Consider the following 288,358-nt stretch of genomic DNA (forward strand, 5'->3'; position numbering starts at 1 on the left):
GGCCATTAAGAACTCTGTCAATGCTAGTTCCTTAATTCTAATACTATATGGAGACTTTCAGTATCGTTTATAGTGTCTCATGACCTTACTTTCCCTGCACAGTACTGGGATGAGCTTTGTGCAGTGGCATTCCATCTCATATGATCATGACTTTACTTTTTATTTATTAATTCTGACTTCCATAGATCCATATGTGAACAGATAACTGGATACAGATCGAGTCATTCTTTCTGAGGATTATTGTTTAGTACCATACATTGAACTTATGATAGGAATGATGGGAATAATATGATAGGAATAACATACTCTTAAAAATAATTCAACATACAAGCTACAATACATAACTTCAACAGAAATGTACTCATATACATTTGTATCTGTATTTTATTCATCTGATAAGATATGTTTTATAGAACATTTGATCTTATTCCATAAGAGACATATCAATTTTGACCTTATGATATACATAGTTACATAATTCTATAACACTACTTTTACCAGCATAGGTTTATGTTGAGCATAATAATATTAATAAATTGTTGCTCCCGTGATGTACCAGCACGTAGAGACTAAATTTTCTGGGCATTAGTTTATATGTTTAATAGTATACACAACACTATGGTATTACATATTGACACTGTTAAAATGATCATATCATCATTCATAAATTCCTCACCTGAGTAGCAGCCTTTTTCCACCAGGAGATCATGCAGTTTCCCATGTGCTGGGGTACCCATTGGTAGAATTTTAAGTGATGCATTGGAAGCATGAAATTTTCTTTCTCTTGCGTTGTACATATGTTTGAAATGGTCTTATCCAGTTAGCTCAGGATTACTGTGTAAAAAGATGCTCCCAAAAATGTACAACACAGAGATAGGTGATATTTTTAGGTATTTGAATTACAGGCGACAGGATGTTCTTGGAGTGGTAGTACACATTTTTCTGACAATTATTTTTGAAGCAGCAGGATTCGTGACATGTGACTTGAATTTGCAGCAAAAATTCAACTATATCTAATTACAGATTCAAAGAAACTACAGTACACTACTTTCCTGCTCTTTATGTACGTTAGACCACGTAGTATGTCCATGGCAAAAGAAGATATCTTTAATTTAGTAGCTAAATAATCTGTGTGTGCTTGACAGGTAACCTTTCTGTCCACATTTAGTCCCAAGTATATGATGGACTGAGCTACTTCCATAACTTGATTTCTGTGTACAGTAATGTTGTCACTGATTTTTGATTATTTGGTTTGAAATTGAGTAAACAGGGTGTTGGAAATATTAAGTTTAAGACCAAATCGTTGAAGCCGCGCAGAATTAGCCTAGCGGTCTAGGACACTGTAGTCATGGACTGTGCGGCTGGTCCTGGCGGAGGTTCGAGTCCTTCAGGCATGGATGTGGGTGTATGTGTGTGTGTGTGTGTGTGTGTGTGTGTGTGTGTGTGTGTGTGTGTGTGTGTGTGTGTGTGTGTGTGTGTGTGTGTGTGTCTCCTTAGGATAATCTAGGTTAAGAAGTGTGTAAAATTAGGGACTGATGACCTTAGCAGTTACGTCCCACAAGATTTCACACACATTTGAACATTTGAACCAAATAGTTGAAACCATGTATCTAGGTTGTTGAGTGTGTTTATTACGCCATCTGGAGTTTTCCTCACATTTTTCTTTTCCAGTAAGAACTGATATATCATCTGCAAATGTGTCTGGCAGGGCATCGATATTGAGAGATAAATCATTTGTATAAAAGACAAACAAGATTGGTCTTAAGATTGAGCCTTGAGGGACTCCTTGTGAAATTGTATCCCAATGAGATGCATAATTTGTGGTATTAGATGTTATGATTAACCTTTTCTTACTGTTTGTCAGATAAGACCTGAGCCACTGCAGAGCGTTTTGTCTGATGTTGTACCTATCTAGTATATGAAGCAGCATGGAGTGATTCGCCGAATCGAATGCCTTTGTAAGGGCAAAGAAGATACCTGCCACTTTATTCCTTTTATCCAGTGATGAAATGATTATTTCAATGAATTCTTTAATTGCATTCATGGTGCTTTTCCCAATTTGGAGCTGGTATTGGTCTTTGAGAATACCATTATGTTTCATGATAAAATTTGTTATCTTGACTGCAGCTATTGTTTCAAATGCTTTGGATAACACTGGGAGAACAGAGATATGATGGTAATTTCCTTCCCTTGATCCTTTCTTGTGTAGTGAGTTTACGTATGCGTACTTAAGAAGATCAGAGAAGTTGGCTAGCTCAAATGACTGAAGGGTGTACTATTTTATCACCCACAAATTTAATTACTTTGGTTGATGTTTGATCCCCCCTAAAGCACTTTTGTTTTTTATATCTTCAGTTGAGACTTTTCTAATGCCACAAGGGGTTATTGTTCTGGTTTAGGACAAAGAAATGTTCACTGTTTTCATAAGTAATCACGTCTACATTAGATTTTGCTACATTGATGATAAATTTATTAAACCACTGAGATATTTGAACATGGTTCAAAGTAGATTTAATCTTGTGTTTAATTGTTGAAATTTCCTGGTAGTCAACTGTTGTACCTAACTTGGATTTAATGACAGACCAAACTGTCTTAAACGTATTCTTATGGCCTCAATTGAACTTATCATTTTAAATTATTTTGGCAGTTTTAACAACACTTTTATACACAACTTTGTAACGTCTTGCGTTGATAAGAAACTCAGGGTTTTTATTGTGTTTCGACTCTTTATGTAGCTCTCATTTTCTCGCAATAGATATTTTTAAACCTTGAGTAATCCAGTTTAATTTATTTTTAGATTCTTGGTGCCAGATCCTAGGTGAAATTTACTCACTGAATACCTCTAGAAACCTTCTTAGAAATTTATCAAAGTTCTCAGTACTTAACACACTATTATTTATAGGCCATCTGTCATGTCACAGAACAGGTTCAAGTAATTTTTACAAAAGTTTCTTTCCATAAAACCTTTCTTACTTTATTTGTTCTTGCCAGCTGAATAAACAAAGGAGAATGGTCAGAAATTCCTTAGTCTACACAGAAGTTGTTTTGACTGTCGAAAATGTAATTTGTTAAGATATTGTCTATGCAAGTAGCAGAATAAGCATTTTCTCAAGTGAAGTCTCAAAAATGTAGTTTGAAACCCTAGTTCTGAATTAAATCAATAAACATGTTTCAGCTTTTGTCATGACTTATCACATTTATATTAAAATCAGCTGCTATGGTGATATTTTTCTTCCTTTCCTTCTTAAGTTTATTGAGAAGAGACTGGAGTTTTAGCTATTGTACTTCCTACAATTCTGTAAATTCATATGACTATTGTGTTGGTCTCTCTCCTTTCAACACAACAGCTTTCAAAAGAGCACTCCTCATTTAATTAATTAAAATCTCTCTTTATTTCATATCTTAAGCAGGTATCGAGAAGTATGCACAAGCCTCCATGGGATCGTTCATTTCTGCAAAAGCTGCTTGCTAAATTTAAATGTTCCAGTTGATTTAAAATTTTTATAGAGTCACTAGTTAACCACTGTTCATTTAAGCAGGTAACTTTAATATTTTTGCTCTTCTTGAGCATAATTTGCAGTTCTTCGATTTTGTTGATATATGTTATCAAACCATTTATATTCCAAAGCATTAAAAACATCGGCCACTTTTTATTTGTGTAGGCACAATTTCTTGTAGATTAATTATATCAGTGTTTTTTTCTTACCAGTTTCTACTACAAAATCCTTCAGATGGCATGGTGGTGAAATTCTTCTCTTGACAAGGGATGAGTGTTTCCTATGGCTTCTGCTGTTGTTGATGTTGGATTTTCGCACTGTTGACGTTGTTTCTTCTGATGTTGCTTTGGACTTTTCCTTTGTTGATTGTGTTTCTGATAATAATGATTCTGATTCTGTGGATGATAATACTGCTATCACTGGTGACAGTGGCTCTGCTGCTGTCACATATTGTAGTTGCATTTCTGTTGTTGCTTGAGTATATCATGTTTCTTCTTTTGTTGTTGCTGCTCCTTTTGATGCCAATGGTTTTACTTCAGTTGATGCTGGTTTCGCTGCCACTAGTGATGGTTCAGCTAAAGTAGGTGGTAGTGACTCTGCTGCTGGTGTGGTTTGTGATGGCTGTTGTGCTATTGTTTTTGGTTGGCGTCGTACGGTTGATTCTGCTATTTTAGACACAATAGTTCATCCTCTGCTAGATACAATCAACATTTCCAGAGTTTTGCACCTGAGAAATCTCTTGCTCTTTCCATTTAGGTGTAATCCATGCCTTATGAAACTGACTATCTGAAGATGGTCAACAAGTAAAAACTGAGTGTTTTGATACATATTGCAGATCTCCTCAAACTGTTTGTTGGTCTTAATAATTTGTTAAATTACACACAAGTCAATTGTAAGGTCGTATCTATGTAGTATTGCAATGATGACGATTGTTTTGTTCTACTGCATCCTACACTGTTATATATCTGCTTACTGTATTCATCTCTTGGTCTTCCTCTACGATTTTTACCCCCACACTTCCCTCCAGTACTACACTGGTGAGCTGTTGATGTATCAAACCATGATCTATCAACTGATCTCTTCTTTTAGTCAAGTTGTGCCACAAATTTTTTGTGTCCCTAATTCTATTCAACAACTGTTCATTAGTTACATCATCTACCCATCTAATCTTCAACATTCTTCTGTAACACCATATTTTGAAAGCTTCTATTCTCTTCTTGTCTAAACTGTTTATCGTCCATTTTTCACTTTCATATACATCTACACTCCATACAAATACTTTGAGAAAGGACTTCCTGACACATCAGACTGTACTCAATGTTAACAAATTCCTTTTCTTCATAAACCCTTTTCTTGCCATTGCCTGTCTACATTATATATCCTCTCTGCTTTGGCCATCATTAGTTATTTAATTGCCCAAATAATGAAGCTCGTCTACTGCTTTAACTCTCTTGTTCCCTAGTCTCATTACCTCAGCATTACCTGATTTAATATGGCTACATTCCATTAGCCTTTTTTTGCTTTTGTCGATGTTCATCTCATATCGTCCTTTCAAGACTCTGTCCACTCCGTTAAATTGCTCTTACAAGTTCTTTGCTGTCTCTGACAGAATTAAAATGTCATTCACAAACCTCAAAGTTTTTATTTCTTTTCCCTGCACTTTAATTCCTACTACAAATTTTTCTTGGGCTTCCTTTACTGCTTGCTCAGCATACAAATTGAATAACATTGGTGATAGGCTGCAATCGTGTTTCACTCCCTTCTCAACCACAGCTTCCCTTTCATGCACCTCGGCTCTTATAACAACTGTCTGGTTTCTGTACAAGTTGTAAACAGCCTTTTGCTCCCTGTATTTTATCCCTGCTACCTTCAGAATTTCAAAGAGGACATTCCTTACAAAATTATCAAAAGTTTTCTCTAAGTCAAAAAATGTTATACACATAGATTTTCCTTTTCTTAAGATATCTTCTAGGACAAGTCATAGGGTCAATATTGTCTCGCATGTTCCAACATTTCTCTGGAGTCCAAATTGATCTACCCTGAGGTCAGCTTCTATGAGCTTTTTCATTCTTTCAGCTTTTCCTTCTTTGTTTAGGACTGATTTTCCCGGCGGGGTCAGGGATTTTCTCTGCCTCGTGATGGCTGGGTGTTGTGTGCTGTCCTTAGGTTAGTTAGGTTTAAGTAGTTCTAAGTTCTAGGGGACTTATGACCACAGCAGTTGAGTCCCATAGTGCTCAGAGCCATTCTTTTAGGACTGATTTTTTGTCTGTACTCTTGATATTTGTACAGGTGGTTCAGTTTTCTCCAAAGACGTCTTTAATTTTTCTGCAGGCAGCATCTATCTCTCTTTGGTGAAATATGGTTCTAAATCCTTATATTTGTCCTCTATCTATTTCTTGCCAAGACATTTTGGACTTTTTGTCAGTCTGATTTTTTAAAAGTTTGTATTCCCTTTCGCCTGCTTCATTTGCTGCATTTTTGTTTTCTCCTTTCATCAATGAAATTCAGTATCTCTTGCGTTATCCAAGAATTTCTACTAGGCCTTTTTTTTTACTTATTTGATCCTCTGATGCCTTCACTATTTCTTCTCTTAAAGGTACCCATTAATCTTCTACTGTATTCCTTTCACTTACTCTAGTCAACTGTTGCCTAACGCTTCCTCTGGATCTTTCAACTTATCTAGGTCCCATCTTCATAATTTCCTACCTTTTTCCAATTTCTTCAATTTTAATGTACAGTTCATAACCAATAAATTGTGATCAGAGACCACATCTGCCGATAGAAATGTCTTACAATTTAAAATCTGGTTCTCAAATCTCTGACTTGCCATTATATAATCAATCTGAAACCTTCCAGTGTCTGCAGGTCTCTTTCATGTATACAACCTTCTTTTCTGAGTCCACATTCACCTAGTATTTTTCCTTCTCTTCCTTTTCCTACTATCGAATTCCAGTCACCCATTACAATTAAATTTTAGCCTCCTTTAACTTTCTAAGTAATTTCTTTTATCTCATCACGTGTTTCTTCAATTGTTTCTTTGTCTGTGGAGCTAGTTGGCATGTAAACTGTACCACTATTGTAGGCGTGCACTTTGTGTCTATCATGGCTAAAATAATGTGTTCACTATGCTGGCTATAGTAGCTTACCAGCAATCTTTTTTTCTTACTTATTATTAAACGCACTTCTCCTGCATTACCACTTCTTGTTTCTGTATTTACAACCCTTTGTTCACATGACCGTAAGTCCTGTTCCCCCTGCCACTGAACTTCACTAATTCCCAATATATCTAACTTCAATGTATCCATTTCCCCTCTTAAATTTTCTAACTTATCTATCCCCACCCAGAGATCCAGATGGGGGACTATTTCACCTGCGGAATAGCTTGCCCAAGAGGACGCCATCATAACTTAAGCATGCAATAGAGCTAGCTGCGTGCCCTCAGGAAAAATTAAGGCTGTAGTTTCACCTTGCTTTCAGCCACTCGTAGTACCAGAACAGAAAGCCGTTCTGGTTGATTTTACAAGGTCATCCAGACTGTTGCCCCTGTAACTACTGAGAAGGCTTCCGCCTCTCTTCAGGAACCACGTGTTTGTCTGGCCTCTCAGTAGATACCCCTCTATTGTGGTTGCACCTACGGTACAGCTATTTGTATCGCTGTGGCACGCACGCCACCCTACCGATGGCAAGGTCCATGGTTCAAGGGAGGCGAGCTGGAGGTGATGTTGGTTGCTCTTATTAGAGTCCAATACCACCTTCAAGTTTTGGACAGCAGTAGATGAATCATTCCGGTGAATATCGTTGGCGCCGCCTCGTTTGCATTTGATGAAGTCCCAGCTTTTATGTTTCCTGTGATTTCGAACGTAGGTGGTCCTGGTGTCACATAACTACAAGCATTTACACCATGATCTTCACGTAAAATTTTCGCTAGTCCATGTGCACGACTATCAGGACGTTTGTGTACATGGAACGATTTCTTTCATATCCTTCTCGCCATTTTGTAGATGCACTTTCGTTTGCAAAAATTTCTTCAGCGCTTGTTTCTATCTCAAGGCCATTAAAACGGTTTTTAACGGCACTTGGAACACATTTACGCTGCGTTTTCCGTGAGTGAACTTTGTAGTAGTAGTATATTCGTCATAACTTTTGTTTGACGTTATTTGCAATATACAGGGTGTTTCAAAAATGAGCGGTATATTTGAAACGGCAATAAAAACTAAACGAGCAGCGATAGAAATACACCGTTTGTTGAAATATGCTTGGGACAACAGTACATTTTCAGGCGGACAAACTTTCGAAATTACAGTAGTTACAATTTTCAACAACAGATGGCGCTGCAAGTGATGTGAAAGATATAGAAGACAACGCAGTCTGTGGGTGCGCCATTCTGTACGTCGTCTTTCTGCTGTAAGCGTGTGCTGTTCACAACGTGCAAGTGTGCTGTAGACAACATGGTTTATTCCTTAGAACAGAGGATTTTTCTGGTGTTGGAATTCCACCGCCCAGAACACAGTGTTGTTGCAACAAGACGAAGTTTTCAACGGAGGTTTAATGTAACCAAAGGACCGAAAAGCGATACAATAAAGGGTCTGTCTGAAAAATTTCAACGGACTGGGAACGTGACAGATGAACGTGCTGGAAAGGTAGGACGACCGCGTACAGCAACCACAGAGGGCAATGCGCAGCTAGTGCAGCAGGTGATCCAACAGCGGCCTCGGGTTTCCGTGTTGCAGCTGCGGTCCAAATGACGCCAACGTCCACGTATCGTCTCATGCGCCAGAGTTTACACCTCTATCCATACAAAATTCAAACGCGGCAACCCCTCAGCGCCGCTACCATTGCTGCACGAGAGACATTCGCTAACGATATAGTGCACAGGATTGATGACGGCGATATGCATGTGGGCAGCATTTGGTTTACTGACGAAACTTATTTTACCTGGATGGCTTCGTCAATAAATAGAACTGGCGCATATGGGGAACCGAAAAGCCCCATGTTGCAGTCCCCTCGTCCCTGCATCCTCAAAAAGTACTGGTCTGGGACGCCATTTCTTCCAAAGGAATCATTGGCCCATTTTTCAGATCCGAAACGATTACTGCATCACGCTATCTGGACATTCTTCGTGAATTTGTGGCGGTACAAACTGCCTTAGACGACACTGCGAACACCTCGTGGTTTATGCAAGATGGTGCCCGGCCACGTCGCACGGCCGACGTTTTTAATTTCCTGAATGAATATTTCGATGATCGTGTGATTGCTTTGGGCTATCCGAAACATACAGGAGGCGGCGTGGATTGGCCTCCCTATTCGCCAGACATGAACCCCTGTGACTTCTTTCTGTGGGGACACTTGAAAGACCAGGTGTACCGCCAGAATCCAGAAACAATTGAACAGCTGAAGCAGTACATCTCATCTGCATGTGAAGCCATTCCGCCAGACACGTTGTCAAAGGTTTCGGATAATTTCATTCAGAGACTACGCCATATTATTGCTACGCATGGTGGATATGTGGAAAATATCGTACTATAGAGTTTCCCAGACCGCAGCGCCATCTGTTGTTGAAAATTGTAACTACTGTAATTTCGAAAGTTTGTCTGCCTGAAAATGTACTGTTGCCCCAAGCATATTGCAACAAACAGTGTATTTCTATCGCTACTCGTTTAGTTTTTATTGCTGTTTCAAATATACCGGTCATTTTTGAAACACCCTGTATTTACACCGTTATATGGCTGGAGATGTTTAAAATCCTTTGTAGCTTGATTATATCGTCACATGGGATGTTAATAATTTGGATTTAAGTTACGCGGTAAATAAACACAGAATGATATTCTGCCATGTAGGTTACAAAAATAGATTTAAACACTCTAAGGAGACATTATGCATTTTGGCTAAGAAATTCATCTGTACCACAATAATATCCATTTCAAACTAACTGCCTGAGTTTTTCTTCAAACGTGAGCATGTTCCCAACTAGATCTTTACCTTGTGTTCCATTCGGGTCCGCTGACGGATTAGTCCATATGATCATCATCATCTATCCTAAAGGCCCGTCCACACGCAACGATCTGTCTGCGCAAATGTCTGCGCACATCACATCTGCGCAGACAGATCGTTGCGTGTGAACAGAACATTTGCACCAACCTGAGGTGTGTGCAAACCTGGAAGTTGGAGTTGGAGGTTTGAGCAAAACCTCTCAAACCTGTGGGTTCAAACCACATCTGTGCAGACAAGTTGGAGCGTGTGGACAGGAGTTCGCCGCAAATCTGGCGCGAAACAGCTGTTTGCTCAGTCTAGTGTTTGTATTTGTGCGCACAGGGCTTTAAAATAGCTGATACTCGTCAGTTTGTAAGTGAATTCATTGAAATATATAGAAACGACCCATGTTTGTGGAAGATTCACAGTAAAGAATATAGTGACCGAGACAAAAAGACAGCAGCATACAATGCTCTAATTGAAAAATTGCGGACAGTTGACGCCTCGGAAAACAGAGTAACAGTAATAAAAACAAATAAATTCGTTGCCAACTGTTTACCGAAAAGAGTTATCCAAAGTTCAGAAATCTAGAAAATCTAGTGTAGGAGTTTTGTATCCTGTAACAAAAGTTTGTAACAGGTTGCTTCTACACAGTAGCGAACTGAAAATGCCTACTCGGAAACAAAGTAAACCATAGCTCATTGGCCATGTAGGTATATAATCTCTAATAATATGGGCCTACTGTGTTTTAAACATGCCTACAACACCAAAAATATTATCTGTAACTTGACAGACTTAATTTATTTGACTTGCTTTCATGAACTCATCCTTCAGGACAGCGTAAATAGCTTCACATGTGTTGGGTATTATTTCATTCAACGCTTGTTTCGATATTGCAGTTGAAAATTCCAAATCCTTGTAGCCCCTTCCTGTTGCTAGGAATCTTAATGTTACCCCCAGCCGTTCATGAGGAGAAATTGCCCTTCTCATACAAGTATTTTTTCTCATAATATGAGGGGTTAAAAGCTTTAAGAGATAATTATGTTTCGACATCCATCAGCAAATAATTTCGCCAGGCGTTAGGTTCGCCCTGCAACTCTCGCAGTAAATTTACGTGAGAAAAATGCTTTCGCTTTAGCAGCCACTGTCTACACCATTTTGACCGCTTTCTGTTTCCTGCGGTTGGTCTGAATGTTTTTTTGCATCACAAGCTGCGAACACAGACCACAACAGAACTTCCTCCATTTCTATATTTCAAAATAACTGAATTAAATTTGTGACGTTTACGGGGAGCGTAGTCGCTTGCCACTGCTATTCCTTTTCTACACCGACAGATGGCAGGCGAGTAGTAGATTGGGGTTTGTGTGGTGTGAACACATCACAATTGCAGCGATCTTTTGCATGTACAGACATCTGCGCCGATGTCTGCGCAGACAGATCGTTGCGTGTGGACCGGGCTTAAGTTGTACGTTGATCAGGTTGATGTGCAGCGTGAATCGATCTATACTAGATGCGAGAACAACAGTAGACCTGTAGATAGTCGACTCCAGTGCGTCATATAGTTTGAACATCGACTGGATCAAACATCGATAGTTAAAATTTTGAAAACCACGCAGCGATATGTACCATCGATATATTCGATTATGATCGATATCTTTACTGTGACTGCTGACAGCTGTTGTGGTTGGAGAAGCAAGTGTCTGGTCTCGGTATTGATTGTTGTGTGCAGATTTATTGACGAACGTTGACCGTTTTGTGTACATGTAAACAGATTCACCAGAATGTGGGCGTGTATGCAGATTACAAGGAAAGTAGAATGCTTGAGCGTTACCCAGGAAATATGAAGAGGTTGTGAATCTGCAACCAAATATATAATTGAGATATAATTTTGCCTTTCGGCAACCTAGTAACTCTTATGCGAAAGTCTGTCCCAAAACATGTCGGCAGCGCCAGCAGAACGATGGCAGATCAGTTGGGTGTGGGCTCTGGGGTGATGGAGCTAAAACTGGGTCAGAGTTTTACAAGTAAAAATTCGGCATCATTTCATACATTACGATGTGAGTATAACATCTTTCTCATTATTTTATACATGGTTACTTTATTCTCGAAGAATGAAGTCGATTTTGCCCTTGTTTACATTAAGCGATCATTTGTAAACATGAAGCTGAAGCTATTGGTTTGATTTTTGTTTCGTCAACTTTCTGCTTAAACACTAGCTCCAAAAGAATCATTTGTTGTCAGATGTACTGTGCTGTACTCTACTGGCCCTGTCTCTAGCCATGTATGATTTCCGAACACCACATTGAAATACAAAAGGATTTACATTACGGTGCACTGAAAAATATTAATTGTTGTTGGATGTGACCCACTAACATCCAATACGTATAACATGGAAGTGATATCATTTTAATGCCCTAGTGTTAATAGATTAAATACTTAAAAGTACTGGATTTGCTTTGCACAATAGTGAAGTGCAGCAGTTTTTAGCATCAGGATGTGCTCAATTTATCAAACTTTGACCGTCTTTTCAATTTCTTTTTTTAACCATTTGTTTCCTTCAGCGTCTTCACATTTGTGTGTTTTCGGTAATTCTTTTAGTAATTTTATTTCATATGTTACTGTATGATCTCATTGCCTCTATGATCAGCATTTGTGCAGCAAAATTTATAAAATACATTCAAAATTTTGTGTTTGGAGAGTCAGCAGCCTGTATTGCTACCATATAGACCTGTGTCGCATACGTTTTTCAATATTTGCATTTTTGTTTATCTCCATAGTACAGTAATGAAACTGTGATACAACAGTTTGGCTGTAGAGGACCATATGTTCTGTTCTGCACCAGGAAAAGATCAGTGTCATTTTATTGCAAAATAATGTGTTTAACTGATACGACAGCTTACTACCTAGTTTTCCAGATACAGCTATATTGTAATTTTAGTTAAAATAAAACTTTATTAACTTGTTATGTTGAATCTATGCTGCTACAGTGACAGCAACAACAGTTACTACTAATACTACTGCTGCTACCACCACCACAACAGACACCAGCATCAATGTTGGTTTTGTTTATTGTGAACATAGTAGTAGTCTTAGTTTATGCTGACGGAGGTCATATTGGTCATCGTAGTGTTACACTTGCTTTTATTAGCTTCAGGTCTGTGACTAGTTGTTGCAAAGACCATTAGTTGGGCATATACTTTCCTTCAGTCCTTTTAATTTCATCTACATCTATACTCTGCAAACCACTGTGAAGTGCATGGCAAAGGGCATGTCCCATTATTCCAGTTACTAGATCTTTTCCCATTCCATTCACATATAGAGTGCCGGAAGAATGACTGCTCAAAGATCTCTGTGTGCACTGGGACTATTGCAGCCTTTCTTCGAAATCCCAATGGAAGAGACCCATAGGGGTTTCTAGTATTTTCCTAGATTCTTTACTTAAAGTTGGTTCTAGAAAGTTTCTAAGTATGTTTTCATGTGGTTGTTTCCATCTATATTCGAGCATCTGCCAACCCAGTTCTTTCAGCATATTTGTAACATTCTCCCATGGATCAGCTGAACCCGTGACCACACATACTAGTATTCTATGTATACCATTAATGTCCTCTGTGGTATGGGCCCCACACACTTGAGCAATATTCTAGACTGGGTTGGATGAGTGTTTTGTGTGCAATCTCCTGTGTAGAAAGATTGCATTTATCTAGTATTCTACCAACTAACCACAGTCTACCACCTGTTGTACCAAATGCAGAGAGTATGTGATTTCTCCATTTCATATCTCTACAAATACCCAAGTATTGTTGATATTCCAACCTGGAGTTTCCAGTGTTCAGGTATTTGTATAAGTTGACAGATTCCAACTGTGACTCAAGATACTGTGGTCACAGTATACTGGTACCATTTTTTGTTTTTGTTTTGTGAAGTACACAATTTTACATTTCTGAACATTTAAAGTGTGTTGCCAATATTCGTACCACTTTGACATCTAACTGATATTTGTGCAGCTTCATTACAGATAGTTGCATCATCTACAACAAGTCTGAGGTTACTACTAACATTGTCTGCAACGTCATTAATGTGCAACATGAATAGTGAGGATCTCAATACACTTTCCTGTTTCACACCTGAAGTTACTTGTACATCTGTTGATGACTTTCCATCGAAGGTAACATGCTGAGTCCTTACCACCAAGAAATCCTCAACCCAGTTGCAAATCTCTCTTGATTCCTCATATCAATGTACTTCAAATAGTAAGTGTTTGTGTGGTACTGAGTCAAATGCCTTTTGGAACTCGAGAAACACTTTATCTATCTGACTGCCTCAATCCACGACTTTAATGACATCATGTGAGAAAAGTTCAAGTTCGGTTTCACATGATCAATGTTTTTTTGCCAGCCAACAGGCTTAGAATAATGTCTGAGGAAAGCTGCAGAAATATTCAGTAAGATCTTGATAAGATTTCAAAGTGGTGTAAAGAATGACAATGCACTTTAAATGTTCAGAAATTCAAAATTGGAGGAGGTCCTTCTGACTGATATACCTCATTGCATTTGAGCTCAGAACATCATCCAGGATCCTACTACAAGTAGGTACAAAAGTACCAGACAGTAGTTTTGTGGATCACTTCTGCTGCCCTTCGTGCAGATTAGTGTGACTTGTGCTTTCTTCCAACCACTGGGTACAGTTTTTTGTTCCTGGGATCATCAGTTTATTATGGTTAAAAGAGATGCAATATACCGGGTGATCAAAAAGTCAGTATAAATTTGAAAACTGAATAAATCATGAAATAATGTAGATAGAGAGGTACAAATTGACACACATGCTTGGAATGACAGGGGGTTTTATTAGAACCAAAAAAATACAAAGGTTCAAAAAATGTCCAACAGATGGAGCTTCATCTGATCAGAATAGCAATAATTAGCATAACAAAGTAAGACAAAGCAAAGATGATGTTCTTTACAGGAAATGCTCAATATGTCCACCGTCATTCCTCAACAATAGCTGTAGTCGAGGAATAATGTTGTGAACAGCACTGTAAAGCATGTCCGGAGTTGTGGTGAGGCTTTGGCATCAGATGTCATTCAGCATCCCTAGCGATGTTGGTCGATCACAATACACTTGCGACTTCAGGTAACCCCAAAGTCAATAATCGCACAGACTGAGGTCTGGGGACCCGGGAGGCCAAGCATGACGAAAGTGGCGGCTGAGCACACGATCATCACCAAACGATGTGCGCAAGAGATCTTTCATGCGTCTAGCAATATGGGGTGGTTCTAATAAAACCCCATGTCATTCCAAGCATTTGTGTCAATTTTTACCTTTCTATCTACATTATTCCGTGGTTTATTAAGTTTTCAAATTTATACTGACTTTTTGATCACCCGGTATTTTCATCATGAGTGGGGTTCTGATCTTTCTGTTTGAGGTAATTTTCAGAGAAGGCATCTAGTAATGTTTTGCAGGATGTCATGTCATGTTCACCACTAAAAAAACTGTAATTATCCCAGTTGAGTATTGGATCATTAAAGTCTACTGTGATGATTACAGTATGATTGGAGAGCTTACATACTAGCAATCTGATGTTTTCTCTAAAGTTTTCAGTTACATTCGGAAGTGAGTCTGATGGTCAATATGAGGACCCAGTTATAATTTTTTTCCCACCCCTGACACTGTGTCTTGCCTCAACAGTTTCACATCCAACTTCAGTTTTTGTCTCGGTGGATCAGAGTTTCTTGTCTACTGCTACAAATACACCACCTCCATTTCCCACTAGCTGAGAAACCCAGTATTGCCTGGGTATTTATTTATAGCTCTACCTGAGACTTCGTACATGTGAAACTTCTTTTCACTTATAAAGCTCCTTTGTGTGCAACATTTGCAGTAGTGTGATTAGGGACATGAACAAAGTACTTGTTTGCTTCGTTAACATGGGAGAGGGCCATATTGAGTTGGCTGTGTGAAAAGCAATCAACACTGAGGTCCATGCCTGCAAAGCACAGCATCTGGCCTTGTGTTTTGCCTATGGTCATGGCATAACATAAGGTCGCAAGGAATTCTACAAGTTTAAAGTGAAATATCCCATGAAAGTTTCCACTTCCAATGATGTTAAGTTGGAGAGAAGCAGCTTTAAGCCTCCGTAAGTGAAATGTTGTGAGTTGCTAGATAATGCATGACACTCTCAACCAAAGTTAAATTTTGCTTCACTTTTGGAAGGAGATTCCAAAGATTAAGGTAAAAGCTGATGGTCTTGAGCCAAAGCAAGTCTTGCTTCACTATCATCAGTGGATTCTCAAGACTGCAAAGTCCTCAAGTCTTTCAGCCATTTTGTAGGTGTTTTTATTCTTAAACAAAAATAAATAAAAATATAATGAGCAGGCACCCAAATCCCAAAGAAAACTTAATAAACTAGTTTTTTCTATCACAGAATATAAATAAAACCTATCAAAAGAAGCAAAGCAATATCATTAGGTCTTTAATACACCAAATGAGATCAGTAAATCTTAGCCAATTAAATGCATTGTCAGTTTGTATTCATAAAGATAAGATTGCAACCTTTAATTATGCCACTGACATAAACTTCTAAAAAAAAAAAAAAAAATACATCTGCCACTGGAAAAAAGCACTAACGGTGCCAGCTACTGGTTCTTTGGTGTACTGTGAACCTAATAGTGTCATCTATTGGCTTTTTGGTGTAATACACTGTGATGATTAAATATCTGAACTAATGAAGTGAGCAGAAGATTGTAGATAAAACATTGAATTATGATATCTTTTTGTTTTGTGATCTTGATGAAATAAAACCTATATATTGCTCCAAGCTGCTCTCAATTTGCTTGTGGAAACCCCATGCAAATTCGTCTAGTAGTTCTGGAGACTGGTGTGTTCAGACAGACACAGTAGTTATACAATTTTAGATTCAGATATCCTTTCGATAGGTGCTTAAATTTTTCCCAAAATCTCACTGCTGTAGATTTCAGGTTTTAACTAGCTTTCTGTCCCAAGTATCATGTGAGCTTCACTGCTTTTAGGGGTATTCTACAGTTCTGAACCATATAATGCAAGTCTAGGAATTCACACTGTAGCTTGTCACAGAAAATTTGCAGTCTCTGGTTGAGGACTTCCATTTGAATCAAAATCAGGGGTCACAATCGGTTCTGGAGACAATACTGCAGATTTTAAACTTCATTGAAACTCAGTGAGCAAGGCTGGTAGGCTCCCCTGTTCTGAACCTTCTCCGTCACTCACTGGAATGATCCAAGTACGACCTCAGAGCCCAGTTGACAGGCATCTTTTGTTCTAATGTCAGTCACAATGGCTGACAGAAAGGCCTCTTCAACATTTAGGATGAGGCTCCCAGGCATACACACACAGTGCACATAGCATTCCTTCCCATCCCTTGCTGCCATTTCACTAAGGGCTACCATCATTCACCGTGCTTTTGAACTGCTGACAATTAATGACCCTACACTTGTGTGCCTGCCTCCCTGTGGCATGGGGCACAATACATTTACCAATAGGTGAAATGAGTCTCGCTGGCTTTAGTTTAGTTTAGTTGCATCATGTTCCATAGATAATTTTTATGATTATTTTATCAATATGATGTGGAACAAATCAGATTACAAGATATATATACACACATTAATAGTGCTAATATTACTGAAATTTTTAGTTCTACACATGCAACTACATTTAGAGGTTCATTTTACCAGTTCTGAAACAGAAACTTGTCCATGGAAAGAAGGAGTTGTCCAAAAGGAATGATTTTAAGCTAGATTTAAAACTTGATCTGCTACCTGCCAGACACTTTATGTTGTTGGCCAAATGATCAAAGATTTTTGTTGCTGAATAATGTACTCCTTTTTGAGCAACTGACAGATTCAATAACGGATAGGAAAGGTCATTTTTCCCCCTAGTGTTGTACATATGAACATCACTGTTCTTCGCAAAGTGAGATGGATTATTTGTAATGAATTTCATTAGCAAATATATGTACTCTGATGGTGCAGTTAAAATACCTAACTCCTTGAATAGGTGCCTACATGACGTCCTTGGGTGGGACACCACTAATTATTCTCACTGCTCTCTTTTGTGCAATCAGTACTTTATCTCTAAGTGGTGAGTTACCCCAGAAAACTAGTGCATAAGACTCTATTGAGTCGACACCCAAAAATTTGGAGTAATCTGCCCTGTTGACTGAGCCCTGTTCATATGCTTCGTCAATTGTCGGCATGACTCTGTTCGGTGTACAGAACTGGATATAGTGAGTTTTTTCAAAATTAAAGGAGAGTCCATTTTCTGAGAACCACTTAATAATTCTTTGAAAGACATTTTTAACAATATCTTCACCTGCTTTTTCTGTAATGGGATTTATTATAACACTTATGTCATCTGCAAAAAGTACTAGTTCTGCTTGGTGAATGTTAAGTGAGAGGTCATTCACATGGATAAGGAACAGCAGAGGACCCAAAATTGAACCCTGTGGGACTCCCTTTGTGATAACTCTCCATTCACTAGAATTTACCACCTTCCAAACACTATTTGTGTTAGTCGGCACAACCTTTTGCTTTCTGTTCGTTAAGTATTATTCAAACCAGCTGTGTGTATAGCCTTCAGTTCCATAAAACCTGAGTTTTTCTAAGAGTGTGACATGATCTACACAGTCAAATGCCTGTGACATGATCCACACAGTCAAATGCCTTGGAAAGATCACAAAAAATACCAACTGGCAGTAATTTGTTATTTAGGGTTGTACTATTTGATGGGTAAATGTGTAGATAGCATTCTCAGTCGAGTAACCCTTTCGGAGTCCTAACAGTGACATGCTGAGTAAATTATTTTCACTTAAATTTGAGACTACTCTTGAATACATAACTTTTTCGAATATTTTAGAAAATGAAGTCAGCAATGAGATTGGTCTATGATTATTCAAGTCACTCTTGTCCCCTTTCTTATGAAGAGGTTTGACAATTGCGTATTCCAATCTGTCTGGAAAAAGTCCCTGTACCAGCGAAGTATTACATATATCACTAAGGACTCCACTTATTAAATTAGAACAACGCTTCAAAATTATATCACTAAGGATTCCACTTATTAAATTAGAACAACACTTCAAGATTCTATTAGAAACTCCATCAACACCAAATGGGGTCTTGTTTTTCAGTATATTTATAATTCCCTTAATTTCCGTGGGGGATTTTGGTGCTATTTCTAAAGGCCTAAAGTCCTGGAGAATGAAATTTTTAACATTTTTTATTTTATTTTATTTTTATTTTTGCTACTTCAACTGAACCCTTTAACCGTATTTTTGCTGCTGCATTCAGAAAGTGATTGTTAAAAATACTTACAACTTGTGAATTATCACTCACAACCTCATCATTTAGCTTTATTGCTATGGTATGCTGTGCACATCAGTTAGAGTAATTAATGGATCCAGGACATATATTTTTACTTTACAAAACATTACCTGAGTTGAAATTCACAATGAACCAAATGCTAACATAAAATTTAATCTATTCCATGATAAATTCATACCATTATTTGAAAACAGCTTTTCATATAAGCTAATCGGATATGACATTAAACAGCCATGTAAAAAAACCCTGGATCACTAGAGGGATTAAAGCATCTTGTGAAAGGAAGAGGGAAATCTTATCTATTGGCAAGAACAAGTAGAGATCCTGCAGTAGTTACACATGACAAAAACTGCTTCTCAAAATTATTAAGAAAAGTTATAAAAAATCAAGGAACATGTACATAATGTCAGAAATTAGTAATTCCGACAAAAGACTTAAGGGTTGTATGGAGTGTAGTGAAACAAAAGACAGGACAACCAGGCCACAGAACACGATATTATCGTTATTGAGCTGAATGAAAGGGCTATAAATGATGAGGTGTAGGGAGCAATATATTTAATAATCATTTCCTAAATATAGTAGAAAGTATAGGGGCAAAGAGTTCAACAGAAAAATAATAGCAGTATGTTGAAAAAGTAACTCTCATAAAATTAAATCATATGAATGTATCACCAACTTCTCATTCTGAAATTAAGAGTAGTATATATTCCCTCAAAAATAAAAGATCATCTGGATTTGATGATGTTTCAAATAGAGTACTAAAGATTTATTTCCATGTAATAAGCTCAGTTTTATCTAAAATATGTAATGCATCACTAACTCAAGACATTTTTTCCAGAGAGATTGAGATATGCTGTTGTTGACCCCCCCCCCCCCCCTCTCCTTTAAGAAAGGTGATAGGATAGATGTCAGCCTGTGGTACTGCTGACATTGTCCAAAATTTTTGAGAAGGTGGTTTATTCTAGAGTAGTATCTCACCTAAATTACAATGATATCCTCAGCAAAACACAGAATGGATTTCAATAGAGTTGCTGTACTGAGAAAGCTGTTTACTGCATTTGACTGTGTGAATACAATATTCTCCTACATAATCTGAAGTTTTGTGGGACTGATGGTGCAGCCAACCAGTGGATAATGTTATATCTAACCAAAAGAATACAGAAGTTATACTTAGTAATTCAACCAATATAGTCCGGAGACATTATTCTGACTGGGGAGAAATCTTGTATTGGGTTCCCCAAGGTTCAAGTGTAGGTCCACTGTTGTTCCCTATATATGTAAATGATCCATCTAATATACAAGCCCAGTTTACATTCAAATTGCAGATTAATTTGTAAATATGGCTACATGCCGAACATTTATAAGTTTTTATTTTATTTTATTTATTTATTTATTTTGAAATCCTTTACACATTACAATAATAGAAATTCTTCTATGAAATAGAAGGAGTTATCAAGAAGAAACTTTTCAGATTGTTTCCAAATTTTATTGTGCTGTCTGTCAGACATTTTATATCACTGAATAAGTTATAAATAATTTTCGTTGGAGCATTGTGCACCCCTTTTTGTGCTAAAGACAATCTTAACGTAGAGTAAAGAATATGATTTTTTCCTTCAGGTGTTGTAATTATGTAAATCATAGTTCTTTTTTAAGTAAATGGATTATTGACAACAAATTTCATGAGGGAATAAATATACTGTGATGCAGTAGTTATAATTCTGAAATCATTAAACACTTGTCTACAAGATGATCATGGGTGAGCACCACATATTATTCTTACAGCATGTTTTAGAGCAAAGAAGACTATCTTTCTTAAGGATGTATTATCCCAGAACATTATTCCATATGACATTATTGACTGAAAATGTGCAGAGTCTGTTATCTTAATGATTTGCCTTGCCCCAAGATTAGCAATGATTTTAAGTGCAAACTTGGCTGAACTAAGTTGTTTTGGAGTTCCAGAAGGTGGTTTTTCTGGTTTAAGTTCTTATCAATAAGGACACCAAAGAATTTTGAAGTTTCCATCCTATTATTTATTTTCTCAACATGTGCTGCTCTTATCACTGGTGCAATTCCCTAGATGTGCAGAACTGAATATGTTGTGTCTTTTTAAAATTGAGGATGGGAGCATTTGCAAAAAAACCTATCAATGATACTTGTAAGTACATTGTTTACTGTTTCTTCCATTGTACATATGAATGGATTTATTATAATGCTAGTGTCATCTACAAAAAGAATTAATTCTGCTAGTTGTATATTAGGTGATTTACAAATAAGAGGAAGAACAGTGGACCTAAGATCAAGCCTTGGGGAACCCCATACATGATTTCTCCCCGGCCAGAATTACATCCCCAGACCATTTTGGTTGAATTGCTGAGTATAACTTGGTGCATTCATTTTAATGAAAACAATCAATTATTGAAACCAATCACTTACTGACAAAATTATTTTTGCATTCATTTTGTTAGATATGACATCCTCCATTGGCTGGCTGTACCACCAATCCCGTAAAACTTCAATTTATCTAGGAGAATACTGTGGTTCACACAGTGAAACACCTTACATAGATTGCAGAAAATACCAACCAACACTGTTTTATTATTTAATGCTTGTAAAATTTTGTGTGAGGGAACATGTAAATGTCATTCTAGAGCAACTCGTCTGAAACCCATACTGTGATTTGCTAAATATATTGTTGCTGAGGTGAGACACTATTCTGGAATATATCATCTTCTCAAAGGTTTTGGAAAATGATGTCAGCAGTGAAACAGATTGGCAGTTATTGACATCTCTCCTATCACCTTTCTTAACGAGGGGATTGACAACAGCATATTTCAGTCTCCCTGGAAAAATGCCTTGAGAAGTGATGCAGTAAATGTTTCAGATAAGACCGAGCTTGTTAAAATCCAGTTAAGTTTTCATTTGTGAGATAATACATAATTTTCTTAATTTTAAAAGGAGAAGTTGGTGATAAACCTGCAGAAGTTCATAGCAAAATTTGGAGTAATATTATATCACCTGTCTAACAAAAGGAAGTAAACAATAATTTATGGTGATTTGAATATTAATTTTCTGATTGAGGGAGAGAAAAATATGAAGTAGAAATTTTACTTAACACTTACGGTCTAACCTCAGTTGTAAACTTTCCCACCAGAATTGTGCTAGAAAGAAGTACTTAAATAGATAAATATATTTGTATGTGAAGGCATGGTCAGCAAAGTTAGTGTTCATCCAATGTTAAATGGGTTATTGGAGCATGATTGTCAATCAGCCATAGTAAACAGCATGATAACGGATCATTCCATGTAAAATCACAGATTTTTGGTGGAGCCTAAGGTGACCATTTAAGAATTTATTCTTTTTTGGTACATGGATACCTGCATTTCTTAATAGTAAAACTTTCCAATAGCACTGTCCTAAACCTAACCATTTTTGAAAAATTCGGGTTTGAAGACTCGGGTGTGTACCTAGTCATTAGTCAGACACCAACTTCCGTACTTTCAGAGACCTACTACTCAATAATGAGTTGACGTACAGACCTCAGTTTTTTTGTGGAATTAGTATGTAGGCCACTAAGCTGAAATATGTATGAAGAGTAGAATACATCATTCAGATTTTTTGTGAAAAATGTTGAAAAACATACTTTTTCAGTGCTGTGCTTTAAATTTGTGATTTTTTAAAAATAAAATCATAACTTTGCACAGGGAAATTGTAGAGACCACATCTTGTGTGCTGTAACTCTGTAGTCCTAATATTAAGTATAAATAATAATGAAAAGCATTAGGCATTGCAATTAGTAGTCCATACTTTCTCTTAAAGACGACTCCATCACAAAAAAAGTCAGTCAAATTTGGCAACAAGTCCTTGGAGGTGGGGGGGGGGGGGGGGCTATGTAGACTCTATGTAGAATCTCAGCTTGATTTTTTGCTGGAATTTTTATATGGCTAATAGCAATCCCAAATGCAAAGAAGTATATCATAACAGACTTTATTCATTGACACAATAAAATGAAAATGCTGCTTACACATGCAATCCACGTTCAACACTGCAGGGAATTGGTAAATAAAAACCATGTGTATCCCTTGAAAAAGGGTTCCTGAAATTGTGTGTGTGTGTGTGTGTGTGTGTGTGTGTGTGTGTGTGTGTGTTTGTGTGTGTAAAAATTCTACAAATAACAGTTTCATAATAAAGTTCAAATATAAAGAAGGAGATTGTACTTTTAACACTCTTTTACTTTTCGTATAACTTTGTTTTCCTTGACGTCTTCATCCAAAAACAAAATAAGTTTACTGAAAGGTGAGAGATACAATTTTTTCACAGTACTTATTGTCAAGTTTATACAACTACGCACTGTGACTTTGTAATGATGGGCAATCCACCTTAACATGTAACTTTGGAGAAGGGCAACCAAACAGCATCATTCATACTGAACCGTGAAAGAAATCGTGATTCAGCAGGAGGCATGCAATTAATCTCAACATCTTTAAATTCATGTGATGCATGGGAAATGTGTCCTATGTACCAGTTTTCATTGTATTTGAAAACCACATATTGTCTGACTTGCAGCTGTTCCCACAGAGCATTTTCATGAGCTTCAATAGCAACAATGCTTCCATTTACATATGTTGGAAGTGTCTTCTTCATTAGAAAGGTATACATAGCAGTAACTAGGTATACATGGTGCAGTCATGTTCCTGGAACTGTCCTCATTGTACAGTACCTGTGTTCCAAGAAACCTTCATATGGTTTGATCTCTTGTGAAGAAACAATGGACATGTGAACATCCTGTATTTTGTGGAGTATTTTGTGCACATCATTTTATTTTGTGTCAATCATTTTATTTACCATGACAGAAATGTAATCTATCCTTCCTTGTAAAAAATCTTGAGAAATTATAATTTTTGTAAAATATCGGTACATCTTGTTCCACAATTTCAGGCAACATCTTTTAACCTTTTCTGCTTTCTGAAGCAGCAGTTACACCTCTGCACTCTTTAACTTTTCTTGCTACACGAGCCATGTACTCTGTGACACCAACAGTAAATGCCATGAAGATGGAGAAAGTGGTAAAACTTGAATGTGTTCACTGCGAGTTGAATTTTGATTTCTTAGAGCACAGGTACTGTACAGCGAAAGACAGTTGCAGGAATACGATTGCACCATGCATTCTAGTCACTGCTACTAACACCTTTCTAATGAAGAGACTTCCAACAGATGCAAATGGGAACACTTTTGCAATGGAAGTTCATGAAAATGCTTTGTGGGAACAGCTGCAAGTTGGACGATATGTGGCTTTCAAATACAGTAAAAACTGGTACATAGGATACATTTCCCAGGCATAACATGAATTTAAAGATCTTGAAATTAACTGCATGCCTCCTGCTGATTTACAGTTCCTTTTGTGGGTGCACAGGGTGCACGCCTGCATTCAGAAATGCAGACATTGTAGCTGGGTGAACATTAGGTGTATCTTCTTGGGTGGCGTGATGACCATATGGGGATGTCACATACATGGAAATACAGAAGCGTCCGATCTTACCCGTCGGCTTTGACCCATGACGTCACAAATACCGCGGAAACGACTATAAACAATTCCAATATGGCGGATATAAAAACATCGCATACGTATTGTAAACACTGAAATACACAAGTTTCACAAAAAGCCTAATGACTGTAACGGGACAAGCGTGGGAAATTAGGGGTTTTTGGGTGCGGAGAAACTAAATATACAGAAATGTAGCCACCGACCGCCATTCAAAACCACGCAAAACAACGAAATAAATCAACATCACAAAACTGACCAAATACCAAAAAACACATTCATATCCATAATCGGACACTTCCCTTAACCTATATAGCTCAACAGAACCTACCGATCACATCCCCCAATAGAAAACTAAGAAACGAAAGCTTCCCTTACACCTACATACATCGGCACTTATGCAGTTTAGCAGGTACGGAAAAAATTTTTCATTTTTTTTCAAAATTTGATCATCATGTGTCGTTATGCGGTGGGGGGAGTCTGCAGTGCCCCCCCCATCCCCCCACAGGCTTCATTAGTGTCAAATCAATATTTTCGAATCATAGGCGGCCGCTGCCGCGGCCGCATTCCAAAAAAAAACTCCCAACCTAACCTCAAGTGGGCTACGCTACAGATCAATATGTTCATCAAATTGCTTCATATTACGTATACATGTTCATTAGTGTCAAATCAATATTTTCGAATCATAGGCGGCCGCTGCCGCGGCCGCATTCCAAAAAAAAACTCCCAACCTAACCTCGTATTCAGGGCTACGCTACAGATCAATGTGTAGGTCCCTTACGTCACGGGTCAAAGCCGACGCGTGAGATCGGATGTTTCCAACCTATACCCAATACACAAAACATACATAAATAACCAAAAAAAAAAAACGGAACTTACCTCAAAAAAGTTCCAGCTCCACAAACTAGATTGGCCACCACAATCACACACAAATGCACACACGCACACACACACACACACACACACACACACACACACACACACACACACACACACACACACACACACACACACACACACACACACACACACACACCAACGAAAAAATACTGAACTAAAATAAAAACCCAACCCACCCAAACGTCAACCCCCTCCCCCACAACTCCAAAATACAACACACAAACACTATACAACAAAATAAACCACCCACCCACCTACCCAGCCCACCCTAACTAACCACTTTCGGTCTATACATTTTACCCACAGCCCTTAAAAAAACCCAAAGAATGCAATAGCCCTCTGGGACACTCTTCCGCCAACAGTACTCATCTAAATGAGACTGAAGGTTGGAAGAGCGCCTCTTCCCCCTCCCAAGAACTGACTTAACCGCTCCCCACATCCCCTCAATTGTGTTAGTGCAAGCCCCAGTATCATAATTCTTAAACTCTAGACTGTGGTTCACTACTAAATGATTAAATCCCCTCTCACCCAACCCCCTATATGAAGAAAACGCATCTGAAACTACTGTGGACCCCGGCTCTACATACTCCTCAATTAACCCCACTAATTCAGGCTTCGACCTCCCCTCCACAACCCTAAAAACACATTCAGTACCCCCACCCCCCTGAACAACAGCCCCCCACACCCAAAGACCAGCCACAGACTTCCCCCTCCCATACTTCCTTTTACCAAACTGCGACTCATCCACCTCCACAACCACCCCATGCCCACCCAACTTACCCCTGTACTTAATAAATTCGGAACACACCTCACGACAAAAGGAATACCAGTCTAAAACAGTCCTCTCACTCACACCAGTCTCAAACGCGCAAAAACTCTGCCCGCAACTATAACAAAAATAATACGTAATAAGCACAATCTCACGCATGGCCAATCTAGACTTCTCGAACCAGGTACCATGCCTTACAGAACGCCATACGCCATCTTTCCGGCAACACCACATGTATCCGTCCCTGGTCCGAGAGTCCGGAACTTTAACCAATTTCATAGGTTCATGGCACACACCGCACTTCACGACCTCGGCAATTAAGCCAAATAGCTGAAGAAATTTAATCAGCTCTAAAGCTGTCTCCCCCATCATCGCCCTCAACCGAACACTGTTAAGGCGGTCTTTCATATCCATTCCTGAACAAAAAACCACAACCAAATACACTCAATAACAAACTCACCCGACGTACAGCAATGAGCATTAAATTAACCATTAACTCACTAATAGAAATTCCGCTTCAAATCCAACACCTGAGCAACAGAAAACTGACCCCACCACACGAAACAAACGAAACAAACGAAAACCATGAACACACCACCAGAGAGCACGACAAACAAAAACAAGACATCTACAAACACGCCACAATCGCAAATCAAACTCCGCGCCGTAATGACGTCACACACCACAACACGCTTACGTCACGGGTCAAAGCCGACGGGTAAGATCGGACGCTTCTGTTGACCCCACATACATAAGACATCTGTTCAGGTAGCTGAATGGGTGGCAATGTCAGTGGCAGCAGGGCATCAACCTCCGTGGGTGGCACAGTGGATTGTGCCGGCCGTGACTGTCGAAGAGACCGAAGCGACAGCTGGTGTGGACCCCAGTGACATGCTGGGCCTGTGGACAAACATTCTGGAGTAGCCTCACTGGCATAGAAGGACACCACAGCTGATTTTGTTGGTACAGCTGAAGCCGTGTAGAACCTTGGACAACATGAGAAGACCATCCAATGGCTTTCTTAATGACTCTGTGCTGGGAGGAATGGAATTTCGTCATGTGACTTTTGAGTGAACCATTCAGCTTCACTGTTACACTGAGGAAGCTGAAAAGGTGCAACAGTCACATGGTGTATGCCACTGGCAGCACAAAACTGTTGGAAATTGGCTGTGGTCCATTGTTCGAGATAGTAACATCTGGAAGCCCTTCAAGACAAAAAAATAGAAGATAAAGCCGATACTATACTTGCAGTGGTGGAGAATTTAATGGGAACAACAAAAGGAAACTTGCTGTACGTGTCTACCACTAAACCTGCATTTGTTCCAGTACGGATCTGGAAAATCAGTGTTAATGTATTGCCACGAGCCAGATGAGTGTGGCCATTCAAAAAAGCATTGCAGTGGAGCTGACTGATATTCTACAGAAACTTTCCAGTGAGATGTCATTTGCTCAATCTGAGCATCTATTCCGTCCTAAGTACAATGATGCCCGATGAGTTCCTTAATGCAAACTATGCCCCAATGACCTTGGTGCAATAAAGACAAAACTTCCTGCCGTAGGGAGTGAGAAATCATGAGACACATATTGGCATTCTCTGTATGTAACAACAGGACACCTGATCATGCAGATAGCACATAATAATGCAAAAAATTGTGAAGGTGGCACTGGATGAGGAATTTATTTCAAACTGCATGGCTACCCATAGTGCATGTATTGCAACACAACCTGAAGAGCTGTGTCAGAATCAGTTGGGGCAGCATGCTGAAAATCGAGGAAAATTTTGAAGACATTAAAAATTCTGAGAATCAATTTGAAAACATGATTCCCCACATGAATCAAACACTGTATCAGTACCAACTGCTAACCGAGACAACAAGTCAGTGTTCAAATGTTGGTCAGTGAGCCTGTACAACAACTCGTGCTAATAATTTGACAATATCAGAGGACAGCATTGCAGTTTTTGCACTGTCCGAGGTGGGTCAAACTTGGCAGGATTGAACAAGGCCATCAAAGGGCAATGATCTGGCAGCAAATAGAACTTCCGTCCATACAAATATTGGTGGAATTTTGTAACACCAAAGATAATGGCAAGTGCCTCTTTTTCATGCTTGACTGTAGTTTCACTATGTTTTGTTAAGAATTTTCAAGGCAAAAGCAACAGGTCTTTCAGGTGAACCAATTTTATGGGAAAGCATAGCTCCAATTTCTCAAGGAGTTGCATCCACAGCTAACATGACAGGCTTAGCTGGAGCGAAGTGAATCAAAAATTGCTGTAATGCATTCTGGTTCCTCACAAAAGGAACATTTTTCTAGTGCAGCCAGTTGAGCAATGCAGCAATTTGCACATTGTTAACAACAAATGAGATATAATATGTGAGCTTTCCCATGACTGATTGGAACTCTTTAATGTTTCTGAGCACCGGCAGTTCTATAATTGCAGCCAAATGCAATGCAGCAGGATAAGCACCCTGTGCATGAATTATGTAACCTAAGTAGTTCAGTTCTTCCTGGAAGAAGGAACACTTTTCTTTGATGCACTTTAAGCCAGCCACAGAAATAACTTGAATCAAACACTCTAAATTTGCTAAATGTTCAACAGTTATAGAACCCGTGACTATAGTATTGTCCAAATAGCTTTTACAAGCAGGAAGTTTTGCTGTTAACTGTTCCAAGAACTGTTGAAAATTGCAGAAGTTGAAGCAGTTCCAAGGTGAGTGTTCATAACAAATTATTGCATGGTAACTGCAAATGTGCCTCACGCAAATCAATCTTTGGAAAGTATCTGCCCTGTCCCAGTCTGTCCATCAATTCCTCTGGAGGTGAAAGAGGAAAAGAATCCATGACAGTTTATGGGTTTAATGTTGCTTTAAAATCAGCAAGCAGATGTATGGTATACCACAAGAAGGCTTCTTTTGAATAACTGTGGGTGATGCCCATTGGCTTGCAGATACATGTTGGATAACCCGATTGTCTTTCCATCTGTGCAGTTCCTGAGCAGTTTGCTAATGTATTGCATGGGGGATAGGCTGTGAATGAAAAAATTGCAGCTGTGCATTGTCTTTCATTGTAATGTGTGTTTCAAACAGTTCCTTGTACTGTACAAGTTTGCCTTTTGTTCAGTTATGAGTGGAACAAAAGGCAGTTCACTTACAGTTGGACACTGGTGCTTCTATTTCCTTAATTAATAAAGACACATATGACAGAATCAGTAGCCTACATTACATCAGGCTACTTTTATTTCGTCTGCCTACAGTGGACATGAAACTTCATTCCTTGGCACGTGTAATTTTCCTGCCAACTTTTTGTGGAGTGACGAACTGTATTTTGTTTATGCCTGCCTGTGTGTTGCAACGGAAGATTTCCATGATGCAGAAGTGCAAGATTCGATTTGTGCCATTGTCAGTGGCTTACCTAACCTTAACCCTATGCACTTGTTCACAGCTTTGCTGCAACTGTGCATTTGCGCAGTGGTGGCCATTGCCTGAGCCTAGGTTGTCACATAAACTTACAGTTTGAATGTGACTGTGCCATCCACACTGTCAGCAAATTGCATGAGAAGGACAAGCTTTCTGGTCATGATTCAAAAAGCACTGAGGACAAGACTGCCTCACAGAATGTTGTAACACATGGCATGTTCCAAAAGATTGAAAGATTTTACTTCCAAAGAGATAGAGGGGCTGGCCAGTACTTACCTCAGCTCAGTACAGCTGATAGATACACAAAAAACAGAACCGAAAATTTACGTTCCTAGCTTTTGGAACTTTGTTCCTTCATCAGGGTGGAGAGAAGGGAAATAAAGGGAAGAAGGGAAAGTGGATTCAGTTACTCACAACCCAGGTTATGAAGCAACAGGGAAAGGAAAACAGGGAGGGTAGCAGGGATGGAGGCATGGTTGTCAGAGGGAAGCCAAAGATATTCTACTGTAAGTACTGTGCCAGCTTCAAACCAAAGAGGATGCATACAGAAGTAAAGAGGTATATAGTATAAAGATAAACACAACTATGTAGGATGAAAAGATGCGTGAATGGCTAAAGAGGAAAGGGAAAGAGGAGAAGACTGAAGAGTAAATGGGAGTGAGGTTGTTTAACGTAGGTTCAGTCCAGGGGGATGGCGGGATGAAATGATGTGTTGGAGTGCAAGTTCCCATCTCCACAGTTCAGAGGGACTAGTGTTGGGTGGGAGAAGCCAAATGGCACATACGGTGTAGCAGGTTTCTAGGTCCCTAGAATTATGCTGGAGGGCATGCTCTGCTACTGGATATTGTACATCTCCTAGGCGGACAGTTCGTCTGTGTCCGTTCATGCACTCAGCCAGTTTAGCTGTTGTCATACCGATGTAAAAGGCTGTGCACTTACTGTTTGTCTAAGCCCTTCGTTTAATCACTTTAGCACCATGATGTACGTGAGTGACTTGTGCACTATGAACAAAAGAAATACATAGAGCCTCAAAATCAACCTCTGTTGAGTCAACAATAGTTTGAGATTCCACGATAGACAAAAGTGTTTTTAGATCAGGATCTGTCAGTTTTAGAATTACAGCGTGAATACACATATGTGATACATTCTCTGTGATTGAATCACATAAGATGACATTACTGTAATTGATACCACAAGGACACTTAAACTTACAATGCCTTGTTAGCCCTTTGAGTTGGCAGTCCACTGTTTTAGAGTTTGATTGGGCTTCTACTTGAAACAAAGTAATTTAAACTTTGCAGCTGCAACACGGATCTGACTATCAAAATGTTCATCCAGCAGTTTAACAATGTCATCATACTTGATTGATTTGGTACTAGTATCTGGACACAGTTTAACACATTGACAGTATACATTGGCATTGAAAAAAAAAAAAAAAAAAAAAAAGCATTACGCTCCGTACCATTGGGTAAGGGGAGGTGTGATGACGTGAAATGTTTCTATCATCCACTCTTAAGAAAATGTGCCAATGTGACATCATGAACCTACTTCACATGAACTTCTGAGCTTTGGCCTTTCTTTTGGATGTGTCGACACTTTGCTGTTTGAAGCGTCACTGTGCTCGAGGGTGGTGCCACAGGATGCCACACTTCTGCACCATTACAAAGGAAGGAATTTGAGCCAAATTTCATGCTTCTGTGTCATGATGGGGGGAGGGGGGGAATGCCTGGGTTTAAAAGAAAATGGTCATTTAATTGTTTTGTGCAGTGTATATAAACCTTCTGAAGTACATGAGTTCAGCATGCTCTATGTGTAATTGCTGATGTTCGTGATAAATGCATTAAAAAATTGCCTTACTTCATTGGTTGGTGACTTATGGAATAATTTTATGGAGCAGTGCCACATGTAGACAAAGTATTCATTGCACAAGTACATTATGTAAGGATAGTATCTGGTGTTTGTTGTCAATGTAAGCAACTGTTTAGGTGTACTAACAACAGCTTCACAGTACATTTTCTTGCTAATGACATTTATTGTGAAGAATTGGACACAATTTGAAAATAATAGTAGCATTAATAAATACTGTGGTGAATGAAATATAACACTAAGAACAAAAATAGCTTCCACTATCCACAATTAAACCCTTTCTCACACAGAAAGGAGCACAGTATGCAGTCATAAAAATATCTGACCACTTCTGATGTGAAATAGTGATAATGGCAGTTTTAAAAAACAAATTGAAATTATTTCTGCTTGATAATTCCTCCTACCCGATAAATGAATTTCTGAGTAAATAACTTGTATGTGGTTGAGTTACGTTTATAAGACTTTATGGTAGCTTAAGATTGAAAAACATCCAGTTATGTTACTGTACAGCATGTAGCCATTTTTTCACTGAGTATCTTGTTTGTAAAATTACTGACTTATTTCACATCGTAGCAAATTGTCATACATTTGATCCATGGAACATGGAAAAAAATTAAACCAAACTTCTGCTTGGTACTGGGCACATAGAAGTTTGGGGACATGATGAAGGAGGTGGAACAACCTTGACGGTTTGCGGGGAATACAATGTTTAATTCGTCGTGTTGAATAATAGGTGTGCAACTGTGGGATAATGAATGGTTGGTGGTGAAGGACAATAAGATATGATCCATGAAACCAATGCTCTGACCACAGCACATCTCATGTCAGTCACTCTGATGTGTTTCCTAGTAGGGCATTATCATTTATTGCATATCTTTACTAATGGTGAACAAATAGTTGTACTATGTATTTCAACAGCGTGCACTTTATATTTTAATGAGAAGACAGAAGCAGACTTAGGTGGGGACCTACCCTCTATTTTAATTGGTGGCAAGACAAATGGGACAAAAAATAAAATAAAATAAAATGTTGTGTGTTGCCTGGACTCCAACCTAAGCTTATAGTCAAGAAGCTTTAGTCTGTTGCAGAGTGACTGGCTCATACTTTTCACTCTAGTAATCAACCAACTTCATCTTTTTTTGTTTCATAATGTGAGATTTTTCTTATTTTTATCTTTAAATTTAGAAATAACAACTCTCTCTCTCTCTCTCTCTCTCTCTCTCTCTCTCTGTGTGTGTGTGTGTGTGTGTGTGTGTGTGTGTGTGTGTAATCACCTCTATTACATGAGATTTTAGAATAGGCATAGACATTATGCACCAAAAGAAATCTTCTCCTCCTCACACCAGTTGAACCAGGCAATTTTGCCGGTTTACAATCTTACATCCACATACGTATTCCGCAAGCCACCATACGGTGCGTAGTGGAGGGTACGTTTTACCACTAGTCATTTCCCTTCCTTTCCCACCCAGAAATAGAGCAAGGGAAAAACAACTGTCTGTATGCCTCCTTACAAATCCTAACTTATTTTATTTTATGTTAATGGCCCTTACGTGAAATGTGCATTGGCAGCAGTAGGATTGTTTCTAGTCAGCTTCAAATGTCAGTTCTCTAAATTTTCTTAATAGTGTTCCTTGAACAGAACGTCTCCTTCACTCCAGGGGTTCCCATTTGAGTTCCCAAAGCATCACTGTGATGCTTGGTGTTGACTGAACATGCTGGTAACAAATCTAGCAGCCTGCCTCTGAATTGCTTCAATGTCTTTCTTTAATATGATCTGGTGGAAATCTCAAACACTTGAGTAGTACTCAAGAATGGGTCACACTAGTCTTCTATATGCAGTCTCCTTCACAAAAGACCCACACTTTCCTAAAACTCGACCATTCACCTTCCCCACTACAGTCCTTACATGATCATTCCATTTCATATTGCTTTGCAGCATTATGTCTAGACATTCAATCAACCTGACTCTGTTCAGTAGCACACCATTAATGCTGTATTTGAACATTATGGGATTGTTTTTCTTACTCATCTGCATTAATTTGCATTTTTCTATATTTAGAGCTAGTTGCCACTTATCACCAACTAGAAATTTTGTCTAAGTTGTCTTGTATCCTCCTACATCAGTCCACAAAGTCACCTTCCCATACACCACAGCAAACAGCTGCAGATCGCTGCTCAGTCTGTCTGCCAGATCATTTACGTATAAATAGTGGTCCTATCACACTTCCCTGGGGCACTCCTGATTCCTTTGTCTTTTATCGACTCTTGCTGTCGAGAACAGTGTACTGGATCCTATTACTTTAAAGAAGTCTTCGAGTCACTCACATGTCTGGGAAACTACTCCATATGCTTGTGTCTTTGTTAATGGTCTTCAGTAGGGCACCATTGAAGATGCTTTTTGGAAATCTAGGAATATGGTATCTCAGGAGAAGATGCAAGCTGAGTTTTGAACACACAATGCTTCCTAAACAATGCTAATTTGTGGATCTGTGGACAGAAGTGTTTTCTTCTTAAGGAAATTTACTATGTTGAAACTCGGGATATGTTTAGGGCTACTGGAGCAAACTGATGTGTAGGACAATGGTCTCTAATTTTATAGGTCAGTTCTTTTACCCTCTTTGTATCTATGAGTCACCTGCACTTTTTTCCAGTCATTTGGGACTTCGTGCAGGATGAGAGATTTGTGATAAATGCAAGCTAAGTAGGTGCTGTAGAGTACGCTTTGTAAAACCAAATTGGGATTCCATTCAGACCAGATGACTTATTTGTTTTCAAATTTTTAAATTGCTTTTTGTGCCATTGACACCTACTGCTGTGTCCTGCATACGGGAGACTCTTGTGATACTCAAACAGTGGTATATTTGTATTATATTCCTGGGTGAACTATTTCTTAATTGTGAAATTTAAAACTTAAGCTTCCCTGTGGCTATCTTCTATTGCCACACCAAATTGGTCAACAAGTGGATGCATAGAAGTTTTCGACCTGCTTATCAGTTTTACATAGAACCAGAATTTTCTTAGGTTTTCAGTTAGATCCTTTGCTAAAATATGATGATGATGATGATAGTTGTATGCTTCACGCACAGATCTTTTTGTGGACACATGAACCTATGTTAACTTTCTCCTGTTGTCATGTGCACCTTCTCATTTGAACCGACAGTGCAACAGTCTCTGCTTCCCCAGCGTCTTCCGAATTTTGTTAGTAATCCACTGTGTGTCATTTCTGTCCTTAATCCACTTACTCTGCAAATACTTTTCCAGAGTGTGATTTACAATGCTTTTAAACTTTGCCCATAATTCCTCTGCTTCTATCATACTGGGACTAAATGGTGTCTAATTATTGTCTAAGTGGGATGCTAGCAACTGCTTATCTGCTCTTTGTAGCTAAAGTACTCTTCTAGCCTTCTTGATAGGTTTGTTAACTTTAGTAACCATCATCACTGTGATGACATCATGATCAGTAATCCCTGTCTCTATACTGACACCATCAATAAAGTCAGGCCTGTTTGTTGCTACAAAACCTAAAATATTTTTATTGCACATGGGCTGCCAAACTAGCTGCTCAAGACAGGTTTTGGAAAACATCTTCAAAAGTACTTTGCAAGACTGTCTTTCCATACCCCCTGCAGTGAATCCATAGATGACCAGTGTTAAATTTGCCTCCAACTAAGATTGCATAATCTGGGTTTTTCTACACTACTGACTGTAGACTTTCTTCGAATGACTCTAAAACTGTCAAGGCAGAATAAGGTGGCCAGTAAAAACATCCAACAATTAACTTAATTTCACCTAGACATGTTATAAGCATCCAGATAACTTCACTGTCTCACTCAAAGTTGGTCTTATTAGAGACAATATTTTCATCAACTCCAATGAACACTCCCCTTTCCATGGTGCCTAATCTGTTTTTTTTTTTATATACACTCCTGGAAATTGAAATAAGAACACCGTGAATTCATTGTCCCAGGAAGGGGAAACTTTATTGACACATTCCTGGGGTCAGATACATCACATGATCACACTGACAGAACCACAGGCACATAGACACAGGCAACAGAGCATGCACAATGTCGGCACTAGTACAGTGTATATCCACCTTTCGCAGCAATGCAGGCTGCTATTCTCCCATGGAGACGATCGTAGAGATGCTGGATGTAGTCCTGTGGAACGGCTTGCCATGCCATTTCCACCTGGCGCCTCAGTTGGACCAGCGTTCGTGCTGGATGTGCAGACCACGTGAGACGACGCTTCATCCAGTCCCAAACATGCTCAATGGGGGACAGATCCGGAGATCTTGCTGGCCAGGGTAGTTGACTTACACCTTCTAGAGCACGTTGGGTGGCACGGGATACATGTGGACGTGCATTGTCCTGTTGGAACAGCAATTTCCCTTGCCGGTCTAGGAAGGGTGAACGATGGGTTCGATGACGGTTTGGATGTACCGTGCACTATTCAGTGCCCGCTCGACGATCACCAGTGGTGTACGGCCAGTGTAGGAGATCGCTCCCCACACCATGATGCCGGGTGTTGGCCCTGTGTGCCTCGGTCGTATGCAGTCCTGATTGTGGCGCTCACCTGCACGGCGCCAAACACGCATACGACCATCATTGGCACCAAGGCAGAAGCGACTCTCATCGCTGAAGACGACACGTCTCCATTCGTCCCTCCATTCACGCCTGTCGCGGCACCACTGGAGGCGGGCTACACGATGTTGGGGCGTGAGCGGAAGACGGCCTAACGGTGTGCTGGACCGTAGCCCAGCTTCATGGAGACGGTTGCAAATGGTCCTCGCCGATACCCCAGGAGCAACAGTGTCCCTAATTTGCTGGGAAGTGGCGGTGTGGTCCCCTACGGCACTGTGTAGGATCCTGCGGTCTTGGCGTGCATCCGTGCGTCGCTGCGGTCCGGTCCCAGGTCGACGGGCACGTGCACCTTCCGCCGACCACTGGCGACAACATCGATGTACTGTGGAGACCTCACGCCCCACGTGTTGAGCAATTCGGCGGTACGTCCACCCGGCCTCCCGCATGCCCACTATACGCCCTCGCTCAAAGTCCGTCAACTGCACATACGGTTCACGTCCACGCTGTCGCGGCGTGCTACCAGTGTTAAAGACTGCGATGGAGCTCCGTATGCCACGGCAAACTGGCTGACACTGACGGTGGCGGTGCACAAATGCTGCGCAGCTAGCGCCATTCGACGGCCAACACCGCGGTTCCTGGTGTGTCCGCTGTGCCGTGCGTGTGATCATTGCTTGTACAGCCCTCTCGCAGTGTCCGGAGCAAGTATGGTGGGTCTGACACACCGGTGTCAATGTGTTCTTTTTTCTATTTCCAGGAGTGTATTTCAGAGCTACCTACTTGCAGGTTTCAGCCAGCTCTTGGTCCCGAGAATAATTTGAACACAACGAATTTCCAGCAGGGCATAAATTTGGGTACCTTGTTACAAATACTTTGACAATTAACTGATAAAATTTTGACGTTCAAAGTGTCACCCTCCGTTGAGAGTGGATCCCCCTGTGGCAGATGCACACGGAAGGTGCCTCAACAGCAGAGTCTGTGAACGAAATGAGTGGTACCTGAGGCATCTCTGCCACTGCTAAACCCCAAAGTAGCAGCCTGAAGACAACTGACTGTAACCAAAAGCACCTTGAGCTGTTCATGATCTGTGGCCAGCTCCTCCAGTGTCCGCACACAGTGCATACACATCCTGTTCATACTGGCACTACTAAGAAAACCCAGAAAAAGCTAAGTACAGGGTGATCAAAAAGTCAGTATAAATTTGAAAACTTAATAAACCACGGAATAATGTAGATAGAGAGGTAAAAATTGACACACATGCTTGGTATGACATGGGGTTTTATTAGAACAAAAAAAAAAAAAGAAAAAAATAGAAAAGTTCACAAAATGTCCGACAGATGGCGCGCGAAAGGTCTCTTACGCGTGTTGTTTGGTGTGATCGTGGACTCAGCCGCCACTTTCGTCATGCTTGGCCTCCCAGGTCCCCAGACCTCAGTCCGTGGGGTTATTGGCTTTGGGGTTACCTGAAGTCGCAAGTGTATCGTGATCGACCGACATCTCTAGTGATGCTGAAAGACAACATCCGATGCCAATGCCTCACCGTAACTCCGGACATACTTTACAGTGCTGTTCACAACATTATTCCTCGACTACAGCTATTGTAGAGGAATGACGATGGGCATATTGAGCATTTTCTGTAAAGAACATCATCTTTGCTTTGTCTTACTTTGTTATGCTAATTATTGCTATTCTGATCAAATGAAGTGCCATCTGTCGGACATTTTTTCAACTTTTGTATTGTTTTGGTTCTAATAAAACCCCATGTCATTCCAAGCATGTGTTTCAATTTGTACTGTGATTTATTCAGTTTTCATTTTTATACTGACTTTTTGATCACTCAGCACATAACTGTATGTGCAATATAACTGAGGCAACAATAGCTGTGCATCTCCATATTAGATTCATTTGCACACTTCCCATGAACATATAGTAATGAATTTGCTTTGTGTTATAATAGTCTTACAACTTGTTTGCCACATAACTTACTGTTGCGTAAAATAAACATACCACGCAGAAGAAAAGTCCAAACAACAAAAATGAATCATAACTGTTCTGTTGCCAGCTGGAAGCATTGTCTGTAGCTGACTGTGATGACATGGCTTGCTGTAGCAGAACAGTATGACAGTAGTGAAAAGAAATACAATATCGTCAAACTCATTCTCTGATTTTTGATGTAGTTGGTGTTCTGTAAACAACTGGCAGTGACTCACTTTATTATTCTGTTCCATGTATAGGACTGTGTTATCAGTCTTCATTGATGTCAAACAGGTTGATAAATTTGGTCATAAATTTTCAATCCATTTTTGTGAAATAATTGCATTTATATAACTTGTACATATATTTATTGTCAGTCTATGTATACATTTTCATCATACTTCAGTGTGTGCTCCTTTCATTTTGAATCCTTGCTTCCACCATACAAGAGCAGACCTGAATACATTCTGAAGCATATCTAATGAAATAGCCATTGCTGCATTCAGGGTTTGAGCTCTTAGATCCTGGACATCCCTTATCTTTGTTTTGTACACAATTGGTTTCATGTACCCCTAAGTGAAGAAATCTATGGATGTCAAATCAGTTGAACATGATGGTTGCACTTTTGCTGAACCTCTGCCTGTCCATCTGTTGGTGAATCTTCAATTTTGGTACTCCCTTACTATGAGAGCAAAATGAGGAGATATGCCATTCATTTGCAACACAACAATGTCAGCAGTGGCTTCTTGTTGAAGATGTGACTCCAGGAATTACTCCAGCATATCAAGGTAAATGTTTCCAGCAACTGTTTCTTCTTCAAAACTGAATGGTCCGTAAACTGTAGTCTCTGTGAATTCGAGCCACACATTCACTTTTGATATCTTTGCCATTCAGTGGTAGTGTGAGGTAGCGCATTACCCCAAATATGGCAGTTATGTTTGTTAAATTCTATGCAGATGGGGAATTTGGTCTCATAAGTAAACAACATATAATCCACGAGGTGTTCGTTGTATACAGAGTGTATCAAATTGTAACACACAGCTTGGCGAGCTGTATAATCTTCATGGTCTAATTTGTAAAGCATCTGAATGTGGTATGCTTTTTTTCTTTAGCATAAGGTTTAAACCCCTCAAAATTGTTGATTTTGGCTTGTCTTTAACTCGTTGCTTAAATGATGAGTTGATGCATTCAGACTTCTTTTGATTGCTTCTCGGATTCTTTGAACAGTCTCTCATGGTACAGGACTCCCAAAATGTGATTCATTGGCAATGTATCCAGTTCTTTGGGACTTATTGACATGTAACCAGATGTTTCTCTTGCTGGTGCTGGCGTATGAAATTTCCCAGTAAATTCCTTTTGCCCCTCCAGGTAAGATATGATACCTGATCTCAAGACTTGCAATAGTTGATGCCTCTGGTGTAAACCATGGTGACATTTACAGCTTCATCTACATAAATACTCCACAAACCACTTTATAGTGTGTCGTGGAGAGTACCCTGTACCACTATTGATCATTTCTTTTCCTGTTCGACTCACAAATAGAGTGAGGGGAAAAGTGACTATCTATATGCGTTCATACAAGCCGTAATTTCTCATATTTTATGCTCATGGTACTTACACGAAATATATGTTGGTGCCAGTAGGATCGTTCAAAGTCAGCTTCAGATGCCAGTTCTCTAAATTTTCCCAGAAGCATTCCTCAAAAAGAACATCATCTTCCAACTAGGGACTCCCATTTGAGTTCCCAAAGCATATCCATAATATGTGTGTGTTTACTGAACCTAGCAGTAACAAATCTAACAGCCCGCCTCTGAATTGCTTCAGTGTCTCTCTTTAACCTGACATGATGGGGGGATCCCAAACACTCAAGCAGTACTCAATAATGGGTTGTGCTAGTGTTTTACATGTGGTCACCTTTAAACACGAACCATGTTGTCCTAAAACTCTCCCAATAAACCAAAGTCGACCATTCACCTTCCTCACTTCAATCCTTACATGCTTACTCCATTTCATGTTGTTTCACAACATTAATCCTAGATATTTAATTGACACAACTGTGTCAAGCAACACACTACTAATTTTGTATTTGAACATTACAGGTTTGTTTTTCCTACTCATCCGCATTTACTTACATTCTTTTACATTTCGAGCTAGCTGGCATTCATCACATCAATTAGAAATTTTCTCCAAGTCATCTTGTACCCTCCTACAGTCACTCAACAATGACACCTTCTCCTGTACACCACAGCATCATCAACAAACAGTCGCAGATTGTTGCTCAACCAGTCCGTTAGATCATTTGTTTGTATAGAAAATAATAGTGCTACTATCCATATCTCTGGGGCACTCCTGACAATGCCCTTTTCACTGAAGAGCACTCACTGTTGAGAACAGTGCTACTGTTACTTAAGAAGTCATCGAGCAACTCACAGATCTGGGAACCTCTTCCATATGCTCATATTTTCGTTAATGATCTGTACTTGAAGTTACTGATTTTTAGATTCGTAGGGGAGATTGATTTCAATCCTAAGTGTGCTCAATGGAGCCTTGTAGGCTTTAGGAGTGGCACAAATCAGCTAGTGTGTAACAAGGAGTTTCCTGTCAAGGTTTCATACTTCGGTAAACTTATTTTATAATAAATGAATGAAGAAGTAAATGAATGAAACTGTGGTTTTCTGAGTATATAATTGTTGTGCAGATCAGATACTACTATAGAATACACCACCTTCTCAAAAATGTTGGAAAATGATGTCAGTTGTGGAATAAGTTGACATCTCTCCTATCACCTTTCTTAAAGAGGGGTTTGACAATGGCTTATTTTAGTGACTCCAGAAAAATGCCTTGAGTTAGTGATTACATTTTTCAGATAAGGCTGCGCATATTATATAGAAATAAATCTTTAGTACTCTGTTGGCAACACCATCAAATCCAAATGATCTTTTATTTTTGATCAAATATATAATATTCTTAATTTTAGAAGGAGATGTTGGTGATGTATTAATTTGATCAAATTTTATGAGAGTTGTTTTTTCAACATACTGCTGTGATTTTTCTGTTGATCTCTTTTCCCTATATTTTCTACTATATTTAAGAAATTATTACTAAATATATTTGTTACCTGTGACTCATCATTTATAGCCCTTCCAGTTAGCTCAATAGTGATGATATCCTGTTCTGGGGCTCATTGTCTTGTCTCTTGTGTTACTACATTCCCTATAGCCTTAAGTCCATTGTTAGAATTATTGCTTTCTGACATTATGTGCATGTTCCTTGATATGTTTAATAATTTTTCTTAGTAATTTAGAGAAATAGTTTTTGTAGTATGTGACTGCTGCAGTATGTGTACTTGTTATTGCCCACAGGTTTTTTGTTCACAAAATACTTTAATCTCTCTTGTGATCCACGGTTTTTTACATGTCTGTTTGATGCCCTTTCTGATTAGTTTATGTGGAAAGATATTTTCAAGTAATGATATGAATTTAACATGGAATAGATTAAATTTTATGTTAGTGTTTGGGTCATTATAAATTTCTATTTGAATGAAAAGTGTGTTAAATCATATCTAATCTGTAGCTTGACTCCAGTTAACTTACAGCTTTATCAAATACACTTGACATTTTTCATTAAATTTTGTCATTGTTTGCATAAATTTTCTTCCATGCTGTTGTTAACTTGAAAATTCTTTGAGTGCAGGAGATAAAAAAATACATATATATTGTTGTTTTAATGTAATGACACTGTGACTGTATTTCAAGTTATTTTATTTATTTGTGTCAGATGACTTCAAACCAGCAAGTGTCGATATGACAAAGAAGGCAACAGTAGCTGTAGGTGAAAACCACCAAGTTACTGTAACTGTACCTCATATGGATGGAGCAGGAACTCCACAAACAATATTTAAAGGCTCTCATCGACCATATAAGAAAGAGTGTGTTCTCATATTTGATAGAAAAACTGGGGAGGTGACATTAGAGAAGCTTACACACAACGTGCAAGTGAAGAAAACACGGTTGGTGACTTCTTTTCTTCTTTTTATCTTGTTAGAAGCTTATGTGTTGATTTAAATTTAAAATTTATCAAAAGAAATCAGACTGAATAATAAAGCAAAACATGTGAAAATTAATTACCAGAATGAAACGTTACTGAAAATAGTAATAGTAACATATATAGAAATAAATATAGCCTATAATAAAAGAATTCACTTCATTTTTCAGTATTCAAAATATCAGTGCAATTCTTTCATCTTCTACTGCTAAAATGATATGTTTTTAAAACTCATTTTTCAAGTTTTGGCTTGTTGCCATTGTTAAATGAAACAATGCGTAACTGCAAAAATTGGAGCTACATACAGAAATATATCAGTTCGCTTACATCATGACATGCAGATTGCATTTATCTTGAAATGACACATTACTCACATTTTCATGCTTTAGTAAATGTCAAAATTTGAAAAATGGAGATGAGCCACACGTGATGACACACATTCATGTCTGATATTTTTAAATTTTGGCATGTGCTAAAGCACAAAAATTGAAGTAATTGTTTTATAACATAACTGTCAACTATGGTACTATGTAAGTGAAATGATATAATTCTGAAGATACATGTTGGTTCCTCACACCCACCCACCCACCAACCCACCCACCCACCCACCTACACACACACACACACACACACACACACACACACACACACACACACACCTCTTCCTTACCCAGTGTTTTTGTGTTCCACTTGAAAAGTTGGAGATGAAAGACTGATTTTGATTTTAAAAATAAATAATTGTAGGAGTCGAAGGTGACCATAATGTCTTTTAAAAAGTTTTAGTTGACTGTGAAAACCACCTAAGAAAAATTCATCTATTCAGTGTTGTAAAATAGTTATTTTATCCCAGGTAACAGAGTAGTGTTTACAACTGACTGTAATACATGTCCATTGGACTCATAAGTACTGGGACTCAGTTTTTCTCACACATAAGCACTAGAAGTCTCTAAAGAGTAGCTCTTGGCGCACCTTGGTCTGTAGGGAATGTCATTGCCAATGCTGTATTCTTGAAAGGGGTTATTATGAAGTAAGTTTTCTTTAGATAGCATTATTTGTTTTGAAGGATGCTCAGAACTTTACATGTCCACCTGCAACATCATGGCTGCTGTTAGAAACTTTCAATGGGCTCGTAAGGAGGTACACTTTAGTAGATTGACAAAGAAACATAGTAATGTTTTTTGGTGGAAAAAAGGGGGTAAAAACCACTTGGAGAATTCATTTAGGTCTATTTCTTCCATATAAGGTTTAGACTGCTCAGATGAATAAGGATCATATTAGATGATTTACGTGAGTATGCTGAGGTCGGAATCATAATCCAAGATGACACTGCATATTCACAGAGGACATTTTTGCCACTATTTGGATAATGATGATGATTGTGGATTTCTTCCAATACTTGGATGAACACATCATATGAAGAATGGATTGCTCTGCAAGGTTCGTAGTCATCATTCTTTTGATCTCATATAGGTGTTTTGTTGAAATGGATCAACTGATATAACATGTCGTCAAACAATCAATGGTTTTGGACAGTTTGTCACCAATGGAAATCCATCTGAAGTTGATAACTGTTTGTAAGGAGACCATGTGAAGAACATACTAAAACTGCCATCACATATAAAAACATCAAGAATGTACAGAATATGGTATTGGACCAAAGTAGTATGAAAAATGTGATGCCATAGGAATATCAGAACAAAGACTACATACATTTTATATGAAAGTACTTAGAGGTTCAATAAAAAACTAAAATATGCACAGTTTATGGAGTTTTACAAATAAGATATTATCTTCCACTATCTGTTTGCTAAATGGTGGCAAACTGTATTTTTTAGGAAAATAAATTACATTTATGGAAGGATAATCGGCAGTCTAACAGTATATTTGAAAAATAACAGCAAATGGAAGATGGCAAAAACAACACCTTGATGCCTATGTTATATTGGTTTTAAGGCCACAGTTATTCGGCCAGACCCTAATACTCTCTAACTTCTGGCTGAGGCTTAAGGATCTCTCTCTCTCCGTCTGAACAGGGATCGGAAGGCCTAATGGTACTGACTGACAGCTGTGTCATCCTCAGCTGATAGGCATCACTCAGTGCAGATATAGACGGGCTCAGCACATTGCTTTCCCAGGTGTTGTCAGTTTTCATGATCAGAGCCTCTACTTCTCACTCAAGTAGCTCCTCACTTGGCCTCACAAGGGCTGAGTGCACCCCACTTGCCAACAGCATTCTGCAGACCAGGATGGTCACCCATCCAAGTGCTAGCTCAGCCCGACATCACTTAACTTTAGTGATCTGATGGGAACTGGTGTTACCACAGTGACTATACTGTTGGCTAGGCATAAGGATGAACATTTATTATTGGAAGTGATTTGAGAAAATCATCCCACGAAAAATAAGTGCAATGTATATTTATATAAGAGGTGTAAAATTAACACCAAGGGGATAAGAGAGTTCACTGACTTATGTTTAGTGCTGAAATTGTATAATTATGTGGTAGTGTCTGTATCAAGGAGCCACAATCTGCTAGTGGGTATCTATTGATTACACTTTGCAGACAATTGGCTACAATAGAGGCGAACCTGTAAGCAATTTTAAAAGTTTCATTGACACGGCTTTCAATACTGACATTCTAGTGTGTGCATTTATGACATGGGACCATCTTGCTTTGCATAATTGTGCATTTTGTAATTGTGCTTACTACTTTGATTATTTTCTTGGCAGACCTCATATGCATTTGTAAAAGCCAAATGTAATATTGGGGCAGCAGTACTCTTGTGCATAAATTTACATAACTTTACAGAACAATGATTCTTAGGTGTTCTTTGAGAGTTAAGCCACAGGCTATGGCTCAGACCCAAATGCTTTCCTTTTCATATTTCTTTGCACTAATTAATAGCCTGTACTAACTTCTTATGGCAACTTGAGCTACACAGTGGATACATTTGTTAATATCATGTTTCCAGGCTTAAAAGCATTCCTGATTCTACTTCTGCATCTGCATACATACTCTGCAAGCCAGTGTATGGTGCATGGCGGAGGGTACCCTGTTCAACTACTAGTCGTTTTCTTTCCTGTTCCACTTGCAAATAGAGCGAGAAAAAAACAACTGTCTGTATGTCTCCATAAGAACCCTAATATTTCTAATATTATCTTGACGGTCCTTACATGAACTATACATAGGCGGCAGTAGAATCGCTCTGCAGTCAGCCTGAAATGCCAGTTCTCTAAATTTTCTCAATAGTGCTCCTTGAAAAGAACGTTGCCTTCCCCCCAGTGATTCCCATTTGAGTTCCCAAAGCATCTCCATAGTATCTGTGTGTTGTTTGAACCTGCCAGGAGCATATCTAGCAGCCCACCTCTGAACTGCTTCTGTTTTCCTTTAATCTGACCTGGTGCAGATCCCAAATACTCGAACAGTACTCGGCAATTGGTCTCCTTTACAGATGAACCACACTTTCCTAAAATTCTTCCAATACACCGAAGTCGACGATTTGCCATCCCTACTACTGTCCTTACGTGCTCATTCCATTTCATATTGCTTTGGAGTGTTACGCCTGTATATTTAATAGACATGACTGTGACAAGCAGGACACTACAAATGCTGCATTTGAACATTATGGATTTGTTTTTCCCACTCATCTGCATTAACTTCCATTTTTCTGTATTTAGAGCTAGCTGCCATTCATAACACCAACTAGAAAATTTGCGTACGTCATCTTGTATCATCCTACAATCACTCGATGACAACACCTTCCCATACACCACAGCAGTCTGCTGCTTACGCTGTCCGCCAGATCATTTATGTATATGGAAAATAACAGTGGTCTTACCACACTTCCCTGGGCACTCCTGATGATATCCTTGTGTTTGATGAACACTCATTGTCAAGTACAGCATACCGGATTCTGTTACATAAGAAGTCTTCAAGCCACTCACGCACCAAGGAACCTATTCCGTATGCTTGTACCTTCATTAGCAATTGGCACTGTGGCATCTTGCCAAGTGCTTTACTGACCTCTAGGAATATGGAATCCATTTGTTGCTCTTGATCCATGGTTCATAGGATAGGGCAGGCTGAGTTTTGCATGAGAAATGCTTTCTAAAACTATGTTGATTTATGGACAGAAGCGTTTCCCTCTCAAGGAAATTTATTATATTTGAACTGAGAATATGTTCAAAGATTTTGCAGCAAACCAATGCTAAGGATATTGGCCTATAGTTTTGAGGGTCCAGTTTTTGCCCTTTTTATATGCAGGAGTCACATGCTCTTTCTTCCATTCACTTGGCGCTTTGTGCTGGATGAGAGATTGGCGATAAATGCAAGCTAAGTAAGGGACCAATGCTATCGAGTACTCTTTGTTAAACCAAAATGGAATCCCATTAGAACCTGGCTACTTATTTGATTTCAACTCTTTCAGTTGTTTCTCTACACCAGTGTTACTTCTCACTATGTCCTCCATAAGGAGTCTGTGTGATTGTCAAATGATGATATGTTTGTATAGGTCTCCTGTGTGAACAATTTCTTAAACGCTAAATTTAAAACTTCAGTTTTACCTTTGCTATCTTCTACTGCGTCACCAGACTGTTCTCGGCAAGATCTGTTGCTAAGGTATGACAGTGGTAGTTGCTGTAAGCTTTGCACATTGATCTTTTTAAGATGCATGAATTTCTGTTAACTTTTATCTTCGTTATTTATGTATAATATTTCAGTTGAATTCTCGCTATTTAAGGATACAAATTTCAAAATACGTAGTCTGCTCTGTGGGCCTTAAACACTATTTCAGCTCTTACAGAATTTATGATATTGTAAGAGAACACGAGACATTTCATGATGTATTTTAGTAGAACTTGCACAATAGAAGTAGCTCTGGTATTAAAGGAAGCTTGCTAAAAGCAGTAGGCAGTTCATGACATGCATAAAGATGTATTCCCAGTATGAATTAGATCAGTAGTGGCCAAGTATGTATGTTCACATTGTGTGTGACTACAGACATTATTTCACTGTTGTACAGCAGCTAGTGCAGCAGTAAGATAAATGTAATAATTATATGTTCCCAAGTTAAACATTTGATTAACAGAATATTTTAACTTTTGTTGCCTTTGCTAGCTAGTATTGCAAGGTATTGAGGCCTTCACCATTGCACGTCAATGGAGCAGCATTAGCAACTGGGTCAATGCATATGAAATCACCAGATGCACTAAAAGAAAAAGCCAAACAAACACTAAACAGTGTACGTGAGTGGGCATCCAATAATAAACTAACACTAAATCTTAAAAAAACAAATGCTGTTAACTTCTATGTCTGCAAAAAACCACACTATAACAACTTTAAGTTAAACAATGAAACTATAGAATGTGTAGACTACACAAAATTTCTTGGTATGCATGTTGACAGTCAGTTAAAGTGGGAAGAACATATTAAAATACTTAGTAACAGAATCGCTACAGCATGCTATGCTCTGAGAATTCTGACTGCAGTTTGTGATACTACATGTGTCAGATCTGTATATTTTTCTTATATCCACTCTGTTATTACCTATGGAATAATATTTTGGGGAGTCAACAGTAAAAATATTCAAATAGTTTTCAAATTACAGAAAAGAGCAATTCGTATAATAACCAAAAGTGGCAGTAGGGCTCACTGCCTTGAACATTTCCAAAAGCTGGAAATCCTTACTGTCCCCTGTGAATACATTTTTCAAAGTGTTATGTATGTAAAAAAAAATATTGACTGCTATATGAAAAATTCTTTAGTACACAGCTATGAAACTAGAAACCAATACAATCTGCATCTAGAGAGGAAAAATAAAGTTAAAACTCAGCAGAGCTTGTTGTACAATGCTGTTAAATTATATAATAAATTAACCCAAAAAATAAAAGATATTGACACAATCGGACAGTTCAAAACAAAACTAATTTTTTTTTATTAAATAAAAGTTATTACGCAGTAATGGACTATCTGAATTAAAACATGTAGCGTAATTAAAGTAGCCTGCATTGTAATACATGAGGAAATAATTATAATATGAAATCAAAATTGTACAGTACTATAAGAAAATTACAAATTACACAAGGATATAAAACTAATTTAAGGTACCTCAAAAATGTGTAAATACAAATTTTATGTGTATAATTGTAGGTATATTGTATTGTATATGATTTTGCTGACGAAATCCACACAATGTAAATTGTTACATGGATTAATAAAGAAATCAATCAATCAGTCAATCAAAATGGTTCAGTGATGGTTGCTTGACCATTTTTAAATATTTTATTTTTTTATAAGTGATTGCCATATATTTGACAAGTTCAAAATAGTTTTTTAAAAAAATTTATCTTGCACCTTTACTGGATGGCAACCATTTTTATTTGTAGGTGCGCAATGATTTTTCAGTCTGGAGACATTAGCGAAAATTTGAATATCTCTGCACTGGGTTAAGTTACAACATTGCAATTGACATGATTGTTTTTAGAAAAGTGTCCTCTACAACATTGTCTATTACACAAAATACCCTAAATTCAAAAATAACCAGTCAAAATGACCTCCAAAGTTTGGTATCCAAATTTTCAAAAATCCACTTTTTAGTCCCAAAAATAACAAACAAGGAGTGATTTATGAGAGTATATTTTTTTCCCATAGTTAGATATCATACACTACTAGCCTCATATAGAGCAAGAACACTTACAAATCTTTCCTTGATTTTTTTTATGAATTTTTGGAATTTGAAAATGTTCGTTTTTGTAAAGTTTGGGGTTAGTTATCTCAGGTGGGACTGAATATAAAAATACGATTTTTGCACAGTTTGTACACCTATATAATAGCAACATACTGTAAAAATTTCAACATTGATATCTGATTGTGAACAAAGATATGAATTTTTGAAAATGAGTAAATAATTCACATAACTCTACAACTGATCTTATGGCCGTTGCGTATTTAAGTGGTTTATTGTTTCATTGCAATAAAATTTAATTGTGACATATATTTAGTTAACACTATCACCCAATATTCATTTAGTTTATTTATTTTTAATAATGCAATATTAAACAATAGGAGCTTTCCCTTTTGTTCTGTGGTAATAAAAATGCCCATTTACGTTTAGGTGTATTGTCAATAAAGAAGTGCGTTATTGCTGGGTGTTGCATTGTTGTAGTCAGTCTGTTCCGAAATCTCTGTTAGAGTGGATGTACATACTTCATCAAGAGTGTAGAATGTGTTATGTGCTTTGTTCTGTGTGTAATTTGTAATTAATTTTGAGAGATTAACTGGAATGCAATAACAGGGATGAACAGTGCTCTGTTGGACAGATAGCAAGTGAAGTGTGTCACAAAACAGTTTATGGTTCAGTTTCAAAAAACTTGAAAAATGTCAATGACTTTGATGAAGTTAGACAAACTTATGTTTAAATTTTGAGTAAGTTCTTCTGTAACGTCAGAGTGTATCATGAGAAAAAATATATTCTGAAGTACAACCAAATTTGTGGAAGAGAGTGCTGTGATCCACTGAAAGTTCATAAAAAGCTTATTACTAAAAGTTTGAGGGAAATAAAACTTGAACATTTGTTCTTGTTATGTGAGAGTGAAACAGCTTCCCAAGTGAAACATAATATGATTCCTGGAAATTTCCTGTGCCCAAATTGTTACTCAAAAATATTTGTTATGTATCCAGAACCAGAATCATGTAACCTTGTTAATGACATTTATATTCTTAATGAGAAAGCTGTTAGCATATTGGATTTTGTTTGTTCTAAGTTAGACGTACCTCCTGCTTCAAAAATAATAAAATTAAGTAGCAGAAAAAGAAAAGCAGCTATTGAAAATAAGGCACAACAAATTTCAGACAAAATTAGAAAAGACTTGGAATCATGCTTTAATAATACAGATACCAACATTATTTCTAAAGAAGAAGGAAACCTACCACCAGCATCATCTGACACTGAATTTTTGAACTTAATAGAGAAATTAAAAATTAAATGTTCAGTGACATCTAAAGAGCAAAAAGTTAAAATTTTAAGTTTGCTCCCTGACTCATGGTCAAGAGAAAAAAAATAGTTCATGGATTCAACATTTCTCATCATTTGGTTAAACTAACCCGAAAATTGGTGAAAGAGCAAGGCATTCTTCCAGTTTTAGGAAAGAAGAAAGGAGTAGGTATAAGTAAAGAAACAATTAAAAGATCGAGCAGTTTTTTCAAGATGATGAAAACAGTAGACTGTGTCCAGGTTGCAAAGATAGCAAAAGAGTTGTTATAAATGGAGTAAAAGTAACAAAGCAGAAACAACTAGTGCTGTCAAATTTAAATGAACTTTATGTAGCTTTCAAATAGTCTCATTCTGAATGCAAAATTGGAAGGTCAACATTTTTTTGACCTCCACCCTAAGTGGTGTATTTTGGCTGGATCCTCAGGGACGCACTCCGTATGTGTTTGCTTATATCATCAGAACGTCAAACTGTTGATTGCTGGTGCAAAACTCAGTAATCATAACTACAAAGGGTCACTAGATTTAATGGTCTGACACTAACAGTTATGACTGCATGATGAGTTTGTGTAATAAATGCCCTGGTAAGGAAACCGTTATTGAATTGTTTCACAAATATGATGAGGAAATGCCAGACAGTATTATCTTCAAGCAGTGGGTCACAACTGACAGGACAGAAATGATAACAGTGGTTAAATCTCAGGAAGAGTACTTGGAATCTTTAATTGATAACTTACAAAAACTCAAAAGTCACCACTATGTTTCTAAAATCCAAAGTAAGTTTTTGAAGGACAAAAAAGCACAACTTCATGAAACTGAATGCATATTGCTAGCTGATTTTGCAGAAAATTTTACATTTGTGATTCAGGCTGCAATACAAAGGTACCACTGGGTCAATGACCAGGCAACAGTGCATCCATTTATTCTCTACTTTAAAAATGAGAAAGATGAAGTTTGCAGTTCTTCAATTTGCATTCTAAGCAACTACTTGGAGCACAACACTTTGGTTGTACATGTGTTTCAAAAGTATGTAATAAATTACATAAAAGAAAATTTTCCCAAGGTTGAGAAGCTGATGTACTTTTCAGATGGAAGTGGTAGTCAGTATAAGAACAAAAAGAATTTTTCAAATATGTGCAACCACAAAGTAGACTTTGGGTTGGAAGCTGAATGGCACTTTTTTGCATCTTGCCATAGTAAAAATGCATGTGAGGTACAACAAAATGTGAAGTAAGTAAAGCCAGCCTACAAAGACCAGCCACCGACCAAATTCTCACAGAACAGGACATGTATGTCTTTTGCAAGGATAATATTAAAGGCATTACCTATTTCCTGATCAAGAAAGAAGTGGTTCTACATATGAAAACAACACTTCAAACCAGGTTTGAAAACTGTATAGCAATAAAAGGAACAAGGCATTTCCACAAATTCCTTGGCATTGCAGGAAAGTTAGTTCGATGCTACGTAAAACCAGAAACCGAAATTTATGAGGATCATTGTGTCAGTAAAATTACATCTCTGTCTTTAACGTTGAATGACATAGTGGCATGTGTGTATGATGGACAGTGGTGGCTTGCAGAGGTTTAAAGAATAAGTTTGGAAAACAGTGATGTTTTTGTGCATTTTTATCACCCTACTGGCCCAAGAACATCATTCAAGAAATCTACTAGTGACAAAGTTTGAATACCAATGAAAAATGTCTTAAGGAAACTTTCAGTGCTTGAACTTACCACAGCAACTGGGAGGTCTTATTATATATCACAGAAGCTGTCTGAAGAAATAAGTGTTATTAACATTCACCACCAGATTTAGGAACAGTCACATCTCGAAGGATGTTAATTGAAAATATTTATTTTAAGAATGTCAAATAATATAAATGTTATTAAATTCAGTGATGTTTCCACTTTTAGCATATAATTCAATACCTTACTTCAATAATAATTGATTATATCCCGCCACTATCGCACATGAATAGGCAACAGCCATAAGATCAGCTGTAGAGTAATGTGAATTATATCCACATTTCCAAAAATTCATACCTTTGTTCACAGTCAGATATCAATGTTGAAATTTTTACAGTACATTGCTATCATATAGGTATACAAACTGTGCAAAAATCGTATTTTTATATCCAGTGCCACCTGAGATAACTAACCCCAAACTTTACAAAAAATGAAAATTTTCAAATTTAAAAAATTCATAAAAAAATAAGGAAACATTTTTAAATGTTCTTGCTCTATATGAGGCTAGTAGTGTATGATATCAAACTATAGGAAAAAAATAGACTCTCATAAATCACTCCTTGTTTGTTATTTTTGGGACTAAAAAGTGGATTTTTGAAAATTTGGACACCAAACTTTGGAGGTCATTTTGACTGGTTATTTTTGAATTTAGGGTATTTTGTGTAATAGACAATGTTGTAGAGGACACTTTTCTAAAAACAATCGTGTCAATTGCAATGTTGTAACTTAACCCAGTGCAGAGATATTCATATTTTTGCTAACGTCTCTAAACTGAAACATCATCACACGCTTACAAACAAAAATGGCCACCATTCGGTAAAGGTGAAAGGTAAAATTACAAAAAACTGTTTTGAACTTTTCAATTATAGGGTAATCACATATAAAATATTAAAATATTTAAAAATGGTCAAACAACCAACTTAATTTTTATTGGACCACTTCATTTTGATTGACCAAACTTTGCTTTTCCAATTGAAAATGTAGTGTAAGTTCTGACATAGTTGTTTTTGCATATTTCAGCTCTGAACCAAAACATAACAAACAAGTTCCATTTCCTCAGCATCAAGAAGATATTAAGCCACCAGCTTCTAAACAGCCAACTAGAAGTGGCAGTGGTAATCAAAAGAAAACATCAGCGTCATCACGTCCAAAAAATCATAGAGAGGCACAAGCACAGCAGATGGCATCATCTCTGTCAACAGTTGTACCTCGACATTCGCCTCTGCATGCCTCTCCATCATATCCCCAGAAAAAGTCACCACACATGCCTGTTGCTGCCAGTTTGCCAGTTATCGGAGAACTGACTGCTATCAAAACAGCGGCTTCTCCGACTTCAGATACTGAGCGACCACTGAGTTATGGGGTAAGTTAGTATATCTCTCAAGGCAACAGTGGCAGTTTGTAAATTATTTCCTAGGGAAATAATATTTATGTGGGGATAGAAGAGGCACTGAGCAATGGACACGTGCACAGAAAGACTGGCTCTCTTCATGTCCTTGTTCCAAGCTAACACACATCATTTTCTCTCTCTCTCTCTCTCTCTCTCTCTCTCTCTCTCTCTCTCTCTCTCTCTCTCTCTCTCACACACACACACACACACACACACACACACACACACACACACAGACAGCAATAGAGACAGGAACTGTTCTAGGTTTTCCAGTAATGCATATTACTTACAGAAAAAATACTTTTCTGTACCTTTATATCACACTGTACTGGCGGATGAAATACATTAAAAATAATGAATGAAGTAGAGAAAACTAGACAACATAAACGAACTTTTAGCACTCCATAGTATATTCAGAGCCCTCACCTAAGAACAGTAATGCAGTAATTTCACAGGCTGTACTACAAAGCTGCAGCAAACATTATCAGTAGATCTCGCGGAAGTGTCCATACTAGAGTTCAGTAAGCAAGAACTCACTCCCAGGTAGACAAAGAACAAGAAAATATTTATTTTAAATGGCATAAAATAACACTTCACAATGATCCACGAGTTGCAAATGACTCAGCCACCAAGAAAAATCCTGTTGGCACAATAAATGGTCTATTGTCTACTTGTAAGTAGTCTGTGAAAAGTTTATATTTGCTGTTCCTATCTAGATATGTTGCCTGAATGTCACACAGGAATAAATCTTATGTCTGGAAAAGGACAACTGCTTTTGGATGCCTGTCTAGTAGCACTAACATGCTGCCAAGGTGGTGAATATGAAAGTCCTGGTGCCAGAGCTCCATGAGGCCAAAGGCGGCATGTGGTAGCTTCACGTTGGAAGGCCGGCAGCTTGAGCTTGGCTCTGTAAGGCAGTGGCCTCCGGGTTAGTGGGCCTCCAGATTGGTGTGTTGGCTTTGATTGTTGGGCCCTGGTCATACAGTGTCTTAAATACAGTGCTGGCAGAAAAATACATATTGGTCAATTTGCAAAAACGTGGTAGGACAGAAGCAAATACACCTATACTGGCTCTGCCTCATAGGGGCAATATGGCTGCCAACATGTCAGCAAGGTGAATGTCTGTGGTCACAACAGTGGTGTCCAGAGTTGCCCTTGATAGCAAACAATTGTTGTTGTCATCATCTAGAACTTGCTGCTGTGGCCTCTACAACCTCGTGTTTCAGCTACCCATGGCACTGTCATCTCCTGCTGGTGGGCTGTGTGCCTCCCTCCTCCTCCCCCCTCCTGCCCCTCCAGAGGACAGATTGTTGATCATCTAAACATTGTGGAGGCTGGAGTTGCTGTCATCTTTGTCCAGAGGAAACAGTGACCCGGAGCCTTTGCTGTGGATGGCCATGGGAATGAGAGCATCAGTGGCAAACAATGTTCCATTGTGGAAACTGGTGTCGGGTGTCTGTTCTGAGAGTGGTTGCCGTGACAACTGGAGGAGCTTGTGCTTGGACCCCAGTTGTAGAGGATCTGGAATAGAGATAGTGGAGAAGTCACCAGTCAAGGCACCTGGACCCTTGCACGGGCACAGTTGATGTAGGTGTTTGCAGTATTGCAACTAGTTCGGAAGCTGGACCCTGACCATAGTTCTGATGAGGAGGCAGGTCATGTGCACTGGAACCCATCAATTATGTTACTCTGGAGAATGTCATTGTCTGCACATCATCCTATAGTGTTACCAGTGAGGCCTCTGAGGAAAGGGATCTCTGAAGTAATTGTCTCTGGGGCCACTGTAGTCAGTCATGCTGGGCTCACCCCATTCAGTGGCGTAGAATGATGTGAGACCAGGAACAGTGTAAGTGCATCATCAATCCTGTAGTCCAATTGCAATTTTGCACTTTGCATTTATTCTTGTTGCATATCAAGTTAGCTGTTTCTGAAGGATGAATGAGAGCTTCCAGATTTGCAGTGAGGTCCTTGGCTTTTCTGCCCATTACGAGAATCTTACCAAGGTAGTTAGCTGTACCTGAGACTCCCTGAGCTTGCTGCTCCAAGTACCATTGAAAAATGGCCAGCACACAGTCTTGGAAAAAGGTAGGCAGCTGTATTGGAACAAGCTAAAAGGGGTGTTAATCATCACGATGCACTGGGATTCCTCATCCAACGGTAGCTGAAAGCAAGCCTCCCAGAGGTCAATCTTTGCAAACAGTGTGGTGCTTGGATGTTTTGCCATGACATCCCCCTCCCTGGGAATGGAGGAAGTGTAGTATCTGCAGTTTTTTATTTACAACAACAACATGCAAAAAAGTATTTGCAGTGAGCAAAGCCTCGGAATTACACAGGCATGTGAAAACAGCTGCATGTTCATGATGTTTACTTCCATCAGTTCATTGGCATCATCCCTGGAGTGGAGTGTCAGCTGTCTTTGGTCTGGTGGGGCATACGGGCGATGATGAGCCGGGTGTTGGAATGACCTCGAACATGGCTGTGATGTGGGAACAGCACCATTGTGGTGGTGGTGGTGGTGGTGGTGGTGGTGGTGGTGACGACTGGAGAGGGTCCACCTTGTGCTCCAGCAGACAAGTGGCATCCAGGCAGTCAGTGTTAGACATTGTTGGGGGCCCGGCACGGTTGGCAGCTGCATCTCGATGTCGCTGGTGCCAACCCTCTCATCCAGTGGAGGCGTCCCCACAGTGTTCAGACCCTGGAATGGGACAGCACTCACAGGAGGGCTCCCTGCCGCCATCTGCTGTGGCTGAAGCTGAGGTGAGTCTGTACCCCACCAAGGACACAGCTGCTTCTGATGGTGTGAGAGTGACATCCTGCCAGTGTCCACGGTGAACATTCGCCGACCACGCCTGTACCATCACTGGTGCCCATCCAGGCTGCTGACTGAAAGTACACACACATACTGGGTCACCCGGGGTGTACCACCCAGAGTGCAAAGCCACGTCAGGCTGTGGTGCATGGCAGAGCAGGTGCAGTAGCATCCGGGCCTGTAGGCCACGAAGGATCTCCGCTGGGCTTCTGCCATTCAGTAGGGTGGTCCTGTAGGTGCTAGGTGTTCAGTGGATGAGTCCATCATTCACCTTTTCAACTGCGTCTTAAAGGTGCGCACCGTGCACTTTGCCTCACCATTTGACTGCAGGTGAAATGAAATGGACATTAGGTAGGTAACAATACTGTAGGTGCAGACATTGTGAAACAATGTCAAAGTGACCTGTAGACATTATCAAAGATGATCATCTGGGGCAACCCTTTGATCGCAAAAACCTTGATGAGAGGACTTACAGTATCTTCCACCACGGTGGAGTGCATGTGCGTGACAAGTGGATAGTTGGGCAGCAGTTCAACCACCAACAACCATATGAAATTATAGAAGGGGCCCGCAAATTCAATGTGTATGCAGTCCCACAGCTGATGCACCATGGGCCTTGGAGTGGATGTTTGTAGTGGTGCCACCTGCTGCTCGGGACACTGTTTTCACTCACGATCGACCTTCTGAATTGCCGAGTCAGTGCCAGGTCAGCAGACAAAATTCCGAACAGGGATCTTCATGTGGGACATGCCACAGTAACCATGTTGTAGGAGACCAAGGACGCAAGCCCCTCAGAACTGGAGAGTTAACAACATGGGGATCGTCCAAGTTGGTGCTAAGGAGGAGTGTGTTGTCAGCTACTGCCAGCCAATAACAGATGAAGAAATAGCTGTGGAACTGATCAGATGCCTTTGTGGCCATCGCTCGGGTCAACCACTGTACACAAAATGAATCACTTGATGGAGCACTGGGTCTTGATGGGTGGCTTGCACTATGCAATGGGCCATTACTCGGGAGTCTCTCCACCATGTGTTGGAAGGTGATCATCAATCTGGAAACAGCTTTGGCTTTGTTGAAGGCAGGGTCAGGTCCTATGAAATGCGTCAGCATTAGCATGCTTTGTGGTTGATCTACATTAGCGTGCTTTGTGGTTGATCTGTAATGAATCTCCTAGTGGTACACATACAAAAATAAAATCCGACATTGGTGTTGCTGTGTGGTTCCATCAGGAAACTGTGAATGTGGCCCAAAGAGTGCCACATGCAGCTTATGGATGGTGATAAGGTGGAACATGTTGCCTTAGAGGAAAACATGAAACACCTGGACTGCATACACAATGACCAGAGCTTCCTTTTATATCTGAGAATAACTGTGTTGAATGGCTGTTGTTTCAGAGATGTATGCAGTAAGCTGTTCAAAGTAGCATTTCTATGAGACAAAACTGCTCCAATCCCACATTGGGAGGCATCTGTGACAAGGGCAAGTTGTTTGCGTGGCATAAAAGTACTGGGGCATGCTAATAACTTGAGCAGTAAGTTTATGCGGGTGGACACTCTTTTGCAGTTCAGTGACCAAATCAAAGCAACAGCTTTTTTATGTAAGTTGTTTAATGAATGAATGATATCTGCCACATTGGAAAAAAAAGAATAATAATTGACTTTACCCAGAAATGATTGGAGTTCCTTCAGATTTTGTGGTTTAAGTGGGTTGACAATAACGTTTAAAGGAAGGTGTCCCAGATATTCTATTTCCATCTCCAAAACATCAGCCTCAGCAAATTGCATTTAAGGCCTGCTTCTTGCAGTTTAGTGAGCATGATATGAACGTTAGCGAGTTGTTCCTACCATGATGAGCCCTTGATGATAATGTTATCAAGATAGTTTGCACAGCACAGAACATCCTGCGTAAACCGTTATAAGTTATGTACAACCCAAAGGGAGAGTTAATGACCACGATATGTTGAGAGGCGAAATCGAGATGAAGCTGCAGGTACACATCTGCCAACCCAAATTGTGAAAAACCCTCAGCACCTGCCAATTATGTGAGTATTTCTTATCGACGGGAAATAGAGTAGCAATTTACTATTGACTGGACATTAATGGTGGACTTAAGATAGCTGCACAAAGAAAGTGCCCCCACAGGATTATCAGTAATATAATCCATTAGTTAGAATGAATGGATTCAGGCTCTGCAACCTGTCCAATTTGACCTTGATAGTGGGTCACAGACAAGAAGGGATAAGCCAAGATTACAAAACTTAGGAGTGGCCTTAGGTTTAAGGGCGATGTGAACTTCATAGTCCTTTATAGCACCCAAGCCAGAGAAAATAGAGACCCAAAGTCATGGCATATGTTGTCCAACACCTGTTATGGTAAAGGCGAGGTACTCTGTGTCCTGAATTTGAAGTCCAAAAACCGTAAATGCGTGGAGACCAAAAATATTTTATGACTTCGCACTGTTGATGGCAAAAAATGTGATCGCCCTCTTGGCATGCTGATCATCATTCATGAACTGGTCTTGAACAGGAATTATCTGATCACCATAACTGACCAAATGATGATGTGCTGAGGAAAGAGCAGGGCGACTGAAGTGATGGTAGGTTTCAAAATTCACAAGAGACTCAGAGGCCCCAGTGTCAGCCTGGTAACGGAATGGCTGTTGTGGAATGTGCAGCATGATGTAGCTCTTGCTGGAAACATGGAGCTCTGAGCCATGCTGTGGAGTAACACTGTGCACCTCTGTAAACGCCACATCCTTGTCCAAGGACTAACTGCACAGGACACTACGACAGACAGATGCCACATGGTTATATTTATGGCACACCTCACACAATGTCTGCTGGTGCAAGCAGCGACTACAGATCTGCATAAGAAAATAATTAGGAAATGAGGGGAATCATCAATGGAAAGGGCCAATGTCTGATTGTGAAAGGTGCTAACAAGATGACCATGATGAAGGTGTCGGTGAATTATGCCATTGCTATGGAACTGAACACACCTACGCTATGTCCATTACATCATCAGACTTTTCTGTCACACACTCTGGCACTTCAAATGAATGAGCAATAGCCAGTACCTCCTTGATTGTAGGATTTTCTGAACGCAATTACTCTGACACACCTCTCAGTCCAGGGCAAAACAGACAATGCCGTTGTGTCTTTGAGACAAATAAATTTGTGCTTCCTACTTAAACCACGGAGGTCAGCTACTCGTGCTTGATAGGACTGGACCAGTTTCTTTCGCCACTGGTGAAACTATATACAGAAAGCAACAACTTTGTTTTGATTAAGATAATAAGCACTTAGCAACTCACACTTTTCATGAAACAACAATGCTGCTAGGTCCTTTAACAGAGCAAGTCTTCAAATTAGATAAAATATTTCAGGCTCAGTTCAAGACAAGAAAAAAGATTTTTGCAAAGATGTGTCCACTACCTGATACTCTGCACAATGTTGCTGCAAATGTTGCACATATGAGTCTCAGTCTTCCTTCATTTCCTGGAATGGTGGAAAAGCTGGGGGGAGCAGTCAGGCATGCAGAGGGTAGTTTAAGGCAGTCCAAGGCACCTCGAAAATTTGTAACCAACTGACAAACCAAGTACAATTGCTGTTGTTGTTTCTCAGATTGCTGTTGTTGTTAAATCCAGTGCTGCTGCTCATCTTGTAACAGCTGAACCAATGCTGAATCCATCATACTGCAGAACACGTGTGGAACAAAAACAAATTCCTTATCAAAAACTATAGTACCTACAATTCTTTATTTACCACAACTACACATAAGAAATACAAAAGTGGTGAACAGAGCACCAAAATTACCCAAGCACATTAGAACATTAACAGAAGAATGTGATCCAGGTCAAATTCTATAATGTGCGATGTTACTCGTACAAAATCACAGAATTGTCCTAGTCCATATGCAGAATCTTCACCGAGCATGGCTGGAGCAAGAAAGTGTGAGGCTGCTCTGGTAGTGTGCAGGTGAGACCACTCACCCAGTGGTGGTGCTGGTAGTGAGGAAAGCAGGAGCCCTGGTTTTGCCCTCTCACCAGTGGTACTGAATATGAGTTCTTAGGTTGTAGTGGCAGTGTACAAGGGTGCACCACAGAATAAGTGTCTGTGACTGATGGTACATTCCCTGTTGACTTGGAATCTCTACAAATCCTCAAAGACTCGTCAGGCTTTTCTACTAAATCAACTGGTGTAGTCCATGAACTGATTGAGACTGGTGTCAGAATCTCTTCATATTGCAACTTAAGAGTGCCACATGGAATTTGTCCTGCTGAGTGAAAGGCACTTTGGTGTGCTTTAAAAAAAGTTTCAAAATAAGATGTGCCTCATAGTTAGTGACACATCTAGTCTGCTGGGAAAATATTGAAGGGTACTTTGTGAAAAGTTCTTGGAGGTGGGTATGGGGCAAGAAGGGCTGTATCTGATGAGTCTGATTGTGCACATTCAAGCCAAGTGCATTGAAAAGGTCTTATCCTAATCCAATGTGTACCAGTGACCAATATGCAAGCCAACATGGAGGACTTGTTATATTTAACTGTAGAACAGAATTGTTCCATCACCTCAGTGTTGTCATTACTATATCTATGTAGTTGTTTTGCAGAAGATGGAAGTGGCTGTGAGCCAAGCTGTTTGTAAGCTCCCAAATTAATGAATGTGGTGTTGGAGCCAGTGTCAACTTGGAATGTGACAGGAATGTTGTTAAGTGGTACTTCTAATATTAATAATATGTGTGAAAAATGTAACATAGCTTGCACCTGGAGGACATCTGGCCCTGGTGGAAGTTCATCGACTTCTGACACTATCCATATCATCTTGGGTGTGGATTGACAGACTTCAGTCTTGTGTCCTGATTTACCTCAGAATTTACATTTTTCTCAATGACAAGAGCAGTGTTGCCCTTGATGAGTGACAAAACAGTTGCTACATGATTGCAGTTTCTGGATACGAAGGCCCTCAAAACTTTCTGTGAAGATAGAGCGTTATCTGGTGGAACTATGAAACCAGCACAGAGAGGTTGACCCTGGGCTTTACTGTATGGGCAGGCAGAGAACACCTGGGAAAGGTCCTGCAGGGCCACCAAGGGCTGTACTGCTGGTTCAAATGCCTGGATGAGTGGAAGACACATTGACAATGAGAGGTCGCTAAACTTCAGAAGATCATTTCTGAGCCCTTCAGCAGGAGAATGCACTAAGATCATGTTACTCATCAATGAGTCGCTGTAAGATGTTTACACTTGGAATTAGTGCACTAAAAACGAGATTACTAGGAAAGTCCCTGAAACTGTGTAATCCATTCCTGGTAAGTCGTCCGTTCTTTTATGACAACTAAAAAGTTTGTGCTAGGCAGTGAACACATGGATTTGAGAATCAAAATATTCCATCAATTTAGTCCTAAGCTAATCATAGGACAAGTAAAATGGTTCTACTTCTGGATTCAACTGTTTGAGGAAGCAATAGACATCAGCACCGGTGTAAGTTGTAGGAAGGTGTGTTGGTGGATATTACCTGAGATTCCATGTGCAATGAAATGCTTTTTCAAACAGGCAATATAGTTCTTCTTGTCAAATATTGGAAAGAGTAATGGCGATGCTCTGAAGCCTTTTATCACAGAATTGATTTGGGACAGTTTGTTGGAAACCTTGGGCGATGTTGTTGTTGATAGGAGCCATCAGTTCTTGTGCCAGCTGTATGTTTTGCACCAATAGGATTACTTGGGTGGTCACATCCTAGATGACAGCAGACATATTGAAATGAGAATTGTACATTATCATACCAAGTATGTGGAAAGATATCTAGAAAGCACCATCTACGTGGGTAGCAGTATGAAAGTTCAGTTCAAAGTTTTGTAAATCCTCGTCACAATTAACAGAAGTGATTGAACTAGGGCTCTGTAAGGAAGAACTCTCTCCCAGGTAGACAAAGAGCAAGGAAATAGTATTTTAAAATGTTGATTTCAAATCTGTGTTGTATCGTTATACAGGAAGTCCCAGGAGGAATGGTCAGTATTCAGGGCTATGACAGGAATGATCATTTGATGCAAAAAACTTCATATGGACATATCCCTGTTCGAAATTGTTTTCAAGAGAGAACATATTTAATGTACATTGTTATTTATTTTCTGTTTTATTCAATGCAGAAAAAAGGTTTTTAAAGTGGTACCTTACATGCCTGATCAATAGAGTGGTCCCAAATTAATCTAACATGATATTTGTTTATCGATGTGTATTAGTAGAGACAGTAAAACACGAAGAATAACCAGTTACTGCATGGTGTTAGTTGTCAGCATGGGCCAGGATGCTGCTGTTGCTGTCGGAGTACTGGTTATTCTTCATGTTTTACTGTCCCTTGTAATATACACTGAAGAGCCAAAGAAACTGGTACACCTGCCTAATATCATGTAGGGGCCTCGCGAGCGTGCAGAAGTGCCGTAACACAATGTGGCATGGACTCGACTAATGTCTGAAGTAGTGCTGGGAACTGACACCATGAATCCTGCAGGGCTGTCCATAAATCTGTAAGAGTATAAGGGGGTGGAGATCTCTTCTGAGCAGCATGTTGCAAGGCATCAAAGATATGCTCAATAATGTTCATGTCTGGGAAGCTTGCTGGCCATTGGAAGTGTTGAAACTCAGAAGATTGTTCCTGGAGCCACTATGCAGCAATTATGAATGTCCTGCTGGAATTGCCCAAATCTGTCAGAATGCACAATGGACATGAATGGATGCAGGTGATAAGACAGGATGCTTACGTACATGTCACCTGTCAAAGTCATTTCTAGATGTATCAGGGGTCCCATATCACTCCAAATGCACATGCCCCACACCATTACAGAATCTCTACGAGCTTGAACAGTCCCCTGCTGACATGCAGAGTCCATAGATTCATGACCTTGTCTCCATACCTGTACACATCCATTCGCTGTCTCCATATCCGTACACATCCATCCACTTAATACAATTTGAAATAAGACTTGTCACCAGACAACATGTTTCCAATCGTCAACAGTCCAATGTCGGTGTTGACGGGCCCAGGCTTTGTGTCATGCAGTCACCAGGGTACACGATTGGGCCTTTGGCTTCGAAAGCCCATATCAGTGATGTTTTTTTGAATGGTTTGCACACTGACACTTATTGAAGGCCCAGCATTGAAATCTTCAGCAATTTGTGGAAGGGTTGGACTTCTGTCACATTGAACGATTCTCTTCAGTCGTCGTTGGTCCTGTTCTTGCAGGATTTTTTTACAGCCACAGCGATGTCAAAGATTTGATGTTTTACTGGATTCTTGATGTTCAGGGTATAGGAAAATCCCCACTTCATTGCTACCTTGGAGATGCTGTGTCCCATTGTTCATGCGCTGGCTATAACACCATGTTCAGACTCACTTAAATCTTGATAATCTGCCATTTTAGCAGCAATTTCTGAACTAACAACTGTGTCACAGACTTGTTGTCTTCTACAGGCATCGCCAACCGCAGCGCCGCATTTTGCCTGTTTACATATCTCTGTATTTGAATACGCATGCCTATACCAGTTTCTTTGGCGTTTCAGTGTATATTGATAAAACAGATATGTCACGAGACTAATTTGGGATTTCTGTATCGAATATGTGCGTAAAATTCCATTTTTGAATAATACAGAAAATAAATAACAATGTATCTATCTTGAAACCATTTGGAATAGAGCATATGTCCATATTAATTTTTTTCTTCAATTTTTTTTTTCTCTTTTCCTGTCATATCCATGAATATTGACCATTCCTCCTGATCCCGTGTATAATGATACAATAGAGATTTCAAAACCACATTTTAAACTGCAAAATATTTCCAGAGCAGAAGTGAAGTCTGACCATAATGTATTGTTATTGACTGTAGATTAAAACTGAAAAAAAAATGCAGAAATGTAAGGAATGGGACCATTATAAGTTGAAAAAACCAGTGATTATGGAGAGTTTTTGAGGGGAGGATTATGTGATGATTGACTGAAATAGAGAAAAAGAATACAATAGGAGTTGAATGGGTAACTTTGGAAGACAAATTGGTGAAGACAGCAGAGGATTGATGAGACAAAAAGGCAATGCTCAGTAGAAATCTTTAGATGAAATGTCCATCATGATTAAGAAACTGATGATCTTCCAGAAACACAGTGGCTCAGCTTGAGGACAGTGATGTGGATAGCAAATTGTCTGCTACATATTTCATGTGTGCAGTGTAAACTATCTGATTCTTTCCACCGCCTCTGAGCTAAATGCAAAGGAAGCTGTAGATGCTCTTAGCATTCTTACAATTACTCACTGTAATAAACTGCTTTGTTGCGTGCATATGTAAATTGAATGTTCACTCGACATTTGGTGACCTCAAGTTTCCAAATCATGCATCAGAATGATGTACCTTTGCCATGGTGGGAAGGGCCAGTATTATCTGACAGTGATAGACCATTTCTCTTGTTGGCCAGAAATCTATCCTATGCGAGACACAATGGCAGCAAGTGTAGCCATGATGTCCTTCCATGAGTGGAACTCACACTTTGTTCCTCTCTGTGTCATTATTGATCAGAGTGAGCAGTTCAAGCCATATCTTTTTAAAGTACTCTCAGCAACTAACATGCACTTTATTGTTTCTCTCCATATCAGTACCAGTAATGGTGAGCAATTCAAGCCACATCTCTTTAAAGCAGTCTCGGCATTGCTTGGCATGAGCCGTATTCAAATCTGTGCATACCGCCCCGATGTTAATTGTCTTGTGGAAAGGCTTCATCGGCAGCTGCAGGCCTCTCACAGATGCTTTGCCGCAGAACCTTGGGCTGACAGCCTACCTATTTTTCTACTAGACATGTGGACTGCTTTCAAAGAAGATCTCAATGCAACAATGACTGAATTAGTGTACAGGTAGACACTTTAACTACCAGGAGAGTTCTTTACCGGCATATCAAACAGTGTTACTGAAGCCTCAGTCTTTGTGCAACCATCTTCACTTGTGGAGTCTCAAGCTTCATACTGCCATTTCAAAAAAACATTCTACCCTACAACCATTCGTTTTCTGCGACTTAAAGTCATGCAAACATGTTTTTGCCTAACACAATGGTATTCCAACACATCTCCAGTCACCATATGGTGGCCCATACACAGAATTGGCATGCAACGACAAAAGATTCAGTGTCAGTATCAATGGCTGTTGCATCGCAATATGGACTGACAGACTCAAGTCAGTCTTCACACCAGCTAACACGAAAATGCTGCCTATGTGTAATTCCACTAAGAGACTGGACACACTTGGTCTCCCACCACTACCACCATGCCTCTAAGTGAACCTCAAGTCACAACTTGTTTTAGGTGCCACAAACATTTCAGCCGACAGTATTGTTGACACTAGGGGAGGAGTGATATGGACAGTGAATCGTCTGCTGCATATTTCATATGTGTTGTGCAAAAACTTTGATTCTTTGCGTTGCCTCGGAACTAAAAACAGGGGATAGATATAGACGCTCATAGAAATCTTGCCTTTACTCGTAACTAACTGTCATATTGTAAGCATAACTAAAGTGTATTTTCACATGATAAGCTCATACAGGGACTCAGTATACTCTCTAGAATTGCATCATTCTTGTCATTTGTTTCCTTGTCTATGATCTGGCTCAGCACAGAGAAATCCTCATGTGGAGAACTCAAAAGATCCTACATTAAAAAGTAAAGGAGCAGTTCATAAAAAAGGTATGTTTTCATACATTATACTCACTCACAGTCAGGCCTGACAATTTAGTGGTAAAGTGGGTGCCTGGAAACGGAGAGGTTATGAGAGAATCCTGGTTGAGCCATAGAAGTCTTTCAGTCTGTCTTTAACATAGACTTCATCTCTTGATGATGTGAAGAACGCCATGTGTTTTGAATTCCATGTTAAACTGTAGGTCTCCTGTCCCCGATATACTGGAGTAGGTTAGACACATGCAAGCCATCAAGGTGGCGTCCAATTGAAAGACTTGCAATAGACTGTTAATCCACTCGAAATTATTACTTCCACACTTACTAAAATGCCTCCAGACATTTGTGATCAGTGACTTGTAGACATATTTTCTGTTGTATGAAAATTCTTCAAATTTGAACAGATGTTGCTCCTCACAGTATTAAAAATTAGAACAAAATGTTTTTTTCCCCCTTAAAACATACAGCAAAATCATGTGAAGAAATAGTTTTTTTTTCCATCATTTAATTTTAACCTGCATTGTTTGAAGAGTGTGTCACACTGTTATATTGATTCATGTATTATAATAATAGAGCTTTTAGAACTAGGGAACTGTTAGTTTGTTTGTTGTATGTGGCAGTTTTTGGTACTTATTCTTCGTTTGACCCGTGCATGTTCAGACTGATAAAAATATTGTTATTTTTAGCAGGGTCACCAGTCATCTGACATTTATCTCTCCGAATCATCATCAGATAGTTCGGATGAGTCAGGCGCAGAAGGTCATCAGAAAGCTGCAGAATGTTCTCCATCTTATAATAATGGTAAGATTTTAGGCTTACAAGTGGTGATAAGCTAGCACACTGGTGAGTAATTTGCTACTTTTACTGATTCTATTTGTTAACAAGTAACATTGGTACGAGATTTCTCCTGCAGTATACCATACTGTCATGTGGATTATGTAGAGATAATTTCCACTGTATGTGGTTCAGGACTTGGCAAAACTACCAATTAAAAAAAAAAAAAAAAAAAAAAAAAAGGAAGTCATTAATTATCATACACCTTTGTGGCTCCACACTTGAGAACCCCATTGCACTAGTGTGAGGAGAAAGAGTTTATTAGGTATGAGAAGCTCTCTCTTGTATTATTATCTGGCTGCAATAACTTAAGAAATTAAAGTTGCAATAATACCAGTACCTAGTACTCTATACCAAGTGCCATGTAGTGACTCATAACAAATAAATGTAAAGTCTGCTTGTAAAAGATTTGGCAAATTGTGTTCAGTTAACAGGTGAACATCCACAGGGGAGATGGATGGACTACAGACTTTTGTTATTCATTACCAAATATTCATGCAGTTCTAGAAATGATTGTGATTCTACTAAACCGCAGGTTTAGCCTAGTCTGTTACATGGCCAGGTGGAATGGGAAATACTGTGAGATTAGCAATCATTGCTTAACTAAGGTTTATTTCTTTGACACATTGTTCATGGCAAATTCTGCTATAGCTTTTACTGCAATGACAGTTTTGGCATTATCTTATAGCCGAGGAAAATGTGAACCTTTGTGTGTCTCTTTGTGAAAATAAGTTTCTTTTTTTCCCCGTTGTTTCCCTGTATACATTGTGACTTACCAGTAATAACACTTCTTACTCAATAAATCCCTGAGATAAGATTACTCCCTGCAAAAATAGTTGTAACTTATGCTCCTTCAGTCAACTGTCCAGGCATTGGCAAGTAATGTGAAATTTTAAATAAAAACATGTGGTAATAAAATCAGAATAATGATTAAAAAGGTTATACTTTTCTGAATAACTGACAAAAATGACACCATAGAGTTTAAGCTGAATGAACTAATTCAATCAGTCAGCCAAACACAGAAATTGTGAAGAATGGTGGACCTACAATAATTCATTCACATGTGAAATAAAATAATAATAACTATCAAATGCAGTTACACTTGTGTATGTGCATAATTAGAATGGTAGCAGATTTCCCAAATAGTGGTTAAACATCACTGGTATACAAAAAGCAGTCTCATATTGTTTAATTAAACATAAAATAATCACCAGCTCATAAGTACATAAAGTCCACTACAGTTCTCAAAATCATGAGCAGATTCTCTCATTCTATCCAGTATTAATTCCAAATGCAACCAAAATAAGTTAAAGTCCAATGCAGCACATCTCTGGTATCTGCGAAATGCTGAAGTTCTGCTCAACTATCGGAGGCTAAGCCCCATTTAGCTTAGAATATTTCTAAGTACACTATGTGATCAAAAGTATCCAGACACCCCCAAAAACATACGTTTTTCATATTAGGTGCAGTGTGCTGCCATCTACTGCCAGGTACTCCATATCAGTGACCTAAGTAATCATTAGCCATCGTGAGAGAGCAGAATGGGGCACTCCGCAGAACTCTCAGACTTCGAACATGGTCAGGTGATTGGGTGTTACATGTGTCATATGCCTGAACGTGAGATATTTTCACACTCCTAAACATCCGAGGTCCACTGTTTCCTATGTGATAGTGAGTTGAAAATGTGAAGGAACATGTACAGCACAAAAGCGTACATGCTGACCTCATCTGTTGACTGACATAAACCGCCAGCAGTTGAAAAGGGTTGTAATGTGTAATAGGCAGGCCATCACACAGGAATTCCAAACTGCATCTGGATCCACTACAAGTACTATGACAGTTAGGCGGGAGGTGAGAAAACTTGGATTTCATGATCGAGCGGCTGCTTATAAGCCACACATCAAGCCAGTATATGCCAACTGAGGCCTCACTTGGTGTAAGGAGCGTAAGCATTGGAAAAATGTTGTGTGGAGTGGCCAATCACAGTACAAAATGTGGTGATCTGATGGCAGGGTGTGAGTATGGTGAATGCTCAGTGAGCATCATCTGCCAGCGTGTGTAGTGCTGAGAGTAAAATTTGGAGGCGGTGGTGTTATGGTGTGGTCATTTTTTTTCATGGAGGGGGCTTGCACCCCTTGTCGTTTTGCATGGCACTATCACAGCACAGTCCTACATTGATGTTTTAAGCACCTTTTTGCTTCCCACTGCTGAAGAGCAATTCGGGGTTGGCAATTGCATCTTTCAACACGATCGAGCACCTGTTCATAATGCACGGCCTGTGGTGGAGTGGTTACACAACAATAACATCCCTGTAATGGGCTGGCCTGCACAAAGTCCTGATCTGAATCCTATAGAACACCTTTGGGATGTTTTGGAACGTCTACTTCATGTCGGACCTCTCCGACCAACATCGATACTGCTCCTCAGTGCAGCACTCCGTGAAGAATGGGTTGCCATTCCCCAAGAAATCTTCCATGCCTGTGTGAGTGGAAGCTGTCATCAAGATTAAGGGTGGGCTAATGCCATACTGAATTCCAGCATTACCGATGGAGGGTGCAATGAACTTGTAAGTGATTTTCAGCCAGGTGTCCTGATACTTTTTATCACATAGTGTACAGAAGTATTCATGTGGTCACTTGCTGCCAAAAGTCTACCACTTTTACAACTCCGAAACTGTCTGTTCCAGAATATTTTATCTTAATACTGATAAGTAAATTCCATTTTGAAAGTCCGCTGCTGCAGCACAGTGGTCAGCATTTGGTGAATGCACAATGTGTGCTGAACTCTGTTGGCAAGCCACAGAAAGCAATATAGAATCATTTGGTGTATTTGTATTTTTTGTGACTATTTGAAAATGCCACTCTGATTGAGAATCCTGCCAACTGTGAAATACACACTGTAATTTGTTTTTTTAGTATTAAAGGCATGACAGTGACTGAAATGTATCATCAGAGCAATGAAGTGTATGGAGAAAACATTATGGGTGATGTGCTGGTACAGAAATGATTGAGAGTTTTCAAAGATGGCTGTATGAATGTGCATGATGAGGAACTAAGTGCATGACTTTCTGTCATTACTAACAATTTGGTACAGAAAGATGATGAAAAAGTGAGAGAGAACAGATGCTTTATAATTTCAGTGTTAGCTGATGAATTTCCTCAAGTGTCGAGAAGTGTGCTTTATGCAGTTGTTACAGAGTGTGTAAATTATTGAAAGTTTTGCTCACACTAGACATGGATAATACAGACAGGTGCACAAAAGTAAACGTTTAGCCAGTTCTTTGGCTTTCCTAGAGTGATACAGTGAGGAAGGTGATGAGTTTTTAAGCCAAATTGTTACATGTAATTAAACATGTGAGGCTTATGTTACATCGGAATCAAAGCAGCAATCCGTGGAATGGCAGATTTCAACATCATCCAAGAAAGTGAAGTTCAAGCAAAATAATTTCAGCCAGGAAAATCATGTGTACTATGTGATTCTTCAGTTTCTCCCAGTGTATTTACTGGTCGAACAGCCCATGGGTTACTGCCAGTTCATAATGTCGAATAGCCACAATATTTCGGTGACCAGACATGTTGCCATCTTCAGGTATGCTGATGATGGTGACATGTCTGATTGCCGAAATACTGTGGCCATTGGACATTATGGACAGGCATTACATCTGTGGACTGTTTGATCATGTGTGTCATTTTTTTTTTTTTTTTGAGACAGGAAGAGTGTGTTGCTTGTGGATTTTTTGCCTCGTGGTGACTTATTGTGAGACCTTAAAAAACTGCACTGTGCATTTCAAAACAAAAGGTGTGGCTTGCTGAGTAAGGGTTGCTTCATGACAATGCTCATCCACATTGAACTCGAGAGCTGATCAGATCATTTAGCTGGGAACAACTTGATCACCTTCCATACATATCTGATCTAGCACCCAGTGACTACCACATGTTCCTGCATTGAAGAAGCATCTGGGTGGTCAGTGTCATGACAATGATGATGATGATGTCAAAACAACTCTGTTCAGTGGTTATCTAATCAGGAGGCATATTTCTACAAAGATTCTACTCAAAAGCAGGTTGTATGATATGATAGGTGCCATAGTATTGGTGGAAAATATGGAGAATAGTAGATTAAAATAGAAGCTTTCATGTAAAAATAAAATTGCTACAAATGGTGTACTTACTTTTATTTATTTGAAAATGGTACTTAAAAAATATGCCTTGTACATAAGTTCAAGGTGTCCAGCATTCTGAAAAACTCAGTGAATTTTTATATTTTGCCTACAAACCCTGTCTCATTTGATTGTGGCCAGAGGCATTTGCTTGACTTGATGAAGTACTGTGCTCACTGTTCACCCTCAACTGGGTGCTGTGAGACCATCCTCCAACGTCGTTTTGGCACCCCCCAACACTTCCCCTCACTCAGTCCAACACAGTGGCCAGCCAAACAGCCCAGCCTGGCTGAGTCCAGACAAGCTGGTGGAGGTTTGTTGTTGTTGACAGGTAATGGCTTGCACACCTGGCTGTGCTACACTGGTATTTTGTTGTCTTGATTTTGTGTGCTTTTGGCACAATATTACCAGCAAGGATCTATGATGTATTTGGTGTTCATTACACTTACATCTGTTCAAATGTACTGCCTGGTTTGCTAACGCGATGTCATCACAAAGACATGGGGTTTTGGAAAGGGGGGGGGGGGGTAGTGGTTTGTGGCCTATTTGAGTCCATTTATTTTGACTCATGGATACAAGGGCATGATAGGTTGGCTTACAGTACATTTTTTGGATAATACCAAAAAAATACTGTTGCACGTGTCAACAGCTATCGATTTTATTGCTTTGTGTTCTAATAAGATCTTTAGTGGTAGGCATAAAATAGTGTAATTAGAACATTATCAAGTTGTCATTGGACTTTGGCATGCGGTTGCTGGTTTAGTTAACATTGAGCTAAAGCCTGCAGTGCAACATATGTGGCCATAGGGTGAGTGGGGACTGGAAGTAAGTGCCTGGGGCATGATGGGCGAGGCAACACTTTGTATCATTTCTGTCCTCTGGCCAACATTTCCAATGGTGCTATGGGTCTTAGCCAACAAACTACTTTCAATTACATGCCCGCAAGGAAGATTTCATTGCCTTATGTTGGACCTACTCAGGGAGATGTAGGTGGGGTGGGGGGGTGTCGTGGAAGTTGCTCATAACAAAGAGAAAAGTGTAGGTCATGAAATTTTCCATTGGTTTTCTATCTTTGTGAACTGTTGGCCACATCTCAGTATATTGTTTAGGTGCGATCCTGTCTAATGTGTATGTTACCTCAGGGCTTACTTGATGAAATGGAAATGTGTGTTCAGTTCTTACTGGAATTTTGGTGGCTCACAGAGCACAAGCCTTAAAATTTCAGTTTTTATTCATGCTCTCTCTAAAACCAACTTGTCACACAGCAATACAAGCTAGCAGGCCTTGTTGAGTCATGCAAGGGCTCAAGGCTACTAGGAGTGTCTAATATCCATGCTCACAAAAGCCATGCTACTGTATCAGACATAGCCTCTGTGGTGCAGCCTGCACCTTTAAAATACCAGTTTTAATGAAGAAAAGTGGTATTTCTAATTATCCTCCCCATAATTTTATTCTGCTACAATACAGGCAGTACATCATGAAATTGTGGTGTGTCCCAGGAATCAGGTGTTACCCCAAGGAAATTGCATCAAGCACCTACTGCAGGAACCTCTGGACGATGGATGACAATGCTGCCTTATGTGCAGAGTGATGCCATGATGAAGGCAGAGATCCATTTGTATCTGTTGGCTGCTGTGAGACACCAGTCTCCTCTGGACATTGGCTGCTTACCAGATGTGTTCCCAGACAGTAATATTGCCTCCAAAATGCAGCTTCAAAAGCCAAAAGTAAATTATGGCCTTATGTTTGGACTGGAGCTGTTTTTCACTAAACAACTATAGAAGGTTGTTGCTGCCTGTGATGTGATAGTGCTTGAGTTTCATCTTTTTGTACATTTGTGGAATAGCCAGGTTTCAAGCAGGTACCTCACTTCAGTGTTTTTGAGAAAAAGTGCTGCAAAAAATTAATTGAAGAATTTGAGGCAGGTGCATCCAGTCTGGGGTAAATCTGAAAAGGTAAGTTGTTCTTGTGCCCATGGATGACACTAATGTTAATAAAGCATTCCTAAGAGCGCTGGAAAGCCAGCTCAGAGTTGAGGATAATCCAGAGGGTCCCATGCTTTTGGACATGTGGCCTACATACAGTGCATAGTGACCTTAAGACAGATTGTACTAGCATTGATTGGAATCTTATTCAGTTTCTGAGAGCTTTATGTAATCTATTGAAAAACATTCCCTCCTGCCAAGCTGATTTCAGCAATATTACAGACACTTGTTTTCCCACAGAAGTTTTGCATTGTTTGGTGGGTAGAAAATAAAGTGTTGTCAGTCTGAACTGTTTAAAAATTCTTAAAGGAAGTAGAAAGAGTATAGAAGGAACAGAAGTACATAAAACCAAAACCTAAGGTCAGTACAGGAATTCCTAACAGTCATAGCTTCCAGTTAATGTGCAAGTCTTTGAAGTGCAACATGCTGATGGTTCAATTCATCTTTTTCGAGACTGTGGCTGCTCAAGTTGAGTCATTTCCGACTAAATTTCAGTCAGCTGCTTCCTTAACTCCTTTCCTCAATAACTCCCACCAGTTTGTAGTGAGAGAATTAATGAGAAAATTCATGCAACCACAAGTTTGTAGGGGGGGGGGGGGGGGGGGGGAAAAAAAAAAAAAAAAAAAACTTCAAGACACATCTGAATGACAACAAATTCAGTTGCAACCTCAGATAAAAAAAATCCGGATCAATGTAACATGTAACAGAAAGATATCTTGGCATTACAAAATGTGTGCCTTACATTTGTTAAGAGCATGGTACCCAAAATTCTAAATAAATCTCATGTGGCTTATTTATTTATGAATGGCATTCTATGTTCAGTCCCAGAAGTGGCAATTAACGCCAACCATGAGAAGAGACAGTTAACCATAGCCATAGAATTGACGTATCTCACTACCTGAAATTGCTTTGGTGGTCATGAGGCTGATGCCATTGCCCGTGGGTTGCACAGTCTTGTAGAGACCATGTCAGTAAAGGAAATCCTCAAAGAATTTGATGGAGATCATGTTCGCATCAGTCAGTTCTGGATGGTGGTCATAGGGTCAAGAGTAGACATGGAAATTGAAGAGATTTTTGACAGTTGCTTGCAGTCTCTTCCATGCCAATGCCAGCCTTGAAAGAGGTTTCTCTGACAACTCCATTCTGTTCAGAAATCTGACTGAATCCTCTCTCATAGCCATACAGTCAAGATTGCTGGGGTTGTCAGTTTGTAACTGTCATAATGCACTTAATACACAGCTTCCAAAATGCACATGGTATGTACCGTGAAATAGTAGCATAGAGGAGGACAGCTGAGAAGTCCTCAAAAGAAAATGAGTAGAGAAAAGCTAAAAGCACTACAAACTATAAAAACAAAACTCAAGGAAAGTGTTGAGAAGATGCTTCTCAGATTGAAGTAGTAATTCCATCACTAAAAACCACCTGCATGTGACTTCACTTAATGTCCATGCATCTGTTTGTATCAGACTAGTCTGTAATTTGTTTTTTCCGTATTCAATTTGTTCAAATGGTATTTGGATTTATTCATGAATTTCTAGGTAAAACGTGTAATTTTTTACTGAAACAGATAATGCTCTTTGTTTATATCTTTACTAACAGTGTTTCACATCCTTTGCAACCTAGTCTCATTCCACACTGTCCAGTCACGTTAATAGGGCACCTGTCAAAAGCCTGAATATGGTCCCAAAGAGTAGGTGCATACTTACATTGATCCATTGTGCATTCCAGAATTACAAGATTGGCTAGAGAATGCCATGAGAACATTCCTCCAGACCATAACACTCATGCCCTCAGCCTGGACCCTTGCTTTCAGATGTTTCTTGCCATATACACCAACACCCATCTACCTGGTGGAGCATAAAACTAGATTCATCTGAAAAGGCTACCTGTCACCACTCTGTGGTCACCTGCTTGCTATATTGGTGTACAAATTCCAGCCTTCGTCACCACTGAACAGCGGCCAGCATAAGTGCATGAACAGGTGTCTGCTGCAGAGGCCCATAGACAGCAATGTTCACTGAATGGTCATTGATAAGATACTGTTGGTAGCTCCTTGGTTCATCATATGTCCAACAGCTGCATGTCTATTTGCTTGTACACATCTCTGCAGCCATTAGGCTGCCCTATCATCTAGGGCCCATGGTGCGCCACTGTTGCCTTGGCGCCAGTTTAGCCGTGCATGGTATACTTTAACCACCACAGCACATGAAGAGTTTACAAACTTATCTATGTCGGAGATGCTTCCAACCTTGGCCCTAAAGTCAATGATCATCCCCTTTTGGATGGGAGATGTCATTCTGTTTCTGCATTACAATGATGACTGCACTGTTTTGTGTGTCATCCAACATGCTTTAAAAACCTGCTATTACTAGTGCTACCACCTGCTGTCTGTGAGTAGCTGTTGCACAGTGACATTGAACATAGCCAGTGGTCAAATTAACGTGATTGAACCGTGTATTTTTTCTTTTTGTTCAAATTACATTTACACTTAATTCTGTTGTGATATCCTGGTAAAAATAAACCATGTTTATTTTAACTGAGAAAATAGCTCCCATTATTTTCCTATATGTCATTGACAAAATTTTTAGATTTTGTCATCAAATCAGGATTTGTTAGAGTCTGAGCACAATGGGACTCTGGAAGAATTTCTTCTTTCTTCTTGTACTCAACACAAATGGCATAGATGGAACAAGAGTACCATAAGGCTGTTTAGCTAAGAGTCCTGTTGTCTCAGCTATACTCCATGTTTTCCAGGTCAAAATGTTAGCATCTGGAAATGCTTCAAGGCCACCATAGTCACAATGATTGCCCCACACTACAGCAAGTGTGAGCCATGTACTACCTCCGAACACAGCCTGTACATCACATGTGAAGTTCAGGCGGAGTCCTCGAAAGACATTTGGACCTCCAATTAATTGTTGCTTGTTAAACTGTCCAGCCAAGTCAATATCAATTGCCTTCAATGCACGATACACAGGAACGCTGCACCGCAAGCGACGTCGCCATGCACGTCGCCTAGGCATTGCTGTGGCACATTTACCTGTATATATATTTGGTGTAGAAGACCTGGAAATGTCTTTCTCTCTTAGACCATACACAATTTTCTATATTGGAAAGTTTAAGTATAATCAATTAAAACATGGATTTTGTGTGCAGGAAAGAACAAAATGTTAAAACGTGTAAAACAATAAAGTTGGCCCACCTGATAGATGTGTCCTTTCACACTGTTTTTACTGGTGGTAACAAATCTTATATGCAAATCAGCACTTTCAAATAACAAGTATCTTTAATGTAAGCTGAATTAATATTTAATTGATTAAACTAATATTATTATTAGATTATTACTTAATCTAGACATATGTTACATAGCTAAGTAGGGATAGGTATGGGGAATGCCATACTGCATTCATTTGCTGTGTAATTGTGGAGACTATGATGGTCTGACACATTTACATAAATAAAAGGCTATTGAAATGTGTACAAGTGTATGGCTTTCAGGGATGATTGGTAGTGTCCTAAGCTAACATCCAATACACTGTTTGTCAAGATTGCAGCCATTAATTTTTAATGGTTTATATAAGAATATACATTTATTGTGACTACCTAACTTGTATGGTTTTTGTTGTATTTATGATATTAATGTCTCAATAAATGCTCCTCAATGCTGTGACTGGTTTTACGCTACAATGAAACTGTGTTTGGACATAAAAGTATGTATCCTAATATAACATTCCTTTGTTCTGTTGCAGGTAGAGTCAATGCAGTTAAATGCAGATACTCACCAGGTGCACAACTGCTAAATGAAGACCTGCAGCTTTCTGAATCAGGATCAGATGACTGACAAGTTCCATGCTCATTATTACTGTACTGCTTATAATAATGTAGCCAAACTAGACTCTCAGTTTTGTAAGCAAACGTTATTGGTACAGTTTCTTTGAACAGTTTCATTTGAGAGTTTTTTCACTCAATTGTTTGTGTGATTATTAAATCATAGTTCCTCTTTACCTGCATATTAAAAAGTGAGAAACTGCACTTCTGTGTTGTAATCTAATATATGAGGACTTTTTTCTACCCATGTTTTTCCCTTCTATTGATGCATAATTGACAGTGTGAAGTATACAATGAGTGATCAAGTATGTGTGTACCTGAACTGATAAAGTAGGCTGTACAGTATTGTGAAGAATGGTCAGAATTTCAAAGACCTGTTTACTTGTAGGAGAAGTGACTCTCTTTCCTTCCCTCCATTCCTAATTATTGCATTTACACTTACCAGATGCCATATATTATATGGACAACTTTATTAAGATCAGTCACAATAAAGAAATTACAATACTTCTTCAGATGCTATGATCCGCCCTAAGTGTTATTTCAAAACATATAGTTTCATTTTAAATGTGCTGTAGTAATAAGAATTTCATGGGCTAATATATAGGAGGACCATATAGTTCTAATGTTAGTGCTGCAGTTCTGGAGTCAGAAGGTAACAAATGTTATAAAAATATCATTTTCTGAAAATGTATTTTGCGTCAACAACATTTTTTCTCTGGCTATGGGTAAACTTATACGCAACTGTAATATCTCCCAACACATTACATTTTTTCTTCTATAGCTACAAGAGCTGTTCACCTCAAAACAGCTACTAACCTCAAATAATCCTGAAATAATTGAAGAAATCCAGATGATGTTTTTGATAAGTGATAGTTCACTAAAGAGCAAGTTTTTTTCTGAATGGACAATGCTCAAAACTTTTTTATCTACAAAAATATTGAAGCAAGCGTGATTTATACAAATGCAGAATTTTGCTTATTTTATGATGTATGAGAGCATACTAAAAGATGGTTACTGTATGAGAATGCATGCTTTCTCAGCAAATTTTGTTTATGAGATCTTTGTGGGTTATCAGGCCAGTGGCAGCATTGTCTTTATGTGCCACATTTTGATAAGTTTCCTACTCGTCATCTTCAGGCAAACTGCTGTGTTTCTATAGGACATGATCCTTTATAGATTTTGTACCACACTCCTTATCAACTTTGTGTTTTGGGAACACACTTTCAGACATACATGACTGATCTGTCTGTTTTCCTCTCCAGGAAAACAGAGCTCGGTCTAGAATCTATACAGGATGACTTCCTACAAGAATCTGACAAATTACCTGAAGGTGGCAAGTACAAAACTTGCTTCAAGATAATGCTGCGAGGCACAGAGCTTGTGATGTTCTGGCAGTCATGGCTTTCACATTTAATGCATTTCCTGCCTCTTCTTGAGATAAGTTTCACTGTGAACTATGACAGCACACCACTGTCCTCATTCTTTTCAAGGCTGTCAAATGCTAAAAAAAACTTCAGTTTTAATTGTTTCAGTATCTTGGTACGTAAAAATTACAAGTATTAATCATATTGTAAAATTCACATCTCTTAATGTACTATCATTTGTCAAAATTGTTATTTTGGTATCTGTAATAGTTCCAGAAATATTTGAGATTACCAGCTCAGCTGGCTGACAGTACCATAGACACAAACAGTGAAAGTTCTTACAGTCATCCCACAAATAGGTTGCTACACAGTTATCCCAGGGTACCTCTTTCAAATACTGTAAAATTACATACGTGATTACATTTACTGACTAACATGAGGATCTCTCTTAGGTGACTTCTTGTATTAACAGCCATACCTTCACCTACAAAACCATCATTTTCAAATGACGTAACACTTTCCTCAAAAGGATGAAAGATAATTATACCTTGTAGAGAGGATGGGGGTGGGATGAACTGAGATTACCACACTCTTTCATATGTCATTCAACAACTATGTAATAGTAAATAGAGTCAGATCCCAGCAAGCAACAATAACCTAATTTTTAGTAAGGCTGTAGTGTTACACTGGAAAACTGCACAGAAAGAGGAGATGGTAGAGACAAAGAAGATTATTCAGTGAATCAATGTTGATTCGTAAACAACACCTGCCTTTATTTTGACAAAATCAAATATGCTGCTGTTAATCACCAGTAATATAGAGACACCATCTTGGCTTCTTCGGGGACAGTATATTTGTAGAAGTAAACAATTCTCATGACTCAAAATGGTTCAAATGGCTCTGAGCACTATGGGACTTAACATCTGAGGTCATCAGTCCCCTATAAAGTAGAACTACTTAAACCTAACTAACCTAAGGACAGCACACACATCCATGCCCGAGGCATAGGATTCAAACCTGCGACCGTAGCGGTCGCGCAGTTCCACACTGAAGTGCCTAGAACCGTTTGGCCACACTGGCCGGCCTCATGATTCAGCAACAGTCCTAAGTCACTACCTCTGGTAATCACAATGTGTAGAGTAAAGATTTTCCACTATTCCTTACAAGAGGAAGAGACAGAAGGTAACAGTAAAAAGGTGAATACACTACATCTCTACAATGAAACAGAAAGCCACAGGGAGAAATCCTATGTATAGACAATGATGCACATCATCTTGAGAAACAGCTGTGTGGTGTCTGTGCAGCATAATGTCCTAAGATAAACAAAGCTGGCAACAGCACCTGCATATATAAAAAAAAGTCTTTCTTTCTCAAAAATGAAGATTGTGTTCTCTGAAATAAAAATGACATTCAGCTGTCATGTAATTTCAACAGCAGACAAAAAAATATAGCTCTACAAAAACAGTCACATTCTTCAAAGAAATGGAAAAGCATTGGTACAACGAAAAGTATAAGATTTGAGGTCTCTTGTATTGCCACATAAGAGCCTGTGGAGGCTAACCCAATAAACCTCTCCTAAGATCACAGACATTTTATGTTGATAGAAAGAAAGGAGCAGACACAAAGAGAAACTTAGTTCCTGCATAACAGTGGAACATCAATTGATTCAGAAATAATGTTGAGTAATTCAGTCCCCTAACACAGCACAGGTGAACATGCATATGTTTGGTGATTTTAACCGTAGGGGCATTAGGTTGTGATCCATGGCATTTTACTGTGGCGTAATATTTCCTCTGGAGACACCATCAGAGGCTATAAAGACTTTGTAGTTGCTTTTTGAAGTCACACAAGCTCAGCAAGTTCAATCATTTCTGCATAGCCATGTCTGGTTGAGTAGTCCTTCTGACTGTGGAGCCGAGTTTGTCATAGAAGATTTGGTGCTATAACTGAGGATGTCAATACTGCTGTGAAAGCCTATGATGCATGTATATGTTTATCAGAAATCCAGTTGGAGCCAGGTAAACATTCATTCTAAAAGGTTACAACTGCCACAGGAAGTACAGTCAATGGTGACAACGCACAGGATGGTGTAGCTGTGCATGGAACACCTCACCTTTATCTCTTTCCACAGAGATGGAATCAGTTGCTATTATAGTTCTTGTGCAAACCTGAATAACTTGTACCTGCTACCACATGATACTCTTGACAATGTAGAGGAAAATAATGAAGATAATAGTTCAACAAGTCATTGATGCCATTAGAGATGAAACCCTACCTCATCTGAAGGATTCATAAAGAAAGTAATTTTTAAAGAACCATCCAAGCTTTAATCTGGAATGAGTTGAGGAAACCATGGAAAACATGGATCAGGATGACTAGACAGGCGCTTGAACCTCACTTCTTTATGATTGTGTCACATCATTTGGTTTGTAGACAATGTGGCTCTGAAAGAACTCAAAGAACTACCCTCCTCATAAAGTGCCATGGTGCTTCAATATTGCTATTCACATAATCAAAGAATGGGTTAATTGGTCATTTGTCATTTAAATTAAAGGCACACAAGACACTTTTGCGCAGAAGATGAGCTATGTGCTGCTATGTATCACTTCTGCTCTCCCAGTCTCCCAGATACTCTAAAGTAGAAAGTAACCGTACATTTACACCCCAGAATTGATTTTCCACCTGGATTCAGGTAAGAAACAAAACAGTAACTGAAATGAAGGTGAACTTGTATGGTCTGCAAGGGACACTGGATGCTTTCCAGCTAGATGGCTGTTTTAAAATCACGATAGTTGTGGGTGTGATTCACTAAGCCATTGGTGTGTCCATTTCGAAGTAGAAACTTCATGGCAGATGAGGACTGCATGCCTAACTGGGACTTGAATCCAGGTTTGAGTTCAAGCTTCTGTCTGGCACACAGTTTTAGTCTGCCAGGAAATTTCAAAGCAGTGTGCCCTTCATTGAAGAGTGAAATATTCACTCTGGTATTTCAGAGTTGTTAGTTATCTCAAAATGCTGCCTGTTGCTGAGTGAATAAATGAGTGTCATTTAGCAATCAGGGAGGCAGCATATGCATGGAGGCTGAAGACAAATAAATCAACAGCAAAACGTAGAGGAAGGAAGAGCGCATGAACTTTTAGAATCATTTTGATGTGCTCTCAGAGACATGTCCATAGTAGAGATGCGCAAAGTCATTCATCCTTGGGAACTAGTTCACTGGTGATCGCTCTTTTTCGGGAACCGTTCATTTTTACTCGTTCACCATTCATTGTGCTTGGTATATGGTTCTTATGAAAAATTGAAAATTAGTAGCATAGGTGACTGAAGATGGAAGGCGTCAAGAGGGGCACTTGCCTACCCCCCTGGAGTACAGAGTTTTCATTTATAACAGAATTCTCACACACTTGTAATTTTCATGATTCTGCAAAACATCTTGTTTAGCCAACTGTAGCATTATGTGGCTGAACAGAGTGAAATAATGTAAGGTGATGCACGAAAAACCCGGTCCCGAGTACAGACTGCTCGCCAATTATGCACGATTTGTTGACGGCTATTAGCAGAATAGATAAACATGTAATAATTAGGCAGTGAAGAAATAACAAATAAGCAAATGCAAACAACTTCAAAACAATAGATGATGAATGGTAAGCGACAATGAGCAGTCTAGTACTTGGGGCAGATTTTTCATGCGCCACCCCGTACCACTGAAATAATATTGTAGTAGTTATCATATTCTCTTTACAAAATGTGACACCATACACTCGATTACGAAGTGCAGGCTTCATTCGGTTGTGAATCGGTCTGCCTTCCATTACAGTGAATATACTCTTGTACCTTGGATCAAAAAAAGACGGAAAATGGCCATTCGCGTGTGCCGTGCCGACATCCTTTGCATGTGTAATAACAAAAGATCTTGCCTTTTTACAAGTATTTCTTCTGCTGTTTATCAAAATAATGAAGTAAACTGGTGCACTGTTTTGTTACCTGAAAAGATGTATGTATTACATACCACGTAATTTTTATGTAATCACAAAATACATTTTAATTACCAGCCATGGACGCTGAATAGAATACAAAAAGAACCAGATGTTCAGAGTTGAGAAAAGATTTGAAATGGATCTAGAATGGGTGTGCAAAGCGAATGAAATGAACAACGACAACTCGATACTGAACTAACTATGAGCAGTCGGCAGTGGAATTGCGACTAGTGGCCACACCAAGGCCGAGTCTGGCCGAGTGAGACCGAGACAGATGGGAACAGGACCGAGGCTGGAATGAGACCGGCCAACGTGCCGTTGCAGGAACGAGACCGACCATTTTCCGTTTCCGGGAATTATTAGTAGAAAGCCACGACCAAAGTGAACCATGAAAGACTGTTCCTTAGAATTCGTTCCTCGCTTGTTCCATTCATTTTGGTGAACCATTCCTTTGGATCCGTTAGTTTGCGAATGACCCATCTCTAATCCAGAGACTGACAGGCCATGTGCGATTGACTTCTAAAAAGTACTTGCCATACCCTGAACTGCTAACCTAATGTCCTGAGAGTGTAAATATTGTGTGTCAGACATTTCATGTATCCCACTACGAGTGCTGAGGACGGAGTGACACATCGTAGCTGACAGTATATGTGTCAGCTTCCTCATGGCAAAACATACATCGAAGGTACTAAAACTGGGTGCAATCATAAGCATTCACCATCCTTCCTCATTCACCTGCCAAACATCAATGCTGCAGGCAACAGCATTATTTTGGATTCATGGCAATGTAAATCGCATTGAACTGGATGTAGTAAATCTGAAGGTTCTTTGCATATAAAATTACAATAGTAAGTTTTGGTGCTTGCACCAAAGGCTCATTACTAGTGTGATGGGTTCAGTTTTTGAACATATGAATAAAAGAAGGAAGCAAGGTAAGGTTTTAAAGTCCTGTTAACATCAATGTCATTAAGAGACAGAGCGCAAGTCTGAAGTGGACAAGGGTGGGGAAGAAAATTGTCATTGTTCTTTTCAAAGGAAACATCCCAGCATTTGCCTCAAATAATTTAGAGAAATAAAACAAAACCTAAATCTGGAAGGTTAGATGGTGATCTGAACCTTGCTCCCCCTGAAAGAGAGTCTTGTGTCTTTACCCACGGACTTAAAAGTTAACTTTTTAGTGTAAAAGCCATTAGCTGTTCCTATGAAGTGTACCATCTTTTGTACAAGAGTCACTCCATAATTGTTATTATGAAGTAGATATGACTTACACATGATTATGAGTAAGCTTTATGCACCTAAAAGTTTTCATTGAGCGAAAGTAAGTTACCAAAAAGCATTAGTGAAGGAGAGCAGTAAAAATAAATTATGTTAATCTTTTATTTGTACAAATACTTGCAATGAACTGCAAAAATTGCTGAACTGTGTTTTATTTCTGTTTAAATTATCCTCAGTATGTACACTTTTTTTTTTCTTTTCTGCCATTGTACTTAACTCCTGAGAGCAAGTCTTTAATTGTACTAGGAGCATTATGCACCAACTGTCAGATGTTTGATATTTTTACAACATTTTTTAGAACTATCTTATTCCATTATAAAGTGTTATAAAATGAAGAAACATTACATTGCTATACTATATGTAATGACAACCATATAAAAATATTTTTAACATCCTGTTATACAGCGTACCTTAAAGCTTCCATGTTGTTAGGCACCATCAAAAGTAAAAGCACAGCAGCAAATATCCATTGTCAAACATATAAATATTTTTACACAGTTGTCATTACATATACTATTGCAAAGACATGATTTGTTTCCTTGTTTTGTAGCACTTTGTAACAGGATAACCTAGTCCCCAACATGTTATGGTAAAAATACACTATGTGATCAAAAATATCTGGACACCACCCAAAACATATGTTTTTCATATTAGGTGCATTGTGCTGCCACTTACTGCCAGGTATTCCATATCAGTGACCTCGGTAGTTATTAGGCATCATGAGAGAGCAGAATGGGGTGCTCCGCGGAACTCGCGGACTGTGAATGTTGTCAGGTGATTGGGTGTCACTTGTGTCATACGTCTGGACACGAGATTTTCACACTCCTAAACATTCCTAGGTCCACGTACAACACAAAATCATACAGGCCAAACCCGTCTGTTGACTGACAGAGACTGCCGACAGTTGAAGAGAGTCATAATGTGTAATAGGGAGACATCTATCCAGACCATCACACAGGAATTCCAAACTGAATCAGGATCCACTGCAAGAACTATATCAGTTAGGCGGGAGGTGAGAAAACTTGGATTTCATGGTCAAGCGGCTGCTCATAAGCCACACATCACACCGGTAAATGCCAAACGACACCTCGCTTGGTGTAAGGAGCGTAAACATTGGACGATTGAACAGTGGAAAAACATTGTGTGGGGTGATGAATCATGGTAAACAATGTGGCGATCCGATGGTAGGGTGTGGGTATGGTGAATGCCCGGTGAATGTCATCTGCCACTGTGTGTAGTGCCAACAGTAAAAATGCACAAAAGCATACTGTTTTTCAGACTAATCCATTTTATGTAGGTGTTCTTGTAAGTGGTAGTGAGCCTAAAGCTGATGATAATGTTCAATCTGAAGTGAAATATATATCTATGATGGTTAAGAATATTGTAACACTAACATTTTGTAAGAGGAAGGGCAATATAACATTTTAAATAAAAGCATATTGTTCCAGCTCATGTCGGTGTTGTTATTTTTTTACGAAAACTGGGAACATATCAGACATTATCCTGATAGTCTCTGGCTTGCTTTCCTGGTTCCTGATAGCGACGCTCAAATCAACAAACTTGCAAGGACATTTTATGGAATCAAAATAAATGCATCAGCTGCTGTTATTGTATTAGAGGAGTTGTGATATTAGAAACCTAATTTGGACCAATTGCTAACACAATTTAGAGAAGCCTACCGAGAATATGGTTAAGGTGTGGTCGTGTTTTTCATGGAGGGGGCTTGCACCCCTTGTTGTTTCGCATGGCACTATCACAACACATGCCTACATTGATGTTTCAAGCACCTTGCAGCAATCCGTGAAGATTGGACTGCCATTCCCCAATAAACCTTCCAGCATCTGATTGAACATATACCTGTGAGTTGAAGCTGTCATCAAGGCTAAGGGTGGGCGAACATCATATTGAACTCCAGTATTACCGATGGACGGCACCACGGACTTTTAATTCATTTTCAGCCAGGTGTCCGGATATTTTTGATCACATAGTGTATAATGTTTGACAACTGGTGCGTTACATTCTCAGTACAGATTCATCAGACAGTTGTACAATGGATTCATGACAGATAACAACTCTTTAAATTTAAAACTCCCTGTACACTTTTTTGTCTACCTCAATCTGCAGACTTGTTTGTGTTCCACAACTTTTTCAAAAACATGGTGTCTCTTGCAGAAAGCTGTTAGCCACTGGTGAAGTGGAACACTGGTAAGAAGAACCATAGTGATCAGGGCTTAGTATGCTCAGAAGAAGATCCTATACAAAATTCTAAGAGTTCCTGAACAATTGAAGCAGTCAAATGTACTGCAACATGTCTTCCACTTGTATACCTGTACCCTTAATTTATCATATGTTGCCTGTTTTGACTCAATATACCATGTCCATATTACTGTCACTACATTGGTTTTTCAGATACAGAGTCAAAATTTGATGCAGATAAAACGGACTTATATTATGAGAAAATAAGAACAAACATGACTTTATTATATTACACAGCTCAGAATGACCTGCTTGCTCCTCGTGCAATTCATTTATAGTGTGGAGCTCATTTAGCATATGCAGTCTGAGAAGGATGGTAGCAAAGCATAAAATATTTATTTAAATTTATTGTAATAAAAGGGTTCTATTACAGAATCTCTTTACTGGGATGATTTTATTTTGTTGTTAAGAGGATTTGAATGTATGTCCTATGATGAGTAAGGGAAACAAAATTCTATCCAGGCAGAGCCCAAATGCCCAGATAAGAATGCCAAGTGTTATAGAAGTTGAAGTGCTTTACCTTGACAGCTATTAATTTCATTAATTTATTGTGTCCTACATGGATGCAAACAAACAATTAAATGTACAGAGCAATGAAACAATTATGAATGAAAAATCTAGTTTTGGTGGTGTTATCAAACAGAAATAAGATGCGAGTGCTTCAAATGCATGCCAAAGGGACGTCATTCCAGGCAGCTTCACTCTGAGCTGCAAATTTTACTATGTTTGCAACTGAATGACATTACAGCTGTGGAAAAAATACAATATTTGCCATGCAGAGCAGATGTGTTGAACAGTCCTTGCAACATGTGGACAAGTATTGTACTTCTGGAATATAGCTCTGTGAGTGGTACAACTTCAGGCTCTAAAGCTTCCTTGATATTTCTGTATCTGTTGAAAGTATGTGTGGTTTGGTGTAACAGGGCATCAGATACCACCATTACATACAATCATTCAGTATGATACTAGAAACTAGCATACTTACACAATTCCAAATACATAATCTGTACGTTGTCACCTGCAGCACTTAATGAAATATGTGATTTGCTTCTAAAGAGTCAACTTCGTTATTTCCAAATAACCTTATTCTTGTTTATCCTGAGCCCATGTAAGCCTATAATCTTACATTTACAACTTCATTAGTCAAAGCATTTCTAGTAGCTGACTGAGGCAACCATGAAATAAGAGACTGACTTACTGAGCCAGCAACTAAAGTTGCATGTACTAGGTCCAGGTAAACTAAACCTTAAAAACACAAATTGTGGATTGGCATTATAAAATTCCCACCGTATGTACTATGTACATAAGTTAGCTAGAACTCTCATGTTGTATTATAAATCTAGAAGTCATGCATATTGCAATTTGATGTCCCTGGGAAACTTCCATGTACATTTTTCTCGTGGGACACAGTTTAAGGGAGCTATTTTTTAGGTGATATGTACTTCTGAAAGTATTTCTATTATCTACTTGTCTACTCTGAATTTAACAGTAAGTTAGCAGTAAGTTCATTAGATAAGACTCATACATTCAAATCTAAGTGTCAAAAACAGAATCAGTAGGGAACATGGCATATATCATTATCTTAAGATTTATGTTGAAACATCTACAGAAAACATGGAAAATTTGATTTGAGATAAATCTACCATGATTTGAAATAGAATCGTCTCAGATAAGATGTATAGGCTTAGCCACATCACTCGGCATGTTGGTGGCAGGTATTTGCAAACTAAGTTCATTTCATTATATGTTATTATCCAGTGGTCACTACCAAAAGTGAAACAGTGTATGTATACCACAATTTATAAGCCCTAAAATTTGTCTTTGCATGATTTTATGGAGAAAACTTTACAAATGTGAATGAAGAATGTATATGACACAGGATATACTTTATTCGTGCAACATTTATGTATCAAAGGTGTTTGTGACAAATATGCTCCACTTTTTATTTACCATGTTTTCCTCATACTTCTTATAGATACTTAACAGAGTATACATACAGAGGATATGCTTCACTGTAGGCAACATATTCATCCCGAGAGGCTCAGCAACTTTAGTGATATTTAAGATAATTCTCATTTATTGTTCAGTCTCAGTTGCACATTTTTCATTAGATGACTTGTTTCAGTCACTCAGGATCATCTTCATATATAAAACAAAGTAAAACTAAACATGTAACATCTAATATTTCACAATAAGTAGAAAAAAAGAACTTTACATAAATGTGGAATTTAGCTAAGTACAAAGGTTGTACCAAAAGTGTTGGTTTGGCAGCCATCATAGATGGAAGTGTTGATCGCTGCTCTTGTCAAGTGTGAGGTTTGAGCAGTAATCTGGTTTCTGCATGCAAGGAAATTATCACCCGTGGGGATGCATCGGCAACTGACTGAGGTTTATGGCGAAGAGCGCATATCTGTTCAGCATGTCCGCAAATGGTGCAGGGCTTTTGCTGAGGGTTGCATGGAAGTTCACGATGAAGAATGGAGTGGAAGACAGCCGATTTTGGATGTGATTGTCCAGAAGATCAACAGCGAGCTGCTCAAAGATCAGAGGGTCACTGTCCATCAACTTGTTGAATGCATTCCTGAAACTTCCCATGGCACAACTGAAAGAACTTTAACAGAAACATTGGGTTATCGCAAGGTGTGTGCTCACTGGGTCCCCCAGATGCTGACTGATGGACACAAGTAGAAACACCTTAACTGTGCTCGCAAGTTTCTTCAACAGTGTGAGGGGGGGGAGACAACAAGGAAAATTTGTTGGACTCTGTAGTCATGGGAGGTGAAATGTGGGTGTTTCATTATACCCTCCAAACAAAACAACAATCTCATCAGTGGTGTCACTCTGGTTCACCACCACCAAAGAAATTCAGACAAACGCAGTCGGCAGGAAAGGTTATGGCGACTGTGTTTTGGGATTGGAAGGGGGTACTCCTCATCGTCGATTTCATGCAGCTTGGGACAACAATAAACTCGGACAGATATTGTGAAACATTGACCAAACTCCAGTGAGCAATCCAGAATTGCAGGAGAGGACAACTGAAGGAGGGAGTAGCGCTTCTTCACAACAACGCTCAACCCCACATCGCTCATCAAACACAGGAGCTTCTGAAGAAATTTGAGTGGACTTTTATGCCCCATCCCCCGTACAGTCCGGACTTAGCCCCCAGTGATTATCACCTTTTGTCCAAGCTAAAGGAACACTTAGGTGGCAAACGCTTCAAAAGCAATGATGAAGTCTGAGCAGAGGTCACACGCTTCCTCAACAGGTTGGTGGGAGACTTCTTCAACTTAGGAATACAAAAGCTGGAGCACCATCTTCAAAAAGTGTCAAAAAATGGAGACTATGTTGAAATATAGACAAAAATGTAAGCTTTTCAATGATGTATAAATTAATAACAATAAACAATGTTTTCTATTTGTAAAAGATATGGGAACCTTACTTTTGGTACAACCCTCATAGTTGTGTCAGCAACCCATCTTGTCTGTATATCGGAGTATTGTGTTTTGCAACTGTTTTAAATAGGTGTACATTGGAGGTAGGGGAGGGGGGTGGGGGAAGGTGGTAGGGGAAATGGAGTGAGAATGATTGGGGGATGGGAAAAGAAGCAGGGAGGGGATGTCATGAGATTAACAAGACAGGTCTTGCTAAAATTATAGAAGGTATAATTGTGTAAAAATTCTCATTATTAAAAGTGCAATTTTTTTTTTAAAGCTTTGAAGATCTCTTCCACCTTGCTGCAGCACATGTATCATTACAGTCTCACTCACCAAGAAGAGACAGCAGCAGTGGATCAACTTACAATGTCTAGAGGCATATAGGCAGTCATTTTTCCCTCATTCTGTTTGGGAGTGGAACAGGGAGAGAAGATACTCGTTGTGGTACGAGGTACCCTCCGCCACGCACCGTATGGTGGATTGCAGAGTATGGATGTAGATGTACACACTGTCCTAGCAGCAGGCTGGTGTGCAGACTGGCTTCTGTACATACTGCAAAAAGTTCCGCACCGTACAACACCACCAAGCAGAAGCAAATGCATTTAACCATAACTGTCACACCCTGTTCCCTGTAACTTTAATTGCTGCACAGTTTCCCTTTTATAATTTATTGTTTTATAGTTTTTACAGTTTTATTCTTTCAACATTAAAAATATATATATATTTAATGACACTTCATGCAGTTCTGTGTCCTCTACATAATTCCACTTCTGCAATTTTATGATCTTTATAGCTTTCACTATTTATACATCCATTGTTCTAGGCCTATACTTGTAATATTTTTATCTTTTATACTTTCAGAGTAAGACATTATGGTTCTATATTTTAAAAGCTTCACACTTTTAATATTTTAAGACACTAATTCAATTTTAGCTACTTTCTTTCCACTTTTATAATATACTGTTTTATCCTCTTTTATAATTTTACTCATCCACAGGTCTTCACTTCTGGTATTTTAATAGAAGGTTTGTTACATAAATTCCTTTTTGCAATTTTAGTATAAGACTGTCCGTCTCTTGTTAAACTCACAGCATCTCTGCAACTACCCCTCTCTCCACATTCCCTTGTCTTCTTTCCCCACTCTCAATCACCCTCATTCCATTTTATAATTTAACACTGTTTACATTTTACATACCCATTATTCTACACTATTAGTATTGTAATGAGAATGTTTCCATAATATTACCTTCCATAATTTTAGCAAGACTCTCTGTTAAACTCATGACATCCCCATCACCCCCTCCTTGCTTCTTTCCCCTCTCCCAATCACACTCACTCCATTTCCCCTTCCAACTCCCTCCCCCCTCCCCTATCTCCAAGATATAACTATTTAAAACACTGACCACAGTTGCAAAATGTTGTACTCTGATATGAGGCTCTGAATAAGCAAGACTGGATGCTGACAACTACTTAGGTAAATTCTACATTTATGTATAATTCTTTTTTTGTTGTTGATATTATTGTAAAATACTAGATGGTACATATTTAGTTTTACTTTATTTTAGATCGGAAGATGATCTTGAATGATCAAAATGTCGTCTGATTAAAAATGTGCAACTGATACTGAACAATAAATGAGAATTATCTTGAATGTAGGCCTGTTGAAGTGACAGTGTACCTAGCTATTACCAAAATCAGCAATACATCGTCTGTTTATTGTGTGTCACCAAAGGTAAACAAAAATGTGGTACAAATTTTATCTCCCATTCATCTTTCAAAAGGGAAAAGGAAGGAATATTAGAGTTTAATGTCTCCTCAATGAGAACGTCATTATAGAGATGGAGCTCAAGCTTGGATTGAAGAAGGAAATTGGCCACACCCTTTCAAACGAATCATCCTGGCATATGCCTTAAGCAAGTTAGGAAGATTGTGGAAATCTTAAATCTAAATGGCCGGATGGAGATTTGAACCACCATCATCCTGATTGTGAGTCCAGTATCTTGCTTGCATAAAAGAGGAAAGGCTTTAGGGAAATAAGACTACCCAGGAATTAAATGACAGTTTCATTATCTTTATCCCCCCTATCCTGTTGGTTCTTTATTGGCTTACTGTGTAGGGGTAAGTTCCCTACTTAATCTTTGAACAGTCTTGTTTCTTCACAAGCTGTGCACTGCCAGATATAGCAACCTCTAATATAGTTAGACTGTCTCCCCTTCTGTCTGTGCTTGTATCTGCTGCTGTTTTTTCTTCTTCCTTTTTTGTATCTTTGTCGGATTGTTTACAATAAATTAAATCATTCACCAAAGAATTGGAATTACATAGCACAGCATCAGCACTTCACATACAGGTGAAGGGTCAGTAGTCCTCTGAAAAATTGCTTGTGTTTAGTCAAGACTTTGCATTATTTTAACCCTTAACTGCTCTAGTGGGGTCCTGGAGAACCCCAGGTGATATGAATACAATACATAGTATGTGAACGGAACAACAGATAGCATCTGTGTTCTTGGTAGTCCTCAGTGAAGTGATGCCGTTTAACATGGAGTGTTGGATGCAGTGTTTCCGGTAATATTTTGTGAGAGCTCTCAGAATACCCCACCATAGCATTAACGTAAGTTGTTTTTCATTATCTGAATTAGTTTTTTACACAACTGAAGTCTTAGAGTACTTTGAAAAGAGCAAAATTTCAATGATAACATCAATTTTTAAGGTTATGTGAGTATGTATGCATTATTTTTCAGAATGGTATCATCGAAGTCATTAACAGATGACGAGTTGGAACGGATAATGAATGATCCTGCATTTTTGCAATCTGATGAGGAGAGTACAGCAGATGAGGCTGAATTTATACTAAGTGATCGTGATTCCACCTCTGAAGTTACATCAGAAAGTAGTTGTGAAGAGGCATATATTAGGCCTTGCGCTGACAAATATTTTTTTGGAAAAAAGGAGTGCTACAAGTGGTCAAAAGAAGCTCCTCCTACAACTTGTAACCATGCTCACAATACAGTTAGTCGCCTTCCAGGCGCTAGACGTGACACTTGATTCAGCTGACATATTATCTGCCTGGAAATTGTTCATTACTGAAAATTTATTACTCACCAGTATAAACGTCAAGATACACAACATGTCAAACAAATACAGAGCTCCTCTACCAGCATTCATAAAGCCACTAGATATAATACAACTGAGAGCATTTCTAGATCTGCTTCATTTTTCCTGGCATAATGAAATCTAATTACAAAGATGTTGTTGGACTTTTTGCTAATGATGGAACTGGTTGTGATGTGTTTTGAGCCACTATGAGCGTTCACAGATTTTTATTCATTTTGTCTTGTTTGCGTTTCGACTGTGCTACTACAAGAGATGCTAGGAAGGCTGATGACATACTTACAGCTATTAGAGATGTCTGGGAACTCTTTATAGACAAATGCCAAAAGTATTATACTCCAGGAGTAAACGTGATAATCGGTTATATGTTAGTACCCTTTCATGGTGGGTGCAAATTTTGCATGTATATGCCTAAGAAGCCAGCCAAATACAGCCTCAACGTTATGTGCCTTTGTGATTCACAAACATTCTATTCATGCAATGCCATTTGTCTACACAGGCAAAGGGACACATAAAAGTATATTATCAATTCCAACACAGGGTGTTTTGAAATTAATAACACTAATTGAGGGAAGCAATAGAAATGTGACAGCAGACAATTGGTTCATGTCACTTGAACTCTGTGATCAACTGGAAGCCAAAAAGTTGACTGTAAAGAGAAAACCTGAAATGATCATTGATTGCAATGCCACAAAAGGGAGAGTGGATGCACTGGACCAAATTAGCGCCAACTATTCAGTATCAAGGCGAACATGCATATAGCCAATGTCTGTATTTTATGCCATTTTAAACATAGTAGGAGTCAATGTTGCTGTTTTACTTCAGCGCAACGAACAGCTTGATCAAACTGATGATTTAAAAAGAAGAGAATTGCTACAGAGGCTTGGAATGGATTTAGTACAACCCCATACACAAGGACGAGATGTCCTGCCCCCTTCTCGTGAACTGAGAGACGTTGTTGTTAAACTTGGTAGTACTCCTCCTGCCTCAACATCTTCAGAGCCAGAACCCATGAGGAAAGCAAGATGCCATATGTGTGCAAGAAATGTGGACAAGAAAACCAAAATAGTGTGTGAAAAATGCTCAAAACATGTTTGTCCTGATCACAGATTTTCAGTGTGCCAAAATTGTTTGTAATCATATCTCAAATGCATAAAAATGTTAATAATATTCTCCTGGAGGAGAGAATATGCTTGCTGATACATGTTCCTGAGCTACAGACATCACATTGCCAGCCAACATTTCATATGACGATGTTGCAAAGGCACAAAGCAGTGACCCAGGACTGACAAAAAGTGAAGAATTCAGACTCCTGTTCCATAGAATTTGTAAAACTATTTATGGATGACAACTTTGTGATAATTCTACAAGTAAACTGAGGCTGCATGTTCCTGCATTGTATTGTCAAAAAGTCTTCCATGCACTACATGACGTGTTTCACTGTGGCATCAGTGATGTAGTGGATTTGATTCGACAACATTTCATTTGGCTTTCACCGGAACATGATATAGTCCTAGGGACTAAAATGAGTTCATTGTCAATAAGCAAAAATATCAAAACAGACAACCAGTGCTTTCGAAACTTTCCGTGAAACTGACAGTCACTTCCCACAGATACACATTGTTCTAGTGGGACCATTACCTTCTTCTCAAGACTTCACCTATCTATTAACAATGATTGACAGTAAAATTATAAAGGATGTAGTAACCAGTCGTGGAAACATTATTTATTTATCTTGTTGCAAATCGATTTCGACTGATATCAGTCATCATCGGTGCATTTTTCTAACCGATACATGCCATAAGTAGAAGTACTGTCCTTGCACCAATGATGACTGATACCACTCGAAATCGATTTGCAACAAGATAAATAAATTATGTTTCTGCAACGTGTTGCTACATTCTTTACAATTTTATATTCCATGGTTGCTGCACAGAAAGGGAACCTTATGGAGCCCAACATTCAAATATGATTGACAGGTTTGTACTTTGGCCAGAGGCAGTTCCACTGAGGGACATCTCAGTTCCTATAAGAAAATTTTTCCATTACTGGTTGACTTACGTGTTGCTCTGCTGAAAGTTAATTTTGGTTTTCATGTACAGGCTCCAAGTGTGATTTCAGATTCCTTTTGTTATGTCAATACAGAAAGAATATCACTACCAAGTATTAAATGCTTCTTGTTCCTTCTCACAGATACCTTTCATGTGGTTTGAAGATTGGGAAATTACCTTTGTATGGAATAATTTGCTAAAGATATCAAGTAATGTGAAAGAAAATGAAAAAAGTTGTCATGAATAAACCCAGTTAAGAAAAGAAGTATGTAAATTTCTAATATATTTGACAAATATGACATTCATATCTGTATCAGAGCACATGTGATTAACACAGGGTCAAATATTCCAGTTATAAATACTAATTTACTTTCTGGTTTATGACATTGTATGATATTATTTGTGTAGCTCTTGACGCTCAGAGAAAACAAGACTCAGGAATTTAAAAAAAATCTATGTTGGGTATTCCTGATGCCTAACAAAAAATGAACAATTTCCATATGTTGCTGATGCTTTTGAAATAGTAAGGACTGATAAAACACAGGGGGGGGGGGGGTGGGGGGAGTCACTTGGCATTTGGAATTAAATTTAATAAAATATGAAAATCAATCTCGGCATTGTGTGTGTAGCTACACAGGTGTGTGTGTGTGTGTGTGTGTGTGTGTGTGTGTGTGTGTGTGTGTGAGGGGGAGGGGGGGGAGTTACTCCCTTACTCCTACATTATTCATTATTTATATTCTTGCAGAATTTCCCCTACAATAAACAGAAAACACGCAGTCATCTGTGCCTTACATAATTGTATGAAAATGAAAGATGGTTATAGAAGATTCACTTAATCCAGCAATACACACACATTTAAAACCATAATACAGTGCATGCTCAGTACGGTGTGCAGATAATATCAGATTTAGATTTAGAAAACTTTTTGTGAATAAAATTTACAAAAAATAGTACAATGAGATTAAAGTGTAATTTTTACAATAAATAAAGATATATATGTTTACCTAATATTTACGTTCTCCACTTTGGAAAAACTCTTCCCAGGGACATAATGTTGTTAGGGTTTGCTTCTGAACACATATCCAAAATTGCACTTTTTTCCAGTTTCATCATCAAAAATTAAGTCTTTCATGCTTCAGAGTTAGTATAATTGAAAAGGGAAATCGATAGGTGGATAGTTTGAAGTTTGATAGAATGGGGATTAATGAAGTTCAGTGGCTGGATGAACAGGACTTCTGGTCAGCTGAGAACAGGGTTATAACTACAAAATTAAATACGGGTAATGCAGGAGTACATCTAATAATGAATAAGAGAACAGAAATGCAGATAAGCTACTATGAGCAGTATAGTGAATGCATTATTGTACCCAAATAGACACAAAGCCAACACCCACCACAGTAGTAGAAATTTATATGCCAACTAGCTCTGCAGATGATAAATAGATTTAAAGAAACTATGAAGAGATAAATGAAATTATTCAGATAGTAATGGGATAGTAAGCTTAATTGTGATGGGTGACTGGAATTGGGCAGTAGGAAGAGAACAATAAAACAGCAAGAGAATATGTATGTACTTGGGGGAAAAGAATGAAAGAGGAAGCTGCCTAATAGTATTTAGCACAAAGTGTAATTTCACCACAGCTTTGGCCAAGAATCATGAAAGAAGGTGATAGATGTGCATGAGACCTGAAGACAGTGAAAGGTTTCAGACTGGTTTTACACTGAGGTGACAAAATTCATGGGATACCTCCTAATATATTGTTGGACGTCCTTTTGCCTGGCATAGGACAGCAAATCAATGTGGCATGGACTCAACAAATTGGAAGTCCCCTGCAGAAATATTGATCCATGCTGCCTCTACAGCTGTCCATAATTGCAAAATTGTTGCTGGTGCAGGATTTTGTGCACGAACTGGCCTCTCAATTATGTCTCATATATGTTCGATGGGATTCATGTAGGGCAATCTGGTTGGCCAAATCATTTTCTCAGTTTGTCCAGAATGTTTTTCAAACCAATCGCAAACTGTTGTTGCCCAGTGACATGGTGCATTGTCATCTATGAAAATTCCATTGTTGTTTGGGAATGTGGAGTCCATGAGTGGGTGGGTGCAAATGGTCTCCCAGTAGCCGAACGTAACCATTTTCAGTCAATGACTGGTTCCGCTGGACCAGAGGACCCAGTCCACTCCAGGTAAACACAGCTCATACACCATTACAGAGCCACCAACAGCTTGTACAGTGCCTTGTTGACAACTTGGGTCCAGGGCTTCATGGGGTCTTATCCACACTCGAACCCTACCATCAGCTCTTGCCAACTGAAATCAGGAGTCATCTGACCAGGCCATGGTTTTCTCATCATTTAGGGTCCAGCCAACATGATCATGAGGCCAGGCGACACACTGCAGGCAATAATGTCATGGTGTTAGCAAAGGCACTCACATTGGTCCTCTGCTGCCATAGCCCATTAATGCCAAATTTCGCTACACTGTCCAAACAGATACGTTCATCATACCTCCCACATTGATTTCTGCAGTTGTTTCATGCAGTGTTGCTTGTCAGCACTGACAACTCTATGAAAATGCCATTGCTCTCAGTCATTAAGAGGAGGTAATCAGCTACTATGTTGTCTGTGGTGTGACGTAATGCCTAAAATCTGGTATTTTCAGCATGCTCTTGATACTTTGGATCTCTGGAACACTGAATTCTCTAATGATTTATAAAATGGAATGTCCATTGCATGTAGATTTAACTACCATTTCGCATTCAAAATATGTTAATTTCCACTGTGTGCGATACTACCACATATGTGCATATCGCTATTCCATGACTTTTGTCACCTGAGTCTGTAATAGTAAAACAGAGATTTGAAACTGAGGTTTTAAACTGTGAAGCACTTCCATCAGCAGATATGGTCCCTGACCATAATTTACTGGTTGTGAACTGTAGATTAAATCCGAAGAATCTGCAAAAAAGGAGGAAATTAAGGAGATGGGATCTAGATAAATTGAAAGAATGAGAGGTTGTTGAGAGTTTCAGATGGAGCATTAGGCAACAAATGACTCGAAAACGTGAAAGGAATACTGTAGAAGATGAATGGGCAGCTATGTGAGATGAAATAGTGAAGGCAACAAAGGATCAAATAGGTAAACAGACAAGGCCTAGGAGAAACCCCTCGATATCACAGAATATATTTAATTTAATTAATGAAAAGATAAAACATAAAAATGGAGCAAATGAAGCAGGTGAAAAATTAGACAAACATCTACAAAATTACACTGAAAGGAAAGCTCAGTTGGAAAATAAATACTAAGCAAAGAAGGGAAAGGTGAAAGGACTATATAGAGGGGCTATAAAAAGGAACTGGGCTCGAAGGCAATATTATAGAAAGGGAGGAGGGCATGGATGAAGAAGAGATACAGAAATATGATGCTCCAAAAAGAAAGGAAAGAAGAGTCTGACAAAGCAATAAAAGATTTAAGCTGGAACAAGGCCCTAAAATACTGACACGAATTACTTACAGCAAAATAAGAAAACTGGTAGAAGCCGACCTAGGGGACAATCAGTTTTGGTTTCGAAGAAATGGTAGAACATTCATGGCAATACTGACCCTACAACTTCTCTTGGAAGATGGGTTAAGGGAAGGAAAACCTATGTTAACAGTATTGTAGATTTGGATAAAGCTTTTGACAATGTTGAATGGAATGCACTCTTTAAATTTTGCAAGGTATCAGGCATAAATTTCAGGGAGCACAAATTTATTTACAAACTGTAGAGAAACCAGGTGGCCCTTATAAGAGTTGAGAGGAATGAGAGGGAAGCACTGCTTGAGAAGGGAGTGAGACAGGGAAGTAGCCTATCTCTAAGTACAGTCTCTGTACAGTGAGCTAGCTGTGAAGGAAAGCAAGGAGAAATTCAGAAAGGATTAGCTAACACATAATAGAGAGAAGAAATAAAAACTTTGTGGTTTGCCAATTCTGTCAGAAACAGCAAAGGATTTGGACAGTTTTTTCAGAGGAGGATATAAGATAACCATTAACAACACGGTCTGGGCTTTAAAATAACATATGATGTCCAAAGTAGAGAGGATATAAAATGCAGAATGGCAATGTCAAGAAAGGCATTTAATTCCAGTGTTAGGAAGTCTTCTCTAAAGCTATTTGTCTGGAGTGTAGTCATTTATGGAACCAAAACGTGGAAGATAAGCAGTTTAGACAAGAGAACAAAAGCTTTTTAAATGTCATGCTACAGAAGAATGGTGAAGATTAGATTGGTTGAGCACATAACTGATGCCAAGGTACTGAATAGAAGTGGACAGATAAGAAATTTGCGGCATAACTTGACAAATAGAAGGGATCAGTTAATATCAGATATTCTGAGACATCAAGGAATTGACAATGCAATACTCGAGAGAAGTGTGGGATGAAAAAATTGCATAAAGAAACCAAGAGACAAGTACATTAGGCAGGTTGAAATGTGTGTGTGTGTGTGTGTGTGTGTGTGTGTGTGTGTGTGTGTGTGTAGCAGTAGTTATTCAGAGGAGAGGAGGACTGCACAGGATAGAATAGCATGGAGAGCTACATCAAACCAGTCTTTGGACTGATAACCACCACCACCACCACCACCACCACCACCACCACCACAACAACAACAACAACAACAACATTGCTCTGGGGGAACCCATCTTTAAGAAATAAAGTCTTCATTGTGCAAAAATGTGCTATACGAATAATGTGTGGTGCTCACCCTCAATCATCTTGTAGACATCTGTTTAAGGAGTTGGGCATTCTGACTACTACTTCACACTATATTTATTCCCTCATGTAGTTTGTTGAAAACAATCTACTAAAGTTCACGGTGAACAATGATGTATATAATTATAATACCAGAAGGAAAAATGATATTCTTTACTCCACATTAAGGTTGTCTTTCGCACAGAAGGGGTGCACAATGTTGCAACAAAAGTTTTTGATCCCTTATCCAATGATATAAAATGTCCAACAGACCGCAAAGTAAAATTTGGAAACAAACTGTGAAAGTTCCTCCTTGACAACTTCTTCTATACTGTAGAAGAATTTCTATCACTAAAATGTAAAAGATGGTGAGTAGGACTTACTAACTGACAACATCTGTGTATATTTTTTTTTTCTTTTTGGGAAGAAACTTGGTAAAGTTCAGAATGTAACCATATTTACAAATTAACTTGTGATGTGAATGTAGAATGACTCGTTTCACATCATTATGATCTATGTGCAAAATGATGATGATGATGGTGCATGTAACTAACTAACAACAAGAACAACATATTACATAAATCTCTCAAAAATATGGCAGGAGTAACAAAGAAACACATTCAAATGCAACAAAAGACACACTTCAGATGAACAATGTGTGGTAATATTTCATGTCTAACTCTCCATCTAATGTACACTTTTAAAATTTTAGCTTTTGGTCATTTAATAATTGATTATATTTTCATTTTCAAAGCATGGACTGCAAAAGTGTGTATATAATCACAGTCATCAGCACATATTCTGCAAGTAACTATAAATTTTGTAGACAGACAGAAGTCTGCGTAGTTAGGAACAATGCATTCACACACCACAGAGACAGAAAAAAATGTATTAATTATTCTATGCTGCTAACTAGTAATACAATAAAGTAAATAATTCTGGAAACACAACCAGGCAGTCAAACTTAAAGTCTTGCAACAGATTATGTTATTTTCAAGCAAAAAACAGCATCCAAGTTCTGTTCAACAACATCCATTAACTCTTTTACACATATTCATATCACAAGCCTTTATACATACAAGAATATATAAAAGATAGTATGCTTTATAATGTGTGACCTGTCTTATATTCGAGTATAGCATGTGCTAATTGGCTCCTATGTCCTAAATTAAAAGCTCTCTGCTGCTCACAATCCTGCAATAGCTGTAATCCATAAAGTACTGAACAGTTTCTTTCTCTGTGCCTTATTCTGAGGCCAGGCTCCACAGCACGAAGAACGTGACAATTGCTTGCACAAACAAACATAGAATACAATGAATTTATAGAACAGCCATAACTAAAATCTGATCCAACAAAAGTACGATTTCTCGTAGTTACAAGTGAGTTGATATCACGATCATTTTGCACGGTTGGAATGATATGATCCACTTGTCTGCGAACTGCAATATAAAAAACAAAAGGTTAGTTTTTAAAGAATTTACGAAACAGTGACTGACATATTACAAACATTGGCATGTGAGTTTTAGTATGTTAAAAGCATTGCAAATATAAACAAATTCAAAACTGCAATCTATGTTGTAGATTAAAAATTTGCATATGGCAACACAAGGGAAATTTTCTACACCTTGACAGACTGAAGCCACTAAACTGCTCACCACATTACCAACAAGAACTTTACTCGCACATATTCTCTCTAAAATATTGTGAGAAAAATAATTTTAAGAAAATAAATGCCTAATAACCACAATAAGACCCCTGTTATTTAAGACAATTAGGATTTGACAGTCAGGCAACCATTTAATGTATTTGTGAATACATTAACTTTTGTAAAAATTGCAATGTCAAGAAGGATGTGTGTCACAGAAATGAAATTTATATCACAGATTAGGCACATGTCAACACACAAAAAATAAGGACACAGGACTGTAGATGATCTACAACTTTGAGACTATGAATTTGGTGAAATGGGCTTTGCCTGAAACCAATAAATAATAATAAATAAAAAACTCTTAGAATTCATCCTCTAACAATTGTAGCGTGGAATCAAAAGGGGTTGGGGCTGGATTTGTTCCCAGGGCAATCTCCCTCTACACAGTTTTATGTGAGTCCACAAAGTACCAAAAACAGTCGATGGTGGACAATTAACCCTTTAACTGCTCGAGATGTGTTAACGCATGCACTTTTGTACTTGTCCCTGTGTGCTCTGAAAGTGTTTACTCGCGCCACCAGTCCTTCTACCTGGTACTCTGAATGTGTGTACACATAAACACGTTCAAAGCACACAGGGACAGGTACAAAGGCGCACACGTTAACACGTCCAGAGCAGTTAAAGGGTTAAAAAACAAGTTGCTGACTAAATATATCCCAGTTATTTTGATGTGTGATATAGCAGATGTAATGTGCATTCCAGGGAATTGGTGTTTCCCTCCATTCTTCAGAATAGGCTTGTACATTTCACATTACATGTGGCTAGACGTTGCTCTGCAGAAATATAGCCGAGAGAGAGAGAGAGAGAGAGAGAGAGAGAGAGAGAGAGTCCAAAAAGGCTATGTAGGCCCAATGGTACTGACTGGTCATCCTCATCCCACAGGATGCGGATACAGAGGGGCATTGGTCAGTGCATCACTCTCCTGGCCACTGTCAGTTTTTGTGACCTGTGCCGCTATTTCTTAATCAAGTAGCTCCTCAACTGGCAGTCATTAAAATATTGCACACAAAAAGAAAATTGTCAACTTAGTTGGAAACTTCTAAATACACTACTGATCAATCATGGCAAATAAACCTCAGAAATTATGACAATTGTTTTATGTTACTGTAGATTTTGAAGACATTAATCATAATAATAAATTTAGTTGTTCTGTTAACTGATTAAATGCATTTTGCAATTACTTCTTTTCAAATGTAGCAAATGCCTGCTACATGGCAAGGATAAAATTTCATGGTCTGGCATTAAAGACTGTTTTTAGGTGAAAATCCACAACTTCTTTCATGTAATCCTGTTTAGGGCAATGCAATTTTGTCCAAAACAGGAAAGAAGAAAGCTTAGGGTTTAAACTCTTGTATATGATGAGGTTATCAGAGACCGATCACAACCTCAGATATGATGAGAATGGGCTATGATATCTGGTGTAACCTTTTCAAGTGAATCATCCTGGCCTTGGAATTTATCAGTTTTGAAGAATAAGAGAAAACCTAAATCTGGATGAGGACTGGAATCTTGCTTCTCCCAAATGCAAGTTCAGTGCCTTAACGTCACTTGGTGCATTTTGTCCAACATTAATCCAACGAGGCAGTCATGGAAAGTCTGCAAAACACCCACTTATAACTGCCACAATCTCTTCATTTGACATTTACCAGCCATAAAATTGTTTAGGTGTTGGAATAAATACCAAATCTGCTGAATAAAGTGGATATTCCTGTTATTCATCCTTACCACTTTTCGCATTGCCAAGCACCTTTGTGGGCAAGTAAAATGTCTTAGTGAAATCTAAGACACTTCTTGCGTATATTGCCTTCAAATTTCCCAGAAGACTTGCGTAATATTTGCCAATTATTGTTTCACCCTTTAGCATCCCAGAAACAAAAAACTCATCATAACATACAAACATTTTTGGCATTACTTTTACACATACTGCTTTGAGTGGTGTTTAATTTTTTGTATCAAATGTTGACCCTATCCAAAACAAATAATTTCATAATGGTTGGATCTTCTAATGTCTTGATTTGAACAAAACACAGACTACTTTTAAAAGCCATATAAACGCAAGTATTGCACAGATCATGTTGGAATTTTACTTACATTATTGTTCAACATATACTAACAAAAACAATCATTAATATCAATGGACCAAGCCAAACAATTTTCTCGTGCTCCCATATATGTGTTAAAAATCATATAATAAGTCATCAGCTACTAATATCATTTTTGCACATGTCAATATTCGTTTGTCATTTATCACCTCATTGTGTACTTCAAAGTCATTCCATAGACATTTTACGGTTTGATTGACTTTTTTTCCTTGTAAATAATTAAATCTTAAATTTTTGTGCAGTTTATGGTGAAATAATCAGCCAAATACCAGAAGACGTAAATATACAGCAGTCTATGCTTTTTGAGTTTCACAAGGGTAGTAATACAACAGTTGGTACCACAAAACATTTGTGATGTTTATCCAAGACATTTGTGAATACCAAAGGTGTTTTTCTAAATTCAAATCTGGTAATGTTTATATGTACAAGTCCATTTTTCTTCATATTGAGATACAGAGTCCTAAAGTTAAATGAGTGCTGAAAAATCTGAGGAGGAGGAAGACCAACAACTTTAGACAATGACATATTAAGGACGGAAGTGGATGCAAATCCGGTCAGACAATCAATGGAATGTTAAACGCTCTTAACCAACCTTGGTTGTGCATCCAAGAACACTTGCAGTGGATTGGTAAAGACAAACAATGCTAACTGATACACCGCATACAATTTATTGCTTCAGCGGCACAATACGGAAGCTTTTTTTTCTTTTTCTTTTTTTAAATTGCTTGTTCACTGGAGATGAAAAATAGGTCATCTATGATAATCCAAAATGCAAAAGGCAGTGGCTCTCTCTGAATGAATTGCCACAATGTACAACTAGTCCAGGTTTACTCCCCAAAAAGGCACTTTTGTGTGTTTGGTGGAGTATTCAAAGGGTTGTTTGTTTTGAAGTGCTGAAAGCTGGATCAACAGTGAATGAAGAATTTTACTGTCAACAACTGGATCGAGTAAATCGATCTTCAACTGACATATGCTCAGTGATTTTCAACAGAAAAGGTGTTATTCTGCAACACAATAATAGATTGGCACTGCACAAGACGAACCCAGGAAAAACAATTAATGAATCGGGGTGGGAGGTATTGCCTCACCCATCATACCTGCCCAATATTGGGCCATCAGATTTTCATTTATTCTGATTGCTACAATACTTTCTAAGTGGCAAGAAAATGTGAAACTGTGGATGAGATCTGAAATGCCACCTCCATATGAAGGGCTTATTTCAATAGTGGTACAAGTCCATTTTTCTTCATATTGAGATACAGAGTCCTAAAGTTAAATGAGTGCTGAAAAATCTGTAGTTGAGATACCAGAAATATTCAAGCATATGGCTTCTTGCTAGAGATGAACCTTTTTTTTCTTTATCACTAATTTCATAAGCATTATAGGCAGAAAAGTGGAGGTAATGGACTTGTACCACTATTGAAATAAGCCCTTCACATATTTTCCTCAAAAACCAATTGATTTTTATCGATCTGGCATTGAAAATTTCCACACTAGATGGCAAAAGGTACTGAATAATGAAGGTGATTACATTGCTGGCTAAAAATAAAACCATGTTAATGATTCATCAGTTTTAATGTAATGTATAAAAACGACATTACTTTCCAGTCCCCCTAATATAAGATAATAATTGATGTCAGTTATCTATAACTGAGGAATGGGCTACAGAATGATCCAGTAGGAAAAGGCATGTATAAAGAGATGACCATTCTGAACACAAACATTCAAATAAATACATATTTCATTATCAGCAGGCTTGTTGAAACTCATACTTTTTGTTATTTTGACCACTTAAATGGACAAACAGGTGAAGGTGACTCCTACACTATGGTGGATTATAATTTTAGGTGACATTTCTAACCTAAAATGCTGTTCAGTATGACTGGCAGTCATTTTATCTATCTAAGTGTAGTGGGCAACCATCTTTATCACAACATGGCATCTTCAGTCCTTGTAGAATCTGTTTCTGGTATATTTGAAGTATGTTCTTTTAAAACAAGGACTGGAAGATTTTTGCAATAACCAGTGATACTGTATGTAATGAGACTTATCTCTTATCTCACAGATTGGTTGTGCTGACAGTATTGTGTGCCCGACAAACATACAGCATTTCTCAATCTGATTAAAGTTCATTTGGTTTGCCACAGACACAATGTGCAAACAAGTAAAGGATTTCTTGCTTGTGTTTAAAAGCCTGTGTGCACATTAATGAAGTATATACACAGCTGCTCAGATTAGGAAAAAAGTATTTGTCTACATGTCTCAGGAGCTAATGAGAAACTATAGTTTGTATTGCAGGTTTTCCTTCAGAATGGCCCCTGCTATCATCTTTCAGTATGTCTGTTTCCTTCTGAAGTCCCTTATGTATGATAATTATATGTACTTCCAGATGATTACCAACACATATCTAAACTGATAAGCCAAAGCATCATGACCATTTGCTTATTAGTGTGTTGGTCCATCTTTGGAATGCAATACAGCAGTTAATCTAAGTGGCATGGATTCTGAAGGCACATGGTGCTAGATGTCTATGCACAGGTCATACAAAACCTGTAAATTACAGGATGGTGGTTTGTGGGAACAGGGCGTATGTCCAATAGTATCCCACATGTTCCACTGGTTTCAGATCACGCGAATCTGATCCATTACATCAACGTGAGTTCACAATCGTGTTCCTAAAACCATTGTAGCACAATTATGGGCTTATGACAGGGACAGGTGGCTTGCTGGAAGAAGCCATCCACAATGGGGAAGAGATCAAGCATGAGGGGATGAAGGTCTGTAATAATGTTCACATAATCCAAAACTGTCATGGTGGCTTTGGTTACTACCCACAGGTCCCGTGGAAGCCCAGATGAATGTCCCCCATAGCATAATACTGCCCTCACTTACCTGCAGCTGTGACAAAGTACATATTTCAAGCAGCCATTCACAAGTATGATGATGTATCTGGACATGACCACTGACCTGGTGCAGCAGGAAATGCAGTTCATCTGAACAGGCAACATGTTTCCATTAATCCATGGTCCCATCTCAATTATCCTGGGCCCATTCCATTGTCATCGGATCAACACGGGAAGATGTAGATGTTGAATACTGCAGTTCACCATGTTCAACAGTGTGCACTTCAGAACACATGTGCTTGCATCAGCACTGTACTCTGTCATCAGATCTGCCACAGATCATTGCCTATGCTGCTTTACATAGTAGGCAAGCCTCCAACCTCCACATCCTGTGATGATGCATGGACATCCAACACCTTGTTACCTATGTGTGGTTTCACTGTCGTTCAACTTCTTTCCATAGATGCTCACAACAGTAGTATGCAAACAGCCAATCAGCTTCTCTATTTCTGAGATGTTCATTACCAGGCACCTGGTCGTAACAATCTGCCTGTATTGAAAGTCACTTATGGCAGTGAATTTCAAAATTGCAGCATGAATTGCTGCTGGAATGATTCCCCATTCGAATATATATTCTTCGTTTTAGTACATTGATTACCAGAGTATTTTGAGATGAACACTCACAAACTAAACCACACACTAGAAGAATTTCACCATACTATGAATTCACAATCAGTTGGAAAAAGTGCACATACATTTTCATATGAGAATGGACTCTTCTGTATTTGATCATTATATGACTTCCCTAACTTTCTAGAAAAGATGCAAGATTACTAAATATAACCTTCTAAACATTTGAGTGTTGATAATTCAGATGAGCATCTTTTGATAAGAATCAACATAATATACTGATTATATATGTTACATAATATGTTCAACTCTGAGGTTTTAAATGTAAACTGGGATACAGTTATAGTGAAATAGTATAGAGCATTATGAATAGCCGAACAGAGGAGCACGGAGCAAACACACTGACTTGGTGGCATGAGAGCAACAACAAAACCAATTGCAGCCAACTTCTTTATTTCAGAGAGCAATGATTGATAAAGTTACTTCAGCAGCATTAGGAGATTGTTAAGTTACAGGTAGCTGTAGCGGTGTCCAGAATGGTTACACAACTTCGGTTGTGCAATAAGCACAACCAAATTGTCTTTCCTGCATTAATTATTGTATTGATATATGCAGTCGTAACTATCTGTCACATTCATTGTACAGTAATACTCCTGCATCCACAGTACTTCACAGTCACAAACATTTATTCACTGAACCTTGTGGGATTGGTGGAAAAAATTGTATCCTTTTCTCCTTTTTCTGTTCAGTAAGAAGTAGATACTGAAGTAACACAATAAAGAAAATTAAATCACACTTAAGCCAATTTTTTTCTAGTCTTACATGGATGTAGAGACAATTGTAAATAAATTAACAAATTTTGTATTTTTCTGGCTACTTAAGATTCATGGATGGATATAATTTTTTAAAAATCTTCTCTTGGGAGAAGTTAAATGTATAGCATAAAATTGGCCCTGTTTCACAAATATATAAATTAACAAGTTCTCCTAGGACATATAACACACATTCTGGATGGTTAGTAGTGACTGCTCTCTTTCATTCTTCTCCTGTGCTCAAATAACTCTGATGCACTTCAGATTAAATTTAGATACTGCCTCAATACTCAAGCACATTCCTCTTCCCTCCGCTGTGCTTATGCATAAAGTACAGGGTGCAACACGAGAACTTCCTTATTAAAAAAAATCATAAAACAGGAAGCATTGGTGATATCAATTTAATTTCCTTTTCTTTACATAGAGGTACATTTAAAGTTTTATTTATTTTGAAACTGATATCTAGAAGGTGGCCTCCATTCTGCTCAATGCATTTGGAGAGTGTAAATTGGCAGTTTCAGTCAACTTTGTCCAACATGTCTGCATCTATGTTGGCAATAGCAGCACAAATATTGCCCCACAGCTCACCCAGGATCTGTTGACGACTGGTGCACACCAAGGATTTAAGATGAGCCCATAAGAAAAAGTCGCAGGTAGGTTAAATTTGGTGAGTGTGCTGGCCACTGAAAATTGACATTCGAAGACATGAGACAGTCGGGGTTGTGTTCATGCAAGAATGTCATTGATGTTTGTGCAATACGAGCCACGGTGCTGTCTTGTTGGAGCCAAACAGTCCCCATATCCATTTCTTCAAGTTCAGGAACAAAAAAAATTTCTCAGTCATCATGACACAATGCTAAAAAGTGACTGTAACTGCCCTATCATTCTCTTTAAAAAACCATGGGCCAAGAATGCCAATTTTATTTAATGCACACCAAATAGTCACATGTTCTGTATGCAGGGGCTTCTCATGAAGTTCTCGGGGGTTCATGCCAAACGTCGCTGAAGACCACAAGGACATCATAAGGAAGGTTTTCGATCAAGACTTCACATGCATTTTTTCATGAAAGAAAATCATACTGATTAACTATGTACACTACTGCCAGTTTATATGGATGAAATTTCAACTCCTCATGAAGAATTTGTCTCACTGCATGATCAAAAATTGCAAGAGCAGCTACATATTTGTGTCCAGATCACTTGGGCAAATTCAAAATCACCAGCTTTACTTTCTCGAAATTTCCTGGTGTCCAGGTGGTTCTTGAAGGCCCCGCTTTCTTTTTCTGCACACTACCAGTATCCATAAATGTGTCCACCCACATAACAATAGAGTTTTGATCAGGAACATGACCTGCAGGTGTGATATTAAACTGTTCCCCAAATGCTCACTGGGTTGCGATGACTGGCCATTCGAAAAGAATGTTGCCACAGCAGATGCGCACTCCTCTCTCGTCGTCCACTCCTTCGGAGAGGTGAGGGGGGGTGGGGGGCGGCAGAGGGATATATATCACACACACACACACACACACACACACACACACACACACACACACACACAGAGAGAGAGAGAGAGAGAGAGAGAGAGAGAGAGAGAGAGAGTTAAATTTCACCATTTCAAATTCGCTCCATCCCACACAACAATGAGCAACAACCACTGTGTGGCATGTGTTTCAAATAAGGAAGTTCCTGCGCCACACCTTGTATGTTTTGCTGTTGTCCTACTTCACAACTCATTCTTCATTCCACTATAATGTTCAGCTTAGACTCACAGCTCTCCATTACTCCACGTTTAGCATCAGGGGGGCAAGATACACTAACTGTGCAACAATGGAAGAATTTTGTGGTCAGAGGGCCATCTACATCTCCATCTGTACTCCACAAGTTACTGTACAGTGTGTGAGCAGTCTCATTTTTCTCCATCCCTATTCCATTCACGTATGGCACAAAAGAAACAAGACCGCTGGTACGCTTTTATATGGGCCCAAATTTCTCTAATTTTAGCATTGTGATAATTATGTCATATGTATGGTGGAGAAACTAGTATGTTTCTTGACTCATTCTGTAATGCATGCGATCAGAATTTTGGGAATAAGGCTTTTCTTGATGCGCACCATCACTCTTGCAATGTCTCCTATTGCAGTCTGCTGAGCTTCTGTGTGACACTCTCAGCACTTCCATGACACTCATGTTGACTAAACAAATCCAAGACAAATTGTGCAATTCTTCTTTGAATCCTGTGTATTTCTTCCATTAATCCAATTTGGTAAGAATCCCAAACTGACAAACAGTACTCATAATTGTTTGAATGAATGTCTTGTGTGCGAATTATACTTCCTCAGGATTCTTCCAATACTAGCATCTACCACTTCCATGACTTGATTTATGTGGTTATTCCATCTTAAATTTCTCTGGATGGAAACTCTTAGATACTTGAAGATTGTGTATGATTCCAGTGACTGATCACTGATCATGCTGTCATACAATATCAGATCCTTGCATAAATTTAAATGCATTACATTATACACTAGACTCTCGCTAATCTGGTCCTCAGTAGTCCAGCCTCTCAGTAATCCGGCACACTCCAAAAACATGTGCACAATGAATTATCATGTACAACAATACTTAGTTAAACAGCACTTTATATACTGTGAAATTGCAGCTGAATCATGTCTTTTAAAAGGAAACACATTATGTTAGACCTCAAACAGAAACTCGAAATTTCAAATAAGTTAAATCGAGGTCCTTCGCAGAAAGTCATTGCTGCTGAGTTCAGTGTTGGACGAGCTACTGTTTATGACATTAAAAAGAAAGATGTTATTTGACAGTACTCAACACAAATGGATATTGAGTTGGGAAAACTGAAGGTTATGCAAAAGAGTGAGAATGAAGAACTGGACATAGCTGTTTATAGATGGTTCATACAACAACACAGTAAAGGAATTCCAGTCACTGGCCAATTATAAAGGAAAAAGCAGCTGCATTTAACAAAAACTTGGCAGTAGTAACCTGTTTTGCAGAGAGCGAAGGTTGGCTATCAAACTGGAAAAAATGACATGGCATTCGGCAGCTGGCAGTCACTGGGGAAAGTCGCTCAGCTAACAATAAGGATGGGGATGAGTCTGTAAGCAAGATACGGAACATTATAGAAGAATAAGAAGATTTAACTGCTGATTCCTTGTATAATGCTGATGAAACAGGACTTTTACAAGATGCTCCCTTCAAAAACATTAGTTGCCAAGGACGAGAAGGAAGCTTGTGGTTACAAGCAACAGAAACAGCGCGTACCATTAATGGCATGTTGTAATGCAAATGGGAGTCATGAACTACTGCTTATGGTGACTGGAAAATCCCAACATCCACATTGTTTTCAACACACTGACATAAATACTATACCAGTGCAGTATTGTGCTCAGAAAAAAGCGTGGATGGACAGACAAATATTCTCTCGGTGGTTCCGTGAAATGTTTGTACCAGCAGCGAGAAAAGAGCTAATGAAGAACAAGCCTCCACTGAAAGCTATCCTTGTAACTGACAATGCTACCAGTCATCCTTCAGATGTTTCTCTAAAGTACGATGGTATACAAGCACTCTTTCTCCCACCCAATGTGACAGCCCTAGTACAGCCCATGGACCAGGGAGTTTTGGAATCAATTAAACGTCACTGTCGACATTCACTTCTCGTCTCCTTTCTGAACGAAAGTGAAAACGAGTCTATCGAGACTATGCTGAAGGCGTGGAAAGCAATTAACATATGTGATGTTATTTTCCAAGCAGCCGAAGCATTGGATAAAGTGGAGAGCACTACCATAATGAAGAGCTGGAGAAAATTGTGGGCATCCATTGATGCCGTATTGGATCTAGTAGTGAGTGACAGTGATGAGCCAGTCAATTCGAAATTATCCATTACTTTGTACACTGACATGTGCCACAACCTTCCAGGAGGAGAAGAAATTAATGATGACGATGTTACTAAGTGGCTGAATGAGGAAAACTGTGATACAGACCAAACTTTAACAGATGAAGAAATAATCAAAAGCGTGCAAGAAAGTAAGCATGAAAGTGATGAAGAAGAGGACACAGGAGGAGAGAGCATGAAGATTTCTCACGCTGCTGGTGCTGAAGCTGCCAAGGTCTTCCTGGAGTACATTATGGAACAACCGAATACATGCAGTACTGATGTAATGCTTGTAAAGCGGTTGCATGATAAGGCATGCCACCATCACGTATCATCATTGCAACAGTTAAAAACTAGGGACATGTTTCAAAGTGAGTAATACAACTGTATAATTATGTACAGTATACACTCAAGGGCGAAGTTTTCTTTGAAAATTAATGTATTTTAAGATTTAATAAAATACATCCTCTATGTTTTAAAATTGTATCCCTTGGTTTAATAAAGAACAGTACACTATATCTCCTATGTTTTCAAAATAAATAAAAAACAAAATAAATGAATAAAATAAATTTCAGACACTCAATAATCCGGCACTTCCACAAATCCGGCACCCATATGTACCCAGGAATGGCCGGATTAGCGAGAGTCTAGTATATTTTATTTATGTTTAGAGACAGCTACCAATCTTTGCACGTGGCACTGATCATCTGCACATCTCTCCGCATTTTGTAACAAGTTTCTAACAATGTCACCCTCATGTACAAAACTGTGTCATCTAAGAACAGTCATTAGTTGTTATCTGCCAAACATCTATATACAGGGTGATTCAGGAGGAATATCACATAATTTGTGAGATGGTCCTACATGTGAAAATAAACTGAAAAAGTCCTATGAACATGTGTCCAATTTTCAATCATTATGGAACTGGAGTGGGTTGAAGACTACGCACATCCATGAATGATTATGAAGATAAGTGTGAATATTACTTACCGAAATGCTGTGTAGGTGCTGTGGTGGACAAATAATGGTGGAACAGATGACTAATACATCCTGCAAGAGGTGTTCAAAGAGACCGCCCATCTCAATGCACTTGTCAACTGATTGAAGAATACACTGTGTTGCACATAGATCATCATCTCAGCAGGCTTTAATGTGGGCAACAGTGTCGGAATAACAAGTTCTTCATGTGTATTCAACTTTGTAGCATCCACATCACCCTTTAACCATCCCCATAAACAGAAGTATAATGGGTTAGGCCAGTGGTCTGGCAGGCCACTTAAGGGGTCCGCCATAGTCAATCCACCATTGAGGAAATGTGTTATTCAGAAACTGGGATACTTGTGTGGTACAGTGATTCGGTGACCTATCGTGTTGCAGATACATTTGCCATCATTGCTCTAATGTCACAATTCCCAAAAGTGCAAGTAGAGCTTCTATCAGAAAATGTGCATTTGCTGCGACTGTCATGTAATTTGGTAGGAACACAGGCCATATCACCATGGCATCAATCATATCACATCAGACATTCACTGAGAACCTAACTTGAAATCTTGTTTCCCTAGTGTTATGTGGGTTCTCCATCACCCATGTATGAGAACTGTGGGTGTTCATGATACCATTGCATGTAAACGTAGCCTCATCTGTAAATAAAGTGTACTGCACAATGTCACTGTTTACAGCCCACTATTCACAAAAGTTTTTTTGCTTACTGAGTCACTTGAATGCAGATGTTTAATGGGCTGCACATGGAATGGGTACAAGCCCTCAGAATGTAATGTATGCCACATTCAAGTTTGTGGAATATGGAGCTGATGGGTAATGCATCATGTAGTGGTGGTGGAACTCCATTGTGCCATTACAATAATGTCTTCCCTTTCCTCAACTGACTGGATGGCCTCACATTCTGATGTTATGTATACCCTGGGTAGTGTTCTGGATTCACAAAATGTTTCAAAAACCCTGGGAAATACCCTGGCACAGGGGGTTTGTCAGTCAGGGAAACGTCTCTGGTATTCTGTTACAGCTGCAGGAGCACTGAAACTACAGTACCTGTACATGTCTGTGAATTCTGCATAGGTGAAAGTATGCAGCATGTTGGTATTAACAGACACAATGGACTTGCTCAGTTAAACAACACTCAAGCACGAAATGCACACAGCCTCATAACTTCTCACTTATCCAACCCACAATTACACACTGGGTACTCTTGCAACTGTTGCCTCAGAGCAACGTCACAGTGCTGCTATCTGTTGGAGAACCTCCATCCCTCTCTTGTAGGATGGATCAGTCATCTGTCCCACCGTTATTCTATCCACCACAACACCCACGCAGCATTTTGGTAAGTAATATTCACACTAATCTTCATATTTTTTCATGGATGTGCGCAGTCTTCAACCTGCTCCATAATGATCGAAAATCAGACCCATGTTCCTACGACTCTTTCGGTCTGTTTTCGCATGTAGAATCACCTCACAAATTATGTGACATTCCTCTTGAATCATCCTGTATATTGTGAGCAACAGAAGCCCTGTCACACTACTTTGAGGTGTGCTGGGTTCTACTTTTCCTTCTGATTATGCCTCTTCATTAAAACTGACACACAGAGTTCAGTCTGCAAGGAAGTCTTAAGTCCAACAAAATATGTGTTTGGATATTCTGTATATAGGTTTTCCTAGTGACAGCTTATTTCTATTCAAAAATTAATCTGTGATACAGAAGCTGTTGTTAAGACAATGTAAGTATAATAGGCATCCAAAACATTTCTGCTGTCAGACATTTTATTCCCATGCACAGATTGTCAAAGGGTTATACAGCTGTGTGTTTCACACATTTGTGTGTCAAAGCTAGATTCATAGTTATAATCTATTATCAAAAATATAAAATGAAAGAAGTGATTACCTGCAAGGTAGTCCTTTGCATAAAATGCCAGATTACTTTTGCTATATGAATCATAATGACCATAATTTTTGTTTATGTCCAGTTCTACTGGTCTTTGTACTTCAGGTGTATACACAATATCAGGATGGAACTCTGTGAATGGTATAGGGCTAAACACCTGCCACTGAAGGACTGTATTCATCCGAACCTGTTAAGTATAATGAAAAAAAGCATATATTTAGAAACAATTATTTTGTCACACACTTTATTAATGTTACATGTTTTGTAAAATGTAGGCAGTTCATGTACGATACCCAGTAAATAAACTACCATGAACTGAATATGAAACAGAAGCAATAGGATAACTTGGAGTATGAATATAACTCTGGCTGTCCAATGTTCACTGCTTGGGAAAGATTGTAAACTCACTTGTATATATGTGGCAGAACATTAATCAAGTTAAATACATATTTGACTATGTCTTTCACTCTTTGAATTTTAGGTTTAAAAAAACATTCACTCTCATTCTTTAACCTTCCTTCTCAACTTAGTGCATATATTTGCTTTTCCAAATTCTGAGGAAGGGGCCATAGGCTGCAATTATGTGTGTTAAACACACACTGAATTTTACTTTCATTAATAGTGAGTATTTACATTTCTTCTTCATTTTGACTTCACAAACCAGATGCTTCCATGCAGCTCAATTTTTACCTTTGCAAACGTAATCCTACAATTTCCATGCAGATGTTATACGTAAAGGTCATTTGTTTTCTTTCTCTGAAATTGTTACTCTCTTAATACTATTCCTACAGAATTCAAAGCTTTCACTTATTTTTATTTAATATTACTTATTGGATACATGTTCCATACAGTGATTACTTGCCCTAAATTTGGAACACATCAAAATTTTACGTGTAATTAGTTACACATCAGCACTAATAATGTTGTGGTGATATTCGATCTGAAGACTTGTCTGATGTAGCTAGTCTATCCTGCACAAGCCTCTTCATTTCTGCATGACTATTGGAACCTGCATATTGTATTCAAGCCTTGGTTTCTCTCTACAATTTTTACCCCCCATACTCCCATCCATTACTAAGTTGAGAATTACTTGATGCTTCAGGGCATGTCATATCAACCCATCCCTTCTTTTACTCAAGTTACACCATAAATACCTTTTTTCCCAAATTCGATTAAGTACATCCTCATTTGTTTGCCAGTTTGTCCATTCTTTATAAACAATTGGTGTCAATATTTTGCAGCCATGACTTATGAAACTGATAGTTCAGTAGTATTCTCACCCGTTGGCACCTACCTTCTTTGGAATCAAGAGTATTATATTTTCCTAAAGTTAGAGGATATTTCGCCAGTCTCATGTATCTTGCACACTAGGAGTATCAGTTTTGTCATGCTGGTTCTTCCAAGGATCCCAATATGAGCAGCATCTATCTTTCCCCTAGTTATGCATGCTTCCACAGCCTGCATTTGTCCTCTAGCCAATCCTGCTTAGCCATTATGCACTTTCTGTCAATTTCATATTTATAAAGTCTGTATTCTCCTTGCCCGCTTCATTTGCTGCATTTTTATATTTTTTCCTTTTTTTCAATTAAATCCAATATCTCCTCAGTTATCCAATGTTTTCTACTGGACCTTGTCTTTCTACGTATGTGATACTCTGCTGCCTTCACTACATCATCTCTCAAATCTAGCTATTCGTTTTCTATTATTCTTTTCCCCCGTTTCAGTCCAACATTCCCTAATACTTCCTCTGAAACTCTCATTCCTTCAACTTATTTTCATCCTATCTCCTCAATTTACTACGTTTTTTGAAATTTCTTCAGTTTTAGTCTGCAATCCATAACCAACAAATTATAGTCAGAGTCTACATCTGCTTCTGGAAAAGTCTTACAGTTTAAAGTCTGGTTTCAATATCTCTGTCTTATGATTATATAATCAGTCTAAAACCTTCCAGTGTCTCCAGGTTTGTTGCACATATACCACCACCTTTCACGATTTTAACCCAAGTGTTAGTGGTGATTAAATTACGCTGTGTGCAGAATGCTACCAGATGGCTTCCTCTTTCATTCCTTTCCCCCCATCCATGTTCACCCACTATTTTGCCTTCTCTTCATTTTCCTACAACTAAATTTCACTCACTTATCACAATTAAATTTTCCTCTCTCTTAACTATTTGAATAATTTCCATTATTTCATCATAAAGTCTTTCAATCTTGTCATCTTCTGTGGAGCTAGATGGCATATAAATTTGTATTACTGTGACGGGTGTTGGCTTCACGACTATCCTGGCTATGATAATGCATTCATTATGCTGTTCATACTAGCTTACCTGCAGCTCTATTTTCTTATTCATTATTAGGCCTACTCCTGCAATACCCCTACCTGATTTTGTGCAGATAACCCTCTACTGACCTGACCAAAAATCCTATTCTCCCTGCCACTGCACTTCACTAATTCCTACTATATCTAACTTCAAACTACCCATTTCCTTGTAACCTATTTACTTGATTAAGGACTTTAACATTCAACCCACTGACCTGTAGAATGCCAGTTTCTTTTTCCTGATGACCACACCCTCCTGAGTAGTCCCTACCTGGAGATCCAAATGGCAGACTATTTTGCCTCTGGAATACTTTACCCAAGAAGATACCATCATCATTAACCCATATGGTACAGCTGCATACCCTCAGGAAAGAAAAATCACAGCTGTAGTTTCCACTTGCTTGCAGCTGTTAGCAGTACTAGCACAGTAAGGACATGTTGGCTAATATTACAAGGCCAGGTGCGTCAATCATCCAGACTGTTGTCACTGCAACTGCTGAAAAGGCTGCTGCCCCTCTTCAGGAATGATCTGCTAGTCTGGTCTCTCCCCAGAGGTAACCCTCTGTTCTGGTTGCACCTACAGTACAGCTGTCTGTATCACTGAGGCATGCAAGCAACCCCACTTCATCAAGAGATAAATAATATACATCCACAATTTACTTACATTTACAGAAGATGCTGCTGTAGTAATCTTACAAGCTAAATAATAAATACTGTTGTATAAAAATATAGACAGAGTAATAAGACAAATTCTTCATAACATTACAAATCACACAATAAGTACAAAAATAAAAAATAACATAAATGCAGTAGTGACATATACAAACCAGCATAAGGCTTAAATGATAAATGACCTTATGTACGCTCAGTTCAGAAACATGAGCTGCTTAAGACGTTCAATTATCTGGTAAACTTGATTCACAAACTTTTTAAAAGAACAGAAAGAATGATCCCACTTAAACTGCTTTAATTTTTTGTGAATTGTGGTGTCTGTTTTCTTAGACATTTGATCTCTGTGACAACGAAATTGAAGATGCTGGCATCAGCATACTTGCCACATTTTTGCACCATGACAAGTGTTTTAAATTATAATGGCTCTCATGTTTGCATCTGGTATTGTGACTGTCGACTTTTGGTTTATTTTCAAAGAGATTTTAAAAAAGATGTAAAACTTATACGAAGGATTATGTACAAGGAAGCAGCAAATGGCCTCAACAGTCTGTGGCAAGAAATTCTTCTGCTTACTTTACGTATTTTCTGAACAAAGAAATACTTTTATGAATAATTAGAGTTTTTATTGAAAAGACTCCATATGATGTTATAAAGCAAAACCAAGTGACATGCACTGTCTCTGTTACAGACTGAGCTGTAATGTAAGAAAATATTCTTAATGCGAAAGTAGCTGCAGCACTTGTTGGTTTCACTTACCCAGGAACTATGAAGTGTCTGCTGTCTGTTAACTGTAGGTTATTATATGCCACTGAGACTGATTCTACATCTTTCTGTCTCTAGAGGAATTTAATGAACTTATTTTCACTAGTATTTGCCATGAGAGCGTTTACTGTGAAATAGTTGAGAAATTCGGATAGGATGTTCTTGTTGTCTATGATCGACATACTTTCCAACATAATGCTAGTGCCATCAGCGAACATGGTGAATTTACATTCCTGTGGGAAGATTATAACATAAATTGGAAATAATAAAGAGACCAAGGACAGAACCCTGCAGACTCCAAGGTGAATAACTCACCAGTCTGATGTAACAGCTACTCCCACTTCAGGAATCCACAGCTTTCAGCACTAAGAGGGTTGCCTTTTTTTAAGTTTTTACAAATGACCATTAGATGGCACTACTGAGGAGTGACATTATCATTGTTTTAAAATTTGTCATTTGTTATTGTTAAACTGATGACAGCTCAGAAACTGGCCAAGTAGTTTGTTTACAGTGAACATTTAAAGAAACAGTGTTGCGAAAATATGCAACATTCACTTGAAGGTTTTCATTGGATTAGTTTTTTTACAATTTTTATGTAGTCCTAACTGAACAACAATGTCTCAAATAATCTCATTCAACTTTTTGTAATCGACCACCTTCACAAAAAACTGAGATACCGAAGATTTAAAGACATTAGCTGCCAGTGGCCATTGATTTATATCAATGGAGGAAATTCAAAATTTTTTCCAGGCTCGGATTAGAACCTGGGTCCCCTGCTTACTAGGCAGATGTGCTGATCACTATGCCATCTATACACAGTGGTCACCACAACTGCACAAATTACCCTAACACACCTCCCGTTACTAATTTAGTGCCCCTGTTCATTAGCCACATTACTTGTAACATCTCACCGATACCCATAAGAGTTCGAGCTTGGCGTGCATCTGCACTGAAGGGAGCATTGGCCTTTATTGCCTTAATTATATATGTGGTGTCTGTTTTTTCAGACATGTTTGAAAGAACAGACCATTTTGATCCTGCAGCCACTATGAATCACAACACAAAGGAATTAAAGACAGTAACTGCCAGTGGGCATTGATTTATATAATGAGGCAAGTTGGTTGGTTGGTTGTTTGGTTGGTTGGTTGGTTGGTTGGTTGGTTGGTTGATTGATTTGGGGGAGGGGACCATACAGCAAGGTCGTTGGTCCCATCGGATGAGGAAGGAAGTCAGCCGTGCCCCTTCAAAGGAACCATCCAGCCATCTGCCTGAAGTGATTAAGGGAAGTCATGGAAAACCTAAATCAGGATGGCTGGACGCAAGTTTGAACCACTGTCCTCCCAAATGCGAGTCCAGTGTGCTAACCACTGTGCCATCTCACTTGGTGAGCCATGTTGAAAATTTATGCTGGACTGGGATTAGAACCTGGGTCTCCTACTTCAGACGGCTGACCACTATGTCATTAATACACAGTTGTCACCACGACTGCACAGACTACCCTAGCTCGCCTCTCGTCAAACCCAAATTCTCGACTTATACCACACACTACTGACGTAGCACACTGCTCATTAGCCTCATTACTCACAGCATCTCTCCACGACCTGTAAGAGTTTGAGCAGGGATCATGGGCCATCATTTCCTTAATTATGCGAGGGTTGGAACTTAAATAGTGGCAACTATTTATTCACAACTGATACAAAAGGGTTACATGTTTGCACCTGTTGCAGTCCTTCAAAGTAGTCACTAGCATTGTGTAGAACACTTTGCAAGTGATGTGGAAGGCATAGTATACCGTTAGCAGAGCCTGTTTTGTTGATGGTGCGAATGGAGTGGTCTACTGCCCATCGAATCTCTGGAACAGTTCTGAAGCAAATGCCACGAGGTGGTTCCTTCATCTTCAGAATCAAATCAAAGTCACAAGGATAGTGGACGGTAAGGTACTTCCCAGTCCCATCGACCGAACAGAGCAGCCACAGCTTGCACTGTGTGCGCCCACACATTGTCGTGCAAAACGATGGGTGGGTTGCACAGAAAGTATCACCGCTTCTTTCGCAAAGCTGATTGCAGGTGATGCTCCAAAAACAAACAATAATACTGTGCATTGAAGGTCTGCTGCGGATGAACGTAATGTGTTAGGATAACACCATCACAGCTGTACATGAGAATCACCATAACTTTCACCATACTGGGGCTCTGACACACTTTCTACTTTCGCAGTGACCTATAATGACACCATTCATTGGATTGGCATTTCAGTCTTGGCTCGTACGATGTGGCCCATGTCTCATACAGTGCAATGATATGGCACAAGAAAGCCTCTCCTTCACGAGCATAGTGCTCCAAGTGCGTCTGAGCACCGTTGTAACATATCCATTTCTGCACTTCCGTCAAGTCATGGGGAACTGATCATGACGCAATTTTTTGCATGCCCTGGCGTTCCTTCGGGATGCAAAATACAGTCGTATGCACTAATACTGTTTCATGGGCGAGCTCACAAATTGTATGGTGTCGATCACTGTCCACTAATGCAGCAACAACATGCACTTCTTCTTCAGAGACGCTAGGATGACCTGCCCGATGCATGTCTGCCGCAGTTTGCCGACCTTCATTGAAGGCTTTTACCAAACGTGCAACTGTTCTGCACAGCAATGCTGATTCCCTGCACGCCTCTTGAAGACCTTGATGACACTAGCATGCTGTACAACCTCTGGCACATTCAATCTTGATCCAACTCCATTGTTTCTGTTTCGAAAACATAGTGACACTTTTAGGTTAGACCTGACTGTGTTCCCCTAGATTGTGCACACACCGGTGACGTGGGACAGGCAAGTCCATTTTCTCAGAGGTAAGGTAGGTATGTCAACAACGTGTGCTATCAGTGACAATAGTAGATTCCATTGCACAGTGTCTCCACAGCAGTGCTGCCACTATTTAAGTTCCAACCTACGTAGATGTGTCGTCTGTACTTTTGAACATGTTCCTTGATGTCCCCCCCCCCCCCCCCCCCCCTGCCCCCTCCCCCCTATGTCAATCATATACTGTTCAAATTTGACAGCATTCTGAGCAGTGATTCTCCTTCTACAGTGTTTAGAAATTGGAACTTTAATTATGGACAGTCTGTATTTGAAGAAGCCAGGAACTAAGCACAAGTCAGTGGCTTGGATGTTCCAGTAGGAACCAACCCAAATAGTTCATTCATGAAGCACTTCCAAGAAAATAATCAATTGTTTCTTTGTTACCCTGGACTTGACATGGCCACTGTTTTATGGAATCTAACAGTAGCTAATGCTGAATGATATAAGACAATTAATTTGCCACAGTCGATTAAAGCTGGCAAACAGCTGACAATACCATATCAGTCTTCATCGTGCCAATATCAGCTGTCACACAGTTTGGAGAAGAAGGTACGGTCTTCCCTTCCTCAATTCCTAACATAGTAAGTCTAACATAGTAAGTGCCTCATAATTGGTCTATACTACTGAATTGTTTTTATTACAAGACGAAGTGCTCCCTCAGGTCATCCACGCCCGGCACTTCCACATCGTGTTACTTTCAACTGTTCTAAGGTGGTAATAACTGTACTATAAGTATATTGTGGTAAACGAAAAAAGATAACACTTAGCAAATTGTCAAAAAGATGTAGTACATATTTTTGCAATTACTACATTTTTAAATATTTTTTTTATGAGTGGCAAGAAAGAAAGACAGAAAAACCAAACTTAGCAGAAACATGTAATTTTAAAACCAATATGCTTTCATCAGGTTGACTTTTCTATACACACTACCGACAGAGTAATTTCATTAAAAACAAATGATGTGCAAAATTTATTAGAATTTGTGGAGTTACAGATTTCAAATTCTAATACGTTGGAGAGTTTAAAATGTAATGATATGGTGTGGCTTTTGACTACTGTAACAAATATTTCAACTGTAGTCCACATTTTAAATGACTCTTTCAGAGCATGCAGGCATTTGCTTGACAGGTTTCAAAATTTCTATTTGCTTTCTATTGCATAACTGGGTGATACATTTTGCTGTTCATCACCTGGGAAAAGATCCCCCTTATCAGTAGAAAATTATTAGGACATTGCAAAGTACCAAATGGAAGGCAATGATTAATTTTAATAAGCAAAGTGGGTATGGCTACTTGAGATAGCTGTGGGCATCAACTGTTCACAGCAGGGTGTTCCCTACAATGCCCGTGGCTATCAATGAAATATGCCCGTGTGGACCACCAGAGGAGTCATGTCTGTGAGTCTCCATGTCTCACCACATTCTGCCTCGGGAGTGTTATGCTTTGTTAAATTTTTTGTTGAGATGGGCACGAGGCTTCAATTTCTGAACATTGTTGTACCAGTTGAGGGAAGCACTCTGAATTTCTGTTACTTGTTTTCAGTACTACCATTGATTAAAAGTACCAATGCAGCAAATGGATTTATCGCAAAACCCCTATTTTATGTTTTCATTAAGCCAGACTTTTAAAAAATGCAAAACTGAGGAAAATGAAGAATTTAGGAGAATGTCAAAACCCCCCAAAATATGAGTAAAACACATGTAATTGGCATATATGATTTAAACCTGCAATCCTCTCCAATATTTTGTATAAAACCTATGCGAAGGAAATTAAATGTACAGTATAATGTTTATACAATAATTTGTGGCAATGAATTTCATCAGTTCTTAAAAAATCATAGAAGTGTAACAGCAAGTAAAAACCCGCTCTATCCAGGCGACACGTACACTTCAAAGGGAATTGAGCATTCACTTGTTGGCAGAACTATCCCAGCACAGAGAAGTAGTTATTTAGGAAAACCATAGAAAATTTAAATCAGATTAACTACACTGACGGAAAAAATTGCAACATGCAAAAATAACTTACGTAGAGTAATGAAATTTTGGGAATTGTGTAGGTAATATATTTAAGTGATTAACATTACAGGTTAATGTAAGCATGAGATAAGCCACTGGAAATGTGAAATGCTGGTACATTAATAGCTGGTAACCACCAGAATGTAAAATGAAAGCATGAAAATGTGGACACATTGTGTTGTACAGGTTCTGAATGTACGTTCGTGGGATGGAGTTCCATGACTGTTGCAATTGATCAGTCGATACACAGATGGTTTTGCTGTTTGTGGATGTTGATGGAGATGTTGTCTGATGATGTCTCATATGTACATAATAGGAGACAAGATCTGGTGATTGCTCAGGCCAAGGCAACATGTCTACACTCTGTAACGCATGTTGGGTTACAATGGTGGTAAATTGGAGAGTGTTATCCTGTTGGAAAACACCCCCTGGAATGTTGCTCATGAATTTGGCAGCACAACAGTTCAAATCACTAGGTTGACGTACAAATTTGCAGTCAGGCTGCATGAGATAACCACGAGAGTGCTCCTGCTGTAATACAAAATTGCACCATATACCATAACTCCTGGTGTTGGACCAGTGTGTTTAGCACGCAGATAGGTTGTTTGCAGGCCCTCAACTGGCCTTCTCCTAACCAACACACAGCCATCACCGGCACCGAGATGGAACCAGCTTTCATAAGAAAAAACAACAAATCTCCACTCTGTCCTCCAATGAGCTCTCACTTGAAACCACTGAAGTCACAAATAATGGTGGTTTGCAGTCAGTGGAATGCACACAACAGGACACCTGGCTTGGAGCTGTCCTTGAAGTAACCGATTTGGAACAGTTCGGTGTGTCACTGTGGTGCCAACTGCTGCTCAAATTGCTTCTGCAGATGTGGTATGATGCACCAGAGCCATACACCAAACACGATGGTCTTCCCTCTTCACAGCGTCATGTGGCCATTGGGAACCCGGTCTATACAGTCTTCAGATCACTGCTGTCGGCAATCATGTGCAGAGGCTACATTCTTGCCAAGTCTTTCTGCAATATCACAGAAAGAACATTTAGCTTCTCATAGCCTATTACATCACCTTTATCAAACTCAGCGAGGTGATGATAATGGTGTCTTTGTCGACTGAAAGGTATTCTTGATTAACATCAACTCACCATGTCCAATCTCAAATGTAAATAACACTCATGATCACTGCAGAGTGTATTTAAAGCAAACCTGATTTGCATCCTCACAGTGGTACTACTGGTGCCACTCTTATGCAGCTGGTGTGAAATTTGTATAGATATTGTCTTTCAGCCCCCCCATGAACCATGGACCTTGCCGTTGCTGGGGAGGCTTGCATGCCTCAGCGATACAGATAGCCGTACCGTAGGTGCAACCACAACGGAGGGGCATCTGTTGAGAGGCCAGACAAACGTGTGGTTCCTGAAGAGGGGCAGCAGCCTTTTCAGTAGTTGCAAGGGCAACAGTCTGGATGATTGATCTGGCCTTGTAACACTAACCAAAACGGCCTTGCTGTGCTGGTACTGCGAACAGCTGAAAGCAAGGGGAAACTACGGCCGTAATTTTTCCCGAGGGCAAGCAGCTTTACTGTATGGTTAAATGATGATGGCGTCCTCTTGGGTAAAATATTCCGGAGGTAAAATAGTCCCCTATTCAGATCTCCGGGTGGGGACTACTCAAGAGGATATCGTTATCAGGAGAAAGAAAACTGGCGTTCTACGGATCGGAGCGTGGAATGTCAGATCCCTTAATCTGGCAGGTAGGTTAGAAAATTTAAAAAGGGAAATGGATAGGTTAAAGTTAGATATAGTGGGAATTAGTGAAGTTCGGTGGAAGGAGGAACAAGACTTCTGGTCAGGTGACTACAGGGTTATAAACACAAAATCAAATAGGGGTAATGCAGGAGTAGGTTTAATAATGAATAGTAAAATAAGAATGTGGGTAAGCTACTACAAACAGCATAGTGAACGCATTATTGTGGCCAAGATAGATATGAAGCCCACGCCTACTACAGTAGTACAAGTTTATATGCCAACTAGCTCTGCAGATGATGAAGAAATTGAAGAAATGTATGATGAAATAAAAGAAATTATTCAGATTGTGAAGGGAGACGAAAATTTAATAGTCATGGGTGACTGGAATTCGGCAGTAGGAAAAGGGAGAGAAGGAAACGTAGTAGGTGAATATGGATTGGGGGTAAGAAATGAAAGAGGAAGCCGCCTGGTAGAATTTTGCACAGAGCACAACTTAATCATAGCTAACACTTGGTTCAAGAATCATGAAAGAAGGTTGTATACATGGAAGAAGCCTGGAGATACTGACAGGTTTCAGATAGATTATATAATGGTAAGACGGAGATTTAGGAACCAGGTTTTAAATTGTAAGACATTTGCAGGGGCAGATGTGGATTCTGACCACAATCTATTGGTTATGACCTGTAGATTAAAACTGAAGAAACTGCAAAAAGGTGGGAATTTAAGGAGATGGGACCTGGATAAACTGACTAAACCAGAGGTTGTACAGAGTTTCAGAGAGAGCATAAGGGAACAATTGACAGGATTGGGGGAAAGAAATACAGTAGAAGAAGAATGGGTAGCTTTGAGGGATGAAGTAGTGGAGGCAGCAGAGGATCAAGTAGGTAAAAAGACGAGGGCTAGTAGAAATCCTTGGGTGAAAGAAGAAATACTGAATTTAATTGATGAAAGGAGAAAATATAAAAATGCAGTAAATGAAGCAGGCAAAAAGGAATACAAATGTCTCAAAAATGAGGTCGACAGGAAGTGCAAAATGGCTAAGCAGGCATGGCTAGAGGACAAATGTAAGGATGTAGAGACTTATCTCACTAGGGGTAAGATAGATACAGCCTACAGGAAAATTAAAGAGACCTTTGGAGAAAAGAGAACCACTTGTATGAATATCAAAAGCTCAGATGGAAACCCAGTTCTAAGCAAAGAAGGGAAAGCAGAAAGATGGAAGGAGTGTATAGAGGGTCTATACAAGCGCGATGTACTTGAGGACAATATTATGGAAATGGAAGAGGATGTAGATGAAGACGAAATGGGAGATAAGATACTGCGTGAAGAGTTTGACAGAGCACTGAAAGACCTGAGTCGAAACAAGGCCCCGGGAGTAGACAACATTCAATTAGAACTACTGACAGCCTAGGGAGAGCCAGTCCTGATGAAACTCTACAATCTGGTGAGCAAGATGTATGAAACAGGCAAAATACCCTCAGACTTCAAGAAGAATATAATAATTCCAATCCCAAAGAAAGCAGGTGTTGACAAATGTGAAAATTATCGAACTGTCGGTTTAATAAGTCACGGCTGCAAAATACTAACGCGGATTCTTTACAGACGAATGGAAAAACTAGTAGAAGCTGACCTCGGGGAAGATCAGTTCGGATTCCGTAGAAATTTTGGAACACGTGAGGCAATACTGACCCTGCGACTTATCTTAGAAGCTAGATTAAGAAAAGGCAAACCTACGTTTCTAGCATTTGTAGGCTTGGAGAAAGCTTTTGACAATGTTGACTGGAATACACTCTTTCAAATTCTGAAGGTGGCAGGGATAAAATACAGGGAGCGAAAGGCTATTTACAATTTGTACAGAAACCAGATGGCAGTTATAAGATTCGAGGGGCATGTAAGGGAAGCAGTGGTTGGGAAGGGAGTAAGACAGGGTTGTAGCCTCTCCCTGATGTTATTCAATCTGTATATTGAGCAAGCAGTAAAGGAAACAAAAGAAAAATTCGGAGCAGGTGTTAAAATCCATGGAGAAGAAATAAAAACTTTGAGGTTCGCCGATGACATTGTAATTCTGTCAGAGACAGCAAAGGACTTGGAAGAGCAGTTGAACGGAATGGATGGTGTCTTGAAGGGAGGATATAAGATGAACATCAACAAAAGCAAAACAAGGATAATGGAATGTAGTCGAATTAAGTTGGGTGAGGTTGAGGGTATTACATTAGGAAATGAGACACTTAAAGTAGTAAAGGAGTTTTGCTATTTGGGGAGCAAAATAACTGATGATGGTCGAAGTAGAGAGGATATAAAATGTAGGCTGGCAATGGCAAGGAAAGCGTTTCTGAAGAAGAGAAATTTGTTAACATCGAGTATAGATTTAAGTGTCAGGAAGTCATTTCTGAAAGTATTTGTATGGAGTGTAGCCATGTATGGAAGTGAAACATGGACGGTAAATAGTTTGGACAAGAAAAGAATAGAAGCTTTCGAAATGTGGTGCTACAGAAGAATGCTGAAGATTAGATGGGTAGATCACATAACTAATGAGGAAGTATTGAATAGGATTGGGGAGAAGAGAAGTTTGTGGCACAACTTGACCAGAAGAAGGGATCGGTTGGTAGGACATGTTCTGAGGCATCAAGGGATCACCAATTTAGTATTGGAGGGCAGCGTGGAGGGTAAAAATCGTAGAGGGAGACCAAGAGATGAATACACTAAGCAGATTCAGAAGGATGTAGGTTGCAGTAGGTACTGGGAGATGAAGAAGCTAGCACAGGATAGAGTAGCATGGAGAGCTGCATCAAACCAGTCTCAGGACTGAAGACCACAACAACAACAACAGAAACCAGATGGCAGTTATAAGAGTTGAGGGGCATGAAAGGGAAGCAGTGGTTGGGAAGGGAGTGAGACAGGGTTGTAGCCTCTCCCCGATGTTATTCAATCTGTATATTGAGCAAGCAGTGAAGGAAACAAAAGAAAAATTCGGAGTAGGTATTAAAATCCATGGAGAAGAAATAAAAACTTTGAGGTTCGCCGATGACATTGTAATTCTGTCAGAGACAGCAAAGGACTTGGAAGAGCAGTTAAATGGAATGGATTGTGTGTTGAAAGGAGGGTATAAAATGAACATCAACAAAAGCAAAATGAGGATAATGGAATGTAGTCGAATAAAGTTGGGTGATGCTGAGGGAATTAGATTAGGAAATGAGGCACTTAAAGTAGCAAAGGAATTTTGCTATTTGGGGAGCAAAATAACTGATGATGGTCGAAGTAGAGAGGATATAAAATGTAGACTGGTAATGGCAAGGAAAGTGTTTCTGAAGAAGAGAAATTTGTTAACATTGAGTATAGATTTAAGTGTCAGGAAGTCATTTCTGAAAGTATTTGCATGGAGTGTAGCCATGTATGGAAGTGAAACATGGATGATAAATAGTTTGGACAAGAAAAGAATAGAAGCTTTTGAAATGTGGTGCTAAAGAAGAATGCTGAAGATTAGATGGGTAGATCACATAACTAATGAGGAGGTATTGAATAGAATTGGGGAGAAGAGGAGTTTGTGGCACAACTTGACAAGAAGAAGGGACCGGTTGGTAGGACATGTTCTGAGGCATCAAGGGATCACCAATTTAGCATTGGAGGGCAGCATTGAGGGTAAAAATCGTAGAGGGAGACCAAGAGATGAATACACTAAGCAAATTCAGAAGGATGTAGGTTGCAGTAGGTACTGGGAGATGAAGAAGCTTGCACAGGATAGAGTAGCAAGGAGAGCTGCATCAAACCAGTCTCAGGACTGCAGACCACAACAACAATTGTCTTTCAGATGAAGAAACACACCTACCAATTTTCGTTTATGTCACAAAACGTCTTCTTGATGTTGCAGTTTTTTTTTTTTTTTTCAAATTATATTGTGCTTTGAATCCAATGTCTCTTGAATGTAAGTCCAGTTTCTGAAGCAGCATGCCAAAATACTCGATAAGTCATTAAGAGCCAAAGGCAAAATAAAAATGTAAAATAGAGAAGAGTGAAAAAAGGATAAAATGGTGGAAGTATAATGTTTCCCACAGTGAAATCAATCACATAACATGGTTGTCTATGAAAAAGAACTAACTAAAAAAAAAAGAACATCAGGCTTCGATAAAATTTCAACTTGTTATAAAGACTGGCATTTGGCTCCAAATGCAGAGAGAGAGAGAGAGAGAGAGAGAGAGAGAGAGAGAGAGAGAGAGAAAGTTGGCATACACAACATTAAAAGAAAAAAAAATCAGAGAAATACCAGTGAATATCCACTAGTAAAGTGACTGACAGACTTTGGTTTCTTGAAAGCATATTGGCAAATACCAGTAGCAGTTTTTCCATGAAAGGAACTGCTTACAAAACATTTTTACAGCTAATACTGGAATACTGCTTAAGAGTGTGTTATCCACATTGTCTAAGGCGCTGCAGTCATGGACTGTGCGGCTGGTCCCGGCGAAGGTTCGACTCCTCCCTCGGGCATGGGTGTGTGTGTTTGTCTTTAGGATAATTTAGGTTAAGTAGTGTGTAAACTTAGGGACTGATGACCTTAGCAGTTAAGTCCCATAAGATTTCACACACATCATCTGTTATCCACATCAGAGAACAATAAACACACACAATGAAGGGCAATGTAAATGGTCACAAGTCTGTTTAACTCATGTGACTGTAACACAGAATAAACAACATACACATGCAGACACTCCAAAAGACTTTCCTAATATCTGCAAAAACTCACTAGAAACAGTTTTCAAGGAATCCTCTAAGGATATTCTTCAGATCCCTAGTATAACATTTCCATATTTATTATTTAAAGAGCTTTATTTCCTTGATGGATTTTATGATTTCAGGGACTGTGTAAATAAGTTTCAAGTTCATGTGAAAATTTAATTCTTGCACAGTCAAATATTAGTGTGGGTTACATAAAGGTTTCTGTTCAGTTTGCAATTGTCTTTGTGGTCATCATAGTTTCTTTGAATCCTTTAGTTCTTATCAGTTGTGCATGATTTAAAAAACAGAAGTATACCTCTGATGTAAATACATGCTTGTGGGATTATATTCAACATTGTGAAACCAGGTTTACAATTGTTCCTTATTTTACTTCTCATTCACCTCTTTTGAATTCTAAGTGTACAATGTAACACAGGAGTGTTTCCCCAGAGCATTACTCAATAATTTAGGTGGGACTGAACACAATGATGGTATGCACTCATAACAATCTCCATACTGGTGCATGGTTTTAAAGCTCTTCAGACATAATTCCCTTACTTAGTTTATCATTTGGTAACAATATAAGGATAAGATGTGCAATCAAATCACACAGTAGTTAACCAAATTGTCTGAAGTGGAGGAGTGAACATGAAGAACCAATGTTTGGTTTTCACATGAATGATTAATTCATGAATGTCTTGAAGAAAGGGAGATTAGGGTGTAACATTTCATTGATGTCAAGATCATTAGAGATGGGGTAAAAGTTCAGATTGGGGGGGAAAAATGTGTGTATGGCACTTATGGTCTGGAGACCCCTTCTGAGGAGTTTGGCCACCTGATGAAAGTATTTTTATGAGACCTCACTCCTGCAATAATGATGAAATGCCGATGCGGACAACACACGCACCCAGTCCCAAGTGAAGAAAATCCCCAACCCAGACAGGAATCAAACTCAGGGCCCTGCGATTGAGAGTCAGCAATGCTAACAACGCGGCCATAAGCTGTTGGCATATCAGAGAAAGAAACTGGTCATGCCCTTTCAGTCCTAGCATTCACCCACATTAACAATGTCTACTTTATTATTTTCACAGAAAAAAAGAAACAAGATATACTTACCCTATTGAGGTAATCCTGCCGTATTTCCATATTTGGCTGGCATAATAATATTAAGGAATCAGGTGGGAGCTTTTTGACAACAAGATCCACAACTGCAAAGTCAATGAGAGAACCTGAGTGGAGGACAACTCCAGTCTGGATGGGTGCAGGAACCTTTATTGACACCCATGCTATTTTACCACCATCTTTTTTGTACTTGTCACTCAGTGCCAATGCCATATTTTTGACATCTAAGAATATATCATCTTTGTTGCCCTTGCCCGGCACTTTTGCATCGTACAGTAAAACCTGCAATGGAAAACTGGGTAACTGCTCACAAAAAAGAACTCTCAAACATATTCCATGTATACTTATGCAGTTAATATATTGACTTACCTGGAAATTACACAGGATTGATGGTGTACTGACAAAAGTTATCAGAAAGAATTCTATAGAAGAATGAATGAAGAGTTTATTTGCTTGGTCTTCAGAGCAGGAAAACAGATTTAAGAGGGCAATAATGACTGAAGGAGATACTCCTTCCCTTCAACAAAATAAGCATTTTAATTTTATTGTGCATTCCAGTTAACTTCTGGTCTTCATATCATTCACATGCTTTTCTTAATAAAAACCAGTCACACTTTTCAAATTACTGATTTCTGCATTTGGCCCATCAGTTTAACAGTGATTAGTATAAAGTATTCTCAGTTTTTATCTGGTAGGCAGAAGGTTATCTGTTCTGAAAAAAAAATCTGAAAAATGTTACGTTACATTTCTGTTCCCATTCAAACACTTACCAGCATAAGGAATGTTTTGTCATGCTTTTCCATACAAATTTTTGCATACTGCTCCATGAAGGTTTTAGCTTCCTCTTTCAAATCTGCTTCAACAGGAAGAATAAGATTAACCCGAGTGTTCTCAGTTACATAAGGCATGGGAATAATCTCTACTTTACCCAAAGCCTTGCAAACTTCAATCCTGTAACACAGTGACAATACTGTTTTAATACTTAACCCTATTTTATGAAGTCTATAAAAGCTATAACATTCTGACACATTTTAGATCTTACACTAACCCTCAAAAGTAATGAGATATCATAACTACCAATAACAATTCACCTTTTATGTACTTCACGCCCAGTAGTTGTACTTTTGAATGCCATATCTAGACGGTAGTCCATTCCACGAGACTGGTCAAATCTTCTGTAGCCATTTATGAGTTTACGAAACACCAACTGTCCATTGTACAGGTTTTCAATTTTCAACACAGCTGCTTTTAATACATACTGAAAAACAGATGTGAACTTGTAGAGAGAAAACAGCTTCTCCAGTGTACCAAAAAATTGTGAGTGTGAGGAAAAAATTCTACCAAATAAAAAGGTTGTATAAATAAATTTCACTGATACTGCTCTCAACTGGCATGAACACATCCACATATCCACAGGAACAGGCACAGAAAAAATGGAATTTTAACTGTCCATAAGTATCTGATCTGCTACAACATCTGACATTTAAGACTTGTTGATTGTTATGTGAAATTCTGTAGCAAGTAGAAGTTATGATCCAAAGGATATGAAGACACCCGCTGTTATTGGTAATTGAAATGCATCAGTGGGGAAAGTTGAAAATTTGTGCCAGACTGTGATTCAAACTCAGATTTTTCGATTTCCTCATTCACCCAGACATGACCCCTCCCTGACTCAAACTTCGAATTTATCCACACAATGCTACATCATGCCCCTGCCCATTACTTTCACTACTTGCAGTGATTCACTGACTCCTATAAGAGATCGAACATGTTTGTGCATCTGTAGTGAAGATATTATTGGGCCATCTCATCCCAGTTACATACATATGCAGTGTCTGTTCTTTCAGACATGTAACACTCAATCCTTTCTATCCTCGAAATGATATTCCTTTCCTTTATGCAGGTACTGAAGCAATAGAAACGGACTGAGACTACAGGCAGTTGAATCAAATAATAAGGTGTCTGTGGTGACAATGAAGTTCTAAATTTTTTTTAATCAGTTGTCAAAGTGTGTGCCCATAATTATGGAGACCATGTAGTGAGTGGGTGGTTGAAATTAAAGTGCAGTTACTAAGGGAGGTCCAGTGTGGGGTGCAATTATTGTATGGCAGTGAAACTTGATAGATATGCCAATGTGTTAATGCAGAACCAATTTATGTTGAAAAAAAAAAATAGTTCCAATTTGGGCTACCAGGTCCAAATTTGGGATTGTACACTGTTTGTATGACAGTATGACATACACACTGTCACTGGACAAACCATAGCATGAGTGAACAATATGGCTACTGAGAAGAGAGACCGTACACTGTTAGTGAATCTGTTTTATGTGACTGGTAGCAATTACAGTACCTCACTGGGAGAGTATTGCTGACTGAAAGGTATGTAGAGAGGCCTGATGTCATTTAATGGTTTAAAAAAGATGGTAATGAAATTCGAAACATAAGTCAACTTGGTGTGGCACCTGGAAGAGGAAGGCATCCTATTCCGGTAGGAGTTATTAATGAGGTTGCTGTTGCTGTAACTGTCCATGCAGCATGTGGCCCACGCAGTACTAGTGCTCATGCAGTGTCATGAGAACTGTCCATCCCATGGGCAAGATTACAGAAAGTTTTTGCAGCCTTCACTACTCTGGTACCTGTACATGATCCAGAAGGTGGAGCAATTAAAACCTAATGATCTACAGCAGTGTTCTGAAGTTGCTCTTCGGTTTCTGGCTCATTTGGCCAGGCAATATTCTATGGTGTGGCAAGGTACATTTTACACTACAGAGTGCAGTGAATACACAGAAGTACTGAATTGGGATACTGTTAAACCATGTGTTGTGGATGAAGATGCCATTGCACTTGTTGTATGTGACTGTGTGGTGTGGGTTCACAAGCACCTTTATTCTTGATCCATTCTTTGAAGAGAATACACCCAGAGGGCCTGTAAGGTGTACCGTGATTCTGCACATTATGAGACTGCCTTGTACAGTATGTGATTCTTGTTTTAGAAGAGTACAACTGTGGGGAAACCGCAGTTTTTGTGCAAGATGGCACAACACCACCTTATGTCACCCATGAAAGGTTTGCTTCATGCAACCTTCCATGAACATTTTATCTTCAGAGGTTTTCCAGATGCATGGCCTGTAAGCTCACCTGATATGAATCCATGTGACTTTTGGCTCTGGGGATATCTAAAAGAACATGTTTACCAGGGATACATTTGGCCTCTATGTGATCTGAAAGCTAATACACAGGAACACATTGCTCAGATTGCATGGGAACTACTGCAAGCAATTGTTGATCACATCATTATCTCCAGCACTCATATTGAATAAAGTGTGCAAGCTACAATTAATAATAAAATCAACATGATACCTTTCTCACTTGTTTGATCTTTTCTGCCGAGATCTTGTTCCTAATCCATTATGTATGGAAACATTTATATATGCATTTCTTGCATTCACAGCAGCAAGTTTGCACCTGGTCACCAAAATTGGAACCAATTTTTTTTCCCCAGTGTAAATCGGTTTGGCATTAATGCATTAGCATATCTACCAAGTTTGACTGCCACATGATAATTACAGACTATACTGGGCCTCTGAGAGTTGCTGCACTTTAATTTAACCACCTACTATTACAATTTATGCAAATAGCTTCTAGTTCACAAGTCCAACCTTTCTCTCATGGTTATGGTTATGAAGGTTCAAAACACAGACTTGTGCCATTACTCAACTCTATCAATCCTTTTGAAACAAAATGTAACACTGAAAAACATTAAAACTACAAAATATTTACAGTCAAAGAAACAGCACACCTGCCAGATAATCCCTACTTAATTTCCTAATTCAGATACTGTTAAAAGAAAATATCTGCAACACAGAAATCAAGTCCCTACTTATCATTTGCTGTTAATAAAAATACAAATAAAAAAGATACATCCAATTTGTGATATTGAAACTTTTTACGCAATTTTCTGCCCTTTTCTTCCCTCACAACAATACCTTGGAAAGATGAAAGGTGGAAGGGGAGGGAAATGGGTCAAAATCCATGGGCTCCACCTACGCAGGTGGAGGTGCAAGCCTCTCTGGGTCCCATGGTTGCACGTGATGGGAGAACTGCACAGGGCATGCAGGGGCAGCAATGAGGAGGCTTGCCATGCATGTGGGAGCTCATCCCTGGAGCAATGTCATGATCAGCCCTGACACTCAGCTCACCAGAAGGCCACAGCGGCAATGCACCAACATGGCGCAGTCACAACTGGTTTGCATGACAGGTCAGCTGCGTCCCACTGACGTCCACTACAAACAACTGCTGAACATTTTGACTCACTACAACACCAAGCAGCTACCCCTGCCACTGGCTGAAGAACTGGGCCCAAACAGCAGTTCTGGGAGGAAAACGAAGTGGGCCAAAGTGGTCTGTGGCATGTGTCTCAGGGTACAACAAATACAGGAGACCCTGTGGTGTATGCCCACGCAAACTTTCCACAGGGCTATCAAATTGTTAATGTCACAATTAATCACCAGCCAATAGAACTGATGTCATGGCAATGCCTTTATAAGAGTTATACTCCAGTGTGACACATGCAGCAATGGGAGTATGCGAGGACCCAACACTGGGGATATGACTACTCAACAGCACTGCTCTCCATGGCAAGCATGAGGGTTTATTAGACAACACTGAGCCGATCACATAGGAGGAAAAATGTATGTCATGCCTCGTCCCCAAGAGATGCAGTCTGGCCAACTCATCTGGATGGCTAAATGATTTTTTCGAAAAGCTGGTCAGTGGTCATAGCGGTTGCGACTTCGCATGCCATCAATGGAAAATCTGACAGGGTTTGCTGCAAGGCATCATACAAAACAAGAGCCTCCTGCCCACTGAACTCAGTATTGGGCCCCACCAGCAGTCGCAGTAGTGCATCAGCATTGGCATGCTGGGCGATGGAGTGGTAACAAATATCATAACAATAGTTACAGTCCAAGAGAGCCGACCACTGCAACTAATGGGCAATTCTATCTGGCAGCTTGGAACAAAAGCCAAATAAAGCAAACAATGGCTTGTGATGGCGATGAGGATGAACCTTGTCCCATATAAGAAAACGTGAATTTTCTTTAAGCCCAAAAATAATAGCTAATTACGCTGCTCAGCAAAAAGTGTCTTCAATCCATAAGCAATTGTCCGTTTGATGCCATCCAAGTTCTGATGTGACACAATGGCACCAATGTCATGCTGGGACTTGTCACAGGCCAGGGTTAAAGGTTTACCTGTTGTAAAGGAAGCCAGACACGTATCCAAGAACAAATACTCATTAAGAGACTGGAAATCTCATTGTCAATCTGCAGACCACACAAATTTAACACTATTCCAGCGAAGCTTGTTAAGAGACTGGCAGGTACGCACAACCTGGGTAATGAACAGAGCATAATACGAAATCTTAACCAAAAAAAGACTAGATCTCTTTCAGGTTTTCGACATTGGCAGTTTGAAGATGACTTTGATGTGGTCATCTGTAAGGATGAGACCATCCTTAGTAAGCACCTGACCCGAGAAATACATCCTTAGGGAGAAAAAGCTGCACTTTTCCAGCTTGCAGTGAAGGCCATTCTTCAGGAGGTGTTTGATATCTGACTGAAGGTTTTGTAAATGCTCCTCATGAATAGGGCCCGCAACCCAGATGTCATCAAGGTAATTGATGCAACAGGTGATGTCCTGAATCAAGTGCTCCAAATACTATTGCTAAATTGCAAACACCATTGAGATTCCAAAAGTGATTAGCCTAGCAAAGCCCAAAGGTGGTGTTGAGGGTCAGGAAAGACTGAGAAACAGCATACAATGGTAACTGCAGGTAAGCAATGCACAAGTTGATATGCAAAAATGCCTGCTCTTATGTATTTAGGTGTTTTAAGATTTATTTTCCATGTCAAGTGCAAGAAGTTAAACATGAAACACATATTACACCAGATAAGATAAAAACCCACAATAAACATTAATGTTCTAATTTAGACAGTAAATCCGCATGTACGCTACGTCATGACACTACAAACTTTATAGTCTAAAGTAACATTGGGGTGATTTGCTCAGCAGAATACCTTCAAGTGGATGTTTATTTACATTGGTAGCGCTAGAGCAACCAACTACAAACGTAGGGGAGGAAAAAAGTGCTCACACTTTTTATAAGCCAACAGTCCAACAGTCAGTCGTAACACTGGGGGGGGGGGGGGGGGTTGCTGTTCTGGGTTGTGATAAAACTGAGATTGGAATTTTGTGTTACAGCAAGGACTGGGAAATACAGCCTTTATAAAGTCTAGTGGTCATAGGCACAGAATTTTAAGGAAATGTAGTCCATGAGAAAATCAGTATGTGTCCATACTTGGTGGAATGAATGATATTTACAGAAACAAACTGATATAGTCACGTTAAACTTTGAGAATCACAGTGAATAAAGTGAAAAAGAAAACCTGGGATTTCATATCTCCTCTCTTTACTACTAATGCTCATTAATTGCTTCTTTCTTTGTTTCATGGAGAAATGAGCATATGAAATGCACCAGTGTTATTGATGAAACTTCCTGGCAGATTAATTTGGTTTTAATCAGTGAGGAAGTTTCATTCCAGCACACACTCCACTGCACAGTGAATATTCATTCTGAAGTATTATTGATGTATATAAGTCATTTCACATGCCTGTATCAAATTTTCATTTCTTTCATATGACCCATAATTGAAAATAAAATAATATAATTTTCATCACAAAATTATGATTCAGTATTTATGTACTACAATTTCTGCTTGACAAAAACTGTAGAATTTAAATAAAAATTTGCTGTAATGGAGATCTGTATCAGAGACCTTTCCTTTACCAGACTCTGATACTACATATTCAGTTACCAGCATCTGTATAACATATGCAAAATATTTTACACTTCACACTGATCAGATATCATCTGATTTTTACAGGCAACATTTTCAACTTTTTCTTTTATTAAAATTGTGTTGCACTGCTTTAGGAAACTGATGTCTGAGCATAGACTTCCTGTGTGTGTGTGTGTGTGTGTGTGTGTGTGTGTGTGTGTGTGTGTGTGTGTGTGTGTGTGTGGTTTTTGGTCTGTGGTTTTGGGCACCTAGTGGTGAAGTTATCAGTGCCCTTACAAATATTAAAAGAAACAAATGTAGCTAAGAGGCCTAAAAATGTTGTCACACCACAAGGAGTAAACCTACGAAATGAAGTTCACTCACTCACTCACACCTCACTTGCACTGACCTAGACAATCACTCTATCTCACATGCCATAACACAATGGAGAAAATGGGAAAGGTGCTATATCTGAGATTAATACATAAAGAAGACACAGAAGAGCTGAAATAACAGCACAATGAAATGTTAAAAAAAAAGCCTGAGCCAATCACCCTGGTAACACATTAAGAACATTTCCCTAAATTTTTTGGAAACAAGATGGACGTATCACAATGCCTTAAAACTAACTACATTCATTTGAATGTCCAATAAGACAGAGCAACTTTGGTGGCAATCCTGCAGCTGACCTCTGGTCTGATAACAACACACAATCTGGTAAAATGTGGCACACAGTGATCTGTATGCCACAAGCACCACACATCGAAGGTCCTCTCACCAGAGCATGAGGCTGTGAGTCATAGGGCTGTGGCCAATGCAAATATGAGTAAGGAGGACCTCATCCTGCATGCGTGGCTGGATGGAGCTCTGCCACAGCAATGTTGTGTGCTTCACTAGACACAGCTTACGGTCTGTCACTTCCAGCCACTCATCTTCCCGATTATAGTGGGAAGTGTTGAGAAAGAAGTTATAAGAACCGTGGTAGCAGGTAAAACAACACAGTCTGGACCAGAGAAGAAAGAAACAGCAAAAGTGACAACATATTCAGCTACAGAAACAACTACATTGTCAGATACAACAGTAAAAATATCCATAACGACACAACCTGCTGGAGCGAGAAAACCACCATCAAGAAGTGAGAATTTTTACTGGCCACAGATGAAGACAGCACCTCCACAGTTCATTCCAGAAGTGTTCTTCAGATTAAAATGAAAGGAAGGCAGAGACAAATAAAGGTAAGTGATAAATCAGATATGCCAAGCAAAAACCCCAAGTTTATAATTGGCCATCAAAATATGCAGTCATTGCAAAACAAAATTAATGAGCTAGAAGTATTACTGTCATATCAATTAAAAGAAGTATTTGTAATGTGTTTTAGTGAACATTGGCTAACTGATGAGATGTTAGCAATCACAAGTACACAGGGTTATGTTATTACATCTTGTTTCTGTAGAAAAATATCTGCACCTGGAGAAGCATGTATATTTGTGGAAGACAGTATCAGCTACTGCTGCCTAAAATCTCGCAAAAAGTTAGGAAAAGAAGGTGATTTTGAAATTTCTGGTGTAGAACTAACATCAATAAAAACAATCATTGTTTGCCTGTACAGAAGTCCAAACTCAAACATAAAAATATTCTTTAACCAACTTGAAGGTAGTCTTTACAGTATCAGGGGCCTAAAAAACAGTTATAATATATGGGGACTTTAACATTAACTTTAACAAAGTTTCAAAAGATAGAGATGATCTTCCGGCTATTTGTGCAACATAACCAGCACCCAATTGTACCACAGTTACAAGTGTATCCAGCACCACTATTGATATGACACTAATAAACAAGAAAAGCCATGAATACACAGCTAGAAACTTCAACACAGGTTTCAGTGACCACTATGCACAGCTTCTTGAAATATCTTCAATGCTGAACTTAACTAAACGAACAGAGGCAATAAAAATACTGAATACTTTAGGAATTTACTAAAGAAGGAAACAGAGACTGAAATGTACAGATACAAAAACACAGATAAGAAGTTAAACATATTTATAGATATATTTACACATTATTTTAACATGTCATTTCCAGTTAAAAATCAGAAAATAAAGTGTAGTAGGCTTAACAGAAAAAACTGCTGGCTGACAAGTAGTATAAAAAAGTCATGTGGTGAAAAACGAAGATTATATGAGATCTCCAAGTCTTCTATAGTATCCAATGAATCCCTTGTATATTTCAAAAATTATAAAATGATACTTAAAAAAGTGATCACAGAAGCTAAAGTAATGGCAAATGACTGTTATATAAATAACTCCAATAAAAAAAATGAAAGCTGTATGGAGTATAGTCAAACAGCAAACTGACAATATTTCTTCTCAAAATTCCAGTATTAAATTGAATTGTAATGGCAAAGAAATTAATGACCCTAAAGAAATAGCAAATGTGTTCAATACATATTTTAGCAATATAAGTGAGCAATTAATCGCTGAAATCAAACCTTGCAATACAAACTGCCCAGTATCATCTTTAAATACCAACATAAATCCTACTTCACTGTTTCTCTTTCCAACAACCCAGAAAGAAGTCCTGTCAGTTGTCAGAACTTTAAAAGTGAATCATTCCACTGGAATAGATGGCATCCCAGACAGCCTTATTAAAAATGTAGAGATCTCATTATTGAACCATTAGCTCACCTTTACAATAGTTCCTTTCAAACTGGAATTTTCCCATCATGCCTAACAACAGCTAAGCTTAAACCACTATTGAAAATAGGTAAAAAGTATGAAGTGGCTAACTACAGGCCCATTTCTCTACTATCTGTATTCTCAAAAATCATAGCAAAAATTTTTCAAAGAAGAGTAGTAAATTTTCTGTAAGAGCACAAAATACTATCCACAGCACAACATGGTTTTCAGGAAAGGCCGATCAACTGATGCAGCAATTTTTGAACTATTAAGTAAAGTACTTCAGAAATTAGATAATGGCAAAAATGTCATTGGAATATCTCTAGACCTCTCTAAGGCTTTTGATATCACAGATCACACAAAACTATTGTCCGCCCCCGGTAGCTGAGTGGTCAGCACGACAGAATGTCAATTCTAAGCACCTGGGTTCATTTCCTGGCTGGGTCAGAGATTTTCTCCACTCAGGGACTGGGTGTTGTGTTGTCCTAATCATCATCATTTCATCCCCATCGACGTGCAGGTCGCCGAAGTGGCATCAAATCAAAAGACTTGCACCCGGCGAATGGTCTACCCAAGTCACACGACATTTATTTATTTACACAAAACTAAACTATTGGCTAAGCTTGACAACATGGGGATTAGAGGAACATCTAACAACTAGATAAAGTCATACCTAAGCGGTCAAAAACAAGTGGTTGAAGTGGAACATCAAAATTTCATCAAACACACTCAACACTATTCAAACTATGAAACCATTAAATATGGAGTGTCACAAGGTTTAGTTCTGGGACCTCTTCTATTTCTGTTACATGTGAATGACATAAACAAATTCTGCGAGAGCATCATCCAGTTTGCTGATGATACTAGTGTGCTAGTGAGTGGGAAAGAAATGGAAATGCTTCAGAAGTCTACAACAGAGACACTGAACAACATTGAAAACTGGTTCAGCCACAACAAATTGGTAATAAATGGAAGTAGGACAGTAGCACTAAATTTCAGTAATGTGAAAAAGGTCAGAAAATTGTTCAGATTCAGTTATCTGACACAGAACTTCAGTATGTAGACAACATTAAGTTCTTGGGAGTATGGTTCCGAGATAATCTTAAATAAGGGACACATATTGAAAATGTCTGTAAGAAATTAAGCACTACATGCTACTTAATGAGAATATTAGAGGGATGCTGCAACAAAGATTCTCAGAAAATTGTGTATTATGCCTATATACACTCACAGCTGAAATACAGAATTATTTTCTGGGGTAACTCTTCTCTTAGCCAGAAGTTCTTTAGGCTGCAAAAAAAGAATTATATGAATAATGGGAGGTGTAAAATGAAACAAAACCTGTAGACCACTCTTTAAAAAGCTAGAAATCCTCCCACTTCCATGTATATATGTGTATGAGATAACCGTATTTATGGGGGGAAAAAATCAATGGAAAATACCACTCTCTTGCAGAAAAATGAAAATATCCACTCCTATAACACCAGGCAAAAAGGAAACTTTCATTTAGAGCCCACCAACACCACCCTGAATAAAAAAGGAACTCTGCATTATGGGAAAGTTATTTATTATAAACTTCCCCCACAAATTAAATCAATAAATGACCTGGCAAATTTCAAGTCAACTGTTAAGGCAAAACTGACTCATCACTGCTTCTATAGCCTCCACAAGTTCTTTCAGGAAGCTCACTAATGATTTGTGTCTTTGCCTTTATGATGTATTATATAAATGTTACTAGAACTTTAATGATTTACCATGTAAATGTTGCTGTAATACATATATTAATCTGCCAGTACAGTACATGCTCTTTCTGCTTTAAAATATCTACTCTTCATTTTTGTACAATATTTGCTCTGTATATTGTAACTCAGTGATCATTTAATGTAGAAATAATGACATTAATACAAATTTAAAATTATATTTTGTTATACATTGACCTGTCCTACATCAGAATGTATTATTTGTGTACTATATGATTACCAGGACCAATAAAACTCTATTCTACTCTACATTGACACATGACTCTGTACCTCAGCAGCGAGGTGATAGCATGCAGGGGATGGCACACTGAACTAACTGAGGATTGCAACACGCCTCCTTGGCTGCTACATCTGCCCTATCTTTCTCTGCAATACCCATGTGCCCTGGCGCACAGCATAAAGACATCTCCTTCTTCAGTCTTTGTAGTTGTAGGAGGGAGTCCTGGATATTCTAGGCTACTTTATCCGCTGGGTACAAGTGTTGTAAAGGATGAAGGGCACCCAGCGAATCGGAACAGGCTAGGAATTTAGCACCTGAAACATGTCTCATCTGTTCCAGTGCCTGCTACATTGTTTATACTTCTGTGTCAGAGACAGTAAAGTCTTGAGGCAGTCGGATCTTTAGGACACGGTCAAAGAAACAACAGAGCAATCAACCCCTGCTTAGACCCATCCATAAATACAGCTATAGAGTTGTGGTGCTCACTTAAAGTGTCATAAAACAATGTATTGAAAGCATATGCACCAGTGTAACCTCTTTTGTACTGCACTATAATAATTTACCCAATGAAATCAAAGCAACAAAGAACCCAAGAGCCTTCACACATAAGGTAAAAAAATATCTCCTGGACCATTGCTTTCATGCAGTTGATCATTTTTTTGAAAGGGGTTAAAAATGTAAACAATATGATAAATGTTCAATTAGGTCTGAAAATTATATACTGTGCATGTCTATGAAATATACTGGATTCTTATATACTGGATTCTTATATACTGTGCATGTCTATGAAATACACTGGACTACTTTACTATTACATTTGTATTGGCTGTTTGTATTTTACCATATAACATTTGTATTTACTGTTTTGTTAAAGATAGCTAACTTCCTCATTGCAAAGTAATGTAAAACCAATTTATTAAAAATTACTTGCAAATATGTTCTCTTGACCTGGCCAATATCGTATGTACAACCTTAAAATTCTATGATTTGTATTAACTGTTTTGTTTAAGATAGATAATTTTCTTGCTGCAAAATAATGTAAAAATCAATTTGTAAAAATTACTTGTAAATAGCTCTCTTGACCTGTCCAATATCATATGTACAGCTGTACAATACTATGATTGCCTGGATCAATAAAAATACAATACAATACAATACAATACAACACAATACAACACTAAAGCTAATTACTATGGGCCTCAGCAGTAACTAGAGTGGCAGATGGTTGTACTTGCTCCATACCAAGTGGCTCCAGCAAGTGGTCTTGCTGCTCATGGAGAACTGGAGAACAGTCGTTACAGAGGTGAACAACCAACAGTGTGGCATGCAAATGAATCTGGAGCTGCAAGGAACTCGCAAGCTTGACACACCACGAGGCCTGGTTATGGTGCTGGTCCAGGAAGCACCTGTGGCCCGTCTAATTCTCGTGTGATGGACAGCATCAATGATCTTCAGATAAGAAGCCCTAGTGCACCCATAGTCAAGCCATGATTGCACAAAAGCCCATACAACTGGAGCAGGTGCACTGTCCGCTCTCCAAGGCTTGGGGCTAAGGCACTTTAATGCTTTATTTACTGGGATGGCTTAGGAGTCCTGGAAGATTCTGTGCAGATTTATGTAATTCAACAGCCCTTCAGATCTATAGGAACAGAAAGGTCTCATTCCATGTAGTTTGTGCTTCCTGCGCTGGATGGCAGCACAGCCTGCACTCCATTCTGAGGCCTACACATCAACCTGGAATCTGGACAAATGTATTGGAAATAGCTGCTGGTGTTTGAAACAATGCAGTGAGATTACATAAATAAAAGTAAGATATATATGTAAACTGGGAGTTGCATGATGTAAATAAAGTTTTTTTGTCTACAATGATTTCAGTGTTGACTGAGACTCAGTGTACACAGTGGAAAAGAATAATCATTCCTGCACAAAAATTCAGGGCTAAAAGGATTAAGATGTTCCAGTTTTCAGGTTTCTCAGGTGTGGTAACCACAACAGTTTGGAGTCAAAAATGAGGTCCTGAAACCTCACTGAAACTCTAAAATGTAGAATGGGTCCCTCATGTGGAAGCCAGGCAAATTAAAAATACAATGAGAAAGACTGTCATTGAAAAACACTGTAACACTGGAGGAGGAACAGAAAACTGTAAAATCGTCCACAAATAATGGACACTGTACAGGACTCCTTACCATAGATGTGATACTGTTTGTAGCTATGGCACAGAGCCCTGAGGAACAACATTGTCCTGCTCAAAATGATCCAACAGCACTTCGCCAACTTCGCATCTGCAAAACTGTTTAGAGAGGAAGCATTGCATGAAGATGGAGAGGTGGCCACAAAAGCCTCATTAGTGGATCTAACCTAGACTACTGCATTTCCAAGTAGTTTCATACATCTTACTGACGTCAAAAATATAACAAAAAAGTGATGTTTATGCAGGAAATCCTGCAGGGTAGTTGCCTCTAGCAGGGTCAGGCTGTCAACTTTGGCCGAAATTTCTGAAATCCACACTAAAGAGTGGCTACGGAGTTGCCTGGTCTTTCACAAACAGACCAGATGATGGTCAACGATTCGCTCCAGGGTCTTTGCTACACAGCTACTGGGATATGTGCAGTCCTTTCCTGGTTAAAGGACAGGTACCAAAACTGCCTGTCTCCACAAGTTGGGAAAATGGCCTGTCTGCTATATCAAATTAAAACATTCAAGCAGAATTTCCCTGACACTGCTGGAAAATGTTGAAGCATGCTGTACCAGATTTGCTCATGACCAGGCGCAGTATCACGAGTCTCAGACAGTGCCAAATCCAGCCCACACATGGAGGAAGGACAACTGTAAGACTCAGGATGCTTGCCATGTGTGTGTGTGTGTGTTTGAAGTTTACGGGCGCTAAACAGCGTGGTCATCAGCGCCCAAACGCATAAAAACAGGAACACATGCTTGCCAGCATCTGAGTGATGTTGCCATACATTATTAGGAGATATTCCTGTTTCAGCATTGCTGCTATTGGTAAACAACTGTACTTGACAGAAAGTCTTCTGATGGCTACCTATACTTTTGCAGAACATGATGAACAATTGATAAGACTCCAGGAATGCTTCCATGACCTTTTCTTGCCCTCCATAATCATGTGTCAGAGCTCTTCTGAAGAGGCTGTCTGCTGTGTGGCAGTATTTAAACTTTCAGAGCGCCGCTCACCAGACCCAGATTGATGAGTAATACTCACAGGTCCACCAAAGTACTGGTTACCTCCTAAGATGACCTGAGGTCTTTGGGATAAATACGTCCGCAGCATGATGGATCATTCGTGTGCTGTGGTCCATCCATTCCTGGACACTGTCGCTGTGTTCAAACACAGGCAGCTGGATGAACAGCATCCAGTTAGACCTGCTGCCATCCATTTTGACGGCTTCCTTTCAAGTAATGCTCCATCCAAGTAGGTGGACCCACAGTGGTAAATGGTCACTGGAATAAATGTCATCATTTGATTCTCAGTGAGCAGAGTTTGTGAGGGCTTGAGAGCAGAAAAGGGGGCGGGAGGGTCAATGGCTGAGGATGAGTCATTAGCAGGTGAGAGATAAGTGGGATTACCTGTGTTGACAATGCACAGCTCCTGAGACATGATGAGACCCTTCAAAACTCGACCCTTAGGGCAAATATAGTTCAAGCCCCTTAATAGAATACGTTATGGACACTGAAATGGGTGGGGGAGTTGTTCTATAAAGCCTGTGAGAGCCCCAGAGTCCATTGCATCCTGCAGAGGTAAATACAGTGAGCAGATGGTGATGACCTGACCCACATGAATTTCAATGGCTACTACTTGTAGGTCAGTAACCAAGGAAAGAGAGAGCAGAGGAGTGGTGTGATTTGTTGACAAACAAAGCAACCCCTCCCTTGGCTCTTCCCCAGTCAGGTCATCCTTGTGGTGGAGGGTATAGCTGCATAGCACAGGGTCATCAGTGGTTAGGTCATCCTTGTGGTGGAGGGCATAGCTGCATACCACAGGGTCATCAGTGGCTATGACGTGTGTTTCTTGTAAACATAAATAGAGAGGGTGTACGTGTGCTAGGAGTTTCAGTTCCTCCACATGAGTCCAGAACCCATTCATGTTCCACTGTAGTATGGTAGCCATTTATCACAGGTGCTGCATTTTCACCCTGTCTCTCTGCTGGGGTAGGAAACCTGCAATAGGTAGAGGTTAAGTCTTGGGGTAAGATGGTAGCCCCAGGCAGACTTCACATTCCACTGGCTTTGAAGCAAAAGTAGTAGAAGTGTCACGTCAAATGTCATTGACATGGTCATATGATTTATTACTCATTTTTGCCTGTGGGGGAAGCCTACCATTTGCTTTTTTGTTTGGGAGGACTTTATAGGAACTACCACAACTGTAGTAGTGGCAGTCCTGGAATGTGTACCATATTCTGCCTATGAAGGTGTCAGGAGGTCCACAATGTTGGCTACTGTGGCTTTTTATAATGGGGCTATGGGATCTGAAATATTTGCAGGTTTACATATGCACTGTCGAACACATGTAGTAGTGCCGAGACTAGCAACCTACATTTGTGCAGCAGCATTGGTTTTCTGAGCTGGTTGTTTGAGAACTTTAGTGAAGGAGGTTGCAAATATTGCGGCGGGAGGGGGGGCGGGGGCTACAAGGCCTTTTGGATCTTTTTTGCCCTACCATACGGATGCACTTCGTAGATTTAATCTCTTGTATCTTCCTTTCTCCAAGAAAGACACTGCAGTCTCTACACCAGACAGGGTGATTCCCAGGGCAATTTACACACTTCAGAGGAGGCAAACAACTGAGACCTTCATGGGCGGCCTTACCACATTTGCCACATGTGGCTTATCCTTTACATCCTAAAGTGGTGTGCCCAAAATGCTGGCATTTAAAACAGCATACTGAGTTGGGGGCATAAAGCTGTATGGCGTATGCTTAGGTGAAGGAAACCTGCGTTGACATACTCTACATCTACATCTAGATCTACATTTATACTCCGCAAGCCACCCAACGGTGTGTGGCGGAGGGCACTTTACGTGCCACTGTCATTACCTCCCTTTTCTGTTCCAGTCGTGTATGGTTCGCGGGAAGAACGACTGTCTGAAAGCTTCCGTGCGTGCTCGAATCTCTACAATTTTACATTCGTGATCTCCTCGGGAGGTATAAGTAGGGGGAAGCAATATATTTGATACTTCATCCAGAAACGCACCCTCTCGAAACCTGGCGAGCAAGCTACACCGCAATGCAGAGCGCCTCTCTTGCAGAGTCTGCCACTTGAGTTTGCTAAACATCTCCGTAACGCTATCACGGTTACCAAATAACCCTGTGATGAAACACGCCGCTCTTTTTTGGATCTTCTCTATCTCCTCCGTCAACCCGATCTGGTACGGATCCCACACTGATGAGCAATACTCAAGTATAGGTCAAATGAGTGTTTTGTAAGCCACCTCCTTTGTTGATAGACTACATTTTCTAAGGACTCTCACAATGAATCTCAACCTGGTACCCACTTTACCAACAATTAACTTTATATGATCATTCCACTTCAAATCGTTCCGCACGCACACTCCCAGATATTTTACAGAAGTAACTGCTACCAGTGTTTGTTCCGCTATCATATAATCATACAATAAAGGATCCTTCTTTCTATGTATTCGTAATACATTACATTTGTCTACGTTAAGGGTCAGTTGCCACTCCCTGCACCATGTGCCTATCCACTGCAGATCTTCCTGCATTTCGCTACAATTTTCTAATGCTGCAACTTCTCTGTATACTACAGCATCATCCGCAAAAAGCTGCATGGAACTTCCGACACTATCTACTAGGTCATTTATATATATTGTGAAAAGCAATGGTCCCATAACACTCCCCTGTGGCACGCCAGAGTTTACTTTAACGTCTGTAGACGTCTCTCCATTGATAACAACATGCTGTGTTCTGTTTGCTAAAAACTCTTCAATCCAGCCACACAGCTGGTCTGATATTCCGTAGGCTCTTACTTTGTTTATCAGGCAACAGTGCAGAACTGTATCAAACGCCTTCCAGAAGTCAAGGAAAATAACATCTACCTGGGAGCCTGTGTCTAATATTTTCTGGGTCTCATGAACAAATAAAGCGAGTTGGGTCTCACACATGTTCTAAAATTCTACAACAGATCGACGTCAGAGATATAGGTCTATAGTTTTGCGCATCTGCTCGACGACCCTTCTTGAAGACTGGGACTACCTGTGCTCTTTTCCAATCATTTCGAACCTTATGTTCCTCTACAGACTTGCGGTACACGGTTGTTAGAAGGGGGGCAAGTTCTTTCGCGTACTCTGTGTAGAATCGAATTGGTATCCTGTCAGGTGCAGTGGACTTTCCTCTGTTGAGTGATTCCAGATTCCAGGTGTTTAGTATTTCAGCTTTACGCGTGTCATCCACTGTTTCAATGCCATCATCATCCCGGAGTGTCTGGATATGCTGTTTCGAGCCACTTACTGATGTAACGTAAGACCAGAACTTCCTAGGATTTTCTGTCAAGTCGGTACATAGAATTTTACTTTCGAATTCACTGAACACTTCACGCATAGCCCTCCTTACGCTAACTTTGACATCGTTTAGCTTCTGTTTGTCTGAGAGGTTTTGGCTGCATTTACACTTGGAATGAAGCTCTCTTTGCTTTCGCAGTAGTTTCCTAACTTTGTTGTTGAACCACGGTGGGTTTTTCCCATCCCTCACAGTTTTACTCGGCACGTACCTGTCTAAAACGCATTTTACGATTGCCTTGAACTTTTTCCATAAACACTCAACACTGTCAGTGTCGGAACAGAAATTTTCATTTTGATCTGTTAGGTTGTCTGAAATCTGCCTTCTATTACTCTTGCTAAACAGATAAACCTTCCTCCCTTTTTTTATATTCCTATTAACTTCCATATTCAGGGATGCTGCAATGGACTTATGATCACTGATTCCCTGTTCTGCACTTACAGAGTCAAAAAGTTCGGGTCTGTTTGTTATCAGTAGGTCCAAGATGTTATCTCCACAAGTCGGTGCTCTGTTTAATTGCTCGAGGTAATTTTCGGATAGTGCACACAGTATAATGTCACTTGATGCTCTGTCCCTACCACCCGTCCTAAACATCTGAGTGTCCCAGTCTATATTTGGTAAATTGAAATCTCCACCTAAGACTACAACATGCTGAGAAAATTTATGTGCAATGTATTCCAAATTTTCTCTGAGTTGTTCTGCCACTAATGCTGCTGAGTCGGGAGGTTGGTAGAAGGAGCCAACTATTAACCTAGCTCGGTAGTTGAGTGTAGCCTCCACCCATAATAATTTACAGGAACTATCCACTTCTACTTCACTACAGGATAAACTACTACTAACAGCGACAAACACGCCACCACCGGTTGCATGCAATCTATCCTTTCTAAACGCCGTCTGTGCCTTTGTAAAAATTTTGGCAGAATTTATCTCTGGAAGTTCTGTGCTGAATAAATTTAATCACATCACCACCCACCCTTTTCATAATACTTTGCACATCAACAAAGACTTCTTGGGCTCACTCATTTTTCAGTTTTTCTCTGGGACTATCTACCAGATCTCTGCAAGACACAACACCTGTCCTGTAGTTCGAGGCATTGTGTAACACAGTTTTGATTGCATATTCCCCAAGGCATTTAGCTTCCTGGAGGTTCTTTAGTTGTTGGGAACTATAAGTTTCTACCAACAGCATCCCACTGCACAATCATCTGATAGATTTTAAAGTGGCAGCAATGCTCTCTAAACCCTTTTGTATATAAAAGTGGATACTTTCTCAAAGCTGCCCTATTTCCTTTTAACTATTATAAACACATTCTGGCAGGCAGCATGCATTCCATTACTAGTAGCACAAGAACTCTGAAAAAATTCTGAATCAGGTGGACTGGCTACATGCACCCTCTTGTTAGACTGAGTGATAGTACCTACCAGCAGTCCATCCATTCCACTGGGGTGAGAAGAAGGAGAAAATTTCAACAGCTCCAACTTGATCCCATGAGCAACTAGGGAAATAATGGTCCACTGAGACAAAGCCCTATTTGCCTGAGTTAGCCTTATACAATGTAGGTGCAGCAGTTTCCCCAGAGGCTGCCCACTAACAACTGTTCTACCTCAACAGCCATGCACCTAATCGGTGCATAGCACACCTGGAGATTGAAGTTTTTTTATAGAGGTTTTCACCATCCTCACAATCCAGGCTGTCAAGCCATGATCCCCATTCCCTGTGGCACAGAATGTTCCATCCCCGCATCATACACTGGTCGTTAAAGCTGGCCCAGAGCTTAAAGTGACAAGAGGACTAGCAGTGTTTGTTAGTATCCAGTTCTGTAACACTAGGGTCGCCAAGCCTGTACCCAGCAAAAGAATACTGAACCCCTGAGGGCCAGACTTCCAAATCCTATAAATGTACAAAAATATAAATTAAATGGGGTGCATCCATAAGGTCCCCTGGTAAGATAAAAGCTCATGTATAAGCTCACAGCTATAAAATCAACACAACCTGCTGGCTGACCAGAGTGAAAACACATACAGAGTGCATAACAAATCCTCCAACAATAGCTCATACACACTGCAGTCATTTTTATAAGTCTTGAAAACAGTAACTCACTGAGCGTGACATCTAGTGGCATTGCCAGGTACTTGTTGGCTTGCTGTCAAGAGCTGTGACCCCATTAACCTCTGGGTTTAATGTTGAGTGTTCTGCTTGCTCCTGCCTGCAAGTAAACACTTCTGTCACTGGATCTGCCCATACTATGTGATGCATGGCCATACATAGCAGCAGGTTTCTGAACTACTCCGCTGCTCTACCCATGCCAGCTCATCTGCCTCAATCGCAATGTCTGCTGGTGGGGATTCAAAATTATATATTCTCACAAAAATACAAGTTCATCTGAATTTGGTGGTGTTTCCAACAGAATACTAAAGACTTGTTCCCATATAATAGCACTGTCTTTTCTTAAATATGTAATGCATCATCAGTAACAAGGCATTTTTCCACAGAGATTGAAATGTGCCATTGTTGAACACTTCTATAAGAAAGGTGATTGGAGGGATACAACTACCAACCTGTTTCACTACCGACATCATTTTCCAAAAGTTCTGAGAGGGCCATGTATTCTACAATAGAATACCACCTGAGTAACAATAAAATTCCAGTAAATCACAGTTTAGATTTTAGAAGATATGCTCAACTGAAAGTTCACAAATTAACAAACCAAGTTTTACAAGAACTAAACAACAAAACAACACCAGTTGGTATTTTCTGTAACCTATCTATGGCATTTGACTATGTAAATCACAATATTCTACTTGATAAACTGAGGTTTTATGGAATTTACAGTATAACCAACCAATGGATAATGTCATATCTACCCAAAAGAAAGCAGAAAGCTGTATTTAACAATTTAACCAATGTAAGCAGATGAAATTCTTCTGACGGAACAGAAATCACTTATGGGGTTCCACAATGCTCAACCTTATGTCCACTACTACTTCTCATAAATATAAACAATCTTCGTCTAAGCTACAAGAAGCAGAATTAATTATTTTTATTGATGGTACTATTATCATAATCAGTCCAAACGTAAATATAGCAACAGAAGAAATAGTAAATAATGTTCTTAAAAGAATTACTAAGTAATTTTCTGTGAGTGGTCTCACTCTCAGTTTCAAAAAGACACAACATATTCAGTTCTGCACATATAGAGGTACTACACCAACACTGTGTTAATACATGGTGAGGAAATAATAACTATGGTGGAAACTTCAAAGTGTCCATATTGATGAGAATTTAAAGTGAAAGAAACACCTTTTGGAACTTCTAAAACAACATAGTTCAGCCACATTTGCACTTTGAATCATTACAAATCTTAGGGAGAGACAAATCAGTAAGTTGACATACTTCACGTATTCTCATTCAAGAATGTCATATGGAATAATGTTCTGGGGTAACTCGACTTTAAGTAAGAAAGTCTTCATTGCTCAAAAATGTGCTGTAAGAATAATTGTGGTGCTCACCCATGATCATCTTGTAGACATCTGTTTATGTAGTTAGGCATTTTTATTACTGCCTCACAATGTATTTATTCCCTCATGAAGTTTGTTGTAAATAATTCACCACAGTTCAAAGAAACAATCATTTACATAATTAGAATACCAGTAGAAAAAATTATTTTATTTATTTATTTAACCTGGCAAGATTAGGGCCATCAGGCCCTCTCTTACATCTAACCAGGCATTCTACTTATTTTACATTCATATGTTTCAGTAGGCATGTTAAACTAAATCTAGTACAAAAAGTGAAATAAACAATTAGAAAGGTACACCTGGAAAAATACATACATATAGAGTTTATATTCGTAGATCATAAGTACTGTTATAATTAGACATTGATGAAGAAACAGATTTTAGATAGGAGTGCTGGCAGCAGGGAGTATGAGGGAGACTCATGGTGAAGGAGGAGAAGAATAGAGAGACATGATGAAACATAATTAAGGAAATATAAAGGTAAAGAAGATTGCGTGGCTATTTGACAGATGAGAGGATTGGCCTTGTACATTAATTTTGTGGAGAACTTTATGAGGATGATAGTAGTAAATGCTTCAACTTCTTCTTAAAAGCAGCAAGAGATTGAATTTTGCGCAAGGTAAGGGGCAGTTTGTTCCAGAGGCAGACAGCGGCAACTGAGAAGGAGTTTGCAAAAGTTTTTGTTTTGTGAGTGGGCACAGTTAGGATACCAAATAAGAGTGACCTCGTGTTTCGATTATGATGGCATGACAGGTTTTTAATCTCTGAAGCAAGGTACTGGGGTGGTTGCACGACGAGGAGTCGGCGAAGTAGACATAGAGTGTGGCAGTCACGCAATTTGTCCGGCCGCAGCCACCCTAGCTCGGAGTATGAAGCACTAACATGATCATATCGGCGAATGTTGCAGGTGTAACGCACACAGTCATTCATGGTTAGCTCTAGCTGTCTTTTGTTTTCACTACTCATGCCTTGATGAATCACATCACAATAGTGGAGGTTCGGTAGAACGAGTGCTTGCACGAGCTGGCATTTCAAGTCCTGTGGAAATATGTACCGAAACTTTTTGAGAGCATAGACACAAGCAGACGTCTTTCGGCACACTGCGACTGTATTCTCCGCCCAGTTGGGATGCTCATCCAAAGTTACACCCAAGTTCTTCACTGTTTTCTGATATGGTATTGGAGTACCGTCGAGCAGAATAGGAGGTAGCCGTTCACGGAAATCTGAACTTATTAATTTCTGATGAGCTATTAAGATTACTTGCGTCTTTTTAGCATTTAGTTTAAGCCCCAGTTTTTTCACCCATGTCACTACTGAAGACAGATCATCATTATAATTACATTTATTACTTGGCATTAAGGTTGTCTTTAGCAAAACAAAGAGTGCACAACACTGCCACCACAATTTTTGATCACTTACCCAATGATAGAGAATGTCTGACAGACAGCAAAGTGAAATTTTGAAACAAACTGAAAAAATTTCTCATTGGCAAATCCTTCTATTCTGTATAAGAATGCCTATTTTTGTAGTGAGTGAAAGGTGGTGGGTATGAACTACTAACTCACAAATATATTAAAAAATCTAAATAGTCGGCATGTAGCCATATTCACATACGAATGTGTAACATGACTCGTTCCTCATTATTACAATTAAATTGAACAAATGATCAATGGTACGTAAAACTAACTAATTAACTAACTCCAGTATTGTAAGCAATGCTGCTGGTGGGATAACAGAATTAACAAAATACTTCAATGATCAGGGTCTCAAGGTGATGTCACCAAATCTCTGTTACTGGCATAAAAAAAGATTTGATAAATGTAACCCAACAATATGCAATTCACCTATGAAGGAGGAGGAGTTATCAAAGAAAAATCATTTCAATTTTTTTTTAACTTTCATGATCTCCCAGCACTTCATTCTATTATTACCATTATGTGGAAACAATCAATATTTCCAGAAAGGAAATCACCAATGAAGGTCAGGCATGAAAGTGGCAAGATAAAATGAAGGGAAAGAGGAGATATTATTATTATTATTATTATTATTATATTATGTTGTTAGGGCCTCAAACAGCATGAGAGATGGAGAGAGATGAGAGTAAAAAAGCTTTGAGAAAGGTAGTAAATACAAAAACTCAATACCGAATGAATAGTTAAAGATGATGGCAAAACGAATGTCATCAGCATGTTATGTTCTTATGGTTCTGGCATCAGTTTGCAAAAGCCAATTTCTTGTGACAAACTATTTCTATGTACACTCAGTTCTGATCTATGAGATTCTTCTCTTGGGATCAAAGGCGCAAAACATGGACACCATTTTCAAATTGCAGAAAAGGACCATAAGAATAACAACCAAAAGTTGTGGTCAGGATCAACGTAAAAAACTATTAAAAACAGTGGGTATCCTTACAGCACAAAGTGAGCCCATCTGCTACTCTGTTGTGCATTATCAGGGAAAAATTAGTAAGTATTTCACTAATAGTTCTATACATAATCATGGAACAACTAAATACCATAACATCAAAAAAATGCAAAATACAGCTATTTTAAAAAAGCAGATAAAAATTTGCTGGATGCCTCCCTAAGAGACAGTCATCTCCAGTCCTTCCAATCTAACTATGAAAGTGTAGACCAAATGAGGCTTGAATTCAAAGAAACAGTATTGACAGCAACTGAGAGATGCATACCAGATTTTAAAAAAAAACCTAAGAGATGGTACTGATCCACCATGGTACACAAAATAGATCAGAACACTGTTGCAGAAGCAACAAAAAAAGCATGCCAAATTTCAAAGGATGCAAAACCCCCCAAGATTGGCAAAGTTTTACAGAAGCTTGAAATTTACTGCGAACTTCAGTGCGAGATGCTTTTAACAGTTTCCACAATGAAAGTCAGTCTCAAAACCTGGCATAAAATCCAAAGATATTCTGGTCATATGTAAAGTACACCAGCGGAAAGACACAATCAATACCTTCACTGCAATACAACAATGGTGATGTCACGGACGACAGTGCCACTAAGGCAGAATTACTAAATACCGTTTTCTGTAACTCCTTCATCAAATAAAATGAAGTAAATATTCCAGAATTTGAATGTAGAATAATTGCCAACATGAATAACTTAGAAATAGATATTCTCAGTGTACTGAAACAGCTTAAATCACTTAATAATGGCAAGGCCACTGGTCCAGGCTGTACACCAGTCAGATTCCTTTCAGAGTATGCTGATACAATAGTTGCATACTTAGCAATCATATACAACTGCTTACTCATAGAAAGATTTGTACCTAAAGAGTGGAAAGCTGCACATGTCACACCAATACCCAAAAAAGGAAATTGGAGTAATCTGCTGAATTACAGACCCATATCACTAACATCACTCTGCAGCAGGATTTTGAAACATAAATTGTGTCTGAAGATTATGAACTACACTGAAAAACAATTTACTGACAAATAGCCAACATGGATTCTGGAAATATCTTTCTTGTGAACACAACTAGCTCTTTATACTCACATAGTAATGAGTGTTATTGTTGGGGGGGCCATCAAACCGATTCCTTATTTTTAGATTTCCAGAAAGTTATTGATACCATTCCTAACAAGCTATTTCTAATTGCGTGCCTATGTAGTTTTGTCCCACAAGTGGTTTCACAATTACCTGTTAGAAAGGACTCAGTACATAGTAATCAATGGGAAATCACTGAATAAAATGCAAGTGATATCTGTCATTCCCCAAGGAAATATTATAGGCCCTCTGCTTTTCCTGATCTACATAAACAATTTAGGAGACAATCCGAGCAGTCCTCTTCAATGGTTTGCAGATGATGCTGTCATTTATCGTCATCAGATGATCAAAACAAATTAGACAAGATATCTGTATACTTCAAGAAGTGGCCATTGACTCTAAATACTGAAAAGTATGAAGTCACTGACATGTATACTAACAGGTATCTGCTAAATTTCAGTTACAGGAAAAACACACAACTCTGAAGGATGTAAATTCAACTAAATACTTAGGGCTTACAATCACAAGTAACTTCTGGAATGACCACATAAATAATGTTGTGCAGAAATCAAACCAAAGACTGCGATTTATTGACAGAACACTTAGAAAATGCAAAAGGTCTACTAAAGCGACTGATTACACTACACTTGTCTGCCCTCTTCTGGAATACTGCTATATGTGGTGTGGGATTTGCATCAAATAGAATTGATGGAGGAAACTGGAAAAGTTCAAAGAAGGGCAACTCATTTTGTATTATCATGAAATAGGGGAGAGAATGCCATGGGTATGATACAAAAATTGAGGTGGCAGTCATTAAAACACAGGTGTTTTCTGTTGTGGCAGGAACTTATAAAATTTGGTCAGCAACTTTCTCCTCAGAGTGTGAAAATATTTTTGTTGGTGCCCATCTAAGAGGGTTGGAACTTTAATAGTGGCAACTATTTATTTACAGCTTGTACAAAATAGATACATGTTTCAAATTTTACTGACCTTCAAAGTAGTCATCAGTAGTGTATAACCAGTTGCCAGTGATGTGGAAGTCGTAGGATACTCTTAGCAGTGCCAGTTGTGTTGACAGTTCGAGTGGCGTGGCCTATTGCCTGACGAATTTATAGCAGTTCTGAAGCGAAAGCCGTGAAGCGTTTTCTTCAGTTTAGAAATCAAGTTGAACTGACGAGGGCTTAAGTCGGGGGAGTGCAGTAGGTTGTATAGCACTTAGCAGCCCCATAAGTCAAACAAATCAGTAACAGCTTGCACTGTATGTGCTTGAGCATTGTCCTGCAAAATGATGGTCAGGTCCTGCAGAAAGTGTATCACTTCTGTCTCTAAGCTGGTCGTAGGCTGTGTTCTAAAAATGAACAACATAGAGACAGAAGTGATGACACTTTCTGCGGGACCTGACCATCATTTTGCAGGATAATGCTCAAGAACGTATAGTGCAAGCTGTTACTGATTTGTTTGACTAATGGGGCTGCTAAGTGCTATGCAACCTACTGCACTCCCCTGACTTAAGCCCTTGTAAGTTCAACTCGATTTGTAAACTGAAGGAAACACTTCACGGCATTCGTTTCAGAACTGCTACAAATTCGTCAGGCAATAGACCGCGCCGCTCGAACTGTCAACACCACTGGCACTGCTAAGAGTATCCTACGATTTCCACATCACTGGCAACGGGTTATACACAATGCTGGTGACTACTTTGAAGGTCAGCAAAACTTTGAAACATGTATATGTTTTGTACAAGCTGTAAATAAATAGTTGCCACTATTGAAGTTCCAACCCTCGTATATATAGAGGAATGATCACCATGATAAAATAAAAGAAATCAGAGTTCACACAGAAAGAGTTAAGTGTTCTTTTTTTCCATGTGCTGTTTGAGAGTCGAATGGAAGAGAAATAGCTTGAAGGTGGTTTGATAAACCCTCTGCCAGTCACTTAATTGTGAATTGCAGCGTAATTATCAAGATGAAGACAAGTAGATGTAGAACGCAGGGCAATTTGAACTTATACATTTACCAAGTAAAAACAAACAAAAAACTAACAACAACAGTTTCTACAAGGGAATTAAATTGTATAAGATTGTCCAAGGAGGTGAAAAAGATTACTAAAACACATCTTACATTCTCTGTAAATAATGCATTCTATAAAATTGAAGAGAATTTAGAGTAAGGGTTAATAATGATAGGGGACAACTACAATACCAAGTCACATTACAATACATGAACACAATGTAATGCTTTTACAAGAAAATCATGTACCAAGATCTACAATGCATGATACAAATGGCATGTTATTCTCCTGAGTTCATCTCAGTCACCATGTGCAGACTGAAGGAAGTGCAAGGGGATAACAGCATATTCTTGGTCCTGGAGTTGCCAGAGGATGTTTGTAGCATATGCAGTGATAGTGCAGATATGTTTAAAGAAACAATGCAAAACTGTTTTTTATAATGTAAGTTATCTCATACAAACTGTGTATGAAAAACAGAACATAGTATCATAGGGATATCATTGGGACTGACTGAACGAGGCACTGCAATTGTTAAGACATTGACCTCATATTTGGGAGGATGAAGTTTGATATTTCCAGCCATCCTGACTTAGGTTTTCCTAAACTATTTCAGGAAAATGCTGGGACAGTCCCTTCAGCAAGGCTATGGCCTATTATCATAAAAAGATCCTTATATATTCTACATGTCTGTTAATTTTGAGCTATTTATTTTCATTGTATTATGAGGACAAATGGTATATGGAAAGGAATAAATAAATAAAACTATTTTCACTGTTCTCTCTCCCCCTCTCAAAGCAGCCTGTTCTCAAGCTTAATAATTTTTAAATGTTATGATTTAGTACCTATTCTCTAGTCTTGCCTGCTAATATTTTTTCTATTTCTAGTAGGCATCTCTACCCAGCCTGTCACACACTGATGTAATTGCAAAATAATACAAAATGAAGAAGATAAAAGTTGTCTAATTTTTTAAGGTAAAATTCTTTCAGTGATGTCTAGTTAGATTATACAACAGTGAAACCAGATGTTTCATTTTGGCTCTACCAGCACACTGTATGTCACAAAACAGCTCATAATATTTCCAATTAAAAAGAATAGTATTTGTGTTTTACTTATAATAATTAGTTAAAACAGGCACAAAAGATCAAAAATATTGAAACAAAATGATATTTACCTCAATGTCACGTTTATCAGCACCAGTTAGCTGTTTGACATTGGTAAAGTCTGACCCCAGATACATTAATTTCTCAGTGAAGTAATCCCATCGCAACACATCAAAACGTGTGCTTGGAATATTTCCTGGCTGGTTTCCCACAGGCCATGTAATAGGTACTAAGGTATGACTTTTGTTTGTCATAGAATGTCGCAAAGCATCTATTTTGTTAACAACATCATTTAAAGATGACTGAAAACAAAAATAACCATTATTAAATCAGCAAATCTAATTCATCTTCAAATACAGAAAACAGGAGCTCATTTAAAGCAATTAACTCTGTCTCTTAACTGATACAACATTATATAACCACAAAATAAAATATTAAATGATTCACTCTACATCATTCGAGGATTTGCTAGAACTTACAAATAACAGTTAAACACTGTATCATTGATGAGTCTTCAACAGTTCATGTTCATGGATACAGGTAAAAATACACTCTATGATTTAATGGGTGGGAAGAGAAAGGAAGTTTGGTTTAGGGTTGGGAGGGAGAGGCAGCAAAGGAATCGGAACGGAATATGGCACCAGCAAGTTCGCCCTGAAGGAGACAAGGGGAGTTGTGTGTGGTGTACAATGAAGTGCAGGAGTGGATTGGGAAGTCGATATAGTACAGAGCAAGAGGGAGACTGCAGAGAAGAAAGTGGATGAGTCAACTGATGGGCAAGCTGGTCTTCAGGGAGGAGGATCCAGGGGACACTGTTTGTGAAGCAGCCACTGAAGTTGAGAATACTGTGTTCGCAGTGCGTTTTGCTACTGGGGGTCAGTTCTGCCCTCAGTCACAGTTTGACAGTGGCCATTCATTGGAGACCCATGTGAAAGGCAGTGGAAAAGTTATAGTATAGCTAGTATATGACATGACTGCTTTCACAGAAGGCTCTGCCTCTGATAAGGTCAGATATGGCTGTGGCAGTACTGTAACTGGATGTGCTTCAGGGTGCAACTGTGTAGGACAGATCAGGCTGCTGATCACTACATTCTCCACTTCAATGACTGCTTCACAGCTCATGTCAATTTAAATCCCCCCACTAAGACTAGCTTCTCTGAACTACCTAGATGGGAACTACCCTTACAATACATACTCCAATCCTGCAGTCCTCTTGGCCTTGATCTCCATATGCCCGTCTTACACTCATTTCCACCCCTCCCTCCCACTCTCCCACTTAATCTATGCTCACACATTCCTTTGTGCAGTCTTCACATTCCTCTATTTTATTTACCTCTCCCAGTCCACTCATCCAGTACAGGGACCACATATAACTTCCCTTATCCGTGCCAAGGCGAGCTACCAATGCCTCATTTCTGTCCTGTTCCCTTACTGTCTCTCCTTCACAGCCCTTAGCAACGTCTCCTTCCTCCTGCCTCCTGCCACACACTCCAGCTGAAACACTGCCTCATCCTAGTAGAGCTGCAGTGTTGGGACAATGCACTTGTGTGTGTTTGGCTCTGTTATTTGTTTACTATTTCCTCATTTCAAAGAAATATTCTTTTCTTCAGATCATAAGACCAGCAAGTACTGATGTTCATGAAATGGACTTTAATGGTCAAGTTATCTTATACCAGTATCAGCTTTTCTTTCTAGTATGAATCAATTTTATATATGTCACATCTCACAATCAAAGTGCAACACAAAAGCAACCATACCTTACAAAAATAAGAATGCAACTTGTATGCCAAAGCTTCACTGACTGGATATATGGTCAGTGAAGATTCAAATAACTGATCTTGTTGCAATTTATCAAAATTTTTTCTGATGTCCATATTACTGTTCAGTTCAAAACTCGTAAACTTCTGACCCTGAAATAAAACAGAATTCATACACATGTAACAGAGACATAAAAGAAAAATTTCATTACATAACCTAAGTAATAAACTATAAGTGGCAATTACTTACATCTACGTACAAATGCTGCAAGTCACTTCACAGTTCGTGGTGAAGGATACTTTGTGTAGCACTATCATTTTCTCTTTTCTTGTTTCATTTGCGAATGATGTGCAGAAAAAAACAACCGGCAAGCATCATTATCCATTCAAATTTATCCAATTTTCTTGTCACAGCCATTTCACAAGATGCATGATACCCAATTCTTATTGTAATATTTATTTTAAGGCTTTTAACAGTAAACCTTGGTAATGCACTACACTTCCTTTGGAGTAAATGTCATTGCAGTACAGTGATCATTTCTTTGATGTTCTCGCACCTACTAAGTAAGCATGTGACAAAATTTGTTTCTTTTCTTTGGATTTTTTTTTTCTATCTCCTCTATTAATGCTACCTGGTAAGTATCCCAGACTGATGTCTGTTACTCAAGAATAGTCAAATGATGATATTGTTAGCTGTCTACTTTATGGGACAACTACATTTGCTTAGAATTCTTCAAATAAATCTTAGTCTGGTATTCATTCCTCTTACAACTAGTTTTACATTGTTGTTGTAAGATCACTCTGGAATCATGTTTTTATATACCAAATGACTGTGTGTTTCCAGTGACTGATTGTGAATCGTGTAATCAAATAACATTGAGCCTTTCTGTCCAATTATGTGCAGTGTGTTACATTAGTTTATGTTAAAGATTAAGAGCCAGTACCTGAATCAATTAGGACAGTGCAGCACAATTTGGTGTTAACAGGCTGTGGCTGCAGATGACCAATGCAAGTATCTTTGCTAACAGCATAATATTGCCTAGAGTGCCTCTCCTGGGCTCATGTCCACATTGGTTGGACCCTAGATGACAGGAAAACCACGGACGGGTCAGATGAGTCTCAATTTCAGTTAGTAAGAGCTGATGGTAGGTTTTGAGTATGGCTGAGGCCCCATGGAGCTGAGGACCCAAGTTGTCAACAAGGCACTGTTCAAGCTGGTGGTGGCTCCATAATGGTGTACACTGCATTTACATGGAATGGACAGGGTCCTCTGACCCAACTGAACAGATTATTGACTGGAGATGGTTCTGTTTGGCTACTTATAGACCATTTGCAGCCTTTCATGGACTTCATGTTTCTAAGCATGTCACTGGACCACAACTGTTGGCAATAGGTTTGGAAAACATTCTAGACAATTTAAGCAAATTATCTGGCCACCTACATCACACAACATGAATCTCACTGAAAGTTTATTAGACATAACTGAGAGGTCAGTTTGTGCAGAAAATCTTGCACCAGTAACACTTGCAATTATGGATGGCTACAGAGGCAACATGGCTCAATACTTCTGCAGGGAACTTCCAACAACTTGTTGAGCCCATGCCACACTGAGTTGTTGCTCTACACCAAGCAAAAGGAGTTCTGACACAATATTAGGAGGTAACCCATGACTTTTGTCATCTCAATGTATATTATAAACAGTACAACCTTACAACACTTATTTGGGGTATGGCCAAGTTACTTTCATTTCTAACAATTTCTTCCTATCACGAGCAACATGCTGAGTTCCATCTTCTGAGAAGTCCTCAATATGTCATAGTTAGTTCAGTATTTTATAAGCTCATGTTTCATTTGTTGGGTAACAGCAAAGGACTGTATTAAATGCCTTCCAGAGGTCAAGGAACACATTATCAATCTGGGCACCACTATTTACTGTCTTCTGGATCTCATGGATGAACAGCTTTACAGGATCCCTTTTTGTAGAATCTATGTTGATTCTTAAAGAGTAGTTTTTGTGTCTCCATGTAGGTGAGAATAAAATATTCTTTTAATAATTTTATGACGGAGCGGTATTTAGGAAGGAAGGTTACAGTTTAATGACCCATTAATGACAACAGGCAGTATGAATTCTTAGTGGGGAAGGAAATCAGACATGTCCTTTTCAAAGGAAGCATCCCAGTATTTAAGCCAAGGAATTAAGGGAAACCATGGAAAACCTATATCTAGATGGCTGATGAGATATTGAACCTTGTTCTTCCCGAATGCACTCAGTTATGTAGGCCTAGAGTTATGTGTGTCTATCTGATGACCTTCCTTAAGAAGTGGAAAGGCCTGACATGCTTTCCAGTCACTTGTATTGCTCTATTGCTCAAGTAACATGCAATAAAATGCTGCAAAAAAAAGGGAAGAAGTTCTTTTGCATAACATAGAATCATAAAGGTATCCCAGCAGATATAGCTGCCTTTCCTCTGTTGACCAATTTTATTTGATTTTCTATTCTGTGATCACTTATCACAATATTTATTTATTTGGTTGGTTAGTTGATTCAGAGGAGGGTCCCATTTATTTACTTATTGAAACAGATCAGATCTTACTTCAGACCAGAGTTTCACACATGCAGTACTTTTTTATATCATAGTTAGCTAAGAAATAAGAACAATTTTAATATAACAAATGTAATAAAATGGTATTAATACAATAAAAATGATTTGAATGTATTTATAGAGAATGTGAATAAATAGCAGTAACTAAGAATTAACAAAATTAATATTAGCAGTACTAATGCTACTGCTTTTGCTGAATTATAGTGCTGAGTGATAGTGGTATATACAAAATGTACTTGTGGGTGTACAAAGATATTTCTGACAAAGTGAGATCTGAGGGAAAGACATTTTCATAGATTACACTAGCTACGAACATTGAGAAATGAGGAAGATCTGGTTGGAAAGAAGGATGTAATAGGGTAACGAGTATTATGGGGGCAAAGGTAGACATTAATGTCGCTTCAGCAGGTATGTCATTAACTGTCTCTTGAAGCTGGAGATGTTATTCAGTTCTCTAATACAATGAAGGTGGACTCGACAGTCTGGTTCCTGCTACTGACAAGAACTTTGAGGTGGCTGGATGACGGAGTGGGACATAAGGATTTTACTCTGATGTGAATGAATATTTCTGCTATGTTGTTCACACAAGAGCATGAAGGCCAAGGAGAGATATGAGGGACAGTGTACACTGACAAAACAGTAGAGGACATAGAGTATATGGAACTCTCTATACTTGGCTACACATTGCCAGGATAGCTGTCTATAAAATGATAAAATAGGATCAAATAGTCAAACATTGCAGATTTACCAAATGCAGGCAATTCATCACCAGTTCCAGGCGTCATCAGTTTCCTGAGAAAGACTTTCCAGATAACATTGTTGTAATCAAAAGGTGCAGTTTCTTTTGCAGGTTGGAAAGGAAGAGCTTTTATATTTTTATAGGACACAGAGGAATGCAGATGCCTTCTTGCATGTTCCTGTTGTGTGTTCAGCCCAATTTAGCTTTTCATCTGTTACTGTTCGTAGATTATTTGCTGAAGGAAAGAAGATAATATTTATACCATTTAAGATTGAAGGTGGAAGGGATTCAAGATGTTTTGGGCTAATGAGCCTAATATGACCCAACAGGATTAGGTGGGTTTTAATTTATTAGACACTCATAGTGATTTGTCATCATCTCGCAGGATCAAGTGAACTGCCGGTGATCCGCATCTTCCCAGCACGATCTTTGATGTCATAACTTGGCATCTTCATCAAGTGTTTCCTGGGCTGCCTGGGTGGTTCTTGGTGTTCACTATACTGTCCATGCCCACTGAGGCTGTTTCTTCAATGGTATCCATCTCCATGCATTCCCTCTTCCATCCACACCTGTTGAAGCTGTCTTCTGTGGTGGCAGCTGTACCATGGTGTTCCATATTAGGTGTCTTCTTAGCATTATATGATGCTGGAGATGTTCCTTATGCTGTTTGCAACTGCTGCAGCTTTCTCTTGTGGCTACTTTTGGACGTAGCTGCTGCCTGGTGTTCTGTATTATGTCTGCTCACAGGTTGTGCGGTGCCAGAGGTTTCAGATGGTTGATGTTGTTCCCTATCTTGTCCGTCACTGCTGTGGATGTCTCCTGAGGAGGTAGTGCCAACCTGATGTTGTGTATGAGGTTTGCCCCTAGTCATCTGAGTTTCATTACTGGAGAAGGGAACTTTTCCCCCTTGTTTCTGTAGTAGTTCCAAAGCCAGATTCAATGCCACACTGTGCTGGTATCCTGATTCCTGGTTGATCAGGTTCTCTGCCATCTTGATTTGAATAGACTCATTGATGACACTGTCCCAGAATTTGGGGATCTGAGCCATGATCCTGTTTTGTCATAATTCATGATGTGTTCAAGCTCCAGACAATGTTCTGCTGTTGCTGATTTAGTGGCCTGTCATAGCCTGGTATGGCTCTGGTGTTCCTTACATCTTATGTCCACTGTTTAGGTGGTTTGACCAATTTAAGACATACCACACTCACATGGTATATGGTAAATACCAGGTTTTCTTCACCCAAGATCATCCTTGATTGTTCCAAGGAAGGTCCTGATATTGCTAGGTGGGCAGAACAATCTTTCAATTTTAAGTTTCTTTGAGATTCTGCTGATCTTACTAAAGACAGGCCTTGCATACAGTAGAAAGGCTACCTTCATGGTCTCTTCTTCTTGTTCCACTTCGATTGAATCAGGTCATCTGGTAGGATGTAACACGTTGCAGATGTTCCTGCTTGAATATACACTTCCTGGTCTCTTCTTTTTGTTCCACTTCCACTGAATCAGGTCATCTGGCAGGATGTAGTACGTTGTAGATGTCCCTGCTTGAATATCTGTTGTTTGTGAACACTCGATGTAGATGTTCTAAGTCTATTGTCAAGCTGTCTGGGTCAGAGAATGTCTTGGCTCATGTACACGTGTTCTGAACACACTGTTCTTCTGTGCTGGGTGGGGGCAGCTGACACCTGTAGATATAAGTCAGTGTGTGTTGTTTTCTATACCCACTGTGGCCAAATATGCCATCTGCCTTTCCCTTCACCAGGACATCCAGGAGTGGGAGTTGAGCATCATTCTCTATTTCCATGGTGAACTTAACGTTGGGATGTGTTGAGTTCAGATGGTCCAGGAACTCGTCCATCTCTTCTGGCTGTGTGGTCAGATGATGGATGTGTCAACAACATATCTGAAAGAACATGTTGGCTGGTAGGCAGCTGTTGTAAGGACATCATCTTTGAATTTCTACATAAACATATTTGCCACTATCAGAGGTAAGGAGCTACACATCATACTCCTTCAGTGTTAAAGTATGCTTGAAAAGATCCAGCAGAGCTTCCTCAAATCTCTCACTGATCAAATCGAGTGTATCCTGAAGTGGTACTCTGGTGAATAAAGACACAACGTCAAAGCTGACCAAGATGTCTGTGTCTGAGATTTGTAGGTTTTTGAGATGTTCCATGAAGTCTGAGGAGTTGTGGACGTAGTGTGTAACACTTATAATCAATTAGAAGCAGGTTTTTATTACATAACTGTGAATCTACAACTATGAAGTGTTTATTCTTTGTTAGTTAAGTTCAAAATTTTATAATATATTTAAGTTTATAAGATAAGCAATTTGAATTGGAAGCTGGTTCATGCTGAGGGCACTTGTACTGTAAAATGTTAAAGATGTAGGGAAGTCCCTCCGCAAAGGAAGTGGCTTGGCACGATGCAAAACGTAGTATTGGCGGTCGAACTGGACAGCTCCTTGGTGTGAACGGTACACAGTCAGTGGCTAGCTGTTGCACGGTACACATCAGCGGTGCCAAGGGAGACAATTGGAAGCCACTTTGCAAGGAAGTTTGCCTCAGATGTGGATTTGGCTGTTGCTTGGTATTCTCGGCAACAAGGAATAGGTCTAACACATTAAAAATCCACCGCCAAGAAGAAATTTTATAGAGCATTCAAATATCAAGAGCCGTGAGTAGTTAGCCGCCATGTCGTTTGCCACCACAAATTCACCACTGCTCCACAAACTTCATGCATACAGATATGTATCAGAGCACGGACCACTTAATTTGTGTGAGTGATTTCAATAATAATCCAAGTGCTATACATCTGTGTTTGGAACCATATCTTCTATCCTGATCATGAACCCATGCAGTGTCCTCTCCTAAGTGTTTGAAGAACCAAGTATCCTGTTTCAAATGAACTAGTGATTTATTTATGTTTGTCAAACATGCAAGGATTAGCAAGAGTTGAAGTTAGTTAGAATGTTGCTAAAGTGCTCTCAGTTTATTGCAAAGTATTGTTTTGCAAAAATTTCAGCACAAGACTGTGTAAATGTTACTATCTAAAACACCTGCTTCACAGGTAATGAAAAAGGCACGTAAGTTAAACTTACTTGAAAGATAATTTATCACTGATTGCTATCATGAACAATTCTTTTGAAGTTAATTGAGCTCAGTGTTGAACAATTTGCCTTGAAAAGTAAAAACATCAACTATTCCAAGTGAAGCTAACAATTAACTTTAGTTGAATTAAATTTTGCTACTGAAATAATCATAGGGTTTTATTAGTGATACTATATCAGTTTATGGGTCCCCACCATTTTCTTCTCATATTAGAATGATACTTGGAATATTATTGCTTCTAAAGAAATCTGATATACTTCTTTAAGTGGGAGTATAAACAGTGTAATTGTGATATTATTATTTTTTTTATTAGTGGTTGTTACATGTTAGTTAAGTGAGAAGCCCCTGCTGGCCAATTTTAGTTCTGCGTTACTTGCAGTAACTTTTCAGTACTGAGCCAAGTAGTGATCTTGAATGTAACTATTACTAGTATTAGTTTGGTACATTTTTGCTTTCTATGATTACTAGTCTGTGCATTATTGGTAACTGTTGCTCCACACAGTTCAGAGTGTCCTGTGTCAGTTTGTATCCTATGTGTTATTCAAAGGGAAATCTTAATGAAAGTCACTTCAATAACTAATATTCAATTTTCTTAAACATATATTTCTAAATTAATGTGGCAAATTGGGCTGGTGGCTGTTTTTTTTTTTTTTTTTTTTGTTAATTTTTTTATTCGTATATGAACTTTTCTGCTTTCATTAAACCCCAAAGTTAAAGCCTGTTTATTTTTTCTGTTAATTGCAATATATTCAAAATTATAGTCCGATATCTTCATCCATTAGATACATGCACGGTCAAATTTCGCAAATCCTCTCGGAGGGTACAATTAGCTCGTTTCACAGCCGGTTAGTGTTGTAAGTGGACACGCTTCCCCACATATGGTGCTAACATCTTCTTAAGGTAGGTGGCTGTATCAATATTGCTCATGATAGAATGAAGCAGTACATCCTCTTTATGGATCTTAGGTAATCCACACAATCTTGGTGGCACTGGTGCCTTAGCTTTCAGTTGCTTGGCAGCTTTCTCAGGCAATTCTGTTTCCTTAAGAAGAGCCTTGTTTTCCTGTCCACTCTGTTGGTGGGATCATTCTATTGTGGACTGTAAGTAGGGTCCTCTAAAAGTTGACAGATCTTCTGGTCATAGTTGGTCTTCTGCAGTGTGGAAATTGAATTCCCATTGTCCACTGGTAACAACACTAAGTTTTCATCTTCCACTAAACTCTTGAGAGCCACCCACTCATCTCTTGAAATGTTCATTTTGGGCAGCCTGGCTTTGCTTATCGCCCTGTATGTCTCTCTCTTTCCAAATCTCTTCTGCAACACTTGATGGTTGGGTGTTGACCTCTTGCCCCACAGAGTTGATGAAGCTGGAAACCAGTAAATCTATAGAAGTGACTGCAAAGTTGAGGGTCCTTCTGAGTATCTTTAAGGTGGCATCATCTAATGTGCGACTACTCAGATTTACCACCTTGAGGTTAACATGTGTTTGCTGCACTCCATTGTTCATGCACTCAAATTTTGTCAGTTGCAGAGCTGTAGTATTGTGTTTGATGCATGCCATCAGTGCGTAGTGACCATGACGCACTGTCGCAGACCTCTTGTGCTAAGTTGTTTACAGAGTCCAGATGCAGACATAGTAGCTCCCTGGCGGTGACGTCCAGTCTGTTCCACATGTCATGGATCCTTTCCCTTATCAGTGCAATACTGGCATGATGCTTGATCCTGTTGGCCACCTTAGACACAACATGATGTTTAATGTTGGCATACCTGATTGGTATTTGTGTACAACAGTTGTTCCCTACCTGGGATAATTACCCTTGAGGGGTAAAATGACAATTTCTGAAGGGTAAAAACAAAATGCATTTAATTAAAAAAAAATAATTTTCATTATCAAAACTGTGGCAGATTCTAATATAAAACACATCTTCATCAGCAGCAGCAGCAACAGCAGCAGCAGCAGCAGCCATTCGATACCCACTGTTGGGTAAAAGCCTCCTCTAGGTATTTCCAGGCATTGCGACCTTCAGATATACAAATCAATGTTGTTCTTGCATAGCTTTTAATGTCTCTGCCTATCTTCCATATATTTTCACTTTTTTCTTATTTCTTGGAATGCGGAAAAGATCTTCCTATGGCCACCTATCCTCCTCTCCCTTAGAACTGTGAAGTCCACTTTCTCTATCTTTTCATCACTATCACAGTTGTCCCACATTCTAATCTGTTCCCTAATCCATTTATTTCCATGCATGTCCCTCCCAGTAAATTGCAACATCGTCTCATCAAAAGTTAATGGGTCACCCTCAAATTTTTGGTGGTAATCATGTTAAAACATCACATTTCACTGTCGTGAGTTGAGACTGTTAATACAAACCGTTTGTTAATGTTCAGTTTCGTAAAAATTAAAAACTTCCTTTTGAAAATTTATTTATTATTCCAACTTCACTCAGGCAACTTTACTCTCCTATTTATTGCTTCTGCTGTCCATCCAGTGGCAGTATTACTTGCCATCAGTAGCAAATTCTAATAGTAAATATTTTTTCAGGTTCGGAAAATTGACCTGAGTTCTAAGAGCAGTTTCTGTAGATGAAGGAATATTTTCAGGCACTGAAATTCACACTACTGGACAGTTCCTTGGATCTTGCAAAGGCAACAAACTATAAAAAGATTTTCATACAACAGCACTCATTGTTTTAGCAATTGGTCTGTCATTAGTAGCTATTACTGTTGAAAGACCTCTTAAGAATGCCAATTTCATTTGTCACAACTTATAGGTGTTGTAAAGGTATATCCTCCTCTAGCATTACTTTTCCTCAACAGAAGTAGTCGATACCAGAAATATTTTTGACTTTTAGACAGGTCAATATTATCTCAGCTTGTTTTTCCGAAAAATTTCATATAATTTTATACACTACGTATTATATTTCAGTCTAAAATCTATAAAAAGAAATTACTTTATTTTCAATATTACAATTTATATGTACTAGCTTCGTATGTACAGTTAAATTTTTTTTAGAAACATTTGAAATTAAGAAATATTTGGCACACTTAAATTTCTTTTATTAATTATGCAATTTGGTACCATGTTTATTCCTGTATTCATTTATAAAATAATAATATAAACTACTAGAAATTCCAGAATGAGATTTTCACTCTGCAGCGGAGTGTGCGCTGATATGAAACTTCCTGGCAGATTAAAACTGTGTGCCCGACCGAGACTCGAACTCGGGACCTTTGCCTTTCGCGGGCAAGTGCTCTACCATCTGAGCTACCGAAGCACGACTCACGCCCGGTCTCACAGCCTTACTTCTGCCAGTATCTCGTCTCCTACCTTCCAAACTTTACAGAAGCTCTCCTGCGAACCTTGCAGAACTAGCACTCCTGAAAGAAAGGATATTGCGGAGACATGGCTTAGCCACAGCCTGGGGGATGTTTCCAGAATGAGATTTTCACTCTGCAGCGGAGTGTGCGCTGATATGAAACTTCCTGGCAGATTAAAACTGTGTGCCCGACCGAGACTCGAACTCGGGACCTTTGCCTTTCGCGGGCAAGTGCTCTACCAACTGAGCTACCGAAGCACGACTCACGCCCGGTCTCACAGCTTTACTTCTGCCAGTATCTCGTCTCCTACCTTCCAAACTTTACAGAAGCTCTCCTGCGAACCTTGCAGAACTAGCACTCCTGAAAGAAAGGATATTGCGGAGACATGGCTTAGCCACAGCCTGGGGGATGTTTCCAGAATGAGATTTTCACTCTGCAGTGGAGTGTGCGCTGATATGAAACTTCCTGGCAGATTAAAACTGTGTGCCCGACCGAGACTCGAACTCGGGACCTTTGCCTTTCGCGGGCAAGTGCTCTACCATCTGAGCTACCGAAGCACGACTCACGCCCGGTCTCACAGCTTTACTTCTGCCAGTATCTCGTCTCCTACCTTCCAAACTTTACAGAAGCTCTCCTGCGAACCTTGCAGAACTAGCACTCCTGAAAGAAAGGATATTGCGGAGACATGGCTTAGCCACAGCCTGGGGGATGTTTCCAGAATGAGATTTTCACTCTGCAGCGGAGTGTGCACTGATATGAAACTTCCTGGCAGATTAAAACTGTGTGCCCGACCGAGACTCGAACTCGGTACCTTTGCCTTTCGCGGGCAAGTGCTCTACCATCTGAGCTACCGAAGCACGACTCACGCCCGGTCTCACAGCTTTACTTCTGCCAGTATCTCGTCTCCTACCTTCCAAACTTTACAGAAGCTCTCCTGCGAACCTTGCAGAACTAGCACTCCTGAAAGAAAGGATATTGCGGAGACATGGCTTAGCCACAGCCTGGGGGATGTTTCCAGAATGAGATTTTCACTCTGCAGCGGAGTGTGCGCTGATATGAAACTTCCTGGCAGATTAAAACAGTTTTAATCTGCCAGGAAGTTTCATATCAGCGCACACTCCGCTGCAGAGTGAAAATCTCATTCTGGAAACATCCCCCAGGCTGTGGCTAAGCCATGTCTCCGCAATATCCTTTCTTTCAGGAGTGCTAGTTCTGCAAGGTTCGCAGGAGAGCTTCTGTAAAGTTTGGAAGGTAGGAGACGAGATACTGGCAGAAGTAAAGCTGTGAGACCGGGCGTGAGTCGTGCTTCGGTAGCTCAGATGGTAGAGCACTTGCCCGCGAAAGGCAAAGGTCCCGAGTTCGAGTCTCGGTCGGGCACACAGTTTTAATCTGCCAGGAAGTTTCATATCAGCGCACACTCCGCTGCAGAGTGAAAATCTCATTCTGGAAACATCCCCCAGGCTGTGGCTAAGCCATGTCTCCGCAATATCCTTTCTTTCAGGAGTGCTAGTTCTGCAAGGTTCGCAGGAGAGCTTCTGTAAAGTTTGGAAGGTAGGAGACGAGATACTGGCAGAAGTAAAGCTGTGAGACCGGGCGTGAGTCGTGCTTCGGTAGCTCAGATGGTAGAGCACTTGCCCGCGAAAGGCAAAGGTCCCGAGTTCGAGTCTCGGTCGGGCACACAGTTTTAACCTGCCAGGAAGTTTCATACTAGAAATTCATCTGTCAAGAAAGATTGTAAACCCTTTGGAATCTTGTTATTACTGCACAGTGTAGCAGTAGTGGGCATGCCTCTGATGTGACTGGACCTGTTTTGAAGAACAATGTAATTCGGCTTTGTTGATGTGAAAATTCAAAAAGACAGTGTGATATAGTAAAATGTGAGAGAATACATTACTGTGAAAACAAAAAATTTGCACAGGCATTCTTCAAAGTCAATTATGTCAATTGGAATCATGAAAACCTAAAATATGAAAATTCCAGCTTCAAGAATCAGACCCCTAGACATGAAGAATTGGAGAAAAGAAGATCCGTAAAAAGCTTATGGTAAATCTTACTCCTCTCACATTTTTGAAAAAAAGAGACTTTACCATCAACAATAGTAGCGACATCAACAAATTGTGGGAGGGGTAGATTACAGCATGAAAGTGGACTTTCAACGGTGGTAGCAGTGAAACAAAAGTAAAGATCTGAATAAACTTGGTACATGACATCCGATGTGCAATGGCCATTCAAACCAAATATAAGAAAGGATTATTAGAAATAAGCAGAACCAAACACCCCATTGACTCATTATTTTTTGGTGTTGAAAATGTGTGTGTTTCAATTGTTTGAACATTAACTAATTATTATAAATAATTTCTCACATTAAAGAAAGGAGTGTTAATTTTGTTACACCCTAATGTTTAAATAGGTCTCATTCAGGGGTCTCAGAAAGGTTGGGAACCCCTGCTCTATAAGATTGGTTGTACTTAAGTAGTTGGCTAGCTTGTTCTGGACTGTATGTTCTACGGCCTTGAACAGAGTTGGAAGAATGCAAATAGGTCAGTAATCAGGCAATGTCCTTTTTAGGTAGTGGCTTAACAAGTCCTGTTTTTAGGCCTCAGGGAAAATACTTATGGTTAAAGACTGGTTGATGATATCTGCTGTTCTGGGTGGTAGTGGGTGAACAATAAGCTTCAGCTTCAGGAGTCAACACTCCCAAACATGAGGAAAAAAGGAGACATGTACGTATAAAACAAATTCAAGATTGTTAAATAAGAACATAAGCACTTTGGCCACTGGGCAGCACTCTCCATACATCCAGCCACCACAGGTCAGTGAGCAGCTGTTATGGCCAAATTATGTACTAATGCAAAAGTAACATTTTATTAGATGCAGGGTCACAGATATTCATACTTATAGTACGAAAGTTATGTGTGGCCTAAAACCAAGCAATCCATGGTGTATGTAGACTGAATTATGTTTTACAAGGATATCCAAGTGCACATAACCTGAATGCATAATATCCTGACATGACCAAAGGTTGCTCTTGGCACACTAAGTGTCCTTGGAGGCATTCAACAATTGGGACATATCACTGATCAGAAAAAAATCTGACCATATTCTTGGTTACTTCAAGTTGTAGAAAGTTACCCTATGATGAGTACAAAGAAGGAATTGCTGTCCTCCTCTGGCCTAACAGATTATTACGAGGACTTTGTGTCTGATTCTATAAGGCCTTCAATTTAACTGCTAATAAAGGGGTAAAATTTCACTGGATGACGGAATGTGAAGAAGTCCTACCACAGTTGAGAAACTTGCGAACAACCGTCTTGGTGTTACTTAGCCCAGTTAGTGGCAACAATTTACTCTACCATATGATGCCTTGGAATGCACCTTGAACCAGGAAATAGGTGAAAACAACAACATGAGACCTCTTATGTATCCCAATAATTGAACAGGGCTGAGCACAGCTACACAATATCAGTGCAAGTAATGCTGAATATTTTCTTGGCCTCGAAGATCCACCCATTTAACTAGCTAGGTGGGTAACATGTCTCAGCAAATTTGTTTATACAGATGGACACGGTTGCAAAGTATCCGGAATAGAGGGTGATGTTATTTCAGTAAAAGAATGCACAGAATTCTGATCCAAAATGTCAACCCTTCATGTCACAAATGCAGGTATTTGATGATAAAGAATCCTGTACAGATAAATACGCATATAACCCCACGAGTCAAAGCTGATGGGACATCGAGATTGGCCAAAAACCCAAAAGTTGTAAACTATTACTGATGGAAACACTGAAAGTATGATATAACACAGTACATAAGAGACAATGTACAAAGTGCACAATGAGTGGAATTTAGTCATCAGCTAGCACACTGTGAAGACTGCCAAGAGCTAATCAGCCATTACAGATGATCAGATAAGAAACTTACACTCAATCTGTCAAAACATCTCTAAATCATTACCAATGTGCTCATTATTACCAATCATTTATCCTTTTATCTAGCAATGATAGCTATCTCAGGTAAGTATACCAAAACTGTGGCGCAAGCAATGGGGAGACAATGGCTATACAAGTCTGGCATACCAGATTCCCCTCTTACCAACTGGGGCACTACATTTACTTCAGAATTAATTATACAGCAGTATCAAACCATGAAAATGCAGACTTTACACACTAGTTTCCTGAAGCCAGCTGCAAATAGATATATGAAATGTGTATACAGTCATCAGCATTATTATGAATCAGCATCAGCTTCTTTCATATGTGATGGCCATAGAAAATTCAAGTATCACAGGAGCACAGGGCTGTCCCTGTAAGAGGTCATGTTGTGTCCTTCAGTTTCAAATTATGGAAGACCTCACATTCACAAATGAAAAAGTTGAGGATTTTGTGGAATCAAATGAAGAAACTGTAAGTTCAGCTTTGAACAGCATGAAGGAAACATCACCACAGCTGTAGTGAGCACTAACTAATCCCCACATTGACACAAAGTGAAATAGACCATGCCAGCTCATCAATAAGATATCTCTAGTCAAAATCTAATTACAACGTCTTATTAGAAATAATACTGTCCATACGGATAGACTCAGGTCTCAAAGTGAAGGACCACTGTCTCCTACAGATACGAAAGTGAGCACAAGGAAACTAACAGCTAGAACAAAACAGCAAAGCAGCCCTGAAGCACACAGGATAACGTATACACCTCCACTGTCATTTCATTCACAAGGAAGAGTATCTCTTCCTCCTCCCCCCCCCCCCCCACCCCCCACGCTCTTTCCAGTTAGCCATAGAGATGCATTATTAATTCTTTCTCGATCTGCCTTTTGAAATAGCAACATTCATGAGCTTCTCTGACCTCCTCACCCCAGCTTTCCACTCGACTGACACAATCAGTCCATTTCATCAAACAGTGACTATATCAGCAGGAATACATGTTACAATGTTTGCTCAAATATATTTTAAGGTTTCAGCATGTAACCATCATTATGAGTCTGTTTTCCTCCACTGGAACAGTAGTAATTCTTGCCACAGGAATTGTGATTTTTCACCACAAGCAAAATATATTTGAAAATGGCAATTGAATGCTGCAACGATTTTGAAATATTGTGTTAAAACATGATAGCATGCTTGAATGTAATTTGTGATTATTTGTGTTTCATTAATTGTAATTTACACATGAAAAAAAAAATACAGAGCTCAAAACTTGTGACTATGTTATAATTCTCACTTACTTTGTATAGAGAGGGTGGTCCATTGATCGTGACCGGGTCAAATATCTCACGAAATAAGTGTCAAACAAAAAAACTACAAAGAACAAAACTTGTCTAGCTTGAAGGGGGAAACCAGATGGCACTATGGTTGGCCTGCTAGATGGTGCTGCCATAGATCAAATGAATATCAACGGCATTTTTTTAAATAGGAACCCCCATTTTTTATTACATATTCGTGTAGTACATAAAGAAATATGAATGTTTTAGTTGGACCACAAGGTAGGTTTTTTAAATTAAAATACAGAACGTAGGTACGTTCCAATGTGATACATGTACCATTGTGAACTTATCATTTCTGAGAATGCATGCTGTTATAGTGTGATTACCTGTAAATACCACATTAATGCAATAAATGTTCAAAATGATTTCCGTCTACCTCAATGCATTTGGTAATACGTGTAACGACATTCCTCTCAACAGCGAGTAGTTCGTCTTCCATAATGTTTGCACAAGCATTGACAGTGAGCTAACGCATATTGTCAGGCGTTGTTGGTGGATCATGATAGCAAATATCCTTCAACTTTCTCCACAGAAAGAAATCCAGGGCTGTCAGATCCGGTGAACGTGCTTCGATGACCAATCCACCTGTCATGAAATATGCTATTCAATACCGCTTCAATCGCACGCAAGCTATGTGCCAGACATCCATCATGTTGGAAGCACATCGCCATTCTGTCATGCAGTGAAACATCTTGTAGTAATATTGGTACAACATTACATAGGAAATCAGCATACATTGCACTATTTAGATTGCCACTGATAAAATGGGGGCCAATTATCCTTTCTTTCATAATGCCGCACCATACCTTAACCCGCCAAGGTCGCTGATGTTCCACTTGTCGCAGCCATCGTGGATTTTCTGTTGCCCAATAGTGCATATTATGCCAGCTTACGTTACCTCTGTTGGTGAATGATGCTTCGTCGCTAAATAGAATGCGTGCAAAAAATCTGTCATCGTCCCGTAATTTCTCTTGTGCCCAGTGGCAGAACTGTACACGACGTTCAAAGTCATCGCCACGCAATTCCTGGTGCATAGAAATATGGTACGGGTGCAATCGATGTTGATGTAGCATTCTCAACACTGACGTTTTTGAGATTCCCGATTCTCATGCAATTTGTCTGCTACTGATGTGTGGATTAGCCGTGACAGCAGCTTAAACCCCTACTTGGGCATCATCATTTGTTGCAGGTCGTGGTTGACGTTTCACATGTGGCTGAACACTTCCTGTTTGCTTAAATAACGTAACTATCCAGCACATGGTCCAGACACTTGGATGATGTCGTCCAGGGTACCGAGCAGCATACATAGCACACGCCCATTGGGCATTTTGATGACAATAGCCATACATCAACACAATATTGACCTTTACCGCAACTGTTTTTGTTTTGAACGGCCAGTGTCGGTTGGTCACAGTCAGTGTGCTCCCTGCCGCCGTTGGATAAGCAGCTGCAGCAGCAAGTCGTATACTCCTAGCTCACTCATTTGTTACATAGTTTAATTCTTAATATCTTTGCGTGTTTTTGGTACTTGCATTGTTTAATTCATAAATTTCGGGCGTATTATAGTATTTGAGAGTTGTAGCATCGCGTTTTAGTACCTGAATAGTGTAAATTCGCGTAGTCGTCTGTCAACTGTTTTTGTTTTGAACGGCCAGTGTTGGTTGGTCACTGTCAGTGTGCTCCCTGCCGCCGTTGGATAAGCAGCTGCAGCAGCAAGTCGTATACTCCTAGCTCACTCATTTGTTACATAGTTTAATTCTTAATTTCTTTGCGTGTTTTTGGTACTTGCATTGTTTAATTCATAAATTTCGGGCGTATTATAGTATTTGAGAGTTGTAGCATCACGTTTTAGTACTCGAATAGTGTTAAATCGCGTAGTCTCCTTCCGCCGCCGAGCAGTGTGTCAGCAGTGCACAAGTGGCAGCATTACTGCATTTACTAGGCAATCTTGTATTTTAGTAACCGCTTCAATTTTGTGTCGTTTTGTTTGCGCTCTCTGTAGATTAGTTCAGACGTTCTTTGCACAGTTTTTAGCATGGATAGGGACTGCAACTGCTGTGTTCGGATGCAGGCTGAGTTGGCATCCCTTCGCTCCCAGCTTCAGGCAGTGTTGGCTTCGGTCACACAGCTTGAGGCTGTTGCCAATGGGCATCACTGTGGGGGTCCGGATGGGGGTTTGTCGGGGACGGCCAGCTCGTCCCACGCATCCCCCGATCGGACTACGACTGTGGTTGCCCGGGATACTGCCCGCATTGAGGCTGATCCCTCACCTGTGGTAGAGTGGGAGGTCGTCTCAAGGTGTGGCAGGGGGCGAAAGACATTCCGGAGGGCTGAACGGAAGGCCTCTCCAGTTTGTCTGACGAACCGGTTTCAGGCTCTGTCTCGGGCTGATACTGATCTTCAGCCTGACATGGCTGCTTGTCCTGTTCCAGAGGTTGCCCCTCAGTCTGCAAGATCCGGGCAGTCGCAGAGGGTGGGCTTACTGGTAGTTGGGAGCTCCAACGTCAGGCGCGTAATGGGGCCCCTTAGGGATATGGCAGCAAGGGAGGGGAAGAAAACCAAAGTGCACTCTGTGTGCATACCGGGGGGAGTCATTCCAGATGTGGAAAGGGTCCTTCCGGATGCCATGAAGGGTACAGGGTGCACCCATCTGCAGGTGGTCGCTCATGTCGGCACCAATGATGTGTGTCGCTATGGATCGGAGGAAATCCTCTCTGGCTTCCGGCGGCTATCTGATTTGGTGAAGACTGCCAGTCTCGCTAGCGGGATGAAAGCAGAGCTCACCATCTGCAGCATCGTCGACAGGACTGACTGCGGACCTTTGGTACAGAGCCGAGTGGAGGGTCTGAATCAGAGGTTGAGACGGTTCTGCGACCATGTGGGCTGCAGATTCCTCGACTTGCGCCATAGGGTGGTGGGGTTTCGGGTTCCGCTGGATAGGTCAGGAGTCCACTACACGCAACAAGCGGCTACACGGGTAGCAGGGGTTGTGTGGCGTGGGCTGGGCGGTTTTTTAGGTTAGATGGCCTCGGGCAAGTGCAGAAAGGGCAACAGCCTCAACGGGTGCGGGGCAAAGTCAGGACATGCGGGGACCAAGCAGCAATCGGTATTGTAATTGTAAACTGTCGAAGCTGCGTTGGTAAAGTACCGGAACTTCAAGCGCTGATAGAAAGCACCGAAGCTGAAATCGTTATAGGTACAGAAAGCTGGCTGAAGCCAGAGATAAATTCTGCCGAAATTTTTACAAAGGCACAGACGGTGTTTAGAAAGGATAGATTGCATGCAACCGGTGGCGGAGTGTTCGTCGCTGTTAGTAGTAGTTTATCCTGTAGTGAAGTAGAAGTGGATAGTTCCTGTGAATTATTATGGGTGGAGGTTAGACTCAACAACCGAGCAAGGTTAATAATTGGCTCCTTTTACCGACCCCCCGACTCAGCAGCATTAGTGGCAGAACAACTGAGAGAAAATTTGGAATACATTTCACATAAATTTTCTCAGCATGTTATGGTCTTAGGTGGAGATTTCAATTTACCAGATATAGACTGGGACACTCAGATGTTTAGGACGGGTGGTAGAGACAGAGCATCGAGTGACATTATACTGAGTGCACTATCCGAAAATTACCTCGAGCAATTAAACAGAGAACCGACTCGTGGAGATAACATCTTGGACCTACTGATAACAAACAGACCCGAACTTTTCGACTCTGTAAGTGCAGAACAGGGAATCAGTGATCATAAGGCCGTTGCAGCATCCCTGAATATGGAAGTTAATAGGAATATAAAAAAAGGGAGGAAGGTTTATCTGTTTAGCAAGAGTAATAGAAGGCAGATTTCAGACTACCTAACAGATCAAAACGAAAATTTCTGTTCCGACACTGACAATGTTGAGTGTTTATGGAAAAAGTTCAAGGCAATCGTTAAATGCGTTTTAGACAGGTACGTGCCGAGCAAAACTGTGAGGGACGGGAAAAACCCACCGTGGTACAACAACAAAGTTAGGAAACTACTGCGAAAGCAAAGAGAGCTTCACTCCAAGTTTAAACGCAGCCAAAACCTCTCAGACAAACAGAAGCTAAACGATGTCAAAGTTAGCGTAAGGAGGGCTATGCGTGAAGCGTTCAGTGAATTCGAAAGTAAAATACTAGGTACCGACTTGTCAGAAAATCCTAGGAAGTTCTGGTCTTACGTTAAATCAGTAAGTGGCTCTAAACATCATGTCAAGACACTCTGGGATGATGATGGCATTGAAACAGAGGATGACAAGCGTAAAGCTGAAATACTAAACACCTTTTTCCAAAGCTGTTTCACAGAGGAAGACCGCACTGCAGTTCCTTCTCTAAATCCTCGCACCAACGAAAAAATGGCTGACATTGAAATAAGTGTCCAAGGAATAGAAAAGCAACTGGAATCACTCAACAGAGGAAAGTCCACTGGACCTGACGGGATACCAGTTCGATTCTACACAGAGTACGCGAAAGAACTTGCCCCCCTTCTAACAGCCGTGTACCGCAAGTCTCTAGAGGAACAGAAGGTTCCAAATGATTGGAAAAGAGCACAGGTAGTCCCAGTCTTCAAGAAGGGTCGTCGAGCAGATGCGCAAAACTATAGACCTATCTCTCTGACGTCGATCTGTTGTAGAATTTTAGAACATGTCTTTTGCTCGAGTATCATGTCGTTTTTGGAAACTCAGAATCTACTATGTAGGAATCAACATGGATTCCGGAAACAGCGATCGTGTGAAACCCAACTCGCATTATTTGTTCATGAAACCCAGAAAATATTAGATACAGGCTCCCAGGTAGATGCCATTTTCCTTGACTTCCGGAAGGCGTTCGATACAGTTCCGCACTGTCGTCTGATAAACAAAGTAAGAGCCTACGGAATATCAGACCAGCTGTGTGGCTGGATTGAAGAGTTTTTAGCAAACAGAACACAGCATGTTGTTCTCAATGGAGAGACATCTACAGACGTTAAAGTAACCTCTGGCGTGCCACAGGGGAGTGTTATGGGACCATTGCTTTTCACAATATATATAAATGACCTAGTAGATAGTGTCGGAAGTTCCATGCGGCTTTTCGCGGATGATGCTGTAGTATACAGAGAAGTTGCAGCATTAGAAAATTGTAGCGAAATGCAGGAAGATCTGCAGCGGATAGGCACTTGGTGCAGGGAGTGGCAACTGACCCTTAACATAGACAAATGTAATGTATTGCGAATACATAGAAAGAAGGATCCTTTATTGTATGATTATATGATAGCGGAACAAACACTGGTAGCAGTTACTTCTGTAAAATATCTGGGAGTATGCGTGCGGAACGATTTGAAGTGGAATGATCATATAAAATTAATTGTTGGTAAGGCGGGTACCAGGTTGAGATTCATTGGGAGAGTCCTTAGAAAATGTAGTCCATCAACGAAGGAGGTGGCTTACAAAACACTCGTTCGACCTATACTTGAGTATTGCTCATCAGTGTGGGATCCGTACCAGATCGGGTTGACGGAGGAGATAGAGAAGATCCAAAGAAGAGCGGCGCGTTTCGTCACAGGGTTATTTGGTAACCGTGATAGCGTTACGGAGATGTTTAACAAACTCAAGTGGCAGACTTTGCAAGAGAGGCGCTCTGCATCGCGGTGTAGCTTGCTCGCCAGGTTTCGAGAGGGTGCGTTTCTGGATGAGGTATCGAATATATTGCTTCCCCCTACTTATACCTCCCGAGGAGATCACGAATGTAAAATTAGAGAGATTAGAGCGCGCACAGAGGCTTTCAGACAGTCGTTCTTCCCGCGAACCATACGCGACTGGAACAGGAAAGGGAGATAATGACAGTGGCACGTAAAGTGCCCTCCGCCACACACCGTTGGGTGGCTTGCGGAGTATAAATGTAGATGTAGATGTAGAATTGGTAAACGGACCATTTTAACATGTGTAATGTATCACGAAGCAAATACCGTCTGCACTGGCAGAATTTTACGTGATACCACGTACTTATACGTTTGTGACTATTACAGCGCCATCTATCACAAAGCGAAAAAAGTGGTCCAACTAAAACATTCATATTTCTTTACGTACTACATGAATATGTAATAAAAAAGGGGGGTTCCTATTTTTAAAAATGCAGTTGATATCTGTTTGACCTATGGCAGCGCCATCTAGTGGGCCAACCATAGCGCCATCTGGTTTCCCCCTTCAAGCTAGACGAGTTTTGTTCTTTGTAGTTTTTGTATTTGATGCTTATTTTGTGAGATATTTGGCCTGGTCACGATCAGTGGATCGTATATTAACTGTATATTAACTAAGAGTCATTTTCTTCATGGAAGGAAGGAGATGATGTGAGCTATGCTGATCTGAATGATTTTGATATAACCAGATGGCTGGATGGCTGCATTGGCATTGCCAAAGAGACTGGATGCCCAGGAGGAACTAACACTTACAAATTGAGTCAATACTCAGAATAATTATGGCAATTTCAACCTGACCAAACAGATGGGGCACTAGAAATGCTGCTGAGTAAGTGACTGTGTGAATGGCCAAATCACTAACTGCTACACTACCTCAGTTCCCAGAGCCTGATACAACTACACTGTTGTACATTTGGGAAAGCAGGTCTCTGACTCCACATGAATGTAATACAATCTAGATTTGTAAAATAAAATATCTACGTTGAACAGTCTTGGGTTACTGGACAGTCACAGCAAACCAAACCTAAAAGCCTTGTCTACAGGGTGCAGTAATTATAACTATAATTACTGCAACCATCACTATACCAGTTGTCACAACCGTGCTGTTGTCTGGAGCCACTTAACTATAAATACAATAAATACAACCCAGCTCAGAGAGTAAAATCAAAGGCTGGCTACTCTTGACATTCAAGTCAGGTTTGGACAAGTAAATCCAACCATTGAAACTTATCCCTATCCCTATCCCTATCTCATCTACCTACCCTCAGAACTTCACCCCCCTCCTCCCCCCAATATTTCTCTGAGCAGTCATCCACTTTTATCCCTGATTTGGTACCTACAGCCTCAACTGCATGCATTTACATGTTCCAGAGTAGGTGTATTTTACTGTATTATTATCTTTTCCATGTGCCGATCCACTACTCATAGCCTCTTCTACTTGGGGAGTAGCCACCTGTCTCTGCAAGTCATCTCAAACCTGGAATTTCAAATCTGTGTTATTTGTAATACACTCCTGGAAATGGAAAAAAGAACACATTGACACCGGTGTGTCAGACCCACCATACTTGCTCCAGACACTGCGAGAGGGCTGTACAAGCAATGATCACATGCATGGCACAGCGGACACACCAGGAACCGCGGTGTTGGCCGTCGAATGGCGCTAGCTGCGCAGCATTTGTGCACCGCCGCCGTCAGTGTCAGCCAGTTTGCTGTGGCATACGGAGCTCCATCGCAGTCTTTAACACTGGTAGCATGCCACGACAGCGTGGACGTGAACCGTATGTGCAGTTGACGGACTTTGAGCGAGGGCGTATAGTGGGCATGCGGGAGGCCGGGTGGACGTACCGCCGAATTGCTCAACACGTGGGGCGTGAGGTCTCCACAGTACATCGATGTTGTCGCCAGTGGTCGGCGGAAGGTGCACGTGCCCGTCGACCTGGGACCAGACCGCAGCGACGCACGGATGCACGCCAAGACCGTAGGATCCTACGCAGTGCCGTAGGGGACCGCACCGCCACTTCCCAGCAAATTAGGGACACTGTTGCTCCTGGGGTATCGGCGAGGACCATTCGCAACCGTCTCCATGAAGCTGGGCTACGGTCCCGCACACCGTTAGGCCGTCTTCCGCTCACGCCCCAACATCGTGCAGCCCGCCTCCAGTGGTGTCGCGACAGGCGTGAATGGAGGGACGAATGGAGACGTGTCGTCTTCAGCGATGAGAGTCGCTTCTGCCTTGGTGCCAATGATGGTCGTATGCGTGTTTGGCGCCGTGCAGGTGAGCGCCACAATCAGGACTGCATACGACCGAGGCACACAGGGCCAACACCCGGCATCATGGTGTGGGGAGCGATCTCCTACACTGGCCGTACACCACTGGTGATCGTCGAGGGGACACTGAATAGTGCACGGTACATCCAAACCGTCATCGAACCCATCGTTCTACCATTCCTAGACCGGCAAGGGAACTTGCTGTTCCAACAGGACAATGCACGTCCGCATGTATCCCGTGCCACCCAACGTGCTCTAGAAGGTGTAAGTCAACTACCCTGGCCAGCAAGATCTCCGGATCTGTCCCCCATTGAGCATGTTTGGGACTGGATGAAGCGTCGTCTCACGCGGTCTGCACGTCCAGCACGAACGCTGGTCCAACTGAGGCGCCAGGTGGAAATGGCATGGCAAGCCGTTCCACAGGACTACATCCAGCATCTCTACGATCGTCTCCATGGGAGAATAGCAGCCTGCATTGCTGCGAAAGGTGGATATACACTGTACTAGTGCCGACATTGTGTATGCTCTGTTGCCTGTGTCTATGTGCCTGTGGTTCTGTCAGTGTGATCATGTGATGTATCTGACTCCAGGAATGTGTCAATAAAGTTTCCCCTTCCTGGGACAATGAATTCACGGTGTTCTTATTTCAATTTCCAGGAGTGTATATATGGAAATTCTTCTATGGCGCAGAAGGAGTTGCCATGCAGATATGGTTTCCGCTTGTGTTTGAAGTTAATTTTATTTTCTATAAGGTTCTTTCCATTACTACGTTCTAACACTATAATTACAATGCTGTTTTCAGATTGGGACTGACTGTTGACACACAGGAAGTAAATGTACTGTGAGGCTGTTCTCAGTGGCAGGCACATAATCTGTGTTGCAATGGCCATTCCACAGCAGTTTAACAGAGGTTTGAATACCCTCCACTGATACCTACATAAGAAGTGGGACTGTGAGACATCAGCACTTCTCCAGAAGACAGAAAGAGACAGTAGCCTTTCCAAAATGATGTGCTCACACTGCATTCTTGTAAGGCAAAAAAAAAGTGCAGATTTTATTCTTTCAAGAGCTGTCTACAAGAGCTTCTACAATGGACACCACATATTATCTGTCAGACACACTTCTTGTCTCCTTAATGATGAGTTACCCCAGAATATGATTCCATAATACATTAGAGAATGAAAATAGGAAAAGTCAGTCAACTTTTTGACATTTTCATCTCCAAAATCCATAAGGAAAAATTTGCAGAGCTCACACTTTTAAGATGATATGTAACATAAGGCTTCTAGTTCAGGTTCTTGACAGTATAAATACCTTAGAATTTAGAAGCTTCTGTTTTATTTATTGATTTACTCTCATGCAGTTTTTCTAATGGTATGGTCCGACATTCTGCAGATACTGCACTTTATGTTAAGTTCAGTGATGGTACATTTGCAGAGATGCAGCTATTTATTTTCAAGAAAATATTATTTACATTTTTAAGTGGTGAAATTTCTTCATCAGGTTTGATCATAATACATGGATAACCAGGATGTCTGTGTCTCTCTTGTATGAGGGCAGATCATTTATAAGAACAAGAGTGCCACAAATATTGAGCCCTGTGGCACAACTGTAGTGATTATTCCAAATTCCAAAGAAATAGTTTTGTTGTGTGCACATGCTGCATTTCTTAATATGACACTCTGCAGTCTTTTAGTTAGAAATGGTAACAGGTAACCAGTAAGATCTCCAATACCATATCTAAGCTCCCTTAGGAGAAGACTGGGAACTACACAATAAAAGGCTTTTGGGAAGTCAGAGAGGACATCAGTTGGCAATATTTCCTCATTTAAATTTTGTACATCTGATTTGGGAACTGAAAAATAGCATGTTCTGATGACGGACTCTTAAAATACAAAATGTTATATCTTAGCCAGTAATGCCAACCGAGCCCGCTGCCAAAAGGTTGGCAGCATCAAAGTCCGGACGCCGTCCGCATAAGCAGCGCCAGCGATACAGGAAATCGCCGCAAGTCTGCGCGTGCCACCGCTGGCTTCTGGCTTCTTAAGCGCTGGAGTCGCGAGCGCTAGGACAGTTCTGTATTTGCCGCTCAGTTGTATACTCGCCACCGATTTGTGTACTTGCTAGTCAGTTGTGTGTTCATCACAGCAGAGTAGTTGTTTGTCGTCAGCCGACACTGACCTAGCCGCTCCGACTCGAACTAGACAGATTTCTGTAGACACGGAGTTCACTACTGTGTTTCTGTATCTTTGTTAATAAAGATAAGTACCGACTTTTATTTAATCAGAGTGTTTGGGTTTTCATCTTTCTGTTCACTGTTCCAGCGGACCGGTCGGCCTGCTATTAAAAGTGTGGCGGTGATTTCGTAAGCCGTTTCTACAGCGAAGTGTTTGTCGCTACGAACGCCGCCACAAAACAAAATGAAACAAATAATCTTATTTTAAGGGAGGTTTGTCATGTTTCTTTCATACACAGTCTTTTCGCCTGACTTCACGGAGGAGCAAGATTGGTCAGTAACTATTAACATCTATCTCACTATCTTTCTTTTACATGGGTCTTATGATAGCACAATTCAGTTTGTCTGGAAATAACCTATGTGATAATGGTGTATTGCATATGCGACTGAATATATCTATCTATATACATAAAGAAGAGTGTTTGTTTGTCTGTTTGTTTGTTTGCAATTCATACAAATCTACAGTTTTATTCCAATCTTGATGAAATTTTGCACACTTTATCTTCAAGACAAGAGGAAGATTACTGTCTACATAAGATTTTGTAATCTGACTTGAAACATATATAATACATAAAGGGAAAGGTTGTTACCAAAAATCTCTAAAATTTATTGGCCGATTTACTTCAAATTTCTACACGAAACCTGTAATGAACATTTGGGTGGACATATGAAATATATATTTTTAATATACACAACATATAAATATATACAAAATATATAAAGGAGAAACATAACCACACGTCTCGAAAAGTACTTGACCAATTTACTTCAAATTTTTACATTCAGATGAAACAGTGACATAAATTAATGAAAAATTAAATGCTTAACACAAGAAATATATCACAGTAATCTGACAGTAATTCCTATCACAAGAATCTCGTCTTGGAGATAGTACCATCTGACATCACTAGATCATTGAATGAGTGAAAGCTCAAGAATATGACAGAAACATGACTGCAAACTCTTATTTACTGATTAGTTGCTGTTGTCCTATATGCAATGGAACAAGATTTGCCTTGAAGAACCTATTGCTGAATGTAATAGAGGCCAACATAATCACTGGGTGTGCCACAGTTGAAGACACATTCATTCCTTGCATTCCCTTAGTACTCAGTGATTTAAATATGCCTCTCAGTTTAAAATGATTGGAGTTTCCCATGTGGCTTGCATTCAATATGAGTATCAACATGGCACAGGGACAGTCACTTTGTGTGGCTGACATTAAACATCCTGGGCAACATAGGGCACTGCAGCTATTTATATATATGAAAAGAACAAGATTTCAGTACCAGTACTTTACTTGAAAACACCAATGGCCTATGCATATCGACCATGCATGTGAAGCTTAGTGTAAAACAAGGTGAATGTAATGGACATTGACAGAAGTCGCTGACAGGGGTAACATCACCCCTTTGACCTCATATTTTAAGAAAAAAAGCACACTTGCATGACATCAGCCCAACAGTTGATCCCTTGTGAAAATTTGGGCTATAATTCTGATATTAGCAGTTATGACCTTCATAAAGTACAGCTTTTAAGCTTTTGTGTGCTACAGTTGTTTGTCATTCACTGTGCCACACTGCAGCTACCTAGTGCCCAAGTTCCAAGTACTGTACTGTACAGAGGAATGATAACAAGAGCCCTCCTAGTTGCAGGATGCTGAAGGCTAGTGAAGAGGTAGACGACAAAAGGGGGAGGGGGGGGGGTGCGGCAGAGGTTGTCATATCTGCACAATGTGTTTTGAAATCTTGTTTGAGAACACGTGTTACTTTGGATGCAAAACAGAGTAATATGAATATGTAATACGTCAACCTCACACACACACACGTTCAATATTATTTTAACAATATTCTCATACTGATATTCTGGAGCTGTATACCCTAAGTGATCAAAAGAATCTGGACAGCTCCAAAACATATGTTTTTCATATTAGGTGCATTGTGCTGCCACCTACTACCAGATACTCCATATCAGCAACCTCAGTAGCCATCAGACATCGTGAGAGAGCAACATGGGGCCCCCTGCGGAACTCACGGACTTCGAACGTGGTCAGGTGATGGGTGTCACTTATATCATACGTCTTTATGAGAGATTTCCACATTCCTAGGTCCACTGTTTCTGATGTGATCGTGAAGTGGAAATGTGAAATGATACATACAGCACAAAAGCGTACAGGCCGACCTCGTCTGTTGTCTGACAGAGACCGCCAACAGTTGAAGAGGGTTGTAATGTCTAATAAGCAGACATCTATACAGACCATAACACAGGAATTCCAAACTGCTTCAGAATCCCCTGCAAGTACTATGACGGCCTCGCTTGGTGTAAGGAGCATAAACGCTGGACGACTGAACAGTGGAAAAACGTTGAGTGGAGTGACCAATTACGGTACACAAAGTGGAAATCTGATGGCAGGGTGTGGGTATGGCAAATGCCTGGTGAACGTCATCTGCCAGTGTGTGTAGTGCCAACAGTAATATTCAGAGGTGGTGGTGTTATGGTGTGGTTGTGTTTTTCATAGAGGAGGCTTGCACCCCTTGTTGTCTTGCATGCCACTATCACAGCAGGGGCCTACATTGATGTTTTAAGCACCTTCTTACTTCCCACTGTTGAAGAGCAATTTGAGGATGGTGACTGCATCTTTCAACACGATTGAGCACCTGTTCATAATGCACGGTCTGTGGCAGAGTGGTTACATGACAATAACATCCATGTAATGGACTGGCCTGCACGGAGTCCTGACCTGAATCCTATAGAACACCTTTGGGATGTTTTGGAATGCCGACTTCATGCCAGGCCTCACCGTCCAACATCGATAGCTCTGCTCAGTGCAGCACTCCATGAAGAATGGGCTGCCATTCCCCACGAAACCTTCCAGCACCTGATTGAACATATGCCTGCAAGAGTGGAAGCTGTCATCAAGGTAGGGTGGGTCAATACCATATTGAATTCCAGCATTACCAATGGAGGGCACCACAAACTTGTACGTCATTTACAGCCAGGTGTCCGCATACTTTTGATCACATAGTGTATATGCCTCAAAATCAAAATGAATAAACTTAAGCAACTGAAGAGTTATTATGAAATGAAGTTACTGATTTTCAATTTACAACTGAATAATGTCAATCACATTGAAGAACAGCACATCTCCTGCAAATACATGTCATTTCAGCAGTGCCAGTTTTAAATTCCAAAGAAAGAAGTGCAGAACAGTGATGTCAATAATTAAATAGTGCTACACTACCACTTTAACGACACACTGATTTTTTCATTCACTTACAGTGCTTTTACAGATAGCAACACCAAAACATTCAGAGCTTTTCTCTGAGACCAGCTTTTCATAACTGTGTACTATTAGAATCACAGCCCAAATTTTTGCAAAACAAACAAATTTGTTTATACAGCTCTTCAAAGTTTTCATATGGTTTATGTGCAGTTCAAATAGATAAACTGCAATATTGTGCTGTCATAACATGCTTTGCATTGGACATTTTATAAGCAACTGAAATCCATTGGGAGCCAGTGAAGATTTATAAATAGTATGATACTTCATTTTCAACCATTAAATTATGGGCAACTAAATTCATGCACGGCTGTACTTCTCTTGAAGATGATCCATTTGTAGGATATGCAAAAATTGCAATCACAGATGGAAACATCAAGAACATTTACAGTGTAGTACGGGGCAACAGCGGGTTGAAAGTGTACAAAACAGCTAACGCCTCAGGAATATTGAAAGACCAAGAATGGTGCATGTTCCATCAAAAATTGATTGACAGTCAGCTGGACTATACTCAAAGAGGGGAAAAAAATGTTGGGCAAATAAAACTGCCATAAAAGGAGACCACAACTACAAATTAGTCTTTAAACCTAAAACCTAAAATAATCGCTGGCAGGTCAAAAACTTGCCTCATTTCAGATTTTCCATTCCAAAGTTAACAAAAAATGCACTGTTTACTAATTATTTTTATTTTGCTATTTTAGCTTCGTCACTCTTTTCTTTCTTTTCACTTCTTGATTTTGTAGGAGTTTGTGTGTTATTTGGTCCACAATTACAATGGAATACATGATGAACTCTTATTAAGAAAATTCAGTAGCTGCTGTGTACTCAAGTTGTTAACCTTTAGAGTTGGGTTGTTTTGGAGGAGGAGACCAAACTGCGAGGTCATCGGTCTCATCAGACTATGGAAGGATGGTTAAGGAAGTCGGCCGTGCTCTTTTCAAAGGAACCATCCCGGCGTTTGCCTGAAGAGATTTAGAGAAATCACGGGAAACCTAAATCAGGATGGCCGGATGCAGGATTGAACCGTCATCCTCCCGAATGCGAGCCCAGTATTAACCTTTAAAGTTACAACCATAAAGCCTACTTCATCAACATTACTGTGGAACCACTTCCTGTCCTAGTATCATTACTATCACGTGACTTTAATATCTCAGGTATTATTGCAGCATAATCTTACTTCACATTAGGATCTAGGGAGAAGTAAGAAATAACTTATTTTCACATCCATACCTCAACTCATCAAAATGTCCAGTAATGTGATCCACATTCCAAACCTTGCTAAGCTAGTTCTTTGACAACCTGCAGAACTCAACTTTTCCAAATCAATCTTATTTGGCATGTGAACCTGACAGCTGAAAACTCATAACAATACGCCTTCAGACAAATTACCTTCTTTTACAAAATCGGCACACATTTCAGAAGTGATGAACATGTGGAACCAATTTCACTCATATTATACATGTCATAAAAGGCAGTAGATAATCCTGGTCAACAGTGCTTTTTGTGCAGTGATACAATCAGTGTCATTAGGAGGTATCAATGTTACAGGCAGTACCTAATACGCAAATTGTACAAAAAATTCTCATGTTCCTACAATGTATTACAATTCCGTGTGTGTGTGTGTGTGTGTGTGTGTGTGTGTGTGTGTGTTTTGTTCTTTTTCCATTGTCTTTATCTCTTTTCAAATTAGTTACAATCAACATCAGTTATCTATGATACCCACAAACAGTTAAAAATTCTCAAATTCTACTGTACTGAGTATAACACTATGTCACTTTGCTGTCACACACAAATGTTATAAAATTGTTAAAAATGGGAGCGAAAATTTTTGGAATTACTAGTTTTCATCTACATCAATATTCTGCAAGTCACCGTATAGCATGCGGCGGAAAGTACCCTGTACCATCACTAGTCATTTCCTTTCCTGTTCCACTTGCAAATAGAGTGAGGGAAAAATGACTGTCTATATGCCACCATATAAGCCCCAATTTCTCATATCTTATCTTTGTAGTCCATACATGCAATGTATGTTGGTGGCAGTAGAATCGCTCTGTAGTCAGCTTCAAATCCTTGTTCTCTAAATTTTCTCAATAGTGCTCCTCAAAAATAATGTCACCGTCCCTCCAGGAATTCCCATTTGAGTTCCGGAAGCTTCTCTGTAATATTTGTGTGTTGTTTGAACCTACTGGTAACAAATCCAGCAGCCCACCTCTGAGTTGCTTCAACGTCTTCCCTTAACCTAACCTGCTACGGATCCCAAACACTCGAGCAGTACTCAAGAATAGGTCCTATATGCAGTGTCCTTCACAGATGAACCACACTTTTCTACAATTCTCCCAATATACCAAAGTCAACCATTCACTTTCCCTAGTACAGTCCTCACATGCTCATTCCATTTCATATTGCTTTGCAACATTATGTCCAGATATTTAAACGACATGACCTTGTTGAGCAGGACACTATTAATGCTGTACCTTAACATTACGGGTCTGTTTTTCCCACACATCCACATTAACTTACATTTTTCTACATTTAGAGCTAGCTGCTTATCATCACACCAATTAGAAATTTTGTCCAAATCATCTTGTATTATCCTAGTCACTCAACTTTGACACCTGACCATAGACCACAGCCAACAACTTACCATACACCACAGCGTCATTAGCAAACAACCACAAATTACTGCCCACGCTGTCTGCCAAATCATTTATGTATATACACTTCCTTGAGGCACTCCTGATGATATGCTTGCCTCTAATGAATACTCACAGTTGAGGACAACACACTGGCTTGTATACCTTAAGAAGTCTTTGAGAGACTCACATATCTGGAAATCAATTCCCTATGCTCATACCTTCATTAACAGCCTGCAGTAGGGCACTGTGTCAAATGCTTTCTGGAAATCTAGAGTCTGCCTGTTGCTCTTCATCCATAATTCACAGTATATCATGTGAGAAAAGGGCAAGCTAAGTTTTGCATGAGTGACGCTTTCTAAAACAAAGCTGATTCATGGACATAAGTTTCTCAGTTTCAAGAAAATTTATTATTCTCAAACTGAGAATATATTCAATGACTTTGCAGCAAACCAATGTTAGGGATCTTGGTCTGTAATTTTGTGGGTCCGTTCTTTTATCTTTCTTATATGTAGGAGTCACCTGTGACTTTTTCCTGTCAATTGGGATTTTGCGCTAGGCAAGAAATTAACCATAAATGCAATCTCAGTAAATGCTCTTTGTAAAACTGAATTGGGATCCATCCAAACCTGATGACTTATTTGCTTTCAAGTCTTTCATTTATTCCTCCCTGCCAGTCGTCCATATGGGAGTCAGTTTGATGGTCAAATGACAGTATGTTTCTACAATTCTCTTGTGTGAACAATTTATTGAAAGTGAAATTTAAAACTTTGGCATTTGTCACTCCAAAACATACTAGTTTTTGTTCTTGTCTTTTGAAATGTTTATAACATCTTGGAATTTCATTGCCTTGGTGTATTTATTATTTCTGTCTATGAAACAGGGTTACTAACACTGCTTGTGCAACTTAGTTGGTTATCATACAATCTCTAGTATATTCTTAATAAATTTCGTTCTTTAAAACATAATCTAGATAAGTTTTAAGAGTGTTTTATCTTTAAAAAACATCTTAAAAACAGCCATATCAATACACTGCATAGATACTAGAATTTCAAAATTAAGTTGAGAAAGTGATCTTTCGCCTAGGACAAATACTGTTGCAAATGTTTTACCACAAGAAAACAGTATTCACACAGGAAATAGCTAAAAGGCTACAAACTTCACAAAAATTGGTGATCTACATACACAAAAATCTTGTGTATTCTGCTATAGCCCTCTAGATCATATCTGGATATGTGCCATGGCATCAGGCCACAGGCGAACCACACTCAAATTCTCCGCCAATGGCATGTGTGTGGGCCGGTCACCAGAGGCAGCCTTCGATCTATGCACATGCCATAGCACCCACTGTACCGTCTACCAGAGCTCTCCTGTATTTAAATACAGTGCTCCTTTTAGAACGTTACATAACACGGGATTGAAGTGCAACTTGGCCAAGTCACATTCTTTTCAGCCATCCACTGTGTATTTGGAGTTTGAGGTGTCTTAGGATGGTGCAAAGCCTTTATGTCATCATGTCACTGCTGCTGTCACCACTCTGCCTCACCCTTCCGATGTCAAAGAACTCCAAGCATTTTTAGAGAAAATTGCCTATCATCACAATTCATTCCAGGTGCAGGCCCACCTCCCCCACGAATTGCTCCACAAGGAGGTTCCTTTTTGGTGGGAGCGAGTCTGCGAGTGCACATTTGTACTTTTAAAATCTAAACTGCACTCTGCACTTTGTTTCACTACCTGCCATCTTGGCCACTGTCTGGTCTTGGATACAGACACCTCTCAGTATGGACTTGTGGCTGTTCTTTCACATCTCTATGAGCATGGTTCAGAATGTCTGATAGCTTACGCGTCAAAAACGCTCAACTTTGCTCAGCATTACTACTCCCAAGTTGAAAAGGAAGCACTTGCTACTGCCTACGCCCTCAAGAATGTTTGTGGGTCTAAGTTCCACCTCATTATGGCCCACAAACCCACTGTTTTGTTATTTAATCCTTCTGCTTCATTTCCCAACAAAGTAGCACATTGCCTCCACTGTTGGGCCTTGTTTCTGTCTTGCTGCAACTATGAAATACATTTTTGGCCTACTGCACAGCATGCCAATGCCGATGCATTGTCCTGACTTCTGATGGAGTTGGTCCTTACTTTTGATCAGGATGAACTCCTTTGTTTTGAGGTGCAATGTACAGTGGAAGTGTTTCGTATTACAGACTCCCAGATCATTGCTGGTGTTGCTGCCTATCCAGTTTTGTGCCAAGTTGTTCACCTCGTTCAGCATGGTTGGCAGGACAGGTGTCCAGATAGGTCTTTGGATCCTTTATGTAGCTATTTTGCCCTTCATCACTACCTTTCAGTGTTCAATGGTCGTGTTCTCTTAGCTATGGATAAGCCATCACCCAGGGTTGTGCTCACAATTGCTCTATGGCAGGATAAACATTAGCTTCTACATCTGGGACATTGGGGGGTTCTCTCTTACCAAGTCATTGGCCTATCAACACATTTTGGCCTGCATCGGTGGTGACATTGTGCGTCTTTTCATGGCCCGCTCTCAGTGTGCTTCGTGACAGGTAGTGCCACAGGTGACGCTCTCTCCATGGCTCTCTCGCAGCATCTGTGGGAAACCATCCATGTTGATTTTGTGGGTCCCTTCCTCAATTCTTACTGGTTGGTGGTTTTTGATGCTTTCTCAAAATTTTTGTAAGTTATCCACTATTTTTCCATGACAGCTGTGGCTACGGTTCAGACCCTCTCAAAAATTTTTTCTATTGAAAGATTGTATTATATGCCTGGGATGGATAACGGTGCACAGTTTGAGTCTCAGACCTCCCACAATTTCTGTGCCCATCAACATAATTGCCAAGTTACTGCTCCTCCATTCCACACCCAATCTAATGGCAATGCGGAACAGGCACTTCTTGAGTTCTTACAGGGTATGTCAGTGGGGAATTGGAGTCTGACCAATACTTTCCATAATCACTAGCCACATATCCTCCTGCATCTGCTAATGACACCCCATCAATGACCTTTGGTGTGGACCTCTTCACGGTTCACTTTTGGTTCCAACAGGGTCTGGGATCAGGGGTTTGGCTGCTGACCTATGCGGATTCTGTTCATGGTCCACAGCTGCCACAGCCATTGCCCTTGTACGGCTGGTGGTACACCATCATGATCAGCTGAGTCCTTATGTCACAGCAAGGGCTGCGGGCCCTCCAACACCACCACCACCACCACCACCACCACCACCTTTGCCTCCTCCATTGGCACCCATCCAGACTTTGGGAGGCGTCCCTGCTGTAGGGGCACACCAGCCCTCTTTGTGGATGTCACCGCCTCCGGCCTCTCCTTGAAGGTCTGGTGCCCCAACGCATGCTGCCAGCCTGTCTACATCTACATCTACATTCACACTCTGCAAGCCACCCAATGGTGTGCAGCACAGGGCACCCTACGTGCCACTGTCATTACCTCCCTTTCCTGTTCCAGTCGCGTATGGCTCGCAGGAAAAACGACTGCCACAAAGCTAACGTGTGCGCACGAATCTCTCTAATTTTACATTCATGACCTCCTCGGGAGGTATAAGTAGGGGGAAGCAATATATTCGATACCTCATCCAGAAATGCACCCTCTCGAAACCTGGACAGCAAGCTACACCACGATGCAGAGCGCCTCTCTTGCAGAGTCTGCCACTTGAGTTTGCTAACCAACTCCGTAACGCTATCATGCTTACCAAATAACCCTGTGACGAAACGCGCCACTCTTCTTTCGATCTTCTCTATCTCCTCTGTCAACCCGACCTGGTACGGATCCCACACTGATGAGCAATACTCAAGTATAGGTCAAACGAGTGTTTTGTAAGCCACCTCCTTTGTTGGTGGACTACATTTTCTAAGGACTCTCCCAAGGAATCTCAACCTGGCACTCGCCTTACCAACAATTAATTTTATATGATCATTCCACTTCAAATCATTCCGTATGCGTACACCCAGATATTTTACATCTACATACATACTCCGCAATCCACCATACGGTGCGTGGTGGAGGGTACCTCCTACCACAACTAGCATCTTCTCTCCCTGTTCCACTCCCAAACAGAACGAGGGAAAAATGACTGACTATATGCCTCTGTACGGGCCCTAATCTCTCTTATCTTATCTTTGTGGTCTTTCCGTGAAATATAAGTTGGCGGCAGTAAAATTGTACTGCAGTCAGCCTCAAATGCTGATTCTCTAAATTTCCTCAGTAGCGATTCACGAAAAGAACACCTCCTTTCCTCCAGAGACTCCCACCCGAGTTCCTGAAGCATTTCTGTAACACTTGCGCGATGATCAAACCTACCAGTAACAAATCTAGCAGCCTGCCTCTGAATTGCTTCTATGTCCTCCCTCAATCCGACCTGATAGGGATCCCAAACACTCGAGCAGTACTCAAGAATAGGCCGTATTAGTGTTTTGTAAGTGGTCTTCTTTACAGATGAACCACATCTTCCCAAAATTCTACCAATGAACCGAAGACGACTATCCGCCTTCCCCACAACTGCCATTACATGCTTGTCCCACTTCATATCACTCTGCAATGTTACGCCCAAATATTTAATCGACATGACTGTGTCAAGTGCTACACTACTAATGGAGTATTCAAACATTACGGGATTCTTTTTCCTATTCATCTGCATTAATTTACATTTATCTATATTTAGAGTTAGCTGCCATTCTTTACACCAATCACAAATCCTGTCCAAGTCATCTTGTATCCTCCTACAGTCACTCAACAATGACACCACAGCATCATCAGCAAACAGCCGCACATTGCTATCCACCCTTTCCAAAAGTTCATTTATGTAGATAGAAAACAACAGCGGACCTACCACACTTCCCTGGGGCACTCCAGATGATACCCTCACCTCCTATGAACACTCACCATCGAGGACAACATACTGGGTTCTATTACTTAAGAAGTCTTGGAGCCACTCACATATTTGGGAACCAATCCCATACGCTCGTACCTTAGTTAGGAGTCTGCAGTGGGGCACCGAGTCAAACACTTTCCAGAAGTCAAGGAATATGGCATCCATCTGATACCCTTCATCCATGGTTCGCAAGATATCATGTGAAAAAAGGGCAAGTTACGTTTCGCAGGAGCGATGCTTTCTAAAGCCGTGGTGATGCATGGACAGCAACTTCTCTGTCTCAAGGAAATTCATTATATTCTAACTGAGAATATGTTCGAGAATCCTGCAACAAACCGATGTTAAGGATATTGATCTGTAAGTTTGAGGATCCGTCCCTCTACCCTTCTTACATACAGGTGTCACCTGTGCTTTTTTCCAGTCGCTCGGGACTTTACGTTGGGCAAGAGATTCGTGATAAATGCAAGCTAAGTAAGGAGCCAATACAGTAGAGTACTCTCTGTAAAACCAATTTGGGATCCCATCAGGACATGGCGATTTATTTATTTTCAACCCATTCAGCTGCTTCACAACCCCAGGGATGTCTATCACTATGTACTCCATACGGGAATCTGTACGAGACTCAAACAGCGGGATGTTTGTACGATCCTCCTGCGTGAAAAATTTCTCAAATGCTAAATTTAAAATTTCTGCTTTCGTTTTGCTGTCTTCCGTTGCCAGGCCAGACTGATCAGTGAGTGACTGGATGGAAGCCTTTGACCCGCTTACCGATTTTACGTAAGACCAGAATTTCCTTGGGTTTTCAGCAAGATCTTTTGTTAAGGTATGATGGTGGTAGTGGTTGTATGCTTCGCACATCGCTCTTTTTACAGCAGCACGAATCTCTACTAACTTTTGCCTGTCCTCATTCTCCCAATCTTTCTTGTACCACGAGTGCAACTGTCTTTGCTTCCTGAGCATTCTCCGAATTGCGCTGTTAAACCATGGTGGGTCTTTTCCGTCCGTAACCCACTTTTTCGGCACATACTTCTCCAATGCGTGATTTACAATGTGTTAAAAATTTGCCCATAATTCTTCCACGTCCATCGTACCGGAAGTAAATGAAGTTGTTTCATTTACTAAGGGGGATGCTAACAACTGCTTATCTGCTCTTTCTAGTAAGAATACTCTCCTAGCCTTCTTGACCGACTTTTTGACTTTCGTAACCATAGTCGTAATGACAACATCATGATCATCAATCTCTGTCTCAACACTGACACCGTCGATGAGGTCTTGTCTGTTCGTGGCTACCAGATCTAAAATATTTCCATTACGTGTTGGCTGTCGATTTAGCTGCTCAAGACAGTTTTCGGATAATGTGTTCAAAAGTAAATCACACGACGGCTTGTCTGTACCACCTGTAATGAATCCATAGACATCCCAGTCTATACTAGGTAGGTTGAAGTCGCCTTCGACTAATATAGCATGATCCGGGTACTTCTGTGGTACAGAGTGTAGACTCCCTTTGAATGATTCTAGAACTGTCACAGTGGAACCTGGTGTCCGGTAATAACACCCAACAATTAACTTTATTTCTCCTAGCCCTGTTAAACGTGTCCAGATAACTTCACAATCACACTCTACTTCAACCTCAGTAGACACAATATTTTTGTCAACTGCAATGAAGACACCACCTCCTACGGTGTCTAATCTGTCTTTCCGATACACGTTCCCACCCTCACTAAATATTTCAGAACTTCCTATCTCAGGGTTCAGCCAGGTCTTAGTCCTGAGAATAATTTGCGCGCCACATGCTTCCTGGAGGGCAGTAAATTCAGGAACTTTATTCCGAACACTCTTAAAATTTACTGCTAATATCTTGATAGCTGAAGTGTCTTTACACTGAGCACGTCCTGATATATATAACCAGAGGCTTCGTCGACTCTGTGACGGTCTTGGCTGAAAATATATATAAAATTTGCGCGCCACACGCTTCCTGGAGGGCAGTAAATTCAGGAACTTTATTCCGAACACTCTTAAAATTTACTGCTAATATCTTGATAGCTGAAGTATATATATATATATATATATGCGAGGTGTCCCGATGAACACTCACCAGGCAATGTGCAGGCTGGGAAATCAGGACGTGCTCAGTGTAAAGACACTTCAGCTATCAAGATATTAGCAGTAAATTTTAAGAGTGTTCGGAATAAAGTTCCTGAATTTACTGCCCTCCAGGAAGCGTGTGGCGCGCAAATTTTATATATATTTTCAGCCAAGACCGTCACAGAGTCGACGAAGCCTCTGGTTGAGACCCTCCAGTCGGCTCCAAACCAAAGGACCCCGATCCACTGTGGGAACGATGCTGCAAATAGAGAGCTCTGCTTGCACCCCGCGTGCGAGGCCAGCGGTCTTCACCAAATCCGCCAGCCGCCTGTACGAACTGAGGATCGCCTCAGAACCCAAGCTACAGCCATCATTGGTGTCGACATAAGCAACTACTTGCAGACGACTGCAACCCGTACGCTCGATAGCCGCAGGCCAGGCCACCTCCACATCTTGGATGAGGCCCCCCGGCAGACAAACAGGATGAACGGGCGAGGCCAGCCGGCCAGCCTCCACATTGACCCTCTGCCTCGAGCAATGCAAACGCGTTGCAGTCCGCCACTCACCCTGAGGTGAGGGCGGCCCCAACATGCCGGGTACACTAGAAGGTGCCTGGACGGCTGAGTCAGCAGACGCAGCAAGTGACACCTGGGGTGTCTGAAACGACGCGCCAGACCCTCCACCATCGCTGCACCTTGAGGCAGCAGCCTGAAGGCGGCTGACCATGGCCAACAGCACGCTCAGCTGCTCACAAACCGCAGCCAGCTCCTCCTGCACCCGCACATAGCACACACACACCCTATCCATCCTACTGCTAATATCTGGACGTATAGAGTTGCGACAAATAAAACAGCAATATGTGACTGCACAGTTGCATCACCAGCATGAGATTGAGCTGCGATATATGAACAATTACTTACGAACTAAGCAATCAAATGACCATGACTACGCCACTATACAGATATTACAATGTGATCGTACCCCTGTCTTAGTACAAATGACAACCGCCTATGCAATGTTACACTCTCCCGTTATTAAAATTTGATACTACTCCTTTCTAATTCGAAAATATGCAAAGATCCGAAAAATTTCACCATGCAAGCACACAAACACACAAAGTAATTTGAATTAAACCTGTGGAATTAATATGAAAAACTGAATATATGACTAGTTTCTGCTACTGCTGTTCACACATGTCAGTCTGCAACCACAGACGAAACTGCACTGGCCTCTGCCTGCTGCTAACTGACTCTACAAAATAAACAGAAAGCACTGGCTGTCCAAAACAAACAACTGACTAACGACTGCGAATTTATACTTTACAGCTATCAATAAGCAATATAACTCCTCTCAAATACAAGAATACACTAGGATGTTATGTAATTAAATATGCAAGTGCACAAACACTCAGAAAGAAATTAAGAATCAAACTACAAAACAAATATGAAAGCTAAATATGCGACTCCCTACTGCACTGCTGCTGCACTACTGCTGCATTTTACAAAAGTAACTGCTACCAGTGTTTGTTCCGCTATCATATTATCATACAATAAAGGATCCTTCTTTCTATGTATTCGCAATACATTACATTTGTCTATGTTAAGGGTCAGTTGTCACTCCCTGCACCAAGTGCCTATCCGCTGCAGATCTTCCTGCATTTCCCTACAACTTTCTAATGCTCCAACTTCTCTGTATACTACAGCATCATCCGCAAAAAGCCGTATGGAACTTCCGACACTATCTACTAGGTCATTTACATATATTGTGAAAAGCAATGGCCCCATAATACTCCCCTGTGGCACACCAGAGGTTACTTTAACCTCTGTAGATGTCTCTCCATTGAGAAAAACATGCTTTGTTCAGTTTGCTAAAAATTCTTCAATCCAGCCACACAGCTGGTCTGATATTCCGTAGGCTCTTACTTTGTTTATCAGGCAACAGTGCGGAACTGTATCGAATGCCTTCCGGAAGTCATGGAAAATGTCATCTACCAGGGAGCCTGTATCTAATATTTTATGTGTCTCATGAATAAATAAAGCCAGTTGGGTCTCACATGATTGCTGTTTCTGGAATCCAAGTTGATTTCTACAGAGTAGATTCTGAGTTTCCAGAAATGACATGATATGATATGCGAGCAAAAAAACATGTTCTAAAATTCTACAACAGATCAATGTCAGAGATTTAGGCCTATAGTTTTGCGCATCTGCTCGGCGACCCTTCTTGAAAACTGGAACTACCTGTGCTCTTTTCCAATCATTTGGAACCTTCCATTCCTCTAGAGACTTGCAGTACACAGCTGTTAGAAGGGGGCAAGTTCTTTCGCGTACTCTGTGTAGAATCGAACTGGTATCCCGTCAGGTCCAGTGGACTTTCCTGTGTTGAGTGATTTCAGTCGCTTTTCTATTCCTTGGACACTTATTTCAATGTCAGACATTTTTCGTTCGTGTGAGGATTTAGAGAAGGAACTGCAGTGCGGTCTTCCTCTGTGAAACAGCTTTGGAAAAAGGTGTTTAGTATTTCAGCTTTACGCGTGTCATCCTCTGTTTCAATGCCATTGTCAACCCAAAGTGTCTGGATATGCTGTTTCTATCCACTTACTGATTTAACGTAAGACCAGAATTTCCTTGGATTTTCTGTCAAGTCGATACATAAAATTTTACTTTCAAATTCACTGGACACTTCACGCATAGCCCTCCTTATGCTAACTTTGACATCTTTTAGCTTCTGTTTGTCTGAGAGGTTTTGGCTGCGTTTAAATTTGCAGTGAAGCTCTCTTTGCAGTAGTTTCCTAGCTTTGTTGTTGAACCATGCTGGGTTTTTCCCATCCCTCACAGTTTTACTCGGCACGTACCTGTCTAAAATGCATTTTGCGATTGCCTTGAACTTTTTCCATAAACACTCAACATTTTCAGTGTCGGAACAGAAATTTTCGTTTTGATCTGTTAGGTAGTCTGAAATCTGCCTCCTATTACTCCTGCTAAACAGATAAACCTTCCTCCCTTTTATTATATTCGTATTTACTTCCATATTCAGGGATGCTGTAATGCCCTTATGATTACTGATTCCCTGTTCTGCACTTACAGAGTCAAAGAGTTCGGGTCTGTTTGTTATCGGTAGGTCCATAGGTCCAAGATGTCCCATGGTGCTTCGCTGCCAACTGCGCTTCCACCACCAGCTGGACCAGCACTGTCAGGCCCTTCACCACCAGCATCCCCAGTGCCTCCATCCAAGCCGTCACCATCAGCACAGTTCCGCAATGTCAAGGATGCGTATATCAAGCTGCTAACAGCACCCTGATTGTCCGTCCTCCCTTGTACTTAACAAGAGGAAGGCTGGCCGGTGCGCATTATTATGACTGCACCACTTCCACCTGTATTTATCAGTTCTGGCCCAGAATCTCCTTCTGCTGTTGCCGTCATCACCTGCCATGCCTGCCACAGAGGCCATGGATGTATCATCAGTCACCCTGATGCCTGCATCAGAGGAGCACTCTTTCCCCAAGGAGGAAGACATGATATAGCACTGTACATCATCTTTGTATACGCACTTCAGCACCAGGCTGCAGGCACACTACACTCAAATACTCCACCAACAGCACCTGTGTGGGCCAGCCACCAGAGGCTGCCCATAACTTGTGCACATGGCACAGCACCCACCGCACCATCTACCGCAGCTCTCCTCTACATGAAGACAGTGCAGCCAGCTCAATAAAGAAATCCAAATTAAGATCTGCAATGGCTTATAACTGACTCAATGGCGCTGATGAAATTAAAAATCTGTTTGAGACTGGCTGGAGCAAGGTAAGATACTTTTTAAGATACTCTGAAATCATGATTTTCTCTGAAACTACATGTGGAGGGAAATGATCTAATTAAATAATCCTATAAAACCTGAAATCTTAATGTTCTATTTGCTATTTCTTTAGATATTATTACAGGTCTGCTCTTCAGATGAGCCCATGTTGTCAATGTGTGAGATGAGCAGCCAGTATCTCAAAAGAGCTAGTGATGGCCTATTGATTATGTCACGTGTGGCTCAAACAGTCAAGTGCCCAATTTCTGTTATGGTGTGGGGCATAATATCTGTAAATGGTACATATAGAACATATATTGTTCAAGGTTCAATGAATCAACAGCAACAAGGAAAAGATATACTGCTTCAGATGGTGAAGTGGTTTTCTCATGGTGACTCCGTTTTTATGACAAATAAATTGTTGCATCATAAAGCCAAGTCAGTCAAACAATTCTTTGCTAAAAATGATGTAAAAACTTTGCCATGGCCTAGGAACAGCCAAGATGTGAACCCAATAGAAAGTATGTGATCAGTTGTAAAGCAAAGATTGAAGGAAACCACCTTTACAACAAATGTTTAACTCCTTGAGCAGCTTACAGAAATACACACATATGAAGAAATTGGCAAATCTTTGCCCACACCTAACAGAATTCATGCGGAGGAGAATTGAAATGTTAATCAAGGTGAAACTCATGTACACAAAATACTGATGTAACATTTAACTGTTAAATAAATGAGTATATAATACAAAAAAAAAGAGTTCATTTTTGCAAATATTCTGCTTGAATCCAATAATTTTCACACCATTATAGATTTCACAGAAGCTAAATTATAATAAGAATGCCGACATTATAAGAAACAGAAACTACAGCACTCTAAAATCTGGCCTCTTATACTTGTCATAGCTATCTTAAATATAAATATTAATTCCATAAATGAACTTTTTTGTAACATAAAATAATGTTAGTAATTTCAAGAATAAAAACACAAAACAGTGAATATTCTAACTCCAGATTTTTACCTGAACAGAATCCTGGCATGAGAGCCCTGAAGCATGAACAATGCAACGTCCAACATTGGCATCGTCAGAGTCTGAAAACGCATTCTTGACGCACCACTCCATGTTTGCTAACACTTTTCGTAGCACTGAATTGCTTAACAGTAACCCAGCATCTGAAAATTTATGGATGTGTCTGCAAAAACTGTCACACTACTTATTGACAATACAATGAAATATTTACTTTTGGGTTAAAGGAGACCATTCACTATAAAGCAGAAGCATTGAGTTATCAATAGGCACAGATAAAAAGAAAGGAAACTTGGTAGCTTTCAGAGTTACCCTTTTACGAGCTAGAGTAAAGGGAGGAAGCTGGTTTGCCAGATAGGTATGCGGGAGGGAAGAGTGGGAGGTATATGGGCTGCACATGTAATGAACAAATATAGGGGCCAGTGGGGAGTGGCCCATGCTGAAAGTGACATGGGGATTTGAATTGGAAGGGGGTGACAGGATGGAGGAGGGATAAACCGTTGAGAGGAGGGTGCAGGGACAGTGTGTTACTTGAGACTGAGGCCAGGATGATTGCAGGTGCAGAGGATGTGTTGTAAGGAGAACTCCCATTTGTGTAGTTCAGAGAATATAGCAGTGGAGGGAAGGATACAGATGACCAGGGTTGTGAAGCAGCCACTAAAATTGAGCACACTGTGCTCAGCTGCATGTTGTGCCACCAACAGCAGCTCAACTTCGTTCTTGTCAACAGTTGGCGGTGGCCATTCATCCTGGTGGACATCTGGTTGGTAGTTATACCAAAATAAAAGTCTGTGCTGTGATCATAGCAGAATTGCTTTATGACATGGCTACTTGTGAAAGCAAGTAATCCAGCCTCTGACGGGAGTACGATAAGCCTGTGACAAGACTGGAATAGGAGGTGCTGGGTGGGTGGATTGGGCATGCCTTACACCTTGGTCTGCCTCAAGGATATGACCCCTATGGCAAGGGGTTGAGAGTGGGAGTGGCATAGGGACGGGCTAGGATGTTGTGTAGATTGGGTGGGTGATGAATGACCACTTTAGGAAGGGTAGGAAGAGTCTCAGGTAGAAAGTCCCTCATTTTAGGGCAGGATGTGAGATAATCAAAGCTCTGGCAAATGATATGGTTCAGCTGTTCCAGTCTAGCATGAGGCTGGGTGACTAGGGGGGTGGGTGTTCCTTTGTTGCTGATTAGTGTAGGTTGTGGGAGGATTGGGTGTATGTGAGGATGGGGCATAAGAAATATATTTGTGGACTAGGTTTGGGAGTGGGGGAGGTTGTATTGCCTGCCTGTGAAGGCCTTTGTGAGTTCTGATCACTGCAGACACATTGCCCACAGATAGCTAGGCTGTATGGGAGGGATTTTTAGTGTGGAAGGGATGAGAATTGTTGAAATCCAGTTAATGTCGGTGGTTGTGGGTTTAATGTGGACACAAGTGTGGATATCAGTGAGGCAGAGAATAACGTCCATGAAACTGACTTGATGAGTAGAGGAGGATCAGATGAAGCAGATGGAAGAAAAGGTGTTGAGGTTGTGAAGGAATGTGGATAGGTTGTGTTTGCCCTGAGTCCTGATCATGAAGATATCACAAAAAACCTGAACCAGACTAGAGGTTGGGACTTTTGGGAGCTAGAAAGGTTTCTACTAGATAACCCATAAACGGGTTGGAATGGGATGATTCCATGTATTGCCCACGGATGTGTCGTGGATTTGTTTGTAAACCTTCCTTTCACAGGAAAAGTAGTAGTGGATCATAATATAGTAGATAAGTTGTATAATGACTGAGGTGATGGGTTTGGAGTCTGATGGATGTTTACAGAGATAGTATTTGATAGTAGCAAGGCCATGGGCATGATGGATGTTGGTGTTCAGGGAGGTGGCATCAGCAGTGATGAGTAGTGATTTAGGAGGTAAATGCCATTGAGATGGTGGAAATATTTGTTCATTTTATCAGATTCATAAAGTATACTACAAGAGAGCCATGCTGATGTCTACTATGTCTAGTGAGTCTGCATTTATACAATATACTTGGGATGAAATTATAATGAACCAAATGTTGACATAAAATTTAATCTATCCTATTATAAATTCATATTATGATTTGAAAAAAAGCTTTCTGCTTAAGCTAACCAGAAATGATATTAAACAGCCTTGTAAAACTCCATGGGTCACTGCATGCATTAAAGTATCATGAGACAGGAAAAGGGAAATGCTTCTGCTCGCAAGAACAAGTGAAGATTTTGCAGTAGCTGCACATTACAAAACTACTCAAAATTGCCAAGAAAAGGTATCAAAAATCAATAAAACACACACATTATGTCAGAAATCAGTAATTGTGACAACATACTTAAGGCTATATGAAGTGTAGCAAAAACAAGAGACAGAGCAGCATAACAGCACTATTGAATTAAATGGAAGGGCTATAAATGATAAGTCAAACGTAGAAGATATGTGTAATAATCATTTCCCAACTTTAGTAGAAAATATAGGGACAAATAGTTGAAGACAAAAATCAAAATAGTATGTTGAACACCTTACATAAAATTCAATTATATAGATGTCTCACAGACCAACTTATCTCTCTGAAATTATGAAAATTATATATTCTCTCAAAAATAAAAGCTCATCTGGACTTGATGGTGTTTACAACAAAGTACTACGACTTGTTACACTATAATAACCACTATCTTTTCTGAAATATCTAATGCACCATTAACTCAAAGCATTTTTCCAGAGAAATTGAAATATGCCACTGTTAAATCGCCTCTGTAAGAAAGGTGATGCGAGATACAAATAACTACTGACCTGTTTCACTACTGACATCATTTTCCAAAAGTTTTGAGGTCATATACTCTACAATAGTGTCCCACCTGAGCAACAGTAATGTCCTCAGTTAATCACAGTCTGGATTTCAGAAGAGTTGCTCAACTGATAATGCCATTCACATGTTCACTTACCAAATTTAACAAGCATTAAATAACAAAACAACATCAGCTGGTATTTTCTGTGGCCTATCTAAGGGATTTAACTGTGCGAATCACAGTATTTTCCTTGATAAATTGAGGTTTTATGCAACTGATAGTACAGTCAACCAATCAATAATGTCATATCTAACCAAAACAATGCAGAAAGTTGTACTTAGTAATTCAACTGATGTAATCAGGGGAGAGTTTTCTGACTGAAGAGAAATCAAATATGGGGTTCCTCAATGCCCAATCTTACATCCACTATTGCTCCTCATATACGCAATCAATCTTCCATTGAACATACAATTAGCAGAATTGGTTCTTTGTGTGAATGGGACTTGTGTTGTAATTAATCCGAGCATACAGACAGCAACAGAAGAAATGGTAAGCAATGTTATAAAACGTATCACTGACTAGTTTTCTGCAAAAGGTGTCACTCTCAATTTCAGACAGACACAATGTATACAGTTCCATAAATTTTGAGGTACTGCCCCACTTATAAGGGTAACACATGGTGAGGAATTCATAAAATGAAGCTTAAAAATTTTTAGATATTCATATTCAATGGAAAAACACACATTTTGTAACTCCTAAACAAACTAGTTCAGCGACACTTGCACTTGAAACCACTGCAGATCTTGGGGAGAGAGAAATCAGTAAGCTGACATATTTTGACTCAATAATGTCACATGGAGTAATGGTTTGAGGTAACTCATCTTTAAGAAATAAAGTCTTTTGCTCAAAAATGTGCTGTAAGGATAATATGTGGTACTAACCCGTGTTTATCTTGTAAGCATCTATTCAAAAAGTTTGGCGTCTTGACTACTGCTTCACAGCATATTTATTTTTTCATGAAGTTTGTTGTAAATAATCCACTACAGTTCAAAGGGAACAATGACAAACATAATTAAAATACCTGAAAAAACCTGACATTCATTACTCCACATTTGGGTAGTCTTTGGCATGAAAAGACAAGCACAATGCTGCAAGGAAAATTTTTGACCAGTTACCCAAAGCAAAAATTTGCCCAACATACAGTAAAGTAAAATTTGAAAACACATTGAAAAAGTTTTTCTTTGGCAACTCCTCCTATTCTGCAGAATAAATTTTATTATTGTAATATGTAAAGACGGGGTATGAGCTACCAAAAAAACTTTTAAGCATGAAGACATATTTACACATAAATTTGTTATTTTAATGTAAATTGACTTGTTCCACTTATGATTTATTGTGCAAATGGTCCATGTCCCATGACTAACAGTGTGATAATACTGCAACACACAATGATCAGAAACATGTCCATTACGGCAAACAAAATTTATTAACAGTATTATCTGTATAAATCCACTTATCCACACATCCTGCCAAACAATCTGATCATACTCCATGGGACAATTTAGAGTAACAAACCTTTTGGCGTAATTAGTGGTTAGGATTACATGTTTGTACTAATGTCAAATTATTCTGCATACTAAAGTCCGAAACAAGGCCCACTTACTCTCACAGAGTCAAATGACAGGCTGGTTGAAAAAATAAGCAGTGAAATTAGCATACACACTACAAAATATGATATTTATTATTTATTTACAAGTGATCTTGAAGTATGTGGGCTATTGAAGGGGGAGGGGGGGTACCATACAAGCAAAGTAGGTTTCCTTAAATAATATAATAGCATCTATGAACTACATCACTCACTCGCATAGAGTATAATAATTTAATTCATAATTCTGATACAGAATTAAGTAACCAAGAGCACTTGTGCTATAACTTTACAACTATGACGGTGTTACAAGTACATATTGGAAACATAATTACACTATGCAAAACAGTCTAGGAAAAGCTCTTTAATTTTATGGCTTATTAAAGTAAATGAACAACATTGGGTCTGTAATTTTTCAAATTCTTCCAACATAATTCATGATGAAGTAGTTCATGGGTTACTGGCTGGATTTCAGTGTCCAATGGGCACAAGACCTTGGCAAGCGACCACATTGCCATCATCAGATGTGCTGATGAACTGAACATCTAGGGACTGGCACAGGACTTATATCTCCTACCCCCTCCATCCGACCTGGTGCTCTCTCCGATGCCCAGGCTCAGGCACAGGCATGAGACCAGCATCTCCTCCCCATTTCCTCCTGCCAACAGATTGCTCTGTACGAGGTTTGTGCCCAAAGACATGAGTTGTCAGGTCTCTGCTATTGCTCTGCCACCCCTCAAAATCAGTTTGTTGTGGGATATCTTAATCTGAACAAGAACAGGTTCCCAGCCACTATTATTAGTGACCAGCAGTTCCCTTACTCAAATCTTGACAGATGCTTTATTGTTTAAAAGTTACAAATTAAAACAATCTTGATCACATAAAAACATTTATTATAATGGTAACTGGTTTCAGTCTATTTGCAGACCATCTTCAGACCATTCTCCAGTGGTGGCTGGCAGAGGTAATGAACCGAGCAAGTACCGTCTGTTGAGAGATAAACCTCAACTTTTTCAATGACAATGTCCCAGAAATTAGACGCTTGTGTCAGAACCTTAGTGTGGTCATAATAAATAGCCTGTAGGTCCAACAGGCAATGTTCTGCTACTGACGACTTGTTAGGCAGCTGTGATCTGGGGTACCACTGATGCTCCCAGCAATGATCTAAGACAGTACACACCATCTGACCTATGTATGTCATGCCAAATCGGCAGGGGGTATGATTGTTAAGGAGTTACTACAGAAGCACCAGTTCCACCAAGACTTTATGGACTTTCAAACATTTACAAAATATGGAGTGCCTTTCAGCCCCTTTGTTACCAACGTCTGTGCTCCAACATACTCACTCACTAAATATTTGAAAGATATGCTTAGCCTATACATCAGAACATGTTTACATCATATTCGTAGCTCCATGGATTTTGTTGGGCGACTTCACAACTTTAAGCTTACAGATTTTGATATCCTTATGAGTTTCAATGTTCTCTCTACAAGAATCCATGGAACTTTTTGGCAAGAAAAATTGTGTTTATTCCATTTTTGTGCTGCATTATTGGTAAGGTAGAATTAATGCTTTGGTAATGCCAAGTGACTACTGGCAAGTACCTACCAGCTAAAACATGGGCACTACTCAGTAATGTGAAGGACAACCTTGGACTATGGAAGTCCAAGGTCAATCGGATCCCCTGCCAGTGTGGCATGACATTTATAGGTCAGGTGGTGTGTACTGTCAAAGACTGCTGCCAAGAATACCAACAGCATACGAGACTGCAGTAGCCTAACAAGTCGGCAGTAGCAGAACATTGCCTACTGAACCTACATGCTATGGATTAATGACTGTTATAAAGGTCTGACATCGATGTCTATCTCCTGGGAATGTGTCATTAAAGTATCTACAGAGATTTTAGTAAGGGAACTGTTGATCAGTCATAATAGTGGCTACATCCTTAGTAAGGCCTGGGAACCTGTACTTAGATTAAGAAGAGGAAGGAGATATCTCACAAGTAGCTGACTTCTGTGGTTGACAGAGCAATAGCAGACACACCAGCAGTATGTACCTCCAGGCACAAACCTCTTACGGAGTAATGTACTGATAGAAAAGGGGTGGGGGGAGGTACTGGGCTCATGCCTGTCCCTGGCTATGACCTCAGACAGAGCACCAGGTCAGACGGAGGCGGCCAGCAGATATACGTCCAGTTTCAGCTCCTAGACAATCAGTGTACCTGATGATGACAACATGGTCGCTTTGTGCCCTTTGGGCAGTGACATCTAGCTGTTCACCTGTGAAATATTTGATCAACATTGAATCTAATGAGAATATTCATACTCCTGTTCATCTGTGCTGAAACTAATGAAATATTAGACAGATAAGTTTGACAACATAATCAGAATGAAGTTGTTTACAGCCTCTTGGTTAGAACATCACCATTGTGTGCTTTACAAGGCTTAGTCATGTTGAAAATAGTATAAATTTGCCTTCCTTTCGCCTGAGAATCAACCAATTGCAAGAGGAATTTGAACTACCGCGTAACCTTGAATTTGTACACAAACAAAGCAGTTGCAGATATGAAAATAATATGCAACATGTATTATTAGGGCCAGAAAGGAATCAAACCCTGAAGATTTCTATGTGTAGTCTGACATCTATCTCCTATCAAATATTTAAAATAAAATATTGACTTCCACTTTGAAATGCTGTCAAAATGAGAGGCGTAAGGACAAAGGGGAATAAACTGTAAAGCATATTTCAGAAAACTTACAACAATTTGTATGATATAGTCTTTAACTATCTTGTATGTATCTGAGAACTGAGTAAGTACGGCATGTAGTACTCAGGACTGAATGCTTTCATGCACATGGAAATGTTGATTATTTATTTATTATTTTTTTATATTTTGGGAGAAAAAAGAGTAACAGAATGTGCACACATGTAACACACAAAATGATTTTTTTGTCACGTTCTTCAATGTTAATGATGGAACCACATATTTGCAATAGTTCTGTTTTGAACACTGCCCAAAATATATATATGCAATTACACCTGCAGCAGTGGCAGAACAAATTATCATGCCTGCAAGAGTGGTGGAGCAATTTATCATGCCTACCACAGCAATGAAACATTGCCCCAATGAATTATCTGTGGATACAATTGTACACAGGTGAGTGATATGTGTGGATGCAATGATACACAGGTGAGTTATCTTGCCCACAGCACTTGTGGGTTCATTTGCTTCAGATGAATTATCTCGCCTTCTCCAGTTAAAGGATTAACAAATATGTCACTTTAATCAGGTAATAATCTAATGTTATCTACACTTTAGCATTCCTCTGTTCCATAAACAACAAAGTTTCATTCCATCAATTTAGAACAAAATAGCAATGTTCTTTCAGAAGAGATAAGTAAATGTGTTTATACTGAAAATATGGGGTCAATGAAAGCATCTGATTCCATCTGTCTGCTTTGACCTGTGACGTAAGGGCGTTTTGGTGTGTGACGTCACTACGGCATGGAGTTTATGACTTGGTTGTGTTTGTAGATGTTGTGTTTGATGGTGCCCTTGGTAAGACATTTAATTTATTGTGTGGCTTCTGTTGTCAGGTATGGAGATGATGATGAAATATAACAGTTCTATCAGAACTATTGTGAAGAAGGACATAGTGTTCATTATTAAATTCCTCCAGTTATTGGCCTGATTGCTGAGATAGTGAAGTGTAGTGTAGAGGCGGGGAGGGAGAGAGGGGGGGGGGGGGGAGAGAGAGAGAGAGAGAGAGAGAGAGAGAGAGAGAGAGAGAGAGAGAGAGAGAGAGAGAGCGAGCATGTCGGGGGGGGGGGGGGGGCGGGGGGGGGGGTGCATGAGCATGTGGCCAACCCAGTTTGCAGTGCCAGAATTTGTTGGTGGTACATAATTGTTTTTTCCTTGGGGTCTATTCCTCTCGAGTTGCAATGTTTTGTGTATTTATGGTGTACTGATTTTGTTTTAATTCATGTAGGGAAGTTTAATTTCTGGGCTTTTGAGGTGTTATAGTTTTGACTTTATTTTTTGTAGTTGAAAGTGTTGGTTTTTTGGTATCAATAGTTGTGATTGACCTATGTAGGTCAAGGGAAATGCCCAATTCCAATTTTCATAGTTTTAGTTGTAGGTATTGGTGTGTTGGTGTCGTCAGGTGTGACTGATCTATATTGATCAAGTGATACGTCCGATTCCAATTTTCATAGTTGTAGGTGTTGGTGTTTTGGTCTCTTCAGCTGTGGTTGAACTATATACGTCCGATTCCAATTTTCATAGTTGTACGTGGCTTCTTTTTTTTTTTTTTTTTTTTTTTTTTTTTTTTTTTTTTTTTTTTTTTTTTTTGTATCGATAGTTGCGGTTGAGGTATATAGGTCAAGGGAAATGGCCGATTCCTGTAGATTTTGTTGTTGTAGCAGAATGTTGTAATTTTTTTACAGTTATATGTAGCTTTTCCCCACCCTAAAACCCCCAATTTCCTGCAGTTGTCCCGTTAGTTTGTTTGCATTTTTGGTGGGAGATGTTATTGCCTTATTTATGCGTATTTTCGTGCTTGTTGCCATGTGTACGTATTGACGTCATAAGTGCAATATTGGAGATGCTTAGAATGGCCATTTCCTCCATTTTGATGATGTCATGGGTCAAAGCAGACAGGTAGAATCAGACACTTCTATAATTCCAAAATATATATAAACTGACTCCACTCTCATCAAAAAGCAGAAAATGTGTGCTTCTCTTTTGCAATAATTCAATTCATATGGAAAGTGCAACCACTGGAGCACAGTAATTCACATACAATAGGAACTGTGTGCCTTCAAACACAAAACAGTGTTCCAGAATTTCTCGGACAACTAAATCTCATAACAGAGCTGACATTTGAAGCACATCCCTCCCAAATGTATCTGCTACATCCTAAATGGAAATGTTAAATAATTAATCCATTATAAACAAAAACCTGTACAAAATAAATCATATTTAGTTGGACATGCACAAATATGTTGAACTGTAACACAAAACACTGAAAAGTCCACATAACAAATGCGATGTACATACTGAAGCGCAAGATTACAGAATGATTAAATTGTTGTGAGGGAAGGGAGTAAATAGAAAGCTGTCAATGTCATATTGACAAACAGTGAAAATGAATAATAACTATCAAAAATGATTTAGTCAGCACTACATTTTTGTCATCAACCACCAAGTACGAATTCAGAGAGAGAGTCTAATAAAAAAAATAAAAAATAAAAAAAACCATGAAGGGGTGGGACATTTTACTGAGTTAATACATAAATTGACTATGATTTCCCTGAATATATGTATTAAATGAGCTATTTTGTTTCCATACGCTTCTGGAATGTTTCAAGCAGACAACAGTACATCATTCCTAAAGGATGGTAATGTCCAAGATACAGAAAATTACAGAATAGTCAGTCAGCTCTCTTTGTTCTCAAATATCTCAGAAACATTTATGAAAAACAAAACAAAATTATATAATGATGAAGGCTTCCAAGTGAAGCAAAATTTAGTCTCAGGTATGGCAGCCATACTACTGTATAATACAGAAAAGTAATGCATCAGGCATAAAAATGTAACATGTATATTCTTAAACCCATTATTTGCCTTAGTTGATAGCTGAAGCTTTTGTCCTGGCTACTAGTTTAGGTATCTAGTACCATCATCACATCAACTTAGGTGCACAGTCAATACTGACACCCCTCCTTGAGAAGAGAGAATGATGACTGCATATCAAAGGATTGCTTGATGATAGTACAAGGTACCTGGTATCCAGTTGATAAAATAAAAATTGTGGCTATAGACTAAAGTAAATAACTTTTTCTTATTCTGCTGGTCATTGTTGGAAGAGACAGTGTGTTGAGAAAATGTGAAAAATAGGGCACATAGGTTTGGTATATCATACACTATGTGATCAAAAGTATCCGGACATGCCCAAAAACATATGTATTTCATATTAGGTGCATTGTGCTGCCACCTACTGCCAGGTACTCCATATCAGTGACCTCAGTGATAGAGCAGAATGGGGCACTCCATGGAACTCATGGACTACAAAAGTGATCCGGTGACTGGGTGTCACTTGTGTCATACATCTGTACACGAGATTTCCACACTCCTAACCATCCCTAGGTCCACTGTTTCCGATGTGATAGGGAAGTGTAAATGTGAAGGGACATGCACAGCACAAAAGCATACAGGCTGACCCCATCTGCTGACTGACAGAGACCACCGCCAGCTGAACAGGGTCATAATGTGTAATAGGCAGATATCTATCCAGACCATCACGCAGGAATTCCAAACTGCATCAGGATACATTGAAAGTACTATGACAGTTAGGTGGGAAGTGAGAAAACTTGGACTTCATGGTCAAGCACCTGCTCATACGCCACACATCACACCGCTAAATGCAAAACAATGCCTCACCTGGTAAAGGAGTGTACACATTGGATGATTGAACAGTGGGAAAACATTGTGTGGAGTGACGAATCACGGTATACAATGTAGTGATCTGATGGCGGGGTGTGGGTGTAGCCGAGTAGTTACACAACAATAACATCCCTGTAACGGTCTGGCCTGCACAGAGTCCTGACCTGAATCCTACAGAACACCTTTGGGATGTTTTGAAACGCCGACTTCATGCCAGGCCTCACCGACAAACATCGATACCTCTCCTCAGTGCAGCAGTCCATGAAGAATTGGCTGGCATTCCCTAAGAAACCTTCCAGCACCTGATTGAACATATGCCTGCGAGAGTGGAAGGTGTCAAGGCTAAGGGTGGGCCAACACCATATTGAATTTCAGTATTACCGATGGAGGGCGCCACAAACTTTTTCACATTTTCAGCCAGATGTCCGGATACTTTTGACCACATAGTGTATCCCAAATACTGTACGGGTAAAGTTATTAATGGCATACAGGGTTTGTCTGTGAAGTAATGGGACTGGGCCTGGTAAGAAGAATTTATTGATACAATCAGTAGATATTGTTAAATTTCTTCAGAATATTTTCCTTGGGTGTTGATACACTGCTGTCAACGATTCCCATGCTGCATAGGGTCCTGGGAAGTCAGCTGCCGTAACCTCCTCCTGAGATTCTGTGACAGCCTGCTAGATGGCAGGAAAATTATTGAAATGGTGACCTTTCAGGCTTCTCTTGGGCTTTGGGAACAGAAAAAAGTCTGATGGACTCATATTGGGGCTTTACAGTGACTGTGGCAGGTTGTAACCCCTATATGGGACAGGTAGTCACTCACAATGAAGGCAGTATGGGCTGGAGCACTGCCGTGGTGGAGCTTTCAGTGATTGGCACTGAATAGGTGTGCAAGGGCTTCTTTGTAGAAAACAGCACTGACAGTTCAACCTGGAGATAAAAATTCTTTGTTTTTTCACTTTGGCCACATTTTGTCCCAACCACTAATTGAGGGGCATCCAGACCAGTCCATGTCTTCAATAGTCTCCTGTCCATTCTTGAACCCACTGATCCACTGGGAAATCTGGGCTCTTGACAGGACACCATCTTTATAACCCCCTTTAACCAAGGTGAGTGTCCTGGAAGCAGTTTTGTCCAGGTGAAGGCAAAATTTAATCATGTGCATTGCTCGAGCATAGACTCCATTTTTCATGTTTACTGCCATGACAAAATCTTGAAAGGAGCTTTTGTGCCCTCAATGAGACTCAGTTGTGTCGGAGCTTGGACGTGACTGCTGCCCAGTTTGTTACTTAGCTTAGTCCCCCACACAAAGTCCCCTGCCAGGGAGCCTGCTTCTGGCAATCAGAGCACTTCTTGGTGGTCGGTCTCATTACTTTAGACACGAATCCTGTATGTATATCATATCCAAAACATAATAATATAGTGTTCTCAGGAGTGCCTCTGCTGACCAATATTGGTTTTAATATTTCTAAATGACTTTCCTGTCAACATCGCTCTCAGTGAAGCTATTTTGTTTGAAGCAGATACATCATTGAGACCAACAATAAAACATTTCAACTTCTGATAAATAAAGCAAAAGAAGCATGCAGGGATATCTATGAAGGGTCAACAAGGAATAAGCTACCCTAGAACATTAAAACACAATAAAAACATAAATTAAAAAACTGTATAAATTTCATCTTGAAAATAAAATATGATGATGTTGCTTAGTTAACCATAAATAATAACTTTACATGTGCTAAGCATCAAACATATTTTATATACCAACAAGTCAGCCCACTGTGTTCAAGTTGCTGACAGATGTAATAGCTGCTAGAACTCAGCATTATGTGGAAGAAAGCAATATTCTGCCAGCAGGACAAAAAGGAAGTAAACAGGGAAGTAGGAGCATGGCAAACAAGATCCTAACTGACAAAATGGTCCTAGAAAATTACAAAACTAACCAGCATGTGACTGGATCTTCTCCAGGAAAGCCTTTGACTCACTGCCTCATCATTGGTGCATAAACTGTCTGGAAACCATTGGAGTCATCAAAAACATTTGGAGGTTTGCAGAAAATGCAATGAAGTACTGAAAGGCAGAACGTTTTGTTGGCAGATTGGTCATTATCAGGTTAGGAACCTTTCAAGGTGACTCTCCCCCCCCACTGCTGTTCATCACTACAACCACCCTATCCATAATTTAAAAAAAAAAAAAAAAAAAACACCTGGGTTATTAAGCAAACACAGATCAACAGAAAGTTTTTCATCTACTGTACACATATGACTTCAAGATGTATGGAAGATCAGATGCTGAAATCCAGTCACTGGCCAACACCATAAGGATCTTCAAGCTGGACATCACCATGGAATTTGGTCTGGACAAATGCTCAACAGTGATAATAGTAAAGGGGACATTCACAGAAAGTGAAGGGACAGACAGGCCATTACATACCGTAAGTAAAAGCATGGAATTCTGCAACTGAACAAATATCAGGCACGGACATGTAAAAATTGGGGTCAGCAAAGAAAAAACTCTAAGGGCAACGAAAATTTTGAAAAATCAAACTAAATGGTTTAAATACCATCAACACCAAGGGTCATACCTATCATCAGGTACACTGCTGCCATTTTGAATTGGACACAGGCAGACCTTGACAAGTTGGACAGGAAAGCTAGAAAAGTCATGCTGATTCATCGTGTGTTATACTCTTGTAGTGATGGCATTACATCCTCATAGTGATGTGAATAGGTTATACTTACCCAAGAAATCAGGTGGCAGTGGGCTTCTGCACGTTAAGCAGCCAGTTGCAGAAGAAAAACTTGAACTAGCAGACTACACAAAAATATCTGAGGAAACTGCTCTGTCAACATCCATACACTGCTGAAGTGCAACAAATGAAGACTCAAACCAACTACGCAAACTTGGATGGACAGATGATGTGTGAAAAAGTTCGGAATAAGATAGGAGACAGAAAGAGACCTGATTGTTACAGATGGCTGAAAATCTGCAAAAGTAAACAGGAGGACTGATTGTGGCAGCTTTAGCAGAAGTCATCAGAATGAGTGCTAACAAAACCAGAACTGAGAAACTAGCAGAAGATTCAAAGAGCAGAATCTGCAAAGAAGCTGATGAAGTAATCAACAACATCCTGAGTTGCTTCAAAATGATTACATAGGTTGATTACCAGCAGCAGCACAACACTGCTGTATAAATATATACTAGAACTTATGACAGAAATTTCATTTGTCAGAAGTAAATAGCTGGTGGTATTATAACCCATTAAAAGTTGTCAAAAAAGAATAAGCCAAATTACTGTAGGACTTCCAACTGATCAACCACTGGGGCACAACATGCTGAACATTACAATCATGAAGAAAAAGGAGGTGTCGATCATGAACACTTGTTGTTTCTGGTGACAGAAAAATCAATGAAAAACAGCTGGAAAATTTCCAAGTTACGAAGATCTGAAAATTGAAATTAAGCAGCTTTAGCATGAAATAGTAAGTGGTACTGGTGGGTTTTGGCACTCTGACTTCAATAGTAAATGATGGGACATGAATACATGCAGTTTAAAATTGTATTTCCCCCCCCCCCCTTTTTTTTTTTTTTTTTTTTTTTAATGGGCCTGTTTACTCCACTGTTTACAAATATCACAGAGTAGAGAACTGTACAGGTACTGTATATACACAACTGTTTATATTGTTCAATTATTGCTTGCACATGATGATAGTGCCTTCCAATTCCAGTTTGACTCAATTATGCAGACTATATGATGATAATTCTGTCAAAACTAGTTATTGAATAAAACTGAAGTCATGTTGCAGCTTCCCAGTTACCACATATTTCTTTTTAGAGTTCCTAACAGTGTAACTAGACACACGTAGCTTTTGCTCATTAGTGTTAAAATTAATCATGTATACATACCCTGTAAACTGATTCATTCCACATCATTTCAATAAAAGAATAGTTCAAATGATCTATGGAACATGTAACTAACTAACTTGTAATCCCTCTGATGGAATGCCCAAACATGTGAGTGACAAAGTAGACACTTCACTACTTTTTGTTAAATAGATTTTGTTAAGATTTTTGTGCATGCTCAGCTGATAGTTTGGAGTATTGTGATTGTTGAAATTTTTTGATGCTATTTAACAATGGTATTTTTCCAGGTTTGTAGCCATGTTAACAGCTCCATTTTGCAAAAAATTTCATCAACTCAGCTAGAAATCCAACAACATACCATAACATTGACTGTCTGCATATTTGCAAAACAGCTCCTAGGACTAAAAAAAAGTTACAATACCCTGTCATTTTTCCATACATTAAATAAAGCTCTGGCATTGATAAGATTCTCACTAAAATTCAGATAAAAGGGATATTTACAACCTCAATTGTGACACAGTGGAATGTTTCAGAAAAACTCCCCAGAGTACCGCAGCATAAGTCCCCAGATAATTAAAAAATTATGACAAGCTATTTTCTCTGGGAAAAAAATGGAATAATTTTCACAATTTCAGATTTACATTAACTGCATAAATTTCACAGTGATTAGAACATAAGGCCTACATCATTTCAGACGTGCCAAACACATTCATGTACCAATCACTGCCTTATTCAAGTATACTTAGCTTAAAGGGTCGACCTGAGACAACTGCAATTACTACAGTGTCAGTGGAGTGTTTCCCCTCTTCAATCACTGTACCAACCAGCACAAATAAAGTTATTTCATATTTTAATGTCCCTACAGAAACTGAGGAAAGAAAACTGATTTAACTTACAATCAATAAATATTCTCAGCAATGTTGGTGTGATTAAATGAAGGGACTCTGAAGTGACTAAACTGTGCGCTGAATACATCCCATATACAGACACACTTACTGCACTAATCACTCTGAAATCTGAGTGAAAAAGATAAATTCAGCTTCTATTTAATATAAGGGAGAAATAATTGTTACAGGAAATTTGTGCGTAATAGTAAAAGAACTGTCAATCAGTATTAAAATGTAGCTTATCATCTTATTTTACAGGTCGCAAAATGGCAAACTGAAAGGCAAGCAAGGCTTGCAGGCAAAATCAGCAAGAAGCAGGGAAAAAAATGTGGTACCCGCTGCTGTCCTTGGAATATCAGCATACAATGTTTCTCTTGATACAAACGGAAATACAACAAATCTCAACCTTGATTCATGGGACAACAAAAAGTCTATCAGAAAAATGTGCAAAACAATATAAAAGCAAATAGGAGTCCAACAGAAAACGGAAGGTAAACTGTGTATGAAGAAAACTAATACTATACTTAGCACTGGGAAATGTAGAGGATTAACTTCAACATTTAATGTAAAAACTCATGCCTTATCATTGGTGAGAAGCACAAATATTACAAGGAAACCATTTACAGCAACAGCATCAAAGCAATTGTTTAAGATTCCAACACGAAATGAAAAGAAAATTAACGATGAAAAGGAATATATTGGGCCAATGCAGCAGAAGAGTTTTACACAAACTATGAAAAAAACTCCCGACATTTTTACACCAGTTAATCAAATAAAAAAAAAAAAATGTTAATGCCAACATCAGTGATGTCTTAAAGCTTCCTCAGTCCACACACAAGAGTAGACCACAGCTCCCTGCAAGTGCCAGACAGAAAAATGTTCCTACAACAAATTGGCATACAGGACTGAGGCACTCATCATTTGCTGCAAGATTTCATTCACATGTTGGCTCCATGCAAGTACAGAGTTTGAGAAGCCCTTCAGTACCAGACACATCAAGAGCACCTAAAATTGGCCACATTTCAGCATACAAATCTGCAGGCAGACCTAGCTGTCCAGAGACTTGTGTGGGTTTCCAGATATCACACACCGTTCATCTTTGCCAAAATCTCAAATGAAAACACCTCTTAAAACTGTATCAGTCACACCACATCCAGGTGTCTTCAGGAGGAATTTACTGAACAGGTTGGAGAAAAGGGGAAAGCCATTAAATGCATTCAGCCATCTTAGATGTTTTGGGCTTTACAAGTCGGCATCTGAGGAAACAGGCAGCTATGTCAAAGAAATTGCACCAGCAACTGAACCACTGAAAGGAAAGGAACAAACAGAAATTGCTAAAACCAGTTCTGAAATATCTCTGGCACACACTAACTAAGAAGTACAGAAAAGAATAGCAGATGATGATGTTTTTGATAACTGCTGTCTGGAAGACCTCAGAAACATTTTCTCAGATCTGCATTAGATCATTCTCCCATCATACCCAAGAGGTCAATGTTAAGAATAGCTTCATTTAATACAAAGAACATTTCGTAACCTGGATGATGAATCATTTTACTTGGAATGCTTGGCTGCACTCAAGGAAACTCAAGGGGACTACAGCACAACTATAGGCTTCCACAGTCAAGCGATTGTCAGTGGTGCCGAGGCTGGAAGTTATTGACAAGTCATTGGACCTTCAGTGGAAAAAGTCCACCTCTTTGAAATTACAATCAAAGGGTGAGGAACTTGACAACAAGAAACAAAAGGCTCCCCAGTGCAGTTTTGGTCCATGCCAAATTTTTAAATCTTCAATAATAAAATTTGCACTTCAACAGAAAGCTGAAAAACAGCTGAGTGCTGACCTTGGTGTGGAGCCTAAATCTGTGCATTGTGTGCCAACTCCAGTATGAAGAAGAACAATAAAAACAAATAATAAATAAGTTACATTTATCGAACTGGTAATAGGTATCTTTATAGAGTAGTAATCATTACCTAGTGAGCAAAATGCTGTATGTTCGTCATTTTTCCCACTGCCTGCATGTACATCTTCACTAACACTTATTGACTGCACAGTATCACGTAGCTTCCTTGCCTTTAGGTAAGTAGAGTCCCTCATTAGAAAAAAGTAATCGAAATCTTCTAAATAATTGTCAGTGATGTATTTTAGCATGTGGAATGGTTTCAATATTCGTCTTGTATCTGTAAAACCCACAATACCGGGCATCGTAATATTTAATTTCTGTGGTCCCAGAGCGTCGATGAAATACATTATTTTATCAACGAGATGTGCAACAGTTCTATTTACACTGACGGCATTACTGAATATTGTACTCTGTGATGTCAGAACAGCAATAAATAACTTTTCGCGGATTCCTAGTTCTGTTGAATAATATCGTGGCCTAACTAGGGTTTGAGGAGTCTTCTGAGCTTTCTGTGGCTTTCCTGCCAGGTTTATTCTTGGTTTATATTCATCAGTTTCCATATCGCTTGCTGACTGCCATCCGCCAGTTAATCTGTCAGTGAAATATCCGGCCGAGATCGAGCTATCGCATTCATTCTCAAGAACAGGGGACAAAATCAAGCTAACTGACACACCGACCGTCAATCCAATTATGAAATATATATTCTGCCTACAGTGAGAAATTATAAAACGAAGCATCGTTCCTATCATTACACGTCACTACGCCAAATTTTCTTGTCAACAGCTCAACACTCCCCAAGACATTTGTTGACAAACATTGTTTGATCACTGCATCCGAATGTCAATTTTCCGGATTGCCAACATGGCAACACTTACCTCCCCGATTTCGAAACAGACAGAGTAATTTTTTTTTGCTTCTAACATAACACTATTTAGACATAACAATTTTAAAAAAATGACAATTATAGCAAGGAACAGTTTGTTCTTCGTTACTTTTGTTATTTGTTATAAATTGTTTCGATTCGTTATTTCTTGTTTTAAATTTATAATTTTATAATAAATGACGAAAGATTAATTGAAGCGGTCTAAAATGTACGACATGAGCGAATGAAATTTCTTGCCCTCTGCTACTTATATAATGTGCGTTTCTATCTCATTTCCTTACCGTATGTAATATTTTACAATGAAATGGATTCCTATATGGCTGCAACTTGATGTGAAAAAAGTACTGCGGGTAGAATCAGGTTGATTAGTGAGTGGAATTTATTTGTATGTTGTCAGGCATTTGTAATGTTTCGTAAAGAAATAGACTGAAATCTTCATACATTGCAACAGTCGCAAAATGCTTTGTTGTGAATTAGACATCAAGTTATGTATTATAGTTGTCTGTTCAAATAAGTGTTTGTGGCAGGCTTATTTATCTACATCTACATTTATACTCCGCAAGCCACCCAACGGTGTGTGGCGGAGGGCACTTTACGTGCCACTGTCATTACCTGCCTTTCCTGTTTCAGTCGCGTATGGTTCGCGGGAAGAACGACTGTCTGAAAGCCTCCGTGCGCGCTCTAATCTCTCTCATTTTACATTCGTGATCTCCTCGGGAGGTATAAGTAGGGGGAAGCAATATATTCGATACCTCATCCAGAAACGCACCCTCTCGAAACCTGTCGAGCAAGCTACACCGCGATGCAGAGCGCCTATCTTGCAGAGTCTGCCACCTGAGTTTGTTAAACATCTCCGTAACGCTATCACGGTTACCAAATAACCCTGTGACGAAACGCGCCGCTCTTCTTTGGATCTTCTCTATCTCCTCCGTCAACCCGATCTGGTACGGATCGATCTGTTAACTATCTCCCTTGATTATATTTGTGAAAGAGTTTTGCAAGTATCAGTGGTCAATATTTATGTGATTTCACTAGGTCACCCCAGTACAAGTTGTGTACTTCAACTGTTAAAGACCGAATACAGGATGTAAATAAAACATGTAAATCTTGAAGGGAAAAGCACTGAAGGAGAAATGGTTATTGCACAAAAATTTGCACTTGACTTGCAACGAAACGCAAACGTAAACAAAACAATTTTTCATGAGATGTGATGGTAGTTCGTCACACTGTGCCCCTTTTAGTAATTCTGACAGCATTTGACGTATAAAATGAGAAAAAACCGGTGCTTCGACTTTTTAGAACATTTTTTAAATGCGGATTCCTCTTGCTCAATCTCCCTGTTGAGTATGTGAAATTACCTTTCTGTACCATATAATGATATTTTTCGGCCCCTCTTTATTGCATGTTTTGCAATTTTGTCTTCCATCTTTAACATCAATCTTCCTTTGTAAGATGCAAACGATTTTAGTGTAATAAATGCCATTTTCGTTCACATGTGGACTCTAGCGTCCAAGTATATAAGTTACCGCACTGTGTTAGTGCACTTTACATGTAGAAACAGTTGCAAGTCACGTCGCGAAGATCGCAATTCTCGCAAAAATACAGTTGAGGCGAGCCATGCGAGTTGAGATTACGTGACCTGATGTGCTGTGACGTGACAGACAGTGTGAATACACATGGACATGGTGGAGCTCTGACGTGATGGTGCCGTAATGGCCAGTGTGAGTTGACCTCTACACTTGCATTGAAACAGAATATTATTTTTATCACAAATCGTTCTTGAAGACAGAAAGTCTTCATTACTCAAACACGATTTGTAAGAATAATATAGCCCAATTCACACTGACCGTCACGTCACTTCCCATCCTGTCAAAACATTCTGCAATGGATTTCAAATGGCAGTATCCACACTGACCATCCATCATGTCACATCACAGCACTGTCAAGGTTTCTTGAGAAGAAAGTTTTGATGACTGACATTAATAGTTACTTCCTCATTTGAAATCCCCCCCCCCCCAAAGGTAATTAAAACCAAACAGAAGTCAATAAATAAACCAAGGAATGTGGGACAAAAAGGAAACTGTGTCTAGCATCTAGGAACAGCTCTGTGATGTTACCATTGTAACATATTACAAAGTATACTGCACAATACTGAAGCAAGCAATGCTGAAATCTAGGTAGCTTTATTATGAAAAAGAAAATTTTACAACAGGCAACAAAATAAAAACTATGTGCGATATAGTGAAGACCAAGGCAGGTGGGGTCAGTAAGGAAGAGGAACAGATAGCTTTAAAAATAAATGAGAACTTGGTAACAAGTACCTGTACTGTTGCAAACATCATAAATAAGTACTTTGTTTCTGTTACTGACAGCTTGAGATATCAGGTTCAGTAAACAGTACAATGAAATGTCTGAGACTGGTCTCTACAAATAATTACAGTAAAATTGAAATGACACTCACTTCTCCCAGAGAAGTAGCATCCATCATAAAATCCTTAAAGATCAAAGTATTCTTGCAGTTGTACTAACATATCAATGAAGTTAATGTAAGTGTTCATGTGAGTTCAGTTCTGTCTTAATCTTATCTGTGTAACCAATTTCTTATCAGCAGAGCATTTCCAGAATGGTTAAAGTATGCTGAAGTTAAACATCCTTACAACAAGGGGGTTAAAATGATACTGTCAAATCATTGACTAATTTCACTTTTGTCCACTTTTTCCAAAACATTTGAATATGTTGTGTTCAAGCATCTTCCTAAGCATCTGACTTGCAAAAAATATTTTATGCAAGTCACAGTTTAGCTTCTTTAAGGGTTCTAGTGTATACAGTATAAAGTAAGAATGTACTTAATTCATTAGGTAACCATTTAGAGACTACTGGCATTTACTGTGACCTGTCAAAAGGCTTTGATGTGTGAATCACAGCATTCTCTTAACTAAATTAGAATTTTATTGTGTCACTGGCAGTGCTGCTAAAAGGTTTGAGTCTCACCTAACTTAATAGGAAACAAAGCGTGTCATTGCAAGATACCTGTGGAACAAGCAATCGGTGTTCATCTGATTGGGAATTAATTACATGTTGTGTTCCTCCATGTTCCATCTTGTGTTCCTTGCTTTTTTCTTGTGTACATTAATGACCTCTCATCCGTTACATTACCAGATGCTAAATTTGTTTCGTTTTGCAGATAATGTGAACACTGCAATAAATAGCAAGCCAAGAAAGATTTAGAAATTGCTGCTAATTAAATTTTCACTTGCATTAATAAATGGTTTAAAGCTAATTCACTGTCATTAAACTTTGCAAAGACCTGCTGTATGCAGTTCAGAATCTGTAAGAGATTTCCTTTCAGCATGTGTGTAACATATAAAGACATGCAGATAGAAGAGATTGACAGTGTTAAATTTCTGGGATTACAGCTCAATACCAAATTCAATTGGGAAAGGCATACCACAGAATTGCTGAAGCGCCTAAACATGTCTGTATTTGCAATGCAAATGATGTCAGTTGCAGGAGACATAAATATAAAAAACAAACTTGCATACTTTGCTTACTTTCATTCTGTCATATGGGATTATATTTTGGGGTAACACATAAAACTGAGCAAAAGCTTTTTTAGTCTAAAAGCTTGTAATAAGAATCATTTGTGGTGTGAATTCAACATCATGTAGAAACCTGTTCAAGGAACTGGGTATTCTAACTACTGCTTCTCAGTATATTTATTCCTCAATGAAATTTGTTTGCAAGTAATATATCTCTTTTTTCAGCCAATTGCTCAATACATAGTATCAATAGTAGGAAAAAGAACATTCTGCGTAAAGACCTAAAATTGCTTACCTTGGTCCAAAAAGGGGTCCAATATTCAAGACCACACATTTTCAATAAACTGCCAGTAACCATAGAAAACTTGGTTTTGGAGAACGCCCTGTTTAAATGAAGTTTGAAAGACATTTTGGTAGGCAACTGCTTCCACTGTGTAGATGAATATGTTAACGGGGACTGTTGGACCAACTTAATTAAAAAGTTGATAGGTTTCAGTTTTGACAGCACTTGGTAGCAACAGCGAGTAGTAGGTATTATGTGTATGCTAAATTTATTTAAAGTTTCATACCAACAGTGTATTAATTCTGTAAATATTGGCAGTTCCAGTTTACTGTAATGTATTCACATGTCTTGACAATCTGCTGACAAAGGATCAGAGAAATGAGTATTATATTTAAATACTCTATGTTCCTTGTGTTATACTTTCTTACCTGTTCCACACCCACGAGAATCATCTCATTTTTGGGTCTATGGAACGAGAACAGAATCGGATCTAATCAAACCTAATCCATTCTTTGTTGATTATGTTACTCCCAACTTCATTTCCTCTAGATACAGCCATGCACAGATATCCATATTTCATTTTGTCATGGTTTTTGTGGTTGATATCAGATATTTGTTGATAGTTACTTCTTATAAGTTGTGTCATTTCACTATTTCTTTGTTAAAATTAAGTTTAATTAAAGCAGTGAGGCAGAAGTCTGAACTGTACAACATGAGCATACTAAATTACGTTACCTCTGTTACATTTATAAAGTGGATTTTTGTACATACTGGTACTGTATTTAATATTTTACAGTAAAGTGGATTGCAAAATGGCTACAACTTGAAGTGAAAAAAATACTGTGGGTAGAATCAGATTGATTAGCAATTTGTATGTTGTCTGGCAACTGTAGTATATCATAAAAAATGGACTGAAATCTTCACATATTGTAAGTTATTTGTTTAAATACATGTCTGTGGCAGGCGTATTTATTGTTAAGTACCTCTCAGGATTGTGTGCAAAACAATTTTGCAAGCATATGTGGTCAACATTTATGTGGTTTCACTAGCTAACCCCAGTATAAGTAATGGGCTCGAACTACTAAAAGTTAAATACAAGAGGTAAAGAAAGCTTATAAATATTGACTGGAAAGCTACTGAGCGAGATATGACTATTACACATTTGAGGAGAGCCATATTGAGTTGATATCACATGACTTGAATTGACTTAATGTGTCAGAAAGTGTGAGGACACCTTGATGTGACGGTGCTGTGATGTGCTGGCTTTCACTTGTCCCTTTCCCCTACCACCCCTCAGGGAAATCCCCTCTGCCAACCAGGAAAAAATGGCAGGAAAAATCGCTCAGTCAGTGTTGGACTGTGGCCTGGAAGAATATCGCAACAGTAGGCTAATATATCGTCAGTCACACTGCATTAAACAATTTAAGGCTTTGGAATATCGTCTGAACAATCTGCAGGTGACAAAGCAGTGTGGAATGTTGTTTATTTAACCAATTTACAGGATCTGATTTCACACAGCTTAGTTATTTCTAAAATCACAATAAAGCTCAAAATTGACGATGTCACACAACTGGTGTTAAAAAAATTCACAGTACCACTCGAAACTAGTAGTATGCGCACTCAGACTCTACATAGAGCGTCCCTTGACCTATAGCTCGAAATAAATAAATATCTCTGTAACGCTAAATAGGCTGCTCACTTCACCTACAAGTCGAAATAAATATCTCTCTTTCAGTTACAAGTCGAAACACATCCCAATACAGTCCTAAATTCAAAAATAAATATTGTAAATCAACTAAAGGCACTTGCACATATCGCAAATCACCTCTAAACCACTTATACACTCAATAAAAACATCGTGAAATACATATAAACGTTGCCTACAAAACGCTACACAAAGAGAGCTGTAGTTTGTTTTGCAGATGACACGCTTTCAAACGTTCGAGATGTGTCACAGGAAATACATCGTCTCAGCAGACGCTGGATTTCGAAGTGCTGTCCTACAGACAAGAAACGCGCATGCCTAATTACCACCACGACGAACTCAGAAACAACACCTGCTGTAGTAATAATAATCACTGTGTCCCTCCGATTTGCGCTCGTACTTTATGAATGGAACGGAGGCCTCATAGCGGTTCGCTCGCTGACGCTAACATCTATTGAATGAAGCCTGGCCGGAAGTCGGGTCGCCGGCCGAAAGTCCGGTACCCAGCAGTTGTGACGTCTCGGATCACGCCATCGCATCCAGTACAAATACATGCTGGACACAACTCCCAGCTCTGAAAAAGAAGTGTGATATCATGGATCCCGCCTCCTTACACTGGGACAAGGGATTTCAGGAACTTTCCATCAACTGTCCTTCTTGCTTGACTTTCCGTTTAAAATGAAGCCCTCTGATTGGCTGCCTGTGAAATGTGGGGAGTCTGTATGAACTACCTACCTCCCCTCATCCTCTCTCTGCTCCTGTCCATTGTGGAGGCTACAGCTCCATGTCTGTCAGTGTATGTGTGTTTCTAAAAATGAAATGAAACAGCAGCAGCTCTAACATTACCGGCATGCGCCACAGATTTATAGAAGAAGAGCTACCACATGAGTAAATAACTTGTTTTTCTTAGATCTGTTGTTATGGTGTTGAAATCGGGAAAATTTTGAGTGTCAAATTCTACACTGAATTTCTCGTCAGTACTGACTGGACCACAGCAAACTCTCCCTCTTGAGGTCCAGCTGAGGGTGAGTCAGTAACTATTGCCACCAAGAATAGCTCCGAAAGTATGATAGTAGCTGAAAAGTTTGAGGGGCAAATGTTGCATGGGACAACGGGGCCGTAATATGATGGTGTTTTTTGTTGCTAGGTGGGGTCGCATCAGAGATATGAAGGGCAACTTTGTTTTTTTTAATGGGATGCTATAAGTATTGGAACAAGGCGGGTGTCACCCCACTCTCCATTGTTGCCAGATGTATCCAAGATGGTGGCGATGATGTCACCCAAGATGGCGGCATGTAGACCTGGCAACAGCGCATGATGTCATCCACGATGGCGGCCGTGACGTCATCCGAGATGGCGGATTTTGACAGGAAGATAGGTCAATTGGGCTATCTCCACTAACCTAACCCCATCCCCCAGAAAATTGAGGGAAGTTCTAATTCCAACAGGATAATGCATCACACCACTGTTATTTCTACCAACCTAAGAAAATTGAGGGAAACAAAGCTCACCTCCACTAACCTAAGTCACCCGACCGCTACCTCTTCCTAGGGATTGGTGGGAAAAGGACTCAACCTGCACTGGGCTGGTGGAGAGAGGGAGGGGTGTACTTTATTTTTACATCTGCATCTACATCTACGTGATTACTCTGCTATTAACAATAAAGTGCCTGGCAGAGGGTTCAATGAACCACCTTCAAGCTGTCTCTCTACCATTCCTCTCGAATGGCATGCAAGAAAAACCTACACTTAAATTTTTCTGTGCAAGCCCTGATTTCTCTTATTTTATCGTGATGATCATTTCTCCCTATGTAGGTGGGTGCCAACAGAATGTTTTCACAATTGGAGGAGAAACCTGGTGATTGAAATTTCGTTATAAGATCCTATCGCAACGAAAAACGCCTTTATTTTAACGATTGCCACTCCCATTCTCGTATCATGTCTGTGACACTATCTCCCCTATTTCGCGATAATACAAAACGAGCTGCCCTTCTTTGTACTTTTTCAATGTGATCTGTCAGACCCATCTGATGCGGATCCCACACCGCACAGCAATACTCCAGAATAGGGTCGATAAGCAAGGTGTAAGCAGTCTCTTTAGTAGACCTGCTGCACCTTCTAAGTGTTCTGCCAATGAATCGCAGTCTTTGGTTTGCGCTACCCATAATATTGTCTATGTGATCGTTCCAATTTAGGTTATTTGTACTTGTAATCCCTAAGTATTTAGTTGAATTTACAGCCTTCAGATTTGTGTACTTAATTTAGCTGATTTCTTTTAGCACTATATAGATATCTTATCTAAATCATTTTGCAAGTCGTTTTCATCATCTGATTATTTTACAAGATGGTAAATGACAGTATCATCTGCAAACAATCCAAGATGGCTACTTAGATTGTCTCCTATGTCGTTAATATAGATCAGGAACGATAGAGGGCCTATAACACTTCCTTGGGGAACGCTGTATATTACTTCTGTTTTACTCGATTACTTTCCATCTATTACTACGAATTGTGATCTTTCTGACAGGAAATCACGAATCCAGTCGCTCAACTGAGGCGATGCTCTGTAGGCACGCAATTTGGTTAGAAGACGATTGTGAGGAACGGTGTCGAAAGCCTTCTGGAAATCTAAAAATATGGACTCAATTTGACATCCCCTATCGATAGCACTTATTACTTCATGAGTATAAAGAACTAGTTGTGTTTCACAAGAACGATATTTTCTGAAACCGTGCTGACTATGTGTCAATAAATCGTTTTCTTCGAGATACTTCATAATGTTCGAATACAGTATATGTTCCAAAACCCTACTGCAGATCGACGTTAGTGATATAGGCCTGTAATTCAGTGGATTACTCCTACTTCCTTTTTTGGGTATTGGTGTGACTTGAGCAATTTTCCAGTCTTTAGGTACGGATCTTCCTTTGAGCGAGTGGTTGTATATAATTGCTAAATATACAGCTATTTCCTCAGCATACTCTGAGAGGAACCTGACTGGTATATAATCGGACCTGAGTCCTTGCCTTTATTAAGTGATTTAAGCTGCTTCATTACACCAAGGATATCTACTTCTATGTTTCACATCTTGGCAGTTGTTCTTGATTGGAATTCAGGAATATCTACTTCGTCTTCTTTATGTATGACCAGAATCTCTTTGGGTATTCTGCTAGATTTCGAGACAGAATTTTGTTGTGGAAATTATTAAAAGCATCTCGCATTGAGGTATGGGCCATATTTCGAACTTCTGTAAAACTTTGCCAATCTTCGGGATTTTGCGTTATTTTAAATTTGGTATGCTTTTTTCGTTGCTTCTGCAACAACGATCTGACCCGTTTTGTGTACCATGGGGGATCAGTACCATCACTTATTAATTTATGTGGTATATATCTCTCAATTGCTGTTGATACTATTTCTTTGAAAACATTCCACAACCTTTCTACACTTACATGATCAGATTGGAAGGAGTGAAGATTGTCTCTTAAAAAGGCATTAAGAGCATTTTTATCAGCTTTTTTAAATAGTTATACTTTGCGTTTCTTTTTGATGGTAGTAAGTGTTACTGTACTCAGCCTAGCAGCAACTGCCTTGTGGTCGCTAATCCCTGTTTTCATCACAAAACTCACTATTTGTGCAGGATTATTTGTTGCTAAAAGGTCAAGTATGCTTTCGCAACCATTAATGCTTCGAGTGGGCTCATGAACTAATTGTTCAAAATAATTTTCTGAGAAACAATTTATTTAGAGGTGAAGTATATTTATCACAGTGATACAGAAGACATGCTATGACATGCTACACAGCATACAGACATGCAAACAACTAAAAGGCTCTGCAGACGTGCTTGCTAATTGTCAACTGTTGAAATCATGCACCAGTCTTTATTTAAACAATTTCAGCCACTACCACCATACAGAGTGTGTTTGCCATGAGGTCCAGAGCCCAACTGACCTAGTACATAGTACCACCACCAGAGGGCGCTGTCGTCTGTTCTGTCATGTAATCCAAGACGGCGGCGGCGGCGATGGCGTCAGCTGATGACGCAAGTACTGTTATCCAATATGGCGGCAAACAGTGTGTTCACCACGAAGTCCGAAACTAGTATACAGTAACACCACCAGAGAGCACGATCGTCCATTCTGTGACGTAATCCGAGATGACGTTCTGGGGTGGAGGAAGTGGTGGGAACAAATAGGAACCCTTAATCCAGTCACATGCTCGACGTCAGCCAGTTGGATGGTAGTATCTGGTGACATCATCATCAGCAGCTCTGGGACCTCAGTCTTGTTCAGTCAGTCAGTAGCAACAGAAGAAGAACCATGAAGTGCCAACAGCAGTTGCACTCCAGTCATCCAGAACAAGATTAAACGGAAAAGTCAACATCCCATATCACAACATTCTCTCTGCTTAGCCTTAGTATTACTATTATTATTCAAAGTTTTCACGTCTTGGTCCATTTCTAATGCTTCCTTGTCTTTGTTCAACAGGATCGAGTGCCAACATGCCAAGTTCTACAGCCACATCCGGGCCTGTAGCAACCTCGGCTGCCATCTCGTTGAGACCTCTAGCAACAGCCTCCAGCATGTCTGAACCAGTAGCACTCGCGTTGGATCCGGTAGTGCACTTAGCCCCCTTGATGGAGCTGGACAATGAGTTGCTGTGTTCCGTCCCACTCATCGATTTGTGTGATGAGGACATGCAATCTGCCCCGACACGTCAAATGCTGTCACTTGCAGTGTTAAACAACAAGATGGAGGTCAGTACTGGTCACCAACATATGACCCATCCCAGCAGAACATCCCTATGATAGTGCAACCACAGAGTGCAGATACTGTGGATAAGAACGCGTCAAGTGCACCTACGCTTTTCACCTCCACATACAATTTAACCCCCAGTGGATTGAAGCGTGTGAACATTGCTATAGAAGTGCATCATGTCTGGGGGTTGCATGCGAGAATGGAGATAGAAAATGTATCCAAGTATGTTAAAGTGCTAATTTCTGAGTTCGAATGGGACAAAATATCTCGTGCAGAGCGCTGCATCAGTCAGCTGATGACTACAGAGTATGAGTATTATCCAACTCTTTCTCCCCCAGGCATTCACCTTACTGATATGACACTTTCTATTACAACAGTGTATGATGACTGTGCATTATGTGTGAAATCGGGTGACAACTGTGTTTATCTAAGAAATGCCTCAGTTACGAAGTTATACGATCTGGACACTGCCATACGTCTTGCATTGGACAGACTGATCCGATGGTTGCCTAGCATCGACTCTGCATACAATGATGTTATAAACTCTCTACGTGTGCATAGTGTACATGTTGATGATCTTAAGCAGCATCTTTGTTCACGCATGAATGGTGAACCTAAAGAGAAACAGATTAAGTGTGTGTATGTGAAAAACCTGAGTACTGTGAGGCACCTATTGGCTTGAGGGAGATATGAACTGAATTTATTGCATGTCAAAAAGCTTTATTTGGTAATTATTAATTTGTTTTACTAATTTTTCTTCAATTCTATACGAGTTACTGAAATGATCATTGATCAAGTTACTCTTCATGGGTAAAAGATATAGCTGTTTTCTCTGTGTAGTCAATATACCTCAGTCAGTTAAGTGATGGAATTATAGTGGCTACACATTCTTTCAAGTGTATTTTCTATATATGTCAACTACTTGTCTGTACCTAGCATAGTTAGTATCATGGCAGGAGGGTGGGTGAAACATCCTCATCACAAGGACTTTGTTGTTGGTGACTGGTCCTGTGAAGATGCAAATGATGTTTGCAGAGTCCTTCAGTGGTTTGCATGTCTGTATGCTGTGTGGCATGTCAGAGTATGTCTTCTGTATCACTGTGATAAATATACTTCATTCCTAAGTAAATTGTTCCTAAACAAATAAAGTACACCCCTTCCTCTCTCCACCAGCCCAGTGCAGGCTGAGTCCTTTTCCCACCAATCCCTAGGAAGAGGTGGCGGTTGGATGACTTAGGTTAGTGGAGGCAGCCCTAGTAACCTTTTTCCCACCATTTTCTTATGTTAGTAGAGATAACTGTGTTGTCATGCATTATCCTGCTGGAATTTGAGCTTCCCGCCATTTTCTGGGGGAGGGGGTTTCGTTAGTGGTGAAAGGTCTCTGTTGGATTCCTTTCATGTTTAATTTCTCAAATCTGTTGCCATTTATGGAATAAATTCCTCTTCTAAATGTACTGTGGCGTTTCTGACTATCTGGGAGGAGACTGAGCAGTGGAACGTGTTACTTTTACACATAAACAAGAACGATCTGTCACACTACTACACTTTAAAGCACAGTTTATATGTAATTCTTATATGTAATTCATGTCACACAGTCTCATACGGAACCTACATCCGCTTTCTTTTATATACTGTATATGATAAGATACTGTCATCCCCCTTCCCTTTTGTGTGAGAGGATGAATGAGCATATGTATTTCTAGTTGCATGCTTGAGGGTAGCAGACAAGGCTGTCTGCTAGAGAACAGTAGGACCAACGTCGGAACAGGTAGCTACGCTTCCTAAAAGCAAAGGGGTTTCTATCCTTAGTATGGTCCTGTCTGTCCGTTGTCATGTTGGTATAGGAAGCTGCCCCTCTGGCCACTTCCGTTGGTCTTTGTGAGCCACCCTCAGGAAGCATGCTCGGCAGTAGGGCAGTTGCAGTGTGGCCGTGGCGAGCGTCTGAAGTGGTAAGATCTCCGGCTAAGCGCGTGTCTGTTAAGTCCGTAGGGCAATGGATTTCTTAAGTTCAGCCTAACTGAAAATTTAATCACCTTTATTTCGGGTTTAGGTCTAAAATATCCGATGTTATCTTAAATTGCAGCGCAGTGTAATTCTCATGTGAAGTTCAGATTAGTTTCCGGTAGTTGCTTTGTTACTACTTTGTGAGTAAAGTGGAACCACGTGTTGATCAGTAACTCTAACTAAGATCAATCTTAAATGCGAATGCTTGTGTGATTATAACGTCTCGTCTTGACTATATTTTCAATATAGCAACTTTTCTTTATGTTCAGCCCACGTGGGGTGTACTTTGCGAGACCACTACCACGTGCTTATATAACTGTTTGACCCATCAGGTTAATAGTAAGACGTTAGTAACCAGTTCAAGGTTTTTCTTTTGTCAATTGCTTTTCGATCTAATTTATTTTAATTATCAAAATTATTGTGGAGTTGTACGCTTTGTGTAAACCAAGTTGACCACGTGAAGCATGTGGTGTAATCATCAAAGTAGCCCTCAGCTATTCTTTTTGCGAAGATTTCACAAAGAGTTAATATGAATTTAGTATACCAGTGTGTGGTAATTACATGACGGACAGGATTGTGGTATGAACGTAATTTCTTTGGGTAAAAACTGAATCTGTTGGTTGTGGTTAATTTCTTCTTGCTTATGTTTCAATGTTCTTCGTGTGTTATTTTATGAATGCAGTGTTGTATCCAGTCTCCCAATCTTGGGTCTATATTTTATGTGTTCCGTAAAATTACAATCTCACATTTTTTTTTAATCGTAAATAAGGCACCAGCTCAGTTATAACTCACGTATAATACGCTGAAATTTCAATGAACAATCTTAAAATAAATTTCCAAATATTAACTGATTTCTTTCTTTTTATTTAAATTATCCTTCATATATATATATTACCGGTTTTGTATGACTATTAAAAGATTATCATTAATGTTAGTCTGCTTGGTAAACCTAGACTAAATATCTGATGAAACAGTTGCCCAGTAATCCACGGTTAACGTCCCCAGACAGATCACGGCTTTTAACCCACTTTCATTGTCAATTAGCACCGATTTCAGCATACCAAATTAAAGTTACAACATTACACATGGCGACCCTGTTCTGTGATTCCGCTAGACTCTGGAATCTCTGAAATGTTAGATTGCGAGCGTGTTATAATCTTAATTTTTTTTCCCTACAGCGCTCAAACAACTTCTGCGTTGTTTCCGAGCAGACTTTCAAAAGATTCACGGCGTTGTTGATCGGCGTTGCGTTGTTTGTCTTGTTTTTTTTTTATATTTGTGTGTTTTATATGTCTGTGTGTTTTTTATTCTCGCTTGTAAATTCCACTGTTTCGATCAAAGATAAAAAATTTGTTTTGCGTGTGAAAAAGTGTGTACTAGGTTGGGTATCTTTCGTGTGACTGTCGTAATTTTTGGGGGACACATTTATTGTGATTAGTGTGTTGCGTACTGAGTATAAATTGCACTAATGCAAACACATAACCAAGCTAAAAGTAAGCGGTCCAACAACTTAAGCAACATGGACCAAGGGGATAATTTGATTTCCAATATTAACGCGTCGGGCGGTTCCGAAAATGCAATGGGGAATACTTCAGACGAAATGCAAAACAGCACGAACGGGCTCACAGCAGAGCCAGAAATTAATTTGCCTCCAACTAACCAAATTGATTTAGCAGAACTCATGAAAGCCTTATTGCAACAAAATAAAGAAAACACAGAGAAATCGATCCGCGAGCTAGGGGAACAAATGACGAAGAAATCAGAAAAATCGTTCCAAGAACAAAAAGAATCATCCGAAAAATCGATCCGCGAGCTAGGCGAACAAATAGACGAAAAACTAATCCAGCAGACAAATAAAGTCGACAAGTCGATGCAGAGAGTGTCGGATGATATCTCACAATGAATAAACAATCTGGCAAGTGAGATAAAAAGTGATATCATGAAAGAATTAGGCCGTACATTTGAACAAATCGATGATCGTCTGCAAGCCTTAGAACAGAGCAAGCGGAGGGGCGATGCCGAATCTAAAGAAAGCGAAGAACGGCTACTTAGGAATTTCCAAGAGCTGAGGGAAGAATGCCAAAGGGAGCACCAGCAGGTACTCTCGATGGTTCAAGAGGCGGAAACGCATTGTCCCACGTCCGTTAGCAACACAATAGCGGACAACAGTTTAGCGATCCACGCGTTGGAACAGCAAGTAGAACAATTGAAGCAGACTGGGGCGGAGGACAAGAGACAAATTGATGATAAGATTGCGGCATTAGCGGACATTGTAGGCACGATGAAGCTGACGGAAAGCGAGAACAATACTACACCGGTAGCGGCCGCAGAGACCGAAGAAGTGCGTTCGCTTCTGAGATTTCAGAAGGGACAGTTCGAAGTGAACAGGCAAAACAGAGCTGTAACAGGCGAATTACAAGAACGCGTGGCACATCTGGAAAACCGCATGGCGTGTGATTCCGAACTCGTCAATAGCATTAAAAATAGCCGTACGAACAGTGCAGAGAGGGACTCCGGCCACGAGGGAGATTTTGACGACAGGGAAGAATGTAATTTGAGGGGCAGACATGAGAATAATAGAAACATTCAAGGGCCTCGCCAGGAGGAAATGCGGGGATTTGATTTCAAACATTTCCTTACGGTGAGAAAGTTTGAGATATTCCGAAATTCGCAAAAAGGAATACATCCACGAGCATGGCTCGAGCAATTTGAGTTCTGTCTTCCTCCCGACTGGGCAAGTTCACATAAGATAGAATATATGTGTGGCTATTTGGAAGGCGAACCGGCGATTCGCATGAGGTCGGCAGCGCGTCACTGCAACTCCACTCGGGAGTTTCGACAAGCCTTTCTGTCCGCCTATTGGTCGGAAGCGGCACAAGATAGGGTCAAACATGGCATAATTATGCTGCCAAATTTGAACCAGTCTGGTTTCGGCAGCCCTGCACGCCTATTCGACCACATGCTGCAGGCAAATCAATTCCTATACGACCCATACGGGCCTGCGGAACTAATTAGGATATGCATCACCAAATTGCCGATGCACTTGCGGCACGTCATTCTTGCGGGACGATGCAAAGAGGACGTGGAAACGTTTAAGACGCTTCTCCAAGAGTTGGAATATAATACAGGAGAATGCCCGCCTAATCAGGCACAAAGTTATTACGGGGCACAGCAGCGCGACCGCAGTCGTGGCCGTATTACTAATCAACGGCGTGACTGGTCGTCGCGACGCGAACGGAACAATAATCGGGACCGGCCGTATAGAAACTGGGGTGACAGTCGCGAACACAGGTGGAACTACAGAAATGATCGAGGACGTAGACAGAATCGTGAATGGAACAGTTACGGCAACCAGAATCGATACTACGGTGAACACGGTGGGAATAGGACTATAGGCGGAGCACCTCATGATGTTGAAATTCGGCCAGCTAACCCTAGACATAATCCAGCAAATGGAAATGAACAAAACCGGCAATGACAAACGATCAGCGCAGAAGGCGCCCAATCGGAAACAATGAACGACATGGCAAAGGAGTGCATACGGTATATAGAGAGGGAAGATATTAGAGAGGATTTGTTGCAAGAAACTACGAGTGCTAAAATTTCGGGAGTAAATCCAGTCGTGACAGTTGCAGTAAACGAAATATGTTTTAAGTGTGTCATTGACACTGGAAGCCCTTTCTCGATAGTGAGCGAGGCAGCATTTCAAAAATGCGAAGGGACTGGGACTTGGCCCGTTTTTCAAGTGCGAGGAATTAAGGTGAAGGGCGCAATCTACGGTAAGAGCATAGAAATCCGAAGGCAAACTCGGCTTAATTTTACCTGCCAGGGAAGAGAGTTTGAGTACAACTTCTTTGTGCTCCCAATGCTGAATGTGGCAATGATTTTAAGAAATGACTTCATGAATGCCCACCATGCAGTAATTGACATGGGTGGAGGAGTAATGACAGTTCAAGTTGGGGATCAGCCAATTTATTTAGTATTTGATGAATGCATATTACGTGCCGAGTCAGACAGAAATTAGTTGCCTAAAATTTCAAGCTCAAACCGAGTCGCAACCCAGACTGGAGCTACTCGTGAACTATATAAGTGAGTCGTGCTCTACGTCTGGTGAGCAGGGGAAAGATGTTGCGTTTGCTGATGCACTGAGAAAGAGCATCGCGGGTTTCAGAACCACGGACAGGGAAAAGGAGAAATTGTATTGTCTACTTAGGAATCATGAACGGGTATTTTCTGAGACTCCGGGGGCTATTAAGGGTTTTACGTACCAATTCAGAGTACGTGACCATCAGAAGTTTTCTGTTAGACCATACCCTATTCCCGTGGCGTATAAAGCCCAGGTGGAGAAGGAAATAAACAAGATGTTAGAACAAGGAATAACTGAGCGGGCAGTAAGCTCGTACAATTCACCCTTGCTTGTCGTGCCAAAACGCGACAACTCAGTTCGTTTGGTGCTAGACTCGAGACAGATAAACACAATTATTATGTCGGAAACGGACAGGCCTGAGAGCCTTGAGGAACTCTTACAACGTTTCCACGGAGTAAAGGTACTATCATCTGTCGACCTCCGTTCGAGTTTTTGGCAAATCGTGCTACACCCATCTTGCAGATTATATACAGCGTTCCTGTGTTACGGAAATTGTTTCCAATTCCGGCGTCTCCCGTTCGGACTAAACGTCTCATCAGCTGCTTTTATAAGGGGATTAAATAGCATTTTACCTGATGATTTGAAACAGCGAGTGACAATTTACGTGGATGACATATTAATTGCGGAAAAGTCGTGGGAGGACCATAATGACGTTCTGAACAGACTACTGGATGTTTTTGAGAAGGCAGGTGTAACAGTCAACTTAGATAAGTCACAGTTCGGACGAGAGAACATAAAATTCTTAGGCCATATTGTCTCAGCAAATGGAATACAACCTGACCCGGAGAAAATTGCGGCGATAGCGGAGTGTGCAATTCCGACAAATAAAAAACAGTTGCGAGCATTCTTAGGCCTGTGTAATTTTTATAAGCGATTTATAAATTTTAGTGTACTTGGTACACCCCGTCTATGTGGACTAACAGGGAAGAACGCTTTGTGGGTCTGGGATCAAGAGGCACAGGATGAATTTTATAAATTAAAAAAGGCATTGGTAGAGGCTCCCATCCTCGTGCATCCCGACCTGACACAAGAATTCTGTTTAATGACGGACAGTTCCTTGTCAGGATTAGGTGCGGTACTGTTTCAAACGGGAGGAAATGATGATATTACAACTTGGAAAACAGTCTCGTTTGGGAGCAGGGTGCTCTCTCGATGTGAAAAAAATTATTCTGTCACGGAACTCGAAGCACTCGCGATAGTTTGGGCATTCTCAAAATTTAGGTATTTTTTATTTGGGAGGACCACCAAGGTGTACACTGACCATCGTGCACTCCAGTTTCTTATGAGCACAAAAATCACGCATGGGAGACTAGGACGCTGGGCACTATACCTACAGGAATATAACTTCACTGTAGAATACATTCCTGGACAGAAAAATGTAATTGCTGACGCTTTATCGCGCATTCCTATAGGTTTGGTTCACAAAGAAGAAAGGGAACTCGGTGAAAATAATTTTAGCATCCTATACTTACAGTATGTAGCGTTCGAGAATTTTGTTACCACCTCTTTAGGGAGTATAGCGGACGAACAGGATAAGGACGCAGTATTGAAAGATATAAAGAAGAAGTGGGAGGACAAGGAGAATGTAGGAATACGCCAGTACTACTTAGTGCGCAATAGAATATTATTCAAGAAACGAGCCCCGGACGACTCCAGATGGGTGTTGGTGATTCCGGAGGAACTCGTAAACAAAATTATATGGTACATACATTTGAGTTATGGTCACTTCGGAGCACAGAAATGTTGTGAAAAACTGAAAGAGACATGCTATTTTAATAACATGCTACGGCGTATTCGTGGTGTACTTAGAGTGTGCGGACCTTGTCAGCGAGCAAAGGCGGCCACAGTGACTTATGCTGCATCATTGCACCCGATAATACCAAGAAAACTTTGTGACCTCGCGGCCGTGGATCTATTTGGGCCACTAATAAGATCTAAAGCAGGTTTTGCATATGTTTTCGTAGCGGTGGAGCTAACCTCCAAGTTTGTGTGTCTGACTCCGTTGAAGCGAGCCACAGGAAGGGCAGTGGCAACTGCATTTGCAAAGCAGTTTCTGCATGAAGTTGGGAGCGTGAAAAGGGTTATCTCGGATAATGGACCACAATTTAGATCACAATACTGGCAGCGGATGCTTCGAAGAAGAAGAATTAAACCTATATATATATATATATATATATCTCTTTCACCCCAGCTCGAACCCCAGTGAGCGTATTATGCGTGAATTAGGAAAATTATGTAGGTTATACTGCAGTCGTGATCACCGATCGTGGGACATACACCTAAAAGGATTTCAGAATATAATTAATGAGTTGCCTAATACGTCAACAAAGCTTCCGCCAATCACTGTGCTAAAAAACAAGGAGCCCCCAAGCAAAATCAAAGAGGTGGTGCCTTGGCCATTAGAGCCGAGACTACGCCGGAACGCAATTGTTGACTTAGCTATACGCAACATCAAGCGTGCAGCAGAAGCCAGAGTCAAGGCGTATAAGAAACACGTGAGAAAAGCAGTGTTTCATGTAGGACAAAAAGTCCTTATCAGATCACACAAGCTGTCTAACAAACGGTCAGGTGTCTGCAAGAAATTTTTTAATCTCTTTAACGGGCCGTATCGGATAAGGAAGATTCCCCATGAAAACGCCATAGAAGTGAAAACTCTTCGATCGAAGAAATCAAAAGGGCTACACCATGTGTCAAACGTAAAACCATACATTAAGTAGAAAGGGCAGTGAGCACTAGAGAGGACGGTGAAGAGAAACAATTGATTAGTTTACATTTGTGATAAATGCATTTTGAATAATATGTTGATAAAAATTAATGATAAAGATGTTTCTATGTGATGGATTGAAGTGATGTTTTAATTTTTTTCTCTCCTTGTGCAATTAGGATTTAGTTTGATTCAAACGTGAAGATAAAAGGTTTCTTTGTGAACGAGTAAAATGCTGTTTATGTTTTTTTGTGTGTAAATTGAAAAGAGTCGCTCCTGAGGAAAGCAAGATCGTTGCTGAATTAGTGCATAAACTCAGGGGAATATCCGATCTGTGGGTATTATGGGTCTGGCAAACCCAGGTCCCCAGCTGTTAGTAGCCTTGTTTCCGATTTTCTGCTTTCAGTGCTACTATCTATCTATTACTATTCTATATCTGTCAGTATAAATGAGGATCTCTTACTATAGTATGCGTGCTGTATGAATATTTTAAGATAGGAGAACTCTGAGAAAGGAATGAGTAAATTTGGAATCTTGAAAACAGGATGCGATAATACGATTGTTGAACCATTGGCTTCCAATATGCGATGATATGTTAATATTGATGATATATGTCTCTTTTTGTTCTTTATAGCTGAGTACGTAAAGTGCTGTCTGTGGATTTCGTAAGTATATTGATTCCCTTCAAGGTGAAAGAAGAATTGTGGTTTGTGTAATTTACGTGGCTCTGAAACATTATTGTGGTAGTCAAATACGAGCAGCTTTTCAGCAAATGGAGAATGGACCGGAAATATGGATCCTTTTTGTAGTCTTGATTGATGTTGAGCCAAAGCCTAAAAAATTATTCTGCGTTAATACTTGTCCTAGAAAAGCGACGTTTATGTGTTTTGCTGATGCTGTGAGCATTACAGCTTACTGTTTTCGCTGGTGCGGGATGCACTGCAGCCTATATGATTTGTACTGAGGAAATTTCCCTCTTGAAGGTAGAGGATGATTAAAAATTTTGATTATGGGAACGAAGGAAAGCTTGGTTTAAGGTAATAAGGATAAAGCAAAACATTTGTCATTTAAACTACAGGAGGATTCGGATCTTTTGTGTCTGTTGTAAGTTCAACATGTTAAGATGATACTGTTTTACAGAATAGAGGTGACCACAATTTTGCCATTCATGAGAAATGAATCCAGAATAACCACCACAGGCGAAATAACTGATTTGGAAGCGAAAGGTAACGTAAAGAAGGAACGAAATCGCAGCAAAATGGGTAAGAAAATGTAATATAACCTGTATAATGCAAATATTTTTAACCTTCTCAGAGTCATCTGCGTGATTAATTGTTGTGATAACGTAATTTTAGGTGAAATTTTCTTACTGTTTTATGTGTGAATATATGAGTATGATAAGTGTATAATTGCGAGTCTCTTTTCAGGTGTGCGAACTGGTATAAATGTTTTGGCGTGTAAATAACCATTGTTCTTTTTAATGTGTATGTTTAAGGAAAGTTCTCCATATTTATCATGTGATAAGATGTATGCCCCGAGCGTCAAGAAGAGGACGAATTAGAATAATGTTGTAGTGGTATATACACGGTGTTGAAATAGCATTGAAGTAGCTTATTGGCTTAACTAGTAGTGGATAGAAGTAGAATATTGAGTAATGCATGTTTATGGGTAGTTAGTTTGTAGAATAGACAACAGGTGTGCATGTATGTGTGTGTAAATAACATGTGAACCCTATGCTGTCCTGACCTATACTTGCACAAGGCATAATCCTATTCATTTTAGTGAATTAATAAATAGCATTTGATTTATTAAAACGTAAGTGAACCACATTAGTGATGTGGATTTAAATATTAGATTGTCAGTTCATTTAAAATTTTATTTTTATACTGTCAAGTCATTTCACTTTTATTTTTTTTACATTGTCAAGTCATTTAAATTTTATTTTATATTGTCGATTCATCTAATTTCTTTATTTAAAAAAAAATATTAAGTCTCACTTTGTTCTTAAAAATTGTGAAAGACAATACTAAGTGGTATTATGTATGACATTGTGTAATCACATAAGGATGATGAAAAATTTCTGTGAATGCAGTTGAGAACGTGAAAGCGAATCGGCAAAACTCTTAAGAGACAGCGGGAGCAGCCGGACTAGTTGTAAACTGGCGGGTTTCCCAGCAGGACACGCTGTCAGCCAGGCCACTTTGGGAGCGCGGCCGACAACAAAAGAAGGTACGCGGCAAACACTTTCCCTTGTACCTGGAGCTAATGGGCGGCCGCCCCGGGCGACCCTTCCTCGAGGCGAAGACCTGAGATGGGCGAGCGGTCCACCGCGCGGAAATCCATCTGCTGGCAACGCACCACACGCACGCGACCGTGACGAGACGGCCGCGGTGAAACAACACAAGGGGCGTGGAGCCTTTTGACAGGTACTGCCCAGAGAAACTTGCAGACGTCAACGACGCCTATCGACATTTCCTGATGGATGCCTACTGTCAAGCCACAGTAAATCATGGTTCGATGTTCTCTGGTCGCTAAGGGTGGCACAAAAGAAGAGCCATTAAGTGTCATCCTTGCCCAGGAATATCAAACCGGCGAGCCAATTGAGGATAACCCAAGAATGTAACAACACAAAGGGCGTGGAGCCTTTTGACACATACTGTCCAGAGTAACTGGCAGACTTCAATGACGCCTATCAACATCTCCTGACGGTGCCCACTGTCAAGCGACAGTAAATCATGGTTCGATGTTCTCTGGTCGCTAAGGGTGCCACAAAAGAAGAGCCATTAAGTGTCATCCTTGCCCAGGAATATCAACCTGGCGTGTCAAACGAGGATACCGCACGAATTTGACAACACAAACATGGAACCAAATCGAGATGACGTGACACGGGAGAAACTTCATGAGAGGGCAGAGACGGCCGGATCGCACGCAACAGATGGACAAAAAAATCCCTACTGACAGCTGCGGCGACGAACCCCCCCTCTTTCCCCTATATTGTGCCTCGGAACAGTGGAAGTACTGAGTGTGTCAGTGAACAGTGATTATACGGTTCTTAGTCCAGTGCATATACGTGTGTTTCTGTCAGAGAAACTCTGACTCGTGTGTTTTGCAGGAGTTCGATTTATTGGTGTTTATTAGACTGACTCTTGTATTTTGCAGGTGTTCTATTTATCTTTTTTAGACTTTGACTCTTGTATTTTGCAGGTGTTTTACTTATAGGTGTTTTTTTGTTTTAGATGTTGACTATTGTACTGTTTTATTTATCAATGTTTGTTTTTGTGTGATGTATTAGATTTGTGATATTTTGTTTCGTAAATTCATTGCTGTGGCCTTGCTTCGTTTATCAGTCAGATAGCTTTTTATTCTCATTGAACTGTGATCAATTAGCCTTTGCATGGGGCATATTTACTGTGAGGAACCCCTTAAGGGTAACAATCACATAATTATTGTAGTTTCAGTATAATGACACAGTGCTCATTGTTTGCTAGCTAATTGAAATATAGTAGAGTGATTAAATGAGTGCCACATAGTTATTTTAATTCTACAAATTATTAGTTTTAAACGATATAGAATTTTTTTGCGATAACCACTTTGTAAAACATGTTTTTTCTCTTATCATTTTGTTGCTTTTGCAGATTGTGCATTGTAATGTTCTGCTTTTTAATACCGATGTTATTTGATGTTCTTTTTTTAATTGCTGTGGCACCTTTGCTATTATCATAAATTTTGCTTGTTAATAAACAGTCATAAATTTTCCTGTGATCAGTTGGCTCTTGCAATGAGCAAATACTGGTGAACTCCATAAGGGTAACAACCAGAAATTGTTTTCATATTAATGACACAGGAACCATTGTTTTTACTTGCTGACCGAATTAGGTCTACACTACCTTTTAAATAGGTGTCACAGATTGTGTTCTTTTTTTTTCTGTTTGAAATTGGTAGATTCTAAAGATGTGTTGAAATTATTGTGTTTTAGGAAGTAGCTGGTGTCCTTTTGCCTTTTCTTTTACACTTTTGGTTTAAGTAGGGTGTGAGAAGCCTGCTTGGGAATGTCCTAGCATGGCCAGAAAATTCCCTGCACAGTCTTTTCCCGGAGCATTGGGGTTATGAAAGGTCTCTGTTGGATTCCTTTCATGTTTAATTTCTCAAATCTGTTGCCATTTATGGAATAAATTCCTCTTCTAAATGTACTGTGGCGTTTCTGACTATCTGGGAGGAGACTGAGCAGTGGAACGTGTTACTTTTACACATAAACAAGAACGATCTGTCACACTACTACACTTTAAAGCACAGTTTATATGTAATTCTTATATGTAATTCATGTCACACAGTCTCATACGGAACCTACATCCGCTTTCTTTTATATACTGTATATGATAAGATACTGTCATCCCCCTTCCCTTTTGTGTGAGAGGATGAATGAGCATATGTATTTCTAGTTGCATGCTTGAGGGTAGCAGACAAGGCTGTCTGCTAGAGAACAGTAGGACCAACGTCGGAACAGGTAGCTACGCTTCCTAAAAGCAAAGGGGTTTCTATCCTTAGTATGGTCCTGTCTGTCCATTGTCATGTTGGTATAGGAAGCTGCCCCTCTGGCCACTTCCGTTGGTCTTTGTGAGCCACCCTCAGGAAGCATGCTCGGCAGTAGGGCAGTTGCAGTGTGGCCGTGGCGAGCGTCTGAAGTGGTAAGATCTCCGGCTAAGCGCGTGTCTGTTAAGTCCATAGGACAATGGATTTCTTAAGTTCAGCCTAACTGAAAATTTAATCACCTTTATTTCGGGTTTAGGTCTAAAATATCCGATGTTATCTTAAATTGCAGCGCAGTGTAATTCTCGTGTGAAGTTCAGATTAGTTTCCGGTAGTTGCTTTGTTACTACTTTGTGAGTAAAGTGGAACCACGTGTTGATCAGTAACTCTAACTAAGATCAATCTTAAATGCGAATGCTTGTGTGATTATAACGTCTCGTCTTGACTATATTTTCAATATAGCAACTTTTCTTTATGTTCAGCCCACGTGGGGTGTACTTTGCGAGACCACTACCACGTGCTTATATAACTGTTTGACCCATCAGGTTAACAGTAAGACGTTAGTAACCAGTTCAAGGTTTTTCTTTTGTCAATTGCTTTTCGATCTAATTTATTTTAATTATCAAAATTATTGTGGAGTTGTACGCTTTGTGTAAACCAAGTTGACCACGTGAAGCATGTGGTGTAATCATCAAAGTAGCCCTCAGCTATTCTTTTTGCGAAGATTTCACAAAGAGTTAATATGAATTTAGTATACCAGTGTGTGGTAATTACATGACGGACAGGATTGTGGTATGAACGTAATTTCTTTGGGTAAAAACTGAATCTGTTGGTTGTGGTTAATTTCTTCTTGCTTATGTTTCAATGTTCTTCGTGTGTTATTTTATGAATGCAGTGTTGTATCCAGTCTCCCAATCTTGGGTCCATATTTTATGTGTTCCGTAAAATTACAATCTCACATTTTTTTTTAATCGTAAATAAGGCACCAGCTCAGTTATAACTCACGTATAATACGCTGAAATTTCAATGAACAATCTTAAAATAAATTTCCAAATATTAACTGATTTCTTTCTTTTTATTTAAATTATCCTTTATATATATATATTACCGGTTTTGTATGACTATTAAAAGATTATCATTAATGTTAGTCTGCTTGGTAAACCTAGACTAAATATCTGATGAAACAGTTGCCCAGTAATCCACGGTTAACGTCCCCAGACAGATCACGGCTTTTAACCCACTTTCATTGTCAATTAGCACCGATTTCAGCATACCAAATTAAAGTTACAACATTACAGTGGAGGTAGCCCAATTGACCTATCCTCCCGATAAAATCCGCCATCTTGGATGACATCACGGCCGCCATCTTGGATGACGTAATGCGCTGTTGCCAAGTCTACACGTGACCATCTTGGATGATGTCATCGCCGCCATTTTGGATACATCTAACAACAATGGAGAGCGGGGTGACGCCCGCCTTGTTCGACTACTGCTATAATTTGGTACTTATTATCTGACAGTGGCTATCGAGACGAATCCAATGATGTGTAACAGTAAGGTCTTTGAAGGTCAACAAAGGTCGCAAAGGTGGCATGGACGTCCATTTACAGGAGGTGTTTGAAGTGATGACCATTGGTGTCAGTGCAGTGCTGCAATCTTTTTATCATGGATCGAGTGGTATTCCTTATCACATTGGCACTTATCGACGCACATGCTCTGACAACTCTCCCTTGCATATCTTCAGGTGTAGTTGGAACATCTTTATAAAAATGTCTTTTACGAATCCTCACAAGAAAAAATCCAGAGGCGTCCAGTCTGGTGAACAAGCCAGCCATGACACATCTCCTCCGTGTCTAATCCAATGATTTGGGAATTGTCTCTGTAGCTCATTTCTAGCGACCAGCGAAAAATGTGCCGGACACCCATCATGTCGATACCACATTCTGCTCCTTGTTCCTAAAGGTATTTCTTCCAATAACAGATCTAATATTTCTTGTAGGAATGTGGTGTACCTCCTACCGTTAAAATTTCCTCCGATGAAATAGGGTGCTATAATTCCTTTCTCCAGAATCCCACGCTATATATTCACTGGCCATGGTTTGTGGTGTGTAACTTACCACAGCCAACATGAATCATCAGTTGCTCAATAATGCATGTTATGCAAATTAACATTTCCATACTTCATGAATGTAGCCCCATCAGTAAATAAAATCAAATTAATCAATGTGTCATCCCTCTGAATCTGAAGTTGAGCCCATCGGCAGAATTCAATGCAATGCATACATTCTGTACCAGTTAATTCTTGGTGGAGACTGATATGGTAAGGATGTTATTTATGGCGATGCAGAACACGAACAACACTACTCTGGCTCATGGCAGATTCCCTTGTGATTTGAGATGAACTAACACAAGGATCTCGAACCACAGTGGCAAGAGTAACAATTTCCATTTCCTAGTTAGTAACTTTCCTTTGCCAGATATGTTTCCGATGCGTTAAAGATCCAGTTGTTCTCAATTTATCATACACATATTTAAATGTATGACGTGTAGGGTGAGTACATTGAGTACATCTTTCAGCATACAAGTCCCTAGCTCTCACTGAATTTTGTTGGCGTTTTCCGTAAATGAGAAACATATCGACTTGTTCTTCGAAGGAATACATCATTCATATTCGCTTGATTCGACGATACTAGTCTTACCATTCCCATTAGGGTTGTATTGCGAAACTATCGAATGGTGTTTACATGTCAATGGCACAGTAGATGGATATGCCATATTCGGCGAATATTTACTATTTGTACGATATATGAGAGAGAATTGTCAGAGAATGCGCTTCAATAAGTTCTGGAATGATAAGGAATACCACTCAATCCATAATAAGAAGATTGCAGCACTACATTGATACCAGGGGTCATCACTTTGAACACCTTCTGTAAATGGATGCTCGGCAGTTGCACGAATCTCTTTCAGCAGAATTGAGAATCAAGCAGGATGGCAACAAAACCAAGCCAGGTTTCTGGAAGTGTGCATTACTGTGTTGGAAACACAGCTCCTCAAAGACCTTAGTGATCCACGGTATCCCGCCATTAAATGCAGGGCTCTTCTCTGCTGTGAGGAAACACTGCCCAAATAGCAGTGCGGTGTTCAGGAAAAGTCTTCAATACATTTTGGGGGAAATGGCGTGATATTGCGGAGTACATCAATCACCAAATGGTTTCGTGAGTCCACCTTGAGTGCTAAAATGGCCCGATTTTCCGACTTGGAAGCTGAGGGTCAGTTAAAGCATTTAGTCGAATACTACATCTGGACATGGATATATATGTCAGTGGTCTGATAAATTGAGAGTCTAGCTATATCGAGCTACCTAAGATATAGCAAATAAGAAGGCATACATTAATGTCACAAATAAAGACGATCAGGCTTGTTTTGCGTGGTCAATTTTGGCTTGCGAGAGAAATTTCAAGACAGATCTGCAGTGTACTTCCACATGCATAAAGATACTATCCCCGGAAAGTATAACTTTGATGGTATCGATTTCCCCATCAAACTCGAGGACATACCTAAATTTCAGGCTCAGAATATCGCAATATCGGTTCATGTTGACAGCCTGGAGTAATGCAAGTTAGATGAGCAGAGCAAACAGGATAAACACGTAGTCGTTGGCACCATACATTTCTCAAAATTTGCCAGTGAGCATAAGTTGTTATTCTCTGATGATAAAAATAAGGAGAAAGGCAATTATCATTACATCTGGATCAAAGACATGTCCTGATTCCTATTATAAATGCTCAAAATGATGTATGTCAACCTCAGTGCATTTGGCAATACGTGTAGCGACATTCCTCTCAACAGCGAGTAGTTCAGCTTCCGTAATGTTCGCACATGCATTGACAATGCGCTGACGCATGTTGTCAGGCGTTGTCAGTGTATCATGATAGCAAATAGCTTTCAACTTTCCCCACAGAAAGAAATCCGGGGATGTCAGATCCAGTGAACATGCAGGCTATGGTATGGTGCTTCGACGACCAATCCACCTGTCATGAAATATGCTATGCAGTACTGCTTCATCCGCACGCGAGCAATTTGCCGGACATTCATCATGTTGGAAGTAAATCGCCATTCTGTCATGCAGTGAAACAATTTGTAGTAACATCGGTAGAACATTACGTAGGAAATCAGCGTACATTGCACCATTTAGATTGCTATCGATAAAATAATCCTTCCTCCCATAATGCCGCACCATATATTAACCCGCCAAGGTCGCTGATGTTCCACCTGTCGCTACCATCGTGGATTTTCCGTTGCCCAATAGTACATATTATGCCGGTTTACGGTATTGCTGTTGGTGAATGACGCTTCGTCACTAAATAGAAAGCGGGCAAAAAATCTGTCATCGTCGCGTAATTTCTCTTGTTCCCAGCTGCAGAACTGTACACGACGTTCAAAGTCGTCGCCATGCAATTCCTGGTGCATAGAAATATGGTTGGGTGCAATCGATGTTGATGTAGCATTCTCAACACCGACGTTTTTGAGACTCCCGATGCTCGGGTAATTTGTCAGCTACTGATGTGCAGATTAGCTGCGACAGCAGCTAAAACACCTACTTGGGCATCATCATATGTTGCAGGTCGTGGTTGACGTTTCACATGTGGCTGAACACTTCCTGTTTCCTTAAATAACATAACTATCCGGCGAACGGTCCGGACACTTGGATGATGTCGTCCAGGATACCGAGCAGCATACGTAGCACACGCCGGTCGGGCATTTTGATCACAATAACCATACATCAACACGATATCGACCTTTTCTGCAATTGGTAAACGGTCCATTTTAACACGGGTAATGTATCACGAAGCAAATACCGTTCGCACTGGCGGAATGTTACGTAATACCATACTTATACATTTGTGACTATTACAGCGCCATCTATCACAAAGCGAAAAAAGTGGTCCAACTAGAACATTCGTATTTCTTTATGAACTTCACGAATTTGTAATAAAAATGGGGGTTCCTATTTAAAAAAAACCCAGTTGATATCCATTTGACCTATGGCACTGCCATCTAGTGGTTCAACCATAGCGCCATCTGGTTCCCCCTTCAAGTTAGACGAGTTTTGTACTTTGTAGTTTTTTCATTTGATGCTTATTTCGTGAGATATTTGGCCCAGTCACTATCAATGGACCACCCTGTATATATAAAGGTTGTGCAAGACACAAATGATACTAGTTTTGATTATGAATGCTATTAAGGAGGTGAAAATGGAGAATATATATGTATAATGGTTGCATAGGATTGCACATATTGCGCTGCACATGTTTCACTGTGGGAGCAGGTGGCATGTGACCATGATCATTTCCAAAGACATAAAGCAAATATGTGTAAAATTATTCCTGTGCTTGAAGAAAACCAGAGTTAGTATCTGGGCAAAATTGCATACTACATAACAATCAAAGTATGTGAGCAGGATCAAAACAGTGAAAAAAAGTACACAGAGTGTAGAGTAACAAATTTCTTATCCAATTTTATAGTAATTTTAATTTTCATAAGCAGATACAGCAGTACTATTTGTAAACATTTTATTTTTTGAGTCAATGGAGTGCAGGGCACCTGTAGAATTCCAGGTCTTGAATAGCAGCTTACTTGAAGATTCGACTCATCCATGTGATCTTCTCCTTCCCCTTGAGATAGAGAATGGTATCCATGTCGTCGAATAATCAAAGCGACGTCACCAAAACTTTATGGGGTATACCAGGATCGTCCGAGTGAATTCAATAGTAGAAATTTGTTAACCACTTTTCATTTCTCTGCGTTCTGGCACACTTCACATCCTTGAAAGATGTCGGCAATGCAGTGCTTGCTGAGAATATGTCTATTATACCTTCATCTTCTGTGTATGCTATGAATGTAACATCTTTAAATATCAACTGTCTACACTCATCATCATAGAAACCCTGAGCGTCTGAAGTGATGTTCACAACTTGAGATGCCATTGTGGAATGCTCTGGCTATGACACAGCACCTCTTCATTTGTACACTGGAGAGTGGACAATAGTTAATCACATCGTGATGTAGAACTAGAGCATACATTGCAGTGTGTTCTGTGAACTCTCTCTAAGATTCAAATTCAGTTCTTATATATATAGGTCCAGATTAAATTACCTCGTTCTGTTTTGAACAATCTGTTACAATGATTGGCGCCAGCTCCCTGAATTTCCGTGGGCTGAATGGACATCCTTCCTCTTTATAGTATGAAACACGAAACGTTGCATATATGCCATATGCTAGATGTATAGATTTTCATCCCACTGCCAGTGTAAATTATCATACAGGTAGAATTTGGAGTTCAGGTAGACTCTGGCATTAGTTAACTTGCAATTATGAAATCTGGTGGAATCATTTGCTATATCCCCTCTTCCACTGGTCTGAAAGAAAAGTATGATGAACCTGGGTGTTTCTGGTTGAGCAGAGGTTTTAATAGACAATGTTTGTCTGCGTGCAGTTGGTAGCCCTGGGTACACGAAAACCTCCATTGAACAGAAAGATAACAGGGGAAATAAATCAGCATTCAAAACTTTTAAAAGCTCCTAACACTACTCATCTGACATAGTGATGTGTGGCATTTTTTATATTACTTTATTGATGATCTTGTTCTCCTACTGAGCTCATTGACTGTATGAGTCGTTATCCATTGCACTCCATACCAGAATAAGATCCTGATTAGCATTCAGAAAATTTTGCGGCATGTCCTCAAAGTATACCATAAGCAGTTTGAAAGATATACATGCAATAAAATTCTTGTACAATTCCACTGTTCTATCCATTGGCTTGTCTATGAACCATTCAGCATTTTCTAAGTCCTTCAAATCCTATGGGGAAGAGTTGATGTTTTGCCTACATTACATGTATGGTCAATCGCGACCCCTTTGAGTTCATATCATATTTATGAAAGAGGAACACTAAAGCATTACATGAGTAGTAGGGCTACAGGGGTGTTAGCGCATTTTGTTAGTGAGGGTTACCTACATCAGGGGCAGGTATGCACTCAGGGGCAAACTTATAGTTCTCCTTTGATTGACAGGTACTTAACCTATTGTTGTGTTAAGTACTTTTCCACGCCACACCCAACTTCTTTTGACTGCAGGCATTTATCCTATTGTCGCCCCACAACCTACCCCTCCCCCAACCCCTCTCCCCTTGCTGCTACAGGTACACTATCACGTCAGAATTACTGGAATAGTTCTTCTCACTCTTATCAGTCTGATTGATTACTTAATTAAATTGATCAGTTAATTAACCTCTCACCCACTGGTAAATCCCCCCTTCTCCCCCTGCCACACCCCCTGGCAGGAAGTTCAGATTCCATCAGGACAACGCAACCTCTACTTACCTAAGAAAATGATGGGAAAAAAGTGCACCTGGGCTACCTCCAATAACCTAAATCATCCGAATGCCACCTCTTCCTAAGAACTGGTGGGAAGTTTGAATTTTGGAGGGAAGATAGGTTAATTCAATCATCTCTACTAACCTAAGAAAATGGTGGGAAGAAAAAGGCACTTGGGCTACCTCCACTAACCTAAGACATCAGCACACCACCTCTTCCTAGGAAATGGTGGGAAGAGGACTCAACCTGTGCTGGACATAAGACTTTACTTTGCATGCACTCTTTATTTAAACAATTAGAGGCACTACGACCATCCAGTGTGTTACCACGAGGCCCGGAGTCCAACTGACTTAGTACACAGTACTGCCACCAGAGGATGCTGTCGTCCCTTCTGTGACGTAATCCAAGATAGCACGGAAAATGGTGGGAAAAAGACTCAGTTAATCAGTCATTTGGAGGGAAACGACTCCTCTGTATGGAATATTTTTTAAACAATTTATACATTGTATGGAAAATATGGAAAGGGTATATTGTTTATTTATTAAAAAAATCAGTTTGTGGGGGTTTGGATTTCTCTTTCTCATCATGCTATGCTGTTTGGAATCATCTCGGTCTTACAAGAAGCAATTCACGGAACAAACATGATGCATAACGTAATGTTTGGCACTGTACTCTGAGTGTCTTAACCTAATATTTGGGCCTTTGTCGGCACTTAACATATTGCTCTGTTAAGTCGTTTTCCTTGTCACCCCCATTTCCTTAAACTATTGTACCGTCTTTGATACCAAATTAAGTAATTAGTTATCTCCTCTCACCATTTTCTTGTACACTTTTAGAATTTCACATGCTTTTGAACGCCATTTCTCGCACATTCTTCTCTCTCATCCACTCCCTTAAACTATTGTACAGTATATTACATAAAAATTATTCAAATTAGCCTAGTGTTCTGCACATAACCTGCTGTTCTGCTCCATGTCACCCACTCACAGACACCACCATCCCCTTAACTATTGTACCACTAACACCACATTGATATAAAAATTTTATGCAAATTAATTAAATCGATATTTACACATGTATGGGGTAGTTTATTTAATTCACAGCATCCTAATAGTCGGTGAAATCGATGTAATACAGTTTAAACGAAAGATCGCTAGTAAAAAAAACACATCCCACCACTCAACGCCCGAGGCCGCCGCTGCCCCTGCCTCAGCCATCGCCGGCGCCTACGCCCCCAGTCCCGACGCCACCACAGCCATGGCCGCCACAGCATCGTTCTGGTATCCATGGGCCACCCTCCCTCAGGCTAGTGGGTTAGGATTGCAGTAACCAGGCTACTCACTGCGGCCTGATTCTGCAGTGTCTCCTCCTCTGCCGGCACGTCCTCGCCGATCATGTGAGGTACAGCACACACCCCTGTCCACCTCGCAACAAAACTCCAAGGCATGCTCACACCATTCCCATATGCGGAACACCTCCAGGCAGTATGTGTGTTTACAGTTGCTGACACCATACCTATGGATACTGATGTCACAGACCGCGCTATAGAAATCTGTTCCAGAATAGAACGGGCTGCTTTGTCCCTAGCGATCCAAAAGGAACATACAATCTGAGTCCAGCCATTTGTACCTGCCCCAGCGTGGCTGACACCTCGCCGCAAAATGTCCACGTGGCGGCTCACCATCTAAAAGGTTGACACTGTTATTCTGACGTCACATGGTTATGGAAAATGAGAGCCTAGTCAACTTCTTGGAAATTGTATAGTGTCCCAGAAATAGTTGACGCTCGCTTTCTTGATGTCTCAGCTTGTATGCACGGAAATTCTTGTCCTAACAGAACCTGTTTACGAAAATAGCGTGGAATAATGCCAAATGCATTATTCTTTGCGGTCCTAATGTGGCACCCCGTCCATCACGTGCTACCCTTCCTGCTTTCAACATATGCAAACGATCTCACTGCTTTGTAGAGACTCCTATATCGCAGCACAAAGGATGTCTTGTGAATGAATCGGAAATTATGATTGGCTCTTATCGAATTTACTCGCCGAATTACTGATGCTGTTGGTGTGGAAGCACCGACTGCCTTAACTTTCTTTCTGCAGACGAGACTTTCAGTGGGAAAAAATCTATTTAATTCACTGCTTCCCCCCCCCCCCCCCCCCCCCCCCACTGCGGACAGGAGCCTGAATATTAGAGCTTGAAACCGATCTCCAACCCAGGAATATATCACTGCATACTGTGTCCATGTATAAACATACAAGTCGTATCCTGCGGCAAACAAAATAACCCGTTTTACATCATTCGTACATATACCATGAAGACAAACAGCACCATTTATACTCCTCACAGCACTAGATATTATCCTGCAGCTGACAGACACAACTCATCCATTCCCAAAGCGCGACCAGAGCACTCCCAGCAGACTGAAGTCACTCTCAGAACTGTTCTACAAATTCGGGCCCGTTACCCCTCAGCACAAACGCATTACTATTTCTGGTCTGAACAACCTGCTTCCATGCTTGCTCGCTTTTCTACTCCCATCTCCAGACTCTGGTTTTACAAGAACACATGTATTCTTGCGTGGTTTGCTAGAATATCACACACTATTTTCGCGGCACTTCTCGATATCAAGCACACGGCACCAACCTACCGATTGCTCGCGCAACATAATTCCCAAGATATAGACTGGAAATTATTTCTCTGCAAACCCCAAACAATAGCGAGGTGGAGCGTGCTCTAGACCACTGAGTAACAACTTGTCCCGTCTGTGAAGACCTTTAACTGAGAACTCGAAAGAAACAGAGGAAAATGTTATTTCGATTTTCCTATACCAATGTCTGTGATTTAACAGGTTCCAAATCATCCTTATAATTTACAAAGTCAACTAAGGTGTTCCTCATGTCTAGAGAACTGGCAAACGTGTCTGTCACCTGCTAGATGCACACACCACAATCGATGTTCCCTCAACTAACTAAAGGTGCGAAATGTGCAGAAGCAGTCAACCGAACAATCTACATGGGAAGGAATAACGGTCTATCGCTAACATATGTCCCCATTCAATCTTCTCAAATTTCCACCCAATCACGAAAGCCGACCAACACACACTAAGTATTAGTGCGCTAATCTGCCATCTAGAGGACGACACAGTTAACTCAGCTACATTCCTGAATTCCAACAGACCTTTGCATTCAGACAGCTTTTGCCGTTAATGGGAAACGTGAATCAGGCCCACCACAGACCACACATAGACAGAATCTTACTACGAAATCGTTCACATAAATATTTGATCCATGTACTTACAACTAAATATTAAAATCGCGGTCTCAAAAGAGCGACTTTCGACAGTGAGTGAAGTATCGGAAATACACCCTGTTGACGACTGTGGCTCTGGAAATAGAAATATCAGTACCATTCTTATGACTTGACATACTGTTCCCATTTCTATCACAGTACTCGACATCAAATCCATATCATCCTTACGAATGGACATATTCATTTCCTTTACACATGTCGGTACACAAACACATACTTTATAAGCGTGATGCTCATGGCGAAACTATTATGCACCCCTTACTACTAACTATACTACTTTGTCAATAACTGATTCCAGACGATACAAAATAATACTCAGAGAAAATCAACGATGGGTGGGCATGTCTCATAAGTTTTTCTTGCAAGTGCTACCACCATGTCTTAGAAAGAGAGGTTTAATCGTCTCACAAACCGGCAGATGTTTAAAAACCCGATCCCAACAATTACTGTATGTTACTGTCACAAGCGGTCCTGGTTCTAGATGCGGACACGAGTATCCATGTTAAAAGCTATACCGGCTTTATAAATCCATGTATGGCATTACCTACGAATGAAGTGGTTTTTCCAGGCAAATACCGAGACGGTGATTTTAGGAATGTATAGTATCAGACCGGCCGTCAGGTTACACATAACCAACGATGCAAACTCGTCATAAAATCGCTTAATTTTGAAAGTGATTTGGCTAAACAACGTGGTGTGAAACCTTCATTTGCACCCCCTGACGCTGCCGCCAATAGATACTTCTCCAGTATTTGTAAAATACTCTGTCTCAATACCATGTCAGAGGTTCTGCGATATATCCACTGAGTTATAGGTGATAACTGATTGAGAAGGATGACAAACAGTAGTATATGGTGTGCTGATTGAGGTCATAAGAAATATACACCAGCTTTTCAGATCTCTAGTGTTACACTATATGCTAGAAATGATGTCTATGATTTGGAATGATCTCTCTCCATTCAACCACATACCTGCATTGGTTCCTGTGGAGAAGTCCTCTAATGATTACAGTCACTAGTGAATCATATTTCTGGCACTCTCATATCTCGAAACGAACCACCTTTCTCGAACCTATCTGCTACAGTAAAATTCCAACATGGTTTAACTAGCCCTTATGCTTCTTGCAACTGCCCCTCAGAGCATGTGCTACAGACCCTGCAGCTTTGTGCATGTGATAGTTCCAATGTAAGTTGGAACGGAGTAGAAGTCAGAGAAAGCTATATGTACAACATTCTGCAACCCCTGTAGAAACTGGTTAAGCTGCAACAGTACTGTGTTTTGACCATTCGATGGAAACAGGAACTGAGGGAAGGACAAGGATTTCTGCTACTGCACTGTGGTGCACCCCCAAACTACATACAAGTACTACACATCCACGTCCATTTACATCTATCTCCACAACATGCTATATTCGTCATTCTGTACAATCCAACAGAGAAAAATTACGAACTATAAAAGCTCCACTATACTCCATTCACCGAAACAAGAGACGTACTGTAAACACGGCAAGGCGCGTGATCACAGCGCTGCCGTCGAGGGGTGTACAAGGCTGGGGCGTCAGAAACTAAAAAATGAAAGTCGTGTTTTTTATAATTTGGCACCTGAACATGATAAAGTGATCCGAGAACTACCTTCCGACACCTTTATTTACATCACATTAAAATTTATTGTCACTCAAAAAGAGAAATATTTAAGCTTTCAGGAAAAGTTGGTTTTTCGCGTTACTCTATATTTATCACGCCATACCTCCTAAACTGTGTGTCGCACAGCAAAATAATTTTATAATTGCCTTCAGTGCTATATGTTGATGACGACTGCAAATTTTCTGCCCAATAGAGTCAGTAATAGTGAAGCAATGAATTAAAATCTCACGTCTGATATAGAACTTTTACCAAATCATCATCCGAAATATAGTAAGCGACAAACTTTTTCCCTTTAAATTCTTTTGTGGGGGTGTAAGCGACAAAAGTTTCAGAAAGGTATGAATTTAATTTTGTAGTTTGTTCGAATGTGATGGGTGCAACCGTTTGTCCTTTATGAACGATGCATTGTGCGGCGCGGCGCTCAGTCAGTGTGGTCGCCTCAGTTGCATGTGTGAGCTCGTTAGTGGGTGTTGTACAGTAGGTATTTCAGGATATCTTAAGTTCATCTGTAAAGACGCTTGAAAGACTAGTTGTTGATTATTAGAGTAAGTATATGTGTTTGTAGTCACGCTGAGCATTCACTGTTTATGTGCGCATCCAATAGCATCACATGGTTTCTTATTTTATAAATTCACTTATTTCATTAGCATCACATACGGCTTTCCTTATTATGTCATCCACGGATTCAGCGAGAGAGGTCGACGTGTCAGTTTTGAGTCCACCAAAAAAGCGAGCAAAAAAGAAAACAATAAGTTCTTCTGAGAAGCACATGGTGCTTAATGTGTATAAAACGGAACTTTTACATCCAGAGCAGTCGATGAGTGATATTGTTTCGAAAACAGCTGAAGCTACAGGTGTTGGACGTTCTTCAGTGTATCGTGTGATAAGTGAGTACAAGACCACACACTCTTTGAAGTCTACCAAGAAAGGAAAATTACGACAAACTTTCTGAAAATGTTTATGATTTCGATAGAAATGCGATACGAAGGAAAATACACGAATTTTTTTTCGTAACGAATTGCCATCAATTGAGAAAGTGGTTACAGTCGTGAACGAAGATGCAGATCTGGCCAATTTTCGGAGAACTACATTTTATAAGTTACTGAGAGAAATAAATTTCATATATGTCCGGCGTGCGCGCGATGGCAAACTAATAGACAGGGATGACATCTTTTTATGGAGGCGGCGTTATCTTCGAACCATTAAACGGTTGAGAGATGAAGGCAGACCCATTTACTATTTGGACGAGACGTGGGTGAACGCAGGACATACCCGAAGTTACGTCTGGTAGATGACACTATAAATTCCTCAAAACGAACGTTTCTGTCTGGGCTATCCACCGGAAGCAAGGGCCCATCAGGTAAAGGGAAACGCCTGATTATCGCACACATTGGCAGCAAAGCATGGTTCGTTGAAGGATGTTTGTGGACTTTCGAATCCAAGAAAAGTGGAGATTATCATGAGGAGATGTGCGCCGAAACCTTCGAGAAGTGGTTTCAAGATGTTCTTCCTCGGCTTGCAGTTGTTGTTCTTGATAACGCGCCGTACCATTCTCGGAGAAAAGAAAAAGTTCCCAATGCGAATTCCAATAAGCACGAAATATCAGAGTGGCTAAAATCTAAAAACATCGATTTCGAAGACGGTATGTTGAAGAAAGAACTTTTAGATATAGTTAAAAGTCACAGAACAGCACATAACGTATACGCAATAGATGAAATGGCGAATAATGCAGGGAAAACAGTTCTCATAATTCCTACGTACCACTGTGAATTAAACGCCACCGTGTTAGTGTGGGCCAGAATCAAAGGCTATGTTGCAGCGAAAAGGAAAACATACAAAATGCCGGAAGTTAAAGTATTGCTAGAAGAAGCAGTAAGAACAGTGACTGCAGAGGATTGGAACAAGTGCGTCCTCCATGTCGTAGAAAAAGTGGAAACTCAAATGTGGAAATTAGACTGCATTATAGAGGAGAGAGAGGAGCGGTTTGTTATAAATCTCAATGAAAACAGTTCAAGTTCGACAGAGTCAACCTTGTTTCGTCCTTTCTCATTATTGTTACTGGTATTGTTATTAAAATTAACAATTAATTGTGTTTTAATGGAGCGTTTTGTTAGCAACCTGAATGAAAATAAATCTGCTTCGACAGAATTAACATTATTTTAACATTATTGTTAAATTTATTTCGTAGATTTTTGCCCAGGTTTCTCACGGTCCGCTGTGACAGCTCGGCAGCCAGCCGAACGCCGTCAGCTGGAAAGCGTGCGCCAAGGATTTTCCACACCCCTACGTATCACGTGAACGCCGAATGCTTTCTCTGGAAACGAGCGTAGTCGCTCACGTGACACTGTTTATGTATCGTCCCAGCTCTCGGTGAATAGACTATAACTTCATCCAATATAGAACTCACCTAGGCACCGATGCTGACACGATGGCGCATAGCTGTGGTGGGGGTCCAGTGTGGAGAGAGAGATGTCGCAGTGCTTCACAGAATAGCACAGGGTGAATTCCTCCTACCAATACCAACAGGGCAGGCCATTCGTCACTGAATTCACCTGTCAAACTGCTAGTGCTGCTGCTGCTGCCTGTGAGTGACTATCCTATTAAATATACAGGTATGTATCTAGTGCAGAGACCAGTTTAAGGTTTCATCACATGTTCTGTAGGAGGATGATGGTATCCTGCAGACTATACTGTAAATCGCAGGAGATGCACCCTGTGGCCCTGCCTCGTTGTCTGAAACATTACTTTTTTCTTCTGTAGCACGCTTTGTACACTGCCATACACTTTGTTTTTCTGCCACGACTTTGTGAGGTCTGTGTCAGGTTCTAAACTGACATTAAGATGTTCTAATCCATGGTCTCTCGCAGAAAACTAGAAGTCGTACAATGTAAATCATATTGTTGCTGTTGTTACCATAACACACAACAAACACTGGATGATTCTAAATAAAAGAGAGTTACAACATAAGGAAATTGGGGGACTTTTGCGGCGTTGTGAATGGTTCCCAGACTACAGTCCGAATATGATTCATGAGCTCTACATTTAAACTCATCTGTAATAGTCATAAAACAGTTGATGAGTCTACATTCCATTTCGACTGATTCATCATATTTCAGTCATGTAGGCGATCACTGTTTTGGTGCTAGCCACCCCCAGAAGGTGCTGTCCACCCGCCAAAACTCTTTCTCCAGCTCAAACAAGCGATGTCAGTCAATCATTATATGGTAACCAACAGCATGCCAGTGAACGGATGGGATGGAAAAGACACCATTGATTTACTCTTATAATAAGCATCACAGTTGATAGTGTGAACAATTTTAGCAATTTTACAGTAAACCAGAGATGTGACAGCATGTTTCCCAATTTCAGTATCATAGCTAAGCCACCCCTTCTACACTTTGCAAGTATCATTGCGAACGTGGATAGATGACTGTGCAATACGTCCATTCATTCTTAATTCTCGAACACCTATACCATCAAAGTATATCAGACAGCGCTCTACATATTTCTAACACCTCAAGCATAGTGCTTAATTTACGATCTATCTCTATGCGTATGTGAGTCACAGAGCATTCTCGCTATCTTAGGGTAAAATCAGAGAGTGAAGGACCCTCCTCACACTGTCATTGACCAACCTGCCATGCAGCACCGTTACCGATTTAATCTGCAACCGACCAGAAGTAGGCCACTACACTCCACGGCTTGTGAATGACTGGAGCTTGCTGAGTCCTCACCCATCCAAGTGCACAAGATTTCTCGAGATTCGACCATGTCGAGGAGGTTAGCACTCCTTATCGATGGATAGTAACAGATTTCAAAGTGTCTTGATGTAACAGCAGACGGTTAAAAAGAACAAGGAATGGATGGTTTTTATGCACAATGGAGGACCAGGCGGATGGAGTTCAACGCATTTTTACGTAAATCAACCAAGCTATAAATTTTAAAGTATTATTCCAGAGTCTAGAATCAGCACCTGAAATGTAGTGGTAAGAGAGAACATAACCACACGTACTCCTAAGGCTACAACGTTCTGCTCTTAAAACGGCCTATAGTGTTAGATCACTTGAGTTTCGAACCTATCAGTCGTATGGAATGCAGCACTGTTAGTATTCCGATGTAATATATTTCCAGTGCATGACATACATCCTTCTTGCAGGTTTCTCTACGATAAACTATGTTATCGAACTGTAAAACGAAGAAACTACTTCCTTAAAACATTGGCTCTGTGTGATACGAGCACAATATACACTCCTGGAAATGGAAAAAAGAACACATTGACACCGGTGTGTCAGACCCACCATACTTGCGCAGGACACTGCGAGAGGACTGTACAAGCAATGATCACACGCACGGCACAGCGGACACACCAGGAACCGCGGTGTTGGCCGTCGAATGGCGCTAGCTGCGCAGCATTTGTGCACTGCCGCCGTCAGTGTCAGCCAGTTTGCCGTGGCATACGGAGCTCCATCGCAGTCTTTAACACTGGTAGCATGCCGCGACAGCGTGGACGTGAACCGTATGTGCAGTTGACGGACTTTGAGCGAGGGCGTATAGTGGGCATGCGGGAGGCCGGGTGGACGTACCGCCGAATTGCTCAACACGTGGGGCGTGAGGTCTCCACAGTACATCGATGTTGTCGCCAGTGGTCGGCGGAAGGTGCACGTGCCCGTCGACCTGGGACCGGACCGCAGCGACGCACGGATGCACGCCAAGACCGTAGGATCGTACGCAGTGCCGTAGGGGACCGCACCGCCACTTCCCAGCAAATTAGGGACACTGTTGCTCCTGGGGTATCGGGTAGGACCATTCGCAACCGTCTCCATGAAGCTGGGCTACGGTCCCGCACACCGTCAGGCCGTCTTCCGCTCACGCCCCAACATCGTGCAGCCCGCCTCCAGTGGTGTCGCGACAGGCGTGAATGGAGGGACGAATGGAGACGTGGCGTCTTCAGCGATGAGAGTCGCTTCTGCCTTGGTGCCAATGATGGTCGTATGCGTGTTTGGCGCCGTGCAGGTGAGCGCCACGATCAGGACTGCATACGACCGAGGCACACAGGGCCAACACCCGGCATCATGGTGTGGGGAGCGATCTCCTACACTGGCCGTACACCACTGGTGATCGTCGAGGGGACACTGAATAGTGCACGGTACATCCAAACCGTCATCGAACCCATCGTTCTACCATTCCTAGACCGGCAAGGGAACTTGCTGTTCCAACAGGACAATGCACGTCCGCATGTATCCTGTGCCACCCAACGTGCTCTAGAAGGTGTAAGTCAACTACCCTGGCCAGCAAGATCTCCGGATCTGTCCCCCATTGAGCATGTTTGGGACTGGATGAAGCGTCGTCTCACGCGGTCTGCACGTCCAGCACGAACGCTGGTCCAACTGAGGCGCCAGGTGGAAATGGCATGGCAAGCCGTTCCACAGGACTACATCCAGCACCTCTACGATCGTCTCCATGGGAGAATAGCAGCCTGCATTGCTGCGAAAGGTGGATATACACTGTACTAGTGCCGACATTGTGCATGCTCTGTTGCCTGTGTCTATGTGCCTGTGGTTCTGTCAGTGTGATCATGTAATGTATCTGACCCCAGGAATGTGTCAATAAAGTTTCCCCTTCCTGGGACAATGAATTCACGGTGTTCTTATTTCAATTTCCAGGAGTGTAGCTTTCCAGAGACTGTTCACATCCGATCACGGTTCAGAAATTATATTATGCCTGCATCAGCCCTATATAAAATTATCGTTAGTAACGCGGAATACCTCTTACAAAGAAACAGATAAACGCATAGCAGCAGCGCTCGACACGTGAAAATTACAAGTCATTATGCTACTAAATCTGTAAACACCACATGTGACAGGCAAATAAATACACAGAGATTGCATTGCCTCACAAGCACCTATCGCTAACTTAGTTATGAAGCTGAAGTCTCTATTTCACACCCAAGATGCGACAGGGGGATGGAGTACATCGCATAAATCAAAGTTCGTTTAGAGGAATGTGCCACGTTTCATCACACATGAGATGGAAGTCCTCTGATGACCGACAGGCTTACCATTAACGATCGCAAGTAGACAGTGCTTGAAATCACATACAGAACATGTGGCTGTATAAGAGTCGAACGCAGGCTATGTCATGTGACTGATGCATCCTGACAGAACAGTGGAAAAACTGACCTGCAGCAACTTCTGCCTCTCTAGAATGCATCATCAGTCTACCATTAATTCGTACCTCATTACAGCTCCATCTCAATCGATCACCTCGTCCACTCCCTGTTATCCTTTAACACAGATGCAAGTGAGTTTAGAGGTGGATGGTTCTCTGTCTTCCTGAAAAGCATCAAATACAGTAGTCACCTTTCATGTATCACTGGTACCTCAATAGACATAGAGTATAATGCTACCTCGAAGGAAAAAAACTGACCGCTTCCTGATTCCCTTTGCTTCCATGTCGACGTTTTCTCGCAGTCCTATTGCGGCCGCATAAGTGTTGCCATATACAAATTGTTCTGCGCGAACCAGGAGATACGCAAGTCCTTACTCAATTTCCCTGCATTTTTGTGTATATTCGGTCAATTTATACCTATTTCCCGTTATTTTTCGCCAATTCTATCGATTTTATGTCAGTTCTATCCATGCAATCATGACATAACCTTTCGTTCTGTTATCTAAAATTGCTTGTAAATGTAGCACAGCTGCCAACACCTAGCCCACATGTAGTGATCGGGGGGTGTAGTATAACATTGTACTCGATTGTGTCCAGTCAGATTCACATTTGGAGAGGGTTAGCTCTTTTTCCGTATAGGTGATGAAACCTTAAAAATCTTCCTGCACCGGCAGCTGCAGCAGCAGTTTGACAGGTGAATTCAGTGACCAACGGCCTGCCCTGTTAGTATTGCTAGAAGGAATGCACCCTGTGCTATTCTGGGAAGCACTGCGACATCTCTCTCTCCGTGCTGGATGCCCGCCGCAGCTATGCGTCATCGTGCCAGCATTGGTGCCTAGGTGAGTTCTATATTGGATGAAGTTAGATAAGCTTTTATAGCTCGTAATTTTTTCTGTTGGATGGTAGAGAATAACGAAGATAGTATGTTGAGGAGATAGATGTGAATGGACGTGGATGTGTAGTACTTGTATGTGGTTTGGGGGTGTACCACAGTGCAGTAGCAGAAATCCTTGTCCTTCTCTCAGTTCCCGTTTCCATCGAATGGTCAAAACACAGTCCTGTTGCAGCTTAACCTGTTTCTATACGGGTTGCAGAATGTTGTAGATATAGCTTTCTACATCTACATCCATACTCTGCAAGCCACCTGACGGTGTGTGGCGCAGGATACCTTGAGTACTTCTATCGGTTCTCCCTTCTATTCCAGTCTCGTATTGTTCGTGGAAAGAAGGATTTTCGGTATGCTTCTGTGTGGGCTCTAATCTCTCCGATTTTATCCTCATGGTCTCTTCGCGAGATATATGTAGGAGGGAGCAATATACTGCTTGACTCTTCGGTGAAGGTATGTTCTCGAAACTTGTACTGTAACCTACTTCCTTTGTTTTCGTATTGCATTTCCTTAGGATTCTTCCAATGAATCTCAGTCTGGCATCTGCTTTACCGACGATCAACTTTATATGATCATTCCATTTTAAGTCGCTCCTAATGCGTACTCCCAGATAATTTATGGAATTAACTGCTTCCAGTTGCTGACCTACTATTTTGTAGCTAAATGATAAGGGATCTATCTTTCTATGTATTCGCAGCACATTACACTTGTCTACATTGAGATTCAATTGCCATTCCCTGCACCATGCGTCAATTCGCTGCAGATCCTCCTGCATTTCAGTACAATTTTCCATTGTTACAACCTCTCGATACACCACAGCATCATCTGCAAAAAGCCTCAGTGAACTTCCGATGTCATCCACCAGGTCATTTATGTATATTGTGAATAGCAACGGTCCTATGACACTCCCCTGCGGCACACCTGAAATCACTCTTACTTCGGAAGACTTCTCTTCATTGAGAATGGCATGCTGCGTTCTGTTATCTAGGAACTCCTCAATCCAATCACACAATTGGTCTGATAGTCCATATGCTCTTACTTTGTTCATTAAACGACTGTGGGGAACTGTATCGAACGCCTTGCGGAAGTCAATAAACACGGCATCTACCTGTGAACCCGTGTCTATGGCCCTCTGAGTCTCGTGGACGAATAGCGCGAGCTGGGTTTCACACAACCGTCTTTTTCGAAACCCATGCTGATTCCTACAGAGTATATTTCTAGTCTCCAGAAAAGTCATTATACTTGAACATAATACGTGTTCCAAAATTCTACAACTGATCGACGTTAGAGATATAGGTCTATAGTTCTGCTCATCCGTTCGACGTCCCTTCTTGAAAACGGGGATGACCTGTGACCTTTTCCAATCCTTTGGAACGCTATGCTCTTCTAGAGACCTACGGTACACCGCTGCAAGAAGGGGGGCAAGTTCCTTCGCGTACTCTGTGTAAAATCGAACTGGTATCCCATCAGGTCCAGCGACCTTTCCTCTTTTGAGCGATTTTAATAGTTTCTCTATCCCTCTGGCGTCTATTTCGATATCTACCATTTTGTCATCTGTACGACAATCTATAGAAGGAACTACAGTGCAGTCTTCCAATGTGAAACAGCTTTGGAAAAAGACATTTAGTATTTCGGGCTTTAGTCTGTCATCCTCTGTTTCAGTACCATTTTGGTCACAGAGTGTCTGGGCATTTTGTTTTGTTCCACCTACCGCTTTGACATAAGACCAAAATTCCTTAGGATTTTCTGACAAGTCAGTAGATACAACTTTCGAATTCATTGAACGCCTCTCGCATACCCCTCCTCACATTACATTTCGCTTCGCGTAATTTTTGTTTGTCTGCAAGGCTTTGGCTATGTTTATGTTTGCTGTGAAGTTTCCTTTGCTTCCGCAGCAGTTTTCTAACTCGGTTGTTGTACAACCGACTTCTACTCAGTTCCAACTATCACATGCACAAAGGTGCAGGGACCGTAGTACAGAGTCTGAGGGGTAGTTTCAAGATGCATAAGGGCTAGTTAAAACCATGATGGAATTTTACTGTAGCAGATAGGTTCGAGAAAGGTGGTTCGTTTCGAGATGTGAGAGTGCCAGAAATATGATTCACTAGAGACTATAATCATTAGAGGACTTCTCCATAGCCGGCTGATGTGGCCAAGCAGGTCTAGGTGCTTCAGTCCGGAACCGCGCGACTGATTTGGTCGCAAGTTCGAATCCTGCCTCGGGCATGGCAGTGTGTGATGTCCTCAGGTTAGTTAGGTTTAAGTAGTTCTAAGTTCTAGGGGACTGATGACCTCAGATGTTAAGTCCCATAGTGCTAAGAGACATTTGAACCATTTTGAACTTCTCCATAGGATCCAATGCAGGTATGTGGTTGAATGGAGAGACATGATTCCAAATCATAGACATCATTTCTAGCATATAGTGTAACACTAGAGATCTGAAAAGCTGGTGTATATTTCTTATGACCTCAATCAGCACACCATATGCTACTGTTTGTGATTCTTCTAAATCAGTTATCACCTATAACTCAGTGGATATATCACAGAACCCCTGACACGGTATTGAGACAGAGTATTTTACAAATACTGGAGAAGTATCTATTAACGAACGGCAGCGTCAGGGGGTGGCAAATGGAGGTTTCACACCACGTTGCTTAGCCAAATCACTTTCAAAATCCAGCAATTTTATGACGAGTTTCCATCGTTGGTTATGTGTAACCTGACTGCTGGTCTGATACTATACATTCCTACAATCACCGTCTCGGTATTTGCCTGGAAAAACCACGTGATTCATAGGTAATGCCACACATGGATTTATAAAGCTTTTAACATGGGTACTTGTGTCACATGTAGAACCAAGACCGCTTGTGACAGTAACATACAGTAGTTGTTGGGAACAAAACATGCACGTTTTTTAACATCTAGTGGTTTGTAAAACGATTAAATCTCCCATTCTAAGACATGGTGGTAGCACTCACAAGAAAACTTATGAGACATGCCCACCCATCGTTGATTATCTCTAAGTATTATTTTGTATTGTCTGGAATCAGTTATTGACAAAGTATTATACTTAGTAGTAGGGGGAGCGTGATAGGTTCGCCAAGAGCATCAGGCTTATAAAGTATGTGTTTGTGTTCCGACATGTGTAAAGGAAATGACTATGTCCATTCGTGATGATGGTATGGACTTCATGTCGAGTACTGCAATAGCAATGGGAAGGGTATCTCAAGTAATAAGAACAGTACTTATATTTCTGTTTCTAGAGCCACAGCCGTCAACACTGTGTATTTCCGATACTTCACTCATTGTCGAAAGTCGTTCTATTGAGACCGCGATTTTAATATTTAGTTGTAAGTACACGGATCAAATATTTATGTGAACGATTTCGTAGTAAGATTCTGTCTATGTGTGGTCTGTGGTGGGCCTGGTTCACGTTTCCCATTAACGGCAAAAGCTGTCTGAATACAAAGGTTTGTTGGAATTCAGGAATGTAGCTGAGTTAACTGTGTCGTCCTCTAGATGGCAGAATAGCGCACTAATATGTAGTGTGTGTTGGTCGGCTTTCGTGATTGCGTGGAAATTTGAGAAGATTGAATGGGGACATATGTTAGTGATGGACCGTTATTCCTTCCCATGTAGATTGTTTGGTTGACTGCTTCTGCACATTTCGCGCCTTTAGTTAGTCGAGGGAACATCGATTGTGTTGTGTGCATCTAGCAGGTGACAGACACGTTTGCCAGTTCTCTAGACATGAGAAACACCTTAGTTGACTTTGTAAATTATAGGGATGATTTGGAACCTGTTACATCACAGACATTGGTATAGGAAAATGGAAATAACATTTTCCTCTGTTTCTTTCGAGTTCTCAGGTAAAGGTCTTCACAGACGGGACAAGTTGTTACTCAGTGGTCTAGAGCACGCTCCACCTCGCTATTGTTTGGGGTTTGCAGAGAAATAATTTCCAGTCTATATCTTGGGAATTATGTTGCGCGAGCAATCGGTAGGTTGGTGCCGTGCGCTTGATATCGAGAAGTGCCACGAAAATAGTGTGTGACATTCTAGCAAACCACGCAAGAATACATGTGTTCTTGTAAAACCAGAGTCTGGAGATGGGAGTAAAAAAGCGAGCAAGCATGGAAGCAGGTTACCGAGCGAGGTGGCGCAGTGGTTAGCACACTGGACTCGCATTCGGGAGGACGACGGTTCAATCCCGTCTCCGGCCATCCTGATTTAGGTTTTCCGTGATTTCCCTAAATCGTTTCAGGCAAATGCCGGGATGGTTCCTTTGAAAGGGCACAGCCGATTTCCTTCCCAATCCTTCCCTAACCCGAGCTTGCACTCCGTCTCTAATGACCTCGTTGTCGACGGGACGTTAAACACTAACCACCACCACCACTGAAAGCAGGTTCTTCGGACCTGAAATAGTAACGCGCTTGTGCTGAGGGGTAACGGGCCTGAATTTGTAGAACAGTTCTGAGAGTGACTTAGTCTGCTGGGAGCGCTCTGGTCACGCTTTAGGAATGGATGACTTGTGTCTGTCAGCCGCAGGATAATATCTAGTGCTGTGAGGAGTATAAATGGTGCTGTTTGTCTTCATGGTATTTGTACGAATGATGTAAAAACGGGTTATTTTGTTTGGCGCAGGATACGACTTGTATGTTTATACATGGACACAGTATGCAGTGATATATTCCTGGGTTGGAGATCGGTTTCAAGCTCTAATATTAAAGCTCCTGTCCGCAGCGGGGGGTGGGGGGGTGGGTTGGGGAGCAGTGAATAGTGAATTGAATAAGAATCTTTCCATATTTGACAATCTGTAGGGGCGCATTGCAGGGTTTAGTTGTCAGTGCAATATGGCGATCAGTGTAAAATAGTTTTTCTTGCCACTGTAAGTCTCGTCTGCAGAAAGAAAGAAAAGGCAGTCGGTACTTCCACACCAACAGCATCAGTAATTCGGCGAGTAAATTCGATAAGAGCCAATCATAATCGCCGATTCATTCACAAGACATCCTTTGTGCTGGGATATAAGAGTCTCTACAAAGCAGGGAGATCGTTTGTAAATGTTGAAAGCAGGAAGGGTAGCACGTGATGGACGGGGTGCCACATTAGGACCGCAAAGAATAATGCGTTATTCCGCCCTATTTTTGTAAACAGGTACTGTTAGGACAAGAATTTCCATGCATACAAGCCGAGTCATCAAGAAAGCGAGCATTAACTATTTCCGGGGCACTATACAATTTCCGAGAAGTCGACTTGGGTCTTATTTACATTGCCATGTGACATCAGCGTAACAGTGAGAGCCTCTTAGGTGGTGAGTCGCCACGTGTACATTTCACAGCGAGGTGTCAGCCATGCTGGGGCAGGTACATATGGCTGGTCGCAGCTCATATGTTCTGTTAGGATCACTAGGGAGGAAGCAGCCTGTGCTACTCTGGAACAGATTTCCATAGCACGGTCTGTGACATCAGTGTCCATCGGTATAGCAACAGCAAAGATAAACACACATGCTACCCGGAGGATGTGTTTTTTTAATGATCTTTTGTTTAAACTGTATTCCATCTATTTCACCGACTATTAGGATGTTGTGAATTAAATAAACTACCCCATACATGTGAAAATATTGATTTAATTAATTTGCATAAATTTTTTATATCAATGTGGTGTTAGTGGTACAATAGTTAAGGGGAGGGTTGTGTCCGTGAGTGGGTGACATGGAGCAGAACAGCAGGTTAAGTGCAGAATGCTAGGATAATTTGAATAATTTTTATGTAATATGCAGCACAATAGTTTAAGGGGGTGGATGAGAGAGAAGAATGCGCTAGAAATGGCGTTCAAAAGCATTTGAAATTCTAAAAGTGTACCAGAAAATGGTGAGAGGAGATAACTAATTACTTAATTTGGTATCAAAGGTGGTACAACAGTTTAAGGAAATGGGGGTGACATGGAAAACGATTTAACAGAACAATATGTTAAGTGTCGACAAAGGCCCAAACATTAGGTTAAGACACTCAGAGTACAGTGCCAAACATTACGTTATGCATCATGTTTGCTCCATGTAATTGCTTCTTGTAAGACCTAGATGTTTCCAAACGGCATAGAATGATGTGAAAGAGAAATCCAACCCCCGCAAACTGAATTTTTTATAAATAAACAACAAATCTTTTCCATATATTCCATACAATGAATTGTTTAAAAAGTGTTCCATACAGAACAATCGATTTCCCTCCAAATGACCGATCAACTGAGTCTTTTTCCCACCATTTTCCCTGCTATCTTGGATTACATCAGGGAAGGGACGACAGCATCCTCTGGTGGCAGTACTGTGCACTAGGTCAGTTGGACTCCAGACCTCGAGGTTAACACACTGGATGGAGGTACTGCCTCTAATTGTTTAAATAAATAGTGTATCCAAATTAAAAATTTATGAGCAGCACAGGTCGAGTCTTCTTCCCACCATTTCCTGGGAAGAGGTGGCGGTCTGATGTCTTAGATTAGTGAGAGGTAGCCCAAGTGCCTTTTCTTTCCCGCCATTTTCTTAGTTTAGTAAAGATAATCGAATTGACTGATCTTCCCTCCAAAATTCTAACGTCCAGCCAGTTCCTAGGAAGAGGTGATGGTCGGATGACTTAGGTTAGTGGAGGTAGCCCAGGTGCCCCTTTTTCCACCCTTTTCATTTAAGTTAGTAGAGGTTGCATTGTCCTGATGGAATTTGAACTTCCTGCCAGGGGGTGTGGCTGGGAGAGGAGGGGGGATTTACCAGTGGGTGAGAGGTTAATTAATTGATTAATTTAATTAAGTAATCAATCAAATTGGTAAGAGTGAGAAGATCTATTCCAATAACTCTGACCTGAAAGTGTACCTCTAACAGGGAGGGGGGAGGGGGGTTGGTGGGGGGGGAAGGGGGGGTGGACAATGGGATAAGTGCCTGTCAATCAAAATGAAATGGGACTGACATGGAAAAGCACTAAACAGAACAATAGGTTAAGTACCAGTCAATCAAAGGAGAATAACAGGTTTGCCACTGAGTGCATACCTGCCCCTGATGAAGGCAACCTGCCCTAACAAAATGCGCTCGTGCCCCTGTAGCCCTACTACTTACTTGTAAGTTTTGATGCCACTGTAGCCGTACCATCCCCTTTGGTAAATTATCGTTCAAAATATATGAAACTCTTGCATGGGAAGGTTAAAGCGTCTTGGTGTTGAAATACAATCCTGATTTCAAAGTGCTTGTTAAATGTGGTTGATTTATAAGGTTTATTCGAGAAGTATTCCTGGTGTATAATACACTCATCATATTCCACTTGGCTATTTACATCAAACGACGTCATTGCGAGGCTTCACACCTACTGATTAAGAAACTCATAGTTTGCACATGTTATCACCTTGCTGTGCTGTTGTGAAGTGCCACGGAGTGTATTCTGGACTTTGGTTCGATACCTTACGCCCATCCTGTATTCGTTGATAATACAGGGCTGCTGCGATCCCTGACAGATTGAAGCTCGCATTCGATGCTTGTGATCCAGCAAATTAAAGGTAGTCGCCGCTGCCTCCAACAGGTCCCGGCTGGTTGATGGTGTCCACCGCCCCTTCTGGGTCCATGTTCAAGGTCACTCCTGGTTCCATTTTAGTTGTACAATGATTTTCTCAGCGTGAAAATCGACAAGTTGATTATCCTGGACCACAGTACACAGCTCCATATAGTCCAAAGCCTGAAGTGTTATTTCGAGGTAAATGGCGTTGGTAGGGATCTCAACGATCTTATAGAATGTTCCCACAGATGGAAAGAGTCAGCAAATTGTATGAAACAATCTGTTTTTGAGATAAGAGTTTGTTGCACTGTTACACTTGGCAAAAATTTTACTGACAGAAAGTATGTCCACTAACGGGTCGGATGTATAGAATTTGTTATGATCCTTCTTCAAAACGCGTGTTTTTGTGAAACGCAGTAGCTATGCTATAGAGTATATCTGGTTAAGTAAATCGTTGCACTCGTTGTCTTCATTTCAGATTTAAGTGTATTGATGTTTGCACGTAGCGCAATCCCTTTTCCAGGCAGTTTTAAAACTTCGTTTAAATCGTCAACATCGTATGCACCAGGTTTTGTTTCCATGATTTCCTTTCCGCCATTAATTTCCAGATGAAGTTTATTACATTCGGAACGCTGTTGTAAGTCTCCAGGACAATCAGTGCAATACTCCACTTCCCGCTGCTTAAATCAGTAGATGAGAAATAATTCGCTCATAATTCTGACGATCGTTCTTTTAACCTCAACAGACAGGTGGTTCTTAACGCATCTCCTTATATATATGCTTCTTCGTAAAAGTTAGGAGGAACATGATGCACAGATGCGCAAATAAGTAGGTATTAAAGTCTTGGTAGCGACGAAAATTGTAGAACACACGTCTTTTGTCGGTGAAGTATCGTTGTAACTGTTTTGGCGGCTGCAGGTCTCCAGATGAGCCGAAATAGTAGACGTTATTTGTATTTTTCTTAACATACCGTACCCATTGGGCTCCTGCTCCTCCAGCAACATCTAAATGTATAATTCCACATTCTCTGGATTTGCACGTAGTCTTCCGCAATAAACACACCACGGAATCTTGGAACACTGAATTTTTTCCTGACAAACTTGAGATCTGTATTTGTAAGCAGTCTATCCGGTAGGATAGCTAATGGGCTTGTTTTTCATTCATGAAGAGACATAGTCCTTTCTTGTATGATTTCAGGCGTAGTCCTTTTCTGGTGGTTGCTGCTTCCATCAGATGGTTGTGTCTTCTAACTTCCTCTAGCTGCTCCTGGGAGTTCTGTGCGTTCTTGACTGTTTGGCCATAGCCGCAGCACTGCCACCCAGTGAACTCATCCCTGAGAGACCTGAGAGCGCAGGAATAAGGAAGTCTTATGTTTCTGCAGAATCCTAGGTGGTTTAACCAGTCCTTCATGCCTCAGTTTGCTTTTGGCTGCATACATCGCTGTTAGGGTACAGTTTTCTAAACACCCCTTCTTCTTCTCGAATTGCGCATTCCAGGGTACAATTACAGCGGACCTGGTACAAAGCTTCAAAAACGTTTCGCTCGTGGCGATAAGGGGATTAACCTGCCTATGAGGTATGTTTGAAACACGACATTGCAAATGCAAAACATAAAAATCACTCAGGACGTCACGCTGCATATCGAATTTTAGCTGATAAAGCCAAGGCAATACATGTGAGAAATGATATTGGTATAGGTTAACAAATTACAGCATCTGTAGTTGACAAAATTAACCCCTTCTTCTCTTCTATGTTGAGCTACCCCAAAATATTATTCTGTATGGCATCAGAGAGTGAAAGTATGTTAGCTTACTAATTTCTACATCCTCAGAATTGGCAATTATTCTGCTTGCAAAAGTTGCTGAACCTAGTCGCTTTAGGAGGTCCAAAATATGACTTTTCCAATTAAGATTCTCATCTATATGTACACCCAAAAATTTAGTATGCTCTACCGTGGCTACTGACTTCTTTTGATGTGTTATGTTTATTGAAGGAATTATACTTTTTGCAGCAGAAAATTGGATATACCGTGTTTTTTCAAAGTTCAGAGCAAGCCCAGTCGCAGAAAACCAATTAATAACTTTTCCAAAGACCTTATTTGTATCATTTTCTATCGGACTTTGTTTTACTGGATTAATAATTATGCTTGTATCATCAGCAAACAGTGTCAGTTCAGCATCTTGTTTCACATAAGAAGGGAGGTCATTCACATATATCAAGAACAGGAGCGGACCCATGATCGAACATTGTGGAACACCTAATGTAATTTCACCCCAGTTAGATGAAGTGGCAAACTCCTTTGAATCACTTGAAGCACATAAACAGACTTTTTGCTTCCTGCTCTGTAGATATGACTTAATCCCCTCATATACTGTTTCATTTATACCATAGAATTGTAATTTCTCTAACATAATATCAAGGTTCACACAATCAAATGCTTTGGAAAGTCACAGAACATTCCTACTGGTGACATTTTACGATTTAAAGACTCTATTATGCGGACAGTGAAATTGTATATTGCTGTCTCAGTGGAACAGCATTTCTGAAATCCGAACTGTGATTTACTAAGTTTCCTATTACTGTTGAGATGGCTAACCACTCTTGAGTACATAACTTTCTCAAAGATTTTTGAAAATGCTGTAAGGAAGGATACTGTCCGGTAATTATTGACATCTGTGGTTTCCCCCTTTTTGTAGAGAGGCCTGATAATGGCTGTCTGGAAAAATACCCTGAGTCAATGATGCATTACATATGTGATTCAAAACATGAGCTGTAATTGCTGCACATTGTTTTAATAACTTGTTGTTAGAGATGTCATCTACTCCAACAGAACATTTATTTTTCAAAGATTTAATAATATTCCTTATTTCACAAGAGGTTGTTAGATGAAACTTAATCTGACTACAATTTTTCAAAACTGACTCTTCCATGTACTGCCTGGCTTTTTCTTTTTGACAATTCTCACCAATTTTTTCTACTATGCTTAAGAAGTGATTGTTAAATACATTGGCTACCTGTGTACTGTTGGTTAAGATGGTCTCATGTTCTTTAACAGTAATACTACTTATCCCAGTGGTTACTTTTCCTGTCTCCCTTCTAACAACATTCCATATTGATTTGATTTTACTGCTGGAGTTGTTAATTTCTTCTCTAACATACATATTTCTTGATTTCCTTACAACTTTTCTCAGTATGTTACAATAATTTTTATAGTGTAAAACTACTTCTGGATCTTTACTAGTTCTTGCTGTCTCATGCAGATTTCTTTTTCTTACTGAAGACATTCTAATACTTGTAGTGATCCAAGGTTTCTTTTAAAAGTTTGTGGTGTTAAATTTAGTAATTTTCTTTGGAAAACAATGTTAAAAAAGGGATATAAATTTATAGAGAAATATGCTGCATTTATCATTAACATTTGGCTCATTATATACATCTTTCCAGTTTACATTTCCTAAACTTTTTCTCAAGTGATCTACACATACCGGATTGAGCACCCTCACATTTTTACTTAATGGTTTCTGAAGTGTATACCCTGTTAGGTTTTATAAGTTAATCAGTTGTGTATCATGGTCAGATAATCCATTTATCACAGGGAAAGCATGTGTTTCTTCTACATCCTCTTGCTGTACAAATACATTATCTATTAGAGTACTACTGTCCTGAGCTATACGTGTAGGGAAATTGATCACTGATTCAAAGTTATATGTTGTTAAGCACACTTCTAGTTCACTTTTCCTATCATAATTGCTTAGAAAGTTAACATTGAAATCACCACAGATTAATAACTTCTTTTTGTCTGACAGACAGCATAATAGGGAGTCAAACTTTTTTATGAATAGCTCCCAATCTCCTAGTGGAGACCTATACACTGTTGCTAATATCAACACAACATTATCTAGCTTATGTTCACATGCACAAACCTCAAAGTGCTGATCAATACAAAATTTGCTTACTTCAACATTTCTGTATTTATACCCTTGTTTTATGAAAATGGCAACTCCTCCTTTATCCATAATAGATCTACAAGTGTAAGATGCTAAATTATACCCATTTATACTGACATTTTCCATCCCCACAGTTACATGGTGCTCAGACAGACAAAGTATATCAATTTCATTCTTATTTTTGAGATCATCTAAACACATTATCAACTCATCTACTTTATTTTTTATTCCCCTGATATTTTGGTGAAGTAAGTTGATACTGCCCTTAGCTTTATCCCTAATTGCTGTGCATGAAGTTTCTTTTCTTCTATTTTCCTTGGTTGTTGTCTGTCTGGAATTTGGGTTTAACCTAAAAAAACCTGTCTGCCTGGTCCCAATAACCACAGGGATCACCCCTTGTGTGACTGTGGTCCCCCCTTACAGTGTCTTCTAATAGAGAAGCTAACTTATCTTTCCCCTTTCTATTAAGGTGCAGGCCATGTGTAGTGTAACCCCACCTTCCAATAGCTTCAATTGGAAGAACACTCATGTGAGACTTTGACGGTGTCTGGAGCATCCGTTCAGCTCAGTGTTAACGTGCCTTACAACAGTGTTTACCCAAGGCTGATCATAGCGCTGAAAGACCTCCACAAAGCCCACATTCGTGTGTCCAGTTTCTGCTCCTATTCTATCCAGGTGATTCCTAATACTATATCTTGGATTCATAGTCAGAACGTTTCCTGCTCCCCTAACTATAATTACCTAATCTTCCTTAAAGTCCTTGCATAGCTGACCTAAGTTTTCTGTCGCCTGGCTAAGGCTAGCACTTGGTTTCACAAAACGTGTGACCTGGTACTCTGTCCCTAATTTCTCCTGAAGCTGTTGGCCCACACCCCCTCCCATGACTGTTACCTATTAGCAGAATTTTTATTTTCCTATTCTGGCTTGATCCCGACCTGTCTTTTCTCTTTAAGCTAGTATTCTGCTTCAACTTACATTCAACTGCATCTGAATGAGGCCCTTCCTCGACTACTTCAGATAGCAAGCGAAACTGATTTGCTAACTGAATTTCAGAAGTTTTATCAATTGTTTCCCTTTTTCGCCCTTTGCTTGCTACCTTTTCAGAGCGTCCAGAGTCCTTTTCCTCCTTTAGCTTACATAATTACAAATTCACGATTTCTAATTCAGCCTTGAGGGCACAAATCTTTGCCTCCTTTTCCGCGATTTTTCTGTCCTTTCTACATAACCTGCACTGCCATGGAAGACCCTCATTATCTACCTCCTTTCCTCTCCGCTGCACTCGCCCCAATGAAACCACAACCTACAGTCTATACAGAACACCCCCTCTTTCAAATTTCTACGGCAACCACCACACTTGTCGCACATGGTTTGATAGTAAAATGGAACGTAGGAAATCGCCAGCGTCAGTCCAGGTGTTTTGTGTTGCAGGAAAACCAATACATTTGATTAACGTTCTATTCCATCGATATCTTACGACACACTCTATGAGAAACATGCGTGGTTCTATGCTCTTCTGTATTCCCCCTGTGTAAAAGCATCCTGACGTTTCAGTGCTACTGCTATCTTTTAAAATGTAAGTTCTGGGACCTGTTCTCTGCCCTTTGGAAGCTGTGAGTATCCCACTCGACCAGTTTGGGAGATATGACTTCTGAAATACTGTCTTGCGTTTTGAGATATGTACTAAATCACCCACATTAAATTTATGTTTATTTAGATCCAGGATAGTAACATGATAGTACACCATTTACATGAGTCAGTTATAATGAACATCGATTGGTTTCATTTTTGTTGTGCCACGTTTGGTTCGATTATACTATGCAGTTCTTTTTGGGCGGATATATGTACATTTGTGTAAGCCACGAAAATTAAAATGCATCCACATTTGACCTTTTATTGTCCTGTTCAGATGTTCCATGATACTCTCCTCCAGGTGGGTGATTTCTGAGTAGTGATGTATTCCATACCATGCATCATCGTCTTGAAATACCTACTGTATAACTCTCCAACATGAACAGTTTGGAGGTTGTCAGGGCATCGATTCATCCCTGTCAGCAACAAACATTCAAACACTTCCATGACATTTCTCCCGATTTTTTTATTTTAACTGATAATGCCCAGGAAAATTTGGAGTGAATAGCAAGAACCATTAAAATGTATTTGAATCCATAACTCTTATGTGAATATTCTCTCATATCTACAAGATCAGCCTGTCATAAATCATCCAAAACTTTAATCATAACATGCCTACTAGGGAATGTTTTGCATTCTGGTTTGTGTAGTTCTTGAACTACTGTCTCCATACTCAATTGATTATTTCTCTCTTTCTAAGGTCTGAAATTACTGAGATTACCTCATTTGAATAAACGATATTTTCCATAGTAGCTGATGCCATGAGCGAGTGTAGTCGATCTATTATCTCACTGGGGTCGCCTTATTATATATAGTCTGGGGGGGCTGATTGCTGACTCTTTTATGCTGAATGTCAATACCATCATCATTGCTATACCGACCATATAGTAATAATAGTTTTATAATATCTCCGTATTTCACACTGCGTTGGGGTCCTGCTTTCCTTGTACACCTGTCAATTGCATTATTTCACCACATTCCCTATCTGCATTGTTTTTTCATGTAAACTTATAGCAGCCCAACATGTATGATTTTGCACCACTGGCATCGAATGAATGTTTTGCCTATCCTAGTGTTGCCATGACAGTTAATGAAACCATCAATAGCATCATCGACATTGTTGTGTATTTTGGCTGAGAATTTATCCAGTGATTCAGTAACTAGTGTAAAGGTTTTTTGCAGTGTCTGCTCTCGATCCAAATGTCATAACATTAGCAGTGGAAACTTCTCTTGACCAGCCTTCCATGCAGCGATGACCTTACACTTAATCGACATCTTGTCATGTACCAAGCAGGCTATTTCACAGTTCCATCAACCTTTACAGCTAAGTCATTTAGTTTCTTTCTCAGAATGATGCAGTTGTACATCCCTAGTTCCTTATCCCTAGCATCTAATTCGTTGATCAGTCTCAGAAGGGTCTCTAGCGACCTAACTTTACGTTCGAGAGACTGAAATTTTCCATGCATGTGCATTCTCTGTCTATGCCCACCTATGCTCTCGAGCTGAGTACCCAACATAAATGAGAACTTTTCCATGTATAACATTATTCTTCAATCAGTCATCTAAATTTCTAAAACATTCTTTGGCCTTTAACTTTTATCGTAATATAACTGTGACATGCAAAGGCTATTTGTAAAATGTGACATATGTGATTTTAGAGTGCTTAGCTAATGTATATCTGCAACTTCTGTAAAAAATATGTAAAATGTATAATTTAATAAATAATATTTTGTTATGGAGTAATGAAATGAAAATGTTTGTGGGTGTAATATTATATATTTGTGCAAGCTCTTATTTGCATAAAGTGGTTCATGCTTAGGGACAATGTGTAGGATATGTGTAATGTTAAATATGGAGTGCTTTTGTATTGTATGGAAGTTACTGTAGGAAACGTAAAAGGTGGCTTGGGTTTTTGGCGTGCTACCTGTAGAGCGAATGGGAATTAGGACACAGTCAGTAGGCTGCAGTGAAAGAGACAACACTCAGACAAAGCAGGAAATGCCTTTCCTCGGAATTGTTGCTCAGTAGCTTCAGGGACGACTGCTGAATTATTATGCTTTGGTAATAATTGGGTTGGGTAATGGTCGTTAAAAAGACGCCAAGAAGAATTAATTAGCCCATCATACTTCAACAAACTTGTACACCATACCATGGGCAGCGTAGCTGCCATTACTACCTGCCACAATCAACGCCTCCAGCCAACAGGTTATGGACAGTATCATTAGAATTATGTAAGAGTGAATTATTTTTGAATAATTATTGTGTTAAAAGATAAAAGTTAGTTCACCCTGTTATTTATTCCTAGTCATTCACTATGTAGGGTCCTTTCTTGGTGTCTGATTATTCTGAGTATTCCTGTTTTAAAAAGATTTGAAGTAATTTATTCAGTATCTACAAGCACTAACTTTTGTGCTGGCTCTGGTGGCCGAGCGGTTCTAGGCACTTCCGTCTGGAACCGCGCGACCGCTATGGTCCCAAGTTCGAATCCTGCCTCGGGCATGGATGTGTGTGATGTCCTTCAGTTAGTTAGTTTAAGTAGTTCTAAGTTCTAGAGGACTGATGACCTCAGATCTTAAGTCCCATAGTGCTCAGAGCCATTTGAACGATTTTTGAACTAACTTTCATCTTTGAATAAATGTCTGAAAATAATTCTTGTGAGTTAATTTTTTAAAATGAAAGTGAATGAATAAGTTTTGAGTAAAGTACAGATAAAATTCTTTCAGTTATAAATGAAATTAAGTAATGTGGCTCAGTAACACTGAAGTATGGTTGTGTATAAATACTGAATTACAGAGAACAAAGAGTGACAAACAGAAAATTGCTTATAGTATTCGAATATTTAAGTATTTAATTTGTTGATTATACAAAATGCAAACATAGGAGTTCCCCTGATCATCTTTTTTGCACTTAGTAATGATTCAAACTTCTTGGTCTTCCTAGATCAAAACTATGTATGTATGTGGATGTAGTAGCTAAAAGATTTGTGTGTCTTTCCCATAACCTTATCCTGAAATGCTATATTTATTTGTGAAATTAAGTTAGGGAACAGCAGGAAAATAGGCCAAATTTACTTCTTCTGCTTTTCTGAAACCTAACCATTCTTTGCTATAAAGGGTGTCGACTGCATATCTGTTAGACAAACCACCTAATGAACTTGGTACAGAAAGTTCCTAGATTCAGTAATATTCCTTTTACTGCATTTCTTTCTAGCAGCTACAAAATTCTGTGGAAAAAGAAGAAATAGTCTGATTTCCATATCCATTAGTCATACATCACGGCCATTTTCTGTAAAAGGGGTAACATTATACAATATGCACCATACCCCATGTAATAGTGTTACATGTGGCTTCTCCATTATCAGTACTATTGTTATGTTGAAGTATAGCGCTATATATGGTACATTGTATACTATTCTACTCATCATTTTTATAGCTGTTTATAAAAAAAAACTCGTGTTAGTTCTGTCTGTACCTACCTCCATGCAGTTTTGTTGATTTTTCAGTAACAAGAAACCAATACTGCGTGTGATTCCAGCAATGTACACATATCTTCACAAAATTATTGAATGACATATTGGTACCTACATACACATGGTGAATGTGTTTTAAATTCAGGTTGTCTTGTTTGAAAGCCATAATGAGGTCGGGCGGTTCCAGACTGAAGTGCCTAGAATCGCTGTCACACCGGCCAGCGGTTTTCCACAGTAACATCATCAAATACGAACACTGTGTTTAGATTTACTTTTTCTGCTGAGGGGATCTGACTGCTCTGACTAAATGCTGTGTATGTTACACCATCTACACCATGCAGTATCTTTTGCAGTAGTTGGTTGTTGGTTGGAAAAGTGTTTTTGAGAACACACAAACATGTTCAAACAGAGTCCATGTGGATGTATTAGCAGTGATATGATTACATTAGTTTTACCAGAGTTAGATGTACCCACATTTATGACTCTTGATGTTATCAGGAAGGAACGCCCCATTCCTCTTCTTCTTCGGGTCATCATACAGGATCTGTCGCTTTCTATAAAGTCCTGATCTTTCACCCACCCTTCCATGATACCAACTACATTAGGTATTGATATGCAATGGGCTTTTATAGAAAAAAAGTTGCATTGAAAATACTTGTGGTATCCTGAAAAAAACATGTACACAATTTGAGATTATATATATAGGTCCTTTCTTGACCTTGACTCCTGCACAAAATTTACCACATAACGATTTCTTGTAACATGGAATTCAGTTTTAATTTCCCTCAAACTTATTGGTTTTTCTTTAATGTCTTTCAGCACTGCATTGGTACATTGGTGTAAATCGTCAGCATGCACACTGTTCACTTGTAGATATTCTACAATGTCTTTATACATAGTTTTAACACAATGCAGCCATCTGTTCGGTTCTTCCAACATACAGGATAACGCTATTCCTAGATTGAACGTGTATGTAATGGTGGAATGTCACAGATAAATCATTGTGTTCCCTACTTTCACATGGAGGATACACTGTTGTAACTGAGAGAGTTAGAGTACCACATTTAATATCTGATGGGGTACGAGTTGGATAATACTCAGTGGTCATCTGCTCATTGATATAGGCTTCAGCGCATTCTATTTCATCCCATTTGTGATCAGTAAATTGCACTTTAACATTTTTAAATACATTCTGAATTTCTAAAGACATACACCAACCGTGCTGTCCTACAGCTACTAGTATTTTGTTATTTAAACGTTTTGAACCTGTAGATATCAAATTGTATGTTGAAGTGAAAAACATTAGAGCGTTAGGTGGAACTGGCAGCTTCTCATCTACAATACCTACACCTTTTTCTTCTTGCAGTGGCGTCGGAATCTTCTAAGATGGCTTATATCTTGGCAGACAGTATTTACCTGTACCATGTAGGGTAGGACCACCTGCACACTTCAGCAAGTCAGGGACAGGCTGGGTGTATTTATTGCTGAGTAGCATAGACAACAGCACACCATTGTCCTGCTCCAGCATGATAACCAGGTGTGCAACACGAACCCACAGTGACAATGCTGATGCTTGTCAGAGACCACTGCAGGTCTCAACAAGCCATGGTCATTGCTACTGTTGGTCTGGACATGTCAGAAGTCATTGCTGAACAAGAAGCAATATGCACCCATACAGACAAAGAGAATGAGATGAAAAAAGGAAAAAATGGAACAGTAGTGGAGCATATATATATATATATATATATATATATATATATATATATATATATGTGTGTGTGTGTGTGTGTGTGTGTGTGTGTGTGTGTGTGTGTGTGTGTGTGTGTGTGTTTCTCCCTATTCCACTGCTGTGGTGTGCTGCATGATCTACACTGCTGCTGGTTAGACTTCATGGTTCTTGTTCTTCCAGAAACTGACTGAGACTAGCGAACTGTCAAGTCTGCATTATATACCTGATGTAGTGCTCACATTACTGGGTGTGGTATTTTTGCACTCCTATTGGGCACCACCAATTTTCAGTTGGTGGTGGAGGGGGCTCAAAACTTATACCAGGAGACCTCAGATGGTAGTTTTTGGACTTCCTCACTCGGTCTGTGTTGTTGCACACATTCATCTCTTAGACACTTTAACAGGGCATTTCAAAAAAGGTAGACAGTTCCTCGATGAGTTGCGAAATGCATCTTCACCCCATCACACTGCATCACCATTATTTATTGAGAAGTATTCTTTTTCTTATGCTCATCTATTATGTTTCCTTTCTAATCTTTGCATAGGAAGATATGGATGCAGTCCTCAGCTGTGTGCTTGCATGTAGTACAATTATTAAATTCTTCCCTGCCTGTCACCAGCATCTCCTCAACTGTACACATGGATGCTTGGGCTGGAGTGGATGAGTGTCTTTCCTCTTACGCTTCGGGAAACTGACTAGACTTTCCTCGAATTGCCTACAGTTCTAATACCAGCATTTATTGGCATGAGTCGCAAAACGTAACTTACTGCAAAGTAGCAAGTGGATATGTTGAGTTTTCTTGGCATGTTTTTAATACACAACCATTTTAGGAAGTAATTAAATTAATTATATTTTATTACATTTTACTTTATTCTATTATATTTATAAAGATCTTCAATAGGAAGATTTTTTATAAGCTAAAAAATCGAAGTTTTTTGTCTTACAAAAATATTTCTACCAAAAATATTTGAAATGGAATATAATATAATAAATATAATACAATATAATATAATTAATTTTTAGAAAGGAAGAGCGTTAAAAACACGCCAAGTGCGGGTAACATACCCACTTACTACTATATATAAAAATTCAAGCCGTTTTGGGTGAACGAGAATGAAATGAAATTTTAATTGACATTAATGGGGCATTTTGGATGCACTAGAATGAATTAAAAAAATTTATATTGGTATATCGTATTGAGTGGGTGAGGGCATCTTTCATGAGATTATTAAATAGAACGAATTTTATATTTTAAACTTCATTCAGTATTGGTTGATCATTCAACACTAAATTACTATGAAAAAATCAGAGCAAAAATTCCAGGTAATGAAATTCATTACTGCTGTTTTTATGTTTCTTCATTCCTTTGTATCTCAGTTTAATAGCATTTCCTTAAAAAATTTAGACCTCAACTACTAACTAATTTCAAATATCTGTCTGACAATATAATTTTAAATTCATTATCCAATTCCAAGCATATTTTATCGACATAGCTTGTATTCAAATAGTCACAACTGGTAATGTTATATAAAACATTTACTTGTAGCTCACTAATCCCTTTAAATAATTTAGTATTGTTAGCATTGTTGAGCTTCTTCAGAAAGTCTTCCATTTACAAAGAACAAATTTTAGAAATGAAATTTAAAACACGTGTCGTACTGCATTACAATTTTCTAGAGGTATTCTTTTATCATACCAAAATGAGAATTCTTTCTTAACAGTTTTGTTTATTAAAGTTTTAGTATTCAAATCTCTATTTATTACTCTAATTGTATCTTTTCTTTCACTTCATCCTCAATTAATCTTATCATGGATTCACCATTCATCTTTTGAGTATTCTTATAGCTTAAAATAAATTCCTTCATTTTCATCTCTGTATATTTTTATCATTTTTCTCAAAATAATTATTTTAGTTCCAGTTGAAGCCCAATCTGTAATCCAGTTGTTTCCTAATTCATGACTCCCTTCACCTAGCATACGACTTGTTTCCACAGTATTTTCACCATTATCAACATATTCTATATTGTCTGTATCAAAATATATAACTTACAGTCTTGGTCTTGAATTTGCTGTAGTGAATGCAGCTATAACAATATTTGTAGCTGTGTTATTTTCCACATATAATCCTTGCAACACTACTTCATCCGAACCAGTTTATCATTGATAAGACATATATATATTTTATCTAATTGAACAGCCAATAATATCTCATAAAATTGTTGTAAATCTCTAACACATTGTTTTACTCATATTTTGTTGTCCAAATTTTCCTCATAATGAATTTAGTCATAGCTTAGCAACATCTCGTTTTTCTTGATTTTATTTTATCTTATCAAGACCTAAGTCAACAACGATTTTTCTTTTACATATCTTACGTACCTGTACATCTTATCAGTTCCAAACTTATGGTGTCTAGTTTGTAATTTTATTTTCATAAAGTCTTTACACAATTTTTAAATAGTGCATTGCTTTTATTTCAAAACTCCAACACTTTGCAGTTATCTAAATTTTTATATCTTTTCATCAATTGTCCAAGTTCCAATAAAACTTCTTTCATCATCATTGTGATTACATTTATTTATTATTTCTTCTGCACATTCTACACATAAAGGAAACAACAATTTCTCATTTTTATCAATCTTCATTCACACAGATAAAAAATGATGATGCAATCCTCTAGGTGCCACTACTTTGCATTTTATAGGCACTTACCATCTGATTTGCAAAGGTACAGCGAAGACATCCTGTAATGATACACCCTGTCTCATTCAGGGCTACATCTACTTCCAGAATGAGATCTCATTCTGGAAACATCCCCTAGGCTGTGGCTAAGCCATGTCTCCGAAATATCCTTTCTTTCAGGAGTGCTAGTTCTGCAAGGTTCGCAGGAGAGCTTCTGTAAAGTTTGGAAGGTAGGAGACGAGGTACTGGCAGAAGTAAAGCTGTGAGGATGGGGCGCGAGTCGTGCTTGGGTAGCTCAGTTGGTAGAGCACTTGCCCACAAAAGGCAAAGGTCCCGAGTTCGAGCCTCGGTTCGGCACACAGTTTTAATCTGCCAGGAAGTTTCATATCAGTGCACACTCCGCTGCAGAGTGAAAATCTCATTCTATAACCATTATGTTTATTCAATATCATCCACGTATTGAACTCATCATTTCTTTTGATTTTATAAACAGTCTAGCCATTAAAATTTCAACTATTGTGAGATTTGGAACATGTATGCCTGTTTCTTGTTGAGGTTCAGAATCAAACAACATGTATCTTTCAGTATAGGTACAAGGGATTTTCTTTGGGAATCCTTTCTCACATTTAAAGTTTGCCTGTAACTGTAGTCTTGTACTCTGAACGTTTAAAAATATAATAAATTTGAATTCTCCAATTACATAACAATAATTTTACTACTTTTTTGACAGCCATTGACTATATGTTCTTCACTAAATTTTGTTTCGCTTACAAAACCCTTTTGTATTTTTTATTGCATGTAACATTTATGATGTTTAATTTCTACTTCTAGCTCATTGGTTCTACATTTTTCAAAGCCACATATATGTTCTTTAGACCTCAAACAAATCCTTTCACATTCTCCACATTTATAAGCTATATCACAATCTTCTTCATGATTGTTTAAGCGTTCTCCATTGCAACAGTATTTTTTAAAATTTTCTCAGTATATCTTATTTCCCACAGTACTGGATTCTATACTATTGCATAATACACATATTTTTCTTTCTGTCTTACATTTATAGTCGTTCTTGTAGTTATCTATTTTCTCGCATTTAACACAGAAATATGACCCTAGGAATGCTGACATATTGTTAATTACATCAAAATTGTTGCATTTTTTATATAGATATATTTTTATTGTTTATCAGGACCATGATACTTAACTGAATTCAAATTTTCAGCACATAGAACATTTGTTTGAATATCTAATAGTTTTTCAACATTTTTAATATTGTCTAGAGTAAATCCTTCTTCAATGTATTAACCTAACTGGTTATATAATATCCTCTTTAACTCTTCTTGTATTCTGTATTTATCTCCTTCTCTAATTTTCTTAGTTTCACCAGTATTTAGTTCTCTAACTAAGATAAAATCTGCATGATATATTAATGCTACTATTGTCCCTCTAGGACAAAACAGGTTATCACTATTATTAATTCTGGTAAGCATCTTTTAGTCGTTTTACTATGAGTTAAATTTATTATTTTATTGTCTTTGCTACCCCCGGGCACTGATAATATATAAATTATAAATATAGTATTTGCTATATCAATATACTCATCAGATGTTAATATATCTCTGATTTTATTGCACAAAGCTTGAACAGCGTCTTTATTATTATTTGATGCTTTATATCCTGTAGCAATTGGATAAAACATTTTTGGATTTGCTGTTGTTGTATTCAACTTATCTCCTTTTCTAAAATTAGTTCTCTTTTTGGCTGCTTCTAGCATAGAATTAAGTGCTTCCATTACATAATCTGATTTCTCACTAATAGTATGGAGTTTTGTTAAAGTAAATTTTTCATTAAATTTAGACTTTCTTTCTTTACTCTCAAACAACATTTTTCGACAGTTTTTTCTCTTTTTCTTGCTCAAATAGTTTACTACTGAATGGATAAATTTGGTCTAGTCTCATAACTTTATCTTGTATTGATGGTCGAGTTTTGTCAAAAACATCATGTGTAAAAATAATTTATAATAGGTACATGTCCTGGTACATAGGTCTTGTTTTAGTTGGAATAATTCTTGATGAAATGGAAAAATCTTGTAAAATAATTCAATTAATTAATGCTCATTTCTTTAATTTACTGTAGCCTCCAACATCACGATTTTTAGTTCTAGTTTTGAGATCAGCTACTCTCATATTATTCAGAGTCCTTGTAGGAATAAGTAAATTATGCAATATAATTAAGATAATTAATTCATGTTTTCTTAACTTGTTGTAATTAGTTATATTGTTTCCTCTACAATAATCATAAAGTTGTGTGATCATGAATTGCTCCATTTTGACCTCTTATTTAATATTAAAAATTTTGATTAAGGGAATTTAAAATGAGCTCTCTTATTTTTGATGCATTCTCGAGTTTTTTTCTTACATCTGCTTGTATGTTTGCTTTTCACGATGGAATTGAGTAAAAACATTCTGTTTCTTTAATTTCTTGACAATCAACACTTTTTTGTGTGTTACTGGTCTCAGTCAGTTGTTCATCATTTTTCATTGACAACAGTATGTTCAAATTATCATTATGTGTGGAAAGAAGAATCTGACACTTGATGCACAACACAGAATATGAACTGGGAATTTTTAAATTGAAAAATTGCATATCTAATGATTTCCAATTTTATTTACTATTAATTATCCGAATAGCTCTTTTCCTGTAGATTACTTTAGGATTTTGAATTTTTAAAATCAGTTAATACTTGGCATAGAGATTAACAACAGTGAAGATTCTGTTTAACTCGTACTCTGAGAAGAGCCAAGCAGCTGAAAACAAGTATAGTTCCTGCTTGCTAGGGACCACTAACTTGAGTGGTTGCCAGAGGAAGTGTATGGAAGATATATAGAAGCAAGCGCCCACCTCATGTTACCAAGCTTACACAGCAGTTCACTCGCTCTCACAACTGTGGCACACAATAAAGTGTTTGAAATTTTGGTTACTAGATGTCACCAGTGTATCATAGTGTCATATGAAGTTTTTAAGCATATTTTGCCAATTTATTAGCCGATTTTAATGCTTCAAACTTCAAGTTACTATTTGAGTGGTTTAATGTCGTTGCATTAATGGTTAAAATTCAGTTATCTCTAAAAATAACAAAGTTATGACAGAAACAAATTTCAGAGACTCTCAGACCCAGTCATGAAGTTTGAACTGTATATGAGTTCAACATTCATTTTTACATGTCAACAGATGACATTGAGATAGCTTCCATTTACACTTAATAGGGAACATGGTTCACTTTCAACACAAATTATTCTTCTCTTAATGTTAATTTGAGTATTGTAATTAACGTTACATGTTATTTACATTTTGTCTCTTCAAATAAAATACAGGAATGTAAAGAAACCTATTTATTTGCACCAAAAATAAACTGTTGAAA

The 288,358-nt window shown here is 39.7% G+C and overlaps 2 protein-coding genes across 3 annotated transcripts; one reads left to right on the top strand and one right to left on the bottom strand.

Annotated features, from left to right (window-relative positions):
* The first annotated feature begins 11,127 nt into the window (after positions 1 to 11,127).
* Positions 11,128 to 76,568, top strand: LOC126184878 (ELL-associated factor 1-like). Of its 2 annotated transcripts, none has more exons than XM_049927506.1 (5): positions 11,128 to 11,524; positions 41,645 to 41,876; positions 52,660 to 53,002; positions 66,224 to 66,338; positions 76,265 to 76,568. In XM_049927506.1, exons 1-5 carry the CDS (start codon positions 11,383 to 11,385, stop codon positions 76,354 to 76,356), a joined length of 924 nt encoding a protein of 307 aa, XP_049783463.1. In that variant the 5' UTR covers positions 11,128 to 11,382; the 3' UTR covers positions 76,357 to 76,568. The 2 variants fall into 2 exon arrangements, with proteins under 2 accessions (XP_049783463.1, XP_049783464.1); XM_049927507.1 differs by having other exon boundaries at positions 66,227 to 66,338.
* Positions 76,569 to 99,178: 22,610 nt separating this feature from the next.
* On the bottom strand, positions 99,179 to 220,862 carry LOC126184879 (chondroitin sulfate synthase 2). Its single transcript, XM_049927508.1, has 9 exons — positions 220,096 to 220,862; positions 202,473 to 202,624; positions 159,548 to 159,700; positions 157,862 to 158,092; positions 130,725 to 130,891; positions 130,404 to 130,584; positions 129,628 to 129,915; positions 113,425 to 113,611; positions 99,179 to 99,975 (listed from the first exon to the last, which is right to left on the bottom strand). Exons 1-9 carry the CDS (start codon positions 220,772 to 220,774, stop codon positions 99,641 to 99,643), a joined length of 2,373 nt encoding a protein of 790 aa, XP_049783465.1. The 5' UTR covers positions 220,775 to 220,862; the 3' UTR covers positions 99,179 to 99,640.
* Positions 220,863 to 288,358: the final 67,496 nt, after the last annotated feature.

The sequence above is a fragment of the Schistocerca cancellata genome, chromosome 4 (genome assembly GCF_023864275.1).
Source record: "Schistocerca cancellata isolate TAMUIC-IGC-003103 chromosome 4, iqSchCanc2.1, whole genome shotgun sequence".
In the NCBI taxonomy this organism is placed as follows: domain Eukaryota; kingdom Metazoa; phylum Arthropoda; class Insecta; order Orthoptera; family Acrididae; genus Schistocerca; species Schistocerca cancellata.

Bases quoted from the DNA above. Each gene is read 5' to 3' on its own strand.
- LOC126184878 (XM_049927506.1), top strand. From the start codon at position 11,383: ATGCGAAAGTCTGTCCCAAAACATGTCGGCAGCGCCAGCAGAACGATG. The intron at 11,525-41,644 runs GTGAGTATAACA...TATTTGTGTCAG, and splicing joins ATCATTTCATACATTACGAT to ATGACTTCAAACCAGCAAGT. The intron at 41,877-52,659 runs GTTGGTGACTTC...TGCATATTTCAG, and splicing joins GTGCAAGTGAAGAAAACACG to CTCTGAACCAAAACATAACA.
- LOC126184879 (XM_049927508.1), bottom strand. From the start codon at position 220,774: ATGATAGGAACGATGCTTCGTTTTATAATTTCTCACTGTAGGCAGAAT. The intron at 158,093-159,547 runs GTATGGTTGCTT...TTTTGTTTTCAG, and splicing joins TGCATTCTTATTTTTGTAAG to TCATCTTTAAATGATGTTGT. The intron at 130,585-130,724 runs GTGAATTGTTAT...ACTGTGTTACAG, and splicing joins GGGCGTGAAGTACATAAAAG to GATTGAAGTTTGCAAGGCTT.